Source organism: Periophthalmus magnuspinnatus, chromosome 21 (assembly GCF_009829125.3).
Source record: "Periophthalmus magnuspinnatus isolate fPerMag1 chromosome 21, fPerMag1.2.pri, whole genome shotgun sequence".
Lineage (NCBI taxonomy): Eukaryota > Metazoa > Chordata > Actinopteri > Gobiiformes > Gobiidae > Periophthalmus > Periophthalmus magnuspinnatus.
The window spans coordinates 22,505,838-22,794,195 of NC_047146.1; the positions used below are offsets into that span (position 1 = coordinate 22,505,838).

At 38.2% G+C, this 288,358-nt stretch overlaps 8 protein-coding genes and 1 long non-coding RNA gene across 11 annotated transcripts; 3 read left to right on the forward strand and 6 right to left on the reverse strand.

The window, feature by feature from the left end:
- Window positions 1-13,788: 13,788 nt before the first annotated feature.
- On the reverse strand, window positions 13,789-51,058 carry cps1 (carbamoyl-phosphate synthase 1, mitochondrial). Its single transcript, XM_033986786.2, has 38 exons — window positions 50,770-51,058; window positions 49,431-49,540; window positions 47,857-48,001; window positions 45,758-45,847; window positions 45,619-45,675; window positions 45,440-45,532; window positions 45,271-45,360; window positions 44,759-44,887; window positions 44,063-44,169; window positions 43,774-43,915; window positions 43,550-43,627; window positions 42,622-42,720; window positions 42,430-42,525; window positions 41,772-41,961; window positions 40,000-40,157; window positions 39,780-39,908; window positions 39,542-39,686; window positions 38,592-38,802; window positions 37,768-37,966; window positions 37,066-37,242; window positions 35,481-35,599; window positions 33,106-33,247; window positions 32,965-33,030; window positions 32,776-32,839; window positions 32,495-32,676; window positions 30,085-30,279; window positions 28,311-28,378; window positions 26,505-26,580; window positions 25,577-25,654; window positions 24,386-24,493; window positions 24,176-24,265; window positions 23,352-23,522; window positions 17,989-18,063; window positions 17,675-17,773; window positions 16,423-16,482; window positions 16,227-16,339; window positions 14,807-14,936; window positions 13,789-14,428 (listed from the first exon to the last, which is right to left on the reverse strand). Exons 1-38 carry the CDS (start codon window positions 50,896-50,898, stop codon window positions 14,324-14,326), a joined length of 4,515 nt encoding a protein of 1,504 aa, XP_033842677.1. The 5' UTR covers window positions 50,899-51,058; the 3' UTR covers window positions 13,789-14,323.
- A 3,509-nt stretch (window positions 51,059-54,567) lies between these two features.
- On the forward strand, window positions 54,568-55,812 carry LOC129457293 (uncharacterized). Its single transcript, XR_008649179.1, has 4 exons — window positions 54,568-54,737; window positions 54,818-54,858; window positions 55,096-55,181; window positions 55,286-55,812. It is a non-coding gene; the product is annotated as an uncharacterized LOC129457293 (long non-coding RNA).
- Window positions 55,813-60,220: 4,408 nt separating this feature from the next.
- myl1 (myosin, light chain 1, alkali; skeletal, fast) lies at window positions 60,221-64,069 on the forward strand. Its single transcript, XM_033987146.2, has 6 exons — window positions 60,221-60,464; window positions 61,101-61,128; window positions 62,190-62,333; window positions 62,704-62,877; window positions 62,961-63,038; window positions 63,574-64,069. Exons 1-6 carry the CDS (start codon window positions 60,339-60,341, stop codon window positions 63,600-63,602), a joined length of 579 nt encoding a protein of 192 aa, XP_033843037.1. The 5' UTR covers window positions 60,221-60,338; the 3' UTR covers window positions 63,603-64,069.
- A 979-nt stretch (window positions 64,070-65,048) lies between these two features.
- Window positions 65,049-135,593, reverse strand: map2 (microtubule-associated protein 2). The gene is made up of 20 exons (XM_055230420.1): window positions 135,549-135,593; window positions 135,278-135,365; window positions 114,789-114,835; window positions 106,998-107,084; window positions 96,014-96,269; window positions 88,757-88,846; window positions 88,521-88,595; window positions 87,085-87,300; window positions 85,578-85,835; window positions 81,493-84,318; window positions 81,014-81,247; window positions 80,343-80,480; window positions 77,218-77,279; window positions 75,679-75,792; window positions 74,161-74,296; window positions 74,023-74,076; window positions 73,204-73,511; window positions 68,848-68,929; window positions 68,188-68,300; window positions 65,049-66,744 (listed from the first exon to the last, which is right to left on the reverse strand). Exons 5-20 carry the CDS (start codon window positions 96,216-96,218, stop codon window positions 66,529-66,531), a joined length of 5,127 nt encoding a protein of 1,708 aa, XP_055086395.1. The 5' UTR covers window positions 96,219-96,269; window positions 106,998-107,084; window positions 114,789-114,835; window positions 135,278-135,365; window positions 135,549-135,593; the 3' UTR covers window positions 65,049-66,528.
- An 874-nt stretch (window positions 135,594-136,467) lies between these two features.
- kansl1l (KAT8 regulatory NSL complex subunit 1-like) lies at window positions 136,468-146,534 on the reverse strand. 2 transcript variants are annotated; one of them, XM_055230493.1, is made up of 16 exons: window positions 146,406-146,534; window positions 146,276-146,340; window positions 144,722-145,665; window positions 141,823-141,967; window positions 141,601-141,753; window positions 140,611-140,714; window positions 140,196-140,364; window positions 139,421-139,562; window positions 139,149-139,283; window positions 138,887-139,030; window positions 138,703-138,797; window positions 138,526-138,638; window positions 138,374-138,443; window positions 138,176-138,285; window positions 137,927-138,035; window positions 137,141-137,444 (listed from the first exon to the last, which is right to left on the reverse strand). In XM_055230493.1, the coding sequence occupies exons 3-16, from the start codon at window positions 145,603-145,605 to the stop codon at window positions 137,241-137,243; spliced, it is 2,577 nt and encodes an 858-aa protein (XP_055086468.1). In that variant the 5' UTR covers window positions 145,606-145,665; window positions 146,276-146,340; window positions 146,406-146,534; the 3' UTR covers window positions 137,141-137,240. The 2 variants fall into 2 exon arrangements, with proteins under 2 accessions (XP_055086467.1, XP_055086468.1); XM_055230492.1 differs by lacking the exon at window positions 146,276-146,340 and having other exon boundaries at window positions 136,468-137,444.
- Window positions 146,535-175,058: 28,524 nt separating this feature from the next.
- Window positions 175,059-185,738, reverse strand: heg1 (heart development protein with EGF-like domains 1). The gene is made up of 14 exons (XM_033986486.2): window positions 185,342-185,738; window positions 181,231-182,434; window positions 179,313-179,779; window positions 178,629-178,742; window positions 178,165-178,287; window positions 177,931-178,022; window positions 177,740-177,795; window positions 177,511-177,671; window positions 176,877-177,011; window positions 176,700-176,742; window positions 176,576-176,613; window positions 176,407-176,494; window positions 175,971-176,148; window positions 175,059-175,893 (listed from the first exon to the last, which is right to left on the reverse strand). Exons 1-14 carry the CDS (start codon window positions 185,595-185,597, stop codon window positions 175,750-175,752), a joined length of 3,099 nt encoding a protein of 1,032 aa, XP_033842377.1. The 5' UTR covers window positions 185,598-185,738; the 3' UTR covers window positions 175,059-175,749.
- Window positions 185,739-187,122: 1,384 nt separating this feature from the next.
- On the reverse strand, window positions 187,123-204,082 carry slc12a8 (solute carrier family 12 member 8). The gene is made up of 14 exons (XM_033986879.2): window positions 203,813-204,082; window positions 203,209-203,355; window positions 202,963-203,109; window positions 202,114-202,305; window positions 200,877-201,108; window positions 195,695-195,808; window positions 195,443-195,530; window positions 192,890-192,977; window positions 191,965-192,111; window positions 189,280-189,877; window positions 188,809-188,912; window positions 188,622-188,739; window positions 188,004-188,064; window positions 187,123-187,364 (listed from the first exon to the last, which is right to left on the reverse strand). The coding sequence occupies exons 1-14, from the start codon at window positions 203,861-203,863 to the stop codon at window positions 187,178-187,180; spliced, it is 2,274 nt and encodes a 757-aa protein (XP_033842770.2). The 5' UTR covers window positions 203,864-204,082; the 3' UTR covers window positions 187,123-187,177.
- Window positions 204,083-205,757: 1,675 nt separating this feature from the next.
- Window positions 205,758-211,820, reverse strand: znf148 (zinc finger protein 148). Of its 2 annotated transcripts, none has more exons than XM_033986788.2 (7): window positions 211,713-211,820; window positions 210,175-210,536; window positions 209,974-210,093; window positions 209,760-209,883; window positions 209,594-209,677; window positions 209,060-209,178; window positions 205,758-208,938 (listed from the first exon to the last, which is right to left on the reverse strand). In XM_033986788.2, the coding sequence occupies exons 2-7, from the start codon at window positions 210,514-210,516 to the stop codon at window positions 207,310-207,312; spliced, it is 2,418 nt and encodes an 805-aa protein (XP_033842679.1). In that variant the 5' UTR covers window positions 210,517-210,536; window positions 211,713-211,820; the 3' UTR covers window positions 205,758-207,309. The 2 variants fall into 2 exon arrangements, with proteins under 2 accessions (XP_033842679.1, XP_033842680.1); XM_033986789.2 differs by lacking the exon at window positions 211,713-211,820 and adding an exon at window positions 211,005-211,155.
- A 17,752-nt stretch (window positions 211,821-229,572) lies between these two features.
- On the forward strand, window positions 229,573-266,006 carry LOC117389857 (dehydrogenase/reductase SDR family member on chromosome X-like). Its single transcript, XM_033987584.2, has 7 exons — window positions 229,573-229,849; window positions 230,278-230,385; window positions 235,936-236,004; window positions 252,994-253,095; window positions 257,296-257,503; window positions 258,756-258,963; window positions 262,515-266,006. The coding sequence occupies exons 1-7, from the start codon at window positions 229,744-229,746 to the stop codon at window positions 262,692-262,694; spliced, it is 981 nt and encodes a 326-aa protein (XP_033843475.1). The 5' UTR covers window positions 229,573-229,743; the 3' UTR covers window positions 262,695-266,006.
- The last annotated feature ends 22,352 nt before the right edge of the window (window positions 266,007-288,358 follow it).

Sequence of the window (288,358 nt, forward strand, 5' to 3'; positions counted from 1 at the left end):
TTTGGAGCAGTCAAGCATTACAGAATAATACTACAGAAGTGTATTTTCACTTTGAGGGTCTTTTGTTTGACTGGGTTAATGTTTGCTCCTTTCAGATCACCTCAGGACCATGTTCATTCACACTTATAAATATGTATTAAGTGGTTTGTTAACAAAGCCTTTGGCAGTTCCCAATTTGTAATTTACTCCACACGCACACTCTGGGTGAAGTGGCAATTGTCTGCTGAGATTTGACATATTAAAATCAGTGTAATTGTGCACACTTAACATAACTCATAACTAACATAATTTTGGGACGACAGTAGTTCAGTTAGTAGAGTGTTTGTCCACTGATCCGAAGGTTGGCAGTGCGATCCCAGCTCCCACAGATCAATACTGTTGTTGTGTCATTGGGCAAGACACTTAGTCAATCTCACCCCCAGTGTTTGTGCACGCTGGTGTATGAATGTGTGTGTGAATGGGTGAGTGCCTTGAAGGTGGAAATGTGACCACTAACCATAAGTAATAATAATAATAATAATAATAATAATAATAATAATAATAATAATAATAATAATAATAATAATAATAATATATTTATTTTAGATCTGATATTACAGTAGTTTTATGTGTGTAGTCTGTCCCACTATGGTACTTATTATTATTATTATTATTATTATTATTATTATTATTATTATTATTATTATGGGTTGATAGTTGCGAAGCAAACCAGGTTTTAACAAGAAATCTCCAAACAAGTATAAACAAAATTTAACCTGGGCTAGTCAAGATTTCAGACAGATTTATGATTCCTAAAATTAATCAAAGCTATATATTTTATAAAACATATTTCAGCAATCTAACTATAAATATCCAGATTATAGCCATTTCTTTAAGCCATGGGAAAATATTACTATTGTTTACTTTATCCACACCTTATCCCAAGTACAAGACTCATACAGAGGACCTATCTGCCCCACAGCCTTCTACCAACAGTGCAGCCCCCTGAGCGCTGCAGTATAACATACAGTACAGTACAGTACAGTAGAGTCTTGGCAAAGCTCTAGACAGTGTTTGCCTGCTGTCAGTTGTCAGCGCTGACAGCTCCATAGAGAAAATCAGGGCAGAGACAGAGGCTGAGTGACAAGCTTCTTCAATACACGTCTTCTTAAGCCATCAAACTAAGAATTGTTTTCATTAACGGGACTCGCTCAGAAGACTATTTTTCCTCTATTGTTCAAGCCAAAATGTGTTCTCCAACCCATCAAACAAAGCCAAAGCTGTTCTTTGTTGAATTGTACCCCCAAATACTGACATAGTAAATTGTAAATCAACTATTGTTCTTTGGGAGGATAGCAACATAAACTACAAAAAACTGTGGATAAATTAACATGGGAGAGATGCCGAGGACAAATTGCCTGGAGCGTAACAAAATGATAGAGGTGAAGTTGTGTTCTTGTACTTAGTGCCCTCAGCATCAGCAATGGCATTAACATGACTGGTCTCTTGTGAAAACATTACAGCAGTGGCTAAATGTCAGTCATATACAAAGCCGCAAAAGTTGGTGTAATGGCTATAATATAACATTATCAGTTCAAATTTTATTGCCATAAATTTACAAATATAATGCTTGACAACAAAACATGCCAAGTTATACATTTAAACAATGAAAGGCTGACCTTAAGCAAATGATGTTTTATGTATAGGCTATGTATGTATGTTCATTGTATGTGATGTTAGATTAATTTGTCCTATAATGTCATTTAGATATAAAATATATAGTGTATTTAAATATGTGTACTTGTACTGGTACATGTTTCTTGTGATGCTTGAAATTAAATTATTTTACAGTATTTGGTGGAATGGTCATGGCAAATGGTCACTGTTTTTCACCTTCAACGCACTCAAAGTACTTTATATCAAGGAACCGTTCACCCACGGTTAAGTGGGTTAAGTGTCTTGCCCAAGAACACAATGACAGCATCATCTGTGGGAGCTGGAATCGAACCACCAACTTTGGATCTCACCGCTCTACCAGTAATGTTTATGTCAAAAGCAGGATTCGAACCGCCAACCTTTGACTCAATGAACAAACACCAAATGAACTACTGTTGTCCCCAATGAATGAATGAGCTATATATATATTTTTTTTTAAGTTTTATTTTATGTTATGTGTTCATATGTGCCATTAAGAGTACCAGCATCTGTAGTGAATCAAACCATAATGACAAAAGACAGCACTGCTCCTGTTGAATATACTGTGAATGATGTAAAACACTTTAACATGTGCTTTAACACAGGTACAGTGGACATGGCAGCCACAAGCTGAGCCCTGAGCATATGCCGTGTTTAGATTCTTCACAGGTTTTCCATTAGTCTTTGTGTTTACTAAACATGACTGTGTGTTGTAGCCTAATCTCGTCCTCATCACTGTCGCAGCAGGTAGAGCGATGACGAGAAGCGTTCATAATTGTGATTTAATTCAATCATCTGTGGCAGACCCCCGGAGCGCAGCCGCCACACCAGCTAACGCTTTCAGACTGTTCATTAGCTGCATCGACTGTTTTCTCTCATTGTGCATATTTTAACATGTAAAATAAAAGAGCTTTATCTAAAACTGATTCTGATCAACTCTGCGCTAGACAATAGGCCATTGACGATATTATGGTGTTCCAGATCTCATCTCTGTGGTTAAGATTGTGATACGTTAAAGCACTGAACGAATAATCAGCTAGTGTCTGTATCTTTCACTTTTGCTTTTCACTCTGCTTTTGGCCAAGACGAGCAGAAAAAGCTCCCCTTGTGGGCAAACACAGAAAATTATCATTGAGACAAATCCATATAATGTCTGCAAACAGATGCCCTGATGATGAAAAGACCAACTTGTGTCCTCTCCTGGGACAGAGCTGATCCAGAGGACCAGGGGACAGTCTCTGGTAAGAAGACCACAGCAGCTGTGGGCTTATAGGAGCAGGCTTACAAGCAGCATTGATCTCTTCTGCAGTGATCGACTCCATTGAGTTTCACTGAGCATCTGGCCGTCCGTCATTACATCGTGCCTGTGAAGTGTGACTATTTTACATGGTCTTCTGTGGCTCCCACACCAGGGACAGGAGTTTTGTGATTACAGAGCATCAGAGCTGCTCACACTGGTGCAGTCTGTGTACTCTGTGAGCGGAGATGGGGTTTGTATGCCTGGATAAAGGCATCTGTCTGTTTCTGGGCCTTGAGAGAACGGTGTTTGTATTTAAAGTGTTCAGCTCATGTGGTATAAGGGGAATGTGTGGTAGACTTCTTTTGGAGGGGAATGGTGGGAGGAGGACACAGGTAGACAGAGGGACCCTCTGCTGTGTTCACACCATGTGGGGCAGGGGTGCGGAAATGCCAGTCTTGGCATCACACGTGTAACATGTGTGCCTGGTAGGAGGCTCAGGGCTCACCAGTGCCATTTTCTGTGCCAGAGAGAAGCACCATGCACCAAAGTGGAGCTCTGCCAATCTTCTGCTGCTCCACAGGGCTCTCAGAGCAGACAAATACAACTGAGCAGGGGAAGAAGTGTCCTTCATGGCACAATGTCTGTGAAGAGCCCTCCTTAAAAACAGAACAAAATAGAAAAAAGATGCAGTGAGTTTATTGGTGAATATTTCATTACTCTCCTTGCAGAGCCCTGGCCCTGGCCTGGACGGCGCATTTGTATGTGACAGAAAAGAGCACATTTAGATGAGCAGGAGAGAGCTGTCCTTGTGCCAGGCCTGCAGACAGGGTTTTGTCCTGTACTCATGTACACAGTATATGTACACATGAGGAATGAGTTTGTGCTGCTCTGGGTGCAGCGCGGTGCATGGCCCTTGTTCTCATTATCACTAACAGCCTTGAGTCAGCCTCATCATTACAGAGAATTACTCTGAAACCAGTCACACATCTGTAACACTACACAGGCCTCAGACTGTGCTTTTCTAGTGGCTCAGGTTTCTTTGTAATTCTATGGAGGATTCACAAAGAACCAATACTGATAGGCAGCAGAGAAGAGCTTCTCTCAAGGCCATGACAGGTCAGAGCTGGAGGACAGCTTATAGAAGCAGGACTATAGGACCTTAAATCAATCAATTAAATTGAATATTACTTTATATTCATGTTATGTGGAACAGTCTCAATGTAAAATAGCACAAGCATTATTTAAGAGTAAACATTTACAATTTTAACAATACTAACTTGCTCAAGGCTGGGCTCTCAAACCCCACGAAACATGTGTTTTGTGGGGTTTGAGGGCCCAGCCTTGAACATTGAGACTGTTGTTGTTTGTCAGGGTGGCACCCAGCTCAAAGCTACAAATACAAGACAGGAACATGTGTATAACAGAATGTATGGTAAACATAATAAAATACACTTAAAGACTGACTCATCTTTGCTAAAATAACAGCTCCTAGTTTTAGCTTCAGCCATGATTGCCCATTTTGTGCCAAGCAGTTTATGTCAGAGTTACATCTCCATTTACCAAACTGTCCAGTGAGATTATTCAAATCCTCCTTTTCTTCTGAATAGTTTCTGTCCGCTGTCACACTGTTACCTACGTCCCAGTGGTTTCCTTTCTAGCCTTCCCCCTCCCCAGTCGCCTCCCTATGTGTGGTGGTGGAGGTGGCTGGGCAGGCTGCTGGGAATATGAATTACGTGAGGGTGCTGCGGTTCTGCTTGGGAGACTGCTGTCAGCGCACACACGATGGATGAGGAGAGACAAGGAGGAGACGAGACTGACAGCTCCAGCCAACCTTCATCCATCCAAGCACCTCAACCGCTCACGACTCTGCACCCCACCCACTCCCCACCACCACTCCTCCTCACTCCTTCTCTTCACCTCCATCGCTCCTGATCCACCCCCACCCACTCCTCCATCTTCCCACAACCCTTCTTACCCCCACCCCTCCATCCACCTAAACTCACCTCCACCCAGTCCTAGCCCTCACCCCGACCCACTCTTCCTCTTCACCTCCCACCCATCTAAGCTTCTCACCCCTAACCTTTACCCATTCCTGCTCTTCACCTGTACTCCTGTAACCACTCCTCCTCTTCTACCCCCTATGGAGGAAGTCAATTATTCTTTCTTTGGAGGTCCAATATCCTTAAAAGAAAATACTGAGCTAAAAGCTATAGACAGTTGAAAGACATAGCTGTTTGGCTAATTTCTCTGCTATTCTTGAAATTAAATTAAATTAAATTAAATTAAATTAAATTAAATTAAATTAAATTAAATTAAATTAAATTAAATTAAATTAAATTAAATTAAATTAAATTAAATTAAATTAAATTAAATTAAATTAAATTAAATTAAATTAAATTAAATTAAATTAAATTAAATTAAATTAAATTAAAGTGAATTGAAGTGAATTAAATTAAATTAAAATATACTTGTTTTTTCAACTTTTTTTTTTATGCCAAGAGTATTCTGTTCTTTTTATCCTGTTGGAGTTGCCAACTGAAACTGAAACAATGCCGTAGCTTTCTATTTGGAGATCTCTCAGCACAAACATTACACATACAGCTATATGAAGTAGGTTCATATGCATTGCTACTGGGAAAGAATTAAATAGTCTGACTGACAGACTGTAACCAGGAAGCACACAAGTCCTGTGCTCAGGTCTCTGCACTGGCTTCCTGTGGTTCAGGGAATAAGTCTCTCCATGGCCTAGCACCAAAGTACATCTCTCACATGTTAGTGCCATATTAACCATCTCGCACTCCAGCGAGATGGGCCGTCCTCCTGCTGGTGCTCAGAGTCATGACTAAACATGGAGAATCAGAGTTTCAGTTTTACGCAGCTAAAACCTTCCTGAAGATGTGAGACAGGCCTCTACTTTGACAATGTTTAAATCCAGACTCAAAACAGATCTGTTTAGCTGTGCATACGACTGAAAGGGTTTTATTCTGCACTCTTCTCTTTTAATGTAAATTTTATGATTATTTATGTTTTGTTTGTATCGTGATGTTAATGTTTTCTTACTCTGTAAAGCACTTTGAATTACTTTGTATTAACAATGCACTATACAAATAAACTTGCCTTGCCTACTGGACCTTAAAAAACTTAAAAAAACAAAAACTAAAAAAACATGTGAAAACAATGACTGACTACCAACACTACTGTATATACAATTATACTGCAATAGATAGATAGATAAAAACTTTATTAATCTCCAAGGGAGAAATTCATATTACCATTGCTGCTATAAAAAACAAAAACAAAACCTTTACCTCATTTGATATATTAAATTTGAAGTTTGTTTTTGTTTGAAAGTGCATTTCTTTTAATAGTAATTCTTCTGATTTCATTGAAGGTTTTGGCACTATTATTAGGACTTTGGTGGACCATCATTTTGCATCATTTCTGACTTCAGTTCTGCAAAAATCCAGCTGAACCTATCACTAACTAGACTTCATAAATATCCCACTATTTTCATTTGCTGTCAATTTTTAATATTTGTATTTTTATTTATTTATTTATTTTTCATTTTTGACTTCTTTGTTCACGTTCCCTTCCTTCCTCTCTGTCCTTTAGTGGCGATAAACTGAAGTCTCGGGATGGGTGCCCAAGCAGGGATCCATTAGGCAAAAACCAATTTCATACTCAGCCAATTTCATAAATATGGAGCATGGTCCACCTTTAGTCGTGGCTGAGTAACTTTTAGAGGGATAGACCACACTATAAACAACAGCCTCTGCCTCCTTTGAAAGAACAGTTTTGTGTGTGGCACTGACCTCGAAGCATTAAGCTGCAGGAACAAAAGGAAGTCATCAAACAGAGTCATTATTTACACTGTGACATTTTGTACAGGTGGCTGCTCTTACATAAACCCATTAATGTTATAATTGCTCTATGTAATTGTTTTACTAATTGTCTTCAACCAATGGTGTTATTTCTTTTGTCATAGGAGCATGAATACAATGTTTTTCCTGAATATAATGGAGTAATGCAACATTCAGACAAGTTTTAGTTCAACTCAAAGCTTTATCTGCAGGAAGACCAATTACAATTATGATTAAACAGGACAAATTAGATTTATGATCGGAAAAATAAGGATCATTATGTAATTTCTCTGGTGCAGAAAGGTGACGCCATCAGCCCATTTTACACATGAATACATGTTTTTCATTGACAAAATAACATGTCATTGAAAAAGAAAAATCAAGAGATAAATTAAAGGCCCTGTAGCAGATGTTTCCCATGTACTTGAGCCAAATATGTCTCTACTGTATACTGTAGAAGCATGTCTGCTGCATGTGGTCTGCATCTAACTAGGAATTGTTTTATCGTCCAATAATCAAGAAATGCACATTAGCATGCTAGTTGTTGGTACCTTTACCATCACAGAAAAACTCCTGTGAATACTGCCTGTCTTTATTCAAAGTTTGTAGTTGTATAAGATTCAGTTAAATCGTCAGTTCATGTGCCTGAAGGAGTCCTTTAAACCTTAGAAATTTTTATACACACACACATATATATACACATATATACATATGTTTGCACAATTTAAGCTGCATTTTCTTATCTGCCAACCCACCTCCACTACACATAAGGCATCACTATTAGTTCACTGTGGCGTCGTCTTTGAATCACACATCCCAAATCAGTAGAAGGTTAAAAGATTAACTAACACTTGTAACTATTATTTAATGAACATACAATTGATTTATATGGTAAAATAAAAAAATATGATTTAAAATATGAATGCCTGTTGTTTCTTGAACATAAATATTTATAAAAATACTAATTTTTCATATTGAAGTAGCGGCAGGGTTAGGGGTGGAATGTTTGCAATTTTGTGCTTTGAAGACTTGCACACAGGCATCAGCACTGTATAAAACAAGACTAAATATTTTTATAATATACACATCAAACTATATTTACCTCAAGTGTGTATACTGCAAACAAGGAGAGAGCATTGTTTGCCACATTAATTGAGTCTGCTTGTCAAAGTTAATGGTACACTTGATTGCCCCCATAGGGAAATCCATCCTCTGCATTTGACCCATCCTGAAGCAACCTGTGGGTGAAGGCAGCGCTGCACTCTCTGACCCATCTCCAGATTAAGAACTAGAAGATATTATGCATGTACTTGGGTTCTAGTGTATGCACCCTGGCATTTGGAATCTGTGCTAGTTTCATTTTACATGAGCAAAAACACCCAGAACACCCACATTTGCTTTTAAGCTTATCACGGTAAGTTCCTGAGTCCTGGAGTGTGAGCACATGAACAGGTTTGGTAATGCCACCTCTGCTGGCTTTAAAAGTGGCTCGTTTGCACTCTAATGAGGGCTAATCAATGAACACTCTCCTCCATTATGACTTCTGTTCCTTAGTCAAGTGCCTTTGGTCCTGTGGGCACCGCAGCCACTACAATCCCACTTTATCATACATGTACTTGTTCCACTGTTCCGACTCGCGGCTGCTCTTCTGGACAATTTCCGTCCGTTTCAGTAATTCAGTCACGTGCCTGTTAGATACAGTATTATTAAAGAAGATTGCATATTTTGGGTCACATAACTGAACAATATTTAGCTTGACAAAACGGTGCAGTTTTACAATGGGAACATAGATTCATATTTGTATCTAGATCAGAGGTGTCTAAAGTGGGGCCTGTAGACCAGACTTGGTCTTCCAAGGAGTTCAATTTGGCCTGTGGCCGTATGCAGAGATTTGTAAGATTTGTATATATTTTGATTCCATATTGAATAAAAGATAAAAGGGAGCATGTTACGTGTCAGTTGGTCCAGGGGTGATGGCACACAACGAAAAGATGTTACAGCTGGGCGTAGAACAAAAACGAGAGCGTGGAGACTTGGTAAAAAAATTATAAAGTAAATTTATTGTTACAAAAAGATGTGCTCAAAAGGGTGTACAAATCAAACAACTAGATAATACAAAAATAAGATACAAATAACTCAAAAATGCTGCAGCGGAGAACCCACTGGTCGCTGGTGCGCAGCTCCGGGCTTTTATATCCAGCGTTGATTGTTGAGCCACTCCAGGTGCGGCTCAGCCGGTGGGTGGATCTAGGTGGGTGGATCTGCGCAAATTGAGGCAAGGACAACACAGGACTAGTCCATAACAGAGCACACACTAGTCTAAAAAACACAATAATTTAAGACAACTTAATAAATATCTTTGCAGACATATTTGGACATCACCTCTAAATTATTCTGTAATAATGAGAAATTTAGGTTAAATAGGCAAATGCAGCCACTAGGGGTCAGTAAAGGACACTTTACATGGCAATTACTAGAATCATTAAAATGCATTTTGTGAATGTTGTGAGTTTTGAAATCCAATAAAATTCATACATTTACCAAAACCCTCTCTGAAGCATTAAAACAGGAGAGTAATGGAGTATTTTTGAGTATTTGTAGAGAGTCGAGACAGCCGCAGAGAGGCAAAGGATCACATTTAACATTAGGCGGTAGTGGAATATTTACTCGGCCCAGATCCATAACTAATGAGCTTTAAGAAACACACTTATGTAAGAGAGGCCACGTTCAATCATTAATGTGTTGTTGTTACTATCACAATTTACAATAAACTTGCCTCATGCTCCAGATTTAGTCTGTTTTAAAGATTCAGCAGCTATAGTTCAATGCCAAATCATGTAGGTTTAGCCATCTTCAGAAACTCAAATAATGAAATATTGAATCAAATGTCAAAGCACTATCCTATCATGTATCCCAGCAGTATTGGCGTTAGTGCCACTGAAAAAAAAAAAAAAAAGTACTGTTCACTAATTAGCAGTAATTGTGCTATGGTGCTACATCTTTGGTTAAATGCAAACCCATAGGCCAGAGGAGAAAAAGATGAAACACATGGCCCAAGCTTTTGATGATCCTAATAATGCAACAAAATCTGTCATTTACATCTAAAGGGGGATGCTATTTTAAGCTCCTCCTGCCTGAAGTCACTATGGGTGAAACTGTATAAGAATGAAAGAAGTCATCTGAAAAAGCTTTTGTTCATAAATTAACCCTGTTTACCATAGCAGTGTAAGAGCCGCAAGCTCATGCCATTAAAATAAATATACACACTATACAGGTATAAGTATAGCAACATATATACCTCATAGAACAATCTCAGTGGTTATTGTAGTTCAGGACTGGTGGTAAAACTATATCATATTATACTATTACTACAACAGCAGAAGTATTTTTTGTTTCATTTTACTACTTTTAACTTCTGGTGGAAAATCCGCTACCTGCTTGTCTTTTATGTTATTGCATGTGTTCAGCAGTATTGTATAAAAGGTAGGTAACAAAGTAAAAGTAGTAAAGTACTATACTGTACCTACATTTTAGATATCCTTACTTTTACGTAAATAGATCTTAAATTGGATACTTTTTAGTTTTACTTCATTACATTTGAGATCAGGTATCTGTTCCTTCTACTTCACTACATTTTTGAACTAGACTGAAAAGTAAAAGTATTTTTTTACTTTTCAATCCAAAATATAAAAAAAATAATGTGTGGAACAAACCTTTTATAAAATTTAGTACTTCTTCTTCCAAGTTACAACTCAGATCAGTGGAGCGGTGACCACAAAATGGATGTCTGTCAAGGCAGTTTGAGCAATAAAAACATGCAAGATAAATACATTTAATGCCAAATTGTGGAACATTCTGAACAAAGCAATGATATCTGTGAAAAAGCAGCCAGCTAACCCTGCACCAGAAGTGAAGTAGTGCACTTTTAAGTTAAATAGACCAAATATATGCAGTGACAGTAGTATGCCTATGTACTATTTGAAAGATATGTCCATTATGATTTCATTTCTATGCAGGTATTTCTGTTGTATTCTTCATGGCCCAAATGAAAACCTGTGCTTAAGACCAACATTAATTCTCTCAGTAACAAAAGCGATGATTGAGACGAAGCTGAAGTTGTTTTGTTGATTGCAGAGTTTGTGTTTTTAAAGCCGTCGTTTCAAACTAAATGAGACGCATAACAAAACAACGCCGGCCATTAATGCCTTTCACAGATTGTTCCTAATTGTGTTGTAACAAGGAAGCAATTTATCTAGTGTAATTTCAGTGGCTCATCAAGCACCAAGCTGAAGAGCTGATGAGATTTGGGGACATAGTTCACTCGGGTGTCAGGATGGATTTACTTTTGTGAAGGAGAAGTAGGCAGACTAATTTACTTCAGTTTGGACAGAATGTCTTATGGAAATGCCTTTTTAGACGGTAACCTGAATGGATAGCTATAAAGCTTCTCTATTCTTAAACAAATATTCAAACGCTGAATCGCTGACTCTAAATGCCTACTCCATATGGCGATGGCTTACAGGGCGAGCTTGCAAACGCTGTTGTTTTATTGTATTATTTAGGGATAGTTAGTATTAGGGATACGCTGGTCCAGCTTTTTAGTTTGTGTTTAAAACTGATATGAACCAATATCATTGTAGGGACTGAAAATGCATCTTTTCTTCAAAACAAAGTTATCACAAATGTGATTCGCTTGTGTTATGCAACCTGCAAGTAACAGCTTTGTATGAATAAAAGTTCAAAACATTGTCAGACATTCTGGTCTAACTTCAGCCAGTAAATAGTCGTATTACATCCAATTAAAGGCCCGACGAGGATATCGGCTGAACTAATATCATGGAACTAGATACTGTTGGCAAATTTAAAACTTAATCAACTGGATACATGTGGTGCCCTGAGCCCATAAACCTATACTGCAGAAAGAATATACAGGAAAATAAGTCAATTAATTCAGCAAGTGATTTTTTAAACCTTAGGTAATATGTTGTCAAGCAACTCCATAAATTATTGCCAATTTCTTGATGTGAGTACAGCATGTCACGCCATAGGTGGCTGTGCTCGAGCAGCATGCTGCCTCATTAAGGCAATAATGTCCTTACAAAGATGGCAACTTCAACAGCTTGATCGTCTTGAAAACAATTAAGCTGCACAATCACTATTGAAACAAGCCTCCATTACAGTTAATGTTGTGCTCCGTGGAGTCAAGAGGCAATTTACCACAGAACTGACTGGACTGAGGACTGCAGCAACACAGCTCCATGGAGATCTACAAACTATGCACCATAGCACTTAACGGCATTACATTTGGCTAACAGATAACAAAATGATTTACAAACCTAGGCCTGTGGTAAAAAACACATATCTCATAAAACATGTTTGATTCACATTATTGTCAACATATTCTGTGTCATATTGAAATTCTACTGGCACCAAGACATTAAAACATTCTAAGAAATCTAAAAAGAACCTTGCTAAAACCTGTACTACAACACAACATCATAGTAGTCTGTATATTATTTACAAATACATTCTAAAATGGACATCTATAAAATGTGCAGCATAAACTGAGTCTCAAATACTCAAAAACTCTCAAATCTAATGTGAATATCCATCAAAACAACACTTACACTTTGTTATGTTATGTTTTCCAATAACATTCAGTAGTGGGCTAAGTATATCCCCATTGCTTAATCAGCCTAGATTCTAGATTTATCCATAGCCCTTCAAAGTGATATGTGAGTCAGGGCTGATAAATGGCTGCCTCCTGAGCCCTGTGTGCACATCACCTCCGTAAATAATTCATTTAGCTCAGCATGAAAAACGCATGTCAATTAGGCAGGTTTATTCTCCCTCTGACGAAAACAGCAGGGCCCGTGCCAGCTGGATCAACGGAATTAACATTATTTAACCATTCTGAACATGCTCACTGTCTCTGGGCTTTCTCAAATTTACCTGTTTTTCATCTCAAAACATTATTTTCTGTTTTGTTTTTTTCTATTTTGTTATTTTGTTTTTTCCCATTTTGTCAATTTATCCAGTCTTGGAATTGATTCAGTTTATGGCTATATTTCCATAAATTTGAACAATATATAAATTTATGTTATGCCTCAAAATGTCCCATCTCTTCCTCTTCCCCAGCACACACATGCACACACGCATGGACACACACACATCTACAGTGTGTACGGTTTCTGATGCAGTTGGTTTGTCTGGAATATGCTACAGTACGGCCTTTAATATATGAATGGATCTTGCATTTAATAAATTACAGGAATGTTCATTGCTTAAAAATATTTATACTGTAATGTTATCAATACAATACCGTCTCCGTGGACCCTCTATCATGAAAAGTAAAATAGACTGACCACATAGTTTACAGCCGTTGCTTAGTTACACAGGATAAAATAACTGAGATAAGTGAAGAAATGAGCTCAATGCAGGTCTTAAGTGCCAACACTTGTCTGAAGAGGAGACATTGTCTAAACTATCAGCTATTTAATGTCTGCACATTATCGTCTTTGAGGTGAGAACAATAATACAAAAGTTCACAAAGTCAAATGAAAAATGTATCTCAAACTATAAACTAATAGCGAAGATAATTGTACAGTTTATTTTAACAGATTCTTTTAGCAGACCAAGGTTTAGTTTGTTGTCACCTGACAGTTTCGACTTCTCACTAGAGGTCTTCCTCAGAGTGGTCACATATCGTTGCTGTGACGTGTCTGGTCAGCTGATTTAAACAGATTTTGCAGTCTGACTTCTTTAGGACATTATATCAGGTGTGCCAGAGTAAAAAAGCCCCCTCGTCCCGGTTTATATTGACGAAGGCTACTAGTTAGCCGTCCAAACTCTTAGATATAAAAACAAAGTAAACATTGTTCTGGAAAAAGAATCTATTAAAATAAATTAAGAGAAGACCAGGTGAACCTCACTGGATGATAATTGTACAAGTTTACAATCTATCGCATGTTCCTAAAGCTAGCATGTTCTTTCTTTGACACATTTACGTCTGCAAACCGTTTGACCTGTCACTTTATTAAAATGGCAACAAATGGAACAAAGCAGTAACAAGCATTCTACACAGTACCCTCATAGGGTAAATTAAAATACATCATTAATCTTCAGTTAGTTTTATCTTAAAATTATGAATAAAAAACAGGGCCTTAAACAAAAAAATATGGATTTCTTTTTAAATATTTGGCCACAATTCAACAGCTGCCGCCCAGCACCACTGTTATCAGCATAATGACCTTTAATATTAGTCGCTTTCTCAATATTCATTTAATCAAAGTCATTATTTATAAACATGATATTCGCAGGTTTAACACTTTTATGAACAAAAGCAGAGCAAATATCCACATGGAGAACAACACAAAGGACAGGCGGCTTTGATAAGTTGTAAACATTATGATAAAACAAGAGGCACGGTTGTTGTTTTACATCTGTCAGTCAGAAGTTATGATTCATATGGTTCTACCTCAACAGGGAGAGATCAAATACATGAAACATTTAGTAGAACACACAATAAAATAGAACAAAGACAGGAGCTCTACGCCTGGCTGGCTTGTTTTCCGTCTTTCTGTCGGTAGTGGAAAAGACTAGTCATGTCGATTTCATCTGCGTAACGAATGGCCTCTGCAAACAGCTTCACCACCTGCAATATACCGCAAAGCAAAAGTAGTCATCAAATTAGCTTTAGAACTGTTCAAAAAACAGAGAGTATGCTTTATTTTACATATCTTTCTACTTTATCTAATGCCTATGCTCTACCAAACTAATGTGAAAAAACATCTTAAAAAAAAAAAAAAAAAAAAAAATCATAATCAAAAATAGCAAAAACTTCAACAAATTTTCTGGTCCTGTCTTTACGTGTTTTTTTTGTTTTGTTTTTTTTTTTACATAATTTTATTAGAATTTTGTTGATAACAGAACAGAATCAATAATCTCTCTATATTTATCATACCTCATTGGGTGAAAAGTCCCCAAAATGTTGCCTATAATAGAAAGCTGAAAACCATAATTAGTTCAGTACCTGATAGTTGGTGATGAGCGGTACACTGTAGTCAATTGCCAATCTGCGAATACGGAAGTTGTCCTTTATGTGGCGAGTGTTGTTATTGGGCAGGTTCACTACAAGGTCAATATCCCCCTCACTGATAAGCCTGGAAAGACAAGCGAAACGAAACTTGAACAATCAAAATCATACTTATCGACACAATTATGAAATCAGTTATAGAGCAACGCGTACAAGGACAGCACGCTCATATTTTCTCATTCATACATTCCTTCTGCCGCTGGACAAAAATAAACTGACGTATTTCTCTTTGCTGGGCGGCCTTCTGACATTGAGGATGAAATTAGGACTGAATTTTAATGGGAAAATGTGGAGGCCGGTCGGCAGTGTCCTCAAAGGTCATGTTCCTCTCTATATAAAGCTGCTCCCGTGTCACAGCTGAGGCCATCTGCACACTGGGGCTGCCTGTGTCTTTATCTGTGTGAGACCTATTACATTACTGTTACGTCTTCCTCTTCACCAGTTTGTAGCATAAGAAAACATATGGTCCAGATGGATTCACTCAGGCACAATCATCTTGTTTTTCTGGAATCATTACCTGAAAAACTACAACCACTGTCTGCTTAAATAGTCGCTGTTTTGCAAGTAGCTGCACAAATGTAAATCCATGCAAATGAATTAACAGTCTCACAGAACATGTAGTTGCTGAATGGGTTTAAAACAGGGGTGTCAAACTCAATATCACGGAGGGGCACATCAGCAAAATGGTTCGTCTCAAATTTGCAAAGATATAAAAAGAAATGTCTGTCTAACTGCATAATTCCTGATAAACTGACATTTGAAGACAGTCATACATTTAAATTTACCTTGTCGCGGGCCACATAAAATGACATGGCGGGCTGCATTTGGCCCCCGGGCCTTGAGTTTGACACATGTGGTTTAAATGAACACAACTGCACTACACTTAAATTAAATATAAAGTTGTTTTTAAATAGGGGGTTTAAAGGCGCACAGTCTAACATTTCGGGAGGAGGTTCCGCTACCTGCTTGTAGATTGCTTTGCCAGAAATGTTCCACAGTGTTGCGTTAAACTTATCCATCTCCACTGAAACAAGCAAGTGACACTACCAAGCCAAGTTACAGGAAAGTAAATAAGTATAAATAAATGCAAGCTAGGTAAGTTTAATGCTATACTGTAGAACATTCCAGGCAAAGCAATAACGAAATGGTAGTGAACGCCAACCAGAAAAGTTACATAATGCAACTTTAAATTATTGCTATTATATTTTCTTGCTGACAACTAAGACCTGAGCACATTGTTTCATATCTGCATGAGTGTGTTTTTATTGAATGACAAATTAAATCAGATTATATTAAAAGTAAAAATAATATAACTTTTAACTGAATAATAATTTCAAGATCGCTGTGAAAATCTAACCTTTGAATACTCGGTAGGTTTGACTGCTGTCCGTCATCACTGGGCCAGGCGACAGGAGTGGCAGGTACATCATTAGCACACAGCCAGGTGGAGGTGGCATCAGTTGCATAAAGCTGAACAAATAAAAACAGCATTTAGTTTCACATACGCCAGACAAAAAAGTAGCAACATTTGCAAAAGTAGTCAGGATAATTACCTTGAATCCTTCCTCTTTGAGCTGGTGAGCTGTAGCCAGGAAATTTGGTCGAAAAGATTGCTAAAATTGGAAAAATTGAGACACATAGTAAATACAGACGCTCTGATCACTCTCTATACGTTTGGCAAATGTATAACTCTTTACTAGACAATCGTCAGAGTTACCTTTGAATAGCCACTTTAATATGTTTTATTATGTTATTATGTTAAGCTTTAGCAATCTTGAATACATGGGAAAGATATGTGTTGACTACATAAGGAGTGTGCCAAAGAAATGAATTGACTTGCTGAACTGAGATATGCAGAGCGAATCACAATATAAGATTTTCCTCTATTATTGTATGAGCACTGTATCATAAAAGCATTTCATTTTGCTGACATTTTACTTGCCTCTCTGAAGTAGCCGCTCTTTTTACATTAAAGCTCCTCTCTATAGACTCACTAAGTTTAAACCTGCTTGTGAGGTTGTCAGCAGAGCCTTGGGACACAGTGCTGGTGGGGGTGTGTATATTTTGGAGGTGCGCCCCCTTGTGTACGACTGATTGTCAGTCAAGTTGTGGTGCAAAGTTTCCCTACATCTTGCCTTAAAGTAGACCCCTTCTCCCCAAGGACTAATTATAATAAACCCAGTGTGTAAAGCAGCGTTAATGTAGTATTAGCCAACACAGTGTGTCAGCAGCACTTACTCCATACTGTGGTGTTGTTAAATATTTTACTACTGCAGCTAACAACTGCACATTATGGCATATTAGGGAAATGTGTTAAGCTTTTATTACTTTATTTCAGTCCTGATGAAAGTAACTAATGTGGTCACCTTACAAAACAAGACCCATGCCAAAAGATCATTTAAAAAAAACTACTTGTTCAAATGTAAAGGTGAGGTGGGCAAATTGTTCTGAAAGCTGTAAAACCAATAGAAGAAAATGAATAGATGCAATATCACACAAAACATTCAACTAAATATACAAATGTCCATTATGATGATGCGATATTAACAAATTCAATCAGACATCTGTGGTACAACTTTTAGTTATTGCAAAAGATTCTCACATAGAAAATTCTATATTATGTAAATTATCAAAAAGGTAGTCGAATGGCAGTAAATGTGAGCCTGATGTGAGATCAGATAAAACAGACTAAAGCTGTATTCAGAGAAGCAGACAAGAGCAGACACAGCTCCAGCAGCAGCACACACTCAGAGCATAGAAACAGGCTGCAGACTCACAGACACAGTCCTTCAGTCTCAGTCTTACCTGAATCCCAATCAGGATGCCCTTCTGGGGCAGCTTGAAGCCCGTGGAGAGCATAGCCTTGAGGAAGGCTGAATAAATGTTTGGCCCAAAACAAGCAACCTGTAACAACATTATGAGTTCAAGGGTGTTCATGAGGAGCACTGTGAAAATGTAAATGGTGTAGCAGCAACATAACTAAGTACAGAAACATACACAAACAAAAAAATGGGCTTTAGGACTGGTCACAATACTGGTCCTCCTCTAATGGAACAGTCTCACATATGGTTTTGTACAATGCTGTGTTTATACTGTTGAACTGTAACAGAGAGTCTTACCTCTCCAGTGGAGGCCATTTCACAGCGCAGCACTGGGTCAGCATCACGCAGCCTCGGCCACGAGAACATGGGCGCCTGAGAAAAAAAATAAAACTTTGAGTGTTTTTATGTTGCTTCAAGTCGTGAGCTGTCAAGAGCTAATGCTGAACATATATTCTCAGTAATAAGCCGTGTTGTTAAACCTACACATGGTCATGTAATGAAAATATGAAATACAATTCCCATGACAACCTGGAAAATTCACACCTGCACACTTCTGTTAAGTCCTGCATAAACAGAATGCATTATACAGTCCCGCTAGAATAATTTCAGGCAATAATGACACTGCTGCCACCTAGAGGTGACTCAGTTTCCTTTATAGCAGGTTAGTCAAGCCTTTAAAACTGTAATTTGCGCTAAAAAACACTTATGAGATATCTTATCTTTTATCTTTTGCATACAGTGCGGAGGAAACAATTTAACCATTTAACCAAACTTACAGGGGGCACAACAAGTACATATTACACAACATTGTGAACACCTGCAGCTTAAATGAATTATATTTGTAAAAGTATAACTAATTGTAAAACATCATTACAACAAAAAAGAAAGAAACTAGTTGAACAGGTGCGAAAACCCACCAGAAATACTGATGTTCCCCAGAGTACTGAGTTTTGTGTTTTAATGAGACATGTTTTTATTTTTTATTTTTGCCTGAATATTAAAACAATACTGGAGGCAGCATAAATGAAAGACGGTGAAGGTCAAGTGAGGTGAGACAAAAAGATGTGGACAATACAAGAGGAAAAATACTGAAAAGAACATTGAACAGAAATACAGCATTATGAGCACTAGAACAAAGCTCCTCACATACAGACATATACAACAGAGTTACGCCATGTGGGACATTCTTATTTCTCTATTTAAAAAGAAGACCAGGCCACATTACCTTGAAAAGAGGTTTCGAGCTGTGCAGCTTTGGTCTGTGCATGCATACGCGCTCGGAGGCCACTAGGGGGGATTCATCCTTGAAGCGGGCTATCTAATCAGTCCAATGTAATGTTGGCATACTAATGTACCAGGCGACGAATAGAAGGGAATGAGAGAGACAGAGAACCAGTGCAAGTCTTATCAAAGCCGTTTCAAAGAGACAGACAAAACAGAACTGTGTGGAGATACAGAGGGAGATTATGAACTAAATGGAAAATATATTTGACAGAAAGAGACGCAAGAAGAAAGGGGATAACGGCTGAAAGGAGAAGTCTAATATGTAAAGAACAGCAATGAAATGAACAGGGATAAGAAGAATATTTTGACGAAGAGAAATCAGACGACATCACTGTTTTTGTAAATAATCCATTTCACTTTGTCAAATCTGTTTTTATCTCAACCATTCAAAAACACAATCCTGAGCAACACAATAATACCTCTTTAAAAATAAGTTCAAGTAAAGTGGTTTCACATGGGTTCACACAATAACACAAGAAAGCCGCTCCAGACTGCCCGGGAAAAATAGACTTCTAGCGGATCCTTTCTGCAGACACCTCACCAATTTAGTGATTAAGATGCTGCAAAGTGATAAAACTATTGGTGTAAAAAACAAAATTTCCCCCAAAAACCCCGGTACAAACAATATATGCAGTTTTTGATGCATAATACTACATCTGCTCACAAAAATAACTTCAAATGTATGACACAAGCTAAATCCTATAATAGCAGGCTGACCACACTGCCCTCGTCTCACACATAGGAACAATGTTATCGAAGGCATCAGCTGAGCTCAGGCTGAGGAGGACCAGCCACATTTATGCTCAAATGTCTAAGACGCACAAGTCATTTACCCAGAATCCTGCCTCTCCACCACACGTTTACTATCACCTATCAGACTTTACTTTTTTAAACAGCTGTACCATTATTTTATTGGTAAATGAAGTTAATATGATTAACTGAGATTCAGGAGCAAGACAACATCTCAACCTCCTTCTGCTCCTCTTCAGCGAACCACAGCTCACCTCAACCACACCTCTAATTACCCAAAAGCCCTATTTATACAAGCCTATCCTGGCAACACCGTCTGTCTCCGCTCTCTCGCCCCCTCCCACCCCTTTCCTCTTATTCATCTTTCAACCCGAAGACCTCACCATCTACAGGATGGTATCATTAATAAATATCTTTATTGTATACCACTGTTGTAGCGTGGTCCTTGCTAGTAAAATAATCATTATAAAAATCACAATTAATAATTAGCAGTTTAGAATTGATGTTGTGAAAAGATGGATCCAAAAAAATAATAAGCTAAACATATCTTATTAATAAGCTCCAGAAAACGGGTGAATTGTTTAAAATTTAACCAAACCTAAACATAAGGATTGCATTACTATTAAGAGTAACTCGCAATGGAAAACTCTAGGACCTATACATACTGAATCATGTCACATTATAGACCATATTGTCAAATTCCACCAAATGTAATCTAATATTTAAATTAAAGAGATCACTGGCATATCTTTTATTGAGTTATGTTCCCTTTCTCACAGTGTATGTTACTGTAGATGTAATTCTAACCAGTTGTCTCTTCAAATGCTGTTTCCTCTTATCACTTTGCCCTCAGTGTCAAAACCATAGCAGCATTATTGTCCCCGAGTTCTAACACAGCGACTGAAATGACCCTACCGAGACTTGTTAGCCGAGATGAGACAGGGCCTAAAACAAGACAAACTGTCATGGCGAAGAGACAGAACAAGGATGGGAGCAGAAAACAGACAAATTACACTGGCCTCTGTGGGCTGTATTCTGTGGTAATACACGTTTAGGCCTGGGGCTGTGAACTGGCAAAAGCATGGCAAATCCTACTATTGTATTATGATCATATTTTATGAAACTTTCCAGAGTACTGTAAAACATTTTAACTGTTTTATGAAAGTGATGGATTCAAAATATATATTCAAGTTATATTATGTTATCTCACTGTTCATTTTAAAGGTACTGTAGGTACTGTAAGGTTCACTCTTATTATAATCATTATATTCATTTCAACTATGTAAACTATGTAATCTGCACTAATGTTTGTTCTTGAGTCTTGCAGAAAATGTCTTTTGAAAGTGCAGGATCCCACGGGAAGAAGGTCACTGTGAAACCTAAAACAGAAACATCATGGGAGGATGTTTTGTGGAAAGAGTGACCTTCTGGAAATGCAAAAACAGAATATATTTCTCTGTGAATTTCGTCATATGTTTTTACACTGCTTGCCCCCCCTTTCAGAGTATGTGTATGTAACTAGGGTTCCCTAACTTTAATAAAAGAGGTGAAAGACGGTCTGGGCCCCCAGAGAGGGTGGTGGTTTGTAACTGGGGTTTTTTTCCTCAATATTGAGACAAAATAATCTCTTGTCTTCTCTTCTCTTTTGAACTGTAATATAGGTTGTGAACCTATCAGAAAGACTTTCTATTACGCAAAAAATAAATACAATTAAAACAGGTCTTGACTACCATTATCATTATGGTTGCATGTCTTTGCATATGGGCTGCTGTTTTCAAGCTTCCCAGATACTTGTTGAACATGTTACACAAATTAACCTACCTAGTATTTTGTCTGTCTTGAAGTGTGTGAAGCGCCTGAGCATCATGAAAAGTGCTATAAGTCTTCTGTATTATTATTACTTCATATAATATTTTAGCCACAAGACTTTTCTCTACTTCTCCTTTGTGATTAATGTGATTCCCACTTAACCACAGTAGCAGTCTGGATTAGAGGCACTCAGAAGTAAAAGTGGGAGGTTGGAATAAGATGGATGAGAGCACAGACCTTGGCCAAGACATTAGTTTCACTTTGCAATTTCATGGCAAAGAATGCACCCTACTTGTACTTGTTGCTTGTGCATGCGATATAAAATTAGCATGCATGGCGTTATAAAATATGTTAAATTCATATCCTCCGTTTTAAATGCAAAGCAATTCAGAGAACTAAAATATTACACACAAATAAATACAAATCAAAACACCTATTAAACATTACATTCCATCATTTATGTCTTCTTCCCTTATGAGGACGGTAAGATTTTAAGTAAGAGTAGACAGTAATACGATGACTGACTCTTGAGGCTATGAAGAGAGCTGGATGACTTCCCAAAATTACAGTTTGTTTACAGTTTGGGGCCCGATACGGCAATGAAAGTGTTTGGCGTGATAAGAAATTAAGACTTTTTCATCAAAGATTCAACACGCGTCCGACCGGAGGAGTGAAGTCAGTAACATAACCCACACAAGTCTTTAAGAGCCACTGCCTAGAGAGTATGTGGCATTCATTAATATTCCTCACCAGTGCGCAGGGAAGAAATTGAAAACTTTAGGAGGTGGGAGAGTGGAGGGGATTATACCTGCGTGACTGGCTCCAAACTACACCCATTGTTAAAGCGGCTCTGTTGTAATTAGAAGGAGAAATTACTTAGGAAAAAATAGCTTTGGAACAGCTGGCGACATGTAAACGGGCTCATATGGCATCTTAAAAGTAAAGCCCCCTAGACAGAGTAAGATTGATCCCACCCACTCCGTTTTCTCATCATGCTCTGGAAAATGCTATCCAATAGAGGCAATACTTATTACTATACCATATTGGAAGTCTTTTCAAACAAAAAAGGTGAGACTACGGTGAATACTCAATATATCTGCAGACATGGGTCCTGTTGGGTAGATGCTTTTGTGCTGTGAATAATGTTGAAAGGCAGAACTAATCAAGATTTTTATATTTAAGTACCAACCCAGTATAATTTATGGTTAATTTATATATTAACCATAATGAAGGCTTGATGTAACACTTTCAATACAAAACTATGATGCATATTCCTCTCCTTTTATTTAAGTTTGGGACCAGCACAAAATTGCACAAAGCTGGTTTCGTTGAAAAAATGTCTTTTAATGGTGCACTATGTAACTTTTCTGACAAAGGGTATGCCACCTGTTTGTCTCCAATGAGGTGTTATGGCTTTGCCAATAACACAGTATATTAAATGTTTCCATTTATTTCATTACAGGTTTTCATTGCTCAAAAATACCTTGAAAAACATGTGTTTTTATCGTGAGCAGGCTCATCTCTCTGATATGACCTGTAACTTGGTCTGGTATGTTTAAGTTTAATGCCACACATTTGAACATTTCAGACAAAGCACAAACATCTCCATGGAGAGAAGCAAGTGCTAAACTCCACAAGAGATGTTACATAGTGCTGCTTTAACCAAACCTAAACATCCATCTAAAATGTAAAAGAAAAATGTATGTTCAACAGCCAAATTAATTTTCAAAATCCAAACCTTTGGGATGGTCTAAATCTAAAATAACCCTGGAGTTCAGTAGCTCACAACAGCTGTATTTAGTAATTTTCTTACATACCTTGATGCCCACGTAGTCAATAGGAATGAACGGTCTGTCCAGAGAAGGCAGGCTGGCTTCATCCACCGGCTCTCCCACCATCACTTTGGTGGCCACATTTATGAAGTCCACCCCAATAGTTTTGGACACAAATGGGAAGGAGCGGGATGCACGGAGGTTACACTCAATCACCTATGGAAGATAACAACAATGAATTTTGCTACATAGTAATTTCTATGAAGTAACTGCAATGGGAAAGGAAAGGATAAGAGAGCTGAAGATGTTGAGATTAGAGATAAGAAGTGGAAGACTATGGATAAGTCACAGACAAGACTGACATGGTCAGGATGTGTACAGGGAATAGATACTCCTGTTATTTTATAGATGTACATTTTTATCATTATTATTTATTATTATTATTATTACTATTATTATTATTACTATTATTATTATTATTATTATTATTATTATTATTATTATTATTATTATTATTATTATTATTATTATTATTACAAATGCACCATTTAAATTTTCTGGAGGATGGTCCATTACATGCTTGTCTCATAAAAATGTTATTGTTTTACCTGGAATGTTTCATAGTAAGTCAATTTACATTGTGCCAGTTGAATAAGACTATATTTCTATGTGTTGTGACCTTCAGGAGCATTGACAACAGGAGATGCAGATAAGAAGACTACATGAAGGGTAAAGAATCAACAAAACACACAAAACAAAAAACAACGTTCAGAAACTGCAGCGGTTATACAGTAAAACGTGATTGAATTGCCTTTGCTGAAAACCTCATCCCCATTACATTTATTCACACAGTCGGAAATATCACTCACCATGACATCATTGCCTTTGACCAGAAATTGGGTGTTAAAAGGGCCTGAAATCTCAAATGCTTTGGCAATTTTCCAGGTGGCAATCTTAACCTGAGAGTAATGAGAAATAAAAAGGCACAAAGATATTATGCATGAAAGTGGCTGTAAACATTTTACGCGAGAGTGAATGGTTTATTGTTCATTGAGAAATACGATAGCACAATTACTGACCTTTTCTAGTGCTCCCTGGCTAATAGTCTGGGTTGGGAGTATGAGTGTAGCATCTCCAGAGTGCACCCCGGCGTCCTCTACGTGCTCTGTGATGGCATGAACCAGCACCTAAAGACATATGAACAAAATAGATGGCACAGTTTTATATCGAACAATCAATGAATAGCATCAAAACATAACATGAAATCAAACAATACCGCTAAATGTATATTATATTAGCTTAAATGCATATAAATCAGTGCATGTATGATATTTTCCTCCAATCATCTTTACAAGGGAGGAGTGACATTAAATAAGGTTTTCACACAGACAAATAATTCACAAATTGTAGTTAAATCTAAGTAGAAACTAGAAATGCCATTAGGTTTCATGCTAATTAGATATATAATTGCCGCAATAAATAACGTGGGTACACACTTAATAATACTAATCAGACAACTTAATACTTGTTGGCTGCCAAAATCATCTAGAATTAATTTTGTTTAATGTTTACAAACATTAAATAGATCTTTGCTCTCTGCTAGTGTCAAAAGATACTTCTGACACTTAGTCCCAATGGAGAGGATTTGTATCACCACCAAACTGACTGTATCTGTAAATGAGCTGCTATGTCATTAGCTAAGTGCTGCTAACCACAGCATTCATTAGCACTTCTGATACAGCCTGTAATTAATACATGTTATCTCTGACTTTCTCCACACATATAGCGCGACCAGACCAGAAGAATGAAGCCTCTTTAGTATTCAATAAATGGATGTCGTGTTAATGTGATACTGATGATATAGGAGACGCTCATTCAGAGGAAGTACAGACAAATGAAATCTACCTCACAATTGGGCTGGCCACATTCAGACACCCTTCAAATGACTTCTATAGCCAGAAGAATAGAAAGAATAACAGACTCGAGACAAAACCAAACTAAACCAAAGTTCAAAAGTCAACAATGAAAGTTTTACCACGTCTACAAAAATGAAATGGGTAACTTGAATAAGATTTACAATTACAAATATATATTTTTTTATGTTGAAAAGTTAAATTTTGTCAAGATTTCTTGTTGTAAAGGAGCAAAGTAATACTTTTGGAGGATCTGGCAAATATCGGAGTATATATGTGATGTGATGCTGTCAAACGTGTAGGTCAATAAATTTTTTAGAAACAAGTTTTTCTTTGTAAAGTAGTTCTGAACCATACCTTTCCATTTTTGGCCACAGCATCCATCTCCACCTCTCTGGCTCCACGGATGAACTTTGTGATAACCACTGGATGCTCCTAGAAATGAATTATAAACGGCTCAGAACCGGCTCTCTCTGAAGACTTCACCCCACATTTTACAGTATATTCTAAAATATATATTACATAACACCAAGAAGTTAGGAAACTTTATCTGTTTTTATTCATTTCATGGGAAAATATTACTCTTGGGGATTGTTAAAGAGGTCAGAAACTTGAGAGCCCCTGAAGTACTAAAGGACAATACAAGCAAATGAGGCCAGAAATATGTCATGTTCTCAAGATGTTACAAAAAATAAGTTGAACAGTTGATAATATACACTAAATACTACACTTGGATTATTACAATTATTAGAGACGGATGTCAAATGTTTAGTCTGTATCAAAACAATGATATGGACTCTATTACGACAACAACATATACATTTTTAATAAAGGTTAATTATTTAGGATTTAACTAGGGCATATATTTTTTTCTGGTGGAGAGATTGCCCCCTGCTTGTCACAATGAAGATGTTACGGATTGCTATCGGATTATTATCATTATTATGTTATTAAGAGTGTGGCACAGTATGGCATTACACTTATCTCCATGGAGACAAGCAGACATCACTTGGCCAGATTTGTGGCATCCAGCTCACACTAAGAATGGATGTTTTTCAAGGTATTATTAGCAATAAAACACCTGTAATTGAATAAATGCAATTGAGCCACATTTAATGCCACACTGTGGAAACTTTTGGACAGACCAATAACATCTCCATGGAGACAAGTAGGTGGTTAACCCTCCACCATCTTCGCTTATTAAGAATTTAAGACACATTAATTACAACAACAACACAGTATGGAGTTTGTTTAGTTATTCATTTCAAGAGCAGACTGATCTCACCTGCGACACTTGAGTGGCCTCCTCCAGGAAGCGTTTCATCTCCTCTTCTCCATATGCTACGTTCATGGCAGATCCACTGAAGATGGTTAGAAAAACAGAGAGAGGAGGATGAGACAAAAGGCCACAGGAGAGGAACAGAGGCATGCAAACAAGAGAACATACAAGCTTCAAATGATGGTTCAAAACACTCATTATCTCCATGTTGCATCACTATTACCATTGGGAACGAGGTCTAGAAACACTCAAAATAAGAAGCGAAAGGAGAAAAAGAAAAGAGCTGCTATTTAGGTCGAAAACCACTGCAGGCTCTTGAAAACGAGTTCAGAACTTGGTGATTAAAACACAACAGATTTAGGCGAGTTTTGCTGTGGTTGTTGTTTGGGATTTCAGAGACAGAGATGGACTGTTCTGCTCGTGTCTGAAGGGCATGGGCAGGAGGATACAGGGCAGTGAATGGCTCCAGGCTCAGGGCAGAGCTTTGGGAGCAGTGGCCTGACAACAGAGTCCAGTGCACAGCCTAAGGTTGGTCCAATGAACAAATTTATACTGTACATCTGGTTGGAGTACCAATGTAAAAAATAGATGCAGAGATGGCATTAGTTTATTTGCTTTTTTTAAAAAATATCAGAATATCTGAAACATTGTTAAATCTTAAACACTGTATTATTTGGGGAATTTTCTTCTGATATGTTCAAGCAAGTTCAAAAAGCAAAATGACATACTTGTGACACAATTGTGAGTCTAAAAATATGGATCAAAATGCAAATTCAAAGATGAACCCCATGCCCACAGTAAGTTAAGCAACCACAATTCTCAAATGTGTAATATAATTCTCGTGGTTAATTATCAAACTATGAAATGAAAATTCCCCACAAATGAATAAAATAACAAATTAACAATAATAAATCGAGCTGTTGATAAATACTGAATAGACAGATCACAACTTGGAAGGGTGTTCATCTAAAAGAATTTTAATTGGGAACGAGATTGTGGCTTGGAGCAGAGTTCAGAATTTTTTTTTTTTGGCTATTTACCTCTGTTAAAAGGCACGGATTAATTAAGTATGTGTTGTTCAAGAAATTAATATCAAAAGCCATTTATATATATACATTTTATTTTTTATTTTTTCATATCTCACACCCAGCTCTACGACTTGGTAATATTTTAGTAGTCTAGAAGATCAGTGCATAGGAGTAACACATCAAACAGAGCAAGTTTTAGCACAGTTTAAGTCACTGGTGTAGAAAATAGGAGCCTGAATGTGACAGGAGGAGAGGGTTTGGGGTGTAAATGAAGTGTTTGTGCGTATGAGCCGCATATGAGAGTAACATTCAAAAAGCATTACCCTGAGTGTAAGAGGAGAGCAGAAACTGTTTGGGAGGAGAAGAGATCAGAGGCAGAGCACCCATTTCATAACAACCCACTCCCACCCCCCATGCCCAAAAAACCATAAAGTCCAGATTATATTACGCTCATATTTTGAGAAAGTACTCGTGCAAAACAGGAAGCCACCATGACATCTACTGGAGGGCTGTGGTACTGCATGAACATATGAATAACAAAGTAATACCTAACTGCTACTAATATAATGTGACGGATTCAGAAAAATTTAAACAAAGTTGTAACTGCCATTTGTGATAAAGGCCAACTGAACAACAAACTTAAAAAATGATTAAGGATGAACAAGCTACCCATCACACAAACGTTTTATTATTGTCTACCAACCCCACTGGATAAAAACATGATATATTGGAATAAGAAAATTCAAGAGCTCGGGAATCTATATCCACACATATAAAATCTTACCTAAGAACATAGGATGGACGGAGAAGGCACGGATATCCCACCTGGTTGGCAAAAGCAAAGGCATCGTCCTGTAAAAGTAAAAAAAAAATAAAGGTTAGTTAGTAGTAGTAGTTTTGTAACAACAATTATAAATGAATTTAATGCAATATTAAAGCCAAAGTATCCACAAGCATGTTATGACCCACAATTTGCATGATTTATGTGCCGTAGATTACATTTTGTCAGCCTGGCATAAAGCTGAAACTGTGCCAACATTTCTGATTGCTTAGGGGACTAGTACAGGTACAACTTAATTTCAAAAAGACAAAGATAAAATGCTGTTCTTGCAAAATAGTATACAAGCCTATAGAAGTAATTTTAAATCACAAATAGTTCAAGGATATCTCCAAAGTAAGCCTAGTTGCAGCCTGAATTAACTTGTTACAAAGTGCATTTATTTTAGACCATCTTTGGATACTGTGGTAGCATATGCAGGAGAAGAGAAGCAATGCAATGTTATTTAATGTACTATTTAAAAACTTTACTTATGAATCCATTTAGAAAGACAAGCATAAAACAGAAGCTTTGGCATCCAGTGCTTTCTCAATTGACTTCATAACAACTATTACTCAACCTTGATGCCTTTCACCTTTTCTGTTTAGTCTTTTTATCTTTGAAGAAAACAAAGGCTCCCCTAACTCAAAAGCACCACTTCCCTGGGGCTATTCTGAAGTTATTTCAACCAAATAATATGTGTTTCTCAGAGATAAAACACATACACTAGTGGGAAGAATATAATGAAAAGCTCACATGTGATCAGTATCATACTAGTGTGTCAATGTGTCAATTTACTGAACCACTGAAGTAATCATTTTTGTTCATTTTCTGAAATGGGTTTGCTCTATAGTAAAGGTCCTATATGACGCAAAATGTACTCTTGTGAGCTTAATGCCATGCTAGAATGTTGTTACCTCCTCAAAAACTTACCCAGGGTCGTGTTTTATTTCATTCACACATGTTTGAGTATCCCTTTATTATTAGTCTGCCTACATCTTCAAATCTCAAAATACTCTGCTCCACCTTGTGATGTCATATAGTGGTAGTTTTCCATTTAACAGGCACCTTTTATCTTTAGTTCAGTAGAGATAGTAGAGTAGCATAATATGGACCTTTAATAATTACCGTACACCAAAATATATACTTAGTACTCAGGTTAGCTGCATTTGAAAGTCTGGGTCATATAATACCCACTATGATATATTTTGTCTCATATTGCTACTGCAGCTCAAACTCTTGACTGTGAAGACTAAAAAACATTAACAATGACAATGACAATTACAGAAAAAGGACGTGAAGAGAATTTAAAACATAACTTAAACAGCTTCAAAAAAACGCTAGTACAAATATTTTAAATACCACTGTCTCAATTATATTTATTGGCCATATTGCCCCTGCCTTGCACAATAGTAAACAATATTCAATGGCTCCAGTCCAGAGAGTGATCAAAATAAAAACTAATCCTTTTCTTTCCTCAGATCACAACAGATTTTTTCACAAAGTCTGTTGATTCCTTCTTGCAAAAAACACAAAGGAACAAAACAAACATTGAAAAGAACTGGTTTTATCAAGTGCAAATTAGTATGAAATCATCACTACATTTGGAATAAAAATGTCAAGCAATCTGGATTCACAAAAGATTGGACAAAATAGTACAATTTTAAAGCAATTCTGGAGTATATAAGAAACCATACTTCTGCCTCTGTAACTCTTCTATACATTATTTAGTTCATCTTACCAGTGAACTCAGAGCTCTCCACGGGGCCTGGGCCACTCCAAGGTCATCCAAAATACTGGAGAAGATGGAGCGCTCCTCTGCTCGGTCGATCTGTAACGGGCTGGTCCCAAGAATCTTTACTCCGTTCAGGTGCAGCGGGACAGCCAGGTTATTGGGGATCTGACCTCCTACTGACACTATACTGCCAGAGCACCCCTGGAGGGAGGAGAGAGAGACAGAGGGAAAGTAGAGAACAGTGAACATTTTTGAGTCTGGAACAAAATATCATTAATATTCTGAACAAAACATATCACCACGGGAGATCTTTATTGAGTTTCCAGACACACTTTCACTTTTTATTCCACTGTGTTATTTCTAATTTGTAAACAGCAATAATTTAATCAGATGCATTCATTTCAGTTCTTGTTTTCTAGGCAAAGACAAACCTTGTCATCGTATAACAAAAGGTTTCAACACTTAATTCAAATATGTAGATTAAAGGTGAGTAATATAACCTTTCAACTGGAGGGTGCACCACCTGCTTGAGACAATGGAGATATTTTTCTTTTCTTGGAATGTTCCATAATTTGGCATAAACACAGGTTAAAGTAATGTTTTGTCAATGTTTTAGTGGTAGATCTAATTTTAACAGCACAAACTTCTTGTTTTAGCATTGTTACCAAACTTAGGACAAGACTGCGTGATACCAAAAGTTAGCCAGAAACAGAAAAGAGTTGCTTTAATTTTGACAGTTGCTGCATGGGGAGGTCTGAATGCTTTCTTTTAATAACTAGATGCAGCTCCTCTTGCCGTCGGTCTGATCCGGGGGGATGCTGTTTCCACGGTAACGCCAGGTTGTATCTGTTCATTATTCATGGGCAGCTCTCCTGCTCCTGTCCAGGGTCTATCTCAAGCCACTAATGCTGCATTTATCACAAAGGCACAAGCTTTAGACGCACACGCAGACACACACCCACAGGGGGCGACAGGAGCAATGAGAGGGGGATTGATGCCAACGCCATCTACCTGAACAAACACTTCATCACAGGGATCATACAGGATTATGGGTCTTAGGCTAAGGAAAGTCGTGATGGGAAAAAGTCAATAGTAAAGATAAAACTTTTTGGGAGTTTGAAAATGAAAAGGCTAAACTTAGGAGCTGATACAACGGAATGCTTGATAGTTTCTGTCTGTTGGCGTATGAACTATGGCAACTGTGACTGTGTCATGCTTCATAGAAAGCTCAGTTGGTCTAATGTTAAACCAATGAAGGATTTGAGATGCTATATATTAAACTTAGAGCTCATTCAAAAGTGTTTTGACACTATAGAGTGATAAGTCTATTTACTATCAGTGACCCACCAGTGTCTTGCTCAGACTACCTAGCTGGAAGATTAGGTTGCTGTGGGAAACCGGAGCCCCTGAAGGAAACTCACACGGAGATCATGCAAACTCCACACGGAAAGGACCCACATGGTCAGGGAATTGAACCTGCTGTACCTTCTTGTTGTGAGGTGAGAGTACCATGAACGGTGTTGTATTAGCTTTTCAATTAGCAAGAACGCTAACACAAGACATTGCCAATCAGTGATAATACTAAAGCAAACATTAGTCTGCACTGTATTAGACCCATTTCATTCCACGCCCACAGAGCCTTCAGTGTTAGAGCAAGTCTCACACCTGCAACTAAAAGTAAGATCTTAATCTAGCTCTGTCTGCATAATAAATGACTCAATTAGGAACATTTAGATTCTCCCATTTTGTGTAGTAGCTTAACTTAGCAGCTTTAATGTCCCAGCATCACTCCAACAATAGAAAGACTCATTACTGAGTTTAGATTGGACTCAAATGCTGCACATGAAAAAAGGAGATATTTGTAACAATCCCCCCAGCTCTGGAAATTTCTCCCATAAGACATCTGTTCAATAGAATCATGGCGTTCAAATCCAGTTTAAAAACCCATCTCTTTCACCAAGCCTACCCCACATAATCCCATGAATATAATTAGTGCTGCTAACTCCCTTATTGTACATATTTTATAATAGAACTTGTTAAAAAGCAAGATAAGTGTTTGAATGTATTTCCATGACTATCTTAATTGTTTAGATGACTACATTACTTATATGTCTTTCTTATTGTGAGGTGGCATTGAATCTTGAAAGGTGCCAATAAAATAAAGCTTTATTTTATTGTTCCGTGCAAAAATGATTGAGACTGCCATGCTTAAATTTGCATGACTTTTTATGAGCTTACAAAACAGGCATATTAATAGATTAATTATGCGAATACGATGCAAATTGTGAATTAACTGGTTGACAACATTAACATATTCTTTTATTTATATAGCAACAACAAAACTAGACCATTACCATAAAACTGTATTAAAAATATAGGTAGTAATGTTATATAATGTAATGTTAGGTGTGTTTACCTCCTGTTGTGTGATGTCCAGTATGCGCTCCAGAGTCAGCTCCTCAAAGTACAGGCGGTCGCACTCGTCAAAGTCCGTACTGACCGTCTCTGGATTATGGTTCACCACAACTGTCTTCTTCCCCATCTGCCTAAGAGCTCGGATACTGGACACTGCGCACCAGTCAAACTCTACACTACTGCCTAAGATATGAAACAAGACATATTTCTAAGTATGGCTCAATTGTTAATGGATTAATAGATTAGTTTTAGAGAAAAAAAGTTTAGTTTTTTTCTGCTTACCAATGTGATATGGGCCACAACCAAGAACCATTATCCCCTGATCTTTAAAGTCTAGATCATGCTCCTAAAGAAATGGTAAAGAAATAGTTAGTTAGAAATTGTTAGTGGACGGCTTCCCACCCACCCCCTGTGCTCATACTGAGAATAATATAAATTGGAATACATTTGACTTGGCTACTACTTGCGTACCTGGCCATGGTATGTGCAGTAGAGGTAGTTAGTCATGGCTGGATACTCTGCCGCCAGTGTGTCAATCTAGAAAAGAAATAACACATCCTAAATTACAAAAGGCTTGTTATAGATTTAAATCTTTAGACTGGTGGTCCTCACTTGTTTGACCCAAGGTTTGATGTCGTGGGACAGACGGAGTTCTCTGACTGCTCGCTCAGAGGAGCCGAATATATGACCAATCTGGCGGTCAGAAAAGCCATCCTGCTTGGCTTTTAACAACAGCTCACTGGGAATTGTGTTGCTGTGAAAGATATAACAGAAAAAAGGAAAACATGTTTGTGATTATTATGTGAGTAACTAAGGAGTAGTTATTATCAGTTTATACTTTTTTTACTACTACTTTGCAGTAACAGTACTTTCGTATAAAGGTTTGGATTAACCTCCCCATAAGTATAAGTCTATAAGTCCATAAATCTTATAGAAAGTGACAAAAGATGTATTCTACGAAATATTTAAAGCAATTCATCTATTTACATCCATTCCTAAATTACAATTCAGATGTTGGTTCCAAGGAGTAGAATTATTAACAAGTGCTTTTTGATCTCACTTAAAAACTATTGGGATGCCTACTTAATATTTCTACAAAAGTAAAATGATTTTAAACTAACTTCACTTAATAATTTGAGGACAACTTTGGCTACTCCAATAGCCTCTGCAAAGATCTGTGTATATGCCAGGTCCCACCTTTATACTGTATGCAGGAATCACACTACTCCAATAATATTGAAAAAATTAATCATATTTGACATTATAGTTAGACGTGTGCAGACTGTTGGCAGTACAATATGCCGCTGATTTGAATAGGTTTTGCATACATTTTAACAAAGGCACTGCCAGCACAAACTGTGAATTTTTGCTTCTGCTAAAGCTCCACTTGCTCTTACTCCTCCTTATCTGAATTATTTATGACCACCGAGAGCAACAATATTGAAAATGTCAAGTGTGTTTTAACTCCCACAGCACGAACCAGACCAGGAAGAGTAGAAAACCCCAAAATGGAAAGAAAAGTAATATTTCAAATGGAAACTTTGTTATCCTACACAGAATTATACTCAATGGAGAATGGCATTAAACAAAACAAGCCATTCAGGGATTATGAACCAACACTTCACACAACTTTCCATTAAAATTTATGATTAATCAAATCTACTCAACAAATATGACATATATAAAAATGGCAGGAGAATGACTACTACATACATTATTAGAATAAAAAATCTGCTGGTGTCTGCGTGTTTAAAAAGGAGAGAAAGGGAGTCATTAGTGGTGGAACAAAATTACTGGCAGTATTTGATAGCTGTCAAATTCGAAGTGTGCCAATACAAAATATTCTCCAAACTAAACCTGAACAATAGATTGGCAGGTAAATTACAAATGCTTTGCTTTGACCTTAATATTGGCAGAGTAAACCAGTGTGAGCTGTAAGAAGATCATACAATATAGAGGTTAAATGGCAACATGGATATAGAGTTGAAAATTTGCCATTGCTTCCCAAATTTCATTCACTCACACCATTGAACCATGAACCAAAGACAACAAGCACACAAACAGAATGGATGCTGACCAGCAGAGCCTGAAGCCAATCACCTCCACAGTCCATCAACCTGTAAGGTGCCTCTGCTGTGTCCCTGTCCCAGTGTCCCCTGCTCTGCGGGGGCTCGGGACCACCACAGCCCTGCCTGTGTCAGCACTGGACCCCAGCCACACACACACGCGCACGCGCACGCATACACGCACACACATGCATTATTAAACAGTCACAAGGAAGCAGTGGGTGAACTGTGGCTGAGACATGAAAATTCAGAGCAGCTTTGATTTGAGCTGTCCAGCTAAGAGCCGTAGGGCAGAGAGGCAGAAAGAGAACTACTGAGTGAGAATGCTAAAATATGAAGAATTTGGAGCTTGCTAATTTTGGGAAATTTTTGTTGTTTCATAAATTATACAACTCTAAGAGAAGGAGGATAAACATTATGCAGTTACAGGACATTAAGAGCTAGTGTACACTTTGTGCCAGTATCAAGCCAGGATAAAGAAAGAAGGTCACATCCAAGAAGGGCTAAACAACACTAGACAAATATCTTCCATTGTTTGTGTTGATTTGTGATGTATTTATCTTATTTTTTACAAAGACTCAGTTAACACAGTGCACATTTAAAGGAACTATGAACTCAATAAGCAAATTACATGAATTTCAGTTTCATGTTTGTGAATGTCTGTGCTACAGGGTTAGCGGAATGTACAGCTGATAAACTGGGACAATTAGTTCTCTGCAAAGGGCATTGGTGATTGAACTATATGTATTTATCACAATGCATCTGATTTGTGAGATTATGCATTTATTCTCGTAAATGAATGCTGTACTCAAATATGTCTTGTTGTTTTTCTTTAGTCAAGTTAATTTAATCCACACTTAAAATTAATTAACATGGAACAGACATTTGGCACTTGATGTTGTTTATGTTTGTGTTGAGTACCTTCTGTAGAGGTTCAGATACTGCTCCAGTTGTGTGATCCTGTTGAGTTTATGGAGGAACCACTTATCTATGGTTGTCAGCTGATTTATCTTATCCACACTCATGCCACCATGGAGAGCCTGGAAGAATAAATATAATATGCATAATTAGAAATATGTTTACCGTTGCTTTTGTTTCTTGTCATCAAAATCTCTATCTGTTCAAAGCAGGATGGAAAATCAATGCTATTCAATTATATTACTTCTGCAATACTGACATGTTATTAAAAATCAAATATCACCCAGGTCTTTCTCATTTACTCGTAATATGGCAAAGGTCACCCGTGACAACAGCCAGTAAATAAATTTTATTATTTTTCATTACATGTCTGACAGGAGAAATAATTTCAGTTCTGTGTGGGAGGGGTCTACTAAATAGTGTGTAAAACCTTGCATGGACGAAATAAAAAACAGCTAGCCAAGATGGAGATTTATTACTGCAGATTTTAAAGGCTGGTTTAATGGAATAGACCAGATTCACATAGTTTACAATGCGATTAAATACAGATATGATTAAGAAAAAATGCACTATACGATACCATGTTTATTATAGTTTTTAGGAAGAATTTACGAGAAAAAATAACAGGAGCAATGCATGTGTTGATCACCTTCGAGGTATTATTTCTAGAATTTTATTGTCTGCAAATAAGATGTGGTACATTAATTTTGAACGGCGTCTCACCCACTCACTCTCTCTTTTTATATTTATAAAAGATCATTTCATCTCCACAAACTAAACCCTAAACTAACAAAGCTGGAGGTCTTGGCAGCGACATAACATCCACAATCCTCTGTTGATAAAAACTTAGAGGTTTTTCCATATATTGTTTTGTCTCTCTTTTTAAGTGAAGCTTGACCATGTGTTTAAGTGCATTTCAGATGTCTGTGTCATCCCTCAGTCACCCAGGTCTAATCCATAGTAAAAGCCAAAAGTAAAATCTGTCAACTGGACAGATTTTACTACATCTGTTTCAGAGTTATTCACCACTGTTTGATTGAGTGAAGCAAAAAACATTAAAAAGACTAACTTGGCTGAATTGAGAACATGTCTGTGAAATGAATAAATCAACCTTTAATATGTGTAATATCAACTTTATGAATTTAATCAAGAACCCTACCCAAATTTACGTGAGAGATACCCCAATGGCATTGACGATGGGGTCAAACGTAGAGGACAAATCTCCCTACTGGGACAATAAAGTGTACCGTACATTGCCTTACCTTACATATTAAATACAACCTTGTGTCCCTATGTTTGACCTATAAAACTGTAAGAAGCATCTCTTCACTGTTGCCATGGAAATAGACCTAAGTAGGGATTGCTTTACCTTTTTATCTTAGTGGACAGTAGTTAAATTTCAAGTCTAGAAAGGATTTTTGCTTTGATTAGTTGCATTATTGTAAAATGGTTTATTTTGTGATATGAACACTGTGCTTGGTGATTTGGCAAAATATGATGTAAAATAATTGTGCAGCTAACACTTCATAATAAATGATACTATAACATGTTCCTGTGGTGTGTGTGTCCCATTTGTGTCTGGTTGTACCTTGGCGATGGAGAAAATGCGGGTGCTGGAGGGCACAGCCAGCTCCTGCCGCAAGTCGTAAGAGTGGCACCAGGCTTTGTTCAGAGGCAGTCGGGGCATGAAGCCGTCCACAGAGGGGTGACACATCCTCAGGGCCTTCTGCATGCTCTCCTCAAAGGTCCGGCCCACCGCCATCACCTGCATATACAACATTACACAGTGTACAATAGTCACATCTCTGGGATTTTAAAAGGTATAGATTTAGACTTATGGCTTTTGCAATAAAACTCGATAATTCAGTCATACACCACCAACTTAAATCTATACATCTTATTTTAACCTCTTATAAAACTGCAAACATACATAGTGGCTGCTGGTCAATGTTACCCATTATAAAAGCCAATCTGTTAAAGGGGAGCTATGCATCTTTTCCACAGTATGGCATTAACCTTATCTCCTTATTGATCTATGGGCATAAGTATATCTACAGAGGTGTCCCCCCTTGTAACAAATACACAATTCACAAGTTTGATACCATACTGTGGACCATTCCGGCAAAGCATTAATAGAAACAAGCATAGAAACAAGGAGATAGAGCACAATCCACCATAAAAGTTACATAGTACACCATTATACATCAGAAATTAACCAATAATGGAGTTGTGCATTTGCATAGAATTATAAACAATATTTAGACTTAATCTGTTCATTATAGTCTCCCACCTCTCCAACACTTTTCATGGCACTGCCTATTTCCAGGGACATGCCCTGGAAGCGGTCCAGATCCCAGCGAGGGATTTTGGTGACGATGTAGTCCAGACTGGGCTCGAAGCAGGCTGTGGTCTTCTGTGATACTGCATTCTTGATCTCGGGTAGAGGGATGCCTAGAGCTAGCTTAGCAGCTACAAATGCTAATGGATACCTATGAAGCACAATATGGATAATATATATAGTTTAAGACATTTGAACAAACAGGAAAGATACAGAATGACAAAGGTGCAGAAAAAGTAAGATAAGTAAATCAGTAAGGGGACAAATGCTTTTTCACAGCATTGTATATAACACAAGTTGGGAAATTGCTTCAAACTTTTAAACTCAATATTGAATTGTTTGGTTGCTAAAAATTAATGAGAAAAAGTGAAGCGGAATAGATAATGCAAGTACAGAATTGAATGCTGCCTGATGTGGTCACATGGGGCTCATAAGAGGCAGGTGCTTATGCTACATAATAAGTTTCTGTGCAGACTTAACTAAATAATTACAAACAGTTTTAATGTGATAGTATGTTATTAGCTTCTATAGGGTAAATTGTCAAATATTTATAAAGCGCTTTTCCACCATCAAGGCACACTTCAAAGCGCTTTACATCAAGAAACCACTCACCCATTCACACACCTATACATGATGTATACATCATCACAGCGTACACATACACTAGGATGCAAGTCAGGGTAAGTGTTGCCTAACCACCACCACTCTACCAACTGAGCTACTGTCACCCCACTATAATGTAGCGTTTGTATCATAATCATTATCATTTTTCTCACCCAGTGGCTTTCGATGCCAAGGCAGAGCTCCGAGAGAGGCGCGCATTAACTTCAATGATGCAATATTCGAGGGACGATGGGTGTAAAGCGTATTGAATATTGCACTCGCCCACAATACCCAAATGACGCACTACTTTGATGGCTGTCTCACGGAGCATGTGGTACTCCTCATTGGACAAAGTTTGACTTGGTGCCACCACAATCGAGTCCCCTACAGAAGAGAATGTGATAAGCAAAAGAGCAATATGACAGGAAATATAATACATGATATGGCCATTTGATGCAAGATTATGAGCCACTGTCTTATCAATAAATACCATAAAAATGTAAATCAAAAATATGAAACAATGTAATACATGCAAAAGTGGATACATTGGTGCCACTAATGCACTTTAATCTGGTGATAAACATTTATAATCACATGTGCACCTGGTTTTAATGTTTTAAATGGACCTGTAGTTATTTGTTTTGTTTGTTTTTGTGTGTATTGTACTGTATTTTGACAGGGTGCTTATGAGAAATAGGGTCTGGTACTCTCATTGGGCTAAATGAAAATGAATACCGGTAATAATAAAGTAAGAGGTCCACAAGGTTTAGTAGTACTACATCACTGAGTATTGTAAAAATATCAACAATTTTACTAAAGGTGCATTATGTAACTTTTCTGTGGGTGGGTCTGTGACTTGCTTTTTTCTATAGAGAAATTATTGTTTTGCCTAAAATATGTATGGCATGAACCTTACATTATGCATTTATTTAATTATTGTTTTTATTAATTTAATTTAAAAACAAGCATTCTACTGTGAGCAAGGTTATCTCTCCACAGAACTGACCCATAACTTGACTGCGTGACATTCCAGGCAAAGCGATAACAACTCCATGGAGACCAAAAAAAAGTTACATAGTGCTCCTTTAGCATGGAAAGACAATACAGTGTATATAGTAGTTACCAGTGTGGATTCCCAGTGGGTCAAAGTTCTCCATGTTGCAGACAGTCACACAGTTGTCTGCCACATCTCGCACCACTTCATACTCCACCTCCTTCCAGCCCAACAGCGACTTCTCTACCAGGATCTGACTGGACATGGCCAGAGCCTTCAACACGCAAACAAGAAACAAATAGCTCATGATCATTTGGTACAGTGTTTTAATTTGTTATAATACCATTTATGAATAATTAGTTCTGACCTTGCGAGCTGTTTCCTCCAGTTTTTCTTTACTACCACACAGACCAGAGCCCAAGCCACCCAGGGCATAAGCTGACCGTAACATTACAGGGTAGCCAATTTTCTCCGCTGCTTTCAATGCATCTGAAACCTGAACAATTAACAAAAAAAATAAACATTGTAATGAAGCTTGTTGAGCTACCAAGTATCAGCAATTACAAATATATTTCATGATTACTTACAGATTCAACAGCTATACTGGGAGCAATCTTTTCATTGATCTCCATGAGTTTATCTGCAAACAGCTGTCTGTCCTCAGTAGCCATGATGGACTCAACAGGGGTTCCAAGCACTTTGACCCCATACTTTTCCAGGACACCACTTTTGAACAATTCGACTCCTAAAAAGGAATGTCACAATTGATACTTTGTAGTAACATCATGCTGGGGTTATAGAACATGTATGTGTATGGTGGAATGTTCAGCAGTTACCATGGAGACGCACTATTGTCAAATAAGTTTTAAGAAAAACTCAAGAAAAAAAAACACAAAAGGGATTTAAACAACACATTTTCAGGAGCTTGTGATCAATACATGCGTCCATGGTCCTGTTAAGGTGTTTGATTTTCAAAAAAAGGTGAGATTTACTAACTAAGCTAACACTAGCTAGCTTGTGATTGTAATGTTATTTGAAAGGGACTGGTTTAACAGTACAATATCAGCTCACCGGTTAAAACAAGAGAAGCTAAAGGACACTTAAAGGACACTTCAACCCGCCCCCCACAACAATGAATCTCTTTATCACACAAACTCAGAAACATCTTATTTAAAAGGGAGAAAGGTTCATTTCAACTGTGTCAGATTCCAAAGTCTGTATCAGAGAAAGAGAGAGAGATACTTTATTGATCCCGAGAGAAATTCAAGTTTATCACTGCTGCAGCAGTGTACTGCACTTCTCAGTCGCCTTTGTGTCTCAGTCAAAGGTCTCAGTGCAGCATTACAGGAGGACGGGTCAGGTGTCAGAGCAGTTTGAGGAGAGGAAGAGCCAAAAGCATCCCTCCTAGCTCCTTAGCTAGCCTCTAGCACAGACTTCATGGATAAGGGAAAAACAAACAGTTCATTTCACATAATACAACAGTCCCTTACTTGTGTCCTTTGAACTGCACCTGCTGCACTTCTTAGTTGGTTAAAATCCCATAATATGATGTTAAAGACTGATGTCAAAAAACAAAACATTTCAAAACTGCTCAATATGTGAGCCAGGTAGCCACAAAAGCAGCTAACCACTCTGTTGCCATGGGAGCAATCACTTTCAATCAATGATAAATGTACCTGTAGTCTACAGCCCCTGTTCACTGGTTTTCTACATATGTTTACTATATTTTCTCGTTTTACATGTCAGGTACAAGCTAAATATTTAGCAGTTTAAGTTGTCATTAAGCTGTAGCAGCGCTTTCACATTTTAGATGTGTTTTGAGCCTTTAGAGAGGAAAATGTCATTGACACTCATATGGAATGTTATGATGTCTCTGCATAACCAACCTCTCTATCAAATGTTAGAGTTTATTATGAGAACATGTCAATGTTATGATTATTCATTATTTTTGACACCATGGCCAGACAAAAGTGAAATATTTCATTTACTTTCAGTGTCCATTAGACTAACATTCCTCTATTATGTCCAGCTTTATGAAATCAAACTTTTTGAATGGCAAAGTTAATGTGGCAAACCACCAGATAAAACTTTACATCAAGGTTTACTTTTTAATTATTTTCAGTTACTCTTACGATTATATTGCAACATGCATATTTTCTGTTCGTTGGTTTCAGGCAAATGATTCCTTCCTAATGTGAATGATTTTGTGAGGATCCCCATTCAAAATATATAATGTTTTGATTTGAAAAGCGTTATTGCTAAGCGAACCGTTATCATGCCAAATCCTTCATATCAGGAAGGAATCCTTATACCTGAAACCCATGAATAATTTCTTAGTAAAATGATGCAGGCTTATTACCGCAGTTGAGTGCAGTTTGTCCTCCCATAGAAAGTAAGATGCCATCAGGGCGCTCAGTTTTGATCACCTCAGTCACAAACTTTGGCGTAACGGGCAGAAAGTACACAGAGTCCGCCTGCTTTGTTCCCACTTCATTAGTTTGAACTGAGGCAATGTTTGGGTTCATCAGCACAGTCTTTAAACTCTCTTCCTGTAGGAAAAATGTAAATGCAATGCACATTTTTGTCAAACTATAATGAAGATATTACTGTTACTGACAGAGCTTTGTTCATTAAGTTATTTATAATTCCATTTTCATTTCAAGATGCACTATGCACTATTTCTGGTTGAGTGTCTGCTATCTGCTTAACTCCAAGATGTTATTGCTTTTCCAGGAATGTTTGTATGAAAAGTATGGCAATGGACTTGTCTATCTCCAGGGAGAAAAGCAGGTGATGCCACCAGTCAAAAACACAAGTTAGAACACAGTAAGAATGCATGTTTTTGAAGGTATCTTTGCAATAAAAGCATCTGTTGTACACTGAATAAATTCGAGACAGAGGTGTGGTTAAAATACATTTGAATCTTGTGCATGGAAATCAATCTATAGAACAAGTAACTTGTATAATGTACAAGTGTGTGATGTATTCTCTGGGGTCAATTTAAAATGTGACTATACCTTCATAGCCTTGACTGCCTGAGATCCAGAGTAGTCAAACTCTCCAGCCTGGCCAATGGACAGACCTCCAGATCCGAGAACCAAAACCTTTGAAACCTGTGTTAACAAAATCAAAGAAAAAAACCGCAAAGAGTTGGTTTATGATACATGATGGTGACAAATATTAATTGTTTGTAATGTAGTATTGTGTACCTTAGGTCTGGGAGGGAGGGATGGTTTCTTGGGCATGACTGACACAATGTTGCCATCTTTTCCTTTTTTGATCAAGGATATGAATGCATCAAAGAGAAACTATAAACACATGGACAATCTAGAGGTTAGCAGAAAACAATATCAAAAATATTATTACAAAAAAGTTTTAAAGCATGATTAATTAGGCTGGACAAGTTGTTATAAAAATGCTTTTAACAAAAGGCTAAACCAAAATGTCAGTAAGTGTCAGTGAATAAAAAAGTGGACAACATTATTATAAGTACAAGATAGCAGTTAAATTATTAAAGACCATATTTTCCCTGTAGTAATATAAGGGACAAGTGTGTTCTGTAACAACCTGCCACGTGTACATCCTGTCATAGTGCATTAGATTGACTGATGTGAAGTACGTTGACAGGAACTTGAACTTAGGAACCCAAGTGCCAAATATAAGGCTAAACTAGCATCTTCCTCCAAGTAGCGCTAGACAGACATAGTAACAGGCAACATGATACACCTGGGGTCTCTCAAAGCAAGTGGTGTTGTGTCTCTATCTGTACAGTATAGTCCAACTTGTTTAATTATCCAAAAGCCTTTAAGTACATATAACACATTTTCTAATTAAGTTTTTCTACTTATTACTTAATAATTTCATATCTGTCAAAAGTCAGTTTTTGAAGAAAAGTTGAAAAAAGTAAAAAGAAATACAGGGAGGTACAAGAAATAGAGCTCTAGAGTTCTAAGAAAAAGAGTCACTCTAACTGTGTCATCATTATACAACACATTGTGCACTGGAATCAAATATAGTAATAATCTTACAAAATGAGGACCCCCCCCAGTACGTACAGACACATAGTACAGACACTTAGTATATAGGAGCAGTGACAAGCGAGAATCTTAAAGATTTACTTTCCAACTCTTTAATTACCTCCGTGTCAGTGGGACCGCCTTTAGCCTCTGGATGAAACTGGGCCGTGAAAACAGGTTTAGTTTTGTGCATGATGCCCTGAAAAGATGCAGAGTTCACTTTCAATTTATTTTAATTAATGCACACTGTAATCCATAAATGTATAGTATTTCTGTAAAATGGCCTGATCCTTTGTAAGCATCAGTGCCAGCATACAAAATTCAGTAATGTGACTAAATATGAACCTCATTTGTGCCATCGTTGGCATTGACGAACAGTGGGCTCCACCCCTCGGGCAGGGACTCACTGTCAATGCCATAACCGTGGTTCTGCGCAGTAATGAAAGCCTGGCCTGTCATCACATTCAGCACTGGCTGGTTCTGGCCCCTGGGAAACCACACGCATGAATAAAACAGAGCATCACATTATTATATTCCACAATAAGTACAATAAAGATTGAAATTCACAGAAAGTGATGAAACTTTACACTCAAAAAAACAATAATATTCAAATGTTTTTTTTGAAGTCCATTACCTGTTACCCATAGGAAGTTTGTATGACTTGGCTCCAGCAGCGAGAGCAGTGATCTGATTTCCCATGCAAATGCCAAATACAGGCTGAGGACGATCACTTTCTAAAACCTGCACAAAAATGTATTTAGACAAATTTGTAATTTTCAACTCAAGAGTACATTTAAAATAAACTCAGTAACTAGAAGAATATATTTAGAAGAATGTTATATATGATAAAACATGAGAAACATAGGAAACATAGTAAAGGACCGGGACACTAGGACATTACATATTCTATTTTTAAGTGTCTGATGCAAGCGATTCACTTTCTCAATTATGATGCAATACCATGTATCACAAATGTTGCAAGTCAAAACTTGTAGGACCTACATAACAACATTTTTGGCCAGTTGACAGATTTGAATTTTTTATTAGACAACAGTGTGTCTCAATCTCCTCTTAGTTCCTCATTGTGATGCAGGGTATTGCATCATAATCACAGAAAACTTGCCTTAACATAATTGTGAAAGTGAATTGCTTGTATCAGACTCTTAAAAATAGAATATGTAATGTTGTATTAAATTCTTTCATGTGTATACTTGGACAACTGAGGGATTACACAGACACACACTGTTGTTGATAACATTAACTTTTACATTTTAACAATGGGCAAGAAGGATTAATAACATAAATATAAAGTATTTGTAAGTAGTCCTACCTTGCGGACATTCTGGATGAGAGTTTGGGCCAGAGCTGGGTCTCCTGGTCCATTTGAAATGAACAAACCATCATAGTCTAGACTTGTCAAGTCCTGATTCCATGGGACCAAATGAACTTCTGCCCCACGCTGCATGCAAAGCAATAAAGAGTGATAAAAACTTTCACACAACATTTCATTTGATGTTTTTGCTTCACTTTAACATGGCTATTAAAGCACAATCAATACCATTATAGAATATATTGCTTTTTTGGATGTAGCCAATAGGTAAGATGAAATATTAAATAGTAAAACTAAGCAACTATTTTTTGCCTGAAATATGACATTCTACATTTTGGAGAGCTCATTAGACTTCATATTACCAACACAGATTTTCTAGGTCAACTTGCTGAAACCATGCAACAAATTACCGACTAACTTGTCCAAATTTGCAAGGAAACATTATCTGGGCTAGCATCATAAAAATGCCACTAGTGTAATTTAATGAGACAGACTATAAAAAGCAGTCTAACCTTCACCAGAAGACGGATGATGTTATGCTTAATGCCACAGTCAACAGCCACGACCTTGATTGGGTTTCCTTTTCCAAAAACCTTAATCTCCTGGTGGAAACAAGACACAATACCATACAATGTTATCAAAATGTCTTATATAAAACTAAATCATACTGATATAGTTTACCTTTGTAGACACTTCTGCAACAAGGTTTCTCTGGTTGGGGTCGGTGAGCTCTACAGGCTGCCCATTAAATTCAATCTTTCCCAAAACTGTACCCTAAAATGAAACAAGTTATTATTTCACACAAGAAAATGTTTCACAGTATGTAATATAATGTAATGTAATGTACTGCATGCAAGTACCTTATCTCTAATAATCTTTGTAAGCATTCGGGTGTCTATTCCAAACAGCGCTGGTATCTAAATGAAAAAAAACAATTACAAATCCTGTATACTAAAGTCAATTTCTTGTAAAAAACTATGTCATAAGCCAAGTACTAACCTTCTCTTCATTCAGCCATTCCCCTAATGATTTAACGGAGTTCCAGTGACTGTACTCGTGGCTATAATCTTGCACCAAAAGACCAGAAACCTAGACAGAGAAATGATTTAGGTCTCTTAAATGTATTATTGTACTGAAAATAATGATGACAATCTTAAGATATCCCTAATTTTGGCTAATTGTCAGTTGGGTTTGAGAGCCTCAGTCACTATATGGTGTACACACAGATTACAAACATTGTTGATATAAAATAGAAACAGTGTTAATTAAGAGGTGACAAAACAGCAGGCACAACAATAGACTCCTACAGCTCCACAACAACTCACCCTTAGGTCACAGATAATCTTATGTAATGTCAAAACTACCAGCCTCTTATACAGTGGGACAAAAAAGTATGTAAGTCACATTTTTAAAGAATTTATTTGGAAATTATGGTGGAAAATAAGTATTTGGTCAATAACAAAAGTTCATCTCAATACTTTGTTATATACCCTTTGTTGGCAATGACAGAGGTCAAACGTTTTCTGTAAGTCTCCACAGGTTTTCACACACTGTTGCTGGTAGGCCCATTCCTCCTTCAGATCTCCTCTAGAGCAGTGATGTTTTGGGGTTGTCGCTGGGCAACACGGACTTTCAACTTCCTCCAAAGATTTTCTATGGGGTTGAGATCTGGAGACTGGCTAGGCCACCCCAGCACCTTTGGCATGCTTCTTACGAAGCCACTCCTTCGTTGGGACCATTGTCATGCTGAAAGACCCAGCCATGTTTCATCTTCAATGCCCTTGCTGATGGAAGGAGGTTTTCACTCAGAATCTCATGATACATGGCCCATTCATTCTTTCCTTTTCACAGATCAGTCGTCCTTGTCCCTTTGCAGAAAAACAGCCCCATGATGTTTCCACCCCCATGCTTCACAGTAGGTATGGTGTTCTTTGGATGCAACTCAGCATTCCTTCTCCTCCAAACACGACAAGTTGAGTTTTTCCCAAAAAGTTCTATTTTGGTTTCATCTGACTATATGACATTCTCCCAATCCTCTTCTGGATCATCCAAATGCTCTCTAGTAAACTTCAGACGGGCCTGGACATGGACTGACTTAAGCAAGGAGACACGTCTGGCACTGCAGGATTTGAGTCCCTGGCGGCATAGTGTGTTACTGATGGTAGCCTTTGTTACTTCGGTCCCAGCTCTCTGCAGGTCATTCACTAGGTCCCTCCGTGTGGTTCTGAGATTTTTGCTCACTGTTCTTGTGATCATTTTGACCCCACAGGGCGAGATCTTGCGTGGAGCCCCAGATCGTGGGAGATTATCAGTGGTCTTGTGTGTCTTCCATTGTCTAATAATTGCTCCCACAGTTGATTTCTTCCCACCAAGCTGCATACCTACTGCAGATTCAGTCTTCTCAACCTGGTGCATGTTTAAAATGTTGTTTCTGGTGTCCTTTGACAGCTCTTTGGTCTTGGCCATAATGAAGTATGGAGTTTGTTTGAGGTTGTGGACAGGTGTCTTTTATACTGATAACAAGTTTAAACAGGTGCCATTAATACAGGTAACGAGTGGAGGCCTCTTAAAGAAGTTACAAGTCTATGAGAGCCCGAAATCTTGCTTGTTTATAGGTGACCAAATACTTATTTTACAGAGGAATTTACTAATTAATTCTTTAAAAGTCCTATAATGTGATTTCCTGGATTCTTTCCTCCCATTCTGTCTGTCATACTTGAAGTGAACCTATAATGAAAATTACAGGCCTCTCTCATCTTTTGAAATGAGAAAACTTGCACAATTAGTGGCTGACTAAATACTTTTTTATCCCACTGTATAAAGGCTAGATATTATATTTATGATATTTTATTTTAATCTTGCCCTTTGATATTATATTGTAATGTGTGAGGTTCTCTTTCCAAGCAATTTCTCTTTTAGTGTAGTATTTTAGAGATAATTGAGTCAGGGTAAAAATTTCTGATTACGGAAAAATCAGCCAAAACTATTACTACTAGTTATTACCATAAAAGTACTTTGGAGACTGACAATTTGTAATCAACCATAAACCATGATGTCTTTACTATGCCTATTAACTGTCACACACAATAATATTATACCTGTATGCGTTCTGACTCCACATGTTTTCTCAGTCCCAGCTCGTCCAGCTCTTGTGTGTTCGGGACTCCATAGTTGCCCACAATGGGGTACGTCAGGGTGAGGATCTGACCCCTGTAGCTCGGGTCAGTCAGGGCCTCCGGGTAACTGAACCGGAAAAATAACAAGTGGATTTATTATGTTTGTTAGTATAGCACAGCAGACAAAGCAATCAGTGGTATACTTAAATAAGCATACCACAACGTATAAATTGTATTACTCTTTTTACAATTGTTTATATTGTTAATTAATACTATTACAGCTGTTGTATTTTCTGGACTATATGTTGCTTTGGAGTATAAGTCGCACCAGCAAAAGAAATGCATAATAATGAAGAAAAAATATATATATAAGTCACACTGGACTATAAATCGCAGTTTTTGTAAAAAAAAAAAAAATATATATATATATATATATATATATATATATATATATATATATATATATATATATATATATACATACACACAAAATCCAAGAACAGACATTTTATCTTTAAAGGCAAGTTATAATAATAACAATTTTTAAAAAAAAACAAAAAAAAAACAACAGGCCAAAAAGCAGTACAGCATGCTAACATAACACATCTATATTCTGTCTTGATGAAAACTTATCCCTTAAAAACATATCTCAGAATGATGCAATAGTTTAATATCTAAAATTATCATTTTAGTACAGAAACAAATATTTTATCCCAATAAATTACAGAAAAGGAATAGTGCAAGGATTATTCGATTATGAGTGCTGTACATGCAGCCTCTACTTTGAAACCATTGGATCCACTCTTTCAATCTGCCCTTCATTTTATTACAGGTGATGGCTTTGAAACCCATCACTGTTTTCTCTATGAAAAAGTGGGCTTAGCATCACTGTCTGCTAGAAGTGAACAGCACTGTATGAAGTTTATCTATAAGTGACTACAACAAAAACTGCCAGAATACCTGTTTGTAACAGGTGAGGTATTCAGAAAAATGAATACATGTCTGGTATGTTAACATAAGATATATTTATATTTATTCAGCTACATGAAGTATAGACAATGAACTAAATACGTGTCTGGTAGGTTAACATAAGATATTAATAGTTAATCAGATAACTAAAGCATAAAAAACAAGCTAACAAGTTTACTCTCAATCTCACTCCAAATCACTAAATCCACTGAATTCTTCATTCTTGGTGTCGCTTCTAAACAACTCCACCAACTCCAGAAGTAGATGAAGCACCGCTTCTGCTTCTGCATGGCTGTCATACTGGTACACAAGCCTAGAGTGACCTCGCGCAGTTCTCAGTGTGACAACAACAAAGATGTGAAATTATATATTTTAATAATTTCACATATAAGTCACATTTGACTATAAGTCGCAATCTATGAAAAAACGTGTGACTTATAGTTCAGAAAATACAGTATATGCTTTACCTCTATGTTAAATATGTGGTGTTAGTAAAAGAAATAGAAGTAAAAGTGCATAGTATGGTACATATTCCTAAACATGGTTGATCAAGTTCCATGGCATGAATTTGTGTTCACTTCTCTTACCCCACCAGTCCTGTGTTGAAAACCAGCTCTCCTGCCACAGAGCCACTGTGACCAAAGGAAAATCCTTTCATCCTGGTGCCATCGTCTAAAACCAGATGTGCTGTTTGGGCCTAGGGTAGATGCAAAGACGAGTGTCAGTCAAAAAACAATCCCATTTAATTATCTGAATTGAATGATTGTATGAACTGTATTTGGGTACTTGACGTGACACTCATTTTTCGCGTTAATTTTTTTCTTTTTTTTTTCTTTATGTATTTAATGCAAAACAGACAAACACAGTGACCTGTCATATACAGTGGTGACAAGTGGTGATAAGGCATACCAAGGCATAACAAGACTTAAGTCAAATGTTCACTTTATTATAAAACTATAAGTTGAAAATGCCATTTGTTATTGGCTACTTTTTTCTGTCCTGCGGTGTGACACACCTTTGCTCAACATTCACAACAACATTGCTATGTTAAAAAAAACTCCTTAGACTTAGAAAGTTATTTACAATGATAACACCAAACAATGTTAAGATAGGGCTACCTCGCATCGCAAACGATAATGTAATTTAAATGCAAACTTGTCATATCACATGTCACAAAACCTCAATAGGATCCTGTGAAAGTTACAATAATCATTATAATCTCTTGGACACGTGCTAAATGCCACAGGTCTTCAGATCCGCCTCTATGAGCAGCAGAGAGCTCTGATGTAGCTGTGATGTAGCTGTGATGCAGCTGGATGTTGCAATATTTCACGATGGAACAAATATGATGCAATGACATCAGACTCTTACGTTTATAAATGAAGATAAATAACTTTATGCTATGTTAGCCTCTCGGGAGTCCACTTTAACATTTTATCATATCGTAAGTAAAGCTAGTCGGTAAAATTAATAGATATTGGATAAAACACTAATGGTCACAAAACGAAATGTAGTTTATGACTAAATATAGTGAATGTAAATTAACGTTTGGTACTGTGGACATGGTATGCATACGATTTAACAGTTGATCAGAGTAATTGTAGCCTTATTACTTATATAAGTCTAGTCGTTATGTTGTGCTAAGTATCCACGTGTGACTCTACTGTAGTCATTTCCTCATCAGTTTTTGCGATGCTACATGATGCTAACTTTCTCTGACATAGAGCTTATTTCACAAATATTTTGAACAACTGACACGCCGAATCAGAGAAAAAGTCAAAATCTTACACAATTACACGTCGTTGCTTCTTGTTTTACGGTAGGTACTCGTTAATTAAAGAGTTACAGCTGTTACTACACTTTTCTCAACGAAGTCTGGTTTTGACACAAATGTGATCATAAGGGATGGGGTTTTTTTCGTCTTACCTTCACGCTAAAAAACTGAGCAGGCTGTAGTTTCAACCACGTAGTAGATGTGTTCCCAAATTTTCTGCCAACCACGCATCCTTGTTGCAGTGATTTAGCAAGACTGTAGGCCTGTAAAATCTTTGTCATATCTGAATAATCAAAAAAAACATTTAGCTAAAACCCCAACTGATAACAAAATTGGCTAGGCCTGTTCTAGGACTGGATAGCTTGTTTTCATAAATCGTTCTAACTTCTCTGGGTCAACCAACTCTGACACATGGATGAATGAATGTGGGTTTTCGGGTGTGCCTCTTCCTGTCGATAGAGGGCGCAGGAGGCGTGCGTGCTGATTGGCTGCCGGAAGCGTTTCTCTGCACGCGCTGTGTTCTGACTGGTGAAAACATAAATTGGCCATTGGCCATTTGTGCAATCTATTATTTTAAATATTTAGACTACCTTAATCAACTCCATTATTAGTTGGCTGTAACTTTGGCAACAGTTATGCTATAAATAAAGTTATGCTATTTCAGTGTAAATGTGAATATGCTAACTACCTGTAAAAAAAATAATACTAATGACCTATCTGGCCCAGTTATTATAACAGCCCACTGACTGTCATAAATACCTGCAAATGCACCCAACGACCTACACTACTCTAAGTCCCCCAGTTTTTCCTTTGAGCCCGTTTCCCGCGGGGAAATGGCACAGGGCCGACAGACGAGCTCAATGGTGGGGGATTAGAGAGGTGTGTGCTTTTGCTGATGACTGCAGGACTGTGCTCTGTGGAGAAGACTGACTGCCAGTCTGCTGGGTTCAGCACTCTTCACAAAGTGGAGCGAATCAGAGAATTTGAGCAGGCAGCGTGGGTCTTAAATATCAGCGTTTGACTTTAGATCATATATTTAATGTATATGCAATTGTTACATGTTTAGTTTACAAAAGGGAAAAGACCACGTTGAAGAAAAAGACATCACTCATTTTCACCGACACTGGGTGCTTAATTAAATAGGCTAACTATTTGTTTTTGTTTTCAGTATTGGTAATATGACCATTTATAAATATGGATCTGGTCTGTTGTATTTATAGACCTTACTGACTCAAATTTAGAAAGCACAATATACTTTTTCTTAAAGAGACATTAAAACATAATTTTGAGGGAGAACCCTTGGTATACAAAGATTCTTAAGACTATAATGAACGCTGCATTTTCATTTGTTTTAGTTTTAGTTTTGTTTTACTAAACCTCCGCATGCGCTTGAAAAAGTGGTTTCACTTTCGGTCACACTGATTCCTGTGGGGTGCTCGGTTGCTGGATGGTGCTCTGCTGACATCTTGTGGTGAAACACGGTACAGCATTATCCAATGTAATGGCACATTTGATACATAGGTCATGTGACTGTGATGCGCTAGATGCTCTAATGATTGTAGCAAACTCATACTGAGAGACTGGTGGTGAGATTGAATTACTATGTGAATTTTCTGGTTGGTTCCACCTGCCTGTCTCCTTAGAGTTATTGCTTTGCTAAAACTTTGGCATTGGCATTGATAGGTTCACAACCTATATTACAGTTCAAAAGAGAAGAGAAGACAAGAGAGATTATTTTGTCTCAATATTGAGGAGAAAGAGCGTATACTTTGCAAGCAGTGTAAAAACATATGACGAAATTCACAGAGAAATATATTCTGTTTTGCATTTCCAGAAGGTCACAAAACATCCTCCCATGATGTTTCTGTTTAGGTTTCACAGTGACCTTCTTCCCGTGGGATCCTGCACTTTCAAAAGACATTTTCTGCAAGACTCAAGAACAAACATTAGTGCAGATTACATAGTTTACATAGTTGAAATGAATATAATGATTATAATAAGAGTGAACATTACAGTACCTACAGTACCTTTAAAATGAACAGTGAGATAACATAATATAACTTGAATATATATTTTGAATCCATCAGGCATAGTATGGCATTAAACTTACCTATCTTGGTGAAGACAAGCAGGTCATGCCACAAGGTCAAATTGCAGGTCAGATCTGTGAAGCGGCAACCCCATTCACTGTTCACGGTATTCTTTTAGCAATAAAAATATGTAGAACAAATGCAAAATATGTTTAATGCCATACAGTGAAACATTCAGGCAATGCAAAATCATCTCCAAGGAGACAAATAGCAAACATTCCATGACAAAAATATAAATAATGCATCTTAAACAAGTCTGTATGCATTACAAGCAGTAAGCTACCTTCGTAGCCACAGCTGCACTGGCTGTCTAGCCCAAGGACACAACAACAGTACATGCATTGGTCCAAACAGGGATCAAACTGCCCACCTATGGGTTGATTGGGAGGATCCACTAACTACTGCTTTGTGTTGAAGCCATAACATTTCCAGTCAACTTGAAAGGCGGTCTTTAGGGCTTAAAATAGAGTAGTGTATACAGTATATATAGGCCTATGTATGCTTGTTATGTAGGAAGTGTTAAGGTTAAACCGTGCTTTCATTCACACCACAAGAACATGAAGGCTCTTCTATGGGCCCTTAAGGAGCTGTAAGTAATCTATACGTACTCCACAGATGTTTTACAAACTTAAGATTTATTAAGGCTGTTCGCACCATGTATGACATTGTAAATATTTAGTGGCAAGTGTCTAGAAGATTGAAAATGGCAGTTAGGTAGTAAAGTTAAATTATTACAAAATCCTCCATGCAGTAGAGTAATCTATGACATTTTGTGTAAGCCAAAGCATTTTCTTTTACGCAGGTAGTCACATTACTGCTATGAATAAAGATTTACCAAAAAAGCATAACATATTGGCACCTAGCATAATTAACACATTTGAGATTCTTAGCATGTGACTTAATGACTGCGTTTTGTCTTATATTTTGATTAGGATATCTAGAATACATGCCTTTGAAATAGTCCTTTATTAGATTTAATAATATGGGAGAAAAAAACTGTAAGATGATGACTGTAAACAGGATATGTCCCTTTAACAGTGAAGTTGTCTGATGATGAGTGGTGTTTAGATTCCTGCTGTGATTGGTCCGGGACAGTCCCAGTGATGATCCCTGTCTTTCCGCACACTGCATTGTCTTCGGTTTCAAGAGTGTGTTTCAGATGGAGATCAAGCTTAAGAGTGGACCGAAATAGAGTGTCTGCCTCCACGCTGTTGCCAGGTTTCCAAGCATTGGCCCTGAGACGACACAAATAAAGGATGGCTCATTTTAAGAATCTTAAATGATGTTCAGGAGAAGATTAAATTTAGATCTTTCTTTGACATAAAAATATACAGTTTGGGTTTCAAAAGCATTGTTCCATAATGACACCGGCATTGTTCAATATTTGTATTAGTTTGCAAAGGATTTTAAAAGAAATAGAAAACCAGATCAATACTAAAACAAATATAAAAGCTGGATTCTGATTTGAGGAGGTATTGATGCTGAAAATAAATTTGACTAAATATATTATGATATTCCATAATAGTTTGGTCCAGATCTGTGTTGAACTCTTTTCAATAATACTGCTATATTTTTTGGGTTAAAGATACATTCTTTGTCTATCACTGTGGTATCAAAACTGATAATGAGTGGTGTTTTTCTTAGTATCAAAATCAAGTTTTAGTATTGTGACAATAATAAACTCTGCATGTATAGGACAAAATGGCCTTCAATGTGATTGGAGTATATTTCGTACGCAGTAAAACACAGCAACTTAAACCAGCAGGGAGTATTGCAATGTTAACGATGCACAGTGACCTTTGAATGGATTAAAGTAGGAACCGTACCACATCTTTGTTTCTGGTGCGCAGCCTTGGAAGTTGAAGCTGCATGACAAAGAAGCTTTGTATTATACCAGTGACTTTAAGACTGTTTCCAATGTTCTCCCTTTAAAGGATGTACAACGGGGCAACTAGGTAACAGGACTGGCTGCTAAGTGAACTGTTTAAACCTGTCTCTGTGTGACACTTCATCCACTTTCTTCAATCACAGTAAGTGTTGTAAAGGCCTCACTCGCTTGTCATTAAAGTGTTCCACTTAGCATTAAACTTATCTTTCTCTATGGAGCCAGATCTGTTTAGATGCGACCCCACTCACTAAGAATGCATGCAGGTAGGTACTTTTTGGCAATAAAGCACCAGTAATTGAAATGCATCTTAGAAAACAATAACATCTCTGTGGAGACAAGTGTGTAGTCTGTGTTGTATTGTAATTATTTGCATTTTGTATCATTAGTAATAATGTAATATATTTTATATGTATTAAGACATAAGACACAGGTGACAGGTTTACTGTGCAAATGGCCTCTTTGAACACCATCATAAATAACACTTTAACACATTCATGTAGACAAAGTGGGTTAAGTGTATTGGTTAACAACACAACAACTGTTGAGAGTGGGTATGCCAACCTCACAATGATTAAATCTAACTAAGGTAAGGTGTTTTTCATCATCATCTTTCTCCATAAATGTCCACTGCTTTTATTGTCCTTAAGTCACTGTAATAATACCCGATGCCCTGTCACCCTTCTGTTTTAGAAGCTGGCATCTTCACTTGAAGACGTGATTGTCCTGCCTGTCTTCCTGTCTGTGGAGTGTCAAAGGGGGGGGGCGACTCAGATATCCCCCTTATGTAGTGAGGTAGTGTCCCCAATAAAAAAGACCATCAGGCTGCTTTGTTTAGCCTGGCCTCAGTTAATCCCAGTGTGGCCAGTGAAGCGCTATTGAGAGACTGGAGAGAGAGAGCATGCATCAGCCCTTAAGGAGCCATGGCCCCTGCTTTTCGAAATCCCAAGAAACTTCACACCTCACTGTGGCACTATAAATAAGCTCCATCTGTCCCACCAGGCTCAGTTACAGCCCCATTCCTTTGGGCAAGCGGGTTGGAGGGCAGGGGGAAGAAGTCAGTTAAAATAAAGGGGGTCCAAATCCAACTTCTGTCTTGAGTCATGGTTGCTGGCTCACAGGATGACCTCTGCAGTCGATAAGGGAGATTTCCTCAACTACAAGTCAATGCCTGAGACAAAATTCTATTACTAGACTTATGTTGATTCACTAACATGTAAATGTATCTGATTGTTGTTTCATCACAATAAATAAGTTCTTGTCATTAACAAAAACAATAAAATTCTGGGATGCAATAGAAAACACTGTTGTAAAAAGTCCTGTGTAAATTAAGATTCATGATTAATTCATGTAATCTGTTGGGAGTCTGCCACCTGTTTGTCCCCATGTCATTCATGCTTTGTCCATAATGTTCCACAGTACGGCATTAGTAAACTTATGCCTTTTATTGATTTCATTTAATTTTAATTTTTAATTTAATTTTATTATATTTTTTTTAAATTGACTTATTTATTTTGTATACTATATTTTATGCTATGTGTTTTTATTGTGCCTATTCTGTGGGCTACTTTGTGTGCTATACAATAAAAGTAATACATTACTTTTTTGCAAAACAAAAAAACAAATCAAAAAACCCACATATTCTCATTGTGAGCAGGCTCACCTCTGCACACAGATCTGCCTTGTCGATTGGCCTGGTGACATCTCTTGCTTATATTCATGGAGATAAGTTAAATACCATACTGTGAAACATTCCAGGCAAAGCAAACATCTTTGTGGGAACAACAAGGCAGCACTCTCACCATAAGAAAAGTTAAATAGTACTAGAATTTATTCAAAAAAATATAATTTATTCACTGATGGCCGTTGCTTATGATGAAATAAGCCTTCTGCATAGATGTTATCCAACAGCACTCATCACATGACTTGATCTCTTGGATTTCATTAATCATATTCAGGGAAAGGTCAAGAGAGGCTTCCCCATCTACTTGAAGCAGCTTCGTCTTCATTACATGCCTTTATGTCAGAACAACGACTGGCATTTCTTCAGTCAAAAGTTCATGTGAGGTTTCAGATGTTGAAATAAAAGAGCGTATTATGTACGCCCCACAACAATCAGCCGTCAGTGTTCACATCACTGCCGTGCCTGAGAGGAGAGACAGTAATAGCATGTCCTGGAGCAAACCTGGAGGTGCGATTATCAAATGCCCTGTGCCTGCCCAAGGACAAGACCACAGGCTGAACTAGGATGGGCCACTGGAGGAAGACAGACACACACAATACGATTAAAAGTGTCATCAAATGTCTCGCCCAAAGTCATAAAATCAAGTCACATTTCAGTCAGTGAGTGTCCGAGATGTTGTGGCCCAAAGCATCACTCCCTTTGCTCCAGTATGTCTCCAAATGCAGTTGGAAATAAGCAGAATTATTGCGATTGTAAAGCACTGAAAAGATGGCTAATAATAGTGCTTTGAAGATATACACTCCATTTTGTTCCCTACTTTTGTTGTTTTGAACTACAACTACAGATGCTTAATCACCCCAGTTTAGCTTAAGGCAATGATGATCAGTGATTCTTCAGTTGCACAGAATTTCAAAAGACAACAGGTGTCAAATGTGCTTAACATAAAGCTGAAATATGTGAAGCTGAAAAAAGAAATGAACATCCACAATGCACTTAGTCCAGAGAGGCAAATGGGCTCATAACAAATAAAATTTCTCAGTGGCTGTTACAGCTGTCACTCAGCTGCTGCTTGTTTCCAGATCAGCTGACTTTCGGCTCAGAGGAACACTAACAAATGACTTTAATGCAATTTTTCCAAGGTATTCTACCAGTACAGAGCATTCACTATTTCTCCCGTTATATTAATGTTTCATTTACACAGTTTATGTCTTAAATAAACATTTAGAATTAGTATGAAACTTTTTAGAACATGTCAAATGAAATAATTAAGGCATTAAATAATTAGAATTTAGTGTAACCTTTGCCCTTTTAATAGAAGTATGTCCTCTTTGGAGTTTGCTTGATGATGACAAAGGTGCTTGCTGATTGCACCTCCGCCTCAAAAGTGTTGCACCGTATGACACACTGCTGAGGAGAGACTGTGCCCCTGCCTTCCCCCCCCCCCCCCCCCCCCCCCCCCCACACACACCCACACACCCCCCCCCACCCCCCCCCCCCCCACACACACACACCCCCACACACACACCCACACACACACACACACGCACACCACATACGCACATACACGGAGCTGCACACTTCTGAGAGCTTTGACCTCACATCTCCACTATGGCTGCCCCTAAGGAGTTGGCTACCATCACTAATAAGTAAAGGGTGGCATGTTTAGAAGATCGTTTGGCTTCACTAATGCAGTGCTTTGAATATCTCACAGACAGAAGGCTCAAACATATTTAGAAACCTCTTATCTTAGGCCACTAGGACTATCATGGGAATTGGGCACTGCTTACTATGTTATTCTATACGAGCAATGTATTTAGAAGTCAGGATAAAATTCCCTGTAAGTTCTACCTGGTCTTATAACAGCAGTATGGAGCCAGATCAGTCAATAAATAGATAATTAAATAGACACAAAATTGTAAATACACGTTGTAATTGTAACAACACAGAAGGATGTCCACCTCACAGATCAAAAACCATCCACAATTTCACTCTTAAAACATAACTTTGAATAAGTGTATTTTAATTGTTCCTTCTGAAGAATTTAATTATCCAGCCTCTCATTTGCTGTATAATACAGAAAACATTGTACTTTAAATGCTATGTTTCAAGATTGTTTACATGTATCACTTACAGTACACATCATGTCTCAAAATATCTGTGTAAAATGTTGCCTTTATCTCCTGTGGTGCCACTGGTCTCAGTCCCCCCAGTCTCAGTTGATAAAGTTCTTAATAAGCCTCTTTCCCCTTGTTTTCCCGCTGCCCTGCCATCACCTCTTCATAAAGACTACATGGTAAATCAATTAGTTAGTGTAGTGTTGGAGTAGAGACTGGCACAGGTGCAGAGGGAGGAGGGGGTGCGGGAGGAGGGGCTGGCAGAGGGAAGTACAGCTCTGAGGAGGTGCAGGGAGTGCGGGTGAGCCCTGATGACAGCTGAGGGGTTTGGCTTTCTTTGGCTTGGCCTTGTCGAGATGGGGTCAGTGAAAGCAAGTGGTGGACAGTGGGGTTTGGGGGGAGGAATGTGTGCGCTTCCTCCGTCACTGGCCCCCATCGTAGTGGATAGTGGGGGCAGGGCTGCACCGCTGCACTGCCGACAGATATAGATGTGAATTAAGGAGACAGAATTTGCACTCTTGGCCTTGTCTGGGTTACAGGCATCAGCAGCTGAAGCTCCATTGATCTCCATCTCTCTGGGCTTTGACGTCATATCCTCCCACAGGAGTGGCCCTCACTCAGTCAGGCACAGCACATCTCCCCAAACACAGAGCACAGGTGCTGCGCCCAGTGGCCCAGGACAGGCTCTACAAATAAACACAGGCTAATTAGACAATACTGCTGTCACACCTGGCCACATGAATGCAGGAGGTACCAGGAAGTGCCTATGTGTTGCAAAAACGTTTTCTGCTAAATATGAATTTTGCGTTTTTTTAATTCAGCAGCTGAGGATGAGGGAAGGTTAGGAGTTAGTGAGTATCACCAAGGAAACTGATGTGAATGTAATAACAGATGCAGGACAAATCTATCAAGTTATGCATCCCACATCTTGGGATAATTAACATCCATATGGCCTCTAATGAACCAAGGTCATGGATAGGGACTTGGGATTGGGGGTAAATGGTTCTTGTTTACCAAGGGCCCTGTGCAGGCAGGGGTCCTCAGAAAGCCCTGAACTGTTTGCTATATTTCTGGTTGTAGAGCCAGCAGTCTTATCACAGATTCCCAACACAAAAACATACCTTAACAGGGCAAATACATTTGCAAATGCAAATCCGGACATGCTAAAATGTAAATGTAATATGTTGTATTTATACACTTGATGTTAAGAGTATTGCAAATGAACATCTAGATTTACTTAGGAGGAGTAAACAAGCAAACAGCAATGTTTATATCTTCTGGACCTGCACAAACAAGCTTGAGTAGGGACATGATGCAGCTGACTTCAGTTTAAATTTCCTTCTAGTGTGTGCATGTGACCACGTCATCCTCTCAATGATTTCCAGAGTCTTATTTCTTATTTTGACATCTACTTGACCTTATTCAATCTGGGTTATACACATAAAGGGTTTCTGATGGACGTCTAGCTGGCTATAAACAACATACTACAAGTTAATGTTTCATGCTATATGTCTTACAATAAAGAAACGATCATTGCAGATCTGTTATGGTTAGGAAGCCGTTGGCAACCGTGCGTAAAAGTCCAAATGTGCTGATGTGGACCGGAAATGTCTTGGCCTCAGATAACCTTTAGTGCCGTGTTCACTGTTTTCGTTCTTCATTACTGATATCTGACATATATAAGGTCTTTCTGGCACACAGCCTTATTCTCCATGTTTGGAGCGCACCCCCCTCGTGTGCACACCCCTCCGGTGCCCTACCCAATCCTCACGCAAGGATAGTGCCAGCGGGGGTCAAGAGGAAAAATAGCTTCATATATATACGCCCCGGCGGGCATTTCGTGCTCCGAGACCCCTCCACTCTGTGCTCTCACTCCTTGTGTTGTCACCCGAACCGGGAATTGTCTTTACTTCGTTTGGACAAAACTTAGTTCGACTTTTAAACCAAAATGGCACCCAAGAAGGACCCTAAGGCTCCCGCCAAGAAGGCCGAACCCGCCCCAGCTCCCGCACCGGCCCCAGAGCCCGCGCCTGCGCCCGCCGCCGCTCCCGCCGTCGACCTGTCCGCAGTCAAGGTGAGTCTTAGCTATGGCCAATGAATGAGTCTGACGGGCATGGAGGATGTGATGTCTAGCCCTCAGTGTTTCATGTATGTGAGCTCAACGTGATAGGCTATTTCATTTTGTTTGCTTGAATTCAAGCAGGACTAATGAAACAATAACAGAACATTAGGTTCAGATGCCCCACTGTGCACTCCCGTCATCCCTTTTCCAAAAGAGTCATTCGATTGTCTTTGGTGAAAACACAGATCTGGGCAAGGACTTGTATGGGACATTCAGCTGCAGAACATTTAATGAATGGTTAGAACCATGGATAGCTCTGCGCCTTAGGCCAGTCCCTCCACTCTCTGGATTGGACTACAGTAGTGACTAATGCGTGATGCCAGAGCATCCGTGCGCCAAATGTGGCCATGTTAATGCAGCTAAACATGGACCCGTGCAGATCAGATGACAGCCAGCAAAGCTAATTTTGTCAAAGAGATGAGTTTAAGCCTAGTTTAAACCTAATTAATTATGTAAGATTAGTGCCAAGGCTGCAGATATGTGCCGAAAAAGCGAGTAGCTGACAGAGATGAAATGACATGCTGAATGTGTTTATGTTTGTACTGAGTTTTAATAAAACTAACAAGGCTGTTGTATTTTCACTCATAGGTGGAATTCAGCGCAGACCAGATTGAAGGTAATTAAGTTATATTTTTGGTTTAACTATTAAATAGTAAAACTGTACAAAAGGCCACGTATGAAATAAATTATTGATTCATTATTGATTTTCAAATAAACCTGCAATACATTAGTACAAAGGTAGTACAGGCCTATATGTAAAAAGTATGTACCAGTCATAAAAAACCCTAATTAGACGTCACAAATCAATCTCACCCATCCTTGGCACTATACCAGTGTATCTTTATTTCATTGGGCGGCCTGCCAAAGGGCTGTGTATCAGTATCGCAGGATCACTGATATCTCATCTTCAGTGACTACATTTGATATGGTACTTTATATAGAGACTATTCTAATGAGAGCAAAAATGAAGATACTGATACAAAATTTAACTCACTTTGAGAAAGAAAAGTTAGTAATGCTGCAGTCAGCGCTTCCTACTTTTGCTCAGCTGCTCTCATACATAGAGCCTTGCCTTTAGAAGGAGTGGGCTCATATTCTCAGCTATGTTTGTCAATTCCAAGGTGGTCTTTTCAAAGGGCCAATAGCAACCCGCAGCCAGCTAGAGAGAGAAGGTGACAGCTGAGATTGAAATAGGCATGGCTCCACTCAGGAGGCCCTGTGTATTCAGGCCTGGACCGTAGTGTAGTGTGTCCTACCTATAGAAACCACTGCCCCCACCTGCTGGCAGCGTCACTCAGCATGGCACTCTGACTTTTATGGCACCTAACACCTTTAGGAACAAATGGTAGTTATTCTTACAAAGAATAATAAACACTTAGATTATATTAAGCATTAGGAATGCTACATGCTATGCCAGACCCTTTCAAGTCAGTGTATCCATATCTTTTATTGTATACAATAACCATTCGTTGCATATGCACCATAAAGTACACAGGTTATTGCATAGGTAAAAAATATGGAAAAATATATATGTAAAAAAAAATAGTAAATCAAAAATACAAATATACCAATAATATCAACAATGACAACTCTTTAGTCACTTTGTACATTGTATTGCTGTAAAATTACAAACTACAACAGTTTTTCCTGTGAGTTAACAAAAGTATCTTCTTTCAGACTACAGGGAGGCCTTCGGTCTTTTCGACAGGGTGGGTGACAACAAGGTGGCCTACAACCAGCTCGCTGACATCATGCGCGCTCTCGGACAGAACCCCACCAACAAGGACGTCACCAAACTGCTGGGAAACCCCTCCGCTGACGGTACATGATGGGACTATGTTCTTAATTACCATAACACGGCAGGGTCTTTTGCGGATTCTTTTAACATTTTCCAATACATATAAATGGTGTATAAAATAGGCCCAATATCCAGGATGTATATAGCGATCCTTTAGCTTCATATTTGTGTTTATATGTTTATATATTTTTGTAACTTTAGCGATAAGGGCAGAAGCAGTTGTGAGTTAAAGTTCTACAGTATTAGTATGTGTCATTTAAACACATAATATAATAATGTGGATTTTACTCCTATTGCCCATTGCAGTGTGAAAATTTAATACTAATTTTCAGCATTAAAAAGATCTTGGGCATTGATAGACAGTTTGTCAGAGTTTTGTACCTTTGTGTTTAGACATGGCCAACAAGAGAGTAGAGTTCGAGGCTTTCCTGCCTATGCTCCAGACCATCATCAACAGCCCAAACAAGGCCGGATTTGAGGACTACGTTGAGGGTCTGCGCGTCTTCGACAAGGAGGGCAACGGCACAGTCATGGGCGCTGAGCTGCGTATTGTGCTGTCCACACTGGGTCAGTTCAACAATAATCCGTTCATGTGTCATTGTGATAAAAATGCTTATGTGGCGTTAACGTGGCTTTGTCGCCCCCTACAGGAGAGAAGATGACTGAGGCTGAGATTGATGCTCTCATGGCAGGACAGGAGGATGAGAACGGCTGTGTCAACTATGAAGGTGAGTTCAATATGAAGTTAGAACTGTGCATTTTGTTTAATTTGAACCAAACTGTGAATTCAAAATGTTAATGATCAGCTTGGGTGTTTTAATTCAACAGGTCTACAGTAAATCCTTTCTCAGTTCCTCAGTTCTATCTTTGGGGTAATAAGTTAGAATAGAATTAATTTCACTGTGTAAACTAAACTAAATGCCTCATTCATAAAATATTTAATGCTATGATTATTAGTTTTTAATAGTAAGAAAGAGGTTCCTTTTTACCATATTGTACATTCATACTTCCCATAGTAAAGCCAAGTTGAAGTGTGGGCACTACCATAGAAGATCTTCCAAAAATGACAATTTTCAGTAAAAGACTAAATTAATGATTTCATACTTTGATTTTGATCTTGTATGTCTTATGAATATCTTAAGAAAAACATGTTAATGACAAACATCATATTAAAACTTCGGTCATATTTAGAAATAGCTACCAGTATATGTGATGCAAAACTATTTCCTTCATTGTGAGTCATTCTGTATCTTTTGCCTGCAGCCTTTGTGAAGCACATCATGTCTGTGTAAGGACCCTGCCACTGAGCTGGTGAGCATCGTATACTTGCAGACCCCATGGTGTCACGACATCCACTCCCCATTTCCGGTGCCACCTAGAGGAAACGGGGGGAACAATGGACTATGAGATGTCATTGAACATGTCATGAACCTTTTTTTGTTCTACATTTTATTGTCCAACTGGTGCTTTCAACTTCTCCTCCTTCACAAGTTATTCCTGGGAACGTCCTGAATTTCTAAGAGATGCATCCATTTTTTTTCCAAACAAGAGCTCCCTTGCCACATTGGTGCTGTTTCGTCACAAGTTTGTACAGAGTTAAGAGATGGAAGAGTTTTTTCTGTCGCTTACTGTCTTGGCTGAAGTGACTGCTTTGGCCCAGGACTGGCCATCAAAGTTGATCCTTTTCCTAACCCTTCCCTAAGTCTTAAGTTATTGTACTCCCTCTGGCATTTCACAATAAACTTTCTCCAATCTCCCAGTTTAACTCTCCTTCCTTCTTTGCCCACCTGCCTTAAGTAGCTATGTCAAGATTCAGTTAGATGCTAAAATTTGGTAATTTCAACTCAAAACAAACCATTTAGTTAGATACTGTGAATCAAACTGATTTCACTAAACAATGGTAAAATTAAAATTAAAATTGTGACGCTTCTCATAATATTCGTAACACAACTTTGATATCGTGACATCCACGTTTCTAAGACAAGAAAAGTTCTCTGTGAGTCAGTTTTCACCTTTTTATTGTCAGTAATTATTGTAATTTATGTCATATCAACAAGAGAAAAACTGCGTACATCTACTTGACCTTTTAAATACATTTACAGTTGCTGTAGGTTGGAGCAGGAGGTGGGTAAAGCACATGGGGATGGTAAGATGCAGAAAATACACAGAAGCAAACAGAAAAGTCGCAGATGGAGGCAGTTATTAGGCAGGATATATCACAAATGTAGTCAGTGGTTCTCAAACCTCACAAAGAGTACCATCTTTTTAAACTTTTTGCTGGTCTAAAATAAGCAATACAAAAAAAAAAAAGAGATTCAACCTCAACTTAAATCAAAGTCTTAACCAGAACTACACAAAGCCAAAAACTGGATTTGACTTGAACTCAAGTGCAGCTTAACCAATACTGGTTAGCACTCGCCACACAGCAAGAGGGTCCTGCCATTGAAATATCTGTACTTCTCTTTGAGCAGGACTCTTTCCAAATAAATACCAATGCATTGAACTAGAACTGAAATCCAGTTAAGTTCATTGCCTACGTAAAGCAGGACTAACACAAAAGGTCAACGGTCTTAAATCCATCTTCTTCCTCCTATCCAAGGCCGGGTTGTGGGAGAAGCAGTCTAAGCAGAGACTCCCCAGACTTTCCTCAACCCACAGACTTCCTCCATCTCATACGGGGGGACCACAGTCTTATATATATATAAAAAATAAATAAATAAATATAAGTGTATGTCATATATAAAAATAAAGTAATCACAAATGCAAAACCTTACTAAAACTTAAAAGAAGCCTGCATACCTCCAGTGGTACCTGTTTGAGAAACACTGCTGCTGGTAAAGATAAAATCTAGATCACTCATATACACTTATTCCCAAACAGATGTAACAAGTGTTCAAGAGTGTTTTTAAATAAAGTTTTGCGATATTTTTTTCCACTTTCCTGACCTACATTGCAACAGAACATCCAGATACATTGGCGCCTGTCTTGAAACGTAAGATATGTATCACACACACGCACACACACACAGAGACATTGTTCAAAAACATACTAGCTGCGTCCTCTCAAGTTGCCGACTGCAGCTTTCCCCTTAAACAATAGTCAGTCCTAATAAAAAAAAAAAACTAAACCTACTAAAGCCTAAACTATGCACTAACTGTTCTATCTGACAATGTCTTCTGTGGACAGGCACATACACAGAGCAGTGGTTCTCAAACAGTTTACTCAAAATATTTTACCAGCAAATGAACTTAATGGAACCTACAGAGGAACAAGGAGGGCTTAGCATCACTTCAACGAATCTGCTCACAACTTGTTTAAACCAGGACAAAACTCTAGACGACCAATCAGGTTTACATCAGTAGGACAAAATTAGGAATTAATCCAGTAGAAAATGAAATTCTGTTTTTCAAATCCAGATGTTTCTCAGTTCTAGTTTGAGAACCACTGATCTCTAAAACTTTACCAGGACTGCATTCAACACCAGCTGTCTGTCACCAAGCGTTACACTGTAAACAACTAATAACTACAAAACATGAAGTTGTATCATTGTTACTCAATATGTGAGGAAGTAAATTACTAAAACCCTTGTTTGTTTTTTCTTTAAATACAAAATAGCCTCTTTTTAATATTAGAATTAATACATGCGTCTTAACATAACCTAGTTCTTGCAGTAATAATGCAATTTTACAGGTTTTACGGTATAGCCATATTGTGATTTCCTTTTGAAATGTTTTTCAAAGACATGTAGATGGCAAGGTATTTTAACTCTGTATATATTAGTAATATTGGATAGAAGATGACTTGAATGAGTTGCAGTAAAGATGCTTGGTGTGTCAACAAGGGATTTGGAGTCCATGCACATTTACTGAGCAAGAACCATACGTGCTGCATGGAGTAAGGGCCACTTTACTTTCTACTTCAAGAAAAATAAAAGTGTGGCTTCTTCAAAACACGTAGCAGAACCAAGCAAATATCTGGTAATATCAATCAATCAATCTTCAAAACTTCTATTATACCATTGTCCAAAAGAGGAGGCCATTAAATTAGAAATCGCACATATCCAGGTTCAAAATAGACAAGAAATACTGTAAGCTCCTAAATTAAGTCTCTACTGTTTTGTGTGGATGTTGATGGTTAGAGGCTGTGGTTTGGATACAGGAGTAGTGTTGGCCCGATGGTGGCAGGAGAAATCAGAAAAGTTCGATGGGGGCGGCGCGTTCACAAGCCCTGTTTGGCCAGAGCTTCAGTGACGTCCTTGGCCAGGGTGGAGAGCTGTGGGGACTCGCTGAAGTTGAGGCTGCCGGAAGAGGACAGGTCCCGGAGGCGGCTGGGGGACATGGAGCCGGAGCGTCGCGGAGACTGGACCACGATGTCGGCCCCATGGTCCACTCGGGCCCGGGCCTGGTCCCGGAACATCAGCCTGTGACTCTCAATCTGTCACAGGAACAAATGTGTGAGACTGGCGTATGGAAGATGACATTTGCACTATGTAACTTTTTTGGTGATTGGTCTGTGGTCTGCCATCTCCTTGTCTCCATGAAGATGTTATTGCTTGCCTGGAATGTTTCATGATATGGCATTAAACTTATATAAACTTATATCACACAACCATGAATTCTTACTGTCAGCGGGGTTGCCTTTCCAAAGATCTAACCCATAACTTGACCTGGTGGCATCATTTGATCGTTTCCATGGGGATACATATCTTAAATGGCATTCTGTGGAATATTCCAGGCAAAGTAATACCATCTCCTTGGAGACAAGCGTGGTTGACCCTCCACCAGAAAAGTTACATAGTGCATCTTTATAGCATTACAGATTGTAGATGCTGTATGTACAAACATACATTATACATACAACAATATATTGAGAAACAATCATTACTATTATTCAGAAAATAAATGTATTGCAGTTACACTACTATAAGTATTACAATGTTATTTTTTTCATATTTGAGCCTGTTTTTTGGCACAAAACAAATACATTTAAAAAGCTTAGCCTGAGTAGTAATTGAGTCAGTTAAGTCTTTATCTTGCTTTGATCTTAGGTTAGCATTATGAATTTGGCACAATTTAATTAAACAGAACTAAATACAGAGCCTTTAGTTACATAACATCAATAAATATTTTTTGTACAGCTTTACAGAGGAAAGTAGGAATATATGTATGAATGTAGGTTTGGGCAGAGATGAATGAAAAAGGCACGACAAGACACAGATTTTAAAGCAAAAGTCTTAAATAGGGGAAAAGGGATAAAAACAAAATATATATTTAGATGAGATTAGAAACATGTGTAGGTTTAGTTGGGATTAAAGTGTCTATGGGACAAAAATGGCAGTGTACTATACCTTTGTCTGCAACTAAAGGAACGCAAAAAGTTTGTGGAAGATTGACTGTGTTAAGTATTGTTGTATTGGTGATCGTCATATGGCTTCAACTTTTGCCTCAAAATTACACATATTTAGTATAAAATTTTGTAGTAAAAGAATAATTCAACGGGACAAAAGCTTTAGAGTGAAGATGTTTCGCCGTTCATCCGAACGGCTTCTTCAGCAGTGAAATGTCTTCACTCAAAAATGTTTATCCAGTTAACAGAATAAAATTGTTCTTTTGGTATGGATCATATTTGGATAACTATGGGATTACACATATATCGATACAATTTAGTATAAAACCAGTGCCCTGATGAATATCTTTGAAAACTTTGTATAAAATTATATGTATAAAAAAACAACAAAAGCTTATTAAAACATACAGGATTAGAGATAGATTATGTAACTAGTGCATATTCATTTAGTCAGTACTTAACCTACTTAAAGCTACAATCTGTCCAAAACTTTATGATTTCCTTTAAATCCTTTCTGGAGCAGACACTCACCAGCACTCGGCCTCCACCTGGAGTGTGATGGGCATTTTCCAGGGAACCCACCTTGGCTTGGGCCTTGTCTTTGAAGTCCAACTTCACACTTTCTATACGTACATTACCACCCCCTAGTGAGAAAAACAGGAAATACAAACGCATTCAGTGTTGGAATATACAGTATCTGTGCAAGAAAAATGTCACTTAAATCTGATAAAATACTAAATTGTGTGGTACAAATTTATAATAACTACACCTTAATTAGCCTTAATAAAGCATGAACAAACACTTAATTCATAATGAAAAAAAACAACATAGTTTACTAAGAAAGATTCAGGCTTAGTACCTACTTTAATTCAGGGGTTAGGGTTAGGAATTTGGATTTTATTTAAGTAGCTACTAAGCCTAGACCATTTTAACAAACTATTTCTTCACAATTAATTATAATAATGCTTTATTAAGGCTATTAAAAGTGTAGTTATTATGGAATGTTAACAATAATGCCACTAGATGGTGCTGTTCAACATAAATATAAAAATCAATGCAGCAGGCAACTGTGTTTTTCTAACATTTAATCAGGAAAAACAAAACTATGAATAAAGCATGAACAATTTGGCCTTGTACTAAAAATACAGTGGATGGGGAGCTTTGAGCTATTTGTCATAGCCTGACAGTTACCTGGTCGATGATGGATGTTGTCTAGAGAGCCACACTTGGAGGTCACATGACTCAAGTCAATCTTCTTATTCTGTATCTGCACCTACAAGCACATACATAAGGTTATGAAATTTATTAGGATTAAATCATATTTGCTTTTACTTGCTGCTCTTGTGCAGGAAAATGCTAGAAAACAAAATATAGTGGGTTATGTGACAACTCAAGGACGAAAAGGGAAATCTAGAATAAATAAACAAAAAGTCTCCACGTCTTTTAAATGGTGATGGATTGCCCCTGTCATTACCACCAAACGCTGCTGCTAGATAACAATATAATTTAGTACTTTTTAATGTGTTTTTCACAATTTTCCCCACATTTGAGACAGCCAAAAACACCTAGACATCCATTATAATAAATAGCAGTCTTCCTTATTCCCATGCATCAAATGTCAGATTTTAATGCCTGATTTTGCCAACAGGACTGGGCTGGCGTGGGAGGATATTTGCTGCATTTGTCTGATATTGTTGCAAAAATCCATTAACCTGTCTCTTACAGCCATGCAAAGTAAATTATGTGCTTTCACGTTTATTATACTCTTAGATGCAGGTGGCATTTTGATTTATAAACACAATCTCAGCTCATTGCTATATAATATGGAGTTGCACCAGAATTTAATAAAAACAAGATCCAACTTTTATTTTATCATTACCTTTTCACATAACTGCAAATTTGTGCATACGCTGTTGTTTTTAGTTAAAGGTGCACTTATGTAACTGGTGGAGGGTCTGCCACCTGCTTGTTTCCATAGAGATGTTATTGCTTTGTTTGGAATGTTCCATACTATGGCAATAAACTGATTATTTCTATGGAGACAAGCATGCCAAGTTACAGAACCTCGCTAACAGTAAAAATGCAGTTTTTTGTTTTTTTTAGATCATTTTGAGCAATAAAAGACCTGCAATGAAATACAAGTTGTTTAATGCCAAACTGTGGAACATTACACCTTTAAAATCAAAATCATTTCCAATGAGGATAGGATATGCTCATATTTTTTCCACTGGCAATAGCTGGTTGCTACTGGAAACTTCTTGTCTGTAATTGCAAATGCACAACCCCATGAGACTAATGTGCAACCAGGAGAAGTTTTACCATGGCTTTATTATCACCGAGTCAGTGCAACATCATTTTGATTTTAGTGCATTGCTGTAATCGTTTTACACCTCAGACAGCTATAATGAAAATTAATCATTATAGCTGTCAGTATAAAAATATAAATACAAAAATAAGCAAGTGATTAGCTACAACAGTAACTGACAGCAGCTGACAAGTAATTAATCTTGACTTGTGTTGCTTGCCATAGTGGCTTTTTTCATGGAAGACCAACATGTTAAATGGGTTAAAACTACTTCGCTTTGAAAGTGAAAGCCAAAGCAAGGTAGAGGTTTGGGTCTTAGTGAAAATTAAAGCTAAAATACATGAAAGAAATGAACGAAATTGTACAGGGACAACACAGACATCAAAACCACACAAAACAAAGCGCTTTGGCACAGAGACTCACGTGTCCACCCCCTCCTGAGTAGCCCCTCCTGTCCAGCGAGCCACACCTAGACTGAACATGGCTATAGTCCAGCTTTACACTGGGAATGAGGACCTGCAGCGAGGAGGTGAGCAGTGAGCAAGACCAGGGCTGTGTGCTTCATTGTGTTATCAACAGGATGGTACAAAATAGAGCTGAGTCTAATGTAAAAATGTGACCATTAATCTTTTGAAATATTCACTTTTCTTTTTTGTAATCTTAAAAATAAAATGTCTATATTGCATAACTGAACAATTTTAACCAGGGATAATCTATAGAGCTGGGATTAGGTTTGTCAAGATAACAAATTTTGAAATGCGATATATTGCTTAAGTAAATATAAACGATAAACGATAATATCTAAAATGTATCCCCGAAAAAGTATTCTAATTGTACAAAACTCTTCAAATATATGAACTGCAATAAATAAATAACACAATGCAAGACTTAAGTAGTTAGTTTGTGTCTATAATGAGTCATGGAAGTTCATAATTTGAGCTATTACAGCTCAAACCTCATCAAGATGAAAGATCAGAATACTTTTAACCAGAATACTTCTAATGTGTGATGACAATCTCATGCTTTATAGCACAGCGACATTCGCTCATACAATAAGAATAACATTTTGCATTTGTTTGTTTTTTTATAATTCAGTCTCTTAGGCCCTGCTCCAGTATATGTACATATTGTCTCTGTAGCTTTTATGTATTTTTCATTTGGCTTTTAGCAAGGGATATGTGTCCCACCATGTATTTTAAACAGTGCACTGTATTGACCCCTGATTTGATTAGAAACACAACTACCGGTATATGACTGCACTTTCAAAGGTTGATCACTCCTACATTATGCTTTACTATAAAAGAGCAAAGGGTAAAAATAGCATGCTCCAAAGTCAAGATGCAACAACACGCAAAGTGAATGAATCCCAAATTGGAGATTATAAGTGTTACAGCACTTGGCCTTCTCTCAAAACAGAGGGAAGATGAACTAAAGTTGTGCCATAATGAGCAAAAAGAGAGAGGGAGACACAGAGAGAGAGGGGGGCAGAGAGAGGGAAAGAAAGAGACACAGAGAGAGAGGCAGAGAAAGAGAGGGAGGGAGAGAGAGAAGGTGCGATGCATACAGCAGCAACTGAAGACACAATCTGCTGAGCAAATATATGGATGTTACATAAACTACACAGAAAGACATTTAACACGGGCAGGATTACTACAGTAAACTGGGTTAAAGAGAAATAAAACTGGCTGCATTCAAACAGGCATAATAAACACAGTAACTAATAAAAAGCTCAACCCATATTGTTGTTTAACAAATGCACATAATCATTTTTGTTAAATGTGGGTTTTGCTAGGCATTTAGTTTTATTTTTTTCTGTGTACTGTAATGTTAAAACAAGATTCTAGAGTGAGATCACCATATGGTATTTCATTACATCAATTATATTATATCAAGCAATCAAACTGACTAAATGCTTACTTAAGGTTATCAATGCATATGATAAAATAAGTATGCATTTATTGATGCATATAAAAATACAGTATTACTGGTTTTATGTTGAAGTGGCTAAAAAACTCATGTCAACTTATATAGTTTTGCATTTGCCTTTGCACATGCCAATACCTATAGTAAAAATAACCTGCATAATGTTATCTTAAATGTTTACAGTTTTCATCCCGGGGACAAGTTGTGTGATATTTTGGTCGTTGTTAACACATGGATTGTTGTTATAAGGGAGAGGAAGCCCGTACAAGGCCACACTGGTGTCAGACACTTGTGTATCGTGAAGATTTACAGCAGCGACAGTAGTTAAACTAAAACCAGAAGATTCAACAGTTGTTCGGTTGTTTTGGGATACTCTGAGGTATGTGAGTAAAACCTTATGTTGGAGAGGCTATTTTAAAACAGTGCTTGAACTGTGAACTTAAGTTCAAGCACTTGTCACTTTATAAGAATCACAACCTATGGTGAGATACCAGATACCTCCAATGTGTAGCAATATGTGTAGCAAATGTCACAATAAGTTACAATAGCAAAGGCTCAGTACGGAATATTATTTTGTATAAATATATGTTAAATACAGCAGGGTGAATTCATATAATGAACTTTTTAGGAGTGATCAGTTGAATTGCTTGATGGTTTGGCATTATTTAAACATTTAGAATAAAAGGTCATATACTGAAACTGTATATACATTTGTTTGTATCTTCACAAACTATTGAATAGATGGTCCAAAAATATGTTTTACAAAAACATGCAGACATATCTAATCTTCAGTTTATTGCCCCTTTATTCTTTAATCAAGCACTGATTAAAATGTTTTTCTTTTTGCCCTGATTTCAAACTGTTTCAGCGTAGCTTCATTTATGGCTGGCTTAAAGTTACATAGCTGTGCACCCTCACTTTGATGTGCTCTATTTGTCATAAAACCAATTCAAAATCTAGCCATTTCATTAAAAGCTAAGAGAAGGTTAAGTGCCTTTGTATGGCAATACTATACAGGGGTGGCACAAGGGGAGGGCTTGAGGAGGTACAAGCCCCATTTCCACAGGACAGCCAATCAAATTTTTCTTTTAAAGTCAAATGGCAACCACAAAAGGCTCAAAGTATAATATGAAATAATTCCAGATTATTCCAATTACTTAGTTATAGTCAGCAAAAACATGGCAATGAAGAAAAGCTGTGACACAAATATTTTACCTGACAAAATGAACTGCTTGACATGACTGATGAATGTATCAGTGAACATAACTCCCACCAGAGATAACGTAATAATAACAATACATTTGAGTCAATAGCGTTACCTGTCCTCCTTTAGGCTGGTACTTTATATTCTCTGTGGACCCAATCTTGGACTTGACGTTTTTGTAGTCGGGCAGCGGTTCACTGATGATCCGGAGCTGTTTAGGTGTTGTAGCGGGGGATTTGGGTGGAGTGCGGACCACAGCCACCTTCCTCTCCTGGGAGATGAGGCTGAGCGAGCGAGGGGTCCCGGGGGTCCTGGAGGAGGAGGAATAGCTGGGAGGAGTACCCGGGGTCACGGCTGCTGAGCCAGGGGTCCGCGGTGTGGAGTGGCCACTTCGGGCTGAACGGGAGCGCATTGTCTGTGTGACTAGATACAGGGGACATTTTACAGTTAAAACAGTGTAACAAAATGAGTTGAGTTCATGTGATTATTAAAGAAGTTTAACATTGAGCTGAAAGGCATGTGTAAATACTATTGCAGAATTTGCTTTTTAACTGTCAGAATGCAAATATTTTGTGCTGGTATTTGATTAAACTTCTGCGATTACAGGGTGGATTCACATGACACAAAAACTGGCACAGTTAATCTCTGTCAGCACAAATGTGAAACCGTGAAATACTGTAATTTATTTACTATCATGACAAAAAGTGGTGGCATTATGCTATCACAAAGTAATCATTGTTAGTTAAAATAACTTTTAGCTGCCGGAGAGTAAGTCCATTTTGTGGATCCAATTGAGGAAAAAAAGATTAGATTCAAAGTTTGTGAATTTTCTGTTTGATTATTTCTTTCAAAAACTGTAAATCATCCACAGCAATTTATTAAAGTAGATTGAATATTCATAGCAACAAATAAAGCATATAGGACTATTTTTTACCTGTCATAGGCGCCCGTCCAGTCCTGAACTCTGCTCTCATTTCAGTCCGAAAGGCTAAGGAAAGATAAAAGGAATCTTTTGCAAAAAGGCTACAACTAAAATACATACTCTTGGTTCATTTGAGTATATTGGTCTTACATGTAGGTCTACGCGGAGCAGTGGAGCCAGAGCTGGTAATGGAGGTGGAACTCTCCTCATGATCCTGGTGAACGCGGCGACTCCATGTGGCTGTGGGGCGGGCATACCTCCGGATGGGGCTTCGAGACCCTCCATCCTGTGAGGAGACATAGTATATCTACGTGTGTGTCTGCTGTTATGTAATTCAATGAGGAGAGCTTTTAACTAAGAAGCAATTACATTTTATAGCCTTTGTTATGAGTTAATTAGGGATGTAACAATATTGAAACCAGACCTACACCGTTTAATACATTAAATAACCCATAGTACAATGGCAAGAGAAAAAATTACAATCTGTCAGCTGGACAAAGGTTTTAGAATGAAGATGGTTTGTCACTCATCTAACTGGCTTCTTCAATTCTGGTCAGATTGCAGGTAGGGATGGGACAATATATATGAAAATAACACTAATCGCGATCAAAAAGGTCCGCAATTAATCATTTGTGGCATTTTTTAATAATCATGATCATTGCACACGATTATAATTGCCTTTACGGCACCAGCTGGCCTCATGTTTCCGCTTTGAATACAATGTTTAGATGTTAGTTCTGGTGTTTGCCCACAAGGGGGCTCTCTATTGTTAGTCGTTTTATGAATTGGGGTTCTTCATCACCGTCAGGCACGTCATGGCTAGTGGGCAGACAGCGGATCTGGGCCCCGATGACATATCCTCCACTCAAGAAGGTGAAGTCTAATGTGTGGAAATATTATGGCTTTGAAAAACAGGACCAACAAGGCAATGAGCCACCGATCTGCAGAGCCTGCCAAAAAAAAGTCACAGCTCCGAGGGCAAACACAAGCAACTTACATGCACATTTGTGAGACAACCATCCTGCATTATTTGCCAAACTTGAGCCAAAAATAGTAGTTTTAGTAACTTTTTAAAAAAACTGTAAACCTTGGTTTAATAATTATCATGATAATATCGTTAATTGCAATAATTTTGGTCAAAATAATCGTGAGTCTAAATTTTAATATTGTCCCATCCCTAATTGCTGTTGGACACTGCCTTACATCAGAACTGAAGAAGCTACTTGGATGACAGGAAAAACATCTTTACTCTAAAACCTTTGTCTAGTTGACAAATTTTATTTTAATTTTTTTTGCTATAGATCATACCTGGACGACTGAGGGATCTTCCATAGTACAATGTTACAAATATTTTAGGAGTCTAGAAATGTTACTAATAATGCACTCTAAAAATGAATTTTGTTTAATCTTGTCAATGATCATTTTTGTTACAGCTCAAAGCGTACTAACAGCATGTTTTATAGGGAATTAATAAACTTTTGCATGTCGGCAGCACTTAAACAGAGCAAAGAATTAGGGTGTGATTAGTAGGATGCTGCAACATTTTAGACTCATGTTTTTACCATTTAATATATTACAAAACTCAACAAAAACAATGCAATACTTGAAACTGATATGGCCAATAATGTTACATGCCTAATAGTTGCATCTCTTCTCTGACGAACATACCTTGACTACGAGGTTGTATAAAAATAGGTAAGGTTTTGTTGAGGTTGCTTTATCTAAAGAGGCAGCTGGTCTGGATATGGAGGTGGGGATCTTTGTTAGTGGTGAACCATGGCACTAAGATGGAGTCAGTCCCAGTGAGAAACACAAAACACAAGACACAAAGTGACAAAACTGACATGCACAAGGACCAGATCTGATCTTCACAAATCAGACAGATGTGTCAACGCTCTCCATAAACATACATTAAAGGTGCACCGTGTAACTTTTCAGCTATGTCTGTGTGCGTCTGTGTGTGTGTGTTATAGGCTTGGAATTTTCCACACATCTTGCATTTATTCAGTTACATGTTTTCTTTTTGTTTGTTTTTTTTGCAAAACCATGTCTTGAAAGACTAGATCTATGGGGATAGATGCATTTAATGTTATAGAGAAAAGTTACATAATGTACCTTTAAATAATAACAGATTGACAATTATTATTATTTGATGGAGAGAACACATGTTAAAAAAGTTGAGACATGAGTGAAAAACATTGGAGCAGTATTTTAAAGCCAGCTAGCCTGGTCATTAATACTGAGGTGTTAGCAGTGAATCTTATGAATGGGACTTTTTATGAACATAGAAGATTGTTCATAATATTGTTGTCTTTGTCTACAATTTTCTGAGATGTGCTATTGATCAACGGTATAAAACAGTTAATATTTTTTCATAACATTGTAAATTATAAACAAATTTAATTAATTTATGAAATTTACCAACCATTAAACATTTATTAATTTATTTTTCCCATTAACAATGCAATGCAATTTTTGGTTGTGGAGATGTTCCACAGTAAACAACAAGAAGAAAAAACTGTCTTATGTAATATATGGACAAAGACAGGTGAATATTAATGTGGGCTTTTAATACACTTTTACAGTATACTTTGCTCTTACACTATGCAGTATTGCAATGACATTCAATTTAAGCAGAACCTGTTATTTTAGACTCAATGACGGCTATTACTGCGATGGAACAGTGAGATGAAGTCACGACCACAGCCGCTGGAGAAATGTCACAGGGTGAGCTAACACCCACACACAAAAGACTATCCAAATGGACGTGTCTAGTGTAAAAAGCCCATTATAAACCTCAAAACAACAACATTTCCAAAAAGCAAGAGCGGCCTACGTAAACAAAATGGAGTAAACAGAGAAATAGGATTCATGCAGAAGGTGGGGCTGGAACTGAACTTTTTGAAAAGCAAAGCATCTAGCAATTAGTAAGTAGTAATTACTTATAGTTTTTGGATATTGTCAAATGTTTTGAAATGTATTAAGTTTTAGGGTACAATTAAGGATTAATTCACTTCTTTGGTCCTAGTTTGGGCTCAGTTTGAATCCTAATGTAAATTTGGCTTGGTCTTGTCCAGGTTTAGTTTCAACCCCTTGTTCCTCATCGATATAATGGTCATTTCACAGTATTATATTGTTGTGTCATGATTTGTTTGTGAGTTTGTGTGTTATGCAGTGCAAACTACAGTGATGATGATAGTTACTCACCGATGCTCTGTCTCGTGACTGTCTGGCAACACTAAGAGGTTGGCGTCCGTCTGGTAACGTTTCTGGGAAAGAAAAAAAAAAACAAAACAAGAACATTCAAAGCAATGTATTAACACTTATATTACCTAAAATATATAACTATATCTTAGGTAATTTCTTGCTTACATTCTGTCTGAAAGATATCATTAGAAACTGACATTGTAGGAAGATATGAACACTTGTGATGTGTGTTGTTTTTTACAATGTTTTTTCTTACATATTAACAGAATCAATCTTGTGCGATCACAACTAATGGATAAGGCTTTCACTTAAATCACTTTTGCCTGAGAAATTGTTTAGATAGCTCTAGTAGTTTTCCTCTTCTATTATGGTAAAAATAATAATAACAAAATAAAACTGATTATTGAGTACTATGAAGACATATCCTTTTAACCTAAATACAAACAATTTAACATTTCCAAAAAGGACAAGTGTTTTGATGGAGGTGGTAGATGCCCCTTTGAAACCATGGCTGTGTAGAGATTTGGCAGGATATCAGAGAGAATAGAGGATTTTGTATTACATAAGTCAAGCTTGGAAAACAAGCTAATTAGGGCTCTGCAGCAGTAGCAGTGTACAGCATTTTCATCACACACAGAGCCGGGACGTTGAGGGAAAATGAAGTGCAAACTGCCTGTGGGACAGAGGGGCGTACGAAGCCATTACATCGTCACGTCCTAAGAACAAAACCTCAGGATCACCAGTTTCCTAGCAACCGGCGGCTGTAAAATGCAGAGTGGATTTGCTCCTGCCAAAGATCAGGAGGTCAGGAGTTTATGTTTTTTTACTGATCAAACATACTGCCAGTGATATGTGTTAGGACATGTGTGATAAATATGGCGCAGGGATGAACTAAAAGAAGATACTTTCAATTTTCTTATCCCCTCGGGATGTCCTTCCTGTTACAACCCACCATTAAATATTGTGACGGGCATGGGCAATGAGGATGAAGTGTCTTTCCTCCTAGACCCTTACAGCACATACTCAGGCAAGACATGAACTAATGAACCTACAGTTGGGTGAATGCTCAAGCCACTCCACCTTTGCCACTAGGGGCATCAGAGTGGGCAGGTAAAGGGTACATGTTTACCCACAGCCCAGTGCAGAGACGGGCCCTCACAAGGTCTATAATTACAAAGTCTATAATATTTGGTTTCCAGATTACAGAGTGATGTCATAAACACAGAGGGCACCAGAGCCACTTTTCCCTACTGATAATTTGAATTAACATTGAAATATCCAAAAAGAAAATTCATAAATGTTGAACCTGACCATTTAAATTAGTGGCTAGCCCACAGTATTACTACAAAAATGCCCTTCGAGACAACTGTTGTTGTGATTTTGGGCATTACAAAAATAAATGAATTTAGCTGACCCCCTTCTGTATTAAATATTATTGGTCTATAGAATGCAATGAGGGTCCACCAAAATAGTTTGTTTCCCATGCCATATAAAAATTAAATAAATATGTACCGTATTTTCTGGACTATTGTCCACGGGTGCGACTTATACTCAGATGCGGCTTATATGTGAAATTGTTCAAGTATAGAATTTCACATCTTCGTTACTGTCACAACTGCGCAAGGGCACTTGCGCTTGTGTACCAGTATGGCAGCCACGGGGAAGCGATGCATCATCTACTTCCGGACCAGCGCTTCATCTACTTGCGGAGCAGGCGATGTTCAGAAGCAAACCCGAGGATGAAGAATTCAGTGAATTTAGTGATTTGGAGTGAGATCGAGAGTCGACTTGTTAGCTCCTTTTTTATGCTTTAGTTATCTGATTAACTATTAATATCTTACGTTAACTTATGTTACAGTTCACTTGTTTGACCACTAGATGACGTTGGTGTGTTTGCAATGCCTGTAAGAAAATTTATCTGACTCATTTTCTTTTATACATTACACAATATTGCAAATGTTCAGTAAAAAAAGTACTTCCTGTTTCCGGTTCAGCCTTTTACGCTAATACAAAGTCTTACCTGACAGAGAACTATTGAAGAAACAATTGAAAACTTTTTGGTGCACCGGTTTGTTTACTAGCAGGCCAAAGTGGTATGCATATGCCAGTCAATACCTGCTGGAGGTCCCCAGAACCAAAAGGAAACAGTGGGGTGACCGTTCATTTTCTGTGGTTGCTCCCAGACTTTGGAACTCTTTGCCCCTGGAGTTACACTCAGTCACTACTTTGTCTCTGTTTAAAGCCAGGCTAAAGACTCATTTGTTTGCAATTTCCATCAGCTAATGACAGTTTTTATTGTTTGTTGTTTTGTATATAGAATTTTTGTTGTTGTTTTTACATTTTAATGCACTTGAAAAGCACTTTGGTTCAGTTTTTGCTGTTGTAAAGTGCTATACAAATAAAGTTTGATTGATAGATTGATTGGTATATTTTCCATGCATTCATATGCAATATGATCCAGACCTTATATTATATTTTATGTGTTTGCTAGTTCTGCGGTGTGAACTGTGATGAAGAAGTAAGACCACAGTAAACATCAGTGAAAAGAACTCTCATGGCTCTCATGTTAGTGGACAAGCTGGCATATGTTACAACAGCATAGCATATCTGATGAACTGTTAATATCTTATGGTAACATATAGACACGTATTCAGCTGGTTGTCTATGTGTTATGTTAGCGTGCTGTACAGCTATTCAGCCTCTATTTTATTGTTATTATCATAACTTGCCTTTAAAGATAAAATGTCTGTTGTTCGTCTCGGATTTTGTAAAATAAATTTGCCAAAAAAATGTAACTTATAGTCCAGTGCAATTTATATATGTTTTTTCTTCATTACTACACATTTTTTGCTGGTGCGACTTAAACTCCAGAGCAATGTATAGTCCGGAAAATACAGTGATGATCTGGTTTGGGTCTAGGGTCATAGAATATTATTTGTTAAAAATTAAGAACATTCTAAAAGCAAAACAAAAAATACATAGAAATGTTCAGGACCAACAAAACAAGACAAATATATAATCCAAATAGAGGGTAAGCTAGAACTGACTGAGAGGGTGAATGTCCTGCACACAGGGACACAATAGGGACATGGACAGGGACAACACCAAACAGGACATGGGGTCACCTGTTGTTCTCCTCCTGGGACACGAGTGATGCTGAACAGGGCGGGTCTGACGCACAGCCCCCTTCAGTGGAGTCCGCCGGGAGGGGGAATGAGTCTGAACTTCAGCTTTTTTAGTCATCTCTGTCTTCTTTAGAAGTGCTGACAAAACAACATTATAATAATAAGTAGTAAGCACATTGTTGAAGGCTATCTGCATGGCATATAAGATAAAACTAAAAGTCATCACTCCATTCTTCACATTATGAACCAATACAATCACGGTTCTTGTTGGCCAATATATCGGACTGATATTTAGACTTTTTAGCGTATCAGTTGTCTGCATTAAATCTCGAGCACAGGCATATTTAGTTTTGATCAATCTGCTGCCTAGAAAATACACATAAAGCTTTATATTATCACTTCAATACAAAAAGAAAGATAGCTGCACGAAACGTGACCACACAGCTCTTATGGGATTGTGGTAAAAAAAAAAGGGCTTGGGGAAGTTAGTAGTAAAATTGAATTAGATAATTTGGAAAAAATAATCAACATCGACCCAATATATATTGGCAGGGCTTATCGACCACCGGTTGCTCTGTAGTCTAAACAATCGGTATTAGCATCGACAATGGAAAAACTCATATCGGTCTACATTATATACACAACCTTGTAAATAAAAAAATTGCTCTCACCTTTCTTCTTCTTGACCTCCTCTCTCGGGACATAGGTGGGTTCCTTGCGCACAGGCTTGCGTTCGGGCGTGGAGATGCGGCCTTTGGGTCTCATGGTCTTAGTTTTGGGTTTGACTTGTTTCTCTGTCTTCTTCTCCAGTGATGGTTTCTTCTGGATCACTGCAGTCTGTTTGACTGGAGTCTGAACTTTAGGCAGAGGCTCAATCTGCTCAGTGGCCAGGCTTTTATCATCATCTGCAAATATTTTGGGACAATTGTTTAAATTAAACTATATTACTACTAAGACTTAAGAATGTCTGAAAGATAAACTAATAGGCAGACCACCAAAAATTAAGTTATTTAAGCTGTGAAATTTTTCTATTACATAATATTTGCCCATACAAGTGAAATCATTTGTGTTTACATTGCCATGCATCATAAATACTTATTAGTTGAGATTTCTAGATAATAACATTCTGTTGAATAATAAATAACCTCACCTTGAGTATCCACCCAGGAGCTGTCCAGTATTGAGTCATCCATTGTGGTCTCATCTCTGTCATAACTCTCTGTGGGCTCTTCTGTCTCCATTGTCTCCTTTTCGGGACTAGCTGGGGTCTCTGGCACCTCACAGACCTCCTCCATGCTACCGCCCTCCATTTCTGCCTCTTGGGCCATCTCCACCTCCTCTTCCTCCTCCTCCTCCTCTTCCTGCTCTTTATGGACCCCCACCCCCAGAGTTTCAGCCTCTATGGGAGCTGAGAACCGGACACTGTGGCCCGGCTCCTCTGCTTCATCGATAGTCTGTACCACAGTGATAAAATCATCTTCTACGGTCACAACTGACTCAATGGCAGCGTGTGTTTCGGCTTGTCTGGCTTTCTCAACTTCCTCCTTCTCCATTTGGGCCAATTTGTCTTTCTCTTTCAACTCTTCTTCCTGCTTTTGCTGTAACTCTTTGGCCAGTCTTTCTTGTTCCTCCTTTTCCATCCGTTCTTTCTCTTCCTTTTCTTTTTTCTCTTTCTCTTCCTTTTCTTTTTTCTCTCTCTCTTCCTTCTCTTTTTTCTCTCTCTCCTCCCTCTCTTTTTTCTCTCTCTCTTCCTTCTCTTGTCTTTCTCTTTCCTCCTGCTCTTTCTTCTCTTTCTCCTCTTTCTCTTTCCTTTCTCTCTCCTCCTGTTCCCTCCTCTCTCTCTCCTCCCTCTCTTTCTCTTCTCTCTCCTCTTGTTCTCTCTTCTCTCGCTCAGCTTTTTCTCTTAACTCCAGTTCCTGTCTTTCTTTGTTCTCTCTCTCTAACTTTTCCTTCTCCTCTCTCTCTCTCTCCTCCTGTAACTTCCTCTCCGCTTCGAGTTTTTCCCTCTCTTCCCTCTCTCTCTCCTCTCTCAATTTCCTCTCTTCTTCCTCTTTCAGCCTATTTTCTTCTTCCTTTAACTTCCTTTCCATCTCTTCCCTCTCTCTTTCCTCTTTAAGCTTGCGTTCAGTCTCCTCCTTATCCTCTTTTGTGGGAGAAGGTGATCTCTTGGGCGACCCATACAATTCCTTTTGCTTCATTTTAGACGGAGACAACACGGGAGATAGTAGTTTGTCATCATCAATGTTGCTTTCTACAGACGATGCTGGTGAAGTTTTGACTGGCCTTGCGATGCGATCCTTGGCCGCTCCTGTTAGCTGGTAAACATCTTCAGCATCTATTTCTTCATATGCTTCTTGATGGACTAATTTCACTTTTTCTCGTAGCTCTTGTAGCTCTCTCTCCTCCTCCACACTCAAGGGCCGATCCTCCATTTCCAATTTGCGTATCTGCCTTTCGTAATCAGCAATTTCGGTTTCTGAAACCGATCCTTCGCGGCTAGCCTGTCGTTCACTTTCGCTTTCAGTTCTACCACCTTCTTCGAGAGTTACAGTTACTGTTGGCGTTACAAAGGCCTCTGTTTGTTTTTCCGGTAAAAGTGTATCAGAAGTATCACCTTTAACTTGATCTTGGCTAGAGTCCTTTCTTTCCTTCTTGTCTTCGGCTTCAGAGGAATCACCACTCTCAGTAGGTTGTCCCTTATCTTCTAAAGACGCATCTCTAACTGCTAATTTCCTTGCTTGTTCGCTCATTTTCTCCTCCAGCACAGTCGGGCTAAATTGCCCTGAATTCTCCATTGGGCTAAAAACATCAGCTGGTGATGGCATTGGCCCTGAATATTCACTAAAAACACAATATCCCATCTCTTCCAACTGACTATCACTCTTTCTAGGACTTAGTTGACCTGAACCCATGCTAGCCATTGGGTCCTCTAAAGTATTGGTATCTCCTTGTAAAGATTTTTTCCTGTTCGTGTCAGGTTCAGTACTGTCTGAAGCAACTCTAGAACGGTTACCTGCCAGGTCTAACATTTCGGGCAAATCTTGCGCCATAACTCCACCATTTTTGGGAGGGGTCTTGATTGGTTCTGGTGATTGTGGGGACTCTGGCTCAGAGCTGGATTTTGAGTCAGGAGCGATATTTTTTGGTGGTGATGAAGACTCAGTAATAGAACAAGTGGTTTCCATAATGAGGGGTGGAAATGTTGGTGCCTTTTCTACGACTGGAGTAGTGACTGGAAGATAGTCTGCCGATTCATCCAGACTACCGCTTGTATAAGACAGAATATCAGATGCTAAAGGAGAGAAGTTTCTAGGTTTGTTTGGATCCATTGCACCAATAGTGATATTTAGTGAATAGCTCCTCTGCTCTAAGGCCAGTTTACCAGGAGAAAGTCGACATTCGTTACTCCTATCAGGCACTAATATTTTTGCATCTTCTTTCATTGTTTCAGTCTTATCAGTTTCACCAAGGGTGCTGTAGCTAATTTCCGGAGCCTTGGTTTCAACATTCTCATCTCCAGATCTACTTAGTTCATAGTAGCCCTCACCTTTATATTGAGAGGGCTGGTCTTCATCTACGGCTGATGTTTCAAAATAAGCAGACATCCCAGACCTATCCTTTGCATCACCCCCTTCAACTTTGGCAGACATGGACGAGAAATCCGAAGGTTCCGCAATGCTTGTAAACTCCACCACTTCTACTGATGGTTGCTTTTCAGTCACCGTGATTGGTTCTCCATATGTAGGCTGAAGAGTGAAGGACCGGACACATTCTTTGGCTTTGTTAGACACATTCGGGGTTACAAAAGCGGGCATGTCCATTGTAGGGCTCTCTGGTACAATTCGTTCACCGGCAAAAAACTCCTGCATAACAGGTGGTTCAAACGGTTCATCTGGACGTTTCTCAGATCCAATGCTGTCAGGACTTATGGAACCGCTTTTCTCATCAACTTGTTTATCTGTCTCCATCTTCAAGGCTGTAAAAACATCTGTAAGTTGGCTGCTGACAAAATACAACTGCCATCAAAGGCCATGTACCAGACTTTTTATGTAGTAGAGTAAAAAATGAGCTGTTAGTGGTGAAGATCAGACTGTTATGTGATGTCTGTATTGAATCAGTTTTCAACAATTGCATTGCAATTGCAACCTTAAAGTAGTCCTGGTATGCTAATAGCAGACTAGTTGTTAGTTAGATGTAGTAGTTAGTATCGCCTTAACTCAGCTTTGCCCCCTGAATGTTGTGAAACATGCCAAGAATCTCATTGCAGCAAAGAATTTGGATGTTTGGAATGTGTTAGAAAGTAAGAAAAATGAAGTTTAAAATGAACTAGATCTGTCTTTTGCTGTTTGAAAATGGGAAAAATCAGGTACAGGGCCTTTAAGTGAACAGCATGCTCTAACTGCAAATGTCTATTGGAAAAGGACTGCAATAAGCTACTACTAGACAAAAGGCAAAGCTTTTTAGTAACTTACAGCCCAATGACATGGCCATCGCAGTAGAACAACGACGGGTGTGAGGAGTCTACCAAGTCACAAATGGATGTCAACATGGAAATGAATGTGAGGAATCGGCATGGAGACACTGTGGAGCTGAATGATGGAAACCAAGCAACATGATTTATATAAAGAGGATATACACATGCATCTGAACAGAACATGTCATTCTTTATTATGGAAAACTGGAAAAGTATCCAATTGTAATGAAGTTGATAGATTTTAGTAGAGTTTAATTTGCATATATGTAAATGTATACCGTATAAAGAATGGCATGGAGCTTATATGGAGGACGATAAATGATTGCACTAAACATGAGTCAGCCAAAATATCTGTTAATATCCATTCAGGCTCATAATCATCTAACAATGATTCATGTTTAGTTAAGTATAGAAGTATAACATTGATACTAAGACATATGGAGACACCTGGAGCTCAAAGCTACTGGCAAAAGCACACTGATGCTTAGCATCACCTTATTCATGAAATCAAAATGGCCAGTCCAAAAACAGCAATACAACAAAACAATTCAAAGCACAAGAATACCACAGAGAATATAGAATATGACTAATTTCACCAACAAGCCTGTGTTGCCTAAGCTGCAGCATAGCGCAGAGACATTTTCTTGCCATTCCACCTCACTTGTAATGTTATGTACAGAATATACTTTTTCAGACATGTCTTCGCTCCTATATTAAGCATTGCAGAGCATGCATGCAGGGGAGCAGAGGACAGGACAGACCTGTGTCTAGGCTCTCCTCGCCCTCTGCCTCCTCCTCCTCCTCCTCTAAGCTCCTGGAGCTGTCTGAAGCAGCACTAGCTGCTGCCTCATGTTCGTCCTGGGCCTGGCCTGAGGCCTGTGCCTGCTCTAAGGGCTCGGGCTGGGGGCTGTCCGGCTCAGGCTCGTCCCCGCTCCACTGCTCATCAAGAGCAGCCTCTGCACTGTCCTCTTCCACCTCCTCCTCCTCGTACTCAGCTGTGAGAGCCTCCATGGTCTCTTCTTCAGGGAACAGGGGGAGAGGGGACACAGTAAGACTTAAGGCAACACAGACTTGGGTTATGGGACAACACAACTCATGATGGATACTTTCAGCTCATCCCAAAAGTTTGTTTACTACTGTGAACTACTACTGTAAACTACTACTGTATTTATGAAACTAGTGCTAACAAAAGTGTGGGTTTTAACATCAGAAGTGCCCAGATGAGTGATCTTCACATGAACTTGACCGAAGTACTGTCACTGCACAGAATACATATTCTGGTTTGAATGTGGTTTTCTATTTGACTCTTAATTTAAACATGACAATGCCAAGATAACTGAGGACAGTGGTTTATCCTTTATATCAGCAATAAATTGGAAACAAGTAAACTAATGCCTTACAGTATTGTAATATACTGTTTAAAATATGTCTATTGCCTGGTACTAAAACTATTATACAGGTACCAGTGCCAGTTCTAGTACTGTGTCTTTCTAACACTTGTTGCATAACTGTATTTCAGGTTTAGACCAGCTTTACCCCCAGTCTCATCCCTGAGTAATGAGATTTTTTTTTTCCTTGACACACTCTTCCTGGTTTTGTCACAGTGTATGCTAATTTATTTTATGTAAAAGCGGTACTTACAATGCAAATATAAACAATTCACAGCTTTATATAGCATATCTGCTCTTTACTTTCATTCTATTACTGAATAAAGTATTGCTGCATGATGAGTGGGAGTTGGAGCTGAAAGTCTTGCTGATACCAGTGAAAAACCAGTGAAAGAAGTTAGCTGATTGTTGCCTGGATAGTATTCATATTGTAATATGCATGAGAATCATTAGTCATGCATCATATCACAGAGTTAATGTAGTTTAAGCCCTGTAGCTTCCTCCTTGCAGGGTCTAATTATACAAGATTAATTTACATTGACTGTTGTCTTACGGAGCATTAGTGCGATGTGGGTCTGTGGATTGTGGGTAAACTGTACAGAAGCCACAGATAGCAATGACTCGTAGTGAAGTAAATTAAAAAGGAAGGTGACAAACATGAAAGTGCTCAGATTTTGAGCAGACAAACACGACACAAACACAAGGCCACAAACAGACGGAGGGAGAGACGAACGGAGAGATGGGAGAACAGGAGTATGAAAAGGCCAAAGGTCATGGAGGAAGAAGAAACAAGTCCAAAAGACCATGAAACCCAGAGGAGATGGAGGGAGAGAGAGAGCAGATGAAGGGAAATGGCACAAATGAACCATGCGTGGTTCACCTTCAATCTGTCTAAAGGCCACGGCCTGCCCAGTGGGGCGAGAGCCCGAGTGCGTCCACTCTGGGCTGAACAAGGGGTGCTCATAGTACTCCTCGTCGGAGTGGTAGGGGTCGTCCTCGGGCACGGACACTGAGATGGAGGGGGCGAGGAACTTGCACCTCTCCCGAGAATTTTGGAAGCGTCTGAGAGGGCCTGCCTCCTCCTCATCCCCTACATCTACAACAAGACAGACACAAGGAGAAGAACTGCAGGGAAATCTGACACACGGACTAAAAGAGGAAGAAGAGGGTAAAGAAAATCCAAGACATGAAGAACAAAAGAGGCAAAAAATGTCCATCTATGACAAGTCAAAAGAAATTGTTCATGAAATGAGTGCAGATCTGTTTGCATGGCAATTTATAATACAACAAAACAAGACTTTGTTATGAACGAAAAAATCATTTAAAAGTCCAATGTCAGGAATGGACATTTTTTTGCAGTAAAAGGGAGAATATTGTAAAATAGAAATGCCCAAGAGAGGACAAATGTAAACACAAAGATCAGTGGGGAATGAGGAGAGAGAGAGAGGTGTTGACTGAATGTTGACAGGTGACACATTTTGGAAAGACACAAACAGGGAGACTATGACAAGCAAAGGAAGGGTGACCAGGTTCTGTGAGAACAGCCTTCTCATTCATCACTGCACAGTGCAGCACCACAAGTACTAGTCCTATAGTTTCACTCAAGAACGTATGAAACACTGTAATGTTATAGGGTCTGATTCTCATCACTACGCACCCTGCAATCCTCCACAATTTGCTTATTTAAGAATCTCATTATAACCACTGCAGAGACAGTACATAACCAAATCCTAAGAAATGAAAAACAAAAATGCACAGGCTGCACTGGGATTTATGAAATATACATTTTTGTTTTCATTAATATTGCATATGAAAAGCAAAACATAAAGTAACTGTTAAGCTTTACATGCACTTTGCACTTATTCCAATTGCCCAGTATGGTGTCCTGCTTTTATAACAAAGTGAAGCTCAACAAAGCAAAAACAGTTGCTTAGCTTAATACAGTAACAAAAAAATCCTATTAGCATGCAAGATGTGATATAAAATGATCTAATCCAAACTGTTAAAATCACGTTTATAAAGATCTACAGACACGATATTCCCATGAGTAGTGGATGGACAAACAGACAAACAACAAAGTGATTGATGATGGATTGACAATACAGGGGTGCAGATGGCAATGAAAAGGACAAACATATTTAGAATAATGTATGAGAAAAATGTGCTGATAAACAAATAGGTCCTTTGTGGGATAGCAATGTGGCCTGTCTCCCCTGTGTAAAAGGAGAGGACTATTTCCAGTTTCCAGTCATGACCTACACTCACAAACAGAACCAATCTCTGTGTGTTAGCCTGGTACAGTTCTCTTTAGCCTACCTTGCTCCAGTGGTCCAAAGTGTTCTGCAGCAGGTGAGGGGGGAGGGGACGGAGGCAAATTTGTGGTGTCTTCAACTAAAACGAAGACAAAATAATAATGCAACTTCTTCCTTCAACTCTATACATTTTTAGAGTTCTTAGATTTTTAGGGTGACTGAAGGAGTTTGACTTTGTTAAAACCTCATGCAGTAATAAGGAAAGTATGTCAGAAAGGATTAAACCAGTCGACAGTTCACCTGATGGCAGCCTTTGACTTTCCTGTTCCCCTTTGAGCACAGCCACAGCCTCAGCAGTCACCTCCTGCACAATCCTCGCTGATACTTGCTCTGTAAAGAAATGCATTATGTTAGCCCACTAAAACAGTTAAAACATGGAACTTTTTCATAATATTAAAATTATAATTATTTAGAACCATAACAGTTTAAACTGTCAGCAGCTTTAACCATTATCGTGACATAACCGTGAATAACAATTATTTTGGCTGTGATAGGTTTGGCACCAAATTACAATATCGTCCCATGCCTATTTCTAACACACACGTGTCTCCATTTAGGTGTCTTCAGTAAAACCCACACACACCAACCGATGCCTGCTGTTTGATTCACACCATCCACTGCAGCACAAACTCGGAGTTATCCGTACTCTACAACACTGAGCTGAAGTGGTGCCCACAAACACAGAGGGAAACAACATGTGGAGGGGAACAACATGTGGAGAAAGCACTCTCGGCTTACAGATATCCAAAATGGGCCTTTAGTAGAGCTAAGAGAGCTAAAAAAGACAGGGAATCTGAACCTAGAAGGAAAGGCGTAATTATTCCTTACAAAGCTTCCGGTCTATTTCAAACCTATAAACACTTTAAGACAGAAACTAGTTCACCCAAATGACAAAATCTCGAGCCATAAAAAAAGTAATGTGGTTTACTCCATTCAATGCAGTGAAGAGTGCAGTGAGCGTTACACAGGAGAAACTAAACAGCCACTCCATAAGAGAATGTACCAACACCGTCGTGAAAGCTCCTCTAGACCCCAGCCCACCGTACATCTCCATCTCAAAGCCACTAACCATTCCTTTGAAGATAATGAGGTGCAGATCTTAACCAGAGAAAAGATATGGTTTGAGAGGGGAGTTAAAGAAGCATTTTTAATAGGAAGACAATCCTTCTATGAACAGGAATGGGGGCCTTAAACCTATAGAGGCCAGCGCTCGTCGCCGACAGAGCGCGGTTGTGGACTTTCCATTACCGTAACTCTGCAACCAATTGTGCCTCAACCAATTCAAATGGCATCTCAAAGCAGAGGCATGGGGCTCTTTAAATATTTTACAGTCATTACAGTAATCTGCCTCCATTGTCCCTCGAAGATGACGAATGAGAGCGCAGGTGCCGCGGGGATTTTCTCAGTCACTTATTCAATGCGTCAAAGAAAAAATACAAATGGATATGTAAGAGGTAGTTGTGTGAAAAAATGCAGTACATTCTGATACTTCCTTTAACATGATTTTTATCCCCCCAAAAAAGAATAAAAGTCTAGGCGAGCTATACTGGTCTATAATGAGTTAAACATTACCTCTACCCCATATATAGCTCCATCCTGAAACCCAAAGCAAAAAGGAAACAAAGAGAACAATAGAGCTAGCCATCAGGCCCATTAAAGCTGAATGTAGGCCGAATCAGGCTGAAACTATAAACAATAGCTGTTTACATGCATGCAGTTAGCCCCCCCTTCAGATATATATAAGGCAGTGTCCACCAGCAATCTGACCAGAACTAAAGAAGTGGCTTGGATGAGCAGCGAAACATCTTCACTGCTACAACTTTCTGTCCAGTTGAGAGATTTCACTTTGGCTTTTACTATTTCCATGTAGGTGGTATTGTATTGGCTGGAATGTTCCACAGTATTAAACCATTTATCTTGTATTTACTTAATTACAGGTGTTACATTGCTAAAAAAAAAACTAAAACTTGAAAAACATGCATTCTTACAGTGAGTGTGATTGTTTTCAAATCCCTGTCGACTAACACAGACACACAGACACACCAATTTCACATGTGCCAATTTCACCAAATTGTTGAGCTGTTAATGGGGGAAATCAGCTTTGAAAACATAGAGTAATGATTTAATCTGGTTTGTGGAGGTGTGACTTAGATTTCACTGTATTTTTGTCATGTCATAGAGATGGGAGTCAGTGGGAAAAAGATAACATGCAGTTATTTCTGACACCGCAGGGAGCTTCATCTGAAAGCTCCGAGTGTCGCCATAGCAACAAAGAAAGAAGCCCCCCAAAAAGGTGGTACTGAGGAACAGAGAGCGATTTAACCTTTTGAGTTATTGAGTTTTATAATAGATATTCTTGATGCATAGGCCAAGGAGGTTAGGCTTTGTTCAATATTGTTTTGGTCAGTTAACAAGACAGCCCAAGTGCAGCCTATCACATTTGATACCGATACTTGTAAATAGTATCAAATTGTAGAAAGACCAGATTCAGAAAAATACACTGAATACACTGAATATATAATACAGCTACAAATGTACTATCTAGGTACTCTGTAAGTAATTGGACAGCATGGAATGGATACACATAGGCCTATACCCCCGCCATACTGGGAAAGTAGTTGAAAAATTTAACAATATGACTTAGCCTGAACTAGACAACTACAAGGTAAAATCTGGGCTCTAGCCTTGTCGCAATTAGTGGCGATCTGTGTTGCCTGTGTTTCAAATGTATGTAATTAGTTTACATTATTTCTTTTATTTAGCTTGAAAAGTGAATGCAATGCATGTCACTAAAATCTGCACTAGGTAGAGACAAGTAATCCAATTTTTGTTCATATGTTGGTGTGAATTTACCAATGCTGTTTTAAGACCTTATTCTAATCCACTGTCAACCCACATACACAAATAAGCTGGCATCCATTTACACATCCACTCACACACTCCACAGTTTCTGTGCTTGGCGGGGACGTTACATTACACTGACTTCCGTTCATTTCTTGGAGACTGATCCTAAATTTAACCATAATTACTACTTGCTTTAACTTGAACCTAAACCCTAACCTTAACCTATTTTAAGCCATATCTTAGTTTTAAACCATGCTGTTGACCTAATATAGACAATGTTACACAGTATACAGATTTCAGTCCCCAAAATGTGATGAATACCCACACACACACATACAAATACACTTCCGAGAACACTTAATACTGCCCACTCATAATTTCAAAGCCCCCATTTTCAACATTGAACAGCAATAAACATCTTACGTGCAATTGCCTCAGCTTACAGGGAGAAGTCTTTCATCTAATATGGGTAAATGGCACTCAGAGGTTGACACATAACTGCATGCTCATTAAATTAATCTTGTAAAAGTTTCAGTGATGGATGGAAAGCTCAAATGGCATCAAACTTAGTCTAAAGGAGGTTCATGGACCTATTTTCTGTTGTGTGAAATCTGGCTAGTTGACCAGAGACGAGAAGGTAGACAGTCAGTCATGTTAGTTAAAAGTAAGTGTGATATTTCAAATTTCCACAAATGCAGTATACTGTGTATTTTAAAGATTTGGTGTAACTAATTTATCCATATTCTGTGTCCTCTCAGTATCTCACTGTGTTAGTTGAGTGGAGTCCCTCAGAAAGATTGGTTTAATACACTGAAAATAAGCATCTTTTGCATCTATCCAGTATGGGAGAATGTGTAATACAGCTGAGAAAAAACAAGGGTGACACAGCGAGCACATGCAGACTCCATCCAAAAATGTAATTAATTATCGTATCAAATCATTATATGAGATCTTTCACAATGATCAAAGTTATGGTATCTCACCTTGCAAGAAGCCTGTCTAGTTTGAAGGTAAAATGTCCTTAATACCAACAAACAAAGCACCACATTCTGTTCTCCTGGTTAATGTATTTTGTCTTAAAAGCAACGCACAGACACCTACACACACAAAGTTAGCGCCCTGTAAAATTGACCTTGCCTTCGAAGCCTGGAGCCACTAATGGAGAACAATGCTGTCTGGTCGCCTCAGCAATTTCCTGACAAGACTTATGTCACATCAAATGTACTACACTGGATGGATATGACACAAGTACAAGCAGCATGCACAAATATCTATTTATCTTTACAAATAATGCGGGCTACCAACATGCAGACAGAAGGAGGTGATTTATTTATTTATTTTTTTTACCTCAGATAGTAGCAGAGACGCTCCCTTCTCAAAGCAGTAAAGACCTCGACTAAAAATCCTGAGTCAGTCGCTACCAAGCAGACTGCCACACACACATTTAACACACGCTCGCTACAGGATCGAGAGGGCACAGAGGCAGTGGAGAGAGTGCCATTTGGTGCGATACCCGGCACCAGTACCCACCACAACCTGTGAAGCCAGCGGTCACCATGGCAACAGACTGGCGGGCCGCAGAGTTGTATCCCATTGTTATTCAGAAGAAACATGCATCAATTGTAAGAGCCCTCTTTTCATAGCACAGTACAGACACGGTTATATCACAGCAATTTGCTCATATAAGACAAATTATATGTATAGCTATTACATATAATGTATAATATTTTTTTTAAAGCAGACCTATAATGCAAAATTGGCTTTTGAGATCTTTTAACCATGTTATAGTTGTTTCCCCTCACAATTTACTCACCCACAGTTGTATTTGGAGTGATTTGGGCATTTTTGAGCAATCTTTAATCACTTATTTTCAAGGCACCATATTGCTGATCAATCCCGGTTTTCACCACATCCAGTGGATAGATGATCTGAAGCTATCCATTGGGGTTCAGGTGCCGACGGGTGTCATAGATTACAGCTATATAGCAGACATAAGCACAACAGGTCTTCTTTAACATTTGCATTGGTATCATGTTCAGATAGCACAGATGAATACTGATGCACAATTATCAAAGAGTAGTGTCTTTGTTGTTAGTGTAATGCAATTTCAAAGTCTCAACAAAAATTGCAATGGTAGAACATAATATTTTATTTTTCTCAGTTTTGTATGTTGTCATACTCTTTATCAGTTTAGTCCTGAATCGAACAGGCATTGTGCCATTACAGTAGTGCCGCTGGGAAATCATGTACAGATGGGTTAAAGCCTCCAAATAATTTAATTTATAAACTGGATAGAAAACAATGCTCTAGTGGATAGCATTTTCAACACTGGTCGGCTTAATACTGCATTGGGTAAAATGGGTGTTTGATAAGACAGACCTGATGGATCGTGGGTTCAAAAAGTTTCTATTGCATTCTATTCATCACTTAATTCAATACTATTATTTCTCTCTTGGCGTTTTATGTGTGAATGTTCTCATCTTTTATCAGTCTCAAGTGTCATTTTGTACCTGAAGAGCATTTCAAATAGACTAGTCTTCTGCTGTCCATTCTGTTCTAGTACTTAACCAGCACTGCTAAAAATCACTGTGAAAACTAAACTGTTTTCAGAGACTATAATTTATCCTACGTGCAATTAGCCCCATTCTATCAGCAGTACATTGTTAATTCAACTTATGAATAATAAGTTGGGACTGGGCAACAATATGTGCAAAAAAATTCACAAGCTTTTACTGACTGGCTGTGGACCTCTTGATCAAATGTGTATCAGTGAGAATTTGAAACAATTTGATTCAAGTTAATTTAACAAGTTGTGAAAACGTGTAATTGTGGCTGTTTTGGCCAGTGAAATAATTAACCAACTGATTTACTATTCTTCCCTTAGTTGCTCTTGATGATGTTCATGCTACATATAATTGCAAGCACAGAGCTGTATGTCAAAAAAAGTGATACCTATGAATCAGTACTAAAAATGATCTTGATCTTTCTCAGAACTGGCATAAGACCACATGACATGGTAATATTAAAGAAACTGCTATTATTTTAAAAGATGTGTATTATTATCTATTAGCCTAACCGTTCTAGTGCATCCAGTCAGTTAGTAAAATACACTTCTTAGTCAGTGAGACACAGTATTGATGTGTGGAAAATTTAGCAAGGCTTTGTCATTGATTGTTTCATTGTCTTGTCTGCGGGAAGCTACAGGCCAAAAGAACAAAAGCGGAGTAAATTGTAGGGGAGCAGTTGCTATGGTGACACCATTGGTACATTGTCAGGACTGTAGCTCGCGGCAGGGAACGGGATAAGGGCTAAAGAGGCATATTTTATGTGTTAATTACAGCACTCTTAATAACAGTATGTGATTCCAGGGAGGACTTTGGGTGCTAACCCACGCAAAACACAAGCCATGCACAATAACATAGTGAAATCATACTACCAAATAATAATGAGGTAGACATAATTATAACTTTTTAATATTGGGGATTACAACTTGACTGTATAACCTTTGCCAAATTATATAAGACTACAAATGTTTCTTAATTTGATTTAAAGTGTACTGTAATGGTTGTAATACTGAATTCAAATGAAAGAAAAAAACAGCATTATTATGGACATTGTGTGTTGGTCCATATCAAAATGAATGTAATAATCAATATGCAATCATTAAAGGCACTGTCTTTGTGCTGTCTTTAAAAAGGTAAAAAAAAAAAACCTCCAGAGCGGAGTTTTGCCATCACGCCAGTGCTAACAACAATTAGTATGCTAACAGCGCACCAGTGTTATTTCCTGGTTCACGGACAATAAAAAAAACATTTTATAAAAGGATGCAGACAGCATACAGTGGTCTAATTTTTACCTTAAGAGCTGTTTTTACAATATAGTGGGGCAAGATGAATTTTACTTTATTCAAGATTCAAGATTCAATCAAGAACTAATTTATCCGGACCTGTTGCCTGAAACATGAAATATATTGACAGATAAGAAATGACATGCTTTGCTTCCATAAAAGTCTTGTAAAAAGAGCTCTCCGTCTGTGCTAGCTCCTCTCGATACATAAAACAAATCTTAACAGAGCCTCGGGCCCTCAGATGTCTACAGTGTGATTGTGTCTATTCTATGACCTTTAGTGTTGACTACATGGTTTTACAAAATGTTTATCAGCACTTTTGAGGTGATGTGTCTGAACCAATTTAGATGGAGATGCTCAAGCTTTCAAAAAATGTGATAATCAGCAAATTATCGGATACTTAAGTATAGACAAGGCAAATATTGCGGCTGAACCTTGTACTCATTAAATAACACCGAGCCAACGTTTTCAAGTCAGCAACATTATCAATAGAACATGGCCTTTATCTGCAACAATACAAAAAACTATTTTTTTTTAAATATGTTTTTTGCCAAGTTACAAAAATTACTATTATGAAAAATATTATCAAAATCTACAATTAACTTGAATAAAAATACGAGAAATACTATATTAGGAACAAATGTATGCCCATACCTCAAAATACTGGCATAACATTCACTTCAGTTTTACACCAAAAATGACAGTGAATGACAGTCAAATCTATTCCCACTGTAGACATATTGTATTGTAAAACACACTGACTTTTGTACCATGTTGAAAACCTCTATACTCACTGTACATCTCACCTGCTGTAATGGCATGGGCCCCAGTTAGATCCCCATTGAAGCCATTCTCTCGAGCTGCGTATGGACCACTGCTCATGATGGGCGCAGTCTGACACGTTCTGAAGGAGGAGGAGTATCCATTAGCTCCGAGGGGACTGGGTGCCTCCTGCCCTGCTGATGGGCTCCACTGGGGGGTGCCATCTTCTGGCTGTCGGCTGTCTGCCATGCTGGGGTTAGCAGCAGGGGAGAGTGGGCAGGGGCAGGACTCTTCTTGATGCTAAAGACAAAACAGACATATAGCTATGAAGGAGTTACAATAAAGCATGAGTAGTATGATCATTTGAGAAAGTATACTTCTTATATTTTTGTAGTATTATTATTTAATAATTTTAAATGTATTTTTTGCTGCTACTTTTTTCATGGCTCTTGAAGATCTGTCGCATGGTAATTTAGTTGATTCATTAGATGCCTATTTTGTTGCAACCACCAACCACACTGTATGACTGGAGTACTCAGTGATTTGCCCAGAGACACAACAACAGTGAAATTTTACTCCCACTCTCTGGTTAAAAGGTAAATGCATTACAGCCGTTATTTTGCCTTTGCAAAAACCTGTCTAAAATTGTTTTTACTTTTTCTTGATTTCTGAGTTATAATTTTTGCAATAAAATTGATAAAATACAGGATTTTGAGTGCACACGTAGATTAATTAAGTAAATTAATAGGATATAGGAAATAGGGATTAAAACATGCTACAATGAGTACCCTCATCACAACAAACTTGAAAGTATCATTTGCAGTGGCATAAAGCAAACTAACTACATGCCAACAAATGATGCCAAGCTCTTGTCTCCCCCTGCCAAGATTTAACATAAGACATGAGGAGACAGTGCTTTCTCCACTGCTACCCCAACCCTCTGGAATTCCCTGCCCAAACACATCAGAGACTCACACTCATCATCTTCAAAAAAGTCCTAGAAACTCACCTGTTCAAAACTGCTTTCAAAAGGCTTAATCCTTTTTAATCTGTTTCTTTCATTTGTGTTTTGTCTGTCCTGAATTGTGTGAAGCATCTTTGAGTGTCATGAAAAGTGCTATACAAGTGTTCTGGATTATTAATGATAATAATAATGATAATACTAATAATAATATAAACTATATACAGTCCTAAGGAGACACTGCAGTGGAATCGCACCCTCACCTATAGCTGCAACTACAGCTTGTTCATCACTGTCACACAGTTCAGAAATGCCTGTACATCATTGGGTGTGGGAGCAGTTGACAGGCACAGGATGAAAACCTTCTGATTTATGTGTATGTAATGGCCTTATTACGCTCTTGGCCCAGGTGGGAATCACACTACCAATGAACAGCAAAGACCTTGGACACTACTAAGGTACATCAGAGTATCCAGAAGCTTTATCAACAATAGCCTTCACACAGAATGACAAGTTTACATTGTTAGACTTTTGCAGTGATGGAAGAACCAAACACAGGGATTTGATGCATGAGAAACGTATTCCTGTTCTTTGCTTCACCAGGATTGATTTGAACAAGAGGAAAGATGGTCAAGCAGCAGCAAAAGAAGAGAAATATTGATTATTCCAGATAATCGCGTGAGGACGGGTCATGCAGAGAGACCAGTGAAGTCGTCGACAGTGGTGGAACAGATGGGAAGATAAATGGGTTCACTGTAGTGATTAATCAATGGAGGGGAATGCATGCTTGGTCCTTGACTCAATGCAATACAGATTAACCTAGGCTTCCATTATTCTTTATGAAGAGTTTAAGGACGATAATATAGAACTACAACTAAGGTTTGATTTTTATAATATGTGTTATGGTAAAGAATGACTATGGTGTAATTGATGAGAAACCACAATTGCCAGTACCACATATGGATGAGAGAATATCATTGGACCAGGGAGGGCATCTGGCATTTGACTTAAAAATGTTAGGATAACTAGGAAAACGAAAGTCAAAATACAGTTGAAACCAGAAGTTTACATACAGTATATAAAAAGACACAAACATTTTTGTTTTTTTTTCCACTATCTGACATGAAATCAGACTAAAGTTTTCCTGTTTTAGGTCATTTATGATTAACAAAATTATTTCCTTTTGCTAAACGCCAAAATAATGATAATGTTATGTATGAATTAAGTGTATTAAATAAGTTTAGAGCAGTAATACTGAGGTGACAGGCAGCCATTTTCTTAAAGTATTGCTCGTTGCTGTAGGTCTGCGCCTGGTGCTACTTGAAGTATTTCCGTGCAGCCTGTGCTCCTGCAGGAGGAGGAGTGTGACTGTGCAATTTGTCATTTGCCTCTGTGCCCAGTGAGACCCAGAGCCGTAAAAGGGGGTCTGCTGGAGAATCATGATCCAATAAGTGCAGCCTGGGACCTGGCCACTGCTTCACTAAGCACTAGTCACTACATCCACCATATCCTCAACTCCAGGGAATCGCACGCCCAAGCAAACTGAAATAACAGGACACAGTGCAAAGTGTGATTGCTCAATGGTAGGGCTGTACGATTTTGAGAAAAAAAACAAAAAGGTAATAAGATTTTTCAGACAAGTATTGCAATTAGATTTGTGAAATATGTTAAGTAGCATTCTGTTAATTGTAATAAACTGTAAGAGCACAATAGTCCAATGAGGTTCATCTGATCTTCCATTAATTTATTATTATTATTTATAAATTATTTATTAATTTATTATTATTATTTATTTTAATAGATAATTTTTCCTGGAAAAATAACCAAAATAAATTAGTAATGATGATGATGATGATAATAATAATAATAATAATAATAATAATAATAATAATAATAATAATAATAATAATAATAATAATAATAATAATAATAATAATAATAATAATAAATTATAACATAAAATTTCAAATTAAAATAAACTACAGGAGCATTCACATCTGAGAAGACTGGAATATGATATACAATAATCCAAATATATTGCATTTCAGAATATGTTTCTACAAATGTCTTCTTCAAAATCTAAACTATGGGTACAACAAGAATTTTCTATAAATATATTTTGTACTTTGTAGAGGACATTCTGTTATCTAAATAACTACACCCTTTGTGCTTTCATAATTGTGCCAAATTGCAGTTATGAATCGATCGTGATGTGGGCTGTAGGGCAGTGCAGCCCTACAGTTTAGCTTTTGGTTCTAAAGGGATCATAGACTGCAGTCTGTGGGGCACTGCATGACTCAACTGTGAATGAAATCCTCTCAGAGCAGTTTCAATATAGATTTTCGCGGCACAAAATGTACGAAAAACCATCCCTCCCCAAAGGCCAGAGCGGTAAATTTACAATGATCCCCTCCATGTCACACTGCCTCTGTTCCCCGTCCCATCACAGTGACCTAACTAAAACTCACAGAGAAGCACTTCCAATATTAAATGCCCCATAAACCACGGTGACGTCCCCTGTCTGTATAATGGGTCACTTTGAGCTGTGGCGAATTTCCAAACCCAATATAACTGCGACTGGGCCCAGTGAAGAGATGAAGGAATCCAGCTTCCTGTAGTCCTACTGAGAGCTACTATGGCCAGCAATATGATGCGCTTACATTTTAGTGGATATATAAATCCTTGGAATAAAACACCTTCACCTGCTGGTACAAAGAAAACAACATAATGACTCATAGCATTGTATATGACTCTTGTATGGATCATTATTAGGAGCTTGTACTACAATGACATGACAGAGGATAGCAGCAGGTCTGTCGTGTTTGGCTGGGAGCCTGTGGCACTGGGCCAGGGGGCAGGGCCAGAGCTAAGACGGCTTCTGTTTGCACCAAGAAATAAAGGAAATGGAAAGGGAAAACATACAAGTCCATCATTATGGGCCTGTGGTAGGTGTTCAACACAGTAACATTGAGTGAGACAAAATTATTTAAACTCTGGCTGGGCAATTGGTCAAATTTTAATCAAGACTGAGATTTGGTCATCTCTAATTGTACCCATATGCTTGGGTCTTTGTAATTGAGAGGTCTACAGTCAATCCTCGGTCAGAAAAAGCACGTGGTTTGGAGGACTTAAGAGGGTCAAACTTGAAATGAATTTTTCACAAAACTAGTATTACCATATTTTCCGGACTTTAAGTCTCACTTTTTTCATAGCTTATAGTCTGGAAAATACAGTATAAGCTACTGTATTTGCTTTTAATAAGAACATGAAAATCAAATTGAAATTCAGGATTCTTTGTTTTGTCATATGTCCCAGTCCTAATCTAAATATAGTCTGAACCACCATCATTTTTAAAAACAGAAGCAGATAGGCCCTATTCTGTGTTCTTAATAAGTGGTTGGTTATATTTTGTAATGTTGCTTTGTATGTATCAGATGTTAAAATGCATGTCTTTCCATCAAGAAACAATGTGGTTTAAAATGCCACTACATAATTGTATTAACATAATATTCGGTCTCCTTTTGAACTGATTTGAATGAGTAGAGACTGTATTAATATTTAATAATGTAGTAATGATCAGGTTGCCTAGTAACACACATGTGATGAAGTGTCAGACTTAACACTTCAGATAAATACTCAAGGAGAACAAGGGTAACTATTCAAACATGGCAGAATATTATTGTCAATATAATTATGCTAATATATATTCAACAACACAACTCTCAAGTGAAGGCCAGTACTATATGTCAAGCAGACTGATGGCATGGGAGCATGCTCTATACAAAATTACACACAAGGGAACTATCATTTCACTTCATTACTGTATAGTGATTATAAGTTGATTCTAATGCTAATATTTCATGGCTGTAAAAACAAGCAGTTTGCCCTTTAAGTTAACTATGAAATGATATAAAGATTTACAGACTCAATTATGAGACAATTATTATCAAATCAGATTAAATATTATGACTTTCTGACACTTCCAAATTTAGTTTAATTTTACATTATTTTTGTTATAATATTTCAACAATTTCCCAATACCCCTATGATGAGCAGTATAACAAGGATTGTGACGTCACCGGGCCTGGGGTTGGGGCTCGAATGCGAGCGCCTGGTGGCCGAGCCTTTGCCCACGGGGCCCAGCCAGGCTCAGCCCGAAATGACGACGTGGGTCCGCCCTCCTGTGGGCTCACCACCCACAGAGGGTCTCATAGGAGTCAGGTGCAAAGAGGACTGGGCAGCAGTCGAAGATGGGTGTCTCAATGACCCGGTCCATAGACACAGCATCTGGCTGTAGCGACATGGACTGTCACCTCGCTGGGGGGGAAGGAGCCTGAGCTCGTGCAGGAGGTTGAGAGGTACCAGCTAGATATAGTCGGGCTCACCTCCACGCACAGCTTGCTCTCGTACCCAACTGCTTGAGAGGGGTTGGACCCTCCACTTCCCTGACGTTGCCCATGGGGAGAGGCAGCGAGCTGGTGTGGGCTTGCTTATTACCCCACAGTTCAGCCTCTCGTTCACTGGGATAAACTCCAACACGTGACATGTTGGAGTTTATCCCAGTGAACAAGAGGGTGGCGTCCCTGTGCCTTCGGGTCAGGGATATGTCTCTCACTGTTGTGTCGGCCTATGGGCCAAACAGCAGTGCAGAGTACCCGGCCTTCTTGGAGTCCCTGGGAGGAGTACTAGACAGTGCACCTACTGGGGACTCCATTGTTCTACTGGGGGACTTCAACGTCCACGTGGGCAACGGCAGTGACACCTGGAGGGGCGTGATCGGGAAGAACGGCCTCCCTGATCTGAACCCGAGCGGTGTTTTGTAATTGGACTTCTGTGCTAATCACAGTTTGTCCATAACAAACACCATGTTCGAACACAAGGGTGTCCATCAGTGCATATGGCACCAGGACACCCTAGGTCGGAGGTCGACTTTATCGTCGTGTCATCTGATCTTCAGCCGCGTGTCTTGGACACTCGGGTGAAGAGAGGGGCAGAGCTGTCAACCGATCACCACCTGGTTGTGAGTTGGATCCGCTGGCAGAGGAGGAAGCCGGACAGATGTGGCAGACCCAAGCGTATCATGAGGGTCTGTTGGGAACGTCTGGTGGAACCCTCTGTCAGCAGGGTCTTCAACTCACGCCTCCGGGAGAGCTTCTCCCATATCCCGGGGGAGGTTGGAGACATGGAGTCCGAGTGGGCCATGTTCTCCACCTCCATTGTCGATGCTGCTGCACGTAGCTGTGGTCACAAGGTCTCTGGTGCCTGTCGCGGTGGCAATCCCCGAACTCGGTGGTGGACGCCGGAAGTAAGCAATGCCGTCAGGCTGAAGAAGGAGTCCTATCAGGCCCTGCTGGCTTGTGGGACTCCTGAAGCAGCCGACTGGTACAGGCCAAGCGTGCCGTAGCCCGTGTAGTCACAGAGGCAAAAACTCGGGGCTGGGAGGAGTTCGGGGAGGCCATGGAGGAGGACTATCGGTCGGCCTCGAAGAAATTCAGGCAAACCGTCCGACACCTCAGGAGAGGGAAGCAGTGCTTCACCAACACTGTTTATAGTGCAGGAGGAGAGCTGCTGACCTCAACTGGATACCTAGTTGGGCGGTGGAAAGAATACTTTGAGGATCTCCTTAATCCCACTGTCACGTCTTCCGAGGAGGAAGTAGAGTTTGAGGGGGTGAACTCGTCCATCACTCTGGCTGAAGTCACTGAGGTGGTTGGCAAGCTCCTCGGTGGCAAGAGATCCGTCCTGAGTATCTTAAATCTCTGGATGTTGTGGGGCTGTCTTTGCTGACATGCCTTTGCAACATTGCGTGGCAGTCAGGGACAGTACCTGATTTGTGGATCTGGAGAAGGCATTTGACCGTCCTTTGGGGGGTGCTTCAGGAGTGTGGGGCCTTTGCTAAGGGCTGTCCGGTCCCTGTATGACCGGAGCAAGAGCTGTGTTCGCATTGCCAGCAGTAAGTCAGACCTGTTTCCAGTGCATGTTGGACTCTGCCAGGGCTGCCCTTTGTCACCGTTTCTGTTCATTATATTTATGGACAGAATTTCTAGGTGCAGCCAGGGGCCGGAGGGGGTCTGGTTTGGGAACCACAGGATCTCGTCTCTGCTGTTTGCAGATGATGTTGTCCTGATCGTCGAGCCAGGCCCTGCAACGGGCACTGGGGCGGTTTGCAGCCAAGTGTGAAGCGGCTGGGATGAAAATCAGCACCTCCAAATCCGAGGCCATGGTTCTCGATCGGAAAAAGGTGGTTTGCCCTCTGGATGGATGGATATTTCAACAAATTACAGAAGAAATGCAAAAATTTTACTGTGAAATTCTTAACCCAAATTTTATCCAAAGGTCTTAAGGCCTATCCTGGTGCTACACTCAGGCTACTCCAGTGAAAAAAGCCTATATGTTGCCCTGCTCCTTTCTATTTTAAAGCTGTGAGCTTCATTATTTTGTGTATATCCCAAATATGTCTGCTTGCTTGGCACATCTGTTGAGGAGTGTTTACAGGCAACATAAATCTCAGCCTGAGAAATGATTAAGCCTCAGACACCATCAGTGAGCTCTAATTACAGACCGCTGCTTCACAAATCAATCTGTACACAGTCAAACTAACAATTAGCCCAGCAAAATCCAATGACACGTCACACTACAACCACATACTTTCTTCAAACAGAAGTGGACGTTTAGTACATTTAGTTTTTGAGAAGTGATTTTGAAAGGTTTTGACATAGCATTCATAGAAACAGGACTGCTTGAGATATTTTTCAGCTAATGAGAATTGCTTGAAGGTGCAATAATATTTATGTTAGAATTTGGTGTTTTGGTTCTCAAAATTATTATTCATTCAGAAAGCGGCCTCACATAAATCTCTCATTTGGGTTGCCAGTTTTAATGGTGAAATCCAATTGGTTTAAATCTCAAAGCATGTCCTTTGATCTACATCCTCACTACCTAAACCCCAAAAACCCCTGCTAGTGCAGCCTCTGCAGCTCAGTGAGTGAATTCTGGAGGTTCTGAGCTTTCACATTAGGCATGAACTGTGCATATACTGAAAACGAAAAATGTGTATTCTATAAGCAGTTTAAGGTACTGGCAACCCAGATTCAGTTGTCATTGTAGTACCTAAGAGTGCAGACTACATACGGTTCCTTTAAGTTTTGAAACTATCCATGAAATATATGGTAATTTCTGTTACTGTAAGGAAATGGTATTGTTAGCTTCAAATATCTGAGCAAATTCTGACTTTGAGTGCATATTTTAGCTGCTTTGGCAATGTAATGTAATGTAATAAATTGTTTCTGACATTTTCACACCAGCATGAATTCACACAGTGCAAATGCATTATCAATTATGTCCATTTGCCATCTTCTCTCTCTCCCTTGTCTCGAGTTCCATATCTTAGTGTCCTTTAATGCCTCCTCCCACCTGTTATTCTTGCTCTTCATCGTCCTCCACTGCCTCCTACTCACTCCTCTGCCTCCTACTTTCTTTCCTTCGTCCTTCCCTCCATCCTCGTCTGCCTCCTACCTTCTCTCTATCTTTCTCCACACTTTCTCACACGCACTATCACATCTCTCTGTAGATGTGTGTGTGTGTTTGTGAGTCACACAGATGCTGCATTGCGGGGCTCTCCTCTCAGGGCCGCCACTTCACTGCAGGAGCCTCAAGTAACAAAAAGGAGCTCAGGGACAGGATTTAGACCCATTTATTTACCGACAGTGCATGGATTGGGGGGTTGTGGTGCGTGTGTGTGTATCTAGAGGCAATCAGTGTGCTAGACTGGACAAAGTCAAATGATTACGCAGTTGTTTGTCTTGATACTAGAGGTATAGAAAAGCTACAATGTTTCGAAGAGAATATATATATATATATATATATATATATATATATATATATATATATATATATATATATACATACATACATATATATATATATATATATATATATATATATATATATATATATATATATATATATATATATATATATATAAAAATATATGTATTTGTAGTGCATATTGGGTGAAATATTAAAGCCATTAATATATGCAGAATTGTGTCAAGAAGGGAAACACAAGAGTAACTAATATGAAAATCTCCAAGATATGATTTGCTCATGAGACTAAACTATTTACCAAGCAATATCAAGTAATTTAGCGTAATTATTAAGAAAAACATCACAATTTTGTAATTTTTCACAACACCAATATGAAACAATGAATTCACATTGGCTCGTGAATGATACTGTCTGACCAGCTTTATGAAATCAAAGTTCTAAGCAGTTTTAGTACTTTTAGTTTTACAGTTTGGGATAAATTGTAATGATTAATGTTTTGTTTTGTGTTTTACTTTTTGTCACCTGAATAATCACTATTATCAATTAATTGAATTACCTTGACATAGCTAGTGTTGACTGATATAAAGCAGTATTATTGTCTTGTACTGAAGTAGATGTCAGTCCTCAAACTCCGTCAGTTGTTTCTAATACAGGAAAGGTTTGTTAGTATGAAGAATATGATGAAGCATCCCAATTAGAAACTAATTTTTTTGTGAGCGAAATGTTCCCATTTTCAATTAAATCTGTTGGTTTTCACATAGTGCAAAACTGGATCTTCTTTCTCTGCACAAAAAGAAGCATGTGTTAACTAACGTGACATAGGAGTCAACACAATTCAATTTGTTTGGGCGGTAGTGGTGGTAAACCAGTTATTAAGTGATCAACAAAAATATTCAGACAAGCATAACATCAAATCACTTTTTGGAATATACTGTTATCATTATCACATGACTTTCATTGATTTAAGATACAGACTTATGTTAGCTAATGCCAAAGGAAAACAACAATTTTATATATTTCAGTGCTGAAAAGATCACGGTATAACACTGTATGGCATGAGGCTTCAATTAGAATAAGCAAATATAGGGTGACAGTGACCAAGGTGGGTAGAAAGTTGGAGATACAATCCCAGTTTTGGCCATTACATTGTTTCGTTGTGTCCTTGGGTAAAACACTTCACAACATTTCCTTTTTAACTTCCCCATAACTTGCATATGTCTTTCCATTTGAGACTGTATTTTAGTAAATCCAACAGGTGCCACAAGTACAATAACTACCTTACATAACTGCCTGTATACATTTGCACACCTATAAAACATACGCTGACAAAACACACGAAACATTTGCCCCATGGTTAACCTCGCTACCTGGAGCTGTCTATGTCTTTGCCTGAAACAAAAGCAGAATGGGTAAAGCGTGACTGTCTCTGCCGATGGTCTCACTAAAGCAGCTCTTGTGTTCCCACTCAGAGCCCACGTCCCACACAGTAGCGCTCCTAGCACTCACATGTCCTCCGCCCACACACCCATTTCAGAGGCAGAGGTAGAACAGCCCAGCTCCCATTGTCAATGCTGCCTTTTCTCTGACAGGTATTCACTGAAACTTGAATAGTGAAGATAAATGCATGTCGTTTTGAACATACTCACAAACTAGTGGGGCTTCTAAAGGTCTGGTGTCAGGTTTTGACCAGAAAATACAGAAAGTACATATGAAGAATCGTGTTGATTTAAAGAAACCTTTGGAAAACAGCTCCTCGCCTGCGTATGAGCTAGAATGAGTGTTTTGCTTTTTTATTTCTATATTTTTTTAATGTATCCGGTAATGGTTAATCTTACACCTATGACTATGATCACATAAAACTGCAATTTAAAAATTAATTTTAATACTGAAGAAAAACTCAAGATGCAATACAATTTTATTAGAACAAGTGTCAATACTAGTTTAAGTATTGAGTAGAAGCTTTTATGACAACCCTAAGACCAATACCTTCCCATCAGCCTAGATTACAGTATAGACTTCTCATATGAACATAAACAAACACAAGTTTATAGTTTGTAGTTGCAGTTTTTTAAGTTTTAAAGTTTTCTGGCACACATACACATACGCCTGCCTCAGTTATAATCCTGGCTCAACTTGCTGAATGCCTTTCCCAACTCATCACCCCATTTGCTGTCAAAAAGGTAACAGTTCGGACCATGATACAAAACTGTCACAAACCCTATATCATGTTGTGTATTCACCTTGTTTTCTGATTGGAGTTTTTAACTTGAAAGTCACCTTGGATCCTGGTCACACCGGGTGGAGGGCGAACAGCTGTCTAGTCACACCTGGAAGAAGACATGCATTTTAAACAGCAGCTCAATGTATTACATAAACATCACAACGAAGGACGAATGGTGAAGAGAAACTTGATCCACACAAACTTTACACTCCATTTCAGTATGAACCCACAAAATCCATTATCACATTCTATTAGGTATGGCCCAATGAATCGTATACACTTTGCAACACCTGCTTTTTAATACATATTTCTTGTTTGCATACAAATCCATACGCTATTCAGGCTATGGGATGTCATTTACATTTAGATAGCACACGTTAAGTTAGACTGAAAATAATACAGGTGCATTACAAAGCCTAAATGTGAAAGCATGCAGAACTGGTGATCATTTATGCACAAATAATTCATTGTTTGCTCAAACATGAGGTATCATGGGATAATATGTCTAAATAAGTGGTACATTTTACAAATGAATCTAAACTTCTAGTGGGGAATCAATAGTAACACTATTTTAGCAGTGAGCACAGTATCGCCTGCAGCTAAAATGTAGCTGCAAAAAGACAAAATAAAAGCATTCCCAAAATATAAAGTTATGAAAGCATAAGATATGAGCTTGAAGCAAAGGCTTATACAAGTAGGAAGTCTAGAACATATAAAAGTCCATAAACACTGGGTGGAAGTCGCTGTTTATTAACTGAGCACACTGTACATTTTTAAAAAAATAATTAAACATTCTTATATCCTTTAATTTTGCATAATGATATATAAATTTGATTGCCATTCAAACATTATAGGCCAATGAATGAACAAAGTTCTCTTTGGTACCTGTATTTCTCCTGTGCCTAAGTGGAGCAGAGTGCCTGTTTAGTGCGAAACACGCTGCTGTACATTCAGCCCGTTATCAGATCAAGACCTGCACTGCTTAACTGCTGCCAGTATCATCTTGGCCTCACTCCCCCTAGAGGACATGTCAATTGAGCACTGTCTGTGCAGAATGACAAGGTAGGGACCTAACTGTTGCCAGACTACTTGTACAGTTACTCAAAAATAATACACAGCTGTTAGCCTTAGAATTGAATTCCATGGTATAAAGAACATTTATATTTATTTGGGGGTACAGCAATAGTTACAGTAAAATAAAACAAATGCTGAGTAGCCATAAACTAAAGAAACATCACTGCTAACAACTTTGTTTTGTTGCTATTTTTGCTGGTTCACTTAGCAACTAGCAACCAATGGGCAATTACCATTAGGAGTGTATATAATGAAGCTATATTTAAACAGTCCAAATACATTAAAAAGTTCTATACTTGTTCCATTCCATTCAATGAATTACTAAAATGCAAAGGCACTAGAGAACTTTAGAAAAGGTGCAGAAAATGTCCATCAGAATCAGTGACGACTGAGATAAACCTGTTTGTAAAAACACCAGATCGTTACATAATCTGAACTAGACAAAAACAACAGATTCTATTGTCTTACACCTCCAGTCTGTTTCACCATCACCATTTATGGACAGTGATCAATGCTTTGCAAAATGTTTTAATTATGGACATCTTAAAAATCAAAAAACACAAAAGAAGATAATTGAATACACTTTGTCTAACTTCTGACTTTCAGTTTTGACCACTAAATGATTTTATGACATTTCAAAATACGGAGTACAAATATCCCCTGTAGCTTCAAACATGGACCATTAAAAGAAAAAAAAAAAGCTAAAGTAATAGCTGAAAGTGCACATGAGTCGCTCTTTCTCTGTTGTACAAGTCAAATTCTCCCCACTCCGTCAGTGATAAAAGTACACTGTGTACGTTTCATTATTAGTGGGGAGCCTAATCATGACGGAGGCTGTGGCAGCTTTTCACCAGGTTCAAAGCTGAGTGACTCAGCCACAGTCTCTCAGTAAGTGGCTTACTTCTTTAAATGCGGAGAATAAAAGAGAAAAGTGGGAGTTATGCAAATGACAGATATAAAGAAAATGCCCATTAACCATGACTGTATTCAAAGTTCAGCAATTGTTTTATATTCTTTATTGACCAATAAGTTTATTTCTGTAATATTTTGAGATTTATGTACATGGTACAACTACTGTTCAAGACCAACACATAAGTGGAAGAGTAAAGATAGGTAAGATTATCCAAAATTAAATATGGCAAAATACAAGGCTGCATACAGATTAGTTTAGGTGGCAATCATTAAGCTAGCAAACTAGCACAAAGAGAGAGTGAAAAGCACATTGTTAGACAGTACCACAATAACCTACATAATGATGTAACTTCAATTATGTGGACAAGACTTTCCAATAAAAATGCTAATGAAATAGCTTGAAGTAAAATGGCTCATAATTAACTAGAGCAAAACGTTTAAGCCAGGGCAGATGGAGCAGCGGTGACACTAGCAGTTCTGGTCCCAAAAACAGAAGTTACATTGACACTATTTATAATCTAAATTAGGCTAAACAGATGTAGGATTAAAAGACCTACATTGCACTTAGAATAGTTCAGCAACTGTTTCATTTCTCTTTACATCAGCACGACTTTATAATATGTGCTACTATGGAAAAAAAGAAAAAATATATAATTTTAGTATTGGTATATTAGTAGTTTGAGGCATCTCAGTGGAGACAAGCCACCAGGTCAAGTTATGTGCCAGATCTGAGGAGAGACAAACCCCCTCACAGAGAAGAGAATGTGTGTTTTAAAGAAATTGTTTAACAATAACAATGAAAACAAACTCTTGTAATTGAATAAATATCAGATCTGATAAAAAGTCAGATCTGTGGAGAGACGAACACACTCAAAGAAATAATGAGATGAGAAATAATTAGATACATTTAACGCCGTATTGTGGAATTTTTCCCACAAACTAATCAAACCTCTATGAAGCAGTTAAGGAAGTATTAAGGGAAAAAAGCTCAAGTGTCAGCTATTTGCAATCATCACAACTTGCGATTAGTTTAGAAGTCTCCAAACATGAAACATCCATTCCTTTTTTCCTGTTGTAGGGACATATCTCAGGTCCACAGGTTGTCCTTTATTTTATTAGAAGACAGACTTTCACTGACTTAGAGGAGATGCCACTATACGCCTCCTACTGCCACCTGATCGGCTGCACAGTTATTTATCATCCACACGAGATCAGAGTGCTTTGTTCTGTCTCTGGGGAGTGCACATCCAGGAGGCCCCTGTCAGCCCATATTTAAGGCACTCTTTGAGCAGTACGGCACAGATTTTTACTGACGACATCTTTTTCATGGTTCAGTGCAAGTAAAGCTGCTCGGGTATTAGCAAAGTGGTACAGAGTGTGTGAGGGACAAGTGTTCAGGCTGATTCTGTAAAAAAAGGTATTAACAATTTATCTTTAACTTTTAAAAGTGGATTTATAAAGACAGAGAAGAGCCATATTGTTAAATGGGTTAGAATATATTAAGTAACTGTAAGGATAAATCTGTAACATTAAATTGTTAGTTTACACCTTGGCAACCCTAAATAAATGGATACTGCACAGCTGTTCTTATTTGTTTAAAGGGCACATATTATGCTAAATCAACTTGATTGAGTTTGTAGCTTTGTTGTCTCCATAGACTGTATAAAGAAGTGGACTAAGGGAGTGTGACGTCACCCATAGTGTTCGGCTCCAGTCAAATGAAGCTCATTGAGGCTATCAGTTATAGGGGCAAATTTCCGACAGTGAGTATCAAAGCAACCAAAGAGCCAATCCATAAAGGTAATGCCCCTTCCCGTCCACACTGCTGGTTTAGCGTGGAGTGGGCACGACACAGGCACAAAGCGGGCACGAAGCAGGCACAGAGTAGGCATGGAGCGGGCACGGAGTGGATGCTTTGCAACGCTGTTAATCAAACCTGTTGCTACCGGGAGTGATTTTGGGGAAAGAAGGCACCTCAATCATCTCTTGTTAATGTTCATATATTGATTTATGAACGCAATAAGGCAATGCAAACACCAGGATCATGTAGAGCGGGTTAATATGAATAATTCTATGACCAAAATGACAAGGCTCGCTCCAGCAGTTACAGAGAGGGGTGACAATTTTTGAATGTAAAGTGAATTGGAGCCAGAGTCAATGAAGACGAAAACATGCCCATGATCACTTCCTATTTAGAATGTGGCGGCTAGCAGGTTAGCTACGTTCATTTATATGATTGTCCCTCATCATTAGCTTACTCAAAGTTGTATTTTTGATGTTTGAGTAATCCTCTATTGTCCTGCAGTACTAAAAAAAATTCTGTTTTCACCTACCCTCTATCTCCGGCAATTTTCACTTTACTAACCGGCATTTATTCCCAAAAAAATTGAAGATGAAATGAAAAATCCACAGCTTGATAGGTAGAAATGCCACTATAAAGAGGTAGGGCCTATCACTTCTGGAAGTCAGTGGTCCCTACTTCTAAGCCGCTTTTAGACCAGTTTTGTGGTTTACAATGAACAAAATGTAAAATATATAAAGAAAAAAAAAAAGTTCAATATACCAATTATATTATTAGAAGCCACACAATTAAATTAACAGTAGCAGAAACATACCTTCCTTGGCAGAGATAATGGAGTTGTGAATGTGTTATTTAGTATAGTGTGATATAGATGCCTTTTAGAAGCTGCTTAAATAAAATGGACAGACACATCAGTAATAATGGAACAAGCTGGTTCCTAACATTTCCATATGACCGGCAGTAAAATGTAAATTATAGTGTTATCAGACTCAAATGGTTTCAGTTTGACAATGTCATCCTTCTCCCCATTAGCCTCTCATCCATCATCCCCGCTCTTCACATTAACTTGCCCCTCACCGCCCTGCCACGGTGTCTCTCATGGGACAAAAATGTGATTGTGTCATTTCAAACTTGTTCTTTGTCTGAAAACCACAAAACTAAAATACAGTCTGTGGAATTAAACATGCATGTAGCATTCATTGAACAATGGGACAAAAGGACTAAAAGGCAATAACTGTTAAATGGAAAGGAAAAAAGATTAAAATATAACATAGCAACAAAATAGATTAATAAAATCTCTCTAATCATTTGCAGACAACTATTTGCTAGGTGGTGTTTTTAAATAGTTTCCAGGCAATCTTGAGACAGTAAAAGTATGTTGTTTGTAAAAATATATCGAGAAATTTTGTGTAATTGGCACTAGAGGTTTATAAAGGTATTATTAAAAGTCTATTTATGTGTTGTTTACAATAAATCATACAATGAATCAGAAATAGCCTAATCAATATGAGGGATGATGATTAGTAGCAGATGTACAATTAGTAGACTTAAAACTGTAATAATTAAAAGATTTGCTCTTACTGATCCCGCTAATCTTACGCAATCACCTCAAACTTCAGCATACTTAACTCTGTAATACTGGATTTGTACTGTTCAGCTTTATATTTAGAGCAGGGAATCAAATTAGATTTAGCACATAATTTGACTTTGCTGACTTTGAAACAAATGAAAAAAATATGTTATTTGTTTATAATATTGACAGTACGCCACCACATTATGTATTACAGAACACATAGGTAGGCTACATATTGCATAACGATATCTATGAATATGTGTGAGAAGCTCGAGAGAGGAGTCAGGGGAAATGAGGGATGGCCATGTCTGGATGAAAGCTTCAGATGTGGTCCAGAAGAGACAGAGAGACAGGGGACATGAAGAAGAGTCACTGTAGGAGGAGGTAAGGGAGAGAGAGAGATGGAGAAAGAGGAGGGGGCAGGACCATTACATCACCGCTGCAGAGGCTCACACTAACATTCTCTCTCCACAGTAACACAACTTCTGTCTATGATCTGCATAAACTGTTTCAACTGTTTGACTGTGCACGGAAATGGTTTTAAATGAATATTCATTGCCTTTCCCAGAACCAGTTGGACTAAAATCCTATGAAAAAGCCAGGCTACTTACCACTGCCTTCTCATCATCAAATCCTACTTCACCCCTCCCCCAATTCTGTTGTTTGTTAGTACATATGTCTCATTATTTGAGGTATTTTGAATGTAAGAAGCTAGGGGGATAAAAGCTAGCCAAATGTATTAACCTTTGGTGATTTAGCATAGTTTTGTATATGGTGATAATTTGTACATTTGTTTGTTTGAATAAGTTGACTTATTCCATCTTGTACTCTGCCCTAGTTTGAGCACTGGGACCAAACTGGGACTCAACTTAGAACAAAACCTGAGTGATGGACAAGGACTAAACTAGGACGGGATCAAATCAAGTTTACATCAGAACTAAATTAGGATCAAACAAGCACCCATGGAGTCCAAAAACTAGGTTGTGTTTCATTAGTGCTCAGTAACACACATACCACTGCAATACACCCGCCTTATTCCAGATCAAGACATTTGTGATCCTGTAACCCTTTGACATAGGCTGGGAAACTTTTATCCGCAGATGAGAGAAAAGGCTTACGGGGCAGAATTGTGTGTTGCTGACAAACTGCATAAGCGTTTGTAAAATGTTGTTCGGTCAGAACGGCTGTCTTCATGGTTCAGCTCCCTCTGAAGTGAAGAGAGGAGAGGCTAAGCAGAGTGAGAAGGTCAAAAGCACCTGCTTGGAAATGCCACTTGTTTTGTGTCACCCAAACAGCAGGAGGAGGAGAGCTGGGTCTCACACCACAGACCTGTTCTACACTTCAATGCACACATTTGTTTTTGTGAACGGGCAAACAATAAGTGAACTCAGGAAGAGCTTACACAGGGCCGAGGTGGATCAATACCATTTGGAGGTTAATATTTGAGAAAGTACAGTGCGGGGGAGCATTCTACAGTAAATCAGAAACTACGGGAAAAAGAAACAAAACATAGTATAGACTACAGTGCCACAAGAAGCTTATAAAAGCTTGTAACAAATGTAACAAAAACTTCTTCTTTCCTTTGTTTTCCCTGTTTTCCCTTTCTGGGGTTGCCATAGCAATTCGCCAGCCTTTATCTAAGATTAGAACAATAGCAATATTAAAACTAGCGATCAGCTGATATGTTTTATTTTCATGGCCGACGCCAATTGTTTAGAATCCAGAGATACTGATCAGCTCTGCCAATATTTTTGAGTCAATATGTAGGGCTGATTTTGATCATTTCCATCAAATTATGCAAACTGATTAAGAGAGCTGTGTAGTCACATTTTGTGTAGTACCCTCTTTGCACTAGTGTTCAAATAAAGCTTTATGTGGATTTTTAGGAAACAGGTTGGCCAAAACAAAATATCGGCCTCTACTGGTACGGTAGGAAATCAGTGGGCTTGTTTCTTAAGTCGCTTTAGATGAATATTACGATTTCAAATGTGTAAATTATAGCATAATGATCCATAGAGTTCATAGATTGTAACTATATAGCAGAAACAAGCACAATATGTCCTCTTTACATGTACACAACCTCTCCATCGTTGTCAGAGGCACTGCAGGCGCATGATTCTACACTGAGCACAGGGACAGTGTGTAGCGACAGTTTGGCTGACACACTGTTCGTCCAAAGGTGTTTAGACATGTGCCATCAACACACGCACAAAACACCACTTTGCCTATTGCAGTCTTAGTACTCAGCATTTAAAACAGTAATACACGCTAGCACTATGTTTTCCAATTGTACAGTCATATCTTTAAACAAGGACAGAGAAAACTATATTGTCTTGTTATGCTATTAGCAAGAAGCAAAGTGACGCAGCACATTTGCAGTATCTCACTATGCATAAAGCTTGTATGTGTATGTGAGTCCAATGAATGGGAGAGAACACAGTTAAACTCACCAGGTTTAAGATGTCCACTGCTCACTGGATTCAAAGGAAAAAAAGATCTAAAAGAGAGAAAACAGACAGAAGACAGTGAGAAGGAGATTAGATTTAGGTGCCAGTACTTTAAGTGCAGAGGTAATGGTATCTAGTTTACCACACACACATAAGAACCATTGATATATCTACAAGGTGTGAAAGGACTAACAGCGAGTAGAGTGGGAGAGCGACAGCAAGCTAGACTCAATTGTCCCGGTTCAAAAGGAAACCGTAATAGAAGAGATAGCGGGGCTGCTGCGGAGGCCGATTCAAACTCTTAATGGGTGAGAGTACAAAGGCAACATGGCCTACAGAGGTCTGACAATTACATAGACATTTCGAGCCATAAAATGTTTAACACTGATACTGCCCATTTCAAGTGGGTTGCATATGGTGGTAGGGCTTAAATTATCACATCTTATTAATCATATTAATCAATCACAATTTTTGATTCAATTTTTTTCTTACTAAAAATAAATTCAGTGGTGGCATTTCCATAAGCATAAACAATATCAACTTTTAATTCAAAGCGTGGGTCCAATTTACTCCTCCAAACTCTGAACTCCAATGATAAATGATAAAATGCACATTTTTATATAGCGTTTTCCACCATCAAGGCACTCAAAGCGCTTTACATGAACGAACCACTCACCTATTCACACACACATTCATTCATCAGTGTACACAGACACTGGTCACGAGGTGTATTAAAGGTGTCTTGCCCAAGGACACAACGACAGCGTTCATCTGTTGGAGCTGGAATCGCACCACAGACTATGGATTTGGCCGCTCAACCGATGATGTTTTATGTCAAGAGTGGAATTCAAACCACCAACTTTTGGATCAGTGGATAAATGCTTATGTTGCTGCAGTTGCCCAATCGCATGCTTGACAGAAGACTGGATTTGAACCTCCTGATTACATATAAAAAGACCCAGGAATATCATTGACAATTAGAAATGACAGAATCTTGATCTCAATTTAAATGTGATTCATTGCACATTGACTTTACCAACCAATCAAAAAATGCTGCAACAATTGATCAAAATAATTGCAATTAGCTAATGATTAAAATAATCATATTTTGATCATTTTAATCGTCAACTGGACTATAAAGACTCTAAAACACATGTCATACACTTCATTGTATATAATCTCGCCATATTTCAACCCTTATTTTCAAATCTCAAAGTAAAGTAAATGGCAATAGTAACAATTTGTGCTACAACGATATAGTCAAAGAAAGTATAATTCAACTTCTATGATAATGACTTATTTCTGGCTGCCTGCTGTCACATCCTTAAAGCTACATATTGTGGATCAGAAAATTGTAATTGTAAATTGTAACAGTCATTTCACGTCAGAAGGTTAAAATCCTGTAAATCTGGTACATGTAAATGGAAAATGACATACATACAATTGCATGCAAGATGGCACAGAAATAATATAGTACAGATGAACTGAATCTATCACCATGAACCTTCCCTCGAGTTATTAAAAGAAAATTGGGCCACAAATACTGCCCAGTTTATCCATGTGTAAAAATATCACAACTAGGACAAGTAACAGCACAGCTATGGGTAACCAATCAGATGACATGAACTGATTTCTCATGTCAAATGAAGTTCAGTGTAATACATTTATTATACTGTATATTTTCACATGTATAATATAACTGATATAGTGTTATAGGACATTTATTTCATGTCTCACCCCTCATTTGATATTTTATGAGGGGTGAGACTTGACCTCGCCCCAGTGTCTGTGTGTGTGTGAACAGGTGAGTGGTTCCTTCATGTAAAGCGCTTTGAGTGCCTTGAAGGTGGAAAAGCGCTATATAAAAATATGACCAATAACTATTTACCATTTACAGTAGCATCGTTTATCTACTGTATATGCAATACCAAGGTAATGAATAAACGCAAACTGCATGTAACTTAAACACCCCTTGAAATGAACGCATAAAAACTGTTCATTTATCAAAAAGGTAGGTAAAGTTATATTAAAATCTTAAAATGAAATTGGGAAACGGGCTATAAATCCCTTCTATATTTAATTAGAATTGTCAAATTTCTGCAAAGGGATATATAACAAGTGAATAAACTACCTACATCACATGGGACTGTCCATCTCTACCCATTTTTCACGTTTGAGTGGACACATTAACGCAGAATAGCACATTTGGTATCTCGAATAAAACGCCGGCCCCTAGCACTGTCAGACATGGCTCAGAGCTGCTCTTTTCAACAGAACAGACATTTTCACAGCTTCTTTTTATGAGCTCGCGTGGGCAGCCACATAGACAGTGCACTCAATTATAGTCCCAGCAAGCTAATGAACATCGCACGGTTGGAGATCTAGCACATACGAAACATCAATGTCTCAAGATGAACTGTTCTGAATCCACATAAAGTCACAGGTATAAGTAGACATAGACCAGTAATGTACTACTACCTACTGCATTCAATGGTTTTTTGGAAAATAATAATTATGCAATAGGATTTGGAATTTAAATGTCCCATATTACGCTATTTTTTGATCTGTTACAATGTTGTTTCCTCATCAAAAACATATCTGGGGATTGTTTTCTTTCATTCACACACATTTAAAGCACAAACCCTGCATATTTAGGTTTCTTTTCTTCATTCAACACTTTATTCCACCTTGTGATGTCATGTGGTAATACAGGAAATGCTCCATTGTGCTTTTAAGCTCCAGACACCTTCACTAGAATCATTTGGACGATTTCACCCCCGGAATTGCCAATCTCTAAATAAAAGGTGGCTGGTAACTTAAAAACTGCCCCTTCATGACATCACAAGGTGGAGCAGAACATTTTGAGCTTTGGAAATATCGACAGACTAAAAATAAAGGATTACTCAAACATGTGCGAAGGAAACAAATGCAACTTTGTATGTTTTTGAGGAGGTAACAAGATTCTAGCATGACATAAAGAGTCAATTTGCCGTAATATTGCACCTTTAAATACTTTACTGATGCACATTTTAAACAGCAGGGGCATTAACAATTGAGAGAAGACTGATACACTAACACAAGAATCCCATACATTTCAGATGTTTATAGAGGCCCAAACTACAGGGTTAGCTTTTTATGTTTCCATAAGATGCAGTTATATTTTGTCATTGGCAGGTTGGATTCTTCATTATCAAATCTATTGTCATTCCATTGGCTCTGGCTACAATTCTTTTACAATAGAAAACTGTTGCTGCTCTCTTCATACATCCTGCTGTCAGGCTTTTCATTTTAGTCTTAAAATGTTTGTATTAACCCACTCTACATGATCCTGGTATTTTTAGTTTTCTATTGTGTCCATAACAAAGATATGAACATTAATAATAAGAGACAAATTAGCTGCCTTCTTTCCCTGAGGTCCCTCCCGCTAGCATGGCAATAGGCTTGATTGATAGCGTTGCTAAGCGCCTGCTCCCTGCCAAACCAGTAGTGCATTCCTTTCAACAGCTTCACTCCAGATTGGCTCTTCGGTTGTTATGATACTCGATGATTGGATTCTTTATTACCAAATCTATTGCAGCCTTTGAGATTTTGATAATACATCCCAGAATGATGAAGTTCCATATACTACATTAATATTTTATTATTATTCTCATCAATTAATAATATGCTACATCATTTAACAGCACAAGTGTAACTCTCATATGTTCTCATGGAAACCTGAGTACATAGGCATCATTAGAGGGCATACATGCAGAAGTATCAAGGCAAGAAAAGCAACGTCTCAAGACAGTGATTCCAATGGACACTTTGGGAAAATGAAAATGAAGAGTGAGATCCAGAAGTCTAAACTCACATTTGTAGTGAAGTGGTACAGCATGGTAACGTTATGACTGCTATGATTGCACATAGCAGGTGCTACAATAGGACTGATTTTTGATCAACACTGACCCGCTGGCTCGTTTTTAACTCATCTGAGACACTTTGTGTTTCATTGATTTTACTACAAAATTCCAAAAGTTGTTCAAAGTGACCTGTGCTTGAGTCAAAAGAGCAGTCTGTCAGTGTGTGTATTGTGACTATTATGGTTGAAATACTTGAAAAATAATGCATGGGTCCTCCTTAGGCTTGTCACGATAATTACTATATCAACATTTTGTTCAATATATGGAAGCTGGAACAATATATTTTGAGGTTCAAAATGTATCATACATATGTACAATTTCTTTGCAAAAGTAAGGAGATTTGGGGTATTTTAGTTGTAATGCCTAATCATGAGATTCAGTAATTTTTACTTGTCACTGTTCAGTTTGAGTATTTTTTAGGCCTACAGCCAATCCTCTGTAGGTAAAAGCCTGTGGTTTGGAGTTCAGACTTTGGAGGAACACATTGACTGGACAATTTTTGCTGTTAAATAACACTGATTAAAAGTTAAATTTGTTTATATTCAGGAAATTAATATTGTTAATTAATACATACATATTTTTTTGTGAAATCACTCAGTCTGGTTCAAACTCTTAGCATCTGACCCACAACCATAAATCAAATTTCTAAAAAAAAGTGAATATTAGCAACTGATTTAAAACTCTACTATATAATTTAGCCTTCTTTTCAGTCTTAAATCCCAGGACGTAATGAAACGTCACCTATAGCTGTGAAGAGTGGTGGTTTTACAATGTGGCTAGGTGCTCTGAGCTGTCGGAGGTGGGAGGGGGCAGTGTAGGAGGATGGAGGAGGGAGGGGGGCGGAGGCGGATGATGAGCTGCCTTTCTGTTACCACAGCAATCCCCTAACTCAGTCAGTCTCCATGGCGACTGATAGCAGCATCAGCTGATTCAGCCTAAGTGAAGGTTAATATCAGAGTGAACCATTTTTCTGTGTCTTTTAAAATGGCGACTGGCTCAGGTGTGGATTAATGGGTTCATAATAGTTAGCCTCTTGAAATTCCTCCAATAGATGCACTTAACAAATAAAAAAAATCTTCAAAGGGGTACTCATCAATATTTATATGCTAATGGTTTGTAAAGCATTTCTTCACCCGGACAGTGAAGTGCACATAATCAGGTGGATGCAAATGCTTTCAAAATACAACTACAAATTTGCAGTGGGGCACTGTGGCTAATCATACTAAGGTAACATGTACATTTGAAATAGGGGTGATGGATATTGATAAAAAATTAATATGTCTCCCTTTTTTTTTAATATTACAATAACCATATTAAAATGATAATGTGTCAATAAAGCAAAAATGGCAAATAAATTGAACATCCTACAGCCTAAAAAACAAGTAGATGGACTCCAGTAGAATTAAAAGCAGTGATCAACCCAAAATGACCAATGACAGCACTAGGCCTGTCATAATAATTACTATATCAACATATCATTCAATTTATGACAGCTGGAACAGTAAATTTCGGCTTTATTTTGCTATTTATTTGTTGCAGCTTATGTCATGCAATGATACTGTCTATTTAAAAATGGTTGACTGGGATTATCTTGGATTATTATTATTATATCACTTGCATAAAGTAGTTATAATATTAACATTTACCGGTATATGTCTCTGTAATAATATATCGTGCTTCAAAATGTGTTTTCGTGACAGGTCTAGTCCTCCTCCCACTTGTCTCACTTTTAGAAATGTATCTAAAATAGTTTGCTGTTTTTGTTTTTGAAGAATTTAAAAGAAAAATCACTGTGTAGATTCTCATTATGTTCAAACAATGGCTGTGCAATTAATCCAATTTTAATTAAGACTGAGATTCAGTCATTTCTAATTGTCACTGATCAGCTTGGGTATTTTAATGGAGAGGTCTACAGCCAAAATTTATCGTGTGCACACTTTCTTTGGAAAAGTGGGGTATTTTTGTTGTAGTAAAATTACATTTGAGCTGTAAAAGGTTGAATACATGACTTCTATGGCCAATTATTGACCAGTAATAACTCATTCTGTTATTTATTTGTTGCAGCCCATAAAAACGGTTCATTGGGATTATCTTGGATTATTGTTATTGTGTCTGTGTCATTAAGTAGCTACAATATTATCGTTTATCGCAGTATAACTCTATGCCAATATATCGTGTTTCAAAATTTGTTATTGTGACAGCCCTTGATAGAACCCTTTTATTTTGCCCATAGACAACCCTGCTATTAACCAACTCAACAACATCAGCTGAATACAATAACATGACCTTGGTTTTTAATTTTCCATTACTCTCCCCCACATTTATCATAGCAACAAAAGGCAGTACCAAGAGGAATGGAGTGGGAAGATTGTTTTTTTTGTTAAAGGGTAGAACAACAAATACACAAGAAGAAGGAGGGAGCAGGGCAACCCGACATACAGACATAAGTGTATGGTATTTTCAAGCTTATTACAAATTTTAGCCAATTTAGTTCATTTAAATTGCACTGAGTAAGAAATGCTGAAATGTGTTGAAGTGCAAGAGATTAATCAACATGGCAATCTTAATGACCAAGTAAACAATTCTATCAGAAATGCATTAACCCCAGGAGGGAATAGCGAAGCTGGACAATTACTGCCCACTGGATGTTATTCAGTAGCCCCATAAAGACCTATGATTGTCTGAAATACCCTGACTACATGCATTTTTATCCTTGTGTCAGCATGTTTCAGACATGTGTGTTCGATGTAGGGTGAAAGATGCGCATTGTTAGTGTTCTGTCTCCGCAAGAAGCCCCAGTCCGAAAATTCCCTATTACGCCTACGCTGTTGTGATTATGGTGTGTACCAGTCGGACTTTTGCTTTTTCTCAGCAATAGATTTAGAAGATAGCCAATTTGTCATTCCTTCTGCTTAGGCTTGTTACGATAGCAAATTTTGAAGTTAGATATATTGCGCATGTAAATAGACAATAAGCGATAATACTGAAACTAGTTTATGCCACTGACACAATATCCCAACAACAGATTTCTACCACAAAATATGATAGATAGATAGACAGATATGGGTTTTTTTTTCATGGCTGATGCCGATATAAGTTGAGAAACTGATGGCCGATAAGCTCTGGCGATGTTTTGGGGCTGATTTGTAGAGCTGATTTTGATTATTTTCTCCAAATTCTGTTATTTAAATTGACCTCAAACTCACCCACAGCCCTTATATACCACAAACCTATACAAGAGCTGTTTAGTCATGTTTTGGTCAGTTATCTCAGAATGAAATACTTAGTACTTAGCTTGCATATGTACTGAGTCACAGAAGTTTTTCATTCAACTTTCTGCAGCTCAAATCTTATCATACTGCCAAAAAAAATTACCAAAAGTTCAACAGTAATGCAAATAAACTGTTCACATAATAAATATTGACCCTCAAAAAATATTGTTTCATCCATTTTTTATATACTGAACAATAGTCGATATAGTAATTATGGTGACAAGCCTACTTCTGCTTCCTTAAGGGCTGAAGGTGCTTGCTGTCCCACGTGTTGAGTTATTTGAGGGGTAAGGTTAGCTAAATGAAGCACTAATATGCAACTTGTGGGCTAATTTAAACTTAAAAGCCAGCCAAGTATGATCGTCAAAAAAAAAACAATACCCAGATAACAATCAATACTAAATCTACATATCTAGAAACGAGAAAACTGAATAATTATCTATGCTGAAGACTGGCCTTCTACTTAATTTGAATGCAGCACAACATTCCAACACAAGAGAAAATGTGATATACAGTATAATGCCCTTGAGAAAGCATGTTACATGAAGCACACAATATGAGGATTGAGATGCATCACATGAATGATAATTTATTTCCTTCTCTCTTTGCTTCAGTCCATCTGAGAATAAAAAGGCTGATACAATTGAGTAGCAGCCGAGCAGAACCCACAATGAACAAATCAAAGAAAAGGTGTACAGGCAGAAGGAGGGCTAACCACTGTTAAAGAGCAGTGAACCGTGTATATGAACCGTATGTGTGAGTGAGGGAAAGGGCAGTGGATAGTTTGATCCAATGGCTTCTGGAGGGAAACGGGCAACAAAGCTGGCCATATTTCAACACAGTGAAAGCCTATAAACACTAAAGTGAATACAATAAAGACATGATAAACATAGACTGAATATATAAATGGACGTAGCTAACACACAAGCCGCCACGTTCCAAATAGGAAGTGGTCATGGGCGTGTTTCCGGCTCCATGAACTATGGCTCCAATTTGCTTTACAAGACTGTCACCCCTCTGTCTATAACTGCTGCAGAGAGCCTCACCATTTTTGTCTTAAAATGTTCATATTAATCTGTTGAATGTTAATAACAGACGGATCAGGCGCCTTCTTTCCCCGTGGTCACTCCCGCTGGAGTTAGCAACAGGTTTGATTGACAGCGTTGCTAAGCGCCTGCTCCATGCAGCGGAAAGGGGCTTCTCTTCAACAGCTTCCCTCTGGATTGGCTCTTTGGTTGGTATCATACTCGCGGTCAGAATTCCAAACATGGAACTCGGCTCCAAATTCACCCCTATAACTGTTAGCGTCGATGAGCTTCATTTGACTGGAGCTGAACGCTATGGGTGACGTCACACTCCATTAGTCCACTTCTTGATGCAGTCTATGGTTAAAAAGGGGAATAGTATTCATGGCTTACAGAGTGCTGAAATTGACAATTCACAACAGGGCAGAGCGATATGGAAAAATATTGATCGATCTCGAGTTTCAATTTGATTTACTTCCTTATTGAAAACATAGATAGGTGGACTTCAGGCATAGAGAGCAGGATGTCAGGATCAGTACAGTTTTTTTGTGCTGATAGGGCCAATAATTCCAGAGAAACACCTGCGATGTCCGTGGACTAAATTAGGTCTTAAATTTCGCTCATAAACGATAACGATAAGAAGCACTAGAGTAGAGAAAGAGGAGAAAAGGTGAAGAGCTGCGGCTGGATCAGAGAGAGGGAGCGGGGGCAGATGGCACTGCACACACAGATGTAGAGGGAAGAAAAGACTGGACTGTTAATCATACTGTGCAGATTTAAGTCAAAACTTGTGAAATGCGAGAACATGTGAGAAGACATAAAGAGACGCGCTGTGGCCCTGACTCAGAGTTTTCACCTAAACAAGAGAGTGGTGACTCCTCTTCACCACTACGCACTTTTACTACCACAGGACTGGCTAAAGACCTGTAAATTAAAAAAATGCTTGGCTTATCATTGAGATCGACCAATCTATCTTTCGATTTTTGCCAGAGCCCTAGTGAAGAGTGCTCAAAATGTCATCTATAAACAGGAGACTGAAAACCATATGCCAGAATAAGCCGAATGGTTTGTGTTACACTGAGTAACAACCTGCAGTGTGTGAGTGTGCCACTAGGGGATGGCGCCAAACACAGATAAACTAACATCTTTGGTAAATGGTCAATTATAGCTCATTTCCACACCTATTTGTCCCCCAAAGTGCAAAGAGGGTGTTTATTTTCCTGTTTATCTCTGTTGGTTCTAATGGGGCCAAAAATACTAGTTAGATTAAACAGCATAAATCAGATTATTCATCAAAAATTTAATAAAAAATTGAAAATGTTTACGTTTTCCATTCTGACATATCAAAATGGATTTGAATGTACCACTCCAAGTCTCTATGCAATATGACATAAATATTTGCTGCCAACATTTTATATTGCACCTTACAATGAGCTAATCAATGCTTCAGTACAAAATTATATTAATAATTGTGGAGAAATGTATTTATTGATTTATTTATTTAAAATGGACAGATCAGAGGGCATTGTTACATTTACAATAGCAACAAGGTGTCAGTTGGGCAGGTATGGTGTTCCAGATCTGTGGGCCTTTTACAGTGAACATGCTCTGACCAAAAGTGGTTTTCCTTATTAACAAGCAATTATAAAGTGCTCACAAAATCCACTTCTTATTTCCCATTTGAATTAGTAATTAAGCCTGAATGCCGTCTCTAGCTGTTTAACAGAGAAGACCCTAACTTCAATTTAATCATTCTTCTTCTCACAGTTCTCATGTCCAGCTCTAGATAACCTTTGTAGTGTCTAACATGATCTGTCTCTGGAGTAATCCCATCTCTGTTCCTTTTGTTGTAATGATGTAATTTGCTCAGCCCGGGAAGCCCCCACTCCATCTTAATCACATATAAAGGCTTTAATCCTTGTAATCTAATATAACCAGACTGACTATTTCCAGTGTTGTGAAGTGTGCCTGTTTACTCAGACAGGTCAGAAAACAATAAGTGTAATGTGTCTGGCACAATAGATATTACATATACGCGGACTATGCTTGCTTTAGACTGCATAGACTCCCTGTAAATAAGCAGCGTTTTTTGAGAGAAGCTAAGGAAGTGAAGTAAATATTTGTTGTCTGGCTCATTCAATTTACTCTATAGTACAGCAAATTCTATACCGACACTAATCAATACTGAAACTAGATACTCATTTGTAAGTAAAAATCACACTGGCTTTTTTAGAATGGTCTTAATCTATATGAACTACAATAGGAAATCCGTATCAGCCTTTTTCCGTAGTATTTATTGAAAGTTTCAACTATTAAGTATGACAAGGTTTAGTACCTGACAGTTTCATACCTGACAGTTTGGACTGCTTATTAACGGTCTTCCTTAGAGTGGTCACGTAATCTTGCTGTTAAGTGTCCGGTCAGCTGATTTAAACAGGTTTTGGCATTGTCGTCTCTCGATGGAGGCAAGACAACAGCGCCATCTGCAGTCCATCCTCTTCAGGACAGTATTCCAGGTGTGTGAGAGTAAAAAAGCCCCTTCATCAAGGTTTAAAGTCTCATGGGCACGTTTCTGTATTTCAGTTACCTCCTTATTCCTGCGATGATGTTTGTTGTCCTCGGTCAGAAATGGCCGATTTGAGTTGCTCCTGTTCTGCTTTGTGTTTTATTGCTCATGTGCACGCCTTCGTAAAAATCGTCTGACACGTCACAGCAACATCATGTGACCACCCTGAGGAAGACCACTAGTGAGCAGATATGAAGTGTCAGGTATGAAAAGAAACAAAACCTTGGTCTGGGAAAAGAATCTATTAAAATAAATCAACAGAAGCCCAGATGAACCTCATGACATTTTAGTACTGGGACACTAGCCCAAATCAGGCCAACCTTTTGATAGATCTCACAAATAAACAACCAAACACAGCTGGCAAACTATAGTTGCAACCACTTTACAGTCTATAAAGATTAATGTGAAATGCCCTACACAAAATGTAATTTAAATATGCTTCCAATTTCAAGCCGTTTTACTGTAAAAGAAAAAAACTAAATAGGGGCTTTTCCTTGTTCCCAGAAGGATCAACACAAAGAGAAACTGTGCAGTGTTTGAGTAATAACTGCTGATAGTATTGGGTTCACTCGGGAGTTTATATTTTCAGACCCGACAGTGATCCTCGGGAGAGAGGCTTCGAGATTGGCCCTTCTAGACAATAAAAGTCTACAACAGCTCTGCAATAAACAGCAAACAGCTCTATCCAAACCAATGCTTTCCATGATATTTATGTGATTTCTCTTGACGTTTTGACTGCCTCTTCAATGTGTAAGAAGAAGTGTGTGCTATATAAATGAAAGAAGAGAGACAACCTGCCTCCCCAAAGACTTCCCTTAAGAAGATAAAACGTGACACATTAAAACAACTGTGCTCTGTTCTGGTGTCTTCTACTTGTAAGCATTTACTCCCTGACTTCACATGAGCTTCAGCAGGCTCAGATCACACACTTTGGTAAGCTCCAGCTGACACTCTCAGCAATATGCTAGAGACAGGGAGCGCCGACGTGATGTAACAAAACACAAGTCAGCGCCAGCCAGTGACTAAGCCTCATAAAATATTACTTATAAAATATTTAAATTTGCAATTCAAAAACTGAGATTCCACACACAATAAGTCAAGCTGCTGTGCATTACTTATTTATTATTAATGCTAATGCAGGTCTCTTATATGTTGCGTAAAAGCTTTTGTTTATATGCACGCCACATAGTTTATCGCCAACTATGGTTTCTAGTAAGGATAGGATTGAATGCTATAGAATCTAACTAACTTGTCATTTTTAGGAAGGACCACTATTTGGACTAGTAAAAAAACAATTTGGTAGCTACCCTGATTATATTTATCATCACAAATAGTAAATGAAAAGATGAATACATTTTTGGTAACCTAGCTCCCCTCCTCTCAGGTCTCTGCACTGACTTCCTGTGGCTCAGAGAATAGACTTCAAAGCAGCTCTGCTTGTGTACAAGTCTGTCCATGGCCTAGCACCAAAGTACATCACCAACATGTTCGTGCTGTATTAACCATCTCGAACTCTGAGGACTGCAGGGACCGGAGTCCTGCTGGTGCCCAGAGTCAGGACTAAACAGCGTTTCAGTTTTATGCAATTAAAACCTGGAACAGTCTTCCTGAAGATGTGAGACAGGCCTCTACTTTGATAATGTTTAAATTCAGGCTCAAAAAGGTTCTGTTTAGCTGTGCATATGACTGAAAGGTGTTTTTAATCTCTTCTCTTTTAATGTTAATTTTAAGATGATTATTTATGTTTTGATTTGTTTGCATTGTGATTTTTTTCTTATCCTGTAAAGAACTTTGAATTACTTTGTGTACGAATTGTACTATATAAATAAACTTGTGTATTAATCCTAGCTCCTCAGACCTGTACGTTCAGTTTGGAAATGGCTTCCGGATGGCAGCCAAAAACATTGTCCAGATGACTATCTCTGAAACCTCATGAGGGATTACATCACTATAGCTTTGTATACAATTTGTGACTCTTTATCACTATGAAATGTGTTGATTTGGAGATTAAGAAGAATTTACCCCTTGACTAAAAGATTCTTGTTTTTTTCTGCATCTACAAAGTTGAGATTGACCGATATGGGTTTTTTCATGACCAATGCCGATACGATTGTTTAGAATCCAAAGCAACCGAAAGCCGATAAGCTCTGCCGATAATTTTTGACCATTATGTAAGTGCGATTTTCATTAATTTCACCAAATTTCGTATTAATGTGTTAATATAAAGCTTTGTATGAATTTTTAGGCAGCAGATGGACCAAAACAAAACATTGGTCTGTGTTGGAGATTTAAGACCGATAGCCGATGTGCTAAAAAGGCTAAATATTGGCCCGGTATATCGAACAACTGATATATCGGTCTATCTTTACTAGAAAGTCATTTTTGCAATATCTGGCATTAACCACTGTGTTCAAAACATTTTATCATTGTATCTTTTTGGTGAATTTATAGCAGAAAAAAGACGTCTTACATGAACATGCAAAATGCTCTGATCCAAAATAACAGCAGGCCATACAAAAAGCCACTGTTGCAGGCTGTCCTTGCAAATGAATCTTGGCACGCAAAGAGCTGTGTCAGAGGGATGTGGTGATCGGTACATGTCCATCAACAAAAAGTTCATTAACGCCTCCAACACCTTCTAGCACAAATTAATACTCGATGCCAAATCACTGGATAATTTGCGAGATATTTCTTCACACATATAATGAATAGAAAGCCACAGGTGCGACTAAACTCTATCCAGAATGCAAATGTGCCTCCAACATGATGTTTCTCAAATGCCACCAGGTCTTGTGTGTAATTTCAAGTTAAAGGTAAGGTCATAACTTTCCACAATATGACTTTGCAGAAAAAAAACACATCTATAATTCGTATGTAATGTGGTTATTTAACACTCCCACTATCACAAGGGGATTAACCTCTGTAGTCCATCAAGACGCATTACGTGAGGTTTTGTAAAGTGTGTAATTTCAAAGCATTTCAATATGAAGCTCTGAGCAGAAGTGAGTTATGTAAGTTAATGATAGTGTTTAATACTGACCTTTAGTGGAGAGTAAGCAGGATATGAGCTTCTTGGAATAATGTGTTATCGTTGTATGTATCTAATTTTTCAAAATCTCACTTCAAGACAAGAGTAAACATAATTCAATGAAAGAAAACAACAAGGGCAATTACTATTAAAACAAGTACACATATATCTGTTTTAAAAATCTGAGTTTTTTATTTTTCTTATTCTCCTAAATATACATAGTCTACAGGAAAAAAAAAAAAGAATACTGAATAGTGAATGCATGTTGTTTAATGGTGTTGGAAATAGAGGTCTACAATCTCCAAGTGGAAATTAAAGACAAATATATGAAGTTGGTAAGCTTGTCACAATAACACATTTTGAAGCACGATATATCACTACAGAGAAATATTGCGATAAACGACAATATTGAAACTACTTACTTAAGTAGTACTTACTACTTAAAATTTAAATAATGCAAGATAAACCTAGTGAACTGATGGACTGCTTCATAAAGACATGAGCTGCAACAAATAAACAGCAGAATGTACCGATAATTAAACATAAATGGGATAATAATTCATCCCTCCACAGCTCAATCGTATTGAACACAAAAATACCCCAAAATGTCCCCACTTTTACAAAGAAAAAGTACTCATGATAAATACTGAGCCCAAAAATATATTGTTCTGGTTTTCATATATTGGATGATTAGTCGATAAAGTAATTATCATGACTGGCCTCTAAGTTGGTCAGTGGCTCACTTCCACTGTGTTTCCCCATTTAACCGGTGTGAAAAGTTGGTGGGTCGTTGGGTGGTGGGATTTTGATGGGTGCTCAGTGTGAAGGTGCCTGTTTCGAGTTTTCTATCTTTGGAGCATCTCTGCATTCGGGCTCCTGTTTAATGAGCTGAGTAAATCTTATTCACCGGGACAGCACCCATACAGAGTGCATTCAATTTATGACTGATGTGGAGAGAGGGAAATTGGAAAAGCTGTTTTATTGTTTTTGAATTTCAAGTTTTGATTTCACTCAGTTAATGAAGGATAATGGAAATGCATTCGAGTAGGCACTGTTTATACATTCTGCTGTATTTAGTTATTTTTCTTTACAAAATATATTCATGTCATCACCAGAGATGGGTTTCTATGTTTTCTTGTTCTCACCTTGGCCTAAATATTGTTATACCTCTTCTTCCATTACAAATCATGTTTTTGTTTTAACGTATTACTTTTCTTTCCTTAACTTGGGAAAACTCTTATTCCTTAAGTGACACTGCTTGTTTTTGTCTTAGCTTTGGTTTCATGTTTATTATAACACCTGCAAATTGAAAAGGTACCAGTAGCAGGGTCTTTTGTGCATTTGATATATTAATATGTATTTCAATTCCATTTATATCTGTCAGCAGGACATAGACGTCAGGCATATTGGAGAAGAAGCTTAGACTGGCTTTAGCATCCCATATACAAAAAGGTCAGATATCTTGACCTCAACAGCCCCTTAGAGCAAAGAAGGATAAAAGAAAAAAAAAAATCAAACGCAGGGTAGGAAACAATGCTACTCCAAAAAGCCTCTCACTCTGGGACGTGGGTGCTGCAGGTGTCTGTCAAGATGGAGGTGACATAAGGTCAGTCAGGGTGATGTTGGACCAGAGCCAGAAATGTAAATGAGCTCAAATGGAGATGAATGGGTTCCTGACAAAGCTAACGACAACAGCTGTAAACACCAGGGTGGGCAGGAGCTGTCAATTAAGAGTAGATTTAGAAACTGGGACCATTGGGTTGTATAAAAAGTAGAGGTAATCAGAGAATAAAGATCTCTACATTAGGATACAAAAGCTTCAAAAGCCAATTCTCAATAAAATGGTACAAATACAAAAAAGTTGCTCACATTACTATCTGGCCTCTTGATGCAGGAGAGGCTATATTTTGGTCACTTGATCACAAACAATGACAAATGATACCTTTTTCTATGTAGTCAGTGTTGATAATTTCAGGCAGAAAAACATTGCTACAATAGAGATATAAATCTCCTTGACTAAAGTGGTTATTTTACATGATATAGCCTTTTGAATGTGCAAAAAACTTTTATTCTCAGTAAATATGTATTTAATTCTTACCATCAATAGGCTAGGGTTACGCATGTAGATATTTGACAAACAACACCACTATAAAAAGCAGAAACCTGAGCGTGAACTTTGAGATAACATTAATTTCCAGCCCTTAGAGCCTATACTATAAAGCCTCCTTGGCCCACTGCCCTCAACTATAAACCAAGGTATAACCAGGCTAATGTGCAGCACAGTGGACCTCTATCACTGACACATGCATTTCTTATGGGGCACATTCTTCCTTATCCTTGAAAATACTGAGGTCAATATCAGGTAGAGATAGAGGAGGCTATTCCACATCTTAGCTTCCTGAACAGTCTACATTCACTAAATACCTAGAAACTATCAATAGCATAATAATAGTACTTTATTGCACAAAGTCACGGGCTGGTTAAAAATAATCTAGAGAGTTTGTTAGATTTATTTTGGTATATGTTGCACGGTGTGTATCTTTTAGTTATTTCTGGGTTAGCATTGTTTTTCCACTGGTGATGCACGGCAAAAAATAGACTTTGTGAAGCTGGTGCCATAAACAGATTATTTTAGATGAATCCTAAACATTGAAATAAAAGTACAATAACAAGTTGTTGCTATTAGTAAGTTGTATATTTATGATAAGTAAGTCTCGAACAAGGAACCATGTGTTATGCAGTTTTAAAGCACAATGCGAAGTCGTAGAGCACCACGACACGCACAGAACTCACAGTTATAGACTGACTATAGACATGGTATGAGGATTATTACAACACCAGTATAATGCATATTTTTGGTGACTCACCAAGAAGTTAAACCATTATTAAAGTTGAGATTTTTGAGCGATGCCTTCTCTACTGACTCATAATTGGTTATTATTAAATGACAAAGCAATCTGAAAAATTTAGAAAAATAACTAACTAAATAGCGAATTTATAATCAGAGCTTGTATGTTATGCCATATGCTTAGTATGTTAAAATACAAAAAAGTGCACCAAACCAAAAACACTACTATATAAAGGGCTCTGCTTTGTAAATGTTCACCATTCCACCATTTGTAATATCTATCTGAGGAGCACAATGTCAACAAGATGTTAAGTACATAAGAATTATGTCTTATCAGGTAATCTCAAATAATGTTTAATACTCAAAAGGTCGTGTCTTTGTAGTTTTTCTTTTCATATGGACCTTTTTTGAATCTGCAATGAACTGAACTATTATTTCTTTGCCAAAAAACGAAGCACTCACTCAGAACAAAACAAATGAATGCAGCTGACACATTGGCAGTTACCTGGCAGCCATGGTGATTGGTTAAGTGCCGAGTGCAGCCAAAGCCTCATAGACTCTCCTCTATCCTAGTCCTCTTCACTATTGCACTAGCACACACAGACACACACAACATGAATGCTTTAAATACAAAAGGTGACTTATGTTTGTCAATATCAGGCTGGCTACAAGTACACTGTATTGATGAATGTTTGTTTTTACTCTCTCACACTATAGGTATATGACCTCGCCTGTTACAAATATGACCTTCTACAATAAAAACAGTTATAGACAGCACAGCTTATCTTACCTTGACAGGAAAGTTTGCAATAAATCTCACTGCCTATACATATCTGATTCTGATTGTGTCTGTTCATTTCAGTTGTCGCAGTCACTACAAAGAGTCAACAATTTCCCCTATCCTTTTCCTCCTCTTCTCTCGCACTTTATATCCTCTTTCACAACATCAACAGCTGGTCAGGAAGCTAAAATCATGTCTTTCTAAGCATGCAACATTTTTTAATTCCAATACATCTGAAATGAATGTAGTTTTTTGTTTGTTTGTTTGTTTGTTTTTTCTAATAGACTAGTTTCAAATCCATCTCGTCCATCTTGCCAATCCAAAACAAAATCTCAACATCAAATTCTTTACTCTATATCCACTTTCCTCTAAAATAATGTATTTGTGATGTAAAAAAAATTAAACTATGCTTCATGTATCCATAGACTGTATATATAAATGGATGTAGCTAACCTGCTAGCCACTGCATTTTAAATAGGAAGTGATCATGGGCGCGTTTCTGACTTCAATTCACTTTACATTAGAAAACTGCCGCCCCTCTCTCCGTAAATCCTGCTGTCAGGCTCGTCATTTTGGTCTTAAAATGTTCGTATTGACCCACTCTACATGATCCTGGTATTTATTTCGCTATTGTGTCCGTAACTCAAGATATAAACATTAATAAGAGACAACTCAGCTGCCTTCTTTCCTGAGGTCGCTCCCACTAGCATTAGCTTGACTGACAGTGTTGCTAAGCACTCACCCCCTGCTAAACCAGCGGTGCAGGTGGGAAGGGGTGTTACATTCAATAGCCTCGCTCCAAATTGGCTCTTTAGTTGCTATGATATTCACAGTCGGAATTCCCAACATGGAGCACAGCTCCAAATGTGCCCCTATAGCTACCAGGCTCGATGAGCTTCATTTGGCTGGAGCCGAACGCTATGGATGACTTCACACTCACTTAGTCCACTTCTTTATACAGTCTATGTATGCATCACAGATTAGTTTTATAATTCAAATGTATGACTCAAACTATCAACACTAATAGATTGAATAGGTTGAATGTTGAACTGAATTCAAAAGTGCAACATCTCCATCCACCTGAAAAACTGCACACTATCTATGACTTAAACCCTGTGCCATAATAATGCCTCGTTAGCACTAGCTTGCTTCTGGACTACAAAATAAATGTGGACATATCATCCAGCTGTTTCTTATCCATCAAACCAATGGCCTCTGTATTGACCGCACATAAAACAAGCAGTGATTAACCAGCTCAGGTGTTCACGCCCAATGCGTCACCATGACATGTTGCACTTTCAGCTGACATCTCAATAGCTGCTAACTACTTCATTAGCATTCGCTTAGATGGAACTGATTACAGTTGTCAAAAGTATCCAAAATCTGATACTAATCGATATTAAAACTAGTACCGAAACTAGATACTCATTTCAGGAGGTATCAATACTAAAAAAGTCACATTCAGAATCACAGGACAGAAATGAACCTGTCCTGAAGATCTTGAGCTGTATCAGAACAAGTATGAGACCACATAGACTAGTATATGCCAATGGATGGGCCACTATGGAACCTACCTGGAGGGATTACACAAATATAAAGACACATGGTAATATAAAAATAGCACTACACTGTAATGCTGAAAGTGACATTATATTATAATTCGTACCAATTTTTCATTATATTGTGGTATTGGAATCTGTATTGAGTATTGAATCTATTCCTTAGTATCAAAATCAAGTCTGAAATTTTAGTGTCATGGCAACACTAAAATCTGCTATTACCTAAAAGTAAAGTCATAATAACTTAAAACATAACTTAAACAATGTGCACTATGTAACTTTTCTGGTGGATGGTAAGCTCATCTTGTGTGTGTTGAATTAAAGATGATTTATTAGCTAAAAACATACACAAAAACATGCATTCCTACAGTGAGCATGGCCACCTCTCCATAGATTTGATCTGTAACTTGACCAAATGGCATCACCTCCTTGTCTTAATGGAGATCAATGAGTTTAATGTCATACTGGGAAGCATTCCAAGCAAATCAATAACATCTCGATGAGGACAAGCAGGTGGCAGACCGTCCACTAGAAAAGTTACATAGTGCATTGTTCAATCAGAAAATTGACATCTGCTATTGCAACATAGGTATGCATAGGAATAGTATACAGCAGAATATAAATAATACATACACCTACATAAACATGAAAGCTGGTGACGCATTTTCATTGTTTTTTCTTCAAGGCATGTCGCCATGAGAGGTTGACTGTGCGAATAAACTAGTCAGCGGCATAGTACAGTAAATGATCCAAAACAAATAGCAGACTGAATAAGACAGGAATGATAATCAGCCGTTACCACCAGCACCACCAGCAGTCCCCTGTCCTTTGGGAAAAATATGCCCACCCCCAACAACAAGGAGGAGCCAGACCATTCATGATTCACAGCTCCCCTGCCTCATCCAGAATGTACAGAGGCTTTAAATTATATCTGGTTAGTGGATGCAATGGAGAAAATGACATAACAATCCAAACTCGAATTTAAAAGCTGCTGTGCAAAACCATAGCAACGTGTTTTAACAATCAATCATCCTTCATCCTTTGCTGGCTAAATTTGGTTATTGATGAATTAGTGAGTGATCAATGAAAACTGTAAACGACAATAAAGATAAAAGCCTCTGTGCATTAACAACGAAATCATTTGTTGCAATGTGATCAATAAGATAATCTATGTGTTTAAGGGCTCCTGGTTGAAAAGGCACAAGCAAATATGACTCAGCACCTGTTTCCCGCTCTTTCCTCTGTCGACATCTATTGAACAAATATTATAGGGGGTAAAAATGCTTGCCTTGAATTTTCACGCTGTTAGATTGCGTTTTTGAATGCTTATAGGTCTTTGTTTATCACCGGCTGGTCTTTACATTACCACCGCAGCAAGCCAAGTTCCCGCAGTGACCGCAATAGGTAAAGCCCTCTGCTAGCACAATGCAGTCGTTATTACCCAACAGAGAAAAATATGCATTAACAGCGGTGGTCAATAATTTATAACCGTTCTACCTCGCGTTTCTTACCAACAGACTGGACATGGGGGTTCTTTTGTTCGGATAAGATGCTTTTTTTTCCAGGGATAATTCCGCCACACACCGCCGCTACCCCGCTCTGAAAAGAAACAGCACTGTCACATCCACAGAGGGGCTCCCCATCAATAAAGCTCCAATGCATACGGACATTTTTTTTTTGATAGTTTATTTCTTTTACCGTACAAATAAACATATTATCTGTATCCGTCAAAAGTATATATTATTAGCTAAATGTTAATAAGATAAATGAGTGGAAATTTACCTGTTCAGCGCAGTGTCTTCTTCTCCCAACTCCGGCTCTGTAGACACAGGTTCCGCAGCTTGTATTTACCGTAATGGCGGCACTAATGACGCAACGTACCAATCTGGCGCATCGTGTTTCAATATTACGGTAATACGCACATGTTTTTTTCTGGAAATTACCTTCGCACTCGCTGCTACAGTTAACCAAAAAAAAAAAACGAAAAAAAAAAAACACAATCTACGAAACACTCAATTATACCACATAATAGTTTTTATATAGTTAGAGTTGAGCTATTGTAGTTTACAGATGATAACTGGTTGGTATGTGTGGGCAAGCTACAAACATCAAGCTAAGTGACGTTATTTAAACCAACAAACATTCAAAAACTATTGGTAGTATTCCTTAGATCCATAAATAACGCACTTAAAATCCAAATTATTAAGGCGCTAAACATCTAAGCGTCTGGATCCTTGAGTCGGGCGCACTCACAGCTTTGTAGAGTGATGTTGCCCCCGTGTGGCTATACCCACGTACTGTACAAACAACTGGTTAAAGAAAGTCTGGTGTTGGTTACTATCAAATAAGTATTATATTATTGGCCAACCAAAAAACAAACCATTGAAGCCCGAGGAAACTTAGCACAATAGCTGTTTGAACTATTGACAACAATTGCAATCATGAATCTGTAGTATCAAATGTGCAATGCTGTCTAAGTCTACCTCATCTGTCTAGAAGTAACTCACTGACTGAAGACCATCTTGACCTTCATCTGTCCTATCTGCTGCCTACACTTCTGAAGAGATTGAAGAATGGCCAATCATTAGAGCTGACCTTAGGAGTGACCCCTATAAATGTTCAGATCAATGGTTATTAGAGATGTTGTAGCTTATAGTGTTAGACATGGTATTTCATTACTTAGTAGACATTCTTTTGTTTTCCAGTTTCCTGTATTTGGTGTTTTTTGGGGTTTTTTCTCAGAGGTTATATTCACAACAGTGCATTTCTTGTATCTTTTCCAGTAAATAAAATAAGTTACAATCATTAAAAAAAGGTTTCACACATGTTTTGAGGGAAACCAACAAATAAATTACACAGATACCATATTACATATCCGAGAGTAACATTGTGCTGGTGCATACATACAGTAGTCTATAAGTTATTTAAACTATTGTACAGTACTGTACTGTAAACATTAAAGTGCAACATTGCTGCAAAAGTACTGTATTTTGCAAAAGTACTGTATTTCAATTGCTCCAAACAACAGGTTTACTGCAATAAATGTATGCCTTTAACACTATTTCTTGTTTTGTTGTTGATGGTCCCAGAACTCGGATAACAGCAATAATGTGATTTACATTTACAGTCAAAATAAACTAGCAAAAAGACGCCATCATCATACAAAGCTATTGGACAAACAGAATACTGATAGCTAAAATTGATAAATATTCATACTAAATAAATACCTTAAGCAAAAGACTGTAAAGTAAAACAGAACAATTACAGTAGAGATATATACATATTGCTGTTCTAAAACTTTGACTATTTGATTTTCTTTTTTGTTATTATGTTTCAGTCTTTGTACATAGCAAGATGTCTGGTTATAAATTAAAAGGTAAAACATTTGTGGAATTATTAAAATGTAATCCTGAGATTTTAAATTTTTTAAAAACTATTTAAACTTCAATGGGTAAAATGCAAACAAAATAATTGTTATGGCACCACAGGCACCTCAGTGCAGTTCATGTATTGTCCATAAGAAGGAAGCGTTCTATCAGTTTGAGACACAATAAGATCATAGTTAAGGCTTGTAAGTGAGAGAGTACAAGTGCTACACCACTGTTGGACTCCAGATGAAAGGGCCTGTTCATCGACTTCAGTCAAGGGAAACACTCGGCGCTCCCAGGGTGCTTGAGGCTGCCACATGAAAAAATGATTTTCAGTGTATTCACATAAGGCTAGAAATCTAAATCATACATTTGCCTAATTTTGTCTAATGTCCATAAAATGGAATCACAGGTCATGGCACTTGCCAATCAAGTAAGACATTATAAAATCAAGGACAGTGGTTATCATGGTTTGTGTGGGAGCTGCTGTGCAGTCTTGATTAGGACACTGTTGCCAACAGCTCATTTCTTTCCCAATCCAGTAAAGTGGGACTAAGAACCACAATCAGGCTCCGTCATCAGGAGCAGATAGTGGCTGAGCACTGTGTGAGCTCTCAAGGATTCATCAAGATTCCACAGTGTGTAAGGGAAGACTCACAATATCACAGGCACAAATTCTTTAAAAACAGTGAGTGTAGTCAGATAAAAATGTAGCTAAAAATACAGCTAACATTATTAGTTCATGTTTTGGATTTGCTTTTTAGTGGTGCAGGCTTGTTTGTTTAATCTCACCAGACATTCTTCTGTGTTCAGCTGTTCGTCAGGATCCAGCTGAGTAAAGCTCCACTCCGCAGAGTTTTCCTCCAAAACACCACCACAGCTGGAAAGCCTGCTGCCAGACCTGGGCCAAGAACAAGAACAAGCATGTCTCTGTTTTGCAGCTAAAACATAGTGGCTGACTCTATCTAAAACACTAATGCTGTATTGTCTAGTATTACTATCGTTTTACAGACATGCCCAAACAGGAATATGTTGGCTCACCTTGAAGAATGCCTGGAGCGTCTCTTTCCTTTAAAAGACCAACGCAGTTTCTCTTTTTGTTCTAAAGGCAAATGTCTCTGAGCAAAGACCTCATCAGTGAGTATCTCAATCTGCACACACACACATTTGAGTAAATATTACTAGTTAAAAAAAACATATTTACTAAAGCACTGATATCACCAATGAATGAAGACATACCTGTTCATCTTTGTCTTTCACAGAGTCTTCTTCATTTTTGATAAGAGCCTCAATGTCAATCACCTGCCAACTGTTAAAAAAAATGTACAGTGACTTATCACAACACAATTCACTTAAGGATAAGCTGAAATGAGTCCCAGTTTATCACAAACCTTGGTGTAAGGATATCTTTGTATTGAAGCTTTTCCACTTTGGTCAAGGAGGCTGGAATCACAACATTGTCGATATTAAACACACTTTCTCCATGACGCCTGTGAACAGCTCCCTGAGAAGAAATGATGCTTAGATAGACTGTATGTGGTTATGTTTTTTAGTTCATTTAATCTTACCCTTGTGCTGTGCTTTTGTGAAACTAACTCATAATTTTCCTCAAACATATCATCTGAGCTGTCCTCCCAATATGAGTCTTTATCACCATCATCTTCTAGAATAAATCATTTTGTGTTTACTCAAAACATTCTTGTGTACACAATGCCTAACTTAAAGATAAGGAGCTATGGATTAGTTTGAAACCTTCAGTGACGCTGTGCCTGCGCCGCCTTTTTGTTTTCCTCTGCTGCACAGTTCTGTGTTTTCTGCGAGAATCATGTTGTCTACTGGGTGACAGTCCGAACACTCTCTTTTTATAGTGCCGCGTATGTTGTTTATATTTCTTATCTGTAATGAAAAATAGAATTTCACTCAAACACTATTTCAACTTTTCTGTCAATACCAATAATACACTATATAACAAGTGAATAAAGCAGTGAGTGCTATAAGTATTGTGTAGTCTTACTAGTGTACAATTTTGCTGAGCTGTGTCTTCTACAAAGCACTGGACTCAGTGGAAGAGTATTTATAACTAGAGGTATTTGAGACCATTCTTCTCTCGCAGAGCGCTTTGTGTACTGACTGAACACAGAGGAGGAGTCTGAGAAAAAACAATGACACAATGTAAGGTAAAGAAATGATGCTTAATCAGTGTTGAATCTACAATAATGAGGCCCTAGAAAAATCATAGAACCACTTAGATTTATGATTCCTCTACAAGGGGGTTCCATACTGTACCGCCATTATTAGAACTACATATCCTGGAAGACAGCATGTCTTTGGAGGTACTGTCCATATCAGAGCAAAGCAGCATCGGATCACGGGAGGAAGAGCAGAGGTAGGAGGAACATGATGTAAGACCAGACAGAGACGATGAACACTGGAGGACAAAGCAGGTCAGTACAGTAGAATGTAATTCATTCATTCATTTGACATAAGTTGCGACATAACAACTGATAACTGTTATCTATCTTATCGTGGAGGATGAAGACTTTTAAGGATTTTTGTGATTTGTCACAAGGCAGGCCTATAATATGCAGCAATCTAAAAATGAAGTGAATGTTAATCTATTTTTTATTTTTAATTATTAATCTATTTGCATCACCAGTTAAAAGTGCCAATAATAAATCTAATTCTGTGAGGTAGTGTGTCTAACTGGGTAATAGATCAGTTATATTTTAATAGATAAAAACACAAACAGCTTAATCGAGTCCGATCCAACACACTAATTAGCTGCAGGTGTCTGGCTTCTAATTAATTCTGACTTAATTTGAAGAGCTTTTGTAGTGACATGTGACAGCTGAGGCTAAAGAGCTGCTTTGAAGCAAGATCTGACAAAATGATGTGGTAATTTAACATTAGCAAATTAATATTCTCTACATTTTCCAGCACATAAACTGTTTAACCACACATAAGAATAAGAAGAAATAGTTTCAAGTATTTCATGTATTATTACTTGACAGAGTACAAGGATAAAAATGATAATAGTTGAATAAAGCTGCATAACGCTTACCTTCGAGCTTTTGTTATTGCACATAGAGTTCAGCCTAAACAGTCTAGGCTTGTGATAAGTGACCAGAGGGCGGGTGCGAGCGCAGATGCACGACATGTCATCTTTGAAGAGTTGTCTCCTCTTTGCACCCAACTTCTTTCTCTTTGAGCTTCCAGAATCAAAAACATCACTATGGAGAAAAGATTCATTTATTTTGTGATTGAAGACATATTTCCAACATTTTGCATACCCCTGTTCAGACTAGATGATGTATTTTTTTAGGAAAGATGAAACGGCATTGGACAATCAAATCAAGCATGCTTAATGTTTCATGTGATATTTTTAGCTCGAAGAATAAGATGTACTTTCTTTAATATATGAGGTTTAGGTAAATGTATTGTATGCATTGTATGTGTATCAGTTCTTTATGTTCTACCTATTAAAGGCTCTGTTGTCTCCAAATGGCTGCGAAGGCTTTGAAAGTGGAGACAGGGTCAGGGGTGGCATGAGGCTATTGACAATCTGGCTGAGCTGTGCACTCTGAAAAAAAAACATGAAAGAGGGGGAATTATTAGAAGTCATCCATGCATGTTTGAGTATTTTAGTGATCCAGACATTATTTGAACCCTCCTTACATTCTGTGCAATGCACTGCCCACAAGCCTACAGCATCCATGCTCCCACACGACAATTCTCCATAAGTATACAAAAACATGATGCAAAACTGTACACAGCAACTTGACAAACCTGATGCAATGTAAAAAAGTTTCATTAGGGATGCACACTGATTGTGTTACTATGTGAAGGGAGAGTGACTTAACGTGGAGAGCAAAGGGAAGGGAGACTCAGAGTCAAAAACAAAAGTTGAAACATTTAGCATTTAAGACATAACATGGTCATCTAAATATGTTATGTGTTAGCAATTAACACCCCATAGAAGTAAAATACTCCCTCTTTAAGTAGATACTCAGTTCAATTCAATAGGTACAACTCAGCTTAAAAAGGTTATACATGATTTAATTCACATAATAAACTAAAACAAATTTTGCCCAAGTGCAGATTTACTGAAAAACTAACTCTTAAAATGAGACTATGCGCTGTCAGCATTTAATTATAAGGATTTTTTCGTCCACGAACCAGGACGTTAGACTTGTGTGCTGTTAGCATACTATTTGTTAATCTTTAACATTACTATGATGTCAAAACTCCATTCTGGCCTCTGGAAGTTGTGTAAAGGGAATATAAACCCATCACAGTGAATACATGCTAGGATAAATTGCTAAGCTAAATAAGGATGCTAGGAATGCATTAAGAAGGTTAGGAATAAGTTTGGACAGCTGCAAAGAGTTAAAAATTAAATAGTTATGTTATTAGACTGTAAAAATTAGGTTCAATGCCCGTAAGTGACACAGTGCATTTTCCATTACCTGTCTCTCTATGTTGTGGAGGAGGCGGGTTGGACTGCATGGTTCATTGTCAGTATCGAACATAGTACCAGATAACCCTGCCATTTTTCTCAGTAGTGCATTCTTCATCTGCCAGTCTGTCATTGGTTGGGAGTCTGCAAGCACCACACTCCCCTAAAAAAGGTTAATATGAATGTTACTCTAAAACCTGATATTAATAGCTATCGTGGTGTATTCTGTTACCTTTGCAGAGCAGATGTTCTTATGAAGTTCAGTTAGTTGCTGTATCCGCCCATCCAGCTCTGCCACACGCAGCTGTAACCACGTCCATCTGCTGCCCAGCTCTGCTCTCTCGTTGAGCCACTTCTTTTCAAAGCATGGGGAGGCTCTAGGAAAACATACAACATATCTTTAAATGATTAAATGGAGTTAGAATAATGTATGTATTTTTGTTTTGTCGCATTTTCCCATTGTAGTTGCGTTAAATATTTAAAACATAGAATTCTGTTCAGAGTGCACATTCTAAATAACTCCAGGAACTTGAGACAACACTGAAATAGTAATTGTTGAACTAAGACAAGAATTCCATTCATTTCAGACAATGTTTGTAAAGGTCTAAACTACAGGTACAAAATGTTTCAATGAAAAGGCAGGATATTTTTCTCTTTGCAGGGAACATTCTTGTTATTTAAATCATTGCAGCCTTTGTGACATATTGCACAGCAGTAGTCTGTTGCTAATACTTTTGCACTGATTTTATACAAGATGTTCTTCATATTGCCACCATCTTGATTTTGTTTTGGGAGTGTACAAGGTTTAAAGTAGGCCAATATACTTACTTATCAATATAAAGCAATACAATGACAGGAGATATCCAAAAGTAAAAAAATATGTTCAAATTAAGTCATGTTTAAACTGGTAGTAGTAAAACATTGAGTGTTTCCAGGGTGTTAAGTATTTCATGTACCCAGTGCTCCAGTGTGTGCTTGGTTGGCTGACTTTGCTAGTGTTGCTATGGCAAAGCACTTGGACCTTGGCTCGGATAGGGAGGGCTTCCCCACTTCAAACGGTCACTACAGACACTGAAAGGTTAGGCCAATCAGTCACCAAGCACCTACACAGTACGGACAGACAATAAAACCTATATGGAGGAGGCATGTGGAGTACTGATTGTGGTTGTGACATCAGAGGGGGTTGTTTTCCATTTTCCCCAAAAGAATTAAAGATTACATTACATTAAAATACATGAATGCATTACATAGCAGTACATTACAATACACTATCACACAATTACATCTCACAATTACACCAGTTTTAGATTTGTAATAACAGAATTTAAGTTTGGTAAATAAAAAAGCCAGTTTCTGCTAGTCAGACCCACAAATTCCTTTCAAAAGCACAGCTGCTGCTTTAAGGCAGAGGCTCTGGGATTCTTGGGCGTGTGTCAGTTAAAATTCAACCCTCCCATATTATGCATTCCATAGTTACTAGCTAAAAGTGCATCTGACTATTTTACATGGGTAAATGACAGCTCCACTTCATAAACATAAAATAAGTATAAGTCTTGAACATGTGTTTACATGTGCTTGTCAGGAAATAACATCTTGAGCAAGAAACTGAGCCATTAGTGGTCCACGGAGAGAGATAGCAGAGTAAATAGGAATGTTCCTTTATGGGAGGACGGAAAAAAAGAGCTGCAACTACAAGCACAGCCTGGGCAAACACATTTTAGTGAAGTTTTAAGAGATAATAAACATCCTGTGCTTTAGCCTATTGTTCTGTTTATTGCAGCCTTCCTGTGTCCTGGTAATAAATGTCAAATTGCCTTTTAGTGTAAACATTGTGCTGGTTTAAAAATAAAAGTATGATTTTCAAAAAATGAAAAATGTCTAGTGCCTTTAATTTTTATTCAATATTAACCTTTCCACCCATTGGATTAAGGTGATTTCAAAACAAAAAAAGAAGAACCTAACTACACACATAGAAACTACACAGTTAGAAAGTATTTGTTGACGTCAGATAGGAGGAGTGCAGGGGCAGTGGGGCTTCAGAGGCTCTGGCAGTTTTCCTTGCCTGTGGCTAAAGGGAGCGTTTGGCTGTGTTAAGTCTGCAGGCTGGAAATAGAAATTAACACTGTATGTGTGCATTGCTGAAATAAGTCATTAATCTCAGCCAGAAGGACAAAACCTGCTTATGCTACCATGCTGTTAAGTATGCAGTTTAGGCAAGTTAGATAGAAAGATACTGAACAAATTATATTTATAATTAGATCACATACTCTGTAGATAGATTTACTTGAAAAAAAGGTTGGTCTGCTCTGTAACTGCCTGCTTTAGGAATGGAGTCCTTTAGTTGTTTAGTCAATTAATCAGCCGATGGTGGCTTAATACAACCAGAGTTTTTATTTGTAGACTAATTATTTTATAAAGCTTATGGGGATACTGTTAGAAACTGTTTTAATTGTTCATTGAGATTAATCTGGTCTTCCATCAATTTGTCTTAATAGATTTTTTTTTTTCAGACCAAGGTTTAGTTTGTTTTCATTCTTAACAGCAAACATCATAGGGACAGAGGATAACAAACATCACCGCAGGATTAAGGAGGCAACTGAAATAAGGAAACATGCCCACGAGATATTAAACCAGGATGAGGGGGGCTTTTTACTCGCATACATCTGGGATACTATCCTGAAGAATGGCGCTGTCTGCCTACCTCCACCAGTAGAAAGACAGCTCCAAAACCTGTTTAAATCAACTGACCAAGCACGTCACAACAACATCACGTGACTACTCTGAGGAAGACCACTAATGACCAGTTGAAACTCTCAGGTATGAAAACACTATATATCTATTAAAATAAATGGTATTTTTATTTCAAAACAATACATTTTTCATAACTGTTATAACAAATATTAAAATCCCAAAAAAACTTTTGCACTTGGCAAAACTAGCTGATTTAGTTCATGTTGTGTATACTTTAACCAGAATAACTTAATGTTAGACAGTTACTTACTGAAATGTTTGTAAACCATGCAGTGATTAGTAGTATGCGACATTGCAAACCATTTCCACACTGCTATGATACACTGGCACTGGTATTGTAAATGTTTCTGTAATACATAGGAATAATAGTTTATACTCACACACTTGTCTCTCTGTATTGACTGTGTGTCTTGATCTCCAGCAGTTCCTCATCTGAGCTGGAGCTGGCTGTGGCCTCTGAGTCCAAGGCTTCCTGCAGAACCTTCAGCACTGCATGGCTGCACTGACCAAACTCTTTAATCTCTATGAAGTCAGGCAAAGTCTCCATGAACTGCTGTCCGCTTCCGACCTGTGAAAGCTCAGCCCCAGCAGACCTATCCATGTTTCCCCACTGTGTCCGCAGCTCCTCCAACTGCTGATTACAATGAAGAGAAGCATGTTGTCCTAGAAGAGTTTGAAGTCTCCTTTGCAGCTTCTGAGCACGACTTTGTAGATCTGTTTGCCTAGAGGCCCTGTCCTTTATTTGGTTTTGCAGCTCTAATTTAGGAACCAGCTGATCCAACTTGCAATTTTCTTGTTTAAATAAGATGCAGGGTGCCAATACAGAATCTGCATTAGCAACAAGAGGAGAGACACAGGAAATGTTATGCGGTGATGGCACATCAAAAGCACCTGGCCTACATTGATGAGATTTTGGACTATGATGTAAACAATATTCATTGTGCTCTGGAAGAACAAACATGTCAGATGCATTTGGTAGCATAGAGGAAGCCTGTTGAGACTCTATAACGCTTTTGTTATAAGACAGAGCCAAGCAGTCAAGACCAGGAAGGGTTAAAGACCCCGCTTGGCCTGTAGTGACCCTAGCGTTGGAGGGAAGATGCACAGGGTTAGGCTGCAGGTAGGAGTCCAGAGAGTGTAAAATGGAGAACAGCATCTTCTGAAGCCCTTCTGAGGGCTGGAGAGAGAGATTGTTTGATGCAGGAGGTGATGACAAGTGGATGTTATGACCATCTTTGACAAACTTGGTCAGGGCTGGAGCCATGGGATTCACACATTCAACAAAATGAAAAGTAGGCTATAAACCAGAGGATAGGCTTTGAATCTGTGGATGATAATAAAACAAACAACAAAAAACAGTAATATTAAATAATCCTCGGCATCTCATCTTAAAATGAAACTATTATTTAAAGATAATGGGCTATGTAACATTTCTGGTGGACCGAATGCCACTGGCTTAACTCCAATGTTACTGTTACTGTTACTGTTACTGTTACTGTTACTGTTGCTTTGCCTAGAATTATAAAACTTGTCAATAGAGATAAGCACGGGACCTCACCAGGTCAAGTTATAGATCAGATCTGTGGAGAGGCAACCTGAGGTATAGTGTGTATAAACAATGCAAGGCAGAGGTAATTTTAATGCCATATTGAAGCTGGTGATGTACCTACCCTCTTGTACTTTTGCACAAACCAAAAATAAAACCATTATTTCTTTTCTTTTTTTTTTTTCTTTTTTTATGGTAAACTATTGCACGCTAACATAATTACGACTTAAACTTGGTTGGCAGTGTAAGTTAGTTACTATTTTTAGCTAACAGTTAACTCTTCGGTTATGTATAGCCTGTTAGCTTGTACAGTGTATTGATCGATTACAAGGTGAAAAAAGAAGACATAAATTTGTTATAACGTTAGCTGAAAACAAGTTAATCTTACCTGGGTTTTGCAAATAAATTAAGGACGTTTTAGATTTCAGGAAATAAAGTTTGCGCTTGCAGAGTCTGTGCAGAGTAACGACAACATAACGACAACATAACGGACACAAAGGTAAACGTTGATCGCTGACCTGTTCAGGAGGAAAAAAGATGGATTTAAGGTGGATTATTCTCCAAATTCAATGCAAAACACCGCAAAAATATTCCCGAAAACAGGAGCTGAATCTGACATCTCACTCTTCTTCGCTCTCTCTCCCCAACTGCCGAGAACAGACAGAACAGACCCGAGGAGGAGTAAGAGGACAGACCATAGAAAAGACCCGAGGAGGAGGAGGAGGAGGAGGAGGAGGAGGAAGAGGACAGACCATAGAAAAGACCCGAGGAGGAGGAGGAGGAGGAGGAGGAGGAGGAGGAGGAAGAGGACAGACCATAGAAAAGACCCGAGGAGGAGGAGGAGGAAGAGGACAGACCATAGAACAGACCCGAGGAGGAGGAGGAGGAGGAGGAAGAGGACAGACCATAGAAAAGACCCGAGGAGGAGGAGGAGGAGGAGGAGGAGGAAGAGGACAGACCATAGAAAAGACCCGAGGAGGAGGAGGAGGAAGAGGACAGACCATAGAACAGACCCGAGGAGGAGGAGGAGGAGGAGGAGGAGGAGGAGGAGGAGGAGGAGGAGGAGGAGGAGGAGGAGGAGGAGGAGGAGGAAGAGGACAGATCATAGAACAGACCCGGGGAGGAGGAGGAGGAGGAGGAGGAAGAGGACAGACCATAGAAAAGACCCGAGGAGGAGGAGGAGGAGGAGGAGGAGGAGGAGGAGGAAGAGGACAGACCATAGAAAAGACCCGAGGAGGAGGAGGAGGAGGAGGAAGAGGACAGACCATAGAAAAGACCCGAGGAGGAGGAGGAGGAGGAGGAGGAGGAGGAAGAGGACAGATCATAGAAAAGACCCGAGGAGGAGGAGGAGGAGGAGGAAGAGGACAGACCATAGAAAAGACCCGAGGAGGAGGAGGAGGAGGAGGAGGAAGAGGACAGACCATAGAAAAGACCCGAGGAGGAGGAGGAGGAGGAGGAGGAGGAGGAGGAGGAAGAGGACAGACCATAGAAAAGACCCGAGGAGGAGGAGGAGGAGGAGGAGGAGGAAGAGGACAGATCATAGAACAGACCCGGGGAGGAGGAGGAGGAGGAGGAGGAGGAGGAGGAGGACAGACCATAGAATAGACCCGAGGAGGAGGAGGAGGAGGAGGAGGAGGAGGAAGAGGACAGACCATAGAACAGACCCGAGGAGGAGGAGGAAGAGGACAGATCATAGAACAGACCCGGGGAGGAGGAGGAGGAGGAGGAAGAGGAGGAGGAGGAGGAGGACAGACCACAGAATAGACCCGAGGAGGAGGAGGAAGAGGACAGATCATAGAACAGACCCGGGGAGGAGGAGGAGGAGGAGGAGGAGGAGGAGGAGGAGGAGGACAGACCATAGAATAGACCCGAGGAGGAGGAGGAAGAGGACAGACCATAGAAAAGACCCGAGGAGGAGGAGGAGGAAGAGGACAGACCATAGAACAGACCCGAGGAGGAGGAGGAGGAGGAGGAAGAGGACAGATCATAGAACAGACCTGGGGAGGAGGAGGAGGAGGAGGAGGAGGAGGAGGAGGAGGAGGAGGACAGACCATAGAATAGACCCGAGGAGGAGGACAGACCATAGAATAGACCCGAGGAGGAGGACAGACCATAGAATAGACCCGAGGAGGAGGACAGACCATAGAACAGACCCGGGGAGGAGGAGGACAGACCATAGAAAACATCACAGGAGGAGGAGGAGGACGGACCATAGAATAGACCCGAGGAGGAGGACAGACCATAGAACAGACCCGGGGAGGAGGAGAAGGAGGAGGAGGAGGACAGACCATACAACACATTACAGGAGGAGGAGGAGGACAGACCATAGAACAGACCCGGGGAGGAGGAGGAGGAGGAGGAGGAGGACAGACCATAGAACAGATCACAGGAGGAGGACAGACCATAAAATAGACCCAAGGAGGAGAAGGAGGAGGACAGACCATAGAATAGACCCGGGGAGGAGGAGGAGGAGGAGGAGGAGGAGGAGGAGGAGGAGGAGGACAGACCATAGAACAGATCACAGGAGGAGGAGGAGGAGGACAGACCATAGACCCAAGGAGGAGTTCCCAGCAGGGGAACTTGCACTTCCATGGGAGCTTCTCCCAGATCCCAGGGGAGGCTGGGGACATGGATTCCGAATGGACCATGTTCTCCATTGTTGATGCGGCCACTTGTAGCTGTGGTCGAAGAAGGAGTCCTATCAAGGCATGTTGGCTTGTGGGACTCCTGAAGCAGCTGTCAGGTACCGGCGGGCCAAGCGTGCCGCAGCTGCTACAGAGGCAAATGAGTGTAATGTGCAATTATGGGAACTGTGCAGTGAGTGAAATGTGCAATATTTTGGATGGTGCAATAATGGGAACTGTGCAATGTGTAATGTGCAATTAAGGCAGTGGTTCTCAAATAGTGTGTGGGGGGGACTGTACGCAGCGCGCACACAGCAAAGAACAGGAGAGAGCGAACAGATCGTGACACAGGGCAGTGAACAAGAAACACTTTTGCTAAAGAGACACTATGGAAAACATTTTAACAGAGATGAAAAGAAAGGCGGAGATAGACGGGGGTAAAGTCACCCGAAAAATAAGACGAGGAAGTCTGATGAAGAGTATTTAGCACTTGGCTTCACCGTGACTCCGGCGGGACACGAGGACAGACCGGTGTCTGCTGTGGCAGCGGACAGTATGAAGCCAAATAAGTTAAGACGCCTCATTACACTTCAGTCACGCTGATAAGACGCTGGAGTTTTTTCAGCGTAAACGTGCCAAATATTGCCAACAATCACCCCGCTTTGTGAATGTCACTTAAACCAGCAAGCACTGAGCATCATGTAAGGTGGCGTACCAAATTGCTAAATTACTTGTTTTAATTTGATATTTATTTAATTTTAATGTATTATTTTGATATGTATTTAATTTTAATTAATTCATTTGATGTTTATTTATTTTTTCTTCTTTATAGGGAGGATATGATAGAAAATAATTGGGAAGCACTGAATTAAGGGAACTATACAATGAGTGGAATGTGCAATTATGGGAACTGCACAATGAGTGAAGTGTACATTATCAGACAGGAGTATATGGAGAGTACATGAAAAACGTTTTTCACAAGTCTTGATCTTGATTATTGACAATACATTGTCAAGAAAACTGATAATTTAGTTAACTATCAATATCCTCATTAAGGCTGTATGGCTTCTATTTCATGTACGGCGACAGATTAATAATAACAACAATATAAATAAATTCAAGGTGACACTTTATCTCTAAAACTCTAGATAGATTAGATTACAGATGATATATTTTGCATTAATATGCTTCACTACAAAAACACAAAATGTTGAGCAGCCATATATGATTAAATGATTATTCAGTCTTTTAACAGTGCTTTGTACATATCTATTACACATCCTGGCCTATCTCAAGAGTGACAGCGGTCCCAGATATGAAGTAATTGCTGATTATATGGATATTTGTGTGAACATACAATGAACTTTGCAGTAATACCTTGCAATAGTGCATAATTGCCATAGAGGACAAACTGCTCATTACTGTTACACATATCATGACAGCATAATGTACAGGAAGGGCCAGAGCAGGCTCTATCTCCTGAGGAGACTCAGGTCTTTTGGAGTGAGAGGGCCACTCCTGAAGACCTTCTATGACTCTGTGGTGGCATCAGCCATCCTGTACGGTGTGGTCTGCTGGAGCAGCAGCATCACAGAGAGGGAGAGGAAGAAGCTAGACAAGGTCATCAAGAAGTCCAGCTCCGTCCTGGGCTGTCCTCTGGACTCAGTGCAGGAGGTGGGGGACATGAGGGTCCTGGCTAAGGTCATTTCTATGCTGGGCCATGAGTCTCACCCCCTGCAGGACGCTCTGTCTGCCCTGGAGAGCAGCTTCAGTGACAGACTGATTCACCCTCGCTGTGTGAAGGAGAGGTTTCACAGGTCTTTCCTTCCTGCTGCTGTCAGACTGTACAATGAACACTGTTAACACTGAACATGTGTCATTCATCCATACCTATGTGCAATACTTAAGTCACTTTACGAAGATGTTATATTAGAGTCTATTTTTAGTTTATTTTTAAGTATATATTTTAAATTATTTTAAACTTACTTTAAATTTTTCTATTATCTTGTTTTATTGCATGTACCATTTTCCTTCTGTTCTTTAACTGTGCGGTGCAATACTGGAATTTCCCCACTGTGGGACTAATAAAGGCATATCTTATCTTAATGCATCATGATTATATAGAATGAAAACGTGTGAGACTGTTTTAAATCCTGCCAGAGAGTGACATTATAACGTGAACCAGGGCTAGATTGTAATATTACATTTATTGCATATATATACAACATAGATAATTCTGCTTAATATTGTGAACAAGATGTGAATACCCAAAAACACAAATACAGTAGACTTCATGTTTATTTTTACACAGTGAAAAAGAGCAGATTGAACAGGTACAATCTGGATGTAGTAGTATAAATTCAGCCACACATAGCTGATTATGCTGTAGTCCATAGTGTATTCAGTGATCATTAAGTAGATGAACATGACTAGAGAGTATTCTTTGGCTAACCCAAGTACAGTAACATTAAGGAAGCACAATACGAAAGGCAGCACAAAATAAGAAATCCAAGAAGCAGGGTCAACAGCTGTTTTCTCTGTTTGGTTTGAGGTGGAAAAATCTAACAAAAAGCATAAAAATTATTTACGATCATGTTCAAAGAAATAAGTGAACCACTGATTATTCTACTGGCCAGTTTATAACTCTCCATTTTATCTATAAAAGTCCTCAATCTATTCTTGTTCTATATCTCTGACTCTGTACCTCACACAGTTTGAACAGCATGCAGGTGCACGCCCGGGCATAAGAAAACCACAACCATCAACTCATACATTAGATATGAGTTTTCTTAGAAAATGATTTAGCATTTGGTTTATGGAAGCCTACATACAAATGACCAGAAACAATGATACTGAAGAGACTATTGCAGACTGGTGACTGCAGCTTTATCCACACATGTGTTTTAAAGTAAACGTGTTTTGTATGAAAAGGTCACTCTAAGAAACATGCAATTACATATGACAAAAGGATAATTTAGTCTTGTGAAAGATGCTCACACGCTTCAGTGCATTGTACATATCTAATATCCTTTGTCTGAACACATTCTGGCCAATTCCAAGAGTGACAGTCGTTACAGACATGACGAAAGTGTTGATGGTAAGTGTTATTCTTGCACCTAGAGTAAATATAGAAAACATGGTAGTAAAACCACTACATAGTAAATAACTGACATAGAAGAAAAAGAGTACTCCTTGGAATATGCCCGTGATGGTGACTCTCATCTGACCACGAAGTCGTGTTGCAGAGATGGAAGTACCCATTTTCCCCATGTTTTTCATGTGTTTGTGAAGGTAACACACTGTGGACAAACTGCTCACCATTGATACACATAACATGACAGCATAATGCATCATGGTCATATAGAATGAAAATTGGTCAGACAGTTTTATATCAGGCATACCTGCTGTTGCATTAAAAGGAAAACCTGATGATTCTATTATTACAGATAAAGCAAATAATTTTATTCTACTCATTATTGTTATCAAGATGTCAATGCCCAAAAGAACATATATAGTAGACTTAATGTTTCTTTTTACCCAGTGAAAAAGAGCAGACTGAGCAGGTACAATCTGGATGTAGTAGTAGAAATTCAGCCACACATAGCTGACCATGCTGTAGTCCACAGTGTAAAATAAAATATATCTGAAGATGGAAATAAAACGAGAGTGTTGACTGAATAGTTCCATTATGGAAAAGGAAGCACAATAACAGACTGTGCACAAAATCAGATTTGTGAGAAGGATCGTCAAAGGCTGCTTTCTTTGTCCAGGTTTAGGTGGGAAAATTATACAAAAGGCGTAGAAAAAGTTTATGATTAAGATGAAAACAAGAAGCAAACCATTGATTATTCTACTAGTCACTAATGGCATAGGAATTAGATTCATTTTAGTAAAAAAAAAAAAAAAAAAAGTGCCCCAGACTATATCAATGTCTCTGTATGTGAACCAAACTCTAAAGTACTGTATTTATAGAGAAATAAAGCTGAGGTAATGGACCATAACAACAGACACCTGCAGTGAGAAAACCGCATCAGCTCACACGCTCAGAGAGATAGTTCTTGTATCTTATAAGTACTTTTATTTGGTTAATGTCAAAGAAATTCAAATCAGAATGCTTGTTACATTTTATCTTATTGCGTAAACAAAGCAAATGAGGGCTGCAGGTTAAAGTAGTTCTTCTTGTAACAGTACTGCATGTGGCCTGCAGGGGACTGGCATGTTTTAGCTCTCTACAAAATAAATTGAATCAGGCTACAACAAAGTATATGGGTCACATTCAAAAAAATAAATAAATATGTGAGTGCTACAAGAACAACGTTGTAACATTTCAACATTAAAGTCACAATTTTACAAAAATCAAGTCGTCATTTTATGAGAATAAAGTTGAAGTCAAAGTTTAGTTTTAGGGGTTGACATCAACGGCAAAACACAGAGGAGCGATTTGCCACCATGACAAGAGTGCAAAAGAATGGCGCTTATTTGAGTTAACTTAAATGAAACCTATGCACGATGAATAAGGAACTTTATATTGCTGGCCTAACATTAAAAACTGGTGCATCATCTCCCTGGGAATGATCTCCATGAGACTTATCCATGCATTTGTCTCCAGTAGGTCAGACTACTGTAATGGCCTGCTCACTGGCCTCTACAAACAAGTGTTAAAACTGTGTTTGACTAGAACTAGGAAGTACAACCACATAAGTCCTGTGGCTCAGAGACTAAATATTAAAGCAGCTCTGCTTGTGTACAAGTCTCTCCATGGCCTAGCACCAAAGTACATCTCCGACATGTTAGTGCCACATGAACCATCTCACACTCTGAGGACTTCAGGGACCGACCTCCTGCTGGTGCCCAGAGTTAGGACTAAACATGGAGAATCACTGTTTTAGTTTTATGCAGCTAAAACCTGGAACAGTCTTCCTGAAGATGTGAGAAAGGCCTCTACTTTGACATGTAAATTCAGGCTCAAAACTGAACTCTTCTCTTTTAATGATAATTTTATGATGATTATTTATGATTATTTGTGTTTTGATTTGTTGTATTGTGATTTTAATGCCTCTTATTCTGTAAAGCACTTATTATTTTGTGTACGAACTGTGCTATACAAATAAATTTGCCTTGCCTTGCCACTGCACTTTACAGGTGTGGTGGCCACATCATTGGAGATAATGAAGCAGCTGATTTACATTGTGTCTATGTAGAATATTTGTTTAAAAGTGCTTGTTAAAACAGCATTTTTAATGGTAACCCATGGCAAATGGGTCTGATATAATGGTTAAATAAAATCCTAGTTTACAAAAAATACTAAAAGGATGTTAAGGCTTCACTGATGCAACAGGCCCTGTTCTTTTGTTTTTCAAATGTCTTCACAGCTTGTCACATCTTTGTGCTATGTATTTGTCAATGTACAAATTCAGGAGGTTTGTAAACAGTGTGAAGAAAGTGGCAACAAATGTGTAGAGATTTATCTAAACTTTATTTAACCGAGTTCAAAACTCATGAGATTAACAATATTTTAAACAAGAACAACAGTCAAAGCCTATTTTTTGGTAGAAACCAAAATAATGTTGCCTTTGCCACTGTTTTAAAAGTGAACTATGTCATTTTTCTGGTGGAAGGTCCACCACCTGCTAGTCTCTATGGAGATTATATTGCTTTTCCTGAAATGCTGCACAGCATGGCATTAAACTTATCTATTTCCATGGAGACCAGCAGGGGATGCCACCAGGCCAAGCTACAGGTCAGATCTGTGTAGAAGTGACCCCACTCACAGTAAGAATGGATGTTTTCCAAGGGATTTTTGATATAAAAACATTTATAACCTAAATTAATAAGTGCATGTTAGATGCAGGAAAAGCGTAAACATCTGGCAGCCAAGTAGAAAAAGATACAGTGCAACTTTAAGACCAATAACCAGTATTAAAAACTGTGTCACTCAGTATTTCAGCAATATTCATTTAGATTCTTTGTTTGTGGGCCCTTATTTTCCCTTCTTTTCAACTCTTTAGCGATGTTTCCACTGGTTGCCAATGGAGCAGTATGGCCTGAAAATGTGTCCACTGTCTAAAGTCAACTGTACCAGTTCATTTGAGATATTCTACTATCTTCCAAACAAGTCTAGCCCTCTTTGGCTACAGGTCCAGCTAAGAAGGAGCTACATACCACAGAACAATTATTGCCTAAGAAAGAACTCAGATGTTAAATTGTGATAGAGAAAAAGCTTGCAATTAACTTGGAATTTTTAAACATCTTTTTGTAAATTACTAAGATTCACCTTATGATTAAAAAGTATAAAGTAGTATATACAGAACAGACCCCCATCCCTGCACCAGGAGCCTTGCCAAAGGCGCTGCCATTGACTAACTACAGCTATTGACTAACTAACAGACAAGTGAACTAGTCCCACTACACTGGAGTTATAGGGGGAGGGGAACTTATTGCTATATTAAAAAAGTGAAATAGTCACAAATAAACTTTTTATAAATACTAAGAATCTAAGAGATTTTTGATACCAGCAATATTTAAAGTAAACGTGTTTTGAAGGAAAAGGTTACTCTAAGAAACACACAATTACATATGACAAAAGGATTATTCAGACTTTTGAAAGATGCTCACACGCTTCAGTGCTTTGTACATATCTACTATCCTTTGTCTGAACACATTCTGGCCAATTCCAAGAGTGACAGTTGTTCCTGACAGGAAGAAAGTGTTGATGGTAAATGTTATTCTTATACTTAAAGTAAATTTAGAAAACATGACAGTAAAACCACTACATAGCAAATAACTGACATAGAAGAAGAAGAGTACTCCTTGGAATATGCCCGTGATGGTGACTCTCATCTGACCACGAAGTCGTGTTGCAGAGATGGAAGTACCCATTTTCCCCATGTTTTTCATGTGTTTGTGAAGGTAACACACTGTGGACAAACTGCTCACCACTGATACACATAACATGACAGCACCATGCATCATGATCACAAAGAATGAAAATTGGTCAGGCGGTTTCATAGCAAACACACCTGCTGTTGCATTAGAAGGAAAACCTGATATTTCTACTAAAATTGAAGTAAATAATTTTATTCTACTCATTATTGTTATCAAGATGTCAATGCCCAAAAGAACATATATAGTAGACTTAATGTTTCTTTTTACCCAGTGAAAAAGAGCAGACTGAGCAGGTACAATCTGGATGTAGTAGTAGAAATTCAGCCACACATAGCTGACCATGCTGTAGTCCACAGTGTAAAATAAAATAAATCTGAAGATGGGAATAAAATGAAGGTGTTGACTGAATAGTTCCAGCATGGAAAAAAAAGCACAATAACAGACTGTGCACAAAATCAGATTTGTGAGAAGGATCGTCAAAGGCTGCTTTCTTTGTCCAGGTTTAGGTGGGAAAATTATACAAAAAGCGTAGAAAAAGTTTATGATTAAGATGAAAACAAGAAGCAAACCATTGATTATTCTACTAGTCACTAATGGGATATGAATTACATTCATTTTAGTAAAAAAAAAAAAAAAGTGCCCCAGACTATATCAATGTCTCTGTATGTGAACCAAACTCTAAAGTACTGTATTTATAGAGAAATAAAGCTGAGGTAATGGAACATAACAACAGACACCTGCAGTAAAACAAAACGCATCAGCTCACACGCTCAGAGAGATAGGTCTTGTATCTTATAAGTACTTTTATTTGGTTAATGTCAGAGAAATTCAAATCAGAATGCTTGTTACATTTTATCCCTTATTGCGTAAACAAAGCAAATGAGGGCTGCAGGTTAAAGTAGTTCTTCTTGTAACAGTACTGCATGTGGCCTGCAGGGGACTGGCATGTTTTAGCTCTCTACAAAATAAATTGGATAAGGGTCACATTGTCCTGATGGCTTCTTCGAGCCAGGACCTGCAGCAGGCACTGGGGCAGTTTGCAGTCGAGTGTGAAGCGCCTGGGATAAGAATCAGCTCCTCCAAATCCGAGGAGATGGTTCTCGACCGGAAAAAGGTTCGTTTGCCCTCTCCGGGTGGGTGGTGAGTCTCTGCCTCGAGTGGAGGAGTTCATGTATCTCGGGGTCTTGCTCACGAGTGAGGGAAGGATGGAGCGGGAGATTGACAGGCGGATCGGTGCAGCGTCTGCAGTGATGCGGTCGCTGTATCGGTCCGTTGTGGTGAAGAAGGAGCTGAGCCCAAAGGGAAAGCTCTCGATTTACCGGTCAATCTACGTTCCTACCCTCACCTATGGTCATGAGCTCTGGGTAATGACCGAAAGGACAAGGTCTCGGATACAAGCGGCTGAAAGGGTGGCCAGGCGCACCCTTAGGGATAGGGTGAGGAGCTCGGTCACACGGAAGGAGCTCGGAGTAGAGCCGCTGCTCCTACACGTCGAGAGGAACCAGTTGAGGTGGCTCGGGCATCTGCTCATGACGCCTCCTGGACGCCTCTCTAGGGAGGTGTTCTGGGCATGTCCCACCGGGAGGAGGCCCCCGGGAAGACCCAGGACACGCTGGAGGGACTATGTCTCTCGGCTGGCCTGGGAACGCCTTGGGGTCCCTCCGGAGGAGCTGGAGGACGTGTCCGGGGTGAGGGAAGTCTGGGAGTCCCTGCTTAGACTGCTGCCCCCGCGACCCAGCCCTGGATAAGCGGAAGAAAATGGATGGATTGATGGATAAGGGTCACATTCAAAAAAAGAAAAAGAAAAGAAAATATGTGGCCACTACGAGATTAAAGATGCAATAGTTTGACATTAAAGTCAAAATTTTAGTAAAACAGTCATCATTTTATAAGAATAAATTCATAGTCAAAGTATAGATGTGGTGTGTGCGCAAATGATAGGTGGTGGTCGGAGGGGCCGATGGCGCAGATTGGCAGCCTCGCTTCCGTCAGTCTGCCCCAGGGCAGCTGTGGCTACAATAGTAGCTTACCATCACCAAGTGTGGAAATGAATGAATAATGACTATAGTGTAGCGTGTTGAGAGGCTTTGACAAGCCTGTAAAGCGCATTACAAGTGTAAGCCATTATTAGGCCCGAGCCTGGGACTCCGTCCCGGCGAGGGACTCATTAAAACCGTGTCCAGAGCATGGAAAATGGCAAAAATCAAGTAGTAAACACGCCCCGACATGGCAGTGAGTAGTGTCAAAAATTAGAACTTGACAAGCTCTAATTGTCACAAAAGACCCCGAGAAAAAATATCGAAAGACGACTCGGTAGCGCCACCTCAAACTTTCATTTTCATGGGGCCAATGGGAGCCCAACTCGAAAAAAAGTCAACGTAAAAATCTGAAACTCACATCAAAAAATAGAACATGTCAGGACATGACAAAAATGATATTATGGCCCCGCCCTAAAATGTACAGGAAGTCAGCCATATTGGATCAAACCCGGGAACGACAAAAGTGCACACCCTCGCATTCAGGACATTTTCTCGCACAGTTTTCACCACAAACACTTCAAATTTGGCCAAATCCCACTAAACCCATGTGTGATTAAAGATTATCAATTACATTTTGATTATGACTTTGGGTGTGGTCAGGGTGAATTTTCAACAAAATCGCAAATTTTGGAATATTTCAAAAAAATATTTCTCTTTCACACATTTTTTGTTGGGAAAACGCTAATACAGCGTTTATGCACATTTGGGAGCTGAACGCAATGATATCCAAATCCAGGCATTCTCTCACAAAATGACTCTCTAGCGCCCTCTTCAAATTTCACTTTCAAAAATTCATAGAAGACAATCGATTTGTCGTGGACGTGTGAAAATATTCACAGGGACCTTATTTGTGATGGGCCACAATGTGAAAAAGTCACATGACTGTAGCTGTTATGGTTTAGGAGAAAAATAATGGGTGGAAAATGCATTTCCATTATTAGGCCCGAGCCCCTACAGGGCGTAGGGCCTATTGCTTCCGCAACGATGAGTGCATGGGCAAAGCCCATGCACTCATCGTTGCAGACTGTCTTCACGAACGTGGCAGCACCGCACCTTGCACAGACTCCTGTGTCCTAGCATATTTGTTGTTGCTAGCATGTCAGCGTCAACATAGGAGGAGTCAAGGGACAAGTGGCGCGTTAGCGCCACCCACAGGGAGTGCGGGGCCGGCCTTGTGCGAAGCACGGCCCGCGAGGGCCGTTCGATGCCGCTTGCGGCTTTAATTATTTTTATTTCTTCTTTCATCTGCTCTTTGAGCAGGAATTTGACCCCCTGAACATATTCAAAAACTCACCAAATTTTGCCCAAAATTCAGGTCTGCTGAAAAATTTATTTTTTTATGTGTTGCATCATTGGGCATAAAACAATGACGCGACAGCGCCCCCTGCAAGTCACATTTTCGAGCGTCAATGGGAGACGTCAACGTCAACTTTCACATACAGCCAGATACCTACCTCTAATGTCCTCTGTGCTGTGGACACCTGTGCAGATGAACATGTGGACAAAGTTGTTGGTTCCCTTCGATAAGGAAGGTTGTCCAGACTTCTTATATACGTTTATTTTTAAAATAGTTCTGTTGAAGCATGGCTGAAAAGTAATGTCTCACTTTCATTGGTTAAATTTCATAGAATTTTTATTTATTATTACTTTTGTCAGATTCAAGTTATTTTTGTGACCATTGTGAGTTTTTCCTTCATTAACTGCACCTTTCATTAACTTTCATTTTCATTAGAAAATGACAAAAGACCATTTTAGAAAACAAATACATTTCATTTAAATTTGAGAAAATACACAAAGAAACCATGTACAATCTATATAGTAGTAGATTTTTATTTTATTTTTTGTTTGTATCAAAATTACTATGTGTATCACTGATTAAGAAAATAAAATTGAAGGTTGAAGTAAGTACAGAGCAGTGGGTGTAAGCCAGTAGCGGTGAAAACGAGAGTTGATTGGCAAGATGGTGACAATAAATAATGAAAGTAATAGATTAAAGACATGCACAAACCACTTCAAAAACAAATTTGAGAGGGGAAATGAGAAGGAGAAACAACTATAACATGATTAGAAGCTCTGAAAAAACTATTTTGCAGAATAGGTCTACTTTAAAGAACACTTTATTGTCCCCATAGAGAAATTTGTCCTCTACCTCTAACCCATCCATCTACACCTCTTATGCAAGCTTCCAGGAGCAGTGGGCGCACAGTGCAGCACTTGGTGAGCCATTTCCAGATCTCCAGAGTTAGTTTTCGTCAGGGCCTTAGCTGTGCATGTGTGTGCTCTGTGTTGATAGTGGAAACCAGAATCAAACCCATAACCTTCTTGTTGTGAGGCATGAGTGTGAGCCACTCAGCCACCATGACACACTACAGTTTGTCAGGCCGTGCTGTCACCTATCAATTTGAACACAAGGAAAATTCTCTCACCTCAAAGTTTAGTGTGCTGCTCATTGAAACCCACTGAGACACAGGCAGAAACATGCAAACTCCACACATAAAAGCAGTGCAGTGTACACAAATGCTACAATAGTGACCTCTTAATCATGAAAACCAGGTACTGGAAGTTAATGTGTTATTAGTTTGTAACTGTTATATATATTTCACAAGAACTATTCCACTGAACAAAGTGCATTGAACACAAAGGACAAAAACACTCAATTGGCATTTCACAAGAATCACAAAAACAACATGTATGCTTTAAGAATATTATATTATTTGAAAGATTTGAAAGGGGGGTGGTTCATGTTTTAGTTGATGGGGGAAACCGGAGTACCCGGAGGAAACCCATCCAGACACGGGGAGAAACATGAAAACTCCACACAGGCCTTGCTGTGAGGCATGAGTGTTGCCACCGTGCTGCCCAAACACAAAAACAGAGAAGAGGGGTTGGTCTGGTCTGCTGCAGGAGGAGCCCTCCTCACCACCAGCTCTGTGGGAACAAACAAGACACAGGAAGAGGGGGAGCAGAAAACACAATATCTGATCCCTAACATTTTATATATGTTTTTTTGTTTGATTGCTTCACACTAAAACACAAGAACCACACTATTTACATGCTATTTACAACAGAAATCACAGAATGATCACTAATACACACAGCACTATACTTAACATCAGGCATATTTTGGCAGATTTCTTAATTGTTTTTTTTTTTATTTATTTTTTTTTTATTTCACACTAAAACACAAGAATCACACTATTTACAACAAAACACTTATGTATATTATGATACAGTGTCATAGTTAGTCAGTCATATGTCATAGTTAGTTGGCATCTGTGGAGTCAGAAATGACAGAAAACGGGACATGGATGATCTGAGGGCCCCTGCAATAGCAGCCGCAAGCGTAGCAAAGGGAGCAAGGAGAGCCTTAGCAGGAGGAGCAGAGAGGGCCTTAGCAGGAGGAGCAACGCGGGGTTTAGCATAAGGAACAGGGCGGGCCTTAGCAACACGAATACGGAGTCGCTTAGCGGGAGGAGGACGGAGGGGCATGGAGGGGGCAGCAGGGAGGGGCATGGTGGGGGCAGAGGGGGTGGGCAAGGCGGTGGTGGCGGGGAGGGGCATAGCATGAGTAGCGGGGAGGGGCATGGCACGAGCACCAGGAAGGGACATAGCGGGAGGTGCAAGGAGGACTTTAGCAGGAGGAGCAACACGGGGTTTAGCATAAGGAACAGGGCGGGCCTTACAAAGACGAATACGGAGGGGCTTAGAGGGAGGAGCAGGGAGGGGAATGGAGGGGGCAGCAGGGTAGGGCATGGCAGGGGCAATGGGGGTGGGCATGGCGGGAGCAGACGGGGTGGGTATGGCGGGAGCGGACGGGGTGGGCATGGCGGGAGCAGCGGGGAGGGGCATGGCGGGAGCGGCGGGGAGGAGCATAGCAGGACTAACAGGGAAGACCTCAGGAGGGGGAGCAACACGGGGTTTAGCAACATGAATACGGATCACCTGAGCAGCAGGGAGGGGCATAGCACAATGAGCAGAGAGGACCATATCACGATGAGCAGAGAGGACCTTAGCACAATGAGCAGAGAAGATCTTAGCACGATGAGCAGAGAAGATCTTAGCACGATGAGCAGGGAGGACCTTAGCAGGAGGAGCAACGGGGGCCTTAGCAAGACGAATACGGAGCAGCTTAGCAAGATGAGCAGGGAGGGGCATCGCAGAAGGAGCAGGGTGGATCTTAGCATGTGGAGCAACGCGGGCCTCAGCAAGACGTATACGGCGCAGCTTAGCACGAGTAGAGAGGCGCATAGCACGAGCAGCACGGAGGGGCGTAGCCGTAGCGGTGGGAAGGGGCATGGCGGGGGCAGCAGAGGTGGGCATGGCGGGAGCGACGGGGAGGAGCATAGCAGGACTAACAGGGAAGACCTCAGGAGGGGGAGCAACACGGGGTTTAGCAACATGAATACGGATCACCTGAGCAGCAGGGAGGGGCATAGCACAATGAGCAGAGAGGACCATATCACGATGAGCAGAGAGGACCTTAGCACAATGAGCAGAGAAGATCTTAGCACGATGAGCAGGGAGGACCTTAGCAGGAGCAGCAACGGGGGCCTTAGCAAGACGAATACGGAGCAGCTTAGCAAGATGAGCAGGGAGGGGCATCGCAGAAGGAGCAGGGTGGATCTTAGCATGTGGAGCAACGCGGGCCTCAGCAAGACGTATACGCCGCAGCTTAGCACGAGTAGAGAGGCGCATAGCACGAGCAGCACGGAGGGGCGTAGCCGTAGCGGTGGGAAGGGGCATGGCGGGGGCAGCAGAGGTGGGCATGGCGGGGGTAGCGGGGAGGGTCATAGCGGAAGTGGCGGGTAGGGGCATAGCGAGGGTAGCAAGGAGGGACACGGCGGGGGTAGGCAAGGCGGAGGCGTGTGTGTGTATTTGTGTAAATGTGTATGTCTGTATGTGCAAGAGTGTGTGAGGACTTAGCTCCTGATGTGAGGACGTGTGCAGGAGGTCTGGACGTCCGGAGCAGAGCTGGGCTTTGTCTCACACAGATCTGTGGAGAAACATTTGTGTCAGATACTGATGCTACAAACAGGGCTCACATACAAGAATACAGCAAACCCAACAGAAGGAACCAAAATGACAAAACTGTAGAGACCAAAACGCTTCTAATGTTGGTTTCTAAAATTTCAGTTTATGCCAAAAGCTGAACGCACATGGCAAAACAGCAATTGTTGAGCTCTTTGCATACATGTTAAATTAGAAGATACTGTTTTGTTATGTTTTAATAAACCCAAATGCATGTGAATGTTTGAAATAATACATTGGTAGTTGGCTTAACCCAGTTATTCTGGCCTCTCAGTGTCTAACATGTCTGCAGTACTAGATCAACAGTGATTTTGATCAACAGTATTTTGATTATTTATCTAACTCTAATGTATTACCCTGAACTAATATAGTGAATTTGTCATGTTTTAGGTCAACTATATTTGCAGAGTGAAGACATGTTACAGTGCTTTTATGCACAGAGGTACCCAGTACCTGCAAAGACACTGCATTCAGCGCATCCTCACAGCGCTCGCGAGCGGAGCACTGGTTTTCTCATGCGCACAATACTGACCTTTGAAGTGAGTAGGTCAAAGTTCACCTTAACTTATCTAAACTTCACGTATAATGAACATATGTTTAAGATATTGTCATTTTGAAATCTATATAAACGCAAGGGTGATTAAAAAAAATAGCAACAGAATAAAATTAAATTTTAGATGCAGCTCATTAGTGAGTTGTGCTATTGCGTCATCTATAACAGCCTGTAAAATATGATCTATAACAATTTAGCAGTTTTTGTTTTTTTTAAGCAAACTAAGATTACATTTAGTTATCACAGGATTACTGTCACTACTAACTGCTTTTAGTCCACTTTCATCCAGACTACTGCTCTTTGCTCCAGTAGGCCCAGGTGAAAGTGGCGCAGATACATGCCCCAGAATGGAATAAATATGATCAGGATAATAAATAAACATAAATCAGGAATAATAGTACCATACAGTGAATAGATAAGAGGATTAGAGCTGTGACTCACGGGGTCAGGCCCTCTCCCAAAATTAGCCAAGTGCGTTCATCTGCTGATAGCTAAAAGTGTATGTACCAAGCTAACAGTGTATGTACCAAGCTAACAGTGTATGTACCAAGCTAACAGTGTATGTACCAAGCTAACAGTGTATGTACCAAGCTAACAGTGTATGTATCAAGCTAACAGTGTATGTAGCCATGGTAACAGTACATGTGCATTATAGCCACTGCACTGAGAATGGATTAGCCCAAAAGTGAATTCAACTTATGAGTAGGCCAAGTACGTTTTACATTAAAACTAAATTACTCAAGTTGTTGTAAAGATACATAAATAATTACTCAAGTAAATACAGTATTATTATCTGCTGTATTTGACTACTGAGCACTACAGCCTCTGCCTGTGGCCTGTACACACAGACTAATCGTTTTCATTTTGTATGAAAAGGAAATCAAACACAGAAGGGCACACATTTCTTTGAATAAACTCACTGTAAGCTTGATCTGGGTTTTGTTAAAATGCCATTTTGATATATTGGTTGTATTCTGTGTAAAACCCCATAACGTGAACATGAAAAGTGACAAACCTCACCTGTTTTCCTCACAAACGTCTCTATTCCGAGTCAGGAGGCGGTCAGTAGACGTCTGGGTGAAGTCTGAGTCCAAAGTTAGGTCTCCTTTCCGAAGAAATCGTCAAATGAAGTCAACAAATGCAGATTTTTGTCGCAGCCGAGGTTTGCAAAATTTGCAGGGATACGAGAGTGTTTGAAACACGCGCTTGGCAACAAGAGGACGCAGGTGCGCGCTGACGTCACCACGCGCGCGTCTTTGCGTCATCTATAACCAGGAGAGGATGAAACGCTCAGTTTTGTTAAGTAAAAGTCCACAGGAGCAAAGAAAGTACCTGTTCAAGATATACTTAAAGAGTAAGAAGTCATTTTGCGCATATGTTGAGGTCCTGTAAGTCTTCAAATGTATTGATTTTGATTAATAAAGATTTGTGCTGAATTTTGTTCAATAAGAACGACTCCATCTAGTTGTTTTTATTTGTATATTTTTGTTTGCTCAAATTATGAACGTGTTAAAAATAAACCCTCAACCTTTTCAGCAGGGCTCAAACAATAGTAAGCATACTTTTACTTTTCAGCTCAGTTCAAAAATGTAGTAGAGTAGAAAGTACAGATACCTGCTCTCAAAGTGAAGTACAGGTAAAAAGTATTTACTTTAAACTTTACTTACTTATTTTCCACCAGTGTATATAACCCAAAGCCTGTTAAATATGATCAATAGCTCCTATTACATGGCATCATAGGCCGACCTGTCTCGATGTCGGGACAGCAGACTCTCTTTGACAATTTGCTGAATGTCCCTCTCTGTTCAAAGTCCACAAGCTTAAAATATCCAGGCTGAAATTAATAAATGTGTCAGATTTCTAATGTGGCCTGTTCATCTTTGTTTCCCAAACTAAAATAATCCAAGTTCCCTGCTAATACTACTGACGGATTGTACTTTGCTCCAGTAGAGGTGACAGCTGTGCAGATACCTACTCTGATGTCCTCTGTGCTGTGGACACCTGTGCAGATGAACATGTGGACAAAGTTGTTGGTTCCCTTCGATAAGGAAGGTTGTCCAGACTTCTTATATACGTTTATTTTTAAAATAGTTCTGTTGAAGCATGGCTGAAAAGTAATGTCTCACTTTCATTGGTTAAATTTCATAGAATTTTTATTTATTATTACTTTTGTCAGATTCAAGTTATTTTTGTGACCATTGTGAGTTTTTCCTTCATTAACTGCACCTTTCATTAACTTTCATTTTCATTAGAAAATGACAAAAGACCATTTTAGAAAACAAATACATTTCATTTAAATTTGAGAAAATACATAAAGAAACCATGTACTATCTATATAGTAGTAGATTTTTATTTTATTTTTTGTTTGTATCAAAATTACTATGTGTATCACTGATTAAGAAAATAAAATTGAAGGTTGAAGTAAGTACAGAGCAGTGGGTGTAAGCCAGTAGCGGTGAAAACGAGAGTTGATTGGCAAGATGGTGACAATAAATAATGAAAGTAAGAGATTAAAGACATGCACAAACCACTTCAAAAACAAATTTGAGAGGGGAAATGAGAAGGGGAAACAACTATAACATGATTAGAAGCTCTGAAAAAACTATTTTGCAGAATAGGTCTACTTTAAAGAACACTTTATTGTCCCCATAGAGAAATTTGTCCTCTACCTCTAACCCATCCATCTACACCTCTTATGCAAGCTTCCAGGAGCAGTGGGCGCACAGTGCAGCACTTGGTGAGCCATTTCCAGATCTCCAGAGTTAGTTTTCATCAGGGCCTTAGCTGTGCATGTGTGTGCTCTGTGTTGATAGTGGAAACCAGAATCAAACCCATAACCTTCTTGTTGTGAGGCATGAGTGCGAGCCACTCAGCCACCATGACACACTACAGTTTGTCAGGCCGTGCTGTCAGAAACAGTCTATCTACAACAAGGGAATGTTCTGTCACTGGTGCAGATGTTAAAGAGGGGGTATTTTACTTCTGGAGAGTATTAACTGCTAACAGATGACATATTTAGATCACAATGTTACATTTTATTGTTTTGAAAATGCTATATTCACAGAAAACAATGTATTAACATGTTAAATAAGTTTCAGTTTTGTTTGTGACGCTCAGAGTCTCCCCTCTCTTTGCTCTCTGCGTCAAGTCATTCCCCCTTCAGAGCACTATCACAGCACAATCAGTGTGCACCCCGCTATGAAACTACACATCACATCAGGTTTGTCAAGTTATTGTGTACTGTTTGGTATCATGTTTTTGTATATTTGTGGACGGAGCATTGGACAGAGTCGTTCAGCTAACTGTAAGGAGGGTTTGAACGGACTCAAACATGCATGGATGACATTTAAAACCACTTGAGGCATGTTTTTGATGAGGGAACAACATTATAACAAGAAAACTCCAAAAAAGTCGATTTTGTATAATACCCCTCTTTAAGTAAATACATAATTACACACATAGACATAGATATTCTGATTATTTCAGTGAAATTCTATCATTGAAGAAACAAGGCCTGTTAGTTGTGTAGTTTTGAATCACCATACATTTTACCGTTCCACCATTCACCTGCATTAGTGAAGTGAATTCACAAACTAGGAGATTGCTTTGGTGAGGTGCAACATCAACACTATCTGACACTTTTCTAATGATACAGGCTCACAGACCTAAAGGCTGAATGTCACTGATTTTTACTGTCTTAAAAATGTGAAAAAACAAACTAGTTCATTTTAAATGATTTGCAGCAGTCCAAAGTTATTCCTCACTGACTTTAAGCAGAGCATCCTAACTACTCACCACAATGAGTAATGTATGAAGTTTTGCAGTGATGGCAAAGCTAACAACTAGCATTTTTTCTGATTCTCTGACAATAAAACACTATTATTAGAGCTTTTTGACCTCAAAGCCTGCTAAATAAACTTGATTTTTTCTACTAAATTGTATATAAGGTGTTCTAATAGCATGGTCTACTGTTCTGACTCCTTTTTTCTATCTGACATCATACATCACTGCCCTGATTACAGCCAACAAAGTTTGAAGTGTGGAAGCCTGTTTGATGAATCATAGGCAGTGTCCCAATTCGCCAAATTCACCATTCGAAGTACTCCCCTAAGTACCGATCGAAGTACCCGGCCGAAAATGTGTACTCCTCAGTGTAACCGCCATCTTGTCGAAATGGGACATGCCTACACCACCGGTGTCTTTGCGCGTACGTTACATACATTATGTACATTATTTTTTATTATTTCGTCGCACCCGTTTATTTCTGTTTAGATTGAATATTAATGGGCAAATATAACGTTCAAGGTGATTTTTTCTCAATTGTAGCTACTTCATAACTTTAACAAAATATACCTTGTGAAAACATAATAACAGAGATCATTTTTACATTCATAGTCTATAAACCAGAGAACACTGATTAGTTGTACATAAAGTTGGGACATTAAAGTTTAACGATTCGGTATTTGCGCAGGTTTCATTTGATCTGTGGCTAAACCACTTTAATACCAGTAGGGGGCGCTGTTTACCTTCTATGCTGTGCCAGTTCATTAGGCCCGAGCCTGGGACAACGTCCCGGCGAGGGACTCATTAAAACCGCGTCTGGAGCGTGGAAAATGGCAAAAATCAAGTAGTAAACACGCCCCGACATGGCAGTGAGTGGTGTCAGAAATTAGAACTCGACGAGCTCTAATTGTCACAAAAGACCCCGAGAAAAAATAACGAAACACGACTCGGTAGCGCCACCTCAAACTTTGATTTTCATGGGGCCAATGGGAGCCCAACTCGGAAAAAAGTTAAAGTAAAAATCTGAAACTCACATCAAAAAATTGTACATGTCGAGACATGACAAAAATGATATTATGGCCCCACCCTATAATGTACAGGAAGTCTGCCATATTGGATCAAACCCGGGAACGACAAAAGTGCACACCCTCGCATTCAGGACATTTTCTCGCACAGTTTTCATCACAAACACGTCAAATTTGGTCAAATCCCACTAAACACATGTGTGATTAAAGATTATCAATTATATTTTGATTATGACTTTGGGTGTGGTCAGGGTGAATTTTCAACAAAATCGCAATTTTTGGAATAATTCAAAAAAATATTTCTCTTTCACACATTTTTTGTTGGGAAAACGCTAATACAGCGTTTATGCACATTTGTGAGCTGAACGCAATGATATGCAAATCAAAGCACTCTCTCACAAAATGGCTCTCTAGCGCCCTCTTCAAGTTTCATTTTCAAAAATTAGTTGAAGACAATCGATTTGTCGTGCACTTGTGAAAAAATTCACAGGGGCCTTATTTGTGATGGGGCACAATGTGAGAAAGTCACATGACTGTAGCTGTTATGGTTTAGGAGAAAAATAATGGGTGGAAAAAAAATTTCCATTATTATTATTATTATACGTGCCGGATTGAACTCATTTTTGACCCCCTGAATGTTAACGAAAACTCAATTTTATTGGATCCAAAATTCAAGATTGGCGAAAAATTTTGTTTTTTAAAATTCCTACTGAAAAATATTGATGATTGATGCCCGTTTGCGCATGCAAAGCCCGATTTTGCTCAAATTCGAATCAGTTGTAAAACATTCCGGCCTAATTCTAATGTTTGTGAAAGAATTAAATTTGGCGCGACAGCGCCCCCTACAGAATAACAAATAAATTTGTATGGAAGGCTGAAAATTTAGTTTTTCTAAATGTTACCAAATTTGACACAAAATTCCATTGGGTCATCCCAATCAATAAAGTCAATCAGACCCATGTGTTTTTTTGCACCGTGTTGCCATGGCAATGCACCAAAGTGCCAATGTTATCCTAATGGGAAACCTTCCAATTTTTCCCATTCATGGGAAAAATATTAGTTTGATGGAATAATGTGAAATTTGGCACCATGACTCTTCATGTCATCCTGATCAAAAAAGTCAATCAGACCCAAGTCATATTTTTCACTGGGTTGCCTTGGTGATGCGCGAAAGCGCCCATGTTATCCTAATGGAAAAATTTCCAAATTTTCGTACATTTCAAAGTCTTATAACGACTTATTACCGTCAACGACGAACATAAAATTTGGCACAGTGATTCTTCACGTCGTCCCCGACACAAAAGTTCAATGGGCCAAGTTTGTATTTTGCACGGTGTTGCCATGGCGATGCCTGGAAAACCCATGTTTTTGCATTTTGTGCAGCAGCACTTCCAATGTGTTTTGACTTGTTTGGTGACAAGTGCAGCCCAAAGCCGCAATAAAAAAGGGACAAGTGGCGTGTTAGCGCCACCCACAGGGAGTGCGGGGTCGGCCGAGTGCGAAGCACGGCCCGCGAGGGCCGTTCGATGCCGCTTGCGGCTTTAATTTATTTTTTTTCTTCTTCTGCTCTTTGAGCAGTAATTTGACCCCCTGAACATATTCAAAAACTCACCAAATTTTGCCCAAAATTCAGGTCTGCCGAAAAATTAATTTTTTTATGTGGTGCATCATTGGGCATAAAAAAATGGCGCGACAGCGCCCCCTGCAAAAGTCAAATTTTCGAGCGTCAATGGGAGATGTCCACGTCAACTTTCTCATACAGCCACGAAATTCGGTACACGCATTCTTCAACTGATGCCAAACAAAAAAGATTATTATGGCCACGCCCCCTGACGCACTGGAAGTCGGCCATCTTGGATTGAAAATTCCAAAATGCCGAGTCAGCGTTTTCGCTGACGTCGCATTTTAATCAACTCCTCTGAAGGCACTTCACCTGTGGGGCTGAAATTCACTGTACATCATCTAGACAAGTGGGGCATCAAAAGTTGTCCAATTCATGATGATCCCTTTTACTGTTTCCGTGCGGCGAAGCCGCAAATTTCCATTGGAATTTTTGCAATTTTCAAAAGTCAAAATTTGCTCCCGTTTGCGCATGCAAAGTCCGATTTGGCTCAAATTCGAATCAGTTGTAAAACTTTCGGGCCTAAAGCTACTCATTATGTTAGAAACTAAATTGGCGCGATAGCGCCCCCTACAGAACATCTAATAAATTTGTATGGAGGACCAAAAATTTAGTTTTCCCAAATGTTACCAAATTTGACACAAAATTCCATTGGGTCATCCCAATCATTAAAGTCAATCAGACCTATGTCGTCTTTTGCACCGTGTTGCCATGGCGATGCGCCAAACTGCCAATGTTATCCTAATGGGAAACCTCCCAATTTTTCCCATTCATGGGAAAAATATTAGTTTCATGGAATAATGTGAAATTTGGCACCATGACTCTTCATGTCATCCTGATCAAAAAAGTCAATCAGACCAAAGTCATATTTTTCACTGGGTTGCCATGGCGATGCGCGAGAGCGCCCATGTTATCCTAATGGGAAAATTTCCAAATTTTCGTACATTTCAAAGTCTTATAACGACATATTACCGTCAACGACGGACATAAAATTTGGCACAGTGATTCTTCAGGTCCTCCCCGTCAAAAAAGTCCAATGGGCCAAGTTTGTATTTTGCACGGTGTTGCCATGGCGATGCCTGGAAAACCCATCCCCACCCACAGGGAGTTCCGGGTCGGCCGAGAGCGAAGCACGGCCCGCGAGGGCCGTTCGATGCGGCTTTAATTATTATTCTTCATACATCCTCCTTGACATACTGATCAAAAAAGTCAATGAGATCATACCTCCATCTGCAACTATGTTACCGTGGCAACATAATAAATGTGTCATTGAAATGAATGGGGTTCAGAGTAGGACTTTGCTGTAGACTAAATAGATGCTCTACACTCATCAAACTTAAGCCTAAAATTCAAGATTGGCAAAAACAGTTGTATTTTGATGTTCAAAAAAATTAACGTATCAAAATGACTCAATAGCGCCACCTCATAATTTGAAATACATTACGTCAATGAGAGACCTTTTTCATCGTAGACAAATGAAATTTAGTACAAACATAGAACATGTCAAGACAAGTAAAAAATTATATTATGACCCCACCCTAAACCCTACAGGAAGTCGGCCATTGTGGGCGGAACGTCATTTTTTGAAAATTTGACCTCTCACATTTTAATTTTTTGCGCCTTGGATTTTCATTCAAGAAACTTGCAAATTCGTCAAAATGAACTAGACCCATGTGGGATTATAGGGAACTGTCTTTGATGTTTCTACATCATAAAATGTGGGTATGGCCAGCCTGCAAAGAAAAAAAGACATTTTTGAAGTTTTTAACTGTGTGTAGCTCAAACATGCAGTGTCCTATTTTCCGGCATTAATATACATTTTGTTCAAAATCTTGATCTGAGTGCACAGATATGCAATTTACACATATCAAATATTACATTGCTCCACAGCACCCCCTTGAAATTTTTAAATGGCACGTAAAAAAAACACTTTGTCACAAACAATTGAAATTTGGCATGGACATCCCAATTCCGATACTGACCAAAAAGTCAATGACACCATACTTCTATTTTGAAAGGTGTTGCCATGGCAACGTTTGACATTTATCTTTGAAATACATGGGTTTTGGTCAACAAGGATGAAAAATAATTACTGTGTCATAGACCATTGAAATTTGGTACACATATTCCTCTCATCATACTGAACAAAAAAGCCAATGAAGACATACTTCTATTTCCAACCTTTCAGGCGTGACAATGTGATAAATGGTGTCATTGGAGTGAATGGAGTAGTATTATTACTCAGTCGCTGATTTTGGGGGGAGGGGCAATGTAAGCGGGAACGAAAGGCAGGATCTCCACGGTGGCATGTACCCCGCGGTCGCAAGGGGTGGCGAGGGCCTTTATCACTGCTTGCAGTTTTAATTATTATTATTGTTATTATTTTACCAAGATTTAGGGGCTGACATCAATGGCAAAACAGAGGACCAATTTGCCATGAGAAGAGTGCAAAAGAATGGCACTTATTTGAGTTAACTTAAATGAAACCTATGTAATAGATAAAGAACTTTATATTGCTGGCCTTTTAAACGTTAACAACTGTTGCATCATCTCCCTGGGAATGATTGCCATGCACCTCTGTGCTCCGATCCACAGCCAAATACAGGTGTAGGAGTCTTGGAACTATTTTCACCAAGTCTTTTCCTTTGGCTTTGAGCTTTCTACAATTGTTTACACTTGTTTGCAGGCTTATGGAGCTGTGCGCAATAGCGAGGACAGTCTGCTGTGGGTCTGCATAAAGAATTTGGAGTCAGGGATGGAAACCAGTATCAGGTTTGTGCATTACACATTTGGAGACAGAAACACAAGCCCATAATGAGAAGCTGAAGTTATCTATAATGAGCTTACATCTTTGAATGATGATTGTATTAAAGTGACCAAGTTTAGGATAGTAGAGAAGTGAATCAGAATACGGGCAAAGATTGCGCTGGGACTTCTCCACTTGCTTGTGGCCCAGAGCACAGCCTGTGGCCTGTCCAATGAGCCCCAGGGAGCGCCACCCTCTGCAGGCTTTTTACAAGCAGGAGTCCGGTCACTCCACAGGGAGAAAATGTAGCCTGCTTCATTCAACAGTTTGTGATTGATGCATACGAGTGGAGAGGTGACAGCAAAACTTCAATGGTGTTGGACGTGTAAAATGTCAGTATTTCAGGGTTTGACCTCCTTTATGGGCATTTATGTAGGTTTTTAACTTATCTAAGCGCCAGTCTTTTGCAGTCTGCTTTACTTTTAATTCGGAGTCAACCCCTACATCATTAAATGTTAACTTTATTTGTAGTAAAATTATGTTTTTGTTTTTTTTTACTACGAGGTTAATATTAAAATATTATGACTATTTTTTGTAAAATTACAAATTTATTCTCATAAAAACTGTGACTTTTTTCCTGTAAAATTGTGGATTTTACTTTATTCTCATTGAATTCCTACTTTAATGTTGAAATGTTACAACTTTCTTCTTGTAGCACCCGCATAATTTATTTTTTCAATGTGACTCTTGTGATACTCCATCTTAACATGACTCTTCTATATGCCAACATTCTGTTGTTGTTTTATTATTTGTCGACCTAAAAGAAGATGGATATCTTCTTCACAAATGCACTATGTAACTTTTCTTGTGGCCTCCACCTGCTTGTCTGCATGGACAATGAGAGATGAGCAGATGACACTACCTGGCCAATTTTCAGGTCAGATCTGTGGAGAGACGAGCCTGCTAAAAGTAAGAATTGATTTTTGTCAAGGTAATTTTGTGAGAAAAACATCCATACATAAATAAATGCATAGTACACCTTTAATTCTTTATTAATAGGCGTATATGAATAAAAAAAATAAATAAATAAAAACATTAAAAACATGAACTGTATCAACAATATTTTCTATACTAAGAGGACCTTTAGAGGAATTTGTGTACAACCATAAATGCAAAAACAGAGTAGAAAGTAACAGTCAATGTCCATTCAATTATTAATAAATTAAGATTAACAAGGGTTTTCACACTTTGAGGCTGACAGGGCTTTTTTTTTGTTTGTTTGTTTGTTTTGGTAGTACTAAAAAGTCCATTCTTTGAAAGTTATTGCTAATATGAGCTTCACACAGTTTGCCCTCAATGCCATTTGGATGAGCCATTAGAAAGTATAAAGAATGTATCCATAATAAAAAAAAGACAATAAAATATATTGACCTCAACAGTCTCTATTGAGAGAACAGGCAGAAACTTGCAAAAGTAGTATACAATATTGTTATCATGAGAATAATTTTCACATTAAATTGTGACACAACAAAAAGTCAGACGCTTATTATGAAGCCATTTCTTTCCTTTGCCAGATGCTCACATGCTTGAAGGCTTTGTACATATCTAATATCTTTTGTCTGAACACATTCTGGCCGATCCCAAGAGTGACAGTGGTCACAAATATGAAGAAACTGGTGAGTGTGTATTTAATGTGTATGTCGATATTAAATTGTAACTTCTCAACAGAAAAATTACCCAATAGTAAAAAAACAGCATAGAAGAAGAAGAGTACTCCTTGGAATATGCCAGTGATGGTGACTCTCATCTGACCCCGAAGTCGTGTTGTAGAAGTGCCCATTTTTCCCATGTTTTTTATGTGTTTGTGAAGGTAACACACTGTGGACAAACTGCTCACCACTGATACACATAACATGACAGCATAATGCACCATGATCATATAGAATGAAATCATGTGAGACTGTTTTAAATCCTGCCAGACAGTGGTGTTAAAAGGAGAACTCGGGCTAGATCGTATTATTGCATAAAATATATTAACAGTTATTCTACTTAATAGTGTTATCAAGATGTCAATGCCCAAAAGCACATATATAGTAGATTTAATGTTTCTTTTTACCCAGTGAAAAAAGGCAGATTGAGCAGGTACAATCTGGATGTAGTAGTAGAAATTCAGCCACACATAGCTGACCATGCTGTAGTCCACAGTGTATTCAATTAAATATGAAAGTATGAATGCATATTCATTGAATAAGATGTCATAGATGCCTTGTATAACAAAGGGAACACAATACAAAAGGGAGCACAAAATAAGAAATCCAAGAAGTGTCGTCAAAGGCAATTTTCTCTGTCCGGTCTGAGGTGGAAAAATCAGACAAAAAGCATAAAAAACATTTACGGCTATATTGAAAAAAAGAAGTAAACCATTGATAATTCTACCAGCTAATAATGACATAACAATAAATGTGGTCATTTTAGTTTTGGCTATTACTTTGTTCTCTGTGGCATCTGCTCTATATTTATACTATGTACTACTATACTATGAGCTCTTTGGCACTACTTTTATAGGGAAATATGAAACTCAGGTAATGGACCATGACAGCGCTTCCTGCAGAGGAACATCACTAAGATAACCACTGCTCATATTCTTGTGAACAGATGCTGTGGCTTAACAGGTGATTAGGAGCCATTCAGTCATTGCCTTGGTCCAAAAGTCACGCATCAACTTTCTTTACTGAGTTTCTAAATAATGTGAAGTTAAACATGTATTGCATTCAGCTTCGATTTCCTAATGTATAACGTTACTTTACAACACTTATTACAATTAATAGTTGATTTAGTGTGAATTCACTGAAAAATTAAACAAACACTTAATAAAACACTTTTTATTCTTAAATTAGCACATCTGACTAAAACGTCAGCATAAAGCATAATACTTTATCCAAAAATATAAGTCTGACAAACAAACAAAGTAAATTTCAACTTCTCCTGACAGCTAAACGCAGAAATGGCACTGCAACAGATCCTTAAAGTAACAGGTTTAACCTCTCAAAAGTCCTATGACCCAGCCTTATTTTAAGAATAAATAAAATACATTAGGTTATACAGTACTCAGTCCAAATGTGAAAGTGTGAAAAAGATACTCCACTGTCAATAATAACCTATCTAAAGGTGATCAGTTTGCATGCATTACTTGTTTAAATTTTGAAATGCAAATTTGAAATCACTGGGTTCCAATTCTGAACACAATCTGAAAATAAAATCAGAAATTGGGTTCAGAATCACAAAGAGACTATACTTACTTTTCTGACATGAAACTTAGTCTTGTTCATTATTTAAAAGAGCCACAACAGGCGTACCCACTGCTCATTTGACTCTCAAATGTTTTCACATATTTTTACATCTTTGTGCCACGCATTGGTGATTGCAAACAAATCCAATCAATTTGTCTGCAACCCTAAATGCAAATACACAGTAGAAAGTAGGAACATGTGTCCTTTCAGATAATAAAAAGTACGCGTGCATGTTTGCCTTTGGATTTGAATGTGTTTTGTTTAATGGTTAAAAGTAGTCTCTTCTTCTGGAGTCATCGCTGATAAATGAGGGGTTCCACTGGGCAGGGTAGATGCAAGAGTGACGGGACCCAGGCAGCCCAGTAAAGGGGTACAGGCCATTCCTCTCTAAGTCTGCGTTACGTAATGCCGGCTGAAAAAAGACACAAACATAATCGGGTGATTGATTATTTAACTTGGGTAATAACTGGTCAACTTCTCTCCACTTACAGAGTAGTAAATGTCAGTCATTTGTAGCAGATTCTTGGTGCTGCCGTTTTCTTGCATCTCTATAGTTTCTCTTCCCCACTCCATGGATATACGGTTGGTTTTAGGGAAGTCTGCATAAGGCGACATTTGCAAGTCTCCACTCTTGAAGATTATTTTGTTTATGTCATTCTTATCTCGTCTAAAAAAAATAAGGACAATTAGAACCCCAAATAAATTGATTCCATACATAATTTCATAATTGACACATCTGGTCTTTATAATAACTACACCTTAATTAGCCTCAATAAAGCACCTTAATTAAGTTACTAAGCCTGAATTCTACTTAATAAACTATTTGTTCATTATGAATTATGTCTTTCTTCCTGGTTTATTAAGGTTATAAACATAGTAACTATAATGATATGTTACCTCATTAGATTATCATCATAGGACTTACCTGAAACAGGTTACAATGAGGGCTATGATTAGAATGAGCAGAACGCCACCCCCTGCAGGTGACACCACGACTGCAATCAGCTTATAAACTGTAAAGAAAAAGCTCATCATTTATTTGTCCCCTTTCCCTCATTCACACCACCAAAACTGTATACATTTTTAGAACTTACAATTTCCACAGTTAAATCCGCCAAAACCGAACACGCAACTGCAATGTCAAAATAAATAGTGAGAGTGGCAGTTATACAATAATGAATCTTAAAACAATATAAAGTTTAAAAATAGCAAACTTACGGCACACATGTACCATTTTCCAGTTTGTATCCATCTCCACATTCTGGTAAAAACAAGTGCATTATGATAAGGAATCAATAATTGTAACTTATCAGGCATTTTACTGGAATGTTTGATAAAGAACGATATATTTGTTTCATATCATCATATTTTCTGTTAGATAATGTAAGACTCTACCTAAACAGGACAAGTCTTCAGGATTGTGCTTGTAGTATCCCTGCAGGCAGTGGCAGGAGGCAGTGCCACTGTTATCTGTGCACGTGGAGCGCTCTGTATCACACTGGGTCTGCTGAGCCACACACAAACTCTCAACTGAAACATCAAAACAAAATACATTCATCATCATTATTAAAGTCCTTATGATAAGATAGACTGCCTATTTCAGTAAAACATAGTCAGCATAATCAGCAAGATTATAAGATTTAGCCTTTTACTTTTCTTTCTACTAGTGTCACCACAGAGATGATATAAGTAGAAGTAATTTATGTCAAAACCATTATTTTATTAAAGTTGCACTAAGTAACTTTTTGGGTGGTTTGCACGCCAGCTTGTCATCATGGAAATGTTATTGAATTGCCTGGAACTTTCAACAGTATGGCAACGATCCTATATATCTCCATGAAGACAAGAAGGTGACATCTTAGCTGGTCTTCACCTCAATTATAAAAATGATGTAAACGCTACAAACATCAAAAGAACAGATATATGCAGATAATACTGGGCAATGCCTTTTTTTACATTGTACATGCCCATATTCATTGTCAGACAGCACACTCTAGTGGTTAAAACATAATAATACATAGTCCTTTACCGTGGTATGTGAGCTTGTGGTGTAGCACCGTAGGGCAATGGGCCCGTGAGGAGCTGCAGTTGGTCAGAGACATTTGGATCTTGTTGTAGACCTCAGAGCTGGTCACGTCAGCCGAGATGGAAAACATGTTCACCGCAAAAATAAGGACCCCACCTTCCTCTCTATGGGGAATCAGCTTTTAGTTAAAAACAAAACCAATGAATAGAAGGCTGTTAAGTCCCTTACTTACTTTTTGCTGAGTGTAGAGCGACTGTAACCTCGAAGCACTGACAACGAGGCATTGAGCTGAAATAAGAAATAGAAAACAAAACTCAGACCTATTATGTCCTATTCTGAAAATGACTTAGTGGACAAACAGTGCTCTAAAAATAAACTTGTCTTGTGTTGCCTCAGTGAAAAAAACAAAATAAAATCTCTTACCAGCTGTATTATCTCTCTCTGGATTTCATGCATGGTTGCACTTTTGAAGATAATAGGGTCATGTGGTCTGAAAGTTCCAAGAAATGTTTTTGCTATAGAAAAAACAAAAGTGAACCAATATAACTTACTTATCAAAGCCAAAAATACATATTTAAATTAACTGCAATAAAATGCATAATTCCAAGTCTCTAACTATCAAAATAAAACAGTTTAATAATTTAATAAGTGTATTACCTTTGGTACATGTTCGCCCGTCCTCTAGGTCAAAGCCCAGCGGACACTCACAGCTGAACGAGCCTCTTGTGTTCACACACCTGGAACCAGCAGGGCAGGGGTCCCGCTCACACTCATCTACATCTGCACACACGAACACATACTTACATAAACTGAGAAGAATACATATCTTCTGTACTGAATTCAAATAAAGGCTCCATTATTTGGGAAAAATATCTAATTTTTAGTTTTTTCAGACAAGAACTGTTAATCATTGCAATTAGATTAGTAATGTTTGAATGGACATCTTTGAGGTTATGTACAGTACCAAATAATAATAATAATAATAATAATAATAATAATAATAATAATAATAATAATAATAATAATAATAATAATAATAATAATAATAATAATAATAATAATAATAATAATAATAATAATAATAATAATAATAATAATAGAACACAACATGGGAAACTCACCTGTATTGCAAGTGGGTCCGGTCCAGGATTGTTGACATTGACAGGTGAACGGTTGTCCTACATAGCTTACACACATCCCTCCATTCATACAAGGATTGGACGCACAGGGGTTTCCTAGTAAAGTAAAGTGAATAACATTACTAGTAGCAATAATATTGTGCAAAATAGACCGAAAGACATTGTCAGTGAGCATTCAAAATTCAACCGAGCTATATTTTCTGCATTTTCTGTTGGATAAATGTCACAATATTCAATTTAAGTGATACAATTACATCACCATTTTAGGTTTATTTACGATTAATGACACATCGTCTAATTATACATATACCTCCTTTAAGTGTGTGAAAAACTTCATCAAATCAAACTTTCTGAATGATAAAGTAAAGTTAATGTAATATAAAAAACAGATAAAAAGAACTTTGATTAGGATTTTTTCTGAGCATAGATTGAATTTAAATTACTAGAATTGTCATGGTTATCATTATTATTGTTTATGTATTTATGTATTATTATTATTATTAATAATAATAATAATAATAATTTATTTATTATTATTAATATATTTGTTATTACGATTATAGTACTAATTTTAAAAAAAACAATCATGACATACAGCAATTTATAGGTCAATTTGAAGTCTTACTATAAAACAAAAGCCCCCAAAAAAATCCAAGTGCTACTAACTTGGAGGTTGTGGTGGTTGTTGGACTGCAGTCGGTACTGTGGTGACCAGTGCAGTCCTCTCCTCTCCTGCCCGTCCTTGTGTGGTGTGTGCCTCTGTGCTCTGGGTCGGCGTCCCATTTGTGGATGTAGTTGTCGTGATAACATGGCTGTAGAGAGGTGTGGTCACTTTTAGGGGACTTGTGCTTGTCTCGGGCTGCAGAGTTGTCTTTTTAGTTGGGGCGTTTGTGGAGGGTTTTAGGGTGTGACTGGGTACTACATACGGAGCAGGGTAAGTTGTACTACTCTGCTGCTCTGGCGTAGATGCTTTGGTAGAAAGTATTGTAGAGATGTGGGAGATTGTTGTTTGTGTTTGGGAGGCTAAAGTGGTAGAGCGGATTGTGGTGTGTTTTGATGTTGAAGTGGGAGACAGAGGGGCACTTGTGGTGGAGACAGTGGCCTGAGAAGTGTCTTCCTCTGGTAGCGGAGATCTGCGGAAGAATGCAAAAAAGAAAAAAAACATCAGAAAATATGCAGTGAATATATAGTTGCTCAATGTCAGGAAATGGCTTTGTATATGCACAAATGCTGTGTATAAAAATATGTTTAGAAGAAAAAAAACCCCAAACATCTTACAAACATAAACAGTGAAACGGGTCAGGATAGATTACATCAAAGCAGAGCTGGGCAACATCCTCCTTTGATCGAACTCAATTTCTGATTAGATTTTTGTTTGCCTTATTAAAACCAAATCAAAAATGTCTTTCTTACAATACAGACCTTTAATTATTCCCATTTACCACAAAATACAGTTAAATTTGTTCATCCAAAGTCTGTACTCTACTTTAAACCACACACTTTTACTGAAAGAGGATTGGCTGTGGTGATCTCAGTTAAAAACACACAAGAATATGATTAAAATGACTTTATCTTAATTGCATTGCACAGCTCTACTTAGTCAAAACAATTGTTATTTCAACAGTTTATGTAAAACTAATTACTTATTTTTTATGTGAATCCTTGTATACACTGTTATACATTCACATGATTCTTTACAGTCAGTTAAATAATGTGCCATATTTTATTAAGGCTGAAAAAATATTGATTCATATTTTATAATTATTTTGTTTTTAATATTTTAGTCTAAAAAGCCCATTGTGTAGGAGGATTTTTGGTGTTGATGACATAGGTAGAGGAATTCTGTTGACCAATGTAAAACTATGTAAACTATAATATCCCACTAAACGCAGTAATTAGAAGACCTGGCACGATAATTACTATGTCAACTTATGGTTCAAAACATGAAAGCTGTAACAATATTTTTTGGGGTTCAATATTCATTGTGTGTACATTTTCTCCAAACTACTGGGAAATTTTGGCTATTTTTTGGCTATACAATAAGATTTAAGCTGTAAAAGCTTGAATTATTTATTTATTTGATTGGGACGATGCATGCTAATGAACAGACATGATACAAGATGAATGTAAATACTCCGAATAATAGCCACATTCTAATTTCCATCCATTGTCCCAAGGGTTGGGGTCAGAAAAAGGCCAAAATAAAAATTGCACACTACACTCATTGCACAGTTCCCGTAATTAATCACTTCTATGACTCATTATAGATAAAAACTAAGCACTAGTGTTTAGCACTATTGTTTCATTCTGCTATTTATTATTTATAGCAGCTCATGATTGTGAAACAATATTGTACATTTAGAATAGTTTATGTGATGTAAAATCTGTTCTTATGTTATTGTGTCAGTGGCATAAATTAGTTTCAATATTATTGATTATCATCTATATTTATTCCAGCAATATATTGAACTTCAAAATTTGTTATCATGATAGGGATAGTAATTAGAAAAACATTACAGATGCAACAGAAGAGCATAATGACTCTTATTTGTCTACATTGCTGAACATATTAAGAAACATGTACCTTTCTGTTATTGTGGTAGGTGTAGTTGTAGGGATTTTTGTAACCAGCAGCGGCACTTCAGTCAGAGAATCATCGGTCCTGCTGTTGACTGTAGAGGGCGCTGTAGTGAGGCCAAAGTCCACTTTCTCTTCTTCAGTTCTGGATGGGCCCCCCTCTGTGCCCCCCTGGTTCTGAGTGCTCATACTCTGGACCTCAGTTGAAACTTCAGTAGATGTTTCATAATAAGGACTCAAACCTCGGTCTGTGGTTGAGATGTTTGTGGGTAAAACGGGAGGAGAGAGCATAGGTGGTGTTGAAGATACTAATAATTCAGTTTGGGCTATGCTTTGCTCTGTGATAGTAAAAGATGACGTTAAATTGGATGTCACTTCTGAAGTAAAAGTCTGTTGATTTTCTGTGGCATTTACTGAAGTTTCTGTCCCAGTAGATGATACAGCATGGCCCAATTCTGAATATGTTTCTCTATAGTCTGTTTGGGGTTTTGTATCCATAACTTCTGTTTTAGGCACTGAATTAGTGTGAGTGTAATCCTCAGTCTCAGTTTGCAGTGAAAGAGCCCATGTCGCAGGTGGTTGATGGGAAATTGAGTCTTCAGTAAAAACAGAAGAGGTGCTATTGTTCTGAAAAGAGCTAACAGAAAGTAGTGCTCTGCTCATAGTGGTCGATGTGTAGGTGCTGTCCGTGTTTATGGCAGTTTGTGAAATAGAGTCAGTAACATCTCCAAGTGGTGAGGTGCTTTCTTGACTGTCACGCTGCAAATTTGAGTTCTCGGTTTCGGTCCAGGTCCAAACTCGAGGCTCCTGTGACACTGCAGGGGATCCCATGGGTGCCTGGTCCCTGTGGGTGCTGCTGTGGGTGCTACCTGTCTCGTCGCTACTATGGGTGCTGCTGTGGGTCCTGCCTGTCTCGTCGCTACTATGGGTGCTGCTGTGGGTCCTGCCTGTCTCGTCGCTACTATGGGTGCTGCTGTGGGTCCTGCCTGTCTCGTCACTGCTGTGGGTGCTGCTGTGGGTGCTGCCTGTCTCGTCGCTGCTGTGGGTGCTGCTGTGGGTGCTGCTGTGGGTGTTGCCGTGGGTGCTGCTGATGTAGACAGCTTCAGTGGAGGTGGAGGAGGTGAAAGGGGAGGACAGAGGCTCAGTAGTCAGACTTGTGGATTCCAGTGAACTGCTGCTTATTTCAGCAAAGGTTTGGGTCTCAGCCATGTCTAAATACAGAAATAAGAATGTAATAGTTATGGATTAATTTACATTAGTCTGTGGAGTTGAAGCAGTCTTACCAATAGGATAAAGTAAAAAATGAAATGACTATGAATTGTGAGAACGTCAACATATAGCTTCACAATTGTTGAAAAGATAGATTTTCTAATAGACTAACATCAATCTAGTATGTGAAGTATGTCTAGCTTTATGAAATCAAACTTTCTGATGAAGTAAATTCAATGTGAAAGAGCCAGATAAAATGAAAAGCATTTATTATTATTATTATTATTATTATTATTATTATTAGGAGTAAAGATTGAATTTAATTGACTTAAAATTCCCAAGATTATGATTTATTTATTTACTACAATGATATTTTCTCTGGTAAAATCTTGACATCTCTACCAAAACAGCTTCAGCAAGTGCATACTGTTGTTGTGTCCTTGAGCAAGACATTTAACTACTTTACATGAGCATGTGATGTGTATGTGTTTGAAAGGTCAAAAATATATAGAAAATGTTATTAATTGTGTACTTTTTACTTTACTGAAATAATATAGTTTTTAATTCCAAATAAAACAAGAGGTTTATATCCAGGCTAGACTTAACAATGCCTTTTACCAGGAGAGGGCGATCAAAATACAAGCGCTAACTAACTCCAAAGCATTCTCCTATACTTTTGATGATGCTGTCAGGGGACTTGCTGCATTGTCCAAAAGTAAAATCTTTAGGTGGAGAACAATGGGAAACCACCGTTGCCAATGGTAACAAAGACTCAAAGTACTAAATATGGAGTTGTCTGTGCCCTGTGGGACAGGGGCACTTCCTTCCTAAAGTGGAGTGAGTGCTGCACTGGAAATGGGTGTGTGTGGATGCTCATTGTCTTTGGTGCACTGTGTCACCCGGTGCGTAAGTGCCATTATCTCAAAGGGTTAGAAAGTTCATTTGCTCTGCTTTATCCATCCAAGATATTTTTTATATTAACTATATTTTATTTTATGCAGCTACATATGCAAGTCTGTATATATGTCTCCTTTTTCAACTTTCAAAAGAAAAGTCTTTTGTTGTTTTTGCTACTTTAATTATATTGTAATAACGTACACTGCAAGTCCATCAACAAAGTTAAACATTTGTTTAAGCTGAAGTCTGTCTAAGTTGTGTGACTTCTAAATTGCAATCTACTTATCTAATGTTATGTTTTGGCATATATTTATGGTACTACCATTGAAAAATGTAATTCTTTCCGGTGCACTTTATGATAATTAAAAAGGTAATTTTATTTCTGTTAACTTGTTTTTATTTTTGTTTTGGGTAACAGTGATACTTGTAAACATTAAGTATTAGTAACAAAGTAGTAGTAATAATAACAGTCTTTAATTTTATGATGATTATTTATGTTCTTTATTTGTTTGTATTGTGATATTAATGTCTTCCTTATTCTGTAAAGTACTTTGAATTACTTTGTGTACAAATTGTGCTATACAAATACATTTACCTTGCCAGTATAGCACTAACATTACATCATTACAGTTATTGCAGTAAATGGCAGTAATAGGCTAGTTGTGGTCTATGGACTGCAGTAATATAAAGTACATTTTAATTTATTCCAACATAAAGTGTATTCACTTCACTTTGCCACGCACTGTTTCCCTCTTATTTTATATATATATATATATATATATATATATATATATATATATATATATATATATATATATATATATATATATATATATATATATATATATATATATATATATATATATATATATATATATATATATATATATATATATATATATTTATAGGCTTCTTACAGAATGAAAAGGTCTTGTCTTGTTTTATGATTTAGGCAACAAACTGCAGAGGGTCATACTCATTTTTACCATAGAGGTGTCATTGCTTTGCCTGGAATGTTTCACAGTGTAGCATTAAACTTATCCAGCTCCACTGAGACAAGCAGTTGATGCCACCAAACCACTAACAGGTCAGACCTGTGGAAAGGTGACTCCGCTCACAGAAGTGGAATGTAATAACATCACCATGGAGACCAACAGGTGACAGAAAAGTTACATAGTGCACCTTTAATTTTACTCCATTCCACTCATATATCTAACACGATTTATTAGCAAAATGTGGGTTTATTACTCAATAATTTGCAATTACACCAGTTTAGTTTACACCAATGACACCTGGCTAACTGGCTTTTACTTTTGTCTTGATTTTCTTTGCGTGTCTCCATTATTTTATTCTGTGTCCTCTGTCTCAACAATAACACGTCTGACGGAGGAATGTGGAGTTGGCAGCAAATGCTAGAAGTCCATTACTCTGGTCCCTGTCTCTGATGTGGAGATGACAAACACTTCCACTTTAAAAGCACCATATTTAATGTCTGCACTCAATTGTTCAATAGGAAGTCACATGTAGGTCTTGCCAAATATTTATTGAGAATCTGTGATGATAATGATGATGCTCTTGGCCTGTTATGTGAATGTTAAATATGTTGATAACCAAGTAGTCTGTAAGAACTCTCTGTCTCTGTCTGATGTTGGCTCAATAGGCTTAGGACAATCAAACCAAAGGCAACACTATTTATTCCATTAGGTCTAATTCAAACTTTGACCAGTGCATCACCAAGTTGCCTACTAAATATTTTGGCATTGTCCTTTAGATGTGACTTTTGGCCAAAAGCTGGCAGCCTGCTCTGTAAATGCACCTGTTATAGCCCATAATCAATAAAGGATTATGTCGAAAGTCCAATGAAAGTTTAGTTGGATAATTTTTAAACGTTCTGCATCAGATTTATAGGTGTTGAGTTAGGTCTGAGAGTGTCTTCCCATGGCCTCAGGATGGCACTGCGGCAGCTGCACTTGCCGCCCCGGGCCTGCTCTTATCCCGCTGTTGGGTCTTACCAAAGTGTCCAGCGGTGGAGCTGAGCGGGTGCACCCGCTTTCCCTGTGATGCGGACGGGCTCTCGCTGTATATGGAGGCTGATTCGGTGTCCACATCCTCCTGTGCAGTGGATGAAGAGTAAAAGTCTGTTGTTTCGGGGTTGGCGCTTTGGTTATTGGGGGTCCATGTCCCGAGGGTCTCCGGCGCACACAGCGCGACCATCGACAGGGACAGTCCCAAGACGTGACTCCAAAACCACGCGTCTTTCATAGTCATACACCCGCCGATAGAATCCCTACAGTCGAATAAAGCTCGGAGTATCCTCCCGGGGACACCATCGAAAAGCACTTCAGTGTGAATGGAGTTTTTGGAACTGTGTAAATCCTGGCAGATGTCCGGAGGAGGTCCGCTGCACCGCGGCGCGGAGCGGAAGATAACAGAGCAACAGGCTGCAGCCAGTTATCTCAGCTCCGAGCCCAGGGCCCGCCTCCTCCAGTCACACACGAGCTGTCCCGCTGCTCAGGCTCTGCCAACTGTGGACCAGAGGCGCGCTTTATTTAGGAAATGGGCCTAATTTTACTCAAGCAGATTATTTTGGTATGCAGTAGGCCTACACACTCCAATGGACTAAAAGGATGTCCTGGTTTCGGATATGTAGGCTACGTAGCTATAACATAGGCCTATTTTTATAAGTAAACGAATAATAATTAGACCTATACCCTGGTATCTTACCACCCTGAATTAGATTGTTGCCAGGGTTTAGAGAGGCCAATGTCAGACTAGCAAAAGAGTTTATGAATAGTTGGCTTGGGGACTTCCAGTGTTGAAAAAGAATACAGAGAATGATGCAGGTTACACAGTGTTAACACATAAAAAGAGGATGTGGTTTTCACACCTTCATCAGCACCATGTAATACTTTCAAAACAAAACAAATACAAATACAAAACAAAGCAAAAAAAAAAATACCAGTAAATAGGCCTATAGTATTATCTAGCAGGCTAAATTAAGATGGCAAGGCATAAAAAGTTCAACTTTCAATTTTTCAAAGACATGTCAATGACATTTTGACACTTTTACATTTATGTTTCTTCTTTATTTACATTGTAGATTCTCACTAAAGGCATAAAAACTATGAATGACACCTATGGAATGTAGTAAACAAAAAAAAAGTAGATACAAAAATAGCCACCCTTTGCTTTGATCACTGCTTTGCACTTTTTGTATTTCTTGACCTTGATGAGGCACACCTGTGAACTGAAAACCATTCCAGGAGACTTCATCAAGAAGCTCATTGAGAGAAGGCCAAGAGTTTGCATGACTGTCAACAAAGGGTGGCTACTTTGAGCATTTGAATCCGAAACATAAATATTTTGTGAGTAATTTTATTTAAATATAATTAATATTAATATTAAAAATTTATAATAATTTAATCTCTTACTTTATATAATTGATGTCTTCTCTATGTATATAAAATGTAGAATGCAGTAAAAATAGAAAAAAGAAGTCATGGAACGGGAGGGTATGTCCAAACGTTTGATTAGTAGTGTATGTAACACAGTTTACTTCTGGGAGTGAGGTTGTATAGATTTTATTTGTATTACATTTTTAAATTTCTATTTATTGATAGACCTTAGGAAAATGGCTTGATTTGAATAGACCACTCATGTGTAGCAGAAAGTCTTAACTATGAAGCCAAGAATGTGTGGGCATTAGGTTTAAAGGTTAGGGTAAGGGTTAGGTGAGAAAGCCCATGATTTCAATAAGGTAATTATTCAGTAATCTCAGAAAAAAGCAAATATCTTGTTCATTTGCAATCATTTTATTTACAGACAGAAACATGTGGATTCTCCCATTGTCATTTAAGACTATTAACTTCAGACAGTGTCGGTTGAACCATGTTGTCCGGCCCAATGAAAGAAGACTGGTGATATTTGAGTCGAGAGGCAAAATCAGCGTTTTCTTCAGTCAATTGTTTAGTTTTCAATCCGACGCCGGGAAGGGACGGTGTCAAAACTATCTCATCCTGAGGGAGGCTGTTTTCCCTGTAAAAACACGTTTACGGCACATCAGCTTTAATTTACTTGTCTTTTTTCAGTATAGAACAGAAAAATAGCTAATGTAAAAAAACAACATCATTCAATAAACTGAATTACATGAAAACGCCACTGAGTACCACATTACAACAATTTATGTTAATTGTGCTAATTAAAGGTGCACTGTGTAATGTAATGTAACTTTTTTGGTGGAGGGCATGCTACCTGCTTGTCTCTGGTAATATAATGGCTTTGCCTTGAATGTTCCACCGTATGGCCTAAGTTGGTTACAGGTTAGATCTGTAGAGAAGTTACTCTGCTCACAGTAAGAAAGCATGTTTTCCAAGGTATTTTAGAGCAACAAAAACATGTGTAATTGAACAAATTATAGATTGGGTAATGTTAGCATTGCAGTTAAAGCCATAACATCTTCATGAGCACAATCAGTTAGGAGACTTTCAATCAGAAAAAAGTTGCATAGTGCACCTTTAAGATTTAATTTTAAACTATGAAAATATATCATTATGACAACTTCTCAATTTCATAAAATCAAAATGACCTTGAACAATTCTCTGACATATACATCAGTTTGAGTACGGGGTAATGCGTTTTTGATTAGAATGACCAAAAAAAAACAACTTCCCGTACCTGCCAATATTTTTCAGTGTTGTTTTCAGCCATTTAAAAAAGCTGAACCGAGCAGCGATACCTGTACAAAAATAGAGAATAAAAGAAATGCATCCTAAACATGTCATTGAATAATTATTTTACAATTGCCCAGAAATTTTAAGTCAGAGTGCTGTATGTTATGTGTCCAGCTATTTGAGAAGTCCTAAGCCCCAACAGCTGCCAGGCAAAAGTGTGTCCAAAGAGTGGTAAAATAACAAATGAGCACAGACCTTAAAAATGTAGTGCTTTCTCTGTCACCAAATCAAAAATATAAACAAACTCACCGTAACAAAATGCAGAACATATGTACAAATCTTTCATATTTTAATCATTTACATTGAACACACTCTGTTGATACAGGAGCTTAACCTGGCAACTATAGGCCAGGTATTGTATTAGAGGGTTACATCCTGGGCGGTGGCATGTTACATTCATTCACTGCGGTAATTATAGGGTAACTAATTCATTAACTATAAAACTATAAACATCAGTTAAATTTGAGATTCCATTTCAATCAATAAATCTAAAACACATAATGTTTTGATTATTGTAATAGGTGACATTATATGTAATTCTTAATAGTGTTTGTGTTGTTACCTAAAGGTAGTCCAGGGTTTGTTTTTCCAATGTAAAAGAAAAGCAGCAAGGCCACTGATATGTTTGCCAGTGCATAGATCCATTCAATAACAAACATGATCATAATAGAGCCGAAAGCCTGAAACGAAAAATACAACTGAATAGTCCTTTTGTTACTGATAACTGCAACATTTACACTTTTACTTACCCCAATCAGAGCTATCCAGTGGTTGCAGACCTTTTGATAAAATGAGTTGGTAATAGGTTTTATTTCAATGCTTCCATGGTCTTTGGAAACTTCATCATCTAAAACTAAAGAAAACAAATTAGGCCTATAGCTCAACATTGAAATTGCATTACAGTATTAATAACATCAGTAGCAAACATTCAAAGTCCAAGTAGGAACTATATAACCACTGTTTTGAATAAAATTAAACAATGCTTCAAGGATACCACAACTGGGATTTATTGGTATGAAGCCCTGAGAAGTCTACCTCAGGACTAAACTGGGCTTAAACTAGGAAAAGTGGGTGAATGCACCCCAAAAGTGTCATTATGTATAAATATATTTCACACTTCAGGAAAACATTACAGAACAAATACATTATTCTTAAAAGGAAGTACCTGTAATTTGGATATTATTATTCAAATGATTTGAAAACTAAATCCAGTTGTTCACCTGTGTTGATGTTTTGCTCCACAGGTGGGTGAAGCTCCTTGTCCTTTGTGAGCACAGATCCTCGGTCAGCTGTGTCAGCACATGTCAAATTGCTTGTCTTTCCCTCCTCTTGTCCATCCACATATTTTGATTGTTCACTTTTTAAATCAAAACTGTTCATTAGCATCTGCTTAACATCTACTTTTCTCTTGCTGTTGCATTTTTGTTCTTTGGTGGAGAGATCTTTCATAGATTCACCGTCATTTGGAAATATTTGATTCATGTCATTTGTAAATTCCAAAAGTGTCCCTTTTTTCTGTGGACTCAGGTCTCCACTGCCATAGTTTGGGAGGTTATTTTCAATCAGCGGTCTACAGATACTTGGAGCGGTCCTACATTCCTTTTGTTTGGCCAAGAAGTGTGTTTTCTTTTTGTCTTTAGTCTGAAGTTGGTAGGTAATAGCCACACAAAAGAAAGAGTAGTCGATGAAGCTGTATGTTAGCATGAAGTTGATTGTGACTATAGGGGCCAAAATGTTCACTTGTCCTATCAATACAAAAGCCATGGTCAACAGGCCGGTGAGGCAAATTGCAGCCACTGGTGTCTTGTTAGGGCCTTTCTGTTAAATATCAAAAAGAAACGATTAATTAAATTTGAACCCACTAAATATTGCTGTCAGTGTACAACTTCAATTATGTAGATGTTTGGACTTGTAAAACACAACAGCAAATTACATTGGTTTGCAAAGACATGCCACAGCACAGAACACATAAAATAACAAACACATGCTGAAATGAACATATTTACTAAAAGAGCTTAGCAATAGAAATAGACTTCCTGTTCAAAACTGCTAAATTAATTAGCCTCGACTCTTCAAAGTGACAATTCACCAAAAAGAAGCTTATTTTTACTTGTTTTTTACTGTTGAAAAAAATTTGAACCCTGCATGTTTAACCCCGAGTCTGTTTTCTTTTGGATAAATTCACTTACTACAGAGAAATTATTAAAGATGGGGGTAGGTGAAAACTGAAATTTTAGATCATGATAAAAGCTCATAATAGTGGAACGATTCTGTTTTGTCACAATGCAGTTCTTATTTCCTTGGGCCTCAGATAACACAAACTTTTAAAAAATATTTGCTAAATAAAATAAAACTTTTCAATAAAATAACACCATTAGCTTATTGCTTTGAAGTAGTCTATATGTGATTAGTCAGGAGTTAATTTTATTGGCTTAATGATTTAGGCTATAGCTCGCATTGAAAAAATATATTGCGACTCTAGGCTGCGTTTTCTGGAGGCTTGCACCTCTGCACTCTTTTAATGTTAATTTCATGATGATTATTTACATTCTGATTTGTTTGTATTGTGATTTTAATGTCTTTTTTATGTAAAGCACTTTGAATTACTTTGTGCTATAAAAATAAACTTGCCTTGCCTGATAAGGAGCATGTGGTTTATGATGCTACTTATATCCTATTAGACAAACGTCACCATGAAATCTTTCAGTTTTCTGCATTTATTTATTTTCATAATTTCTTCAAATGAAATCTCTGCTCCTCCTGAAGTTCATGTCTGCATCTGTGTGTTTCTACCTTGTTGCCAGCAGCAGAATCCCTAGCTCATAAAAGTACATTTTGTATAATATAGCTTCTTTAAATTGGCTTCAGTGTTCATATTATCGAGTTGGAGGAGCTGTGTTCCTGGCGAGCCTCCAGAAAACACAGCCTAGTCAGACTCTGCCCTGTCGCCCTTCCTGCGTTTGTCCCGAGCCTTTGATTTGGGCCAAGATGTCTAGGCCCAGGTCCAGCCAGAATCCAGACCACAGCGAGGGTCAGGGGAGTTTGAAGAAAGCAAAAGATCACGGGGGTTACCAGATAAACTATGGCTATAGCTATGTGCAATGCTACTATCAAGCATTCAATCCACTCAAAGATCTGAAGAGGGCTATAGTCGGTGCTCCTCCAAGTCTAAAATTAGGCAGCGCTGTCACAAAAGCACCTACCACACCCCCCTCTGCATCCAGGCCACTCTCACTACATCAAATACTACACACTGTATTTCAAATCGTTTTTCCATGACATTTTAACAAGGTACGATTTATGCATTTATGGCTTTAGCATCTTTGATAGAAAAAGGAAAAAAAAAACTGTAAGACTAGTGAATCTAAAAAGCAGGTGGCTGAATGGGCAACTGCCAGAAGTTCCACTCGTCCTGTTTGACGCATACACATTTCTTAGTGCGTCCTTTCCTACAAAAAATATTACATTTAAAGGTGTACTATGAAATTTTTCTGGAAGAGGATCCGCCACCTGCTTGTCTCAATGGAGAAGTTATAGCTTTGCCTGAAATATTCTAAAACATGGCACTAAACTAATTTTTCTCTACAAAAACAAGCAGAAGACACCACCAGGCCATATAACTATACGGGGAGAAAGGTTTTAATGTTTAAGGCCTTTCTCATTTTCGTTGAGTAAATTTAGTATGCTGCAAAACATGTTAGCTAGTTCATTTCTGCCTGAAAAAAATGCCTGGAATATGATACTATTGCTTATAATAATTGAATGTACGATATTACATATTAATGTGTATTTGGATCTAACAAGATGTTTTTTACATTCAGCGTTTACATCATAGTCATTAACGTTTTATTATGGCGTAATTGTCCAGACATTCATTTCCCTCCTGGTGCCATCCATGTACCCACCCCTTGTCCCAGGAAGGAGAGACCAGGGATGACCCGCTCCTGAGCTATGCACTGAAGGATTCTGGGAGCTCCGTACAAGCCGCCCATGCATGAAGCCAAGGATGAGATGTAGAGTCCGAGGAGAAAGAGGAAACCCACCAAGGAGACCTGGAGGAAGAAGGAAAACAAACAGAGGAGGAGGATGGGGTGGAGTGTGGGGTGCAGTGGAGCTACACCCTGCTCAGTTCCGCTGCAGTCAGCCCATTATGAAAACAATGAGAATAGCCACAAACTCAAAAGTCAAGGGCAACAAGACCTCAGTGATGCGGGACATTTTTATATTACAGCAGGTCAGTCAAAGGTGCTTAAGTGGAAATAGCATGATTATATTCTATTTTAGGTTCATTGGAAAGTTTTAGAATGTAGCTATAATGTAAGCTTATTATTAATTTCACTAGATTTAATTATCTGTTTAGTTGTTCTCAGCTGGTCCGACCATAACACTTACAGACTTAATACTAACAATAACCCATTATAATACAGTGGGTTCCAACTGGTGGTTCAGGACCGAAAAGTAGGAGAGTAAATATGGCAAAAAGATACTCTGCATACGCACAGAGGTACTATTTCATGAATGAGTGGTCACCACAACTGTTACTTTTAGCCAAATACTGCACGATGAAACATTTGGGATTCATACAGAGTATGAGATTTGAAAAACTGGCAGATAGGGAAACATTGAAAGCAGTGAAGTGTAAAAGTTATTGACTTTTTTCCGAATCACCAGCATTGGGAAATTACTAATGTCTCAAAAATCATTTAAAACTATTACAAAATTCTGTTATGAAAAGTTTAGAAGATTTAAGTTAAAGTTACTTGATCCACTGCACTTTTCTGGCAAACACACATATTTACAATACAGAACCAAACTGCACATAAAGTTTACCTTTTCTGCTATTAAGAAGTCATAGCGCAGTGTTTCTCTAGTGCAGATGGCCCCCAGAAGAAAGACAAAGACCAGATACAGGAACCACCTGTAGCACAGTGTTCTGCATTAAAATGGCTTCACGATGCTATTTATAGGAACTACATTTTATATTTTTAGACAACTTGTACTAACAACATGTCCAACACTGTCTCTTCTGAATTGGAATCTCTGTCCCTCTAATCATCAATTATTAGCTTAGGACTTTTTAACTGAAAGGTCTACAACTGAAATGTCTACAGTAAAAGCATGTGGTTTCTAGAGCGTTGGAGAAATACATTAACACAATTGTTTTAAATAGCAATGATTAAAAGGTCTGAATAGTTTAAGTTCAGGAAATTAATATGAAACGTCATTTGTATTTTTTGTGATATCATCCACCTATTTTCTAGTTCTCTTGCAATATTGAATGTGGATATTACAATTCTTCTTTTAGGATTGTCCATTGGCCTCTGGCTTTGGAGAGTCTTATCAACTGGATCTATACACCTCTCCTTCAGCAACTGTCATCACAAATGGTCTTAAATCCTCTAAATTCACTTTACAAAGGGGAAACCACTCTCTCTTACACTATCCCTTCTCTTTACAGAGAAATTAGCAACTGCTATTCAGCAGAAGTCATTCAAACACAAACCACAGAACACAAAATCTGCGTATATGCTGATGATATACTTCTATTATTGCAAGATCTTCCTACCTCTATGCAATACCTCTCCTCAAAACGTTTTCTATAACTTCAGAATATTCAACAAACTGTAAATCTTCTAATTGTCCGTTATGACAGCTTCAACCACATTGATACCCCACACTACAGATAGCATATTTACTAATTCAAATCTTCCCCCGTTACTCAAAACAGTAACAGATAACCTACAATGTTGGACAATCCTCCTGCTATTGCTACCTGGAAGAATTGCCACTATTAAAATGGCTATACTCCCAAAAATAAATTACCATCTCTCTATGATATTAAATCACCCTGACACCTCCTTCAAATCACTAGACACATTCATATACAAATTTGATTGGAAAAATAAACCCCCAAAAATTAAGCTTCCTACCATTAAAAAACTAAACAAATCACAAAGGAACAAGGGAAACTGAGTGTGTTCAACTTCCTTTACTACTCATTAGCACAGGAGTTTCAATCCATACATACTCAAATGGATTTTATCCCAACCTATCCCAACCTAAAGTGTACATGGCTTCATATTGAAAAAACATGTGGACAAATATACCACTCTCAGATCTACCATTTTGCAGCCAATCAATAAAAACACCCATGTTACAAAGTACCAAGTGTTGCCTCTGCTCTAAAAGTGTGGTGGAAACTCTGTCAAATCACTGGCACTCTGAACAAAAGTACTCCTATATGAAACAACCCAGACTTTATGATAAATTTAAAAAAAACAACACTTTACTCCCCCTCCTGGATTGAAAAGTGTATTACACATGTAGAGAATATTTTTCATAAAAACCTCTATAGTCCCATTCAATAATTTGGTCCATTAACAATCTAGATAACAACCAATTCCTAAAATTTTTACAGCTTAAATCTTGCTTCCAAAAAAAGGTTATATTTTTTCCAACAACTTGCAACTCTCCAAGTTCAGCTCTTTTCAAAATAAACCCAACGAAGAAGACACTTACCTAACCTAACAAATAAGTCACAACATGACTCCATCCATTCGAAATTTATAAATATGTGTTGAAACATTTATATACAAATCATACAATATAAAATCATCCATAGCAGTTACTACACTGGCAGCAGAATGGACAAAATTGGTCTGTCCTCTGACAAATGTACACACTGCTCTCTGAATACTACCAGTACATATGCATGCCACACGGTCTTGCCCACCCTTATTTCAGTTCTGGAAAAGTCAGATTTTACCTGGGGTCCTGGGCTGCCACATCCCAGCATCTCCAAAGCTCTGCTTATTAGGAGACTTCTCAATGCTAACGCTACACAAAACTACCACTAAAATCCTTCTCACTGCCCTAAATATTGCTAAAAAAAATCATATCTGTTTAATTAGTATCAATAATCAGAACTTGCAAGCTCACATATAACTTGCTGTTTAATGCACCTTAACAAACCATTGTTTGTTAAGGTGCATTAAACAGCCTCATTAAACAGCCTCAAACCTCAATAAACAAGGGTCAGCACAAGTTTCAACAAAATGTACACACAAAAAGGGAACTCTCATAGAACCACGGACTAGTTAGTAATAATACTCTTTTGTTATTACAAAACATGCCCATTCGAGGAACCTGTTGTCCATTACCACCTCCAACCCTCTCGGCTTCAACCTATAAATGCGTTCGCATGACTGCTCGCTAGGCCAGGGCCTAGCCTTTTTTGCCAATTTCAAGTTCAATTACTCTAGGGCTAAGGTGATTAAGGATTAAGGTGACCAAGGTGTTGTTTAGCTGTATGCCTATGCCTATATATTAGCAAGTATGTAGTTTCAGCCAGGTTGTTGTGTCTACTGTGTGTGTTTTTCATACGAGGTGAAGACAGCTGCAAGCGTTCCCACTGGGATGTTGTGTTCAGGCCTCTGAAGGTCGGAGCTCATGTTGAAGCCTGCCATAACCCCTACAAACAGACAAGCCACAAATATGTAAATACTGCATAACAATTGCACGTGTCTGAAAATGGTAAAAATACTCAATGTCTGCTAAATGTAAAAGAAAAACAACAACAAAAAAAACCAAAACAAAAACACTTATAGATATGAAATAACTAACGGGCAAACTCACCTGTAGCAGCCGGAAAGAAGACTCCAAACACAGTGAAGAAACTTTCCCCTGGGCTGTAATCTGGCATTGAATTACTTTGGAGTAGTTCTTCGGTATAACCAACAAAGCCGTGCTCTGCAACATAAACATTGTTGAATATACAAGATTACAATTATTTACATGTGACATAAACAAATAGTACATCAGAAGCTTGTCACCCAATAGATGCATGTTGATTTTCTCATTCATATTATCTTTATTATCTTTAATATATTGCTCGCTTATTAAAAAGTAAACTATGTTATTTTTCTGGTGGAGGGTCTGCCACCTGCTTATCTCCATATAGCATTAAACGTATCTCCATATATCCAAGTTACAGGTCAGATTTGTGGAGGCGCAATCCAGTTCATAGTATGAAATCATGGTTTACATGTAATCAAGTTTAATGTTATGCTCTGGAACATTCCAGAAAGAGAAATAACATCTTCGTGGAGATAAGTAGGTAGCAGGTCCCACATCATAAAAGATATATTACAAGTGCAGTGCATATCTTTTTGCAACCTTTGACAACCTAGACTTGCTCGTAAGTATCATATACAGCAGCTTAGCCAGTTACTATATAGTGATAGACATACAAAACCTGATAACATTGACTTTTATTTTATTATCTTAAGTTCAAAAGCTATTGTAATTTGCAATTTGATTTGGTCCATGTACTACATAGTGTACAATACCATTGCACTGTAGCACAAGAATACAAGAGCAGTATATAATCCATGCCTTCCATCGTTACATCACTCCCCTGTATCCAGCACAGTCACTGGGTTTACTGAATGTAAAACAGACGCCGTCATGCATAGAGTTCAGGCCATTTAAACCAGGTCGAAAGGGTCCGCCTATGTTACAACACCGGACATTTCCCCGTTGGTTATCTTGCGATGGGAAAGAATGTGTTCTCACAGATTAATGACATGTTTATCCAAAAGGAAGTCGCCACCCTTTTCAGAAGCTCAGCAGCGTCCAACTTTGAGAGAAAAGATTACAGTGTCCAAGCAATCAGTGAGTTTTGTTTTTTTAACTTGAGAAAAAAAAAAATATATATTTAAAAAAAAATCAAACTCTTGCTAACCCCAAAAGGCTGAAGACCACCCTATAAAATAAGAAATTTAAATCCAGGGCAGCATGAAGTGTCAATGTGGTGTGCAGTAACGGATCTCCACCCAGTAACCTCATTTTCTATGGTCAAATCACACATTTGTTCATTGCTCCCACCCACACTAAATACCCAATGTGCTAACCTAAGCATTTAGGAGTAAAATTATATTACAGTCAAGCAAAACATTATGACAATGCACTAAAACTAGAATTGTACTCAGTTGAAGATGGATCAATATATTATGGAGCCATATTATGAATAATTTTTGAATGGCCTCTGTATCAAAAGTAGTATGATAAAATGATAAAATTAGTCTATTGTTTTGGGTATTTAAATAGTTTTATAGTGACAGCAATATGTTTAAGTGGTCCTAAGTGGTAGTTGGCCACCGGCATTGGCCTAGAGACCTCAAATTTTAAATCACCAATCAATCAATACGTGCTCCCAGTCTGAATATAATAGACTATGGAGCATATGAAAAGAGTACACTAGGGACGAGAAGTAAGAAAATGGGTAGGGGTAAGGGGTTGATAGTAAAAAAAGAAAAAAAAGAAAAGTGCATTAATCAATGTGGGCAGGTCAGTGACTGGATGAAGTTATGAATTAAAAAACAAAACAAACAAAATTAACAAACAGTAGTAGCTCACCTAATCTACTCATCCCCAATATTATAAACAAAACAGTTTAGATTTTCAGAATTTCAATAGCGCCATTGGTCCTTTATAGCAGTGCATCTCCTCTGGATCCAGCATTCCTGATACAGACTGGAATGTGTAGTCAGATTACACAAGCATTAAGAGGCCTCACCCTCTGCCGCTCAGACCTGGTACTCCCCCAAAATACTGACACAGAGCAAAGGGCAGGGGTCAAGGATTTAGGATGTCCCACTGAGATGAGGAAGTAGATGTGGATTTTATGAAAAAATAAAAATAAAATTATGAGAGTTAAATTATTCGGATTAAAAAAAAAAAAAAAAATTTCCTGTGCTTCCTGTATTACCCCCTGATGGTGTCATAGGGTGGAACCTGGTATTTTGGAGAAGGAGATGGTTCGATTGCACAGGACTGTTTTTTTTTTGTGTGTGTTTTTTTAAATATATATAATTACATCATGGCTAAAAGCATTTGGATCGATTGGTCTTGATTTAGCATGAGAATGGGCTTTTACTTTTGAAGATACAAAAAAAAAAAAAAAAAAAAAAAAAAAAATATATATATATATATATATATATATATATATATATAAAATATTTCTTCCACAATGAGAGGATTGCAGCAGGTACAAAGAACAAAATGTGGTAAGAGAATATAAAAAGATCAAATGGAAATACCTCTGTTACCAATTATGTTGTAATGCTAAGAAGTATATTGTACTCCTTACACTTGTGACTTTTGGAGATGTATCTTTGTAAAACAAAAATGTGTGTGGTTTTGGTCAACACCCTAAACCCAGGCCCAAGCTCCTTGTGGCTTCCTGTGAGTGAACACAAAGCTTCACTGGCTGAGTTTCAGAAAATGCTCCACTCTACCCCAATAATTGCAGCTTTTGCAATTTGATAATTATGCCAACTCAAATTTATTCCAATTCATTGACAATATTGTGTAGGTCTACTGCATGGGTATTCACTAAATCAGCGTCACACATTCACAAGAGAAATCAACTAGGAAGCCAAGAAGAGCAATATTTCACAACAAATAAAAAAAATCAAGTTGGTCGTCCTTCTGAGATTAATCGCAAACAAACCTAAATGGCAATTTGAATTAATTGATGTTAGCATATGACAAAACTACAATTTTTGAAGTGCCATTATTTCGACAAACTACAAAATATGCAGACTCATACTGCACAAAAGCTGCCAACCCTGTAGTTTCGATTTGCATGAAATGTTATGAAATGTGACTCCTGTATTAGTTTGTCATTTCAATTCTTCTGGAAGAGTTTAAAATGTGAACTTTGAACATAACCCTAAACATAAAAATCTAATAACAATGCTTGTTCCAAATTATTCCGCCCTAATATCTAGCAAGACATGTAACTACTCTTTGCCTGAACGGTCTTGGTGTTGGCTCCTTTTTCTCCAGTAAGTGCAAACTAATCTGACCTGTTTCAGCAGCAGACTCTGGGACCTGTTGGTCTCCTGCCAAACATGAAGTCACAGCGGTGCACACAGTCAGTCCTAATTGAAAAAAGCTGGAGCAGCACTTATGGTTTGTTTTCTCAAAATTGTTAGAGAAAGTGCAAAGTGGCTACTGCCAACTGTGCTACAAGGAGCTAGGTGGACATAAGTAGGTTAGGCCAAGTCTGCTAGTCTAATTAATGATAAAATGAGATGAATGTAAGTAAAATAGTGGTAAGAGCGTTCTTAAAGTCTATAAACTGCAGCAATAGGATCATCAACCGCTTTGAGACAATGTTGTGGCAAAGCCTCCTGGTGCCCAGAGTCAGGACTAAATTTTGGGAATCATTGTTTCAGTTTTATGTAGCTAAAACCTGGAACAATCTTCCTGAAGATCTGAGACCTCTACTTTTCAATGTTTAAATCCAGGCTCAAAACAGTTCTGTTTAGCTGTGCATATGACTGAAAGGTTTTTACTCTGCACTCTTCTCTTTTAATGTTCATTTTATGATGATTATCTGTGATTATTCATGATTTGATTTGTGTGATTTTAATGTCTTTCTTATTCTGTAAAGCACTTTGAATTACTTTGTGTTTGAATTGTGCTATACAAATAAACTTGCCGTGCCGTGCCCAAAAATCTATGCATGTCATACTTTGCTATGTAGGTGTATTTTGGTCTAGATCTGAAGCAGGTGTGAGAAGTAAAGGAGTTTTAATTAACATTTTATAGTCTGTATGATTTTGCTTGTGCTATATATACTGCACTACATGTCCTTAGCTGCCAACAATATGCAATTCCAATACTGTGAATTCTGTAATTCTGTTTTGACTCTCACTCAACAGGATGTTGATAATCAGTGAGAACAGGAAATGTAGAGGAGGACTTCCTGGAGGTCAACAAAACAATACCGGCTTTACGCAAAAAACGTTTTCTGAGACCAAAGAGCAAAAAAAAGTTCAATAATTTGGGTTTAAATTTATTAAAAGGCCTCTATTACATTATTTTATTATCTGTGTTATAATGTTGTATTCTCATCAAAAACATGCTTACCGGGTTTTGTTTTGTTTAATTCAAAAACGCTTAGCACACAAATTCTGCATTTAGTTCTTCTCTCATATTGAAAGCACTCCACGTTGTGAAGTGATGTGGTAATACAGGAAGTGCCCCACTGTGTTTTTAAACTCCATACACCTTCAATAGAATCATTTGGATGATTTCAGCCCTGGAATTGCCAATCTCTACTGAAAAAGGTGAAAGGTAGCTGTTGACTGGAAAACTTCCACTACATGGCATCAGAAAATGGAACAGAGCATTTTGATCTTTGGAGATGTAGACAGACATCTGGGATTACTCTAACATGTGTGAATGAAACAAAACACAACTCCAGGTATGTTTTTGATCAGGTAACAACATTGCTTAAAGCTCACAAGGATACAATTTGTGTAATATAGAGAACAAAAATCAAAATTAAAAATAAATCTAAGGATTTCCAAAGCTAATTTATAAAAGAATATTGTATTGCATGTCCAATACTACACTGACACCTACTGTTCTTATTGTAGTACAACATACAATATGTCAGGTGAGAGGGAATCGCAGTTTGGGTTTTAATTGTGAAAAGGCATGACATAAAAATCTAGATCCAAAATAAATTATATTATTATAAGTATAGAGTTGATCTTCAAAATCATTTTAACATAACAGTACCATGCACATTTCACATGTCATTGAATCAAATTCTAGACTTAAATATTGTCAGAAAGAAATACCATGATTTTACAATTACTCATTATTATTCATTTTCAAATTATGAATGAATACGTATTATAATTTTATAGTTTTTGCAGTTACATTTTCACTTGATTAATCACGATTATTGATTAACTGAATAATCTTGACATCTTTATTTACCAGTAGATTGTCTTACCGGGATCGAGGTGGGTGAAGGTGCCAATGACAAAGTCCAGAGTGGACACTGCGAGCACTGCCAACAGAAGCAGCTGCAGACGTACGATCCACTTCACACCGGCCAGGTTTATACCGAGCAGAGCCAGGAGTACAACCGCAGACACGGTCCGCACTGCCCACTGCTGCTGAAGACCCAACAACACCGCAGCTGACTCTGAGAAACCTGTGATGTACATGGCCCCCGCTACACACTACAAGAAAACAAAGGGAAATATTGTATGGTGCCTTAAATCTTATTCAAAATTCAGGTAATAAAGATTGATACAGCTGAGCAGATATATATTTTTGTTTTGTCCAGACATTTTCAATTTTGTAAATATATTCAGTCGAAGTCTATTTTTAACACCTTATTTGATCATAGTTTATATGTTACTATTATACTAATTCTTTGTTTTATGCTCACCAAAGCCCATTCTTGATTTGTGAAATTTGTTCACTGACAATGACAATTGTTTACTGGTCAATGTTTATCAAGTATACACTGGTTGTTCTTAATGTATTACATTTGTACTGGGCCCGCTACGAGCTTTACAAAGTGATTTACTAATCATCATCATGCATTCATAGTAGTCTACTCCTGTAACCACAGCTCCCTAGAGTAGATAAGACAGGAACAAAGCTATGAATCTGCGCATCGGCCCCACCATTAACCACTTACTCACACACTAAGTTCATACAAAGTGGGTGAACAGCATGAAGCAAATTGGAAATTGAAACCATTGTGGCTATACTCGTTTGTCAGTGCCTGATCTCGTCTGATCTCAGAAGCAAAGCAAGGCCGGTCCTGATTAATACTTGGATGGGTAAATACAGGAAATACCAGGCAAGGGTCCTTTGGCAAAACGCTTCACCCAGCTTATCTAGCATGAAAGTGGTGTGTGCATGAGTGTTGGTGGTGGTCAGAGAGGTTGATGGAGCAAATTGGCTGCCTTGCTTCCATCTGTCTGACTTAGAGCTGTTTGGAATGAATCAAAATATAAAGCCGTAGTGAAAGGTGATACATAAAGCCAATGCACTATTATTAATAATATGAATCATATTAACAACATCAATAATAATAATAATAATAATAATAATAATAATAATAATAATAATAGCAATATATTATGGTAAATGTATAAATTCTGAACCAGGTTAAGGTTACTTCAATATATCTCAATCACACCACAAAACAAGCATTCCATCAGTAATCTTACCTGTCCAAACACATACAGGAGTCCAACTGTCCCTCCCACCCTGCCGCCCAGGACACAGGAGATCATGGAGTAGATCCCTCCTCCTCCGACTCCACAGTGCTCACTGATCCCGACACCCGAAAACACCGTCACCAGAGCCACGACAACCACCAATGAGACTAGGAACATGCCCAGCAGCACTCCGGTGTTCCCCTGGGTTAGAGAAGGGTACACAGTCTGGTAGAAACACTCCTGCCTCAGTGACTGACTTTGGAATTAAATGTTAATAATTTAGGCGGTTTAGTGTGACTTAATGAAAGAGGAATCTGGAAGATTTTAATGGCATCATGATGAATGCAATTATATTATCTATTCATCACAATAAATAGATAATATAATGGATAAGTTAGGAATTTTGGCATATGAAATTTTGATATTTGTCCTGTTTTAATTCAACGTTTAGTTTATTTAATAATTTGAAAAAAAACAAAAAAAAAAACAAAAAACTTCCAGCTATTTGAAAATAAGGAGGTAACTTCAATAGATAACATTCCACCAGTCACCGTCATGTTTTTGTGTTATACTAAGATAAATTTGCATTTTTGTTTTTTATGATCAAAGAGTTTCTACAACATATGGAATATATGCAGAGTTTGAACTTATTTCTGAACCAATTGAAAAAAATCCGTTTCTGATTTTGTCAATCCAATTGTCCTAAGTAGGTGAGCTAAATGTGTTTCTGATCTTGGCAATTCAATTGTGTTAAGTAGATGAACTAAGACAAGACAGAAAGGCAAACATGCATGCAGTTGTCAGCTGAGGTCTTGTTTGGTTAACCTTAATCCTCTCAAAAATAAAAAGACTACTCACCACGAGGTAGCCAGTTCGCAGAAATAGCACCACACCAAATATGTTGATCATGCAGGAGGTGAAGACGCCATCCCATGTACCAAAGAGGACTGGCTCCCAAACAAAGAGCTTTACTCTCCACCAGGGCTGACTGGACACCAGGAAACCCTTGATAAAAAATAATGTAATAATAATCTCTTTATCTTAATCTGGGTCAAATCAATCATTTAGCCCAAATCAGTTAATTGCAACCCTTAATAGGCCTACCTGTGCATCTTCATGGAACAATTCATAAACATGTAATTTGGGAGATTTTCCATCTTTTAGCAAACCACCTTTTCCTCCTTCTCCTTCTCCTCCTCCATGGTCATAGCTGTGCACTGTCCAGCCTACAGGTAAACCTTCCATTGTAAACTAAAAAGGAGAAAAGTGAAAAGCATAAAGCATAAACTACAATACAGGTTATCAATAGATAGCAGGCTATTATTGACATAGCAGTGCTGTTGTGTTTTAATGCAACAAGTCATACAACAAAGCTAACAATGATGATTACACTGAACAGGTGCTTGACGTGGACATCCGGATATAATATATTTACACTAGAAAGATGGAAAGTGGACTAATCTACACAATAACCACACAAAATTCACAATAAAAGTACTAGAAACATTTTTATTTTTTTTGTATTTGTTGTGCGCATCAGCAAATAATCCGGGTGACATTTTTGACAATACCGATCAAGCTAATGCACCAATATTAGCAATTAGCCTCAGATTCATTTTAAATTATTATACTTTTACACAAATATAAATACATTTTAATGACTGACAGTTGATCTAACAGTTAATCTTCGTGTTTTAGTTTAACGTACCTGTGTTTGTTCTTCCTCGACTCTTTTTCGTGTTAAAATATGAGTAAACATGCAAAAAAACAGGACTCATTTTATGTAGTCGTTGCCTGCAGCTTTAATAAATCCTGCATTATTGCTTGTTTTCATCAGGTTTCCACGCAGTTGGCCTGGAGGGATCGTGTTTGGGAGAGGTGTGCAGTGCAGCAGGTAGCAGTCAGATAAGCCTGCTGTCTCTGGTAAACTTCCAGGGTGTAGCTTTGTAGAAGGAAAGTGTTGGTTTTGGCAGGGCCTCTTAACACAGGGCTGACTAATGATTAAAACTGAAACAGCTCTTTTGATGTGTCTTGAATCTGGATCTTTTATTTGTCCACTTAATCCACTGTGTGAGATATGTGTGGAATAATGTAGATGTTTATTAGTTATCAAGGGTTTGGGAGAGCATTCAAAAAATACAAATAAAATAAAAAAGTTAAGTTTTTAAAAATGTGGACTGACGTTTTGGATTGACAATGAACATGACTACAGTTTATTAAAGTGTAGCCTAATGCCTAAAATTATTGTTTGCATATTTGGCAACTATGGACCTTCTGCAGATAGATATCTTAACAGGACCAGTTCATAGACAGGTTAACAAAAAATACTCAAAGATTGTAATTTTCTAAATTTATTTATAAGGACATGACACACAACAATCAAAAATCAGACTGTTTACAAATCATAATATATTGCCAAAAATCTAATCATGGGTTACTTTACTGAAAATCAAATAGCTACAATTAAAGCTGCACGTACTGTAATTCATACAAGTTCACTCGACCCAACATTAATCCATGCATATAAACCTTACCCATTTAATGAAAACCACGCCCCACTGTGACGCACCAGGACTTTAGTTCTTTAAAAACATGATCCAAAAGTCAGACTGTATTTGAAAAACATTGACACAAATGACGTGAACAGATAAATGAGAATAGCAATATTGACTGCATACAATATACTGTACATATCAGTGCCTTAAATGACGTTTCAAAAATAGTTTTTTTTTATCAAAATTTCTCATTTCAGCTCTTTTTACACAAAAGAAATATACTATAGCTTATACAAGGACACTTATGGCCAGTCGTCTAACAACAATTGGTGAAAAACAGAATGCTTTAGTAAGATTCCTCTAATTGATGGCATTTAAGCCAAATATTTTATTTATAGTATTCATACCAAAGCAAAAACGAAATGCGTTATTGTGCTTTCAAATCATTCTTGATGTGATGGAGTGGAGTATCACAATATTTATCACTTTAACTAAATTAACAGAACCTACAACTTGCACATTGGTTGAAGTACAAATTAAAAAATATTTTGCGGAGCATTTTCTATACAGTAAAACATTGAAATAAAATATAACAAAAAAGTCTAATTTTGATGGTGGGTGTGTATATACAAACAAAAACAAGGCATTGTAATCTATTTGTACACCATCCATAAAATGATTATTTCACAAAATCATGTGCCATTTACTAAAAAGGAGTCTCTCATCAGTCCTCTATCCAACAAATGGTCTAACAGTACTTCTCTGAACATAAAAATATACAAATGTATTTACACCAAAACATTTCTATACACTCTATAGGGAATGTTCAATGAGTGAAAATAAAGTATATATGGTGATTATGTGGGGTGCCATGTTTCCCTGATTGTCAGTAGATTTGTAACATTAGGGAATAATATTATTCTAACCCAATTGGATTTTGTGTACAAAACAGTGTTTACACAATAGCACCTAAAACATAGACAGAAAACAGTCCAACAATGTAATGTATTGTGAAGTGCAGGCACATGTCAGAAAATCTGAAAACTGTGAAAGGACTCATAGTCTTTCAACTCAAGTAAATCATGGACTATGTTTTAAGTATTCATAGAGCTCTTTTATTAAAAAAAAAAAAATAAATAATAATAATAAAATATTATATTATTAACATTATTTAAGCCACAAGAGCTCCCAAACTCTGTGTGCTAATCTGTCCAAGAGGGAGAGAGCATCAACAAGGACATTTTAGACATCATATGTCGTATGATTTTTGATGAACACTTACTAGAACTAGTTTTCTACAAATTCAATATCACACTTGAAAGGTTGTTCCATAATGTTCAGATTCACTGACATTTGCCTGTCTATGAGGACTATACCATTTAAATGGCATCATATGCACAAGGCCTAACAAAGGTAATCACAAGCAAGCGGGTGATGCCAACACAATATGTACAGATGTACAACATATCAGAAACATTATTTCCTACCGGTATCCTGCTAAAAATATTAGCTGTGTGCCACTTATTGCAACTGAATAAAATAAGAGAGGCATGCTGGTTTAAATAAACCTCCATGTAAGATTACAGGCTGCAAGAAAGATAGCTTATTTGTTGTGCAAGTGGAATTATTTGCCTTAAGTCACTGACCTAGATATAAAGTGTACAAACAGAATAACACAGAAAAGGCGAGAATAAAAGAAAAGAAAGGCACAGATGCAGGTCTTAATCAATCTGGGAGACTACAAAACATAAAAGTTCAATTTTCTTAACGCGCTTATTCCAGTCTAAAAACTGCATCTATAAAAGTCATTAAAACAAAGTATCACCTTGAGTTTCAAATAACTCAAATTTACATTCAGGACATAGGACTTTTTTCTTACAAATGTAATAATTAACCTTACCATTGACATTCTCTACAGTAAAAATGTGCAAATTGTGCAGAATTTATGCACAATCCTTTTGAAGTATTTCCACTGCAGCTCGATTGAAAATCACATTTATCCTGCAATCATTTCATGTTTGCAGCTCTTTGATACCAATTTAGATTTTTGTAGGCTCTAACCACTATTTAAAAAGGGGCAAAAAATAAATAGCATCTAACACCAATTCAAGGTGACAGTAAAGTGACTAACAGAGAGGAGATTGTAATTTCTAAAGGCAAATGTATCTTACAACAATATTAACATTAAGCATGGTATCAATACCATACACACAAGTCAAACAGTCAACACTGTTGGATGACTATACCAACGCTACTTACATTAAACTCATTCACTTGTGAATATACAAGTACTAGTAGTCTGAATACTATTAGATTTATGAATGTTACTGTAAAGGTTTGGAGAGGGAGGTAGCCATAGCCATCAGGCAGCAACAAGGCATTGTTAACTAATTATTAAATTAAAGTAAGTCATTATTGTTATTGCAGATTGAAAAATAAAAATAGGCAAATTGTAGCAATACGGGAATAATTTGACAAAATATCTATGCTTTGGTAGCTCAATTATTTCATGCATATGTTGTATAAGTCAAACATTCTTGTGTACAAATTTGTTCCTAAAGTGGGGGGTGCTAAACTTAATATTCAACTTAAAGTAAAACATAAAATGTCTTTCTTTGAGAAAGGCATGACGATGCACAGGGACATGATTTGGCAAAAACAGAAAACATAAGATAAAGTGCTGCTGAGAGTGAATTTGTAGCCTCTTCCTTCAGAAAGTTTCACTGGAAGAGACATCGGGGGAGGAGTTGAGTTGTGATCTGGTCTCTCGAACTAAAGTGAACTCTGAGAAGTCTGTGCCATGTCCTCGCAGACTCACCTGTCCATTGGCAACAGTAAACTGTGAGGTGGATCCAGATCTGGACGTCTGGAAGTGTGACTTGAAGTTCTGGTCAAAGGAGCTAATCTGAAATGTCTGAAGAATCCCTTGTGTTGAATCTGACTTTTTGGGAGAGACCTGATCCAGAAAGTCGTCGTCAGCGGGGGACACGGCTGAGGGGGGCGTGGTCTCATCTCCTGAAAACGAAAACGAGTGCTGCGAGTCTCCCACCAGTAATCCAAAATGAGGCTTGTCTAAAGTGGACCTTAGTGGAGAACTCATCCCTGATTTGAACCTGCTGGGAGATGGAAACTGTTTGTCTGTGGCGAACAGTGGCTGTCCTGCTAAAGGGGGGCTCTCCGACACCAGGCTGAGGCTTTGGTTGGTCAGGTAGCTGTCGTTCTGGCTGGTCCTCTCCAAAGCTTGTTGGAGGAACTTGGAGTATTCCTGCAGAAGACTGACCTTCTCTGTGGTGGGCTGAGCGTGAGCAGAGGAGGCTGCCAGACTCTCCACAGGACTGCTGTCTGAAACGTCCGATGAATTTATGGAAATACTGGAAGTGACTTCTGTGTCTGCTACACTGAAGGAGATGTCTGCCTGCCCATTGGCCTTATTGGAGTAGTGGTCCAGCAGTGTCTGGAGGACTTCATCTGGGAGCACGCTCTTCTCATGAGTCTTGATGTCAGTGTTGAGGGGTTGAGGCTCTAATATTGTGGCAGGGACAGTCTCATCGATCACAGTAGACACGACTGTTTGATTGACAGGTGTCTGAGACGACATGTTGTTGGAGCTCAGATTATAATCTCGACTGTTGTTGGTCACAGCAGCCTGAAGGTACCTCTTCTTCTTTAGAAACTGCATGGCGTCATCATAGTTTGTGCTGCTGAGAGCAGGTTTTGTCGGCCCTCCCTGAAGAGTTTCTACCGATTCAAGCTCAGTATTTCCATCTACATCCAAAAGGCCTTGTTTATCCACAATTTCAAATGTATATTGTGTAACTTTGCCATTCTCTTCAAAGGAAGACAGCGTGGACAGAGAGGGGGTGGCTTGTTCACTGGACTGTTTGATGATTCTTTTGGAGATTTTCTTCAACACTAATTTGGGAGGAGTAGTCTCTTCTGACAGCTCATCTTCAACCTGATTTTGGCCTGTAGACTCCTCTGGGAGGTCCATGGAATAGTCTGCCATCACATACTCATGTTTAACTTTGGAGGACACTGTGTAAAGAGGTAGGCCTTCCATTTTATTTTCTCTCTGCTCTTCTTTCTCCTCTGTTTCTGCGACAGTGACCTGATGCCCTTCTGTATGAGTGGTGATGATAGTCTCAGAAGTCAGTGTTTTGTCTGCACACTTTTGGCGCTTCTTTTTAGGCAGTGAACACTCTTTGGCAAGAAACGATACATTTAAAGAATCTGGTTCACGTGGAGGTCCAACTTTCCCAGCCGCCTTGCTGCTCTTTTTCTCTTTGTTCTCATGACACATTCGCCTGTGCTTCAAAACCCTGTCTGTCCTGGAAAAGTACTGTGAAGAAAGTATTGTGAGTCCATTACTGTAGAAAGTACATCTACTATAAGATTTGCTATTATACTAAACACAAGACCAAACAGTATTTGTACATTTAAAGGTTGATTTGGTGCATTACCTGGTGACAATAATCACACTGATAGGGCTTCTCCCCGCTGTGGGTCCTTTTGTGTCGTTCCATGTGATACTTCTGGATAAATCTCATGCCACATTCATCGCATCGAAATGGCTTCTCGCCTAAACCAGTGCAGCAAAAACAGAACAGTGTGACCTCATCCTTTTGATAAAACTTTGATCAGCTCTTTAATACAGTAAGGTTTGATTAGATAATATAGTATGATACAAGAATGCTGGTCATTTTTCACATGATGACAGGAGCTTTGTCTAAGTTTCAAATGACTAAATCTTACTAAGTCTTTTACTCTGACACTGAGTGAATGTTCTGTGTGACGCAATGGCTCATGGTTTTTGTGTGTTTGTACTATTTGTATAGGAGAATTTCACCACTGCATTTATAATAAATACTTCTACCAGTGGTTCAATGCAACCTGTCAGGATCAATGGGGGACACATGGTTTTCACCTACTTTTAAAAAATAACAATTGATTGAGACCTAAAGCCTTAAGCTTTCTTGATGAACTCTTGCACTCACCTGTGTGGATTTTTTCATGTCTCTGCAGAAGATATTTTTGAATGAAGCGCATGTCACACTGGGTGCACTGGAAGGGCTTCTCTCCTGTAAATAAAAACTCTTTAGAGCAAAATCTTTTGAGTTGAGTCAAAGTTTAAATGTTCAAAAATACAGTATTCAGACATACCTGTGTGAATGAAGACGTGCCGCTGCAGATGATAGTTGGTTCGAAATGCAGCATTACAATGAATACACACGTGGCACTTGGGGCTCTGCATACCCATTGAGCCATCCTCATTAACTGTGAGAATCTGCAAGATAGCAGGCTTATTATTACTTTATTTTGTTTACCTTGTATTGTTTGCTCAGAGTTAAATATTAATGTAACAATTAAAGCATACTTTAGCTGGCGAGCGCTGCTTCCTTTTCTTCTTTTTGGGACACAACATTAGGTCTTTTACTGCTTTCTTGTCCTTTTTTATTGAAGACTCTGTCAGCTTCAATTCCTGTTTTATGGTTAACTGTTTAGACAAGACAAGACAAGACCACAAGAGGATATTTAGAGAAGCACTTAATAAACTCCACAGTATTCACTAACCTACCGGCATATGAAGCAAACATGGGAGCTTATTTGTAAGTTTTAGAGGGAACTGTGTGGCCACATCACTTTCCTCATCACCGCCGCTCTTTGATATATCCTCCTGCATCATGAGCTGCTCTGGGGGGACCAGGTCGTGAGTGACCAGCGAGCTCCCTGTCAAATCATCATCATCGTCTTCATCATCTTCATCCTCTGCCAGAATGGGATGGTTAACCAGAGATCGCTCCCCAAGTGTCATGACCACCAACCCTGCTCCACTGCCCAGCCCCACTCTTCCTCCTCCATCCAGCCCTCCACTGCTGCACTTCAACAGCATGCCTTCCAACTTATCTTCCGTGTTCATCGTATGGATTAACTGCTCGTCTGTAAATAGAATAGCAGTTTACCACAAAAACTTTATCAGTAAAATGACCTACTTCCATGTAAGACACGCAGACCAGTCCTGAAAGCAATGAAGTACTGGACTATGCCTCACTGTTAAGGATGATAACTTTAGGCAACTTTGATAACGGACATCGCTGACATATTGATGGCTTTGTACAATATGAAGTTATACGTGGTTAAAATAAATAACGTTTCCACGCAATACAACGCGAAGCTATGTCTTCAAACACTGCCATCGCTCAAAAACGACACAATGCACTAACACTAAAGGGGGTCAGACTTGGTGCTTAAATAACGCGAATTACAATGTTACTACAATGGCACTGTCCCGATGTTAAATGTTTTGTTAACTTACAAGAGCTTTTAACAGCGAAACCGGAGCTAACGTAGCACTTGCGAGCCAAATTTTATCAGGCTTATTATTTGATCTAGCCAAACTAGTCTTACCTCGGCGCTAATTTGACAGGTTACTGTCTGTCACTGTGTAAACGCCCACCATTGCCCTCATTTGTAAACAACGCTTTCTGTGTCACTCAGGTTAAATTAGTTAAATCTTCTGCTACAGACAGAGCTAGTTCCCGTCTGTCAAAGCAACTACATCTACATCAATCGCCGAGTAAACACAGGAAGAGACCGTTACGCGCCTTCAACATTAAAGCACCGTAACATAAAAATACATTATTTATTCTGTGACAGACTCTCTTTAGTTCAGGTAGGACTGAAATAATTCTCATACAGCAGTAACAGTACATATTATTGATATGTATAAAACATGATTTTAAACGCTCACGTTCAACAAATATTTATTCTGAAGGTCTCAACGGAAGTATCAATGTTTTGCATGACACTTGACAGTCGCTGGCTTGTGATGAGCTAATTTAGCTGCTACTATCAAATAACGTGATTTTTTACTTTGATATTAAGTAGCACTAAAGCACACCGCGCATTAAATAAAACCATTATTTACAGAGGGTATAACTTCTGGATAACATTTGAACAAACTTGTCAGAAATCGTTTGTGCTAATGCTAGCTTCAGTGTGCAGGCCAAAATGCTAGTGCAGTTAACCTCAACCTTCGCTAAATGAACAGCCCTGCAGCCATCAGTATCAAAATAATCAGGTTAAAATGCACTATGATGAAACAGTAACTCTTACCTTCAGTGCTGCTCAGTCTTCTTTAGTTTTCATGATTGTTATGCAAGACTCCAGTGCAATGGTGATGTGCGGAATAATCAACGCACCATCACCAAAGGCGCGCGTTTGTCCCCACCTAGTGGCCTTTCTAGGTATGGCACAACATATTAGGCTTTGGTCAATTCACTGAAATTTGACACTGGCTGGCGACCTACTTTTATCATTTTCACAAATACACAACCGTGGAAAGAAATATATTCAGATCAACCTATAAGCATTCCTCTATTTAATTTTCAAAACATATTTTGAACCCATTATTTTCGTGTTTGCACGTTCTTTATTTTTCTAGTTTTTTTTTTGTTCTTCGTCAGGACGTAAAAAGCTGTCAATGCATCCAACGTATATATATTTGAACAGGTTTTTGACATAGTTAAGTTACGCCTTTCAGCTCTTGGTGTGCAAAAAACTGATTTATAGTTAAAAGCCTTGGAGATGCATCAAGTGGGTCTATCCAAATATGTGGGTCCATTACCTATAACTGACAGTGCTGTGGTCGTGGTAAGAGCATAGACACCCGCGCCACACACACAGCTTTGCCGTCAAGAATACTAATCAACCTGTTTGCAGCAAACGCAGCAGCGCAGCGCACAACTTAGGACTTGTCCGCTCGCTCCTTTTTGCGCGTGTCCATAAACGTCCCTCCTCAAATCACCTGCTGAATGTCTTCGGGAGCTCATTGCAGGACCTTGTCTAAAATCGGATAGCTACTGCCATCGCTGTCAGTGTGTACCAATATGCGACGGGCATTTGAACTGAGTGGATGTGGGGACACACCGTGCTGCCTTTAAAGCCCAGGGAAGCCCCACTCACAGCGCGCGCGCCACAGCAGGATTGTCCGTGTACCAGGGGAGTCCGTGTGCGTGTGTGTCAAGCTCTAAATGTGTGTGTCTGTGCGCGGTAAAGCCCCGGGCTCCATCCTCAACAGTTGCCAGTGGAGTGAAGGTGAAGAACGGAGCAGGGGGAGAGAGACAGCGGACTGAGGACGGACGGACGCGGAGCCCCAAGCCGCTCTGCCCGGCTCTGCTCCTGACATGCAGTCGCTCATCTCTCCGGTGACCAAGGCCATCCTCGTTGCGCTCTTCATATTCGCCATCCTCCTCATCCTCTATGTGATCCTGTGGTACATTTGCAGAGACGTGGACTGTGACCACGGCATCTGAGGATTCACTTTTCACACCATGGGTCGCGCAGTGGAGCCCAGGGTCACTCGGTAAGTGCGCGTCTGCCCCTGCTTTTATTTGGTGTTTCTGGAATAGTGTCGGTGTGTACACTCGCGCACTCTTGTGCGTAATGTCAAATGCGCTCTGGTCCAGCGTGCGTCTCCACCGGCACCACTCCACCATCTCTCAAACCACAGAGCACTTTGCATTTAACCAGAAAACAGCGCGGGGCATAGCTATGGTCCACGCGGGAACACTCAAAGGTCACGCGAAGGATATTAAACAAACTAGAGCGTGGCGCGTGTGTGGGATCTGACTTGGAGTTACAGCACCGCTGGTGACATTGCGGTAAACGGCGTGGGTGTCCCTTAAGGTCAAGAACAACAGTGTTTACTTTAGGATTTCGAACTCGCTCTCCTCTTTTCTTGTTTCTCGCAGCTTGTCTTTTTTCTGTTGCGTATATCTGCGGCAGTAGTTCACGTTCAGTTCATCTCTGTCTCCGAGGATGCAACAACATTGGCATTTTACATCCAACCAGATAACGGGATTATCTCTATTGGCTCCTATGCATCTTCATCCTAATCTGTCTTGTGCCATGTTTTGGAGTCTTATCACGAATACCACGCTAATGCTTTTACGCAGAGAGCATTTGTATTTCCATTGATCTAGTCAAACCCTTCTACACACATGTCCAGCTCCCATTTCACAGACACAGAATCTTCTCAATATTACGGGCACGTTGGCACCCCACTGCCTTGTTAGAGTCACCAGAAGATGTGATCAAACGTTTTCACAAGTAAACTATTTAATTTCATTTTATCACCAGCCATCACAAAACAGATAACAATTTCTGTTATGAAAGTAGCTATGAAGGAAGGACATATCAAGGACACACTTTTTAATGGACTTAAAACTGTTATGTGGATAGCTATTTTTGCAATATGGCTTTGAGGCAAAAATCTTGACTAAACCTAAACAGCTTAATGAGTTACTTGCGAAGCTTTAAATATTATCTTCTTTACCAAATGTGCTTGAATTTCACAAGTCTTGCATCTTCACCAAGAATATTCAGATTTTAAGCCTTAACATTTAAACCTTCTTACTCTGAGCTATGATCCCCACACAATTTAGTAGGCCTACTTAAAATCTATAGGCAAGCTTAATGCTGGCCACTGCATCTGGCCAAACTGTTGCATTGCACAGAGAGAGGAAATAACCGCTGCCCTCTATGACCGCAACACCACATGATTGATGTTAGCACAAGGAGATAATATGCATGTCATCTTTTCACACATTTTGACCCAGTAAAGGCGAGGTGCTAGAACATGGCTTTATTTAAAATGGTGTCCCAGAGTATCTACTTGTCGCAGTTGGTTAAGGAGAAAGGCAGCTATGGGGGTGAGTGGGAGGGGTTAAGGGCAAATATGCTCCAAAGTGACAGATGCAAAAATGTGGACCACCAGAGATTTCTCAGTGTGAAGGAAGGAAGACAGGTGTGTGCAAATGTGACTCAAAATCACTTTTATTTATAATGCAGCGTTTGAATGACTGGCCCTTACATATACTGGACATTTTAGGAATAGCAGGTTTCACAGTCTATCATTATATTAAAGGTGCACCATGGAACTTTTGGGGTGCAGAGTACGTCTCATGCCTGCTGCCTCTCATCATTGAGATGTTTTTTGATGATTTTTTTGTGATTTTATGACTTTAAACATTAAGGTCTTGCCACCAGACTAAATTACAGGTCAGATCTATGAAGAGGTGACCCCGCTCACAAGAATGCAAAAACATTTGTAACTGAACAAATTTGGAAAATTTAGGCAAAGCAAAAATATCGCACATGGATAGCTGGTGGAGCGCCTTCAGTGAGAAAAGTTATATTGTGCACCTTCTATAGTAATAGTATATAAGACATTACAGGGTAAAAAAAGTCACTTCATGTCTTGATCAGTCTAGCCATGCTAGACATATCTGTACTAAACAGCGATAACTGCATTCCCCTAACGGCCATTTACTAATTACTTTCTATCCTATATGGAGCTGTGAGCTAGACCAAGCTTGTACACAAGTCCTGGGTGATACATCTATGTCCAATCAAGTTTGCAGTCATGAAATATTAAAGAATGATTATAAATTATTGAGGCTGGAAAACGGCTGACGAGTAATTTGTGAATCTCCTCAGACTTGAGACAGCAAGCCACAGTGGAGGGCGTTTTGACATTTGTACTGAAATGTAACTTATAATGGGAAACATGTAGAAGCTTCAGACCCATGAGTCCAGTAGCGTCTTAAATATCAGACAAATTTCATCACACCATGCAATAAATATGAACACAAAGGTCAAAATTTTATGTTCCAGCCGCAGAAATTTGGTGTTTAAGGTCAGGAAACAGAGTGCGGAATCCAAAGCAACAACAAACAGGTTTAATAAAGCTGTTGTTGTGCATTCATATGAATAATAGATGTTGCCTTTGTAATTTTGGAGATCAGTCTTTTGAATCATAAATGCCACAAAGTTCATTATATCAGCAATCCTTATGTCTACATCTTTGGTTATGATCACAGGTGTTAAATGAACAAAGACTTAACGTTTTAAATGACAATAATTGTGAATGAGTTGATCCACTCCAAGATAAAGTTTAGAATTTAACTTATAGTGTAGAAAATTAACTGTAATCTCATAGTAGGCTATAAACTATATGACTTTTATCTAATTTGGCTATATTTTATCCTCCAATGAATAAAGAATGCTCAAGAGAATAATGACATACATAATTAACACTTATTTGAACGTTTTTTGTCCAAAACTGCAATCGTGATTCCATAAAAATCAGTGGTTACTTTTAGTGTTCTCTCTGTCCACCTTAGTATTGCCTGCACATAAATCATTATATACCATTTATTGCATTTATATTTTTAATTTAATTTAGTTTTTAGTTTAATTCAATTTAATACATCTTTTTAACTTTTAACTTTTGGCTATGTAAGATCCATAATTTCTGCTTCATTCTGAAATATAAATGTGTCTATTTAGTAGATACAAGTTCAATAGAGAGAATGACAATTTAAAATACAATATTAAACATACACCTGTAATAAAAATAATTAAAGCTGAGGAGTCATCAGCAGGTTCACAATTCAATACCCTCTTCAGTGCTGCTGTTACAGTTTGAATTGGCCCACAACAGTTCAAAGGAAAAAGTTGAATGAATTTTGTATGAATAAAGTTTGTTTCTTGGCCCTTGACTGAAAAGCAGATCTGAAGGACTGCTCAGGATGGTACATGAGTGACTAAAAGATCTCACATAAAGATACAATGGGTAAGAGAACCTATGTCAAAAACCTCCCATCATAAATACTTCCTTAGGAGACAGTGCAAGGGTGTAATTGGCTGTTGTAGAGATGCAGCGGACACACACCTCAAAGCTGTAAAAATAGATTGCGTGTGACTCAGACATTATGTAAAGTCCATTCCTGATCGGGACGGCCGCCGGGGGCACTTGATGTCAGTTTGTCTTGATGGGACAGGAAGTGAGGTGACACATGTCGGCACAGTATCCGGAGCTGCGATATCCAAACATAGACATTGACACATGACTTCAAGCTATTCCTTATCTGCTACATATTCATTCCCTTATAGTGAGGAGTGAAGGGGGGGTGGGGTAAATGTAGATTACAGCTATTTTAAAATAACAAGATTTCCATACAGCTATATATATATATATATATATATATATATAGATAGATAGATAGATAGATAGATAGATAGATAGAGAGAGCGAGATAGATAGATCTAAATGTCCTTTCAAATACTTTTTTATATATTTTCTTTAATAGATTTTTGCCTGTGTTGTCTGGAAATCTTTATAACTTCCTAAATTGAAAAGTTTGATAGTTCCGCATTATAATAATTATTATATTTTCATACTGTATAACCCAGTCAAAACAGGATCTGCCTCCAGTCCTGTCTCATCATCTTTGTTGCAAACCAAACAGAGCCAAATGTCATAAACAGCTATGGTGCAGAGGTGTTTGATCATATATTTATCAGCACTGATTTCCTTTGGGAGGACTTTATTCTTCATAATGAGCCATTTTAATCATCTCCCGCACAAGAAGCCTATTTTTCCACCACTAGCCTTTGTGAGATTAGAGACCTTTATTACGCCAAGCTGATATTAATTACTGCTTAATTTAGGTGGATATGAGAAAAGGCGGGGTTTAAATTGGACAAATTTCAGCTTTTGATGAACAATAAGAGGATGTTGCGTAAATGTGTACTATGTAACTTTTCTGAAGGAAGGTCTACCACCTGCTTATATCGAGGGATATCTAATAGGAAGACTCCACAGTATGAGATTAAACTGATTAAGCAAAGTATTAAAGTGGGACTAAACACATCAACTCCACCCACAATCACATTTCAAATAGAGCTGCTAAACTCAGCAGTGCCTGGAGGATTAAATGAAAGAGTGAGAGGGGAAGAGGGATGGGGTAATTGGTCTAACACAGGGGTGGGCAAACTTTTTGACACATGGGCCACAGTGGGTCTAAAATGTGACAGCGGGCCCTGGATATGTATATGTATATATGTCACATTAGAGGTTTGGCTGTAACATGTAGCAAAGCCTGAATATACAAGGCTCATTGTACAAATTGTGCTCCAAATGTATTAATTAAATGAATAATGTATTAAATTTCAGTTAAAAAAACACAGCAGAAAAACTTTGAACAAGGTTTACCCTGACCTATTTTAATATAATTTGGTCACATTCAGTGGGCCGGATTAATAAGACCAAAGGGCCCTGGGCCATAGTTTGCCCATGTCTGGTGTAACAGGTATCTACCCTTGAAAATCCATCCCTGCAGACAGGTGTTTGTAATCAGAAACACCTGGCAGTAATTGGGGCAGTGTCTTGTCTCTCACCAACTTTACAGCGGCTACATAGTTTTATATGTTTTGACCACAAAGCCGCTCATTTACCTAGTTTGCACAAAAATTGCTTAAAAATTACTTAAAAGAGTAGATATTGTTATTAAAACACCATATACACAGGTAAGCAGAGAAAAAGTGGATTCCGTGTTCCACTTTAACATCTCCATAGACACAAGCAAGTAGGGGACTCTCCAACTGAAAAGTTACACAGTGCAGCTTTAGGAAACCTGCAATGACAACAATTTCAAGTTCAAGTCTAAATATGTTAATTATTCCAAATATACATGTAAAATACAATCAATAGTCATATATTATTGAGAAGGTTGTCAGTTACATTCCCTTCTTTTTCATGTATTAGTCATGTCTTTGGGCAAGACATTCTGCCTTTAAATGAACTTTAAATCGGCCCACAATGCTTCAAATATTTTATACCTGCATTTAAGATTTAATGCTTACAACAAGACGCACCTCATTCCATATAAAGACTATTGTTGTGTTTTTGTTGTAAGACTCCAGAAGTCCATGTGTCTGGGTTAAATAAAGGTGGAGCAGGTGAGGCGCTAGAGGTGAAGACAGAGGCTGCAGCTCAGTGTGTTCACAAAACCCCCGAGAGAAGAGAGAGTGCACTAAGTACTACCCCGAATGAAAAAGCACACATTTAATTTCACTTAGAGCCAGTCAAATTAAATCTGCCGGCCTGAGTTGTACAAAGTTAATGGAGGACCTAATTATTGAGAGGCAAAATCCACCTCTGCTTTACATCTGGTTCTACATGGGCCACAGAGGATATAATGAGTTTAAGTCCTGGAGACATGCACAACCTGAGCTTTATGTGCACAGACAGGTTGTAGTACTGAGCGTAAACAAAGGCTACAGATGGGTATTGAAAAAAATGTTTACCACATAGATGACAGAGTGCTCAGAGCATTTATATTAATATATTTATATATCAAAGTTGCATAAGTTTTAGATGGTCTAAAAGTTCAAGAATAATATGAATTTTTTTAGTGTCCGTGGTCCCATTTGATGTTTAATTTTCAACATTAAAGGTGAGTATGATTGAAAACATTTAGCATGTAGCCTGTGACTGTAATTTTATTTTTAAATTAGGATTTTTATACACAAAAGGTTTATTGAACAGAACAGTTGTATCGTGAAATGGGAAGAGAGAGACATTCAGCAAGCAATCAAGGCCAGGAGACAAACTTAAGACACCAAGTTGGTTATGACCATATGCAACATATTAGACCACTACAACACAGCCTAGCATTAAAGACAGCATTAAAGACAGCTGTATTTAACAGTTCAAATCAGCTCACCTGTTGTAATTCAAAATAAGTCAACTCTTGTTTGTGGTAAAACAAGACCAGACTCTGGTTTAGTGCATGGTCTGGTCTTGTTTTAACACACACAAAAAACAAAAAACATTGAGTGACAGACTTTCAGAGAGAGCATTGCCTCCAGTTAGCTTTCCCTCCAAGGAACATTCACAAAATCTCTTGAAAAAGGTATCAATATCAACAGAATGCAGTCTGTCAACTTCTAGATCTTGGCAGAGGAGCTTGGAGTAGAGTGGCTGCTCCTCTCCATTGACATTGCCAGCAGAGAGACGAGTATTTGAATGTCCCCCGGATGGCTCCCTGGAGAGGTGTTGTACCCCGGTCCCACTGGGAGGACTTAGCTCAGCTGTGTCCTGGGAATGCCTCAGGATTCCCCCAAAGGAGGTGTAAGAAATGTGCTGAAGTGAATGAGTCTGCTCGGAACAAAACAAAAAAAACAAAAAAAACCCAGCAGAGCCACTCTCTAGCCCTTTACAGACATACACGTTCAGACAGACTTCAGCCTGCTCAGATGTGGAGCACTGGACGGTTTATACACAGTTGTGCCCACTTTTCTCACTCAGAGGCAATACTTCCTGGGCCCTAGCACTGAGCATGACGGGTGGGCTGTTTGTCTGGAGGAGGAACGGCTCTGGGGCCACCACGTGCCTCTGTTTCTTTTCTTTATTATTATTTTTTTATTTAAGGTGTGTGTCAGATTATTATTATTATGGACACATGGTGAAAATAACAGCGTGTACATTGCCGCAAATGTGTGTGAACAGAGTGTTCAATAGCAAAATACAGAAGTACTGTGGACTTTACTGACATGTATTTTTGTCTACAAACTGGCCTCTGCTCCTGTCCCTGTGGATTGAAAACCCTGTAGTGATCAGGGCTGTCCAGTGTCTTCCCTCCCACACTGGGCCGTATAAGCTCTCTGTTGTCTCATGAGAGTAAGGCTATTTTTGAAACACTTTTAAAGGCCCTGAGTCCACTTCATTTAAAATTTATAAGGTGCAATATCACAAATTTCAGGCTTTTCTCAAACAGGGCAGATTGGGTACAATGTGAGACCCTAGATAAATATGAACATATTCATGGGTTTCAGCCTCCTGTTACATCATCATTCAATCATTCAAAAGATTTTTTGTTTTAAATTGTGAACAGTCCTAATTTAGCATCATTCTGAAACTAGTCCATTGGAGCCTGCAGTTAGGAAACAAGGTTTGATATTGAACCCACAACCTACACAGTATTTAGCTCCTATTGACCTTATTCTAGAAGTTGCAGACTTGCCATGGGCTCTGGCATTGTCATTCGGCTATTATTTTTGCATGCTTTGCAGATCTTGACAGCAAATAAGCCCCCCAGAGAATCAAAGCATGGTTGACTCATTGGTGCACATGAACACTGAACATTTTATACTTTATATCATATTTTAGTGATGAAACAAATTCTCCATTGAAAGGAATGGGATTGGATGGGAACCTGCTTACCTGGAAGTGCCACCACAAGGATCGCAGTTTAGTAGGATTTAGAGGCAGAAGTGGGCGGGGCAGAATAAAGTCAGTCATCAGCTGTTTCTGTTATTACTCTGTCTTTTTCATTAAAAGGTCAAATAAGTCTCAGATTTCAATATCACACATATCGTATCAAGGCTCAATATAAGGCCAAGCCAATCCATAGACTTCAGAATAGCAGAGGAAGCCTTCAGCTGCTAAACTAAGAGAAGGGAAAATAAACTCCACTTTTGTATACTTTTGCAAATCCTGTCCTCTCTCTCTCTCTCTCTCTCTCTCTCTCTCTCTCTCTCTCTCTCTCTCTCTCTCTCTCTTATACTCTCTCTTGCTCTCTCTTTCTTGCTCTCTTTCTCCATAGGTGGTATTCCTCAATTAGGTAAAACAAATCAGAAATTCATACCAGAAGGTGAATAACAACTTACATTCAAAATATTTTTAATAATTCCAGTAACCTGCGGCATAGTGTCTGTCTGAAGAGAAATCAATGCTTGTGAGAAATAAAGAGAATATTTGAGTAGCAGGTGCAGCACGCATGCTCTCACAGATCCCTCAAAGTGCTGTCAGGATACATTTGTTAAACCCAAGTGTCTGTGCTCAGCAGCTATAACCCCTGCCATACTGGGAGCTGATTGATCTATTTTGATGTTGTTCAATGTTCTTATTATCACGCGTTTAACCTGTTTTTGCTTTGTTAGATATAGAAAAGTAGTTTAGGAAAAATTGTCTATTAATTTGTGATGAATCTTATTACTACTTGCAAGAATGTTTATTTCTGGTGTAAGCGTCAAAGAGGACCAAGAGACTGAGACATAAAGTCAGAAGGGTTTAATGAGTTCCACACAGGTAAAGTGAACAATGAAGCAACGGACTCTCTGGAAAGGATAGAAGAGATGTGCATGCTGACAGCTTTTATATAGGGTTCCCCAATGTGTATGTGTGTGTGTGTGTGTGGGGTGTGTGTGTGTGTGTGGATATGAGGAGGGTCCTTCTTCTAATCCGCACGGCATCCCCATAAGATCCACGCTGGTCTGCACAACATCTTCATGAGTTCCCACACATTCCAGATGTCTGCACCCCCAGGTGGGCACGTGTTATTTACCTTAGCATTAGTAAATCAAGATACCAGTTTGATGTACTGTTGCGCTGCTAGAAAATACCTTACAAACTGAACAACTGAAAAGATACACCTATATGTCAAGGATCTGGACTTTTGTTTGTCTGGTAAACCCAGAATGATATTGCTCTGTATTTTTCATACAGATTGATATCAGTTTGGTACTCAACTCCCTTCCTTGCATCTCAAGCCCGGTCGAATGTGATCATCTAGTCAGAGCAGTTTTTTTCTGTGACACGTGAAACTCGAGCTCATTGGTACCTACGATTTCCCCAAAAATGTATCTCACCTCAGAGCTTAGTGCTTCTCTCATTAAAATCCATGTTTTTCAGCCCTCTGTTTTTTTTTTTGTTTTTTTTTTTTTTCTTTATTATTTTTGATAAGGACGGAACATGCCTGCCCCCTATTGGCTGATCCAACTGACTCACATCTTTGTAAAGTATTGAAGAAGGAAGAAGTTTTTCGGGATCCTAGGCGAGACATTTGCAAAATAATAATAATAATAATAATAATAATAATAATAATAATAATAATAATAATAATAATAATAATAATAATAATAATAATTATTATTATTATTATTATTATTATTATTATTATTATTATTATTGTTGTTGTTGTTGTTGTTGTTGTTGTTGTTGTTGTTGTTGTTGTTATTTTTTATAATTATTATTTTATTATATATAATTATATCCATTGTATTGGTGTTCAACTCATTTCCTCCATAGCCCATTACTGACCTCGACTCAAATTATAGGTATTTCCTTGCAGAATGACTTTTATATATTACAAAATTAACTACATTTGAGTCTCCCTCACCCACACTCAGCTTATCTTGCAAATTTTCCTCTGCACAATCCTTTAAAAAAATCAGACAATACTAATACGAAAGTTTTGTCTGTTCCCATTTCAGACCTGTCCTAGAAATTTCAGCATATTTTAACCCCAAACCTTTTTGTACCATATTCCCTGTCACATCGATCCTACTTAACTGGATATATTTGAATGTTTGCATGTTGCTACCATCACATCTCCTCCTGTATCTTGTCACTACATGCGTGCCTATGTATATCTCAACATGACTTAAACATATGAGTGTACACAGGCCATCAACCCAAATGATCGTCACAGTCTTGCGTGAGGATGGGGTTTGCTTTAAACAACAGTGACCCCTGACCTTTATGGCTGCTATATAAGCTGACACACACAGCACACTCATCCACATACAAGTCAAACATTCAAATAACCTCAGAATATAGATGTAATTTAACCTCCTCCAGGGAATGCAAAGTTAAAAACGCACTGCCTAGATCTGCTTTGTTTTAGTTCAAAACAAATGGCTGTATCTAAAGCGCTATAACAAGTGTATATGGATAGATTAGGAAATTGGAAATGTAAAAATGTGTCAATCACTATTTTAAATTTAAAACACTAACACTTTTCAAACCTTTTAACCATGTTATAGTGGTTTTCCCTTCTCATTTGCCCTCTCAAAGTTGTTTTTAAAGTGATTCATGCATGTCTGAGCATATGCCCACAGCTGTGTACTTCGTTCTTCAACTTTATTTTCTTAATCGGTAGAATTCGGCAGCGTTGCGTGGTCATTTTGGTACAAATGAAAAAAAAATCCGCCACGTGCTAGTTTGATCTGTGGCTATCCATAGAAGAGGCTGACAGCTCAACGGCTCTTTGATGTGATGACGTTTACGGCGACGTCAGCTCCCATTGGGAACTGCAGTTTGATAATGCTGAAGTCAGTGGATTTGTTTCTTTTATTAAGTCATTTTAGATGACTATTGCAATTCAATTATAACATAATGACTCACGGGTGTCACACATAACTATACAGCAGACACATAGGTCTTCTTTAAAAAATAAGAACATGTAAACATTTATAATTAGAACTATGAGTAACTACTATTTAAGAATGATGGCAGCACATCTTGGATACCACATAAATATACAATTATGGTAACTTTAAAGTGTAATTTCATTGAGGGACGCCACTTGCTTGTCTCCATTTTAGTTTATTAGTTAGACTGGAATCCTCCACATAAAATCTCCATATAAAATCTTATCTTGAACTCATTCAATTTCAGATGTTTTTGTTACTAAATAAATATCTTGAAAAACATGCATTTGTATTCTGAGGTGGGACTTGAAACTTGGCCTTGTGGCAACTCCTGCTTGTCTCCATGGAGATAGGTAAGTCAATGCCATACTGTGGACCATTTCAGGCAAAGCAATAACATTTTCATAGACAAGCAGGTTGCAACTTTAATTCAGATTTGTATGGCTTTACTAATAAGTGCCCAAATACTGATAATACCTAAAATATTCATCATAATTAGACTCCCTTTATACATTTCCTGCTGTTATAGACCAACAAACTCACTCCCTGCAGGTAATAAGTGGCCTGCAGCGTGGACTTTATCTACTAACTGCGGCTGCCTGATCTTTTAACCTCATACTGGAGCCACATTCACTGCTACAGTTGAATGTAAAACAGAAAAGACATTGTAAATGCAAGCAACACAAATATATACAGTTTGGTGTTAATAAGACAGCATTTGGTTGGCTTATTTTAAACACGGTGACAATGCAGTTGGCTCTACTCTGTTTGTTACACACGACTCATCACAGTTTGAAGCTGCTCTTCCACATTTGTGCCCAACAGACAGACAGAGGAGGAAGAGAAGGAGGAGGAGGCTTTTTTGGGCGAATCGTGTTCTGGTTTGGGAGCATCTTTTGTGCCAAAACAGTGCACGCTGCCAGAGTTGAGCTGTCAATCAAACAGCAGCTCATATTGTATTGTTGTGAAACCTTAGGTAATCCAGGCTGTATCTTTGTTAATTGTCAAATGATTCACAATTCCCTCATTAACATTTTGATATTGAAAATATATATATAAAAGTAGTATTTGTGAACTAATGTCCTGTTATTATAAAGTGTTACCATGTTCTTTATTGTGTTTGAATTAGTCCAGACCACTCTACTAGTAGTACTATTATTACTACTAAAAGATATCATATGGTTACTGTACTGTTGCCATCACTGCCCTAAACAAGAGCGCATTCTATTTTGCTTTTTGCAGAAGTGAGAAATAAGCTTAATATTGCATTTGATCTAAGTAGTAAATTTTAGAAATTTTTTTGCTGTATATCAGGGGTTATGAAGTGTTTGAGGCTGTTTACGAGACTACCGTGTCTTGAATATCTATATTTGTGTATTTCTGTGTATGTGAAGTACACTCATTTGTCCCATAGCTTTCAATCATTCATAAATCCAATCCAGCGTTCCCGCTCACCTAAACAATATGTCCAGAATCAGATGAGGATTTGGTGATTATCTTTTATCTTTCTCACCCGCTGCTCCACTCCAATTGATTTACCGACGCCCATTAGCATTTTAACATTGTTGGGAGGTGACTGCCTCTGTCCTTCTTCAGGAGACAGAAATAAACATTATCCAACATGAAAGGGCTGAATGACAAATTACTGTTTTAATCAATCCCTGGCAGCATCGCAATCATCCCAACATCACAAGATTAGGCCATGTCTCGTTGGGTTTTCGTTTTGCAGAGCCAAGACTGATGAATTTGACTATTTTATGTACCAGGAGAGACAAGTATTTTAAAGCATTGATTAATGTTTTGCTGTTTACAATTGAAGCAGTGTTCCACAATGTGATTAGATTGTTTCATGATTGAACAACAAGAAATAGTGTATAGAATTTGGTTCATACATCAGCACAATATATATTCCAGCTATTATGGACATATCTAACCTGCTAGCGGCTGCATGACAAATAGAAAGTGATCATGGGTGCGCATCGACTCTGGCTCTAAATCACTTTGCATTACAAAACTGTCACCCCTTTCTCCATAAATCCTGCTGTCAGAACTCGTCATTTTGGTCTTAAAATGTTCATATTGACCCGCTCTACATCCTGGTGTTTTTGTTTCATTATTGTCATAATGTACTCAAGAAATGAACATTAATAAGGGACAATTCTTTCCCGAGGTCGTTCCCGCTAGCATTAGCAACAGGTTTGATTGACAGCATTGCTAAGGGGGTTCCCATCAACAACTTTGCTCCAGAGTGGCTCTTTGATTACTATGATACTCACGGTTGGAATTCCCAATATGGAACTAGGCTCCAAATTTGGCCCTATAACTGCTAGACTCAATGAGCTTCATTTGACTGGAGCCAAATGCTATGGTTGACATCACACTCCCTTAATCCACTTCATTATACGAGCCATAGTTTCAGACAAACAACTCCTTCCTGATTTGAAGGACTTTGTGAGGACCTTTCCCCATTCAGAAGATGTAATATTTTGGTTTGAATCGCTTAATTGCTATGACCATGGAAGAAAGATACCTTGAAACCCATGAATAGCTGAAAAAAGCTGAGTTTTGTGTTCAATAGTCATCAGTATTCAACTGCACATCAAATGCATATCTTTATAACATGTTACAAGCATTTTATTTTTTTTTTAATTTTGTCTTATTAAAAACTTGATGTGTCAATTTTTTTTAACATAAATGCTACAAACTTTTAATCATTTCGCCCAGAGTGTAGTGAAATTTAACCTTCTCAGAATTACTCAGTATTGATCTTGATTAAACATGCACTGCTTAACTTTTCTGGTGGAGGGCCTGCCACCTGCCTGTCTCAATGGACATGTCTTTGCTTTGCCATGAATGTTCAACAGTATGATATTAAACTTGTCTATCTCCATGGAGACAAGAAGGGAATACCACCAGGGCAAAATTACATATCAGAGCTGTGGAGAGGTGACCTCACTCAAAGTTTTTCAATTTTTTAATTTTTTTAATTTTTTTTGAGCAAATAAAAACAGCTGTAATTGAATTAATATTCAGTGATCTCCTCTGAGACCAGAAGGCCATACATACGAGACCATACGACGGACCACCATACATATTGTCCCTTTAACATTAAATGAAATGTACAACCCTAGATACAAACCATATTAAAACACATCTATCCATCCCAAGAGAAGCATTAAAGTCAGTCCACATGGGAACAGTCTCGATACATGAGTTGACATGTCAGGCACTTTGAAGCCTGCAGTAAATCTGATCAATTATGAAGTACTCCTGTGTCATTGTGATGTGTCCTCTCTGACAGCAGCTAACACACTGAGTTAAATGGGACAGTATGCTGAGTCTATAGAGAGTGAGCACATGGCACAGAGCAGCCATGTACCAGCACTGGATCCCCTCTGTCACGAAGTAATCCTAGCGCAACAATGAAATGATGGATTGTACAGCAAATGTAAGCTTTCAAGTTCAAGGTCCTTAGTGCAATTAGTCAACAGAGTAATGTGGTGGAGAGCAGCTAGATTTAACGGTGAGCAGGCAATAAAACAACTTTGTATTTATGTGTGCTAAATGTTTGACAGGAAAGGACAAGGAGCAATATGCTAGCTGTTTCCTTTTTTTAGGCAGTGATGGAACGTAACGAAATAAAAGTAGTAAAGTACTATACTTGAGTAAAGTACAGATACCTAAAATTGGTACTTAAGTAAATTTTGAAGTACATTTTACTTTTATGTCAGTATGTTTGAGAGAAGGTATTTGTACTCACTACATTTTTTTAACTGGATTGAAAAGTCAAGTTTTTTCATTACTATTATTTTACCTGCAGAAAAGGCTGGGTATTTTTAACTAGGAAAAGATGTGATTAATCCAGCAAAATCCATCAGAAATCCATTAAAATCAAGACATTTGAAGCCTTATGAGATCTCAAAAATATGCACAAAATACTTTTACTTTTTACTCTTTAAGTACATTTTTAAACAAGTACTTTTACTTAAGTAGATTTTTTTTTGTATATATATATTTTTTGCTCCAGTATATGTAATTTTACTTAAGAAATTGAGTACTTCTTCCACCACTGTGCATTATTGGTGCATTATTCAACTTTTCTGGCCTGATTTAGCCTCCATGGAGATTGTTTTTCCTGGAATGTTTCACAGTATAACATTCATTTTTATATTCTCTTCATATATGGAGAAATAGGTTAACATTAGACTGGAGGCAAAAAAACACAACAAAGAAAAATAGATAAGAGTGACACCATAATAATATTTTAATACATACATAACATAATATAACATTTCTATAGAGACAAGCAGGGGTACTGAGACAAATGAATATTATTTTGGAGGAGTCCTTAAAGTTTATGTGCTGTAGTGTATGTTTATATAGGATTTTGATCATATTTTTGTAGTGACAACCTTCTGCTCTTGATTAGCTGTGTTGCTGTGGGATTCATATGATTTAAATTAGTTTTTGGGAAATTCCACTGCCTCGTGGAATTGTGTATACTTCAGGTTTTTATAGTTGGTTATTATTTTTGTCAGTGAATTAAAATTAATGAAAAAAACACACACACACAAAAGACAACACTTTTTGTTACTGAAAACAACAATGTTTACCCTGGTACTGTAATGCTGAAATCGAGTTGGTTAAAACCTAAAAGGACTCTCTGATTTTAATCCTCACTACCTAAACCCCAGCACCTGCTGCCAATTATTAATGAGTGCTAGTGCAGCCTCTGCAGTTCAGTGAGTGAGTTCTGGAGGTTCCTAGCTTTCTCATGAGGCATGGTCTGGCCATATACTGAGAATGAGAAAAACGTATGTGTCCTCTAGTTTAAGGTTCAGTTGTGATTGTAGTTCCTCTTTTAAACAGTAAGCGCTGGCAACATACAGCACCTTTAACTACGGTAGTTAATGACAAATGAGACTAGTCTTCAGCTGCAAATTTGATGGCGCCATGACATTTTTGAATAAAGTGATGCAACAGAGAATAGAAAAACAGCAATCTGCTAAAATACAAAGACGTGTTAAAGAAAATCTCCCCGAAACCTGAGGGGAACAGGAAATAGCTTGTACAATGATCAGGCCATGATGGAGATAGACCTTCACACTCATTAGAAAACATGTGGATTGGTCTGCAGTAGAGGAACATCGTGTACTACTGGAGTGGAGGCAGCGGGAAGGGATTTACTGCACAAGTAATAAGCATTGAAATAAGCTCACTAACCAAAGACCCTACTTATGCACTGACGGGTCGCTATAATGCAATACCCAGGCTTTTTGTAAGTCAAGAAGCACTGAGATGACTCACTATGAGCAATTAGTAATCGTCTCCTTTGAATTATTGGGTAATTTTTTTTTTTCCCCCAAATTATGTCCTTTTTTTTTTTTTAGAAACCTCTATTATGAGCCAGTATATACCACCCATAATAATCTGGAACAAACATGGGAGCAATTAAAGCAAATTTACATTAAATTCCAAAACTTCAAGGCATGGTGGAAACAGAAAGCTAAAACCACACTTCGGAAAATTCTCTACAGAGGTAGATACGTTTTATAGCATACAGTGGAAGATTATAGCCATAAAACTACATTTATATGGAAAGAAGACCTCTATGGAGTCGTTAGTGGAGATGTGAGCCTGCTGAGAGTATGTTTTTCAGTTCAATAAACACAGCCAAATAGAAAAAATAACAACAACAAATCATGTTTAAAAAGTTAGTCTTATGTAATATGTTCATAAATATGGTGTGGAAAATTAAAGTTCTGTTAAGTAATGCTATCAAGATGTTTTAGTAAATGTGTGCTGCCAGTCTGCAGTGAACTTGGCTGTAGATTGAGATGAAGTACCTTCTCCAGCCAGTAGAGACAGCACGGCAGTAATGCAACTTGTTGGATGTAAGCTGTCATTAAATTCCACAGAAGAAGAAGCGGTGCTCTGCAGAGATGTGAACAGGAACAGTGAAAGTAGCTAGAGTAGAGGCTGCAAAATCCTCATTATTTTAGGTGTTGGAAGTTAAAATAGCTGCTATTGCAAAGAGTAAAGCTTTGTGCACTGCTAGCTTGGCATTATACCTGATAAAAAAGGCATGTTTACCTTTTTCAGATGTTGCATTTTACCTGCTATCAAGCTTTATTGGTTGGGCTTCAGGGTCCTTCTTGGTCAACTTCTCTGCAAAACTTTCAAACTACCAGGTCAGTAATGATGCTGATCACTTCACTTCATTTGTAATTTTCATTATGTGGCTTATTTGATCAGCCTATCTAGATCTAGCAAAAATAATCTATTGTCTGCAGACAGATGAATAATCTTCTTACAGATAGGATTTAAAGGTGTAGGTTTAATATGTAACTGTAATAATGCATTTGCAGGGTATTTTTAATGTAATTGAATAAACAAGTAAGAAGCGGCATACACTTAATCAGAAAAGTTACATGCACCCTTAAGTGTCATAGTTTTATTGTTTATTTTAGCATATTTACTGTGTGCTGACATTTCTTCAATTAGGCTAAATTACATGGTTTTCACTCCATATTTGTATGCTGTTTGTGTTAAATCACTGGGCAGTGTGCTTATCAGATGACATTGTCCTCATATCTGCGTCCTCTTCTGTCCGCCGCAGAGATGCCCCGACAGGAGGGGAAGGTCGCCATAGTGACGGGAGGAGGCAGGGGCATTGGTTTTGAGGTGGCTCTGCACTTGGCTGGACTTGGGGCTCATGTGATCATTGGTACAGTATAAAACACAACACTCAGTTGGTCATTTTTTGTGTGTATCTATGCAAAAGGCTAACCAACCAGTACTGTGAAATGCATAGAAAAACTTTAGCTGTTAATAGGATTCCTTTATGGCATAAGCTATATGTCAGTTCTGTCCTTATACACTGTTCTTACTACTTACTTACTACTTTTTCATATTCATTAAAGTTATACAGAAATATAATTTCATTACTGTCTAGCTTATGAGCAAAATGGTATACTTATGTGTGTAGGTGTCTTTTGTCAATCTGACTTGTTTCACATTGCACATTCAGTAGAGGGTTTTAATGGGTAAGTAACTAAAATGTCTTACCAGAACATAAATTACACATTATACATAATAGTCAGAGTTTAATAGAACAGTGATTCAATTGTTAGTGATAAGTTAGATTCTTTTTACAGACTGGACAGGGCTACAGCCTCTCAACCTTAATTGATAAAATATATATTGATTTACTTTTGCAAGAAAATAAAAATTGAGTCTTTTACTGTAGTTTAACATGTGAATACTGTAAAATCTCAGCGATCTCTAACCAAATATAATTGTAATGGAGATTTCCTGATTGCATTTTATTACGTATTTCTAAGTTCAATGGTCATTTCACATTTCTAGTACAACGATAAGGCACTGCACATGGTTTCCTGATATCACACTGAATATGCTGATATTGTACTGAATGTACTTGTGTTTCTGAGTCTGCACTGCGGAGTCTCCCTGCCCACCTGAGCGCCTGGCAGCACAAACCACATTGAGATTCACCTTGACAGCTACGTGATTTCTTTGAAAGTTTTAAACAACCTCAAAGTGAAAGGAATGAAAGGCAATGAAATGAATGTAGTGAGAAAGTCAAGGTTTCCGAAAGCTGAACCTGACAAGAATTTATATATATATATATATATATATATATATATTTTTTTTTTTTTCCTTCAAGGTTTGACTTATGATTCAAAAAAAACATCTAAAGTTTGGGGCTGGTGTCAGATTTACATGCAAACTTTGTGAGTATTAAATGTGAAGTCAAGCTTATTTCATCACCTGTGCCAGTTCATCTTCCCCTGAGCGATGCAAACAGGTTCGGGGTTTATTGCTGTGAGACAGCAAAACAACATGTTTTTCTGAAACCTCCATGAATTTTTAATGTTCTGGAACTTTTTCTCATGATTTCCATGACAGTGATATGAAATTGAAAAAGGCACCATTGCAATTGTGAAACACACACACAGGGCTTTTGATGCAATGTTAAGAAATTATTTGTCTTACGAGCTTTAGGTTGAAATAGTTTTTTGTTTGTTTGTTGTTTTTTTAATACACTTTACAAAATATTTTAGTCATGTTTTGGTATTACCTTACTTCATTTTTACAAATCATTAAGAGTTAATAGTATAGTTGAGTAGTTTTTTGATAACCCATTTAAATTTCCAACATTACTCAGTAAAGTTACTTTTAAATGCTGCTTGTTACAAAAATGCTCTTCAGAGCTTGCAAAGTGAAAAGTTTGAATGTTTTTTAGGCTGAACTGGATCATATGACTTTAAAATTCAGTTGGAAAACACAATAACATTATGGTGGAAGACCCAGCAGCTCTGCTAGACAATTTCAGAATATCAATAACTTCCTATAAGTGCATGTTTCTCATTCCCTTCACAAGCTCCCAACTTTTGCACCAAACTCCGCTCCGCAGTCACTCCCTATTTATTTACTGCACACTCAATGTTAAAGCAACCTTTGAGGAATACACAGCATAATTTAAACCTGAACACCTACGATTACATCCTGAGAATTAATACATTAAGGCCCTCTCCCCAATTTTTTTCATGTATCTAAGCAAGATTCTTCTTCTCTCAGTGCAACCACTGCAAATCATTTTAAATTAATTAGTTCTGCTTTTCATGTTTTTAAGAACATAAAAATCAGCTAGGCTCCAGTGCCTTTTAGGTGCATGTCCCACCTTTATGTGTATTGACATCAGTATCATTGTGAATTATTGCCTCCCTGCTTTGTCTTATCTTTGTTTTGTAACATAAAACTAATTATTGCACATTTTCGTCTAATAGGGTTTTTTAATCAGTATTTGTAACTGTAAGTTGGATGGTGTTAAATTTAAAGCATAAGCTGTAAACTGGTTCCTAGCTTACAGAATATAAGTATCATGTCTCTTGTGTCATTTTTTGTGTGTGCTGTTGTGACCCTGCAGCAAAGCACCTGGAAAAGCTGCACATTTTCAGCTCTGCTTTGAATTTACAATGCATCAGGGTAAATGGAGCTGTGTCCTTGAAAAGACCTGCGTGATAATCCAAGATTAGTGCCACTGAATGTGTGTGTGTGTTTGTGTGGATGCTACAGAGAGAGAACGGAAATAAGAATACACATGTCCATGTGATAAAACAATGCCTTTGAAAAGTCTTTTGTCACCTTTTCATAGATACAATAATAACATTTTTTTGTTATTATTGTGGTAGAGATGGGCAGTGTTGAAATGCAGGATTTCCCTCAGCACAGAGCTTTTACATGGAAATATTCAAATTTATTACATTTTGTTCACTTAGACTAGATTGCATTGACAGCTCTGTAAATGTATAATAATAGGAATTTATATAGATCATATAAAACATATAACATATTCCATTACATGGGCAGAGGTCTGAATACTTAAAATACTTTCACACCAAGTTGCAGTATATTTGTTAAAACATGACATATAATTGCAAACAGGTTTATTTTTGTTGCACTGTTTCTTATGCATTAATTGTCCAAAAATTACACATGCATGTATAAAAAATTCGAATTAATACCGTGCAGTTCAAAGCTAAAATTGCATTTGAATACTACCAAATGAAAGAGTAACTATACCAGTATACAGTTACTCAAAATTAGTAATCAGAATATGTATTATATGTAGTATTTTTGGTATATGTTTTCAGTTACTTCCCAACACTGTTCACAGATAGAACAGCTGTATTAAGGCCTAACTCTGTGATATTCAAACAGAGAAGAGAGTGCATTTGAATTGAAGGTTATGGTTATTGATAATTTTCATAAAAGCAGTGGAGGGAGCATTTGTTTTTGTTCTTTTGAGGCCTAAAAGGAAATTGCATCGAGACTGTGACCCATGTATTGAGATACGGATTGAATTGTGAGAAAACATTGTCTGATCAGTCACATTTTTATCACTAAAACAGGGTAAAATCTGAAATGGAGTATTGTCAGTGTTTTGGCCTGTACAAAAAATGAGAGAATAAATGAAAATGGCATCAAACTACTGAAAGTTTTAAGGTGTTCTGTGTTTTTCTGTAACTTTTCAGGTACTTGTTTCCATGGAAATTTTGTTGCTTTGCCTGGAATATTCCATGGTATAAACTTCTCTATCTTGCCTTCACAGGTATTGCTACAACAATATAAAAACATGCATTCTTTCAGTAACTAACCTGTAACTTGGCCTGGCGGTGTCACCTTTTTGTCCCCCTGGAGATAAATAACTTGAATGCGATAATAAGGACTACTCCAGGCAAAGCAAGATGGCTCATCCTCCATCCAAAATGTTACATAATGCACCTTTAATAAAATAACCACCTTCTGTGTCGCCAATGCATTCCAAGTTTTAAAGATATAATTTACAGACTTTATTTTTATTCGGAAGTGTGATTTGCAGTTGGCATGTTGTGGTGTTAAACTAAACATGCTTTCAGTGGTCCATCCTTTGGGAATAAATCATAAAAACAGTGCAATTAATAAGACTCAAGGACAGTCTACCATTCATTTCACCTTTAGAAATTCTTGGTTCTCTCGTTTCATAAAACCACACTTCATTTGTATGCAGACCCCCTCCTAAAGAAAACCTCCTGTACTGAGAGAGGAGTCAATGACTGTATCTTTCATCAGAGCAAAATGTGTCACTATTTTATTAAATTGACTGAACAGTGCACACTATATGAGGTACTGATTTTTAAAGGGCCTACGAATAATGTCTTGGTCTGTAATGGCTGATTCTGTGAAGTGAAAGAGTCGCATAGACATAAAGTGAATTTTAATGCAAAATACAGATTGCATAAAAGATAAAATAAGAAACCTTTTTTTTATCTCATAGTGGGCAGTGGCAGTGCCAGACATTTTTGGTTGGAAGAGCTCAGGGGGTGCTCAGATCTTCAATGTGGGTCCTTGTTAATTTAGAGACTTTTAACAATGGAGCATATGCTTTCCATGTTTGCTTTGGTGTTTTAGACAAGTTTAAATGTAGTTAGCACCCTTATAATCTTTGGGGGAGCTATGGGGGTGCATTGACCATTCTAGGAGAGGCTAGTGCCCCCTCAAGCCTCTCCTTGGTGCCGCCTCTGATGATGGGGACACACTGCAAGCGCACAGTAGCACAGAATACGCCTTAAAAAAAAAAAAAGCAATATTAAAAGAAATGAACAGGTTTAACTGTAATGTAAAAAATATATGCATTGAATAAAATAAAACTACATTGATTAAACTTGTAACTTTTTGTTTTTAGCAGTAGTTCTTTACTTTATGTGGCACCTTTAAATCTAGAATCACTTCATTTATTTAAGTTAATACCCATTGGATACAGTAAAAAACAGTGATCCCATAGCACAGATTTGGTTGAAAACAAAAGCTTTTTTTTTTAGCTTTTGAGGATTAGCTCTGATGCTATTGATGCTTTTTATGCACTCACCACTGGGTACATTTAGCCCTTTCAAATCAAAACAATGCATTATGTTTTGGCTGCTCAGGTACGCCTCCTATTAATTATAGTAACTGGGGCATATTTAAAAGTCCATTTTGTAACTTTTCTGGTTGAGGGCCCACCACCTTACTTTTACTAGAATGTTCCATAGTATGACGTTACATTTAACCATTTTCATGGAATCAAGCAGCCTGACTCCAGGCCAAGTCACTTACAAGCCAGATCTGTAGAGAGGCAAGGTTAAGAATGCTTTTTATTTAGTTTTTTTGCGCAGTGGAGTGCAAGTGGATGAGTTTAATGACATACTGTGGAACATTTCTAGGTAAATAATAATACATGGAGTCAAGCACGCAACTGACTCTCCATCAGGAAAGTCATTTGTGCATCTTTTAAGTTTTGGAAAGATGTGAAAAGAAGTGAAAAAGTTGTTACAAAGACAAGCAAATTTGGTTAAGCAAAGATTACACATCAATGATATGATACTAATGATTAGATATAAAAATGTATATGGAACTAGTATGGCGTATTTCTTGTGGCAGTAGTAGTTTTATTCATCACTTTCAGCTTCCTGTTTGTATGCCTCATGTTGCTTTTCTGCACAGTTTCCTTGAAGAGCAGTTGCTTTCTTAAAAATGTTTCTAAAATTAGCTTTTCTTGAATGCTTGTCTCAGGCTCTCAGTTCACGACACTACTGCTATTTTGGCAAACAGCTATAATAGAGATGAAGATGCATATTAAGATTGTCACATGCCATTTATGTTAGATTTTAGGAAACTCTAGAAATATTTCAGCTGTAACCAAGAATGCACTGACCTCTTGTTTGTTGTGCTTTAGGCGGGAGGGATGAGCAGCAGGGTCTGGCTGCTGTTGCGAGGATCCGTGAAGTACACAGAGAGGCCAAAGGTAAAATTGCACATATTTTGCACTGCTGTACACACACAGACACACAAAGACACGCACAGACACACACGCTGGCACAAATATGCTGTTTTTATGCCATTTGTTTGGAAGTAAAGGTCTTGACTGCATCATTGTACCCCACAGGCAGCCTGTTTCAATGGAATGCACACATGTAACACATTGTTTACATGTAGAAAATAATCAAATACATTTTATTATAGTTAAATTATAATTATAGTTTTGTAAAACAAATAAATAAATAAATAAATACATAAGTTGTTTATTTATTTGCACTACTTGGTAACTGTGTAATCCCTCAGTCATCCAGGTGTGATTTATAGTAAAAGAAAAATTCAATTCTGTCAAATGGATAAAAGTTTTACATTGACTTATATCCATCTTAAGCGAGGAGCTAACTGCTAGTTTCTGTTTGATAGCTAGGTCTATCTTGCTAGGAACTACACTAACTGAACTGTACCTGAGTCACATAATCGTTCGGGTCCCTAATGGGTGCTCTCACACCTATTAGTATACTGGCTATCACTATTGTTTTCCTCGTTTTGATTGGTCCAAGGATACAGTTATAAATAGGTGAGAAATTATCACCACCAGTAATCTGACCAGAACTGAAGAAGAGAATGAACTGAATGAGCGGTGAAATGTCTTCACTTTAAAACTTTTGTCCAGTTGACAGAATTGAATTTTTCTTTCACTATTTGGTAACATTCCTACTCTACTAACTATTTTAAACTAACTAATGAGAGAATAACATTAGTCATTAATCTCTCATTTATTCTGTTATTCCCGAACATATTTGAAACCACAAAGAAATATGCCATCTGTATATCTGTGATGTATTATCTGTAAATGAATAGTTCCACTTAAATCATGAGCCTAGTAGTTTTCAGGTAGTAGAATTTAAGAAATATCTAAAAGGTAATTTCCTAAATGTTCTACCTGAACCATTTATGTTTGTTATGTATTATATTAGGGTGATAGTAGCTCAGTTAGTTTGTCCACTAATCCGAAGGTTGGCAGTTCGAGTCCTGCTCACGATATAAACATCATTAGTTGAGCAGTCAGATCCATTGTCCCACAGGTTGGCAGTGCAATTCCATCTTCCACAGATGAATGGTGTCATTGTGTCCTTGGGCAAGACATTTAACCCACCTCACCCCCAGTGTCTGCATACACTGGTGGATGAATATGTGAATGGGTGAGTGATTCCTTGAAGTAAAGCACATTGAGTGCCTTGAAGGTGGAAAAGAGCTATATAAAATGAGACCATTTACCGTGCATTATGTTAGCAACTACACTCTAGAACACGGTATATTTCATAAACATTCTTTTTAGCTCTCCACATCTAAATTTGATTGTCCTATATAATGTGGTGATGAAATTTGAAACCCAGCAATAGTTTAGTGTCTTCATTCAGGGACATTTGCCTTCATAAAAGATGGCACTTTCAGAGATAAAGAGTATGGTTGTCCTGCTGTGCTTTGAGGATATAGGAGGAAAATGCCACTGAGCAACAGAGTACAGACTAAATCAAAGGTTAGCGGTGGAACAGCATGACAAATGGACATAAAGCGGGCCTATAGATCAGCTCTATATAAAGAATTAAATAGAAAGAATAGGATGTACCAACCAAGATGAGTTGATGAATGATTACAGCTAAAGATTTATGGTCCCATTGACTAAAGCTTACAGTTCTCTCTTACGCCCATGTTGAGAAATTGATCCGGCTGACCTTCACAGTGCTATAAATCCCACATTGTGTCATGACTAAAACGCACCATAAGTTATCCCCAACATAGACCTTGAATCTGTACCAGCCTCTAAAAAGTGTGTCAATGGACATTCACCACACACGAGCTTTGCGTCTAAAACCATAATTTGCCAACTTGGTTGACAGCCTCAAATTTACTAAAATATAATGCGGTAAGATTCATGTTGGAAGTGGGAGACGCGATAAAAGTGTCATATATTTGTAAAAAGTACATCCGTTACTTTGCTACTGCTGCTGGCGGGAGTTTGATGACTCATAACCTGCAGTGCTGACCTTCCTTTTCATAGATCTTACAAAACATCTATGGCAGTTTTGTAAGTGAAGAATAACTATTACAAGCTTCAACATGATTTGTTTAGACTTTAACCATCACTTTGAAAATAATATCAACGCCTTATACTTGCACTGTGCTGCAGTCTCAACAAAGCCACTAAACTGTTGTCATTATTCATTCTCTCCATACCCACTGGTAAGACATTTTGGTAGCCACAGCTGCCCTGGGCTAGACTGATGGAACCAAGGCGGCCAATCTACACCATCAATCACCCACACATACACACATACTTATGGGGCAGGGTAGGTTAACTGTCCTGCCTAACTATATGTGTAACATCCATGAATGTAATGAACCGTAAAATAGAAATTAAAGACATTAGCAATATGTATGCAGTGTTCAGTTCTCAAGAAACCCACAGGTTTGGCTCATAACTCATAACTTTTCAATACACTGGTGAATATGCACACAAACATGGATAGCTTGAGTATTTTCTCAACAAAGCCTTGGAACCTTTCTTTACACATCAGTGGATGACGCCCACCTCTACGATGAGGACTTAAACCTGGAGGCTCTGCTCAGCCCACACCAGCAGAGCCAGAGACCCAACTGGTGTCTTCCAATATTTAGGATCCCTCAAACCCAGAGGAAAGAGGTCTGGTCAAGGTACTAACACCCCTGGAGGGGAGCACTTTGGTTAGGGAGCTTTGCCAAGAATTGGAGCGACCAAGAGGCAGTACAAATAAGCAATTATTTGGACTGCAAGCTTAAGACTCAGGAGAGAATAGACCAAGAAAAACACTTGGAGTTGAAAAAACTCAATGATTCTCTCCAGACAAGCAACTGCAAGACCAAATGAATGCACATAAGGAAGTCAAATTGCTGTAAATCTACAGTAAAGGAAAATGTGCAGCTAAAACAAGAACTTACCAACTCCCAAAAATTTGAACAAGAAACACTCAGGATTGCAAAACCTCACAACTGCTCTCCAGAAAAAGCTGAAAAACCGAATGAATGCATACAAGGGGATCCAATATCTCTATAACAATGCAGTGAGAGACAATGTCCATCTTAACAAGAGCTAGCCAACAAAGAGAAAGTCCAGTGTAGTACAGAAAACAGCAGGGCCACTGAGCAGAAAAGGGAGAAAGACCGTAGTGGACACTCAAACTGGTATTGAAGTTGGTGAAGATACAACCAATAAAGAAAATGAGAAACTGTCAAGGAAGATGCAGGAGCTGTCCTCTAAACTCCACTCAACACAAGAAGAGCAGCGTTTCATGAAAGTGGACAAGAAGGAACTGGATTAATAAAGGACACAGCAAACCTCCTGCCTAAAAAGACTGGCTGCAGTGGAGGAGCAGAGGAGGAGTTGTAATCCGGGCCAAAGCTTTACCCTGTACCCTTGTCTTTACCCTGTATAATAATTTATGGTAGGGCTTACATTTGTCGGAATTTATTACATTTGTGCGTTTACTACAAACTCACAATATTTGAATTACGTTCATGGTTTACTGCGTTTGTTGGGACTATTATGTTTGCGGGTGTTACAACATGTTTGCCTAAATCTGCATACATTTCTTTGAGCATAAATTCTCTCTGTATTTTGGATGAAATTTTTGGTGTTCATGACATAGGTAAAGGTAGTTGGTTTAGTCAGTTGCTACTTCCTTCTACATTTTTGTATTTTTATTCGCAACAATTTGTCTTCAGTCTGCCACTGAACTGATATAAAACTATTATAAAAGTAATAATTAGAAAAACATAAAATCCTATCATATCCACTGTAAATACAAACTCTAAATGTTTTTTTCTGAACTTAATATTTTCATTCTAAATAACTTGTGTAGCTAAATGATGATGCATTGTTTACACCAGTTGTTTTGCACTATGCCAAATAGCAGTTTAATTAACCGCATTTTCTGCCTTTTCATAATTAGAAATTTAATAAAACATGAACGTGTGACCTTCCTGCAGATTTATTGCCTGTCTCAGTGACTCACACTAAAGCATTTAAATTAGTATCCAGGAAAACAGAGGTTGGACCTTTCTTTGTTACTTTTGTAAAACCAAATCAAATCAAACACAATAAATGCATCTTTCATTTTTTGTTTTTTTTGTTTTTTGTTTTTTTTTTTACTTTTGAGTGAATGATCAGTGATAATGTGAGGGGGCGATGGCACATATTGGCAGCCTCACTTCTGTTGGTCAACTTCAGGGCAGTTATGGTTTAAAAAGTAACTTACCACCACTATGGAGTGTCAATCTATAATCTTCAAAATTATCAAATCATATGACCTGTAGGTCTAGTGGACCACTGTAGTCCTAATACTTACTTAATTTAGAGTCAATATTTTGTCCTCTCTTAGCCCAAATTAGACCTGTCTTGCTATAGACCTGATTATAATCTGGTGATGCTCAAAGTGCCAATATTTTCTTTAGTATTTTCTTTTGTTTTAGTACTTGATGTAAAAAATTTGAGAACCACTGGTCTAACACATTATGTTTTTTGGATCCTTTCTTCAACATTGTAGTTTTACATTTAAATGACATGGTGGCACTAAATAATTTAAATTAGTGTCCTGGAAAATAGTTGGTTCTTTGAAATGAAATTAAACTTTTTACAGCGAAACATAAGGTGCATTTATACTATAATTTTGTCCTTTTTGAGTTAATAATGTTACTGTGTTTAACACATGGTTTGGCGTGTATTTTACAGTCTCTATGAGTCCAGAAAATTATTAAGATAGGGGCAACAGTGGCTCAGTGGTTAGAGTGTTGGTCCCCCAACCCGTAGGTCGGAGGATCCAGCTCAGACCAAGTTCTGTCGTTGTGTCCTTAGGCAAGACACTTCACCCACATTGCCTAGTATGAAAGTGGTGTGTGCGCGAATGATAGGTGGTGGTCGGAGGGGCCGATGGCAGCCTCGCTTCCGTCAGTCTGCCCCAGGGCAGCTGTGGCTACAATAGTAGCTTACCATCACCAAGTGTGGAAATGAATGAATAATGACTATAGTGTAGCGCTTTGAGAGGCTTTGAAAAGTGCATTACAAGTGTTAAGATTTCAATACAATAATTTTAATAGTGGACAAGCCATGATTATTGTCATTAATCGTTGAAGCCCTATTACAGAAGTAACTTACCACCAGAAGTGTTTGAATCTATAATCTACAAAATGACACTGATGCATTACACTGGTCAACACTAAATTTATTGTCCAAGATTTTTTTGCTGATTTAGTGTAATTTTGATGTGCTGAATCCAAAAATCATATTGGTTTTGCTCAAGCAGGTCAACGTTCTGAACTCAATCAATCAATCAATCAAACTTTATTTCTATAGCACCTTCTAACAACCCAGGCTGCCCAAAGTGCTGTACAACGTTAAAAAACATGATTAAAAACAATAAACTTCAACTTCAACTAAGCTACATATTTGTTTTTGGACGATTTTTTTTAACATGTATGAGTATTTTCACGTCATATGATGCAAAATTCTGTTATATTTCTCGCTATAAACAAATTCTGAAGATTTTGCATGTGCCAACTTATGACTAATTGTTTTTTTTGTTTGTTTTTATATATATATATATATTACAAGTGAATGAAATGGCTTCGACTAGAAGATCTTGCAAAAATAAGCCTGACATATTCTGCTACATCTGCGGTGAATACACCATTGTTCCTAACAGGAATCAAGTCACAAGTTTCATAAAGCGTGCTTACCATGCTTATTTTGGGATTAAACTTGGTGACCAAGATAAAGCTTGGGCGCCACACATGGTATGCAAGTCATGCACCGAGTGTCTGCGTCAGTGGACTAAAGGCAAGAAGAGTTGTCTGAAGTTTGCAATTTCCATGGTTTGGAGGGAGTCGACATCAATAGCTACTTCTGGGCTATTGATGTGACTGGGATCAACAGAAAGAACCGAAGCAGCCTCAAGTATCCTGACCGTGAATCAGCACGTCGTCCTGTAGCTCACTGTGATGAAATTCCAGTACCTGTCTTTGTAGAAGTTCCTGACATCAGTGACAAAGATTCCTCCAGTGTGGTTTTAATGATGATGCTCCACATCCTTTTTACCAAAAGGAGCTAAATGTTCAGGTTTCCTGAGAATCTGGGATCACTGAGTGATGAGCAGGTGGAGAGATTCCATCAGGACATAAAAGAGATGGAGACCAGGTATCAGGGACACTGGGATGCAGTCATGATGGCTGATTACTGTTGGACTCTGAAGAGAGACATCCCTGCTGCTGAGCATTCAAGGGGTTCATAAAAACAGAAGTTCATGTCCTGAATTTTGCACAATGATAACGTAACGTTCCAATTTACTTACTTGTACTTACCTTTATCAATTAACACAACGTAACATTTAATTAATACATTCTGTTAGAAAACTATTTTTTATCTCCTAAAACATTTTTGGGATGAGAAATATTAAATAAAATCAACTGACACAAAATTGTGACACAAAATTGTAATCAATTTAGACAGAAGAACGGATTTTTCTAAATCAAATTAGCATAAAAACCTGACCTGATTGAGAAAAATGGATATAATTTTTGGATTCTGCAGTGCAAAATGGTTCTAATTCAGTTGAAAAAACACAGACAACTTTCAAAAATGTTTTTTTGTAACCCAGTGTTATCAATGTGATGTTTTTTCTGCATCTTTTCTTCAGGTGTGTACTTTTACACTGAAGTGACAATACAATACACAAACATACAATGCAAAGCGTAAAGCGTTGATTTTCATGGTCAGGAGCTGGTGGTGCTTGTCTGTGTAAAGCGACAGGTACAGAGACTGGCTCCGTGTCGCTAGTGTCATTGAAGTCAATTTCCCTGGACGAGGCCGTGCAAGAATTGATTACTTCTTTTGTAATTGGCAGCCACTGAAGCATAGGGGACAAGGGAGGTGTCTGTAGCTGAATGCCTGTGCACTGAATGAAAATGTGTGTGTGAGAGACAGAGAGGGAGAGAGGGAGGAGGTAATAGATTCTCATTAGTATGTAAGACAGTAGCTTTAAACATCTATGTCCTAACGCCCTTTAGCATTCTTCCTGGTGTTTGCACATTTGTATGTTATGAGAAAAAGGTGTCGGTCTTACATAACAGGCACATAGGCTGCTACAGAGGTAGTTGAATTGCATTGGCTACCTGTGGATGTGGCGGTGAATCATCAGGAAACCACAGTAAAATTCATTCACACAAAACTGTACAGTAGCAGTTAAGCCAAACGTGGGTGTTTTTAACCTTTGACTAATTAAATTGGAGTGAATCATCCAAACTGGCTCTCATCTCTTTTCTACAGAGGAAATTGTACAAGGAATATTAAACAATGGACCATCAAAGCACAATCCAACTCTGTAATTCGGGCTCTTCTGTTACATCATAGTGCCAATAAAAAAAAAAATTAAAAATCCCATAAAGGTGCAGAGTATAATCTGTAATCCAACTACAAGTGGTCACAAACTTAGAAAGGGCATCTGGCGTAGATATAAAATAAATTTACAATTTTAGTCCTTGGCTTTGGATCTAGATAAATAAAAATATTTTTTTTTGTAAACTGCACATATCTGATTTTTGAAATAAAGTGGAATTAAACTTACACTTAATTTCTACAGGAAAAGGTGTTGGATAATGTGTAAGACAACAGAAATTTACCTCCACAAAGCTATGCCAAATTGAACTATTTTAGACAGTTCTGGCCATGGGGTACATAGTAATTTCACACAATTTTTGCCTAGACACATTTCTACATTATATTCACCTAATCTATGTAAACAGCTGAACAGAATAGATGCAGGCTTGAATGCTTCAAAAAAAATTCTGAATGAACTCTTAATGTAGATTGCATCTTAAGTTTGAGCAGCATGATGTATTTACTACCAGTGAATGATAGTAGGCCACTTTTTTTTCTCCAATATATATAGCTACCTTCAAGGTACTCAAAGCACTTTACATCAAGGAACCACACACCAGTGTATGCAAACACTACATGGTGTGGATTCGAACTGCCAAACTTCAAATTTATGGACAAACACTCTACCAACTGAGCTGCTGTTGGTTATAGTTGGCTGACTTCTCAAATCACTATCAATGTTGTTAAATGATTATATGATCCTTCAGATGGTGTCTTCACCCAGCTCAGCTCATGACATGGATACTCTGTATGCGTCATGACTGACACCCAAATGTAAATCTGGATCTGATTGTATGAAGGTGGACTTGTGTGCCATGTGTAGGTGAAGAGCCCTTAAGACATGATTCACTGGCGGAAATGTCACAAGGATAAGAAATGAGATTAAATTACGTCAAGTGTCATGACAAGTGAGATCGTATCGTAATACAAAAACGTTAAACGTCTCATAATCTCACTTTAATAGTTTAGCATAAATATATTCTAAGGATTGTTGGAGGCTGAGCACGCAGTTATTTGCTCTATAGAAATATTAATACTGAAAAAACAACTGGTCAAATTTCTATAGTGGTTTTGTCTTTCTAATCGCTAGGGTTGAACCACTGTTGTGATTGCGTGATTATGTATTTCCATGTTGGGTTGTGTTATTTCCATTAGGTGTACCTAATAAAGTGGCTTGGGACTATGCTGCTGTACTGTCCCTGGAAGCCCCAGTGGAAAATATGCTAATGACTTTAGACAGCGAGTGGGCTTTAGTCAATGAGGCTTAGAGCATCTCACTTTAAATTATGAACACTCACACATAGACACGCACAGGGGGAACATTTCTGCACTGAGCCACAGGCAGCGCTGTCTGTCCACTAACTTTAGTCACGGTGCATTTGAAAGTAACACGCTCTGCCTCCAACCGGAGTCCTGGATTAACAGTGTGAAACTGGGAATCCTATGAGTGTGTATGAGATGATTTATCCTCATATATGTCCACAGCCTCCACCAGAGCGGTTATGTTTATATTAGTTCATAGGTTGGCCAGTTTGTTTATTAGCCATAGGCACAGAGGTGGCCAATATATCAAATTATTCAGAATAATAAATGTTGTGTTGAATATAATGCAAGGATGTTGTATAATAAAAACTTCTTCAAACTTCTGCAAAAAGAGATTATTAAAAAAAAGTAATAAACCTATGGAGTGAACTTTCTGTACTTTTGTGAGTATTTTTACAGTCCTTTCCATGTCTGATACTTAAGCCTCAACAAGTACAGCACACTTATGTTACATGTTTTAGCATATTCAGTTGAAAAAATCTTCTGATCATCATCATCATCATTAGGATACTTAAAAAAAAGATCAAGGTGTTAATTTTTTTCAGTAGCCCAATACATAGCATCAGGATACCCATCTTTGATATTGTGCCCACGTAGGGGACAATTGCAATTTTTTTTTTAAATTAGTTTTTTACTTGTAAATAAGTAGGCCTGTCACTGAAGCACGATATACCGCTACAGAAGAATTTCATGATAAACGCCTTTATACCACTGACACAATAAAAAATAAAGCAGGATAATCCCAGGAGACCATTTAAAAAAAAAAATACAGTATCATTAAAAAGCATGAGCTACAACAATTGAATAGCAGATTTAAACAATAATTAGTCCTGGATGTTTTAGTCCTAGACTTCTTTTTTTCCCTCTAGTGCTCAAATCTTAATGTGTTACATAAAAAAAATTGCTGTAACTTTCCTACTATTGCAATACAAATATGCCCACGATAGATAAAGAGCCCCAAAATATATTGTTTCAGCTGTCATATTTTGAACAATAAGGTGATATAGTAATTATTGTGACCTTGAGAGTCCTGAAAGGCGCCATTAAATAAAATGCATTACTATTGTTGTCATTAATCTGTTCTCTACATTCTTTAATGGGGCAACCTGGCTTGATTTAATGGTTAAGATTATGTTGTCCATCTGATCTATACACTTTTGTTGTAGAATGTGAATGCTTAATGGCAAATAGAGCACTAAGCTTTTATCTATATTTTTATCACTATATAAAATATGCAAGCACTATAACTACTGCTCTGTTGTTTACACTACGATGCCTTCTTAATCGTTTGTGTTTCCTCGAAGCGTGGGGTGTTGACTTGTGAGTGTTATTGTTTCTTTGAACTTGCGGTGACTGGGATCCCGGGCAGTCTCCACTCCTGCTCAACATCCACTGAATAAAAATGGGTGCGTAGGAGCCAGACTTGGCCTTGTGCCCAGAAGTAATATTCCTGACTATCAGTGTGCATGTCAGACACTTGAATGTGAAACTATTTATATGGAATGTCTGGGGCGGTTAAGAAGATGTTTTAAAGCAGACAGGATAGAGTATGAAGGAGAGCTGGTCTAGAGAGCAAAGTCACCACTCTAAGAATAACATGTAGCTGTTTGCAATTATTCAGAGGAGATGTGTTTAGTCTGTGATGCATTTGATTTCACATTTAGGTGTAATTCTGTTTAATCAAAGCTGCTCTAGTCTCAGTCAGAGCACCAGATGCATGTGACAGTCTGAGGGAAATGAGGATTTATACAAAGTTATTCAAGATCAGAGGACAGCCCTGGCACTGAGGTTCCCCAAATACTCAGAATAGTTACAGCTATTTATATTTGTGCAAATGTTGATGCACATCAGACATTTCTCATTGAATTAATCTGTCATTAATGACATACATTTGACATTCTATTGTAAAAATATAACTGAGAAAATGGCAGCCTGGTTAGTACATTTAGCATATAGCTGCACACATGATAGACACACAGCGACGAGCACACACGTAGAATAAAAAAACAAAAACATTTTATTACGCAATGCTGCTACAGTGCCTGTATCTCATTCAAACTGACCTGCTGCTTGCAGACCTGTAATTGTATCAACTGCATTGATTTCTTCTTTTGTTTACAACTTTTGTTTGTCCCATGCATGGGCCTAACCAACAGGACACTGCAGTAGTGATGTTTTCATTAAGTCTTGGCTCAGATCAATGACCAGGCTTTTTTAATCTGGTTTAAAAGGTGAACTTTTGCTCTTTTCACACTCTGAAGATTACTTTTCTTCTGGTCACTTCACAAAGGGTCACGGAGCCGAACAAGCCCATAACTCTTCAACATGCTGTCAGCAACAACATAGCGAGATGAGCTGTAGTGTAGGGTTTCTATTAAGAAAAGCACACAAATACTGTATTTTTAAGAACAGGTTGGTCCTCAACCAATTACTTTCTTCATGAAACTATTAAACATCAAGTTTTTGTATTTCATATTTTTGCATCTTCCTATCCCTTCTATCTTGTATTGGAAAAACAAAATATGTAACAAACAGCAAGGATCCTGGAAAGACAATTTAAAAACATTGTGTATTAGCAACTGTCTAGACTCACAAGAATGATTTTTGTAGAGGATCCCATTTGAGCTCAATCTTTTACCTGCAGGACAGTTCTTGAATTTGATTCAATTTTGATTTAATTGTATTCTTTATTTCTGCTATAATGAACAATTAGTTTGAATACATCTGCATATGGCACTTACCAGGATGGCTTTGATGTTCCAAAAGGATTTGATCAACAGTGTGGACAGTGGAAGTTAACAGCTGTGAGTCAAACCAAAACTGAACAGGCCTCAGAAGGTGCAGGCACAGCAGTCTCTCGAAAATTATGTGTGATCGCTCTAATTACAGTGGCACCATCTGACCCACTGGCACACAAAACCATTTTCTTTGGCCAAGTTTCAGACTTCTGATTTGTTTTCCAGCAATGAAATTAAAAGAAAACCTGGGTTATGGCAGGATTAATTACATTAGAGTTGTACTAGTTCTGTGTCTGTACAAAAACAATTGGTCACAGCGAGGCAAGTCTACCAAGAGGTGCCAGTCCCACATGCCAACAAAGACGGTTTTACAGGAGAATGGATTTAGCCTTGAGTTTGTACGCTAAATAATGCTTTGATTATTGCTACAATAGTTAAAATAACACATTAGAATGTTGCTATTTCTGACTAACATAACATTACTTGGATATAGTTAAGTGTTAAAAAGTGCACATATCATAGACTGTATATATAAATGGACATAGCTAACCTGCTAGGTGCTGTATTTCAAATAGGAAGTGATCATGGGTGCGCTTCTGGCTCCATCAACTCCAGCTCCAATTCACTTTATATTGAGAAATTGTCATCGCTTTCTCTCTAATTGCTGCTGTCAGCCTCATCATTTTAGTCTTAAAATATTTGTACTGAACCGCTCTACATGATCCTGGATCCTGTTAGTGTTAGCAACAGGTTTGATTGACATTGCTAAGTGCAGGCCGCTTGCTAAGAAAGCAGTGCGGGCTAAAGGCAAGGCAAGGAAAGTTTATTTGTATAGCACAATAAGAAAGACATTAAAATCCCACAAATCAAAACCTAAATAATCACAAATAATCATAAAGTTAACATTAAAACAGAAGAGTTCAGAATAAAAACCTTTCAGTCGTATGCACAGCTAAACAGAACTGATTTTAGCCTAAACATTGTCAAAGTAGAGGCCTGTTTCACATCTTCAGGAAGACTGTTCCAGGTTTTAGCGGCATAAAACTGAAAAAAAAAACAAAAAAACGCGTTACCTTCAACAGCCTGGCTCCAGATTAGCTCTTTGGTTGCTATGGTACGAAGAATCTGGCTCCAATTTTGCCTCTGTAACTGCTTACCCTCGGTGAGCTTCATTTGACTGGAGCCTAAGGCTATGGGTGAAGTCACACTCATTTCTTTATACAGTCTAGGGCACATATCAAAAATGGTCAATCACAATTATATTTGATAAATCATCTTTTGTAGAGGTAAATGTGTTAAATATTCCACCCCTTTCAAACTACAAAAAATAACATCCCGCTTCCTTTTGAATTGTAGTTTCTCATTATCTGGATTCATCCTGGTTTACACAATTTACTTCAAAGTAACTTTTTGCGTTAACTTGATAATTTTAATGATCTCAAACCACATTAAATGCATCCAAGTCACTGTTACATCTGTACAAATTCCTCTATGACAACAATCCACTGTTACAGCGGTTAGAAGTTTCCTTGTAAGGTCACCATAGACTGTATAAAGAAGTGGACAAAGTGCGTGTGACGTCACCCATAGCGTTTGGCTCCAGTCAAATGAAACTCATCAAGGCTAGCAGTTATAGCTAATTTGGAGCTAAATTCCATATTTGGAATTCTGATCGCAAGAATCATAACAACCAAAGACCCAATCTGGAGCGAAGCTGTTGAAGGTAACGCATCTTTCCTAACACATTCATTTTCACTGCTATGCTGATGACACTCAGCTGTACTTATCAATGAAACCAAATCAGACTGATCAAATATATAAACTCAGTGCCTGTGTGAAGGACATCAAAACCTGGATGACCTTGAATTACCTGCTCTTAAATCCTGAAAAAAACAGAGGTCATTGTTGTTGGTCCCAAAGGTCAAAGAGATTCTCTGTTGGACCAAATAATCTCACTCGACAATGTGAGTATAGCTTCTAGCCCTACTGTAAAAAATCTTGGAGTCCTATTTGATCAAAATCTCTCATTCACAGCCCATATAAACCTAGCTTGTAAAACCGCATACTTTCACCTGCGAAATATAACTAAAATTAGAAATATTTTACCTAAAAACGATGCTGAAAAACTCATCCATGCATTTGTTACTTCCAGACTTGATTACTGTAATTCTCTGCTCACCGCCTGCCCCAAAAGTACTATAAGGAGCCTCCAGTTGGTCCAAAATGCAGCGGCCTAACAGGAACTAAAAGAAGAGACCACATCAGTCCTGTACTAAAATATCTGCACTGGCTTCCTGTCGAGCTTAGAATCAAATTCAAAGTCCTCCTCCTGACATACAAAACCCTATACGGTATGGCCCCGTCCTATCTGCAAGATGCTATTGTCCCGTACCAGCCAAACAGAGCACTCTGCTCTCAGAATGCAGGACTATTAGTGGTTCCTAGAGTGTCCAAAAGTACAGTGGGAGGGAGAGCATTCAGTTACCAAGCTCCTGTGCTATGCAATCAACTCCCTGCTGATGTTAAACAGGCCCCCACAGTCTCTGTATTTAAGACCAGGCGTAAAACCTTCCTCTCCGGTATAGCTTATGACCAGGTTACTTAGTGAGGGAGTTAGGGAGGGACATTAAAACCCGGGATAAGATAGGCTGCAGTAGGAGATAACTAGCTGGAGGAAGTATGGCAACCTGAGCACTATCCTCTGCTTTGTCCTGTTTTCTCATCAGCAATGCTATTCACATGTTGTCCCCTGTCCCACTCCCCCTGTGGAGTGTAACTCTTTCAGATGCCCTGATGACAGCTGGACCCTCTCCTCCTCCCCGCCTGGTCCTCCTCCACCCGCCTCCCTCTCCTCCTCGCCTGGCTCTCATCCTCCTCGCACGGCTCTCCTTCTCCCTGCCTGGTCTTCCTCCTCCTCGCCTGGCCGATTTTTCTTGTTTTGTCTGATTTTTCCTGTTGTTTGATTTTCCTGTTTTTTTTTTGTGTGTAGGCAGCACGGTGGCTGAGTGGCAACACTCATGCCTCACAGCAAGAGGGTTTGGTTCGATCCCCGGGTCGCCCAGGCCTTTCTGTGTGGAGTTTTGCATGTTTCTCCCCGTGTCTGGATGGGTTTCCTCAGGGTACTCCGGTTTCCCCCATCAACCAAAACATGAACGCCCTTCGAGACAACTGTTGTTGTGATTTTGGGCGTTACAAAAATAAAATGAATTGAATTGAATTGAACATTGCTGGTTTGGCAGGGGGCGGGTGCTTGGCAACGCTGTCTATCAAACCTGGCGGGAGCAACCTCGGGGAAAGAAGGCAGCTGATTTGTCTCTTATTATTATATCTTGAGTTACAAACACAATAGTGAAATAAAACTACCAGGATTATGTAGAGCGGGTCAATACAAACAAACATTTTAAGACCAAAATGATGAGCCTGACAGCAGCTTGGAGAGAGGGGTAACAGTTTTCTAATGTAAAGTGAATTGGAGTCAGAGTCGATGGAGCCGAAAGCATGCCCATGATCACTTTGGAATGCAGCGGCTGGCAGTTTAGCTATGTCCATTTATATATACATATACTATAAATGTGACTATTTAAAGTTCCCCATATTTCCACTGTAACCACATCTCTGCTTGTGTTCCTATTGGCACTTGTTGACTGCAGCTTTATAAAAATCCTCGAATCGTTATCATTACAGTCCTGTCGGCAGCAGCAGCAGGAGGAGTAGAAGCGTGAACTTGATCGATGGCATTTGGCTTCCAGTGGGCTCTCCAGATTTGACCGTTCAGTCTTAAAGGGCTTGACCCCAAGGGAGCTCACTGAAGTGGGGATTGGAGAGGGGGACTACAAGCAATATAGTTTCAAGCACCTGCAGTCATAGTTACCGCTGTCATGCATACAGACACATTGCTCCCGTTTGGTCCATTGAACAAACTCGAGAGAGCCTCTCATACACCCCGCTGTCCCTTTCTTTGTCCTTTCACTATCTCCGCCTCCTTGCTGCAGGTGAGTGGCACTGCTTGTAGATAAAAACCTCTCTATCCAAGCTCTCATCCGTCATAGGAGGCCATTTGAACCTTATCAAATCTATCTACTCCTCCTCCCACTGCTCTCGTCTTGTGCCAGTCTAATCGTGCTTCATATCTACAGGCTTAGTGGAGTTTGGGAGGGGTGAGACATTAGTTTCTGGGTGGAGAAGAGCAGTAAAGGGCATCAAACAAAATAATGGTGACATGAAACAGCAGCGGATTCAGGGAAAATTAAATGACGCTCAAAATATATCTGCTTGAACAAATGTTACCATCTTGGTTGTAATACGAAGGAAAAGTTTGGTACTGATTTTGTTTTATACAGCACAACATAACTGTAGTTACTTTTCAGGAAAGGTCCAGCTTTGTCTTATATATGTGATTCTATTAAATCTTAGTGGCATGCAAGACTCAACTAGTTAAGCTTTATTTGCACCCAATGATATACGCAGAAATAAAAAAAGTTATTTGGATTTTAATAAGGCTTTATGGAGCTTTATTTTGCTAGTTTTGATACCAGTCTCCAGTATCAATTAGTATCTGGTATATAGATTTTTTTTTTTTCTGCCTACCCTATTACAAGTAAAACAATCACAAAAGTTACAGTATACCATTGCAGGATTGCCCTAGGGTCCACACTGGCTGATTTGGAAAACTAAATGTTTGTAAATGAAGATTTTGTACAAAAGTGCTATAAAATTTCCTGGAAACTGGAACTGCATTAACTTCCCTATCCCTGAAAAATATAAACTGCAAGTTTAATACCATACTGTTGAATATTCTTGACAAAAAAAATTACATCTCCGTGGTGACAAGCATGTGGCAGGCCCATCATAAAAAACGTTCAAGCTCACTGTTGTTTTTAATGAAATTGGGATAAATGCATTACCATAAACATTGAGTTATACTGTAATAGAGAATGAGTGAATAGATGAATAGATTTCACATACAGCATAGTGAAATCTATTCAGACCATTTTACACCTGTTTTTATACATGTAACAGAACTGTGCTTTTCAAGCCTAATATGGTGAATTCCTACACCCAAAACAATTACTGTATTTTTGAAGCACATTGCGAAACAACGTAAGCATAATCTTTGGTCAGCTGTTGAAAAATAAAAACATCCCAATAGAGTGATAGGTTGAACATCCTCACCAGAAAAATAATTATCAAGCTACATCAAGAAAAGGGTTAAAATACTTTCTTGTGCTATCTTACCTGTATCTAATCAAATGCACATCTTCATTTTCTCAAGCTTTTGATAGTTTTGAAAATGGCTTGAGTTTAATGTAAGACAGTGGAGTGAAGGAGGCCATTGCAATGTAACCAGATGATTAAAAGTCTCTTTGAAGTCTGGCCTCCAGGAAGTACCAGCAGAAATAATTCATTCCTGGTGGTTCTCATGTCTGTTTTTTCTGTGTCTTTGTTGCAGTTGAATTTCTGACTCTGGACTTGGGCTCTCTGCAGTCAGTCCGCCATTTTGTTCATAGCTTCAAGAACAGACACCTACCACTAAACATCCTTGTCAACAATGGTAAGAACATGACTCAGTATATACAGTAGTAGCACTAGTAGTATACAGTAGTATATTTAAAAATAAAAATAAAAAATTTATAAGTGGAATTTGTGACTCTGTGTTTATGTAAATGAAACCATAGTAATTCAGGTGACAGAATAGTTGCACTTTAAATTGCCAAGACTGATAACAACTTAAAGGTCCTGATTTAGGCTCCGATTTGCTTCTCCCAGACTTTGGGGAGGTGTGACTCAACTTTGGATTGACTTTGGACACCATACACTTGGGCTTCTCAAATGTGTGGTGTCAGTGCGACTCTGAGCTGCTCGTCAGGGGCAGACGGAGTGACGGACACAGAGGCGCAAGATACAAACACGGGAAATAGCAAAAATGACAATGATTACTTTATTACTTTATTACTCACTGTAGCCATGAAATTAAGCTGTTGTGTTCATCCATATCCTTATATCCAAAAGGTTTGTATTTTTACCGCAAATCCGGCACCCAGCCCAACAAAACATCACAATTAATCCAGTTTGAAGTGTTCTTTATAAAGTAAAAAGTGTGAAAAAGGTGAGCATAGTTCCTCATTTGTATAATCATGAATTCACACTGTGAGGGTCAGTGGCTGAAGCTGCTGCAGATTACCAATAAAAAAAGAGTACTTCCTGTGTATCTATCTGGTATTTTTTGGCAGTTTTCTATCTGTGTCAAACATTCTCTAAGCTACATTTTAAGAAGTAATCTATAAGTGCAATGCTCTGATCGCTTTGAACAGATGAGAGTCTCAGAGTGAGTCACTTTACTGTAGACAGGAAATGGCTGATGCGAGTGCGCTAGCTTTCACAACCGTTAGATGTGGTGTGCGGTCTCTTGGCTGCTGTCTGTTGGAGGATCGTAAGTTTTAAAATCTCATACAATTACGATTATATCTGTGGTCTGCACTCTTTTTGTCATTAAAGTTTGTATTAATTTTCATTATAAGAACAAAAGACATACAAAATACAAAAAAAAAAACAAAAAACAAAATATATGACAGCTGATCACATCAATCAGTCTATTCCTTCTGTACAGCAGAGCTATTACTCCCCACAAATGACAAAAAGCGACTCCATATCCTGTTCGTTTTGTCCAGGGTGTTGTTCACTTTTGAGATCAGTCTTTCAAATGCAGCAGTCTCTGTCATCAGCCCAAACCAGTCCTCAATCCGTGGCCCGTGGGGGCTTTTCCAGACCCCCAGAATTAGCCTGGCAGCCACAATAAAACCACCCATCGCCAACCCGTACATGTCCATTGTGAATCCAGGGGGCAAGAGAGACTTATCTCCCAAAAGACACATCTGTGGTGATGCTGGGATAGGTAGGCCAATCCACTTTTCCAGATTTTCAATAACATCAGTCCAGAATGGAGACACCACAGGACATTCCCAGAAGGCATGAAGATATGTACCACTTTTGGTTTTACATTTCCAGCAGTTATTGTTCTGCAACAGGCCCATTTTGTGTAGCTTTGATGGAGTAAAATAAAATCGATGAATAATTTTAAAATGAATAAGCTTACTTCTAGCATCTCTTGTAGCCCAGCCTACATTTGAAACCACCCCATCCCACACATCCTGACTGATCTTAATATTTAGATCTTTCTGCCAACTTAATCTCAAGCCTTCACATATTGCACCCTGGTTATTTAAAAGCATCTTATAATACAATGATGCAGTTTGCATATTCACTGGCAAATTCAGCCTGGCCTGTAGAGCATTCTCGTTCTGCAGGTGGTTCAAATTTAAAACGGAATTCACACTGCTTCTGATTTGTAAATATTTCTAGAAATCCCCTTTGTCTATCAACTTAAATGTATCTTTCAACATATCAAATGACAAGAAATTGTCATCCCTGTATACATGCTCTATCTTTTGAACTCCTTGTATCAACCATTTTTGCCACAAAAAGGGAGACTTGCCAATGCGTATTGCTGGGTTATTCCAAACCGAGGAGTAGCACTGTTTATATGCAGAAATTCCCAGTCTTTGATGCGCCCTGGTCCACGCCCATTGAGACTTTTCTCACTTTCACTTTTAGAATTCTGTGAAAGAAGTTGGATGATATTAAATGGAGCCACCAATGACCTTTCAACTCCAACCCACCCCTTATCCGTTACCTGATTCTTCCAATGTTTGGATAATTTGTTCATTTCAAAAGCAATATTATATAATTCCAAATCTGGGAGTGCCAGCCCTTAGTCTGCACTCTTGTCTCAGGTTTAAAAATTGTTTAACTCAAAAATCCTGTAGTGTCTTGCGGGCTTTACTTGACCTGGACAAGGACCTTCACCTGCATGTCTCCATGAAAATGTTGGTCCTTTGGCAAGATCGTAGCCACAGTATGGCATAAAACTTATCTCCATGGAAAATTTTCTGAAGGATAGGTTTAACTTTTTATTTTGATGTAAATACTTGCAACACTTTATAATAATTACACTTTCAATTACTTAAATAAGGCATGAACAAAGACCTAATTAGTAATAAACAAATTAAGAATGATTCAGACTTAGAAACCACTTACCGTAAATTTCGGACTACAGAGCGCACCTGATTAAAAGCCGCACCAGCTAAATTTGAAGAGAAAATCAATTTTGTACATATATAAGCCGCACCTGAATAAAAGCCGCAGGTTTTCATATTGTAACATGAGATATTTACACAGAAAGACGGTGCACCGACACGCTTTTTTTTTAACTGTGCCTGAAAATTGGAACCAACACGACATCAACACGGGATGAACACATCTGCAGGTTTAGAAAATAAAACTGCACCAAAACGGAAAATCTGCTTTTATTTCCTCTGAAAACTTTTGTCGTCTTTTACATTGACCAAGTTGGATTCATTGATGTCGAGCTTACGTGCAGTGGCTCTATTTCAGGGGTCGGCAACCCGCGGCTCCGGAGCCGTATGCGCCTCTTTCAGCCTTATACTGCGGCTCTGCGTGGCTGAAGTGTATTTTATTTGTGTTAGCTCTTTTTTGTTGTAGTTTAAATTGGAAGATTATTATGATCTTGAAATAAAATTATATTTTCTTATTTTTCGTTGCTCAAAATAAGCGTCACACTCGCGGAACAATGTTCAAAACAAACACCGCTCACGTCTCACAGACACAGACACAGACACAGACACAGCTCACAGTCCTGCGTAAAGAGCCCTGATTTTCAGACGCTGTGCGCACAGGGGTCAGGAGCAACTTTCGCCCGTCCCTAATGACACACTAATAAGCTCGTCCGTAGATGTATCATGAAAATCCTGCTGGAAATCGCCACAGAAATCTATTTGATGTAGTAGCAAGTATATTATCTGCTCTTGTCTCCGTGGTGACGTATCACGTATAACACATCAGACACGACGCACAAAAGTAGAGCCACAAGCGAGTGAAAATGAGCCAAAACAAAAGTCTTTGGAGAGCTTTTAACAAAGGGGAAAAGGACAACTGAGGAGCCAGAAGAGGAGACTACACCTCCAAGAAAAAGAAAGATAAATTTAACAGACAATGCCTACTTAAAATCTGGGTTTGTCGCTGCAGGTGACTCACGCGCACAGTCCGCTCTACGTAACATACGGGAAAAGCAAATAAGGCAATGAAACCTTCAAAACTGCTTTGGCACATGGAGAATAAGCACCTGGGATTAAACGATACGCCTTTAGAGTTTTTGAAAGAAACTGCGGAGCAGAGTAGACATAATCACATAATCAGCGCAGGGCTCCCTCTGATGCAGCGGTTTGGTGAGTTGTATTTTTTTAATGCACTTAAGTTGTTTTTGCCATATTTATCTGCCACGTGTAGAAGGCTTGTCCGTGAAAATAAAACCCAGGGGCCGTTATCCAGTAAAAAATCCATAAATAAGCCGCACTGCTGTACAAGCCGCAGGGTTCAAAGCGTGGAAAAAAAGTAGCGGCTTATAATCCGAAATTTACGGTAATCACCCTAACTCCTAACCATAACACTTTAATTAAGTACCGTAGTTACTCAATCAGTCTTAATACATATTAGTTCATTATGAAATAAGTCTTTGATCATGCTTTATTAAGGTTAATTAAAATGTAGTGGTACCCAGATACCTTTGTTTCTGTATCAATATTGTAAAAATAATGTTGGTTGAATTTACTGATTTATTTAGCATTGATGTTATTATAATGGTTCTTATGTGCACTGTGTTTCGTCTGTGTTTTAGCGGGTATAATGCTGGTTCCCGAGGGTCGTACTGAAGATGGATTTGAGCTGCATTTTGGAGTGAATTACTTGGGCCACTTCTTGTTAACGTGGCTTCTCTTGGATAACCTAAAGCAGTCTGGGACGTCTGATTGTTTCTCACGAGTGGTTAATGTCTCCTCTTCAGCCCATCGCATTGGAGAAGTCCAACTCAATGACCTCAATAGCAGGTATGTTACATTCACAGATGCATTCAGCCATTGTGTATTCAGCATGCTGTATTAATAGTTTGGAGGAGCTATTTTCATTCCAATTTATGTTTATGTAAAATCAGCAATAAAGAATCACAAGCTTTGTCGATGATAATAATTACTGATGGCTGTGGCACGAAGGGTATTTGATGTAAAACTGGTACTATGCAAATCTCTATCAGTAAAGCATGGTGTTTGGGTAGAGACCAGACAATGGAGAAAGAAAGTTAACAATTCTTTGTGTTAAATGTCATGCATCCGAAATCTGTCTTGTTTATGTTCAAGAAATGTATAATGAAAACAATAGTGATTCATTTTGTCCTTTATAAAAAAAAGAGCCAGAACCAAAATTATATGCTGTGGTGAATCAGAAAAAAAATTTAAGTGAATAAATCATTTGTTAATTACTTGAATTATCTCAACATTCACATGACTCATTTTTGGACCAGCCCCCACCAGTTGAGAAGCACTGCTTTTTAGTTAGCAAATTGCCCTGTAATTTAACCTTTTACACTTCCTCTCTCGGTCCAAGTGGCTCATTTAGTGCTGGCGTTAGTGGCCTTCAGGTGGCTCATTCTTCAGTCCAATTTAGTGAAATTCAATTCAAATAATTTAGTTAATCCTCAAATGAGAGATTCAATGAGGGTCCTCCTGTGTCCACATTACTGTCCAAAAATAATTACAGGCCCTGGTTACATCTGTGAAATGGTCAGTATCTAATTTTATTTAACTTGCAGTGTAAACTATCTATCAACACTCAAAACTGAGTATAAAACAGCTTTAAAGAGGGGCATGTCAGCATATGGTGATATATTAACTGGCTTTAAAGATCTAATTAACCTGTGTATTTAATATTTTTTATAAAGATGGGTTGCCTCAAAGTAGTTTCTTTTCTAGTGGGAAGTTCCTAACAAACTTGAACATGGACTTTGCTTAGATTGTTCCACTGGCATTAAACACATCTAGTATTTATTTCTAAAATACCTTGAAAAACATGCATTGTTACTGTGAGCAGGGTCCCATCTCCCTAAATCTTACCTGGTGCTGTCATATGCTTGGCTCCATGGGGATAAGCTTAATACTATACTTAATAAGAAAATCCAGACAAGCAATAACATTTCCATGGTGACAAACATGTTACATATAGGTATAAGCATTGTGCCTATACAATTGAATTGAGAGTTCATATTTTCTACACACCACTCTAACTCATTGCCTCATGTCTCCACAGCGAGTATTATTCAGCCCACGCTGCGTACTGCAGCAGTAAACTGGCCCTGCTGGTGTTCAGTCTACAGCTGCAGAGAGTGCTCCGAGCTGGAGGGTCCCCTGTGAGCTCGTGTGCTGTGGACCCCGGGATGGTGCACACGGCCCTGTACCAGCACATGTGGGCACCTCTGCGTCTGGCACAAGGCACCATCGCACAGCTGCTTTTCTGGGTATGACACACTCCACTGGCACTCACATAGAGACTGGGACCACTTCAAAGTTTTGATCAGATTGCATCAAAAAGGTGGATTTCTGACTCATGTACTGCCCAAGTTTGAAAAAAGTTTTGTTGCAAAAGTATTTTCATTTACATATCAAAATAGCTATTCTGTCTTTTGTAACTTTATACAGTATAAATACAACCATAACTGAACTAGTACTAAAAGTTGTATCGAAACTAGATACTCATTTGAGCAGTTATATTGATAGGCCCTAACCCTAAGGACAAAGTTGGACCTTTCCTAAAATGTTTTAATTGTCTTTATCAATACCAGAACTACATGGCTTGGTAATAAACTACTATTATTTTGTATTTAAAACTGGAAATAATTTTTTTGTTTTTTTATTATCTAATTATTATTATTGTGATATCATAATTTGTATCAAAAATTAACAATTTTTCCAAAATTAAGTTGGAAATTTTAGTATCATGATAACACTAACTTAAAGATTTACAATTAGTAGTTTTCAACTAATTTGATTAATTTGCAACATTTGCTATGATGTTTAAATGCTCTTTTCAGCATAGTAATGTGTGTATTCATTTTTGGGTTCTCATGATTTATTTGGAAAGTTTTGAAAATACCGCATTGTTTATAGATATTTTACCTTTGCAGAACAGTTTTTTTAAAACTGGTCTGCAAAGGTTTGTTCACTGCAAGCTGTTGATTATTCAATTATGGAGAACTTCTTGCATAGCTGAAGGCTGTTGCCGTTGGCACTGGTTAATGTCCTTGGGAGTTAACGCACTGCGACATGTGTGCGTGCCCTGGACTAAAACTGCATTTGTCACATCCACTTACCTCCAAGCGCAACCTTCTGGCTTGTGTTTTTCCTCACATATACAAATGCATTAGGTACACCAGATATGCCTGTAGTAATTACGCAAAGCCTGGTATAGTCTCAATTGTTCTTGCACCTTGTATGTGAATCAAAAGCATAATTCAGTAAAACAGCGGTCGCAGTCACCATTATCAAAATGGGAAAAGAATTGTGCCATGTTGGATAAGGGCTTCCTGGAAGAATGTGCTGTTTTAAATGAGATTATGCCACAAAAGAAATCAGATGAATATCCAAGAAAGTACACTAAAGGACAATTTGATTTACTGCTTATGTAAGAAATCAGATTACCAGCTTGGTGTAAACATACAGTTTAAGCCATTGAATACCCAGCATCATTTTCATGTCTAGTAATACAATTTTTTTTTGTTTGTATTTAGGATTTTTCAAAACTGTGAGTCTTACTTGCTGATTATGTTAATTAGCCTACAACAATGTGTTAGAAAATATAAGGTTTACAAAATAGCTAAATATTGATACGCTCTATAATATGCCCTAGCCAGATACTAAGATTACGTGCATATAGCTTTAAGATAATCCTAATCATCATTAAATAACAGTACAATACCTCTTTTTAAAGTATAGTGTAACTAATATAGTAACATATTATATAATATATATATATATATATATATATATATATATATATATATATATATATATATATATATATATATATATATATATATATATATATATATAATTTACTATTCAATTTTGAATGTGGCTAAACTTGGACTCAAACCAAAAATAACAATTTGAATGGCCACAATGAACAAATGTAAAGACTGCAGCTATTTGGAAAACATAATTTCCTCTCCAAACAATAAAATATATATAATATTTCCCCCCTCCAAATTGTTCAACAGTTAAATTATAGTAAACAGACATAAGAGTGTACCATACAAGCTCATATGACTCAGCAACATGTGGAACAGAATGAAACTGTTGTCATGGAAACCAGTTTTCTTTTCTCAAGTACATAAAGTGTTCAAGGTGTTTTTTTCACTATCCCACCAGTGAAAGAAGCCCAGACACACTGTTATGTTGTGCTCAGAATTGCTTGAGCTCCTTTGAAAGTTTTTTATATCATAACAATTCAAATTCACCAAAATGTATTTTGACATTACACTGATAAGCAGCCTACTTTTCCCTCTAAACACTTAGGTTTTGCTTCCAGGATGTGATATACCCTCTGCTCCAAAACCCCCCAGCTGGTCTCAAGGCTGACACCGAGCTCATTGTTAAAACGCATCAATGCTAACAGAGAAGCGCACACACAAACACTCACAATCGCACACATACACGCACATTTACCCTTACCCCAGCGCCAACTGATCCTAACATCCTCAGACGTCCATCCTCCTCTGGCATTCACACAGCACACTTAGATACAGCCTTTGTTTGGAAGAGGAAACTTGTTGTTGTACTTGTCAACCTGTCAACACTCCAATTCTTTTTGATGTCTACAGATCCAAGAGGGTTATAAAAAATAAATAAATGAACTAGATATCTGCTGAGGAAATGCTGTTCAGTCCTGGAAACTGAGAATGAAACACTGACCATTTGTTCATCAGTTTTACACATTTAGCGTTATGTTGCTAATTTGTCGCTAATTTGTCTGTGTCATTGTTAAAATATGAAGGAACAGAACAATGTGACAGCTCAGTTTAATCAGTTTAATGAAATGGATCAAGACCAGCAAAGAAAATGCTAAGATTTTCTCATTTAAAATTATTCTACCCTTGTAAAAGTCAAAAGTTGTCTTATCAAATTACTTGTGGAAGGAAACATACATCTAAATCATACTTAAAGCAGACCTATTACTCAAAATAGACATTTTCAGAGCTTTAACCATGTTATAGTTCTCCCTCTCAAAGTTGTACGTGGAGTGATCAGTGCATGTTTGAGCAATCTTTAATCACTTATTTTCAAGATGTCATGTTGATGATCAACTTTTCACCACCACAGTAAACATCCACTGCTCTGTACTTATTTCATTCTCCAATTTTATTTTCTTCTTTCAGTGATACATGTAGGATTCGGCAGCGTTGCATAGTCATTTTGGTACAAATTTTTAAAAATGCACTACTTGCTAGGGTGGTGTGCAGCTATCTATCAGCGGTGCTGACAACCGCATGTGTTTTTGTTGTGATGATATTTACGGTGACTTCAGCTCCCATTGGGCACCACACGGAAGTTAGTGGACTTGTTTCTTTTATTAAATCCTTTTAGATGAATATTTAAAATGTGCAAATTGTAACACAATGATTCACAGGTGTCATCGATACAGCAGACACAAGCACAATATGTCTACTTTAAGACTGATTCCTGAACTTGAAAATGCTGAATGCCTTTCCTCACTCTTGAACCCCATTTCACACATTTCACTGACTGTTCTAATACAGTGCAATTACAGTGACAAAAATGAAAAATACGTGCATCAGTGGGTCAAGTAAGTGATCTACTAGCATGACACCAATAAGGTATTTAAAAGCAGATGTGATTGACTTGCCAATGTAACCAAAAGATGTACAACAGTTAGGAAGAGATCTAAGACAAAGACAGAAAAACCCTTTACTTTAGCATGGAAAGCCAGTCATTATACTTTTATATACTGTCTTTAATAACACCAACCATTGTGTCTTCTTGCTTTTCCCAGACTCCTAAACAGGGTGCTGCCACGGTCTTGTACACCGCTCTATCACCAGCGCTGGAGCGGGGGCGTGCGGAAGACTACTGGGTCAATGGACGCAGGCAGATGACATCACCCGTGACCTTTCATCCCCAACTGCAGCTAAGCTTATGGGAAACCACCATGCAATTGCTAGGTCTGCAGTAGCACCGGCCTAACCGAAGTGGGCAACCCTTATAGACTCCACTCTAAGATGAAAGCATCAAAGAAAAATAAAGACTTTTGACCCAGAACAACCAGCCACTTTCACCCTCTAGCCCCTTCATCTTTTGTTACTCATAGCTCATGCTGACATACTGTATATTGCCATCTGAAATCCAAAAATGTGATGGCTATAGGCAATGCATAAGACTATTTGTTGCAGACTCGCCAAAGAAGGGCTAAGGGTGATTGAAGACAGCTCTGTTTTCCACTGTGAGCACTAAATATCAAGTAGGCACTCAAGGTCTATATCACCGTCAGTAGTTATAGCTGCCATACATACTTAGGACCAACATTCATTTGTAGAAGTCTAACCAGATAAATGATTTTACTGCTGAAAAAGCTGCACTCACTCTGCCTTAAAATCAATACTAAGGATTTTAGGTTTTATTTTAGAGGTGCAATCAGAAATCTAGATTAGGTAAAGCTGCATTTTGAAAACAGGGGACATTAGGCATCCAGTTATTTTTGTCCACGTATGAATTTAATGAGTTCTATCGAAGCCTCAATCTCAGTACTTTGACATATCTCTCAGTTTATAATCATTTAGCCTAGAGCACTCTATCATTACTTAAAACAATGGGATTTGGAGTCTAGTTTTGAACAAAGAATGGTTTAATTTTACTTAAACATCAAAACAAAAAAAAACTCTTAAAAATAATAATAAAAAGAAGAGAAACTAAAAAGAAAAAAAAGGTCCTATCTTTCAATTGGATGGGGGTTTGTCTTCTTTCCAATAAGCTATAAACCCATTTTTATTATGTCAGTTATATAGAATGATTCCCAATTGTCCATGGCCCATATTTAAACTTTGAAATGTTCAAAAGAAAAAACTCAATTTATTTAAGATTGGATAAGAACGCCTCAATTTGTGCTCACCAGTGCCATGACAAAAAGAACTCTTTGCGGTCAACAGGGGTTTTGAAGAGTATTCCCATGGCAGATTAGCCTTAATAATTCCCCATATTAAGATATACGCCATTGATCTGGTGATTAACGTGTTAAAATATTTGCACACACATTTGTTAGTTTTTTCACTCGTAAAAACAAAAGAATGCACTGTAAAAACCCCACTTCAATTCACGCCATATTACGCTCGATGGAAATCATTTTGTGATGTTTGATCTACAGATATCTCAAGAAGACCATTACACAGTGATAGTGAGCACAAAAACAAGCATTTCTAGGGGCAAAATACGCTGTTTTCTTTCTGATTGGCCGCTTATTATTATCGCCACTTCCTCGTTTGGCGCAGCTCCCAGTGCATTGTGGGATTGAGATTTCCCCAGTGGTGAGAATCTAACTCCATCTGCTGAGCTGACACACAGTACATCCAGGCGAAAGGCTTATCTAAACACGCACAGAGCAAACAAAGGCTTGTGTTCTTCTCATGCAGGGCTCTCACAGACTATAGCCTGCCATCATAAAATACATCTCCACTGTGAGTTACCATTCGGCTGTGACGATGATGCAGGAGTTTTATCTTGAAGCATTAGCTCAAAATCCTCTCCCCTTCATAAGTAATGCGCTGCTTTTAAAACTGCCACTCAGCATCTAAACCTGCCATACATGAAGCAATAGTATCACTGTGCTCAGAGCAAGGTGTTGTGGGTAGGCAGTAAACTAAGTGTACAATTCAAAATGATACCAGCCACAAGCTATTCATTCATTAGTGTGCCATATATGAAAGCCAGTATTTCACAAATGATGGGTTGGGACCAAAAGAGGGTGTTTGTAAAGGTCAAAATGGTTTTAATATTCAGCTTAAATGAATACTAAATTTGGGTCATACATTATATTAAACTATTCCAAATACAAGTGTCATGACAGACCTGAAGCCATTTAGAAAAAAAATGAGGTCACAATATAATGATCATTTGGCCCGAAGGGTGTAGCTGCTATGGAAATGATGTAGGGTTGTGGAGTGAATGAAATGGACTTGGAAATTGTGAATTGAATCTGATCCATAATTCAAATTCGGTTCCACATTGGACTAGCTTATATAATGCATTGGAAATCATTACAACAATCATAACAGCAGTTCAAGAACCATATAGTCCAAATATGTATGTTAAAAATGATAATGTTCTGATCAGTTTTGTTATTCAGTTTGCACACTAAAAACTCAACAAAATATACAAAGGTATGATTTTTAAATGCTGCAAATGTAGAGGTAGTAATCTAAAACCTAGATGTTATATTGATTAGGAAACCAGCACTTGTCGAAAACAGCTGTCTGGTCAGGAATAAACTGCTACAGAGCATAAAAAATCTAACTTTCACATCATTGTTTTTGAAAATATGCTGGTGTGTGTGGTCTGAATACCAGCCTCTCAGTCAAATCCTTTGTGTTTTGAGCTGTTTTGGATAATGTTAATTGCTCTTTTTCTCTGCATGGCTCCCCCTATAAACAACATCAAGAACTGAACAACCCAGTCCTCATCTGGATTGCAACTACATCAAATCAACACCAGCTAAAAACACTGAATAAGAAAACATTATACTGGACAAAACAAGTGAGGAATTTTCCAAGAAATCAATGGTTTTCTGATCAGATTTGGGACAATGCAGTGAACTTCTTGAACTTGAATCTCAATTATAAAAAGAGCCAAAACTGCTCTTGTAATTGTCTGTAGTAATGTTTGTGTGTGAATTTTCATGTCATTTCAAGTCACCGCTAATGTTAAGCAGTGGCATATGTACTGTATGTAGAATGGAGAAGCTCTAAATAGCCATTTTTCTGACAGACTTGGGACGACGTTTATATTAAATGTCAAAGCCTCAAGTTGTGCAAATCCAAACTATATGAGTGTATAGGAAGAGAAAGACCATATATAAAAATGCATACGGGATTGACGTCAGATGCCCTGAAAACCCACTGTAAACATTTGGGCCATCTGGGCTCCTTGTAGATTCCTGAAAATGTGGAAGATGTTTTATTTTTATGATTATTGTTGTCAAAATTCAACACATGTTATTATTGCTTTTGCTGTGCCTAAAGAAAATCTCCCTCCTTAATGTGTACCGGTGAATTTTTCCATGTAGATAAAAGCTTGTAGACAACTGTGATAGTGTCTTGTCCTGTGCATTGCTGTTAGTTTTTCCTCTTCTTCTCGGCGGTGCGGAGTGTGTGTGGCGGGGGAGAGAGTGTTTGACTAGATAAGGGACGCCATGTTTTTTGTCAATGGTTGTGACATTCCAGCAGCAGACACCTTTTTCTAAGTATCCAAAGCCTCTCAATAAACATATCATTGTGCCACTTGGTTTGTGTTTTCCTTATGTGTGTGCAAGCGAAAGGGAGAGAGAAGAGAGACACTGTCAATGTAATGAGATGATATGAGACACAAACCCTAAAGCAGGGACTGAACTTTAGACACACACACACAGACGTTTGATTTCCATGCTTCTTAGGGACATTACATTGACTTGCATTCATTTGCTGGAGACTGATCCTAACCTTAATCACAGTCACTACTTGCCTAACCTTAGCGTAAACTCTGCCTTAACCCATTTTAATACATATCTGAACTTTAAATTGTGTTCTTGATCCAATAATAAAGGATTTACATTATGGGGACCTGATTTTTTTGTCCCCCACAATGTCATAAATACTCGCACGCACACGCAATAGGGCTGGAATAATTTCATTTAAACGTTCAATTTGTACGATAGCTTTGTTATCAGTGAAATTAATTTGAGTAGTTTAGCAAAAATGGGGCATCATGCTTGATTATGTTTTATTTCCTCAAATAGACGTTACAAAAATTGGTGTTACTGGTCTTCTATCATACCTCATTATAACTTATTGGGGGACAGTGGAGGTCCCATTATTACAAAATGGTAAGAGAATGCCGTTAGCCATTTCGTTTATTCAGTTAGGATTTTTACTAAATTAGATTTCATTTTTATCAACCAGTTTTGTTTAGTTTTTTTCAATTTTAGACCAAACCAGTAGATCCAGGGAAGCATTCAGACAAAGAATGTATATATGTGTGTATAAATATAACACTGAACAAGGACAATATGGGGCCAAACCTAGTCCAGAATACCCCAGGATCATTCCGGGACCAAACTAGGGCAAGGTGTGTGAATGCAGTCTGTGTATATAAAATTATGCCACATGCCTTGTCTTATATAACTCTCACTAGTACCACGGTATAGCTATAGTACCACTGCACCAACCTGTTACACATTCAAAACTATATTTCTGTCCATCAAAACTTTACATCGAGTCAAAGTTGAACAAGCCGTGAATCGTGATAGTTCATATTAATATTTGGGTAGACTTTATTATTCAAAAGAAACCTACATTTGCTCCTGTCGTCACTCACACTTTAAACCTGACACAGTTGACACAGTTCCAAGAAGAATCCAGCTTCCTGTCTACTCTGTGACAATAGACAAAAGGCGGTCTACTGCGGACTTGAAAGAATAAGCCCTTGAAACCTGATTTGACTCCACATATCTGAATTGAATGCTACAATTTGACCTGGTTCATCAAGGTATATTTGAATGACAATAGTGTAGACAGCTACATGACGCTTCTTGTTAGCAAAATCTATCGCTCCATTGATGCTTTTTATAGCCTGCTCCATGCAATACAATGGAGCTTGTCACCTATGCTTTCTTATGTAAAGTAAGAAGCAACAGAACAAAATGATCTTCCCTGCCCTTAGCAATTGATGACTTATATTTGGCACCGATTATAGTTTATTACAAGAACTACAATCCCCAAAGTATTCTAAACGGGTTTAATAGATCCTCATTCACCCATTTAGTGACAGCTCTGCCTCCATAAATTCCTCGTGGGAGATGTAATGAAGTCTTTGCATGCACGCTCATAAAATAGGAAGTGCCTAATAAGCATCCATTTGTGCAATTAGCTCCAAGTGACTAAGAGGAGATTATTGTTTGGAGCAAAAGTTAGAGGTCCAGGATCACAAGCTTACAGTTTTGGTGTTCATTGTTGAGAAGTATGTTGCACTTAGATTGTTTGGGATGACATTATATATGGGATGTTTGAATTGGATGGTATGCGATCTAAGCTATTGACTGATTTATATTAAAGGTCCTATATTACACACAATTGCCTCTTATGAGCTTTAAGCAATGTCATAATGCTGTTCCCTCTTGAAAAACCTTTACAATTAGTCTGTGTATATCTCCAAAGCTCAAAATGCTCTATTCCACCTTGTGATGTCATGTAGTGGTAGTTTTCAAGTTAACAGCTACCTGTTACCTTTAGTCCAGTAGAGATTAGCAGTTCCAGGGCTGAAATTATAGAAAATCATTCCAGTGAAGAAGTAGGGAGGTTAAAAGCACAGTGGAGCAATTTCTGTATCACCACATGACATCACAAGGTGGAAAAGAGTATATATATATATATATATATATATATATATATATATATATATATATATATATATATATATATATATATATATATATATATATATATATATATATATATATATATATATATATATATATATATATATATATATATATATATATATATTTTTTTTTTTTTTTTTTTTTTTTTTTTTTTTTTTTTTTTTTTTTTTCTCAGAAAGTGCAAGTAGATAAGGGCAATAGGGGCAGTCCAACAAATGCATGTCTGAAAATGGGACTGTCTGAAGCCTAGATGTACAAATCACTTTAGACAACTGTGGGTAAAAGAGAAGAGAAAACAATTATAATATGATTAAATGCCGTTTAAAGTCATTATCTTTCAGAATATGTCCCCTTTAACCACTCACTTTCATCACAACTGCTGGGATTGTTTAGTGCAGTAATAGAGTACAATGCCATAGTATCCATCTCCTCACTGTCTCTCTTTTAATGGTTTAGACTGGACTGAAGTGATAACATCAGACTGATTGAGGAACAGATCTTTTAATTCAATGTGACAATGAAATGAATGACGATCCATTATTGTAATTGACTTCTAAACTGCAATGGTTCAACTGAAAGAACTCAAGACAGTTTAGTTGGAGCAGTAATGGCACAGCACAGGCGGAGAATTGCCTTTTGCTTAACTCTGTGTCCTTGGGCAAGACACTTAACTGAATGGGCCTCTCACATTACAAATAGTTTGCTGGAACTTGGAAAAAGAAAACACATGTACAGTTTTAAAACAGATGCCCTGACAAAAGAAAAATGTATTTTTATGTGGCAACAAAATATTTTAGTATGCTTGCCCATTCTTCAGGTTGCACCCTTTTTATATTATCCAAAACCATTTCCGTGGTAAATGATCACATTTTTATATAGTGCTTTTCCACCTTCAAGGCACTCAAAGCATCACTCACCCATTCACATACTCATTCATGTACGCAGACACCAGCCGAGGTTTAAGTGTTTTGGCCAAGGACACAACAAAATTCATCTGTGGGAGGTAGAACCACACAGCCAACCTGTGGGACAGTGGATCTGACCTCTCAACCATGTCGAGAGTGGGCTTCAAACCACCAAACTTCATATCAGTGGACCAACACTTGTGGATTTAGTACAAAAATATACAGAATAATTTTGCCTAGATGTTTGCAGTGAGAAATTTGTAGACTCAGTTCAGCTTGTTTATCTGTAGATCAAAATGTACTGTCATAAATCTTCATTATTACACTTTCAGGAGCAGTGTCTCATATTGTGCTGTTATGTGTTACCTCCCACTGCCAGCCCAGATGACAGCTCCATGCAGCCAGGAGGCATCCTCAGAGATCCAGCGGGACAGGACTTATTCATTAATTTAATTAATGTACACCATTTTACGGCTTTAAGCACTGACCTTTCCAATACAAGCAACTTCCAGCTCCAGCAGCATGAGTGATTGTACATAACATTTTTTCATTAGAGCATTTTAATTGAATCTATGTGCATCTCTTGTTTTATTTTTACTGATTTTACTAAGGTCACTGTATAACAGATGCACTAATTTGGCTTAAAATGAACACACTGCTCATGAAATGTAGGAAGTACTTATTATCTGAGTTCTCTTGTGTGTGGGGACAAAAAATAATAAGAAAATGAAGACATTTTAAAGGTGGTTTTATGGTGTCATATCCTTTTACTTAGCCTTCTGCTTTCATAGTGCAGTGATTTGCATATGGTTTTGCAATAGATTTTGCACAGGATGCTCTCCCGCATTTCGTTTATGGGCTTGGAACTAGCACTTTTGTTTATGAACCTTTGATGATGTATTTACATGGGAAAAATACATATGCAAAGATACATGATATATTTTTTAACATAGTAACACACAAAACATAGTATTTGATTCAAGCATTCTCAAGGTTATTTGTCCCTGTGTCCTTGTTTCCTTCACTGATCAGCTGTAAATAGTATGTGTTCATGGTAATGTAATATGTGGTGATGATATGCATGGTATTGTTTTGACTGTTTTACTTTCTTTTTTTCCACAACATTAATCAGAGTTCTACTCCATTAACAACCAGGACTTCACTGTAATGACAAATCTCTTCATTCATTTCTCATCTTCTGCCTGTTACAACAATAATATACGCATCTGTCTTTTCTAGTGCTGTAGACACCACAAAAACTGTGTTACTTTATGCATTTCCCACACACAGTGTTATGCTATAGCTACAACTATCAGATTGAGAGAGACCATTCACACGCATACACACATATATACGGCAAAATGTTTTGCCCAAGGACACAACAACAGCAATGGAACAAGTTAAATGCAATCTTTTATTGTTTAATTGTTTTATGTTTATCCAAGGTACATAATTTATATTATAAGATGAGCTGTTCCATATTTTATGTTAATTAAACATTAAATATTTAAATGGAAAAAGGGTAGCCTAATACATTAATTTGTTATTGTTTAATTTTTTGTAAACAACTAACGCACATCCATATAGGCACAAATTATATCAGCCAACTTCCCAAAACAATTCATATTTAAAACATGAATCTGGCTTATGAATAATATGAAAAACATTATCAAGTCTTTAGAGAAAGTTTCACCACTCATCCAAGCAACTTCTTTATTTGCTTCTTTACGCTGCCTTATATCTATCTAGTTAAAGGTCATAGTATCTGTTACCATTATAGCCCATAACATGAACAAACACTTGTGGGCAAGATATAAATAGGTCTGATATATCAAATGCATAAGGCTGGGAGAGGATGCTGTTTTTCCTCATTAGTGGTCCCTAAATGTCCAATTAAAGGCACATTTATCTGGCTGTAGCTGGGGGCTATGGCAATGGCCTGACAGACCAGGGCTAAGTGATACATGGACCCTGTCAGTGGAGCTGATGGAGAGACGCTTCACCTTTGGGTCAAAGAGGGAAGAGCAGGATCGGTCTATGCCATCAATGCAATTACCACACATAAGGTTAGTCATTTGTCACAATCTATTAAAAAGTGGTGGGACTCTCCTTCTTATAACCTTCTCTGATCTAACACTGAAAAGTAAAAATGAATATGCAACGTTAGACATTTACCTGTATTGACACCATTTTGAGGATTTTTCAGTTTGAATTGCGGTAGCATTTATAATTTTCAGTCTAAACCCATGATCAGACCAAGCCATAGTCACCATTGTTAGTGCTGTTGTTCTTTCCTGTATGACTTCTTGTATTTGGTGACCTACGTACACTATATCCACTAGAAATGATTAAATTATTTGTGGACAAGCTCTGCTCTCAAAACTAGGGCATGCTGTTGTACCTCCAGTGTAGCATTTACGCTGTTGTGATGGGAGACGCAGAGTGTAGCATCCTCTTTGTTTTTGGGATATCCGTTAATCTTTGAATAATCATGTTTTTGGTTTGTTCTCTCCAATGTCGAGTTAAGGCTCAATCAGTTTCAAAAGATGAGAAAGCACACATCAAGGCCTATATATTTGCAATGGTGGACTCTCTGACGGGTATTATATGTGTAAATTTTTAAATAGAAAATATAAGTCGTTTACAGATACTATTCTGTGGGCAAATATGCTGCTTTATTACCTTGATGGGAGCAATCAGGATCTGAACATGTAATTAAGATAAATGACTATGTTGACTAAGGGTTGACATAACTAATTATAGCTTAATTACATATGGCGTGATTACATGATATGGTATAGGCTACTTCCATAATGGTATTATTAGCGACAAGATTACACACAGTTATTTCAAGGTTTCAGTGGCCAGATTTCCAGCATTTCCATGTTCATAAAAGACATTTGATTCACTTTCACCTTCTAAAATCTGCTTGTTGCTATGGGAACTAATCTTACATATACATTTTTTTATACATTATATTTCATTTAACAACACAACATTGTTCTTGTGATTGCAATGGGAAAAACACCCACAGGCAGCCTTTGGTTATCGGTAATAACCTAAAAAAACAAAAACAAATAAAACACTGAATTGTCAATAAATGTAATAGTCCAAATTAAATCTGTATCCAAATTATTTTCTGAAGAAGATATAAAGATTTCATTCATCCAGTAACTGCTCCAAGTATTTCCATTTCACCAATCTGCTGTGCTAAAACCAATTATTGTGAATGTGAATCACTTCCTCCACCTTGGCTTTAACTGCAAATAGGATTACACCAGCAGTGCATCTAGTCACATTTTAGGCATTTACAGTGCATTTGCAGAGTTGTATAGAGTGGCATATTGTATTTGTTTGTTTGTGTGTGTGTGTGTGTTAGGATATGTGTGTGGATGCTTGTGTAGAAAAAAACACATTTGAGAAATTCTGGAAGATGTACTGTTGGAGAGACAGGGATTTACTGTCTAAAAATGGCCAAAGAGGAGCAGAGGGGAGGGGGAGAGGAGGGGAGTATGTGAGAAGATAGGGCAAAAGAGGTGGAGTGGATGGAGAGGAAATGCAGTTGGTACTTGAAGAGTGGCAAAATCAGAAATAAAACATTGTGGCATATTTAGGCTACATTTAATCTATAGTGATTTTCATTTTACATTCTTATGAAAGGTGCTGTACCTGAGTTTTACTGTCTCAAACGTGTGAAAAACAAACCCACTTCATTTTTGCAGTGATTCAAAGGTATTCTTCACTTACCTTATACATTCCGAACATCCTAATTATTTACCATGATGAGTTTATAAGCAGTTTTCACAACGCTCAGAGACCAGAGTGGAGTTTTGCCCCCAGTGAACATTCTGCTGAGCTCCTTATACAATATATCTGTACTGGGGGAAAACAAATTTTGCTCAAATACATGCAACGAGTTAGTATAAATGTCACTGGCAACATGGTTCATTTTTGTGTCACTAATAGCCGCACAAAAAATATATAGATCATTGGTCATTGTGAGACAAAATACTAAGATACACTTGGATGAGCATTGAACTATTTATTCATTTTTTGTAAATTTAACACCACAGAAAATAAGCTGTCAGTTTCTAAGTAAGATTTATATACTTGGATGCACAGCCAAATAAGAACCAATAGCCCATTTATTTAAGGCAAGGTGAAAATTTTTCCTTTCACCCAGACAGACACTATAGCACAAGGTTTGGTCTGGTCCATATGAAAAGCAACAACAATCTCCGGGGCACAATGCTTCCACTCCACCCACTCATCTTTTCTGAGATGGAGAGGGGGAGAGAGGGGGAGAGGGGGAGAGAGTGAAAAGAGGAGAGAAAAAAGGGGTTGAGAAATAGAGGTGGGATCAGGGGCAGGGTAAAGAAAAGGGGATGACACAGCTGTGGAGGAAGAGGAGTGCGTCACATCTGCAGTGAAGAGGAACTGCCTGACAGCACATGACACACACCCAGAATGAAAATCTCTCCCACTCTATCAGGTGGCATGCCTTAGATACAAAAACATACACTATTCAGTTCAAGAGAAGAAATAAAGTTACAAAGTGGGTCATGATAAAAGCCAAAAGATATTTTAGTACTAGCTTGAAAAGTACTCCTTTGAATCGCATTTGATTTGGTGCATTTCTGCCTTTATGGGGGGGCAAATAAGATTATAATTGTTTCTTTTATTACTGTTGCCAAATGTGTATAATACCACTGAAGCTAAAGTCTTATGAAATTACACTTGAACTCTCAGATATTGGACATTGAGAGAAGAATACACACTTTGAAATGGGTCGGCTAAAGAACTTAAATGCATCACCATGTGGCCATGATAAATTAAAAGCAATATGCAAATTATGCAATGTATATCACTGTCGTTCTATTAAATATATTATTTTAGATATCTGCTTTGAAAGAGGTTAACCTATTGTGATTGGTCACTGTTTAGAGTGGCCATTTCTAACACTAAGTTTAAGGTTTACTTTACAGTTTCATAGGGGAAAAAAACACATATCTCGATGTCATTTTAGCTACTGTCAGCACCACCATCACTTTCTCCAAATCTCAGAATCACCAGGAGTGCCAAACTGCAGGATCTACCTGTAAATTGATGGGGGAACATGGATTAAATATAGACAGACATGGAGAGAGTGCTGACCCCAGTCTGCATTATCTTCCTGTATTAGCAGGAGGCAGATAGAGATCATGGCTGCTGAGGCCTGGAGCAACAAACACTGACTGTGGAGGCTCTGGAGAGACAAGACTCTAATAATGAATGAGATAAGAAAAGTGGAAGCAGAACTTACTGTAACTTATTGACCTTATTCCGTCTCACCCACTTTTACCTCTAAATGCTACTAAACTGCACATTTGTTGTGGTAGTACTTCCAGTTAAGCAGGATGAGAACAAGATCGTGGATACAGGCAGTTGAAATGAATTTTCCTGCCTTACAGATAAGGTAAGGAGCTCAGTCACACAGGAGAAGCTCAGAGTAGTGCCACTGCTCCACTGTTCCAGATTCCTCCTGGATGCCTGTTCAAGATATATCCCACCAGGAGGAAACCCCGGGGAAGAACTGAAGGAAGTGTCTTTAGATAGATTTCATAAAGTATATAGTTATTTCAAAGTGTCTCCTTTATAAAAAAAAAAACAAAAAAGAAAAAGAAATGTTTAGGCTATATACCTTGCAAAAAGTGATGCCAGTCAAGATAAAGGTTAACCCAAAAAGAGACAGAGAGATGGCTTCAACAGCAAGGACACACATTGCTTTGATACTTGTTTGTGCTTTGTGGTCATAATGTAATGGCTGATTGACATGTACCATCTTCATACATAAGATAAAATCAAGTGTAAGGGGAAGCCATATAGTTTTACAGGTTAAATTACAAACTTTAACTCAAAATTTGGTTAAAATTTTGTTCCTGTGTCCTTGAAAAGTTGCAGTCACAGTGACTTCACAGCTGCTTTTCCACCCTCTGCAGAGACCCATGCCATGACGCAGCGGTCGATAAACTATTACAGCACAATCAATGCAGGTAAAGGTCTTCCCTGAAGTAACTGTGGTCCTACACTAATGCAAATATACTGTGCAGGGATAGGAGCAGACTGTACTGGTAACTATATAGAGAATGAATACGGTTTCTCGAAGTATTACTCTATTGCGCAATATGACTGTCTAATAGTTCAGGAATAAGGGCTTTATTTATTGAATCACATAAAATATTATACTGCATTGCATAATGGTAAATAGTCCATATTTAATATTTTGTTTCTCTATTGACATCTTTTGGTTGGATTTGGTATTACCGTATTTTCCGCACCTAAAAGCCTTTAATTTTCTCAAAAACCCACAGTGCGCCTTATAATCCGATGCGCCTTATATATGGATCAATATTGGTCAATTATGACACCCGTAGTCAGGAGGCGTCGCTGAAGTAATAGTGGTAATAACCCTTTAAGGACCGAGCACACTATGGGCCAGTATAGCTCACCTAGACCTAGACTTTTATTCTTTTTTAGCCATCAAAATCATGTTAAACGAAGTATCAGCATTTGCTGCATATTTTCCACACAACTACTTCTATTTTACACATCCATCCGTATTTTTTCTTTTACGCGTCGAATAAATGACTCTCTCATTCGTCACCTTCAGGACAACAGAGGCAGATTACCGTAATGACGGTAAAATATTTAGATAGCCCCATGTCTCCGCTTTGAGACGCTGTTTGAATTTACATGAGAGCACGACTGGGCGCGGAGTTACGCTGCTGGAAAGTCCGCAACCCACTCTATCTGCGACGACAGGATCCGACGCTATAGGGAAAACAGGGAGACGGGGAGACAGCGCTGGGCGACATACGCCACAATCTGCCAATGGATCGCGGATGCCTGGGCTGATATATCAGTCTCAACTGTGGTCCGAGTTTCACGAAGGCAGGAATTGTCACTGAACTGTTAAGACAACAGCGACACGGATAATGGCGATTTTGACGAGACGGAATCGGGCACTTTGAACGAGCTCGACCAACTGTTCAACTCAGACACTGAAGAGGAAGAACTCGACGGATTCGTGAATGAGGAATGAACTGAAAAAGTGAGGCTTTACGTGTTTCTTTCACGTGTTTACAACTAAACAAGGCTGGGAGATATTGTGAATATGGACATTAACGTTTGAACAACGTTGAGTTATTGTTATTACGTTGCACTATTTCGAGAGTTACTATATTGTGAATGCATTAACTTGTTTTGTGACTTTGACTGACTTATCTGACTGTTTTGTTGACATTCCCTTTAGCGCAGCTCCATCTCGTGGATGCGTAACACAACCCCAGCTACTACAGTAGTTTATATTCTATGCGCCTTATAATGCGGTGCGCCCTATATATGAAATTTGTTTTAAAATAGGCCATTCATTGGAGGTGCGCCTTATATTCCGATGCGCCTTATAGTGCGGAAAATACGGTACTTGCCCTATCTTGCAATCGCACATAATTTTTTTGTCAGTTACTTTCGCTGGCAGCAAAGCAGATCCGAACAATAAATGATAATCTTATTGGAATGAATCATACTTTATCCGATTATAGTATACTGCAGTGTTCGACAATGCTCTATGTTGGCTTCAAGTCTTAAAAGAAAGTGAGAAATATGTGTTTTCATTTCTGACTGAGCCGAGAAAAGGTTTTAAATTGTAAGGATTTTGCAGGCACCAGAGGAAAAATAAATGGAAGTCCAGGATTTTTTCAGGTAAACTAATAGGATACAACCTTTTGGGTATGTCTGGTGTCCTGTTTTATTTAAAGCAGAACACAATACTGGGTCTCATACAATACTGCAATTAAAACTGTAACACCATTCTTGACTTAACACATTTGTTGAATAATTTATAGTCACATTCCTTTGTTTCATTCACAAACTAATTCACAAACTGAATCACTATTGTTGACTCCTACTGCATTGCAAGATTGGGCCAAAGTTAGTAATTCCAATCACAAGGGTCAGTGAAAGAACTACTGAATATTGTTTGCAGGCTTTTTTGGCTTGGTAGATTAATGTGTTTCTGCATCTTCTAATCTAAACCATTGTGAGGCAGAGACAATCATTTACTAAACATAAATGTCTTTGATATATATATATATATATATATATATATATATATATATATATATATATATATATATATATATATATAGTAATACACTATTTTCAGGTACACCATTTGTCTTTGTGATTTGATGGCTCTTTTCAAATTATGCCAGTGGTACAGACATAATTTCTCATCACAATTTGTGCTGAATCTAATTATAATGCTAGGCTCCACTACACTTTCTTTTTATTCTCATTTTCTTCCAAATCCCCATCTGGATCAGGAGGACAGAAAAAAAAACAAGACGATAAAAACAGTACTTAAGAAGTGTAATGCAGCAAATGTATGCAGATCTCACAACATCTGCAACCTGCTAATACAGCTATCTACCAAGTAATAGTATCACATTTTTATGGACAAAGTTGCTTTTTTTTTCTTTTTTATCACACAGTGCGCAGGTGCAGGTACCATTTTATGAAACAATACAACAATATAATCAAGTCAAAATATTAAAGTCATTATTACTATTGTGTTGTTTTTATGTTTAATCATAGATGCGACATGGGGTGAAATGACATTTTCACACTCACAACATGAAACATTAAAAAGTTATTTACTGAGAAAATGACAATGCACAAATGGACTCCATGGACTAACAGTCATTAACCCCCTTCTGAAATTAATTAACAGGAAGTGAAAGAAACAGATGACCCTGCCCCAGAGGAGCTGAGAGCAGACATTGTTACAAAAGATGATTCAGGAAGGAACGTACACTTGTGAGATTTATGAGTCTAATTTATGAGATAGAATAAGATTGTAATAATGTTTTTACTACAGTTAACTATGTTTAAAGCAAAACGTATCTCAAGGTTCCATCTAATCCTGTGTCAACAAATTCAAATCACTTCAAATCAACATTGCTATTCTTAAAGGTGACTTTGGATGGTTCACTTCCTGCTTGTGTCCATGAAATGTAAGATATGTTATAGCTTTGCCTGGAATGTTCAACAGTATGGAATTAAACACATCTATCTTGTATTTTTTTTCATTATGTTTTTATGGACTTGAAAAACATGCATTCCTACTGTGAGCTAGGTTTCTTCTCCACAGATCTGACCTTTAACTTGACTTGTCTTCATGGACATAGGTAAGCAAGCAAGCAGGTGCTGGAGCTTGCACCAGAAAAGTTATATAGTGCTTCCTTCAACTACTTTAATTGTCTGTGGGGTAAAAATTATTTTCAAAATAACATAAATTAAAACAAAAATGTTCAAATAGATCACAATCAGTAATGGCAGATGGATACATATCTCTATGGTCAATCATAAAAAAGGTGTTCCTCAAGGGTCAATCCTTGGTCCATGACTTTTTACTTTGTATATTAATAATATCTTCCCATCATCTTCCTATTGTACTGCCCATTTATATGCGGATGAAACAATTTCACCCAAAGCTCGGGAAGCTCTATTCAATTTACAACATACATTTGATATTTTTCAATGGTCACTAATAAATCTGGGCCCTTAATTCATCAAAAACTAAAACTATGCACTTTACATGGGCTCCTATGATCCCATCTGTACTCTAAATGGTGACCTCACTGAACAAGTTCCTTATTATAAATACCTTAGCATTTGGTTGGATAGCAGGCTATCTTTTAAAACACATGTTGTTAAGCTTGCACAAAAACTTAAAACTCAAATAGGTTTTCTTTACGAATAAAGCCTGTTTTTCATATAAAAACAGGACACATTAATTCAATCTACAGTCCTTTCTTCACTGGATTATGGTGACATTATTTATCATCACGCAGCTAACAGTACCTTAAAAAAAATTTCATACTATTTACCACAGCTCACTTCATTACTACTTTTGACAGCTACTACACTCACCGTTGTCATCTGTATAACAAGGTTGGCTGGACTTCACTGCAGACCCGCAGACTCATACACACCCACATCTTCATTTACAAAGCTTTACTGGCAAAACTTCCACAGTATCTGATTCAATTCTCATCATTACCATACCAGGTCTCTGGAGAGACTGACCTTAGCAGTACCACAAATTTACAAGGAGCAAGGGAAAACTGGTTTTACATTTTATGCTTCTTTATACATTTATTCATTTCATATTAGTAATGTAATATATGATATATAGATTTGTGGTTCAGCGCCTTCAGAACTGTGATTTTAATCACACTAGATTTAGTAGTTCTCTTCACTTTATCTGACCTTTGTTCCAATAAAACACCCAAATAATACAGTTACAGAAATCTTACTTGTGTTGAATTTCTAACAATCATCTTTGCTTTACACTGACAACACAAGAGAAATACTGAAAGACAGTGATTGACATTCATACCCTACAGTAGGATATTAGCCCGTAACACTGTACCAGATTTATGGCGCTGGGTGACAGTGCGCATACATCAACTGGGTATTTTGGATAATCCTGGAGTTTAAAAACACCTTTGAGCATCAGGACTTTGATCACTTTTTCCATTTCTTACTCTTCTTGAGATTTGACAAGAGCCACGGATTATGGAAGATGAGACAGAGGGAGAGAAAGAGAGAGAGAGAGAGAGAGAGAGAGAGCGGGGAGCAATAACTAAGAAGAGAGGAGGTTGGTTCACATGAGGGAAGATGGCCGATTGAGTTAAAACCAGGAAACACAAGAGCAGAAGTGATTGAGGAGCTGCCCATGGTGCTGCTTGGGTCAATAAAGTCATTACATTGAAGATACACATATTCACAATATTGTCCAGATACAAGCAGGCAATGTTGGAGAGGCAGAATAGAAGTGGACTGAAATTTGGCAGCACGTCATTCTGTGTCTATTTTCATTGTGACCATGATTTCATGACCAATATTATATACACATACAGAAATAAAATAGAAAAAAACACACTTTTTTTCATGTAACAATTTGTTCGTTCCATGCTTTTATCTTTACAGCATCTATATCAGTGGTATGGCATATTGGAAGGTTTGCGCTGCATTTACCTTAACCGCTGGGAGAGTTTGGCATGTACTTATAGCAGATTACTTGCAGATGGCCTGTTACACCAACCATGACAACTGTGGTGGATTTTGGAACAAAGCAACGTTGTATCATGGGTTCTCAGGATAACTAAAAATAACACATGTCTGAAAACCGCTCCAGACCACTGTGGTGTCTAGAAAAAGTTGACTTCTTGTAGATCCTTGTTAAAGACTTGCACCTCACCCAGACGTGCACTTGCACTCCCCAAGGTCAATGCGGCAGGGTGCATTGATATGAATGATTTTCTAAGTCTTTCCTGACAGGAGGTTATTGTACATGTTTTTAGTGGTAGGAAATTGTAGACCACAGAGGAAACCTATGCAAACATGAGGACAACATGCAACTCCACACAAGTCCAAGTCAGGACCTGCTTGAAGTGATAACACCTGTCCTAATCTAATAAACCCAAGACAGCTAAGTTGAATGCTATACTATTAAACATTCCAAGCAAAGCAATAACATTTCCACAGATACAAGCAGGTCATCAGAAAAGTTGCATGGCAAAAGACTGGCCCCAGTATCAGTCTCTGAACATGTGAAAGATGAGTGACAGCGTACAATATAGCCCTCTACAGAGGATGGTGCTGCTCTATTTTTGACAGGGACACCCACATGTTCCAGGCTTCATGTTGTTCCAGCTATACCCACACATCAAAGCACACATAGGCTCAGAAAGGCTAGCTCTGCCTTTCTGCAACATACTGTGTGTCTTTGATAAGGTTAGAATTCGATTAGCTGTCCCTCTGATTCACTCTGTCACTTAAAGATATCCAACCCACGTTTGAGAAAATGTGCCCATCGTTGACATGACTGAAAATGAATCTCAAGACAGAGGTTATAACAAGAGAAAAAAAGCTATGCACAAGATGGCTTTTTAGACAAATATTGTGAAATTTCTTGCAACAGATGGGAATTGGTAGCACTCAGTGATAGGCTTCTTGGATTTATTATAACAAACTGCTTCATCAAGTAAAAGTCACGATAACCATATGTCGCAGATTGGTTCTTGTTGCCAGCATCCATCATGTTTGAGCAGTTTTCTTCTTTCTCATGAATAAAAAGTCAAGTAGAAACAGGGTAGAATACAGATTTCACTGCATCTGGAGTTTAATAGGTCAGGGATACTCACATTGTTTTTCCTCACACCAAATATAAATGAATACGTTTACAGAGATTGTTGTTTTACATTTGTTTATTTTAGATATTGGAATGAAGTCTGTAGAAGAGAGAGAAATTGAAATCAGTCATGCTTTTTTGTGAGCATGGTCATTTAAAGATTAAAAGGCTAAAAAGCACCCTGAACTATTGCAACTGAAGAGATATGGAGGAAGGTATCCAAATTAAATCCTAAATCAGTATACAAGACAAGTACTGTAAATATTTGATCTTGTAAATGTGCTTATGTAACTTTTCTGGCGGAGGCTCTGGTACCTGCTTGTCTCCGTGAAGATTATTGCTTTGTCTGGAATGTTCAACAGTATGCCTTTAATACTTCATATAATTCATTACAGGTGGCATATATTCTTACTGTGACCACTCTCCCCTCTCCACAGATCTGACCTGTAGGTTTATGTGCCCCAAAAAGAAAATACAGTGAGTTCAATTGACTATTAGATTTGCATTTTGGTTAGTAACATCAGTGTACCGGTATTAAGGCATTGTCTTTTTGTAGCATGATTCCTTGAAAATGCTTTTTCTTCATCAATAAATCTTTCAAGAGTCCATATTTTTCCTCAGACCTATTTCTCTCCTGTCACTTACATCAACACCCTCACATTTCACTGTGTATCTCCCACATCACCACTTGTACCATGTTTAGAGGAGCTTGTTATTTGGGCACTGCATGTTTGGTCTATCACTATTGTCTTCCATTAATTATCTCCTGGTGTGATGTGCGGGCCCCCCTTCTGTGCAGTAATAAGACATATTGGGTGGACAGGGTTTTGGGAAGGTCGAGTTAAATTGAGAAGCAGGAGACAGAGGAGATGTGACCGAAATGATGCATTGAGACAAACATGGGTTGAATTAGCTAAAGTGTATCCTTCGCTAATGATCCGACTGGGAGACAGGGGGCAAAAAGCAGAGCAGCTCACAATAGGGAACAGTCACCTTGCTTTAGCATGAGGAAAAAAAATGAATTAAGTGAAAATACGTTGTCAGAAATACCCATTTATTTTGAGTTGAAAGCAAAGGTTAGTCCTGTCTCTTTGATGTCAGCGTCATATCAGATTTCAAAATTATTCCAAAAATGTAGCTCATATTGTTAAAATCTTATGCAATTGGGTCAACAATTCCCAAATACTGTACTGCTGGCCCACTCGAGGAATGTGGGTGGACAGACTTTTGGAGGGCGTAGAACATTTGGATTGTTTATCAGGTTTGATTGGCGGGGTTACGAATAAGAATTCACTTGGAGATGGTGTTATATCACTTGTTTAGATGCTTGCTTGCTTGCTTTAGTGCTTGGCAAGCCAATAAGCCAGCTCCATTAATCAATCAATCAATCAATCAATATAACTTTATTTATCCCTGAAGGGCTAATTATGCACATTGAGCAGTTAAAATGTACAATAGACCTAAGAATTCACCCCTTTATTATCTCAGTCAGTGATCCCTGAATTTATTTTTAGTTTTTTTTCCACTCTGGGTTTACTTCAAAACATTGCACAAATTTGAAGTTGGCATGCAAGTGTGTTTTAAAAATGGATAAAGCATCAACATTTCATGACTGGTTGCGTGATCAATCTTGTTCACATGACAGCTCCTTGTCCTTTGAGTCCATGCACGTAAAGGTGAGTGTCTTTAACTGTCCGCAGTGAATCAGTGTGTGTAAATAGTTGTGTGTCATTGTGTGTATGTGACATTCACCTAATTAACTCGAGTGACAAAGATGTAACATGCAATATTCTCCTGATCCCTGCAAGGACAAGCTAAATCAATACAAACATAAATATCACAACACAACAAAAATACAATGTGACATAAATAATTAAAGCAATAATACACTAGAAGAGATACAGTGTACTTAATCGTTATTGGCATATGACTGGTTAGACTTTCTGTTTGATTAAAATGTTCAAAGTTTTGACAATTTTGTCAGATATTACATTGCAAACATACTGTAAACAATGGCCAGAGCTAATTTAATTCACCCGGTAGTTATTATATTAAATAAAATATAACATCTTCACAGTGCAGATAACTTGCTGATCCAGAGAACCAACTAACTGCATTTCTTCAGCTGTGACTCATTTGCATTTTTGGGTCACTGGAACTAGATTTGACATTTATATTCTAGTCTGAACATATTCCGTAGAGAAAAAACAATGTGTATACGGAAGCCTTCTTTGCTGAAAATTTGCATGCTTGTTCAAATTCTTATTTTAAAGATTTTATGCTCACCACTATGTCCACTGTAGTACACTCCGGCTCATACATGTGGGATTCGAAAATGTCCTGTAGATGAAAATCTTATAACATGTGAAATGCCACACTGAGGAGGTGAGGCCAAGAGCAGAGAATCAATTTGGCAGTTCTGAACAGAAAGTCAATGGACCCATTTCAACATCAAGATCAATATACAGGTTTACAATGAACACATGATTATTACTATAAGTGTATGTTAAAGGCAAACCATTTCTTCTTTATCACAACCTTTGGCATAGACTAACCTTTGTAAGTTGCCTTTCTATCCAGTGTGAGCATAACAGATGTATTATTTACTGTGCAGAGCCCTGTGGTCCCTATTTCGTGACCCGATAGCACTGACCAGTTGGGTTGGAGCCCGCCTCAGCTCATCCTGTGGTCTCGCGCCTCTTTAATTTCTCATCAGAGGTGGAGGCAGCAGCCGTGATGGGCCAGCTGCTCCTCAGTCAGTAGCCCAAACACATGTCCAGCCAACCGAAGGACCATAAACATACTGTGTCTATGCTCGTGTGAGGGCAGTTTGTCACCGAAAAGTTGGTTAAGGAAGCTATAAAAAGTTAAGTACAGAAAAGTTAAAATATTTGGGTAGTTGTCGATTACTCAAGTATATTCAAGGACTTTTATTTGTCTACTTGTATATGTCTTGTAAAGTAGTATCAAATGTAGTATCAGTAACAAAAATTTTTGTTGTGAGAGTTTCTTGGGTTGAATTAACAGTTGTGGTTGTAGTAGCAGTAGTAGCAGTAGTACTAGTAGTAGTTCTAGTAGTAGTAGCAGCAGTAGTAGTTTTGAGACGAGAGTATCCTTTTCTCCTGTATAACCAGGCTCCAAAACTCATAATATTTTTCTACCATATTAGTGACAACTTCTTTCCTGTACTTCATAATAATAATGTGGGTATCTTGTCTAAGCAAAAGGCAAAGTTAAAATCTGCCAACTGGACAAATCGTTGTAGGAGTGAAGACGTTTCGCTGCTCATCCATGCCAAGCGGAAACGTCTTCACTCCTACAAAGATTTGTCCAGTTGACAGATTTTAACTTCGCCTTTTGCTATGGATCAGACCTGGACGACTGAGGGTTTACACAGATATCTTGCCTAAGGACACAATGACAGAATTTGGTCCCAGCAGGAATTGACCGGTTGGGGAGCCACTGCTCTAACCACTGAGCCACTGTCGCGTCTGGGAGCTGCGTGAATCGATAGTACGGTCTGCTGCTGTCTTTACATGCACCACAACTCCCTGATAAATCCTTGTGTAATCTGTTTAGGGCTGCAGTAATAGCAGCTTTAAATGGAAACAGGCCTTACAGTCTGTGTGATAAATGTGACCAAACTCCCAGTGGTCCAGTGCTCAACAAAGAGGTCACAAACTCATTCAACAAAAGAGCGTAAAACAATACTGCAGAAGCCAAGTCTTGCTGTGGTGGATTAGGTTGTAATACAGGCTATACTGTAATAAAGTAAGTAAACTGGACTTTTCCTCACAGAAATCTTTTACATGATGCTATGAGTGAGGTTTTCAAGCAGAATTAAGCACATTTATTATATGTTTTTTCATGAGATTTGGCAAAAAGTCCAGGGTGGATTTCTATCCCCCGTCAAGTCACCTTCTATTCACATGCAGTGCATGTTCTATTCACATGCAGTGCTGGTACCAGTGCACCATCCTTGGCTCCTGTTATCTTGCTTTGAATTCTTCTAATTCTGCTTCAAGAAGTTCGTAGTCTGTCCTGGACTCTGCAGCACTCATTAACCTGCCGTTGAAAGTTTAGCCTAAGTTGCACGTCTCCCGGGCCCTTCATGCACCTCCACTGATGCAGAGCAATTTGGAATGTGTGGGGCCTAAAGGCTTGTTCTTGGGGCTTATTAGATACAGATATATACACGTTCACAATGAGCAGTGTGCAATGCGGATGATAAAAAAGTTCCATAATTTGGGGAAATTGCAGCTGATTTTATAGTAGGCCTGTTACATAAATTTAAATTATCAAAACAGGCTAAATATACTGCAATCAATACATGGGCTTGAACATTTTGTCCAATGGCAGGTGATTGTTCAGCATTACTGTTCACTGGACATGGCGTCCTCAGCTTCAGGATCTTAATCTGTCTATTTGCTGGTCAAGAGTCATTTTGTGTCTTTGTATGTTTGCCTCGTGCTGACACACCTGTTGAACTGATTACACCTGGTGCACACCACAACTAAACCTTCCTACAGAGCTGTGCTAATTAGCGGCTAACTTAGCAGCTAAAGCAAAGCTACCTCGTTTTGGCCATGGGGAAAATACACGGGATTTCCCTTCTAGGTGTTACATGGTATGGCAAGGGCATGTCTAGAATGTGTGCTTATGTACAATTTACCACTATTGAAGCTAAACTATCTCACACAAAAAAAAGAAAGAAAAAAAAGATTTTATTTTATTTTTGTACTTTATACAAGCGTGTTGCTGATTTGAGTGAGTGATGTGACTGCTGTCCTGGCGTGAATATTGCACTGTAAAAAACACAGATATGGGTATTTATTTATTTTTAGTTGAAATGCAAATACAAGTTGAATATATTGCAAATAAATGTGAATGTTATTTTCCATCATTAAGAGTAATGGTTTATCACAGTGCTATTCAACAAATTTTTAAAGGTAATGTACTGTAAAAGTAGAGTTTACAATAGTTTATGCTTTATCCATGTTTAAAATGTTTAAAATGTAACCTTTTGATGTTTGAATATGCTTTTATGTGCTATATTGTTATCTACTCTGAAAATATTTATCTGAAGAATATGATAGAAATAATAGAAATAATTGTTAATGTTAAAGTGTTAGTGTTAAACCACTTGCATTAATAATATGGCCATAATAAGCTAGAAATACAAACTCTATAGTAATAGCCCTCTTATCCATACAGCCAAGGTTTTTTAAAGTGGACCTTGGAACTGGATTTCTCCCTGACCAGGGGTATAGCGAGCCTTTCTTTTTCAAGTGAATTGAGCCAAAGCTGGCCTTCTGAGAGAGCAGGCTGTTCTCCCACCACTACGAACAACTGGAGTGGGATAGGAACGGTACCAAACTGCATCAAAGGATTTTTAACTTGACTGACTAATAACTGACTACTAAGCTGGTAGAACTTAATATAATCTGAGCTCAGATAGGGACCCTGAGATGTATTTAGTTTTGTTTTGCGAGTGAATGTTACTGTTAATGTTTTGTTCATTCTGTCCAATATAATTCATTTAAGCTTTACCTGTGACTCCAGTAATTCTTTTTTTGGCTCTAACTTTTGAATTATAACTCTCGTTCACAACCTAGTCCTTGGTCCATTGTATACCAATTGCTAATTTGATTTCTAATTTAAGCAGTTACGCAGCAATTACTTTATTCTATCCTGTACCTGGTTACACATTGCATAATGTCTCAAAGAGTTGTGTGTCATTCTGTTAGTGAAAATGGCTTATGTCTTCAAGGTACTACCCAAATACAATTTTAAAAGATATCTTAGAATCCTGAAGTTCAGAGACATATTACTGATGGGAGCATGGAGAGTGGGACAGACTGTCAAACAGAGTGAGGATTTTGCAGCCTCAGACTGTGCAGGCTTACATTTGAACTATTGATCGAGGATTTGGAAGCTGTAGTTTCATTCTTTCATCAGTTTGGATAAGGATCTTAGAGGATGAGGTGGAGCTGAAAATATCTGTGGCCCAGAATAAATGAATCTGGATTAAAAGTTATAGAAACCGTGACTCAGTCTTTTTACTAAACTAAATAATCACTGAACCCGTGAAAAGATCTACCATAAATGATTGTATTATAAGCATATCATAAACTAAGAAAGTTGTAGACCAAACATGTCCAAACAATGGCCCAAAGATCAAATGCATACCTTTTTCAGCCTGATGTCATGTTGGTTTAGAGCGTGGGAGATTAGACCTGGTCTTGTTTTTATGTAGCTCCATGTTATAACCTATTGTAAATCTGCCGTAATGCGGCATTAAAATAACAGTTGCCGTGAGCTTTGGCTGGCGTTAGGGAGCAAATGTCAGTGAAGCTGCATTGGAGTCATATCAGGCCAGTTTGAGCTTTTCTTTGTATATTTTTGTGTTACAACTCCACAGTTAAAGTGTATGTGACATATTCTATCATATAAAACAAGAGCAACAGAAATGTCAAGCATAAACTGCAAATAACATCTCAAAAAGACTGTACTGCTGCCCTGCTTTTTTGCTTACCACTCACTGCGCATGTGTAGACATTCTTTCTCCTTGATCTTTTGGGACCCTGGAGTAGAGCTGTACTTCTGCACTAACTCGCAACTAGTGCCTGAGCACAAGTACAGCTCTTTGTCAATTTTGGCTTCTACATAAAATTCTGTATTTTCTTTTCATTAGTTCACACTGTCTACTCCTTTCGCAGTTGGAGCTGCCTTTCCTGCTCGGCCTCTTCTGCTCCTCCTTCTGCCTCACCTGTGTTCCCCATTATATGGCCATATCTTTTTGGGAAGCAGTTTTTTAAGCTTTTTTCTCCTTTGTTTTTCTTTCAGGTGGAGCACTTCCTCAACCCTGATATGCTCCACCCGCTCTTCTTCCTCTTTCTGAGTCCTGGCTGCCTCCTCTTTTTCCATCTGCAGGAGTTTGAGCAGCCACCTCTCTAAGGACCTGCTGTTGTCTGAATTGTTATTTTTGTTGATGTTTGTTGGGGCCTCTGCACGTTTGCGCTGCTCCTCTCTCTGAGCCTTTTTCTGCTTTTCCTCTGCAATGTGCCTGTTCT

What these genes read in the sequence shown, in the direction of transcription:
- cps1 (XM_033986786.2), bottom strand. Translation starts at nt 50,898, where the DNA reads ATGACAAAGATTTTACAGGCCTACAGTCTTGCTAAATCACTGCAACAA. An exon ending in AATGGCTGAATGAAGAGAAG is followed by an intron (nt 45,676 to 45,757) that starts GTTAGTACTTGG and finishes TTTTTCATTTAG; the next exon opens with ATACCAGCGCTGTTTGGAAT. An exon ending in CCATGAAAAGTGTTGGAGAG is followed by an intron (nt 37,243 to 37,767) that starts GTGGGAGACTAT and finishes TTGTATATGCAG; the next exon opens with GTGATGGCGGTGGGCCGGAC.
- myl1 (XM_033987146.2), top strand. Translation starts at nt 60,339, where the DNA reads ATGGCACCCAAGAAGGACCCTAAGGCTCCCGCCAAGAAGGCCGAACCC. An exon ending in TCGACCTGTCCGCAGTCAAG is followed by an intron (nt 60,465 to 61,100) that starts GTGAGTCTTAGC and finishes TTTCACTCATAG; the next exon opens with GTGGAATTCAGCGCAGACCA. An exon ending in TATTGTGCTGTCCACACTGG is followed by an intron (nt 62,878 to 62,960) that starts GTCAGTTCAACA and finishes CGCCCCCTACAG; the next exon opens with GAGAGAAGATGACTGAGGCT.
- map2 (XM_055230420.1), bottom strand. Translation starts at nt 96,218, where the DNA reads ATGGCAGACAGCCGACAGCCAGAAGATGGCACCCCCCAGTGGAGCCCA. An exon ending in AGTCACGAGACAGAGCATCG is followed by an intron (nt 75,793 to 77,217) that starts GTGAGTAACTAT and finishes ACTCCATCTTAG; the next exon opens with TGCCATGGTTCACCACTAAC. An exon ending in CAACATCCATCATCGACCAG is followed by an intron (nt 68,301 to 68,847) that starts GTAACTGTCAGG and finishes TTTTCTCACTAG; the next exon opens with GGGGTGGTAATGTACGTATA.
- kansl1l (XM_055230492.1), bottom strand. Translation starts at nt 145,605, where the DNA reads ATGGCTCCAGCCCTGACCAAGTTTGTCAAAGATGGTCATAACATCCAC. An exon ending in TCCACAACATAGAGAGACAG is followed by an intron (nt 140,715 to 141,600) that starts GTAATGGAAAAT and finishes TTTTTTTTTCAG; the next exon opens with AGTGCACAGCTCAGCCAGAT. An exon ending in AAAGATATCCTTACACCAAG is followed by an intron (nt 138,444 to 138,525) that starts GTTTGTGATAAA and finishes TTTTTTTAACAG; the next exon opens with TTGGCAGGTGATTGACATTG.
- heg1 (XM_033986486.2), bottom strand. Translation starts at nt 185,597, where the DNA reads ATGACTATGAAAGACGCGTGGTTTTGGAGTCACGTCTTGGGACTGTCC. An exon ending in CCTACCACAATAACAGAAAG is followed by an intron (nt 179,780 to 181,230) that starts GTACATGTTTCT and finishes ATTCTTCCGCAG; the next exon opens with ATCTCCGCTACCAGAGGAAG. An exon ending in CCACAAGCTCACATACCACG is followed by an intron (nt 177,012 to 177,510) that starts GTAAAGGACTAT and finishes TTGATGTTTCAG; the next exon opens with TTGAGAGTTTGTGTGTGGCT.
- slc12a8 (XM_033986879.2), bottom strand. Translation starts at nt 203,863, where the DNA reads ATGTTTACTCATATTTTAACACGAAAAAGAGTCGAGGAAGAACAAACA. An exon ending in TCGAGGAAGAACAAACACAG is followed by an intron (nt 203,356 to 203,812) that starts GTACGTTAAACT and finishes TCTCCTTTTTAG; the next exon opens with TTTACAATGGAAGGTTTACC. An exon ending in TGTTCCATGAAGATGCACAG is followed by an intron (nt 203,110 to 203,208) that starts GTAGGCCTATTA and finishes TTTTTTATCAAG; the next exon opens with GGTTTCCTGGTGTCCAGTCA.
- znf148 (XM_033986788.2), bottom strand. Translation starts at nt 210,516, where the DNA reads ATGAACACGGAAGATAAGTTGGAAGGCATGCTGTTGAAGTGCAGCAGT. An exon ending in CATGTTTGCTTCATATGCCG is followed by an intron (nt 210,094 to 210,174) that starts GTAGGTTAGTGA and finishes TTGTCTAAACAG; the next exon opens with TTAACCATAAAACAGGAATT. An exon ending in ACATGAAAAAATCCACACAG is followed by an intron (nt 209,179 to 209,593) that starts GTGAGTGCAAGA and finishes GCACTGGTTTAG; the next exon opens with GCGAGAAGCCATTTCGATGC.
- LOC117389857 (XM_033987584.2), top strand. Translation starts at nt 229,744, where the DNA reads ATGTTTACCTTTTTCAGATGTTGCATTTTACCTGCTATCAAGCTTTAT. An exon ending in CAAAACTTTCAAACTACCAG is followed by an intron (nt 229,850 to 230,277) that starts GTCAGTAATGAT and finishes TGTCCGCCGCAG; the next exon opens with AGATGCCCCGACAGGAGGGG. An exon ending in TCGCACAGCTGCTTTTCTGG is followed by an intron (nt 258,964 to 262,514) that starts GTATGACACACT and finishes TGCTTTTCCCAG; the next exon opens with ACTCCTAAACAGGGTGCTGC.